This window comes from Archocentrus centrarchus, chromosome 5 (assembly GCF_007364275.1).
Source record: "Archocentrus centrarchus isolate MPI-CPG fArcCen1 chromosome 5, fArcCen1, whole genome shotgun sequence".
Taxonomy (NCBI): Eukaryota; Metazoa; Chordata; class Actinopteri; order Cichliformes; family Cichlidae; genus Archocentrus; species Archocentrus centrarchus.
The window spans coordinates 28215678-28459470 of NC_044350.1; the positions used below are offsets into that span (position 1 = coordinate 28215678).

Consider the following 243793-nt stretch of genomic DNA (forward strand, 5'->3'; position numbering starts at 1 on the left):
CACACGTAAAGACAAGAACCCTTACAGACCCCGATTCATTTATGGTTCTACTTAAGGTCTCCGCTTTCTACTAGTCTGAAATGTTGTTGAACTTCTATGTCATATGTTTGTGGACTGTTTTACTTTTTTTTTTTTTATCAACACTGTAAATTTAAGTATAAATGCCACATCAGACATGTCGGCAGTAACCTGAACAATACATGCAGTAAATTAGTGGTCATAAATCAGGTGATTATTGTACTGTTTTACAGCTGATAAATATCTACATTTTTCCTCAGGCCCTTCGTATGACTCAGTGTTTGAAGAAACTCAGAAATCACCGCAGAGCACCTCAAATGGAATCGTCTTCTTTAAGAAGAGCTTCTCTAGAAGTGTAAGACTATAAATTTCACTATTTCTGTAAACATACAATTTGTGGCAAGAGTGAGCTTTGGTTGTATTTTCATCACCATAATTTAGCTGGATTTATGGATCCTTCCTGACATTTGAGGAAAAAAAAGAACAAAGAAACAAACTAGGGAGGATTTTATGTACCAAGCTGTGTACAAAATATTAATGATATTAGATCATCCTTATGTTAGTCTTTGTATTACAATTTTAAAAAAATACATTATGGCCTCTTCTCCTTGTATTATAGTTACTATTGTTGTTGTTGTTGTTTAGTGACACTATTTTTCAAAGCGACAAAGATTATGAAAAGCTGTTGCCTTCAGATTGCTTATTTTGTCCACTTTGGCCATCTAAATCTGTATTTATATACATTTTGATCAGCTAATTTGCTAATCAAGTTGTACCTCATTCACTGCAATTCAAAAAGTAATATATATAGTATTATGGTGAAATATATGTTTAATATATACTGTTAAAAAGAAAAAGTTAAGGGAACTCTTAAATCAACTATCTTGATGTATGAAATGCTCAAATTGAAAATCTTTGTCTGTATGTATGTTTTTATTTTTACCGTTACACACTCTCAAGACACAAAATTGTTTTCTAGATCCTTCCAGAGTTTTTCTATTTCTTCACACAAAAATCTGTGTAGCAGCCTCTCTCATAGAAGCTGCCAGGCAGCATTGCACCACAGGGTTGCAAATCAAAATGATCTTTCACAGTTTGATTTGCTCCATGTGAATCGCCATGTTGGTAAAATAAGTCTTCATGACACTGTATTTTATTATTATTTTTTTTGGCTCTGCAGCTCAGCCAAGAGAAAAACATTGCCCAGCAAAAAGTCAACATCTCAATGGGATCCAATGTGAACAGATACACAACATCTTCTCACTATAAGAGGTATTACGCCCCCGCTGGGCTTGTGGGAGTTGGTCGTGGCAACACCAGCCGCAGCGAGCCTGATCTGCTCTCGCACCAGCGCTCAGTGCCTCCACGTTCGGTCCCATCAAAGAGAATCCAAACCATGAAGGGCAGTGCCCACAGTTCACAAAAGGTCACCAACCAGTTTATAATAAATACCACAGCAGCGGCTCCACCTCCACCACTGAATGCTGCAAACGGTCAGATTAAATCAAGCAACCAGTTCATATGCAGTAGAATTGACACAGTTAAAGTCCCAAAGCCTGCTGTTACTGAGTCTACATCCAAAAGCAAAAAAGTAGATGCTGGGTGAGAGTTTATCATTTCCTTAATTTCACATATAAATGTCATGTTTTATATTATAATCTGCAATTATACTTGCAGATTATTTATAAAAACATCCAAACTGTTTTTTTATAGATCAAATGGAAACGCGAAAGTTGCTGATATCACTATGAAGGAAGCTGTGGACTATCTATCCAGTACCGAGGAGACATATCAGCACTGTGGAGCTTCCTACATCCAGCACAGCACTTTCATTGACAACAAAGCTAAAGAGGAGGTGGCTTACTTTGTTCTTATCATATCTTTTGTCTTATCTTATTGTGGTGTTGGGATGCTTCTAAGTGTGACCAGAATCACTGTGGCTTTTATGAGACTTGGCAAATGATAAAGGTGAAGGAAACACATTGAATCCACTCTTCTTATGCCATTTTGTAGCCTCAGGCTCCAAGGACTCAGCCTGAACCCCCACTCACTGGTACTCGCAGTTTACTTGATATTATACAAACTTGCAACTGACAAATGACCAAAACCAATTACAGTTACAACCCTTAAGATTTTAATCCTGATTTATTCAGTGACACTTGATTGTGGATTTGTCGTAGCAATGATTGCAGTTTAAAATTACAGCTAACGCTGAGTGGCTGCTAAGGTGCAGCATTTATAAACAAATCCAGTTTATGCTGTTTAATGACACAATCATTTAATATTAATCATGGGGATGAAAATATTTGCATCACCAGCAACTTTATAGGGCTCTGATATAGTTTGAGAAGAGTACGCATTAAACAGTTAGGCGGACATCAATGCACTTAAGTTGTCTTCTGTGGTCTTTCGGGCTGTTTGGTGTGGGTGAGCTGGCCAGTGCATTCCTTGTTTGAATGTACTAGATCGCTGATGAGGCCACTCCTAAAGTTTTTGCGATCTTTCTGATAGGATTATTTTGGATTTTCAGACTAATGATTGCCTCCACACTCAAAATGGGATCACTCAAGTTCATATGCATGTGAAGGCAGACAAGCGGATACTTTTGGCAATATAGTGTGTTTCAGACTGCGGCACTGTTTAATGCTGTCATGGACAAAAAAGCCTTTATATGGAACCAGGAGTTTTTAAATTAATGTTTAAAATTAAACCCTCTCATTCAACAAAAAAAAAAAAAAAATTGTGATCCCAAGCTGTGCTTATCCCAAAATCATCCTTTCCCACAGGTCTTAAAGCTCAATGGCATCCCCCTGCTGGTGAATCTGCTATGCAGCCCCAGTTTGCAAGTCAACTCTACGGCCTCGGCTGCTCTCCGTAACTTGTCCTTCAAAAGCGACAAAAACAAAGAGGAGATACAGCGCTGTGGTGGGATCACGCAAGCTGTCGCTCTGCTCCATAAAGCAGGTTCTTTAGAGCTACAGAAACAGCTGACGGGTACGTGTTAATGCACTGCCATATGCACCTCTATACAAAGCGACATACACCTAACCAAACAAGCAAGTCTGACAGAAAGCCACTCTTGTGTAGTATTACATAATACTGATTACATACCGGCTCGCTCATCAACATTATATAATGTAACTATTTTTCAGTGTAAACTGCCCCAAATGATTTAATGCTGTTAATGTGCAGAAGAAGGAACAGTTAACACCATGATTGCATCTGAATATCGCAAACTTGCTTGTGATTATAAAATAGTTGAGAAAACAGCCAAATATATATGTATTAAAAACCTAACCCGATAAAAATCACCATCAATTATTTTATATTTTTTACAACAGGCAGCGATTGAATATTTGATCGACGTGTTGATCTTACCGGTCATCTTTCCTTCTCTTTTCAGGTCTTCTGTGGAATCTATCGTCCGTAGATGATCTGAAGCCTGAGCTGTTAAAGAGTGCACTGCCTGTTTTAATGGAGCGTGTGATTCTCCCCTACACAACAGGTCCCAACCAGGAAACCAATAACAGCCAAAATCCTGAAATCTTTACTCACACCACAGGATGTCTTAGGTAATTAAAACATTTTCCACCTGAGCACCAGATATAAATTTATTGCCTTTGTTTTTAAGGTTTAGTGTCTCACTACTTTAGACCAAGCAGTGAATAAATATCAAACAACCAGTGACGTCTGCATTATGTAACAATCTTCGATACTTGTTTTCCTATATTACACATGGATTTTGTGGTGTGTGTTTGTTGTGATGATATGCGATAGAGAAGATTTGTGATGAGCAAAGTTCAGCATAAAAATCAGCTTCCCTCACATGTGAAAGGTCTGAATTAATCATTACAGCAGTGAGACCTGTAAAAGATTTATATTCACTCACCAGCCACTTTGATAGGTACACCTGTTCCACTGTTAATCAACACAAATCTCTTATCAGTCAGTGACATGGCAGCAACTCAGTGCATTCAGGCATTTGGATACGATCAAGACAACCTGCTGAAATTCAAACTGAGTATGGGGAGAAGGGGGAAGAAAGGTGACTTTGACTGTGGCGTGGTTGTTGGTGCCAGACAGACTGGTCTGAGTATTTTGGAAATGCTGAAATACTCAGACCAGACCATTTTCTTACATAACCATTTCTCGGATTTACAGAGAATGGTCTTAAAGAGCAAAAATATCCAGTGAGTGGCAGCTACGCAGAAGAGCATCTCTGAAAGCACAGCACGTTGAATGTTAAAGCACTTGGGCTACAGCAGCAGAAGACCACATTGAGTGCCATTCCTGTGAACAGGAAACTGAGAATACAATTTGCACATGCTCACCAAAATTGGAAAACTGGGAAAACTTTGCATAATCTGAGTTTTGATCTTTCCTGTGACACTCGGAGGGTAGTGTCAAAATTTGCCGTAAACAATATAAAAGCATGGATCCATCCTGTTTTGTAAGGCTCGGTGGCTCAGGCTGGTAGTGGTGTGATGATGTGGGGATATTTTCTTTGCACATTTTGGGCCCCTTAGTAGCGACTGAGCATCATTTATATGGCACAGCCTACCTGAGTATTGCCATCCCTTTATGAACACAGTGTACCTATATTGTGGCGGCTTCTTCCAGCAGGATAACATGCCATGTCGCAAAGCCCAAATGATCTCTTACGGGTTACTTGAACTTGTTAGCGTGTTCACTGCACCAGATCCAGCAGAGCACTTTTGGGATGTGGTGAAATGGGAAATTTGCATCATGGGTGTGCAGATGACAAATTTGCAGAAACTGTATGATGCTATCATGTCAGTATGGACCAAAATCTCTGAGGAATGTTTCCAGCACCTTGTTGAATCTATTCCAAGAGAGATTACGGCAGTTCTGAAAGGAAAAGAGGGACGCAGTCTAATAACAGTGCGATAAGTTATCTGCTCCATCACCAAATCTAAAACAACTGACTGACTTCCTGTATCGTTCTACGTTGCAGTTGTTTGACTACTATTTTATTAATGATTGTACAAGATTAATATTGTTTACTTTTAAAGTAAAGTTTGATTGTTCTTAGATGAGATTTAATTCTTGATTCCTTTGCTGCTAGGCCTTGTGTAACAGGTTCAGTCTGACAGGTAAACACAGCGCAGTATGTGCAGTGATTTATATACTGTGCTTATACTTCCATACTTTTAGCAATATTAGAAAGTAGATGAGTTTGCCAGCAATATGCCTCACACAGAGGTGCCTAATCAGCACATATCTTGTATTTTATTTTCAACAGAAACCTCAGCAGTTCAAAGCACATCTACAGACAGACGCTGAGAAAATGTCCAAGTTTGATTGACAGTTTGGTCAGATATATCCAAGGCTGTGTGGAAGCAGGAAAACCAGATGATGAGGTAAACAGGGTGAAAAGCCTTGCAGATTTAAGCATTGTGCATTCATTGTTAATGTTTATCTCTTTCTTTCTTTCTGCTCCTGTTTCTGTTTGTCTTTCTCCTTTTCATTATCACCACTTGTTTTATTTTTTTCTGTCTGATTGAATTAAATTCTCTGCAGTTATTCTCATTGACCCTACATTTCATGCCACACAGTTTTATATGTAGTCAAATGATTTTAAACTCAAAGGTCTATCTGTCCTTTTACATTAATTTTGCATATTAAGTCATGGCATAGTTATTATAATTAGAAAACGCTCACATGTGACTTTTGTGTTTTTTGTTTCCACCTGTTGAAACAGTCTGCAGAGAACTGTGTGTGCATCCTGCACAATCTGACATTCCAGCTGGAGGCCGAGGCTCCTGATCTTTTCAGCAGGATCAAAGCTTTGGGTAAAAATATGAACAGGAGCAACAACCACGACAACGCTAGCCCTGTTGGCTGCTTCAGCACTCAGAGCAAATCACTAGAACGTGAGGTGAGAGAGACAAATATACATACATCAGGTCCTAAAGACTATTGCAGGGACCACTTACCAGAAGTAGTTCAGACAGTAGCTACAAGTAACTATCTGTCTAGACAGAACCTGTTACCCCTGTCTTTCCCTCTGCTGGAAAGATGGATTATTACTTGGACAGACATAGAAGTCATTATGACATTCCAGCATTTCAAAGTCTTGCAATGACAGCATGAAACTGATCTGGCTCATAAAGGTCTGTGATAGTTATTGTGTTGTTCAGTAAATGAAACCCAGAGTTCTTAGACATGTACAGAAATGCAAACATATTACTACACTTCTGACATCACTTCATTGTCTCCCAGTCCAACAGAAAATGACCTTAAAAATAATATTCTAGAAATTTCTTAAAGGTTTGTCCTTTTAGTATAAATCTGACTTACTCCTTCACTACTGGCTTATAACCCAAACAGGCCTCTCAAATACTTACAAATATAAGTCTTTTAACAGTGAACAGAATTAGATCCAACTCTGCTAAGGGTGTTTTCATGTGCTGTGGTCCTGCTCACAAGATTGCATCCAAAAGCAAATGTAATGCGAGCCTTTTCTTTTCTCCCAGGCTCATGGTTAATTAGCCTTAATTGCTGTGTGTACTGTAACACCAGCTTTTGTAGAGTTTCTATGATTTTTTTTAGGGCTGTATTGTTGTGTGGTGTGCTTGACCCTATGATTTAATGAATTTCTTTCTGCATTTTTTTACTCGTGCTACTTTTTCTTTTATCTTAAAGCACTTTCAGATCATCTGTAATAAAGTATGCTGTATAAAAAAAATCCAAAAAGGCGCATCCATTAGTAAAAGAAAGCACGCTGAATGGGTTAAAATTTGTAGCACCGTTTTTCATTTAATACCATCACACAGTGTTTTATAAATTGCCCAAATTTATTTTCAATGACTGCAAAAATTGTTATGCAAAGTGTAAGCCTGCACTACTTAAAAGCAATCACCTACATTCAAAGATCAAAAAAATGCTCTTGCAACTCATTTATGGAGAACAATGTACTGGATGAGGCCGAGGACCCACAGTGGCCAGAGACAGATGAATGTTGTCTGTTCTCTTTCTTGTCCAGTCTCACTTTGACTTCCCAGTCATTGAAGATCCACAGCCTGTTGGGCCAGGCTGGCTGTTCCACTCCAAAACAATGGGGAATTACCTGTCTTTACTCAGTTCTAGCCAGCGAGAGGAAACACAGGAAGCCTGCTGCGGAGCACTGCAGAATCTCACCACACATGAAGGCATTGTAAGGAAAGATATGTTTAAAATAGCCATCTAACATCAGTAAAACGTTGAATTGTAGTTTAAATTTGGTTGCACACGTTCATAGACCTGTCATGTTGTTTGCCGAGTTTAGGGGCTGATCATGTTTCATGTATTCACAGGTCTCCACTATAATGGGTCAGACCATTGTGCAGAAACTGGGTGGGCTTCGGGTTATTGGTCCCCTCTTGAATTCAAAGAAAGTCAACTTGCAGAGGAACACGGTGGCTTTGCTCGGAAATTTGACAAAGAACCCAGTCCTGCACAGTGCGATCGGTAAGAAGCAGGTTCAACTCAAAATCTTAGTATTTGGCTTTATTGTGTCTTTGTTTTCATTTGAAAAATGTCATCTGTTTATCTTAAATATAAATGTAATTCAGTAAGTAAATATTATAAGATCAACAGTATTTATTAAAAATGCAAAGCATTTGACTTTTTATTTCACTAGACATAAAACAATAGCATGGTCTTTGCTGTGAAATCCATCCTCCAGAAAAATCATTTGCAGCCTGTGTTAAACAGTCAGTGCGTTTTGTTTGTCTTCTCATTAAAGGTCGTAAAGGCCTTCCAGAGCTGCTGGAGATCCTCAGCAATGGCACCACGGGAGCGAATGAGTCTGATGATATTCTTTCCATGGCCTGCCAGGCTTCCAGCTGCCTGCTTATGAAGAATCCCGAGATGAACAAGAACTTATTGAACAGCAAACTGATAAACTCATTGAATGATATCAGCAAAAACATGTAAGGTTCCTAGTTTAACTGCAAAGAACTGTTTGCGCATATGATGTGTAAAGATAAAGAGCCACGGGGAGCCATTGAAGTCATGGGGAACACCCATGACTTATTGGGGAATTTATATTTTTTGCACGCATGAATACAATTCATTTTCCATCTGGTCTTTAACACTTGTTTTCCCTCTTTCATAGATACTTCCCCAAATCCAGCAAAGCTGCAGCTGTGCTTCTTTGCAAACTCTGGTCAGACAAAGATTTACAAAGTTTCCTGAAAAAGGTGAGCTAAGGCTTAACCCGAGTGCCAAGATCTGTTTGGGTTTGGGTGTGTCCTCTGATTATCTTACCTTAGACTCAGAGTCCACACCTCTCTCAGGTATTTGTGAGAAACACATGGAGAAAGATTGAAGGATTAAGTAGTGTTCTCAAGAAATGCCCGCTTAAAAGCGAACGAGACACGTAAGTGATACAGCTGAGGAATCTCGTAGCTCAGGTTTGATAAATCACTTGCAGGACTTTGTTTGCACATGTTCCATGTCAAGGTAAATCATTTCTTACTTTTGCCATTAGCCAGCTGAAGTTAGTGTTTGAAATTTTAAATGTGCTGCTTACTGTGAGATGAGTGTACTGACTGATGCAGAACACTTATTTATGTTTATTTATCCTGCAGCAAGGGATGAGTAAGTCCTCATTTGTGAATGACATCACCATTGCTGCGCAGCGGTCGCTTCAAGATGCTGACGTAACAAGAACGGCTTGACAGACCCGTGAAAGTTGTTCACTGAAGTAACTCGCCTGCAAAGTCTCCGCACAACCACAGGACTTAAAATCACAGAATCGGACCTGCAGCCTTTCTCTTTTCATTCATAAATCATTACACGACCCTTTAAATGCTGTAAAGTTATTTTTCTTTGAGATGTACCAAATTAGCCAAAAAAAAAAGAAAAAAAAAGCAGTTTTGTATTTGATGCTGTCATGTCTTTAAATATAATATTTGGGTCCCAGCCTTCACTTTGGAACCACAAAGTTGCTTTAATAGACAATAACACAAGGGCCAGGCTTTTATCTTGCACTGAAATCTATGTTGTATCATGTAATGCATATGTAAACATTTTGCCAATGCATAGCACGACCAAATAAATTGATATTCTGTTGATATGGTTGCAGAAGTACTTTTGATGTGTGTCTCTCTTTTTTAAATACAACTTTTGTTGCTTGTGTATGCATCGATTTCATTTTGTATAATTGCCATCTTGACTTGTAATGAACACATTGCTGGTAATAAAACTGAAATAAATTAAATATTTTGGATGCAAAGGTGACGATCCATAAATTTCAAGTAATTACGAGCCATTTTCAGGGTCACTGGTTCAGCATAAAGAGGTTTCCAATCTCAGATCTTGTCACACCCCTGTAGACTTTGGCTGCAGAGTTTGAAATGCTTCAAGGCAGATTAGCAACTCATCTCTCATTCTGTTCACCCCACCCCTATGATTTATTTTATTAAACCAGGCACTGCAGCTGTTGTAGCAGTTATATAACTGTTGACCAGATTTGAACTTTGGTCCTCCACATTTCAAACCACATAATCCACTGAACAGCCATGAGGGAATTCTTGGTCTGTGGGTATTATTCAAATTCAGACTTCGGATACAGCTGATTTTTTTTTTTTTTTTTTTTTTTTTTTTACAATCACTTCATGTTACACTGATAGATTTGTGTCAGAATGTGGTCATTAATAGAAAGCTAGTATTACTGTGAGTATACAACCCTACATGGGCATCACATGTAAAAAGCCACAAATAAAACAGGACTGCAGCTAAAGTGAACTCACCCAAATCTGTCACATAAAACTATTAAGTCCAGTTTTGTCAAAAACCACAATATGGCCTTATTAAAGCAGGTGTGGCTTTTATAATTATCATAGACTTGGCATTCAGCTGTAAGTTCCCATGAGTGCAGGAGCCAAAGATACAAGCACCATGTCCATTTTGTTAAATACAAGCTTTTTTTTTTTTTTTTAATTCTTTGCAATCATGAATTCCTACACACAAAAATCAGTTCAGTTGCTGTGAGTTCTTACAGTCAGTTGGACAACAAAACGTCTGGTTTTAATTTTAAAAAATATCCTCCTTTCCTGAACACAAGTTAAATCACATCATCATCTGTCAGTAACTTAGCATGCACTTTACAGAGTGTATTATATTTTTCAGAGTTTTGTTCTTGCATTTTCAAGTATTAAGAAAATATTATTATGGAGTTTCTTATTCTCAGTTGTCCATGGATATGCGATGTTACTGGCTTTTCTCCAGCTGATGTCAGCTGTTACTTCCTCAGGCCACGCTTGCTCCTGCCTCCCTTTGAACTGAGAAGAAAATAAAAGTCAGCAGAGCATCATCATATCAACCAGCACACATATTTGGTGCTCACCTGTACTACTTGCTGAACCTTGTATTCAGTGCCTCTGGTACTATATCTGTTTGTAAAACCCTGTATGCACAGCTGAGTGGGAGCGGTCGCTGTTTGCTCTTCAGAAATGTAATTCATTCTACTGATGCAAATAAGTCACCCTTTAGCTGCATTTGAATTTTAAATTCTTTTAGGGAAATTTTTTTTGTCTTAGCAAGGAAAGGTTTGAATTTAACATCACTGACTTTTTTAAAGCAAGTTATTTTCTTTGTTTTCTAATCTTTACTATAGTTAGGCCAATAAATATTTGGACAGTTTAACATTTCATGCGGGGAATTTTGCCTCAGTGTAGCACCACAGCGGATTTTTAAATCAAACAATCAAATTGTGACTGACCTGCAGACATTTAGCTTTAATTCAAAGGAATTAACAAAAGTATTGCATTAACAGTTTAGGAATTTAACCCTCAGATACTGGAGCTACTAAAAGCTTTTCTTAGCTGTGGGATGAGGGACAAACCAATAACTGGCTGCTATCTTTATCTATTGTCGCTACACAGGCTCTTCTCCCTTGCACCTTGCAAATGAAGTTTTTATAAATTCAGTTTTTTTGTTTGTTTGTTTTGTTTTTGGTCAATTAATTTTCTAAAACTAAAACTTGTTTTTTTTTTTTTTTTAAGAAGCATTTGTTGTAGTTATTTGATGGATATAACTTGTTGGACCAGAACTGTTCCTGGTTTGCATATTCTGCATGAAAACCAATGTTAGAACTTGCCAGTTTTTGCTCAGTCCCTCACTATGTTGAGGTAAAGCCCACATGGGGTCAACAGGAAACATGTGCATGATTTGGATTGGTCCAATTTTTATTTTCTCATCTTTGGCAAGCAGCATGAACACAGATAGCAGTTGAGATGGTGAGACTTTGCAGCCCAGTCTGGGTGTGTATATGTTACTAAGAAATAAAACACCTCTCACCTGCTCACGTTTAATTTTTCCAGTCCTGTTTGACTGGATGTGCTCTGGGAAATTTAGCCCTGCTATCAGGGCTGCCAACACAAGCAGCTACTTCTAATAATATTTCAAGAGAATGGAGATCAGGATCAGTGAAGTTAGAAAGTAGAGAGAAAGTTCAAATGAGAGGAGGTGGATACATTTATTTGTAAGTATCACGATGACTTACTTTTCCTAGTTTACTGTGATTTTACGTTTCTACTACAGGAATCCGAGCCATAGGAATTTTTCATCCAAGAAAATGAGCCGGTTCCATGTGTAATGTGTTAGAAAGCACTAAATAAAATATAATATTTGTGCATAAACAGAAAACACAACAGAACAGACTTACATTTTCTGATGATCACTGACACGATTTCTCAGCACCGTGACCTGAGCAAAGATGAGTTTAGTGGTTATCTGGTATCTATGCTGTGAAAAATCAATGTGTTGACCTCTTCGGCATTTGTTTTATTATATAAAAAATAATTATGTCTCAATAAAAACTGTGCAGCTAGCAAAACTGCAAAGAAAATCAAACTACAGTAATATTTTTCAGAGTCGTTCACTACCCTAACATTTATGTCTTTGGACTGTGTGAGGAAGCTGGAGTACTCACAGAGAACCCACACAGGCACAAAGAAATTCCACACCCTTAGCATGTGATCAAAAAAATAATTTGATGATCTTACATGTTTGTGATTCAACTTAATATCACACACAGTGGCTGACCCTAATCATGTTGTATAGAAAATAAAGACTAGCACTATGCTGTATCTTAAAATTGTAGGTTTATTCATTGAATTTGGTGATTATTGTTATCAAACAGCAAAATTACACATTTCAGTTTAAACATGCTAACAAATAATTTGACTTGTTTAAAAGCCTCATTTGATGTTGAATAAGAGTATATTTTCAAATAAAAGTAGAAAAACTTGTACCGATAATTTGGCTTAAAACAAATCTCATTTTATATCTTTACCATCTTGCTTTGTGCTTACAGTAGGAGCAGTGTATCGCCTATGACCAGGCCTAGTTATCTATTTTTGATCTTTGGCTGAGTTCCACTGTAATTTATAAGAATCCAGTCATGACTCATTGTACGTGGTGTTCTCATAAGTCACTCTTTCATGTTTTCTTGGCTCATATCCTAGGATCTATCCATACAGAAGGTATGTTTCTCATGTATATGTGGTTGCAGTGACAAGAAGTATTTTACCTCGTACTTCTGCTTCGTGCATTTTTGCTGAAGTTCAAATTTATCTGCCTCTAGCTGGCGCAACCAGTCCCAGAGTTCCTTAGCCTTTTCTCTGGAGAGAAAATGTTATGGCAGTTTACTGTATAGTGATCAGATGGTGAACAGACTGCACTTTTATCTAAAATTGATTATGGAAGATATTTGGGATGAATCAAGAGAAAGTCGAGTCTTTTATTTATTTATTTATTTTTTTTTACCTGAGTTTGTCCTCTTTCAAATGATCAGTGTTTAACTCTTTGCGCCTCTCGTTCAGGATCTTTCTCTTCTTTTCTCGCTCCGTTGGTTTTTTTGTCCCATTCTGTGTTTGCTGGAGGGGACACGAGCACAAGTAGAAATGTGATATTATATTCACCATGGCCCCTTTAGATGCTTTAATGATAAACTAAATCATTACCCTGTATCCAGTGAAAGTCAGGTTGGACAGAATCATCTTCTTCCTTGCATCCTCATTTGCTTTCTTCTTGGCTTCTTCTTCTTCTTTCCTTGCTTTCTCTTCCTGATGAAAAGACACAGTTCCTTTGATTGCTCACACTATTCTGACTGCTGAACTTGCACAAATTGCGCTGAATACAGTTTGTAGGTAAAATTGTGGCTGAGTTTTCCTAGACAACTTGAACATCTAGAAAACATATCTGTCTTGCAGTTACAATCTGAAAATGTAATTTTAGAGTGACCACGCTTACCGCTAGTTTGTTCTGCCGTTCTCTTTCTCTCTCTGCTCTGATCTTCATCTGCTCTGCTCTCTCAGACCTGCGTTTCTCCTGGTGTAGAAAAGGAAATTAATTTTGACTTGAAGTGTCATGTATGTAAAACAGCTGTTAGAAATATGAGGAGAAAAACGTACAATACGCTGTGTGAGGCTAATAAGCTCTTCTTCCTCCTTCTTGCGCTTCTCAAAGTGAGCTTCAATCAGAGTCTGGAGTTCAGTCAGGTCTTTTTCCATCCGTTTCCTTTGAATGTCCTGAAAATATGGGAAAACATGAAGCTCATATATTATTTAAAGTCCAAAGAACTAAAGTTATTATTCTGCTACTTTAGCTGGTCTTGAGATCAACTCACGTCAAAGTCCACTTTTTCTCCATCTGGGATTTTGGGAGCTGCCAAGCCAGGAACAAAATTATGCCTGAGGAAGGTGAGAAAACTTTATTTAAGTATGTCTTTTATTGTGGATTATGATGCATTTGAATAAAGTATACAAATATTTTAAATCTCAGTTTTTACCTTTGTTTGGGCTTTGCATCATCTGTGTATCCACAAAAAAAAAAAAAAAAAAAAATCCAAGTGTTTAGTAAAAAACACTAATATTAAAAAATATTAAAAACAGAATTTTTTTCCTCTGACACACAGCAGTCTCTGTGTTTTGTTAATAACTCCTCCATACCTCCTTCATTTTCTTCTGCGGCATCTACTGAAAGATGAGATGCAACGTCAACATTGAGCAAAGAAAAGGAACAGAAAGCTCACAGTGACATGTTGAGAGTGACGACTCTTTCAAAGCTATGAAAGATGTTGTCTTAGCCAATGGCCTGGAACCTAGTAATGCCCCTCCATACTGGTCTATTTGTTTGGTTTGATGATATTAATATTATTTTTTTGTATCAACAGATAACCAGGCAGCTTTCTTTAAAAAAAACAAACAATCAAAAAAAACAAAGCACAACCAAACCATTAGTCACTGTTGGTTCACACAGAAATATCAGTATCATTAAAGGAAGAAATGGCTGTCAGTGATGATGGGGTTGGAATGACCCTAAGGGATGTAGACACTTAGAATCTGAGTAAGATAAGGTGAGCGTCTCCTGCTGAGATGACAAATCTGAAAAGCCATGCAGTCACGCATGCAGTTCTCGTCTGGAGTTTCAGATTGTCAAAGATAACTTCATGTCTCCACCGGAGTCTCTGTCCATTCATGCTTAAAATCTTTAATTCTACTTGCAAACAATTATCTACATAAATCTGGATTTATATTCATGTAGTAGTAAACTAAAATGTACCAAAAAAAAAATGCATTTTCTGCCTGATATATTTCAGATACATTGAGATTGCTTTTATGTTTTCAGTTTAGTGACAATTGTAAAATCTGCTTATGATGAACTGCATTTATTTTCTTTCAGCTCGACTTTTGAAGTTCCTTCATTTCCAGCATGAATGAAAAGTCTCTTATTTTGAACACATCTGAATAATCCCAAGCTACAAAAAAAAAAAAAATGACCCCATACAAACCAGTTTGCAGACTTCAGTCCATAAATGGGGCCCTTCTAGCTGTTACTAGGTAAAGGCCTATCTATCTAAAAACATTATTATTATTTTTATTATGCGTGTCACTTATATATGTGTAAACACAAAATTACTGTCATTAGACAGTTGCCAACTGTCATTTTTGTTGGAGTTGCCAACAATGTGGCTGGAGTAAGTTCATGTCTGTTGGAACAGTAATACCTTCCACGTTCTCCTCTACCTCTTCCACCTGTTCCTCCCCCTCCTCCTCCTCCTTCTGTGCAAACCAAGCACAGCAGTCAGTGTGGCAGTTGTGCACTGCGTGTAGCTCAGAAGTCTGCCATCTATGACAGCGCCTTCAAACTTCAGACAGTCTTTAAGACTTACAACATAAACATGAAAAAAAATTGAAAACAACAAAATTTGAATTTGCATTGCGCACTTTTGTTTTATTGTTGAGATGCTCTTATATTTTACCCTGTGCTGAGCAGAAGCAGCTATTTCATCATTCTAACTTTTTGGAAAGTGTTTCAGGCCATGTACTTCAGGGCAAGTGGCTGAACTCATGATGCACCTGTATTTTAAGATTCATTTTAAAACAAAGCTGCGCAGATAGAGACTTTTGAATTGAAATTAAAACTTGATACTTAACATAAAATAAAGTAGATATCACTGGAGTAGGGAAATTACTTTCACCATTTTGCCAGCAGCATCTCTGGAGTTACTTTAATCTTTTGTGTTATTTTCAAAGGAGTTTAAGTGCTGTTTTTTTTTTTTTTTATCCTCATTTTGGGGAGAAAAATCACAGCAAATCTTTATGGCCACAAATGGAAATTCAACCTCTTGAAAAGAAGGTAAATCAACCTGCACTCAGGAGGACCTCTAGCAGGAATAAAGCTGAAAGTGGGTATTGTGCTCCTGCTGCTACCTTCCCCAAGGGCCTCTACTGAGAACATAGGCTGACCTACATTGCTCACTAGCAGCTACTGTTATCTACATAGAGGGAGACAGGTGCTACTTGGTTTCAGCCAAGCTTGACATGAGCTCGGGTGGACAGTCCCACAAAGGAGACAGAAATAGAGGTATGATCCTTTGTCTCTGCGATGGTGACCCACTGCACCATTTGACTGGAAAGGACAGATCCACTGGGATGTTTATAAAAGGTGAACTATCTCAAGTCTCAGGCATAGAGGACTGACTCAGAGGACAAAGGTCAGTCTGGCAAAAAAGCTACAGGAAAGCAGCCATCTCTACAGTGGCAACAAGATGCCAAAAATACAGTGAGCTCTGCAGTGAAGCCAGCAGCTTAGCAGATGCAGTGTGTTAAGCAATGATGAATGTTTAAATGGAAGTGTGTAACGCAACAAAGTGGCAGAAAAAAAGAAATACAATTTTGCATTGTTATCATAGATATTGTTTATGCAAACTTACAAATAATATCTTCCTCTCCTTCACACCATAGAGAGAGGTAAAGAGCAGAGGTCAGCTAGAGCAATGCAAACTTTTACAATTACAGTAAATATGGGTGTGGCATTTCTACTGTAGCTGCATTCATGCACGGCATGCAGACATGCACCTGCATGAATGTGTAGCTTTTATACAAGTGTGCAAACAGAAACTGTCAAGACTTATCTAGCTCATGCATGGTTTCAGTGAATTGACAAACTGACTCACGTTGTCCTCTGAAAAAAAGAAAAAAAAATGGACCAAAAATATTTTGTATTGATTAATTCCATCTGTTCTGGCATCACTTTGTGAACTTCAGTGTTGTTTCTACAGAAATGAATCCAGTACTCACTCATATGTGGCATCCTCTGTGTCTGACATGTTCAGGATGCAACACCTGTACATGTAAGCGAAAATACAGAGAGGTTAATAATTCTGCATCTACAGACTGATAGGAACTCAAATATCTAAAAATTAATTAAAAAGTATGAAATATTTACAGATTTTCTTTGCTTAAAAAGACAGAAAAAGAGCATGCACACTTACTCAGATCGTGCAATGTGGCTAAATGGGGAATTGTATACTGTGTCCTTCTCTCTGGGCTATAAGCTTTTAAACCCAGCAGTGGATCACATGGCGGCAAGCTGCCCATGTCTGCAGTGGGTGGGCACATACCTGCAAACAGATGGCAGATAGCATCTACTAGAATGGGAAAACATGTATTCTCTGTGGACTTGCCTTCACTATTTTTACCCTTCAAAACCTCAGCCGAACTGCACAGGATCATCGTTCTCCAAAGATTTCAGCTTCTCATGAGTTAAACACGTATTCCTGTGTGCACACACATACAGGCATGGCTCAGGCCCTTCTGATATTTAATTTTATCTCATATACTTCCTAATATCACATTTCTAAAAGGTTTGCCTGCAGTTTTGTAATGCAGTAAACAAAGTGAGCATTTTTCCCACAGCAGAGTACCAAGGAAAATACTGACATAAAATCCACACCCTTTTTCCAGCTCTATCTTTTGCACCTTGTCTTTGATCATAATGTCTGCCCTCAGACCTCACATGCAATAACATGCAATAAATAACGCCATTTATGACCATGCCAAGTCTTTTGATACACCCGGTGTTTCCTGTAATGTAGCCGACCCCACAGTCAGGATCACAAATCCGGAGATGACTCTTGTGAGCTGAAAGCCAAAACTCTGTTCGCAGAGATGCTTGAATGAGAGTTCCCCCTCTGCCCCAACTGTTTAGAGGGTGATGCTGTTTTCTCACATGCCAGTCAGGTGTCTAGTGTCAAGTCTTGCCACAGTAAAGTCCACATACATTTTACGCAGTTGTTCTACTAATCTATATGCATCATGATATATTGTTAATTTTATTTCTTAATTTCATTTTATTATATTTAATACATTTTATTTATTTTTAATATTTCTTTGGCAAAACATGGTTGTTCTTGCTCACAATAAAAGACACTATAAACTCATGTAGGACTACTGGCATATTGCATGAGTTAACTTCTTGGATTTTTGGCATTTTAAAATAATTTGAATTTTCAGAAAAACATGAACTATTTAGAAAATAAAAAATGGTGACAAATCTTTAATAGAGTAGTTCAGATATTAATTATATTTACTTATTTTGTATTTATGTGTGTGCATACCTGTGTATTGTGTTTGTGTTACTTGGACTAGACCTTGTAGTCTACGCAATGTACAGATTGTTGGGTCAGTTTTTTGTCAATGTGCTTTCCTAAAAGGGTCAATGATGCACCCCTGTGTACCTGCAAGCTCTGCATGTTTTAGCTGTAGATGCTGTGTGTGTTAATAGGACCAGAATATATACAATAAAGTCTAACATTTTCAGTGCAATTTTGGATTGTACATTTTTCCCTTAAAACACATATTGTGTCAAATATGTATTTTCTGTGAATGCTTAGATCTATATTTTTGGATGAAATTGGACAATTAACTCTTAGTTTCATCATTCATTATGCTTGGAAAGCCTCTGTTCCTCTGGTTTCCATATATAACAAACGTGATGCAAACTAGAGGTTACAAAATTATGCAGACATGTTCTGTGGAGAGGTCTCTAACATTGATACAGTGTGTAAAACAGATGTTCATAAGTCTCGTTGATTTTTACTCATTTCATAAAATTAAACTATTCCTTTATTTTTCCTTTTTAAACTTCATGTTACTTTTTAACTACTTGTTGAGTGGAGCGCATCAAAAGCTGTCGAGTCAAACTTTCTTCTCACTGTATTGTTGAAAACGCCTCTTAAAAAAAACTTAACAAAACGTCAATAAGCCTTCAGGCGTAATTCCGACTAACTTCACTTTTAAAATTCCGTTTGATTCCATAACACAGTGACCCTCAGTTCCAACAAGTCATTTCTGCTTACTGCATTAGCAGTGTAACCTTTCACCTTTTCCATAAGTAGCTGCTCTATTTCATCTGAAAACAACCGTGCTGCCGTCATAAGCTGCCAGACAATCTTGTTGCTTGGAAAATTACTCTCATCGTCTCAGTAGAGTCACGAGGTAATACTGCCACCATGTGGTAAAAAGGAAATTTGCTCGAATGAATCAAGGCAACTGCCTGCACTCGGTGTTAAAACAAAACCAGACATGAAGCACTAGTGAATGGCAAATTCCGACATTCAAACTGCACCCTGTAGGACCCTACTACTGTTACCTCAAGGTTACAGCCATCAGTAACTTCTTCGTTTGAAAAAAGCCTTTTCTCTGCTTTTCATTTGGAAATCATTCCTTCTTTCCGCAGAACAGTTTACGGAGTGAAAGTGGAAGCAGACTGTATTTTTCTGAAGTGTGGGCATTTTTGTTAAGGATTACTGTTTGTGACTACTCAGAATTTTGCAATCCCGCGAAAAAAGTTATTTCACTTTCATTTCTATTTAATAATGACTCATTAAACATACATTTTCAGAAATGGGTGTGGTCTGAGATCTCACTGGCACACTATGGTGTCTAGTTTGCTGAATAAACTAACGGCGGTACAACATGACTTTTCTCGCCTACACAGGGCATGCGCAGTCTGCAGTCAAGCGGACTGTTTAAACTAATTCTCCCATGCAGTTTTCATCCGCAGGCGAGTTAGAACCGGAGTTTCCTGTCATGGAGTTTTATGGCAGACTGACCCTTCGCGCAGGATTTATTCCATGCTGGTTCACTTAACAAAGTTAAAGTAAGTGTGTGCGCTTTGTGTGCCACTTTGGCCTGCAGAATTCCGCTGGCTGTCCTGTTGATATGGACATTCACGTCCTGGTGCCGCATTTTGCTTCTCACTTGCAGCTGTACAGAATTTAATCTGTGTACTTTTGAAGTAAAGTTTAATTTCAGTTCTGTTGGATATGTTTCTGAATCTTCACACGTATGCAAAAAAAAAAAAAAAAAGAGGAGAAATCACTGCACATTTTTCTTCCAAACAAGATGACTCAGGGATGATGAGAATAGAGATGCGGTGTTTATTTCAGTGGTCAAACACAAGTAGAGTGGGAGGATACCGAGTATTTAAATAACTTGAATTTCTCCAATGCCAGAAGTCACCAAGCAGTCCTTATGCCTTGTGCACAAAACTCTTTGGTATGCAAGTGATGGTGTTTGGTAATGGATGAAAGCTGACTGTTTGTTCACCAGTTGCTGTTTACTGGTTTTGGCCTTTTGCTGCATCAAACATCTTCTTGCGGCCCTCCATGCCTGACATGGCCTCCACATTCTTCCTCCAGTCACTCATCTCCACTGTCTTCTCCTGCAATGTACACAGAATATATACATATATTAGAGATATGACTGATTTTTCCACTGTTTCTAGCTTACCTCAGGATATTTTGCACACTCGCAATCAATCATCCATCCATCCTTTTGCCTGTGGTGGGGTGGCTTGCTGGAGCCTATCCGAGCTATAATTGGGTGAGAAGCAGGATAACACCCCACGACTGGCTTGTGAGTAAGTCCCTCACATGCTTTACAAAGTTTATCTATACAAAAAGCCTCTCTATTAAAAGAAGCTGATTAATCTGTTTCACACTTTGTCAGTCACACTCAATGAGAACATCAGTTGAAGACCTAATGCACATATGGAATCATCTCTGCCACAGCTGCAGCTTTTGTACCATGGGAGTGAATGATTATCTGCATCAATTTATCTGTTGTTTTTTTCCTCAAAGCATCGCCTGTCAGTACCTTTTCTGTGTCCTCCTTTTTGACTGATTTTAGGTTAGCTCGCAGATCCAAAGAGACCTTGTGTTTAGAACCCAGTAGGGAGCGCAGGATGGCATCAGCAGAGACCCTCACCCTTCTCAGGTTAGGTCTCTTGAACTTTCCTCTCAAGTCCAATACCTTGATGTTCAGGTCTTTGATCTGCAGATAATAACTTGGCATAAACTCCTTGCCTTTTATCTAAAGCCAAACTATGATGTTATGCAGTAACATACAGACTTCATCGGGACTGTTGCAGCATTAAATTGATCTATTTTCTGTGGATACAGTAATATAGATTAAAAAAAAAAATCTTGCCACACTTATGTGTTTTTTTTACCTCTCTGGTGTTGTGCAAGACCTTGGCTTCAATATCATAACGCTCCTCGTCCACCACATCTATTCTGGCATGCATCTCTTCACATAATGTCTGCAAAGTTGAATAATTTCCTGAAGTAAATAACTGAGTTCTAGACAGTGTAATTTCAATAACTGTAGGCAGTTTTATTCTGTGTGTGGGAACAAAATGGTGGCAAATGTTAAACAGTACCCGCAGCTCTGCTAAAGACAGACCACTGGTCTGTATTGGAGGAGCCTTTTCCTCCACGTACTTTGCCTTCTGCTCCTCTTTTTCTACCATCTCCTGCTCCAGGTCCTCTTTGGCCTTGGCTACCATCAAGCTCTGAAACACAAGGCACAAAGTAAATTCAATAATTTGATCGATCCTTCTGAGTGAGATACTATTGTGCCAAACACTGCAGACAACTCACCTTCAGCATGAGCTTACGAGAAGCTGAGATTTTAGATTTTCTCTGCAGAAAGCACATTTTCTTTAATCACAATGTGACATTTTATTATTCTGCAGCTGATGGAAGTGTCTGTCTTTAAAGCATTGGGTTTGTAGTAAATGTAAAGATATTTAGTCAAATCTTACCTCGGGTCTGTTGGTTAAAAAGGACAAAAGAAACAGATGTCCAAAATTAATGTTTTATTATTCATAGCAGGACTGCTCTTATCATGCTAAATTTATGTTTTTACTAATCAAATTCTTTTTGCTGTATGAAACTGATCCTCTTATTTGGCAGTGAAGACAATAATAAAAACTCAACATGCTTACGCTTTCTCAGGCATCTTGGCTATTTAGTTCCCCCTGGAAGACAAAAATAAAACCTTTTGCTTCTGAAGTCCTTGACAGTCTGGACCACTTGGGTACCCGAAGGGTCTAAACTATGGTTTCCATTTTAACTCCAGTGTATACATTCATTCCACCACAGTCAACAGCATAGTGTTACAAAACTGGAAGTATATAAAATATTCTAAGGATTATTATCCCAGATTCTTTAGTATAAGTAATGTCAGTTATTCATGAAATTGGTAACAGATGACCGTTTACATTTTGTTCAGCAGTATTAGACATTGTTACTTAGTATTCATTGAGCCTTCTGGACAAAATCATGTCGTCAGCTCTCGGTGCTGATAGTGCGCTGAAAATGAAGTGATGGCAGACATGGAGAAACATGCGAGGCCCCCAACATGGCAGCCACTTCTGATAACATTTATTTCCCGCTTTCACCCTCACTTCTTAGCCAAGACACAAATATAGACAAGGTCTGTAACTGTTAGAACATTCCTGACTCGAACTTTGTGTTTAAGGAGGCCCAGTTTGAAAGAGGAGCAAGCAGAAAGATAGCATGCATGATTAATATACAGTAAGTCATGTGATATATGAACTTGATATTTTTTCTCAGTCATTCATCAAAGATGTCATGTTACTTCAGTGTTTTCTTTTGTAGCCCTACAGGTAATCAGATTATAGTCGCATTAAACAAATAAGCAGAAAATCTTCATAAGTTAGTCTTGGAGTAAGAATTTTGACCTTTATGCTTATGAGAATGAACTGAAATGCAGATGGCAAATTTCTGTTGACCTACTGAACAATGTTCGGTAGAGAGTTACAAATCAATAACCAGGACTGCTTTGTTGTAACACTTTAAAAATATACCATACATAACCTGCTGTCCAGCTTATTTATTGTATGGCATATTTGTGTTATTTTTTTATGTTACCTGAATAACAATTTAAGTTGTTGTGCAAAAAAAAAAATGAACCATTATGGTTGGGATTAGAATTGGTGCTTTTCTTCCTGTTGTTAAATTGACTGTCCTTGAACTTTTAGACTTTTTATCAGACAAAACAACCAATTTAAGGCATTGGGTCAGATAACCTGTGATGGAATTGGTTTGTTATTTGCAGACATATAGACCAAGTTATTATCTAGAATTAAAAAAAAAAAAAAAAGATATTTTCCTTAATTGCAATTGTTTCTTAAATGTATTGTCTTCTTATATTGATTATATCTAAGGTAAAAAACAAAAAGGACAGGAAAATGAATAGATAGCGTTAAGTGTAGCAGCAAGGCTATGCCCTTACCTTCCTTTGTAGATGCTGTGGATGCAGACAGACGCAGAGTGATGGAGCGAAGAACACACTGGAACATTTATCTCCAGCTCCCTTTTGGCCCTCCTCTCTATCATAAGAAGACTTAAATAGAAACACACACACACACACACACACACACACTACCATAAGAGGGGGTGGGCTCAGGATAACAGTGCTTATGTTGCTTGTGTTGTGTCTACAGATCACCGCTCTTCTGCTCTTCATAATAATGTGTGCCAAGGTAGCTTAAATGTCATCATTGTAATCTTTCACTTCAGCAGTTTAGAATAAAATTTTCATCTTTCGTCCCTTTTTTACAAAAGTAAATTATTTAACATTCTAGGCAGGATCCCCTCTCCTTTTTGTTCATGCTAACAGTCGGTCAGAGTTATGATTATGCCTCCTGTTCTCCTCAATTAAAGAAACCGTGAAGCGGCCAGCAGCCTGTCTTGTTAGTAGAATTGATTTTCTGAGATTTTTTTGTGGCTACTGAGAGTGATATTGGAGATTTGCCATGTCCCCTATGAGACTGAAGGGCCCCATTGGTCTGATTAGGATAATGGCTGCAGACAATGCTAAGCCCTTGGTTTTAAGACAGGAATGCAGTTTCCAGTGTTCATTTGGCTAAGGCCTCACAACTAAACATAGACAAATTGCAACGCCATGTGATGCTGCCACTCTTTGATACTGGGTCTCAGTCTGCATATGCGCGCATGCTTTGTATTTGGGGTTTGTGTGCTCAAAGCAAAATGAAAACACAGATGCGTCTGTCTGTGTGAACGTGTGTGTGTGTGTGTGTGTGCTCTTCACACTCATAAAGACAGTAAGTCCTTAAATTAATCCATGAAATCATTTGTGTCTGGGTTGTATTTGTGTTAGAGAGATATTCTCCAGTTTGTACAGCAGTGCAACAAACATGAAAGTCCAGTTTGAAAGTCAGTCATATACATAGTAGCTTAACAAGTCCTGAGTTAATAAAGCAGCTTTGATCTGGGGTTACACACAGACGTAGACGCAGACACAGTGAGGCATAACCATTCACAGAGCCTAAAACGTGATCTGCTGGACAGCAGGCACCACCTGTTGGTAATATGTGGCCACAAATGCTGCCAATACTCTAAATGATTAAATGCAAGCAGGAACTACAGCAGCCAGAGAGGATAGAGGGTGGTGGTCAGGAGTTTGCAGTCTTCTGCTGACAATCGACAAAGTTAGCAGCAGTCAGATAGCTAGCCAATGGGGCTCCTGAACTTCTGGACCACAAACCAGGTTATTTATTTAAGTTTTTTTTTTTTTTATTTAGAGAAATTTGAAACAGTCACTATGTTCCAGCAAATAAATATATGGATAAAATGTTGTATCTGTTATATCTGTAAGCAGTGTCCTGATTTTTTATTTATTTTTTCTTGTAAAATAGAGCATGCAGGAAGTTAGTTTTGCTCTCACTGATTCAGGACTGAATCTGATTTGAGCTGAGCACTTTGCTCATGGCAACTGATTATAATTCCACAGCATATTTGGTAGCAGGATTGCTGCTCTGTTTGCAGCACTGTCTCCAGGAAGCATACATATAGGTGAGGTGTTTTGCTGTAATTGTATTATTTAAGTCTAAAAAACTGAGGATGTTAAATGAATCATTCAGATTTAATATTGTGTATTTGGAAGATCAATCAATCAATCAATCAATCAGTCGATTTTATTAACTCTAAAACACATCTTTTCAGGGTATAAGAGTACAGTTAATATTTTTTTTTAATTTACCACTGCCAGATAAGCAACATTAACATAATAGCATGTGTACAAAAAAATAAGTAAAATAGAAGAAAAACATACATGTGAAAAACAAACAGAAAAAAAAAATGTATTACCCTGTAATGTCTGATATGCCATCGAACTGAGTGTTCAGTTAGCCTGTCAGGTTTTCCCTTCTTCACTGTAGATATGCAGTTTACATTGATAAGTAGCACATTTGATTTGAAACTTGAAATTTTGGAATCACTGTGTCCCTTGATTTAGACGGGTTAACCAAAGCAGACTCATTCAGTTCTGTATAATGATTCGCCACCTGTACCTGGTTATCCAGGCATTCTTACATTTGCAGCTTATAGGGCATGACAGCCTTTTTGCTTTAAAATTTTAAATTTTGAAATGGTAGTAGTGTATAATAGCTCTACAAGCATTACGAAGGATGGACAGAACAGGCCCGATCTGCAGCCGACACCGTAGAAAACCCTCAAATATCCCATGTTCATACCCTAATGGGGTACTCAATATTAGGCCTAATGTTGTGGTGATTAGTGTATATTTATTTAAGCATATCAACAAAGTAAAATCTTATTTTGCTCCACTTATTCATTAACACATGAAAGGGCTATAAAGGAGTTACAGTCTTGACTGTAGTTCTTTCATGTTTGCGTGACTTTCTGTTGTCGTCTTGCTTGATGTGACTCACACATATTATAGTCGGTGCCAAAATAAACAGCTCCTCTACAAACACCACCACCACAGCTGCATTGCTGTTTGGCCTGTGTGCCAACTCCTCGGCGCAGCCAGAGACGGGGCTGAACACTATGCCTCTGTTGTTCACAACAAGTGGCATGTTGCTAAGTTAGATGATTATTCAGAAAGAATCCCGAACACACCCAAGATCGCACAATCTCAAATCTGAACTTCAAAAAACAAGCAAAACAGAAACACAAAAACTTTGCATCAGGACTATAAGGGAATCTTTCACAGTTTGCTTTTATCATGGTGTTTATTTTGTGCTGGAACAAAAAGATGCATATCATAAGATAATATTTATAATATTTGGCTTCAGCTCAAATATAACCGAGGCAAACTGTTTCCTAACAGCTGTCAATCTTTAGGCACATTTCTTATTTTGTTCTTCCACGGACACCGATTGTTTTTAGTTGTTAATCAAACTCAATACTTGCCAAGCAAAGTTGATTCTGTGTATGCGTGTCCTAATACTGTTAAAGCCAACTTGTCAATTACTCAGTGGAAACACAAAATGTACACGTCCCAAAGTAGAATTAGATGTCGATATAGCAAATACAACCCTAAATCCCAAAAAGTTGGGCTGTTGTGTAAAATGTAAATAAAAAAAACAGAATGAAATGATTTTCAGATCTCATAAACCCATATTTTATTCACAGTAGAACACAAACTATATCAAATGTTTAAACTGTACCATTTAAAGGGGAAAAAATTATTTAAAAAAAAAAAGTCATTTTGAATTTGATGGCAGCAACACTTCAAAAAGTTGGGACAGGGTCATGTTTGCCACTGTGTAGCATCCCCTTTTAACAACAGTCCATAAACATCTGAGGAAACCAATTACTGGACTTTTGAGGGAGGAATGTTGTCCCATTCCTGTCTGATATAGGATTCTAGCTGCTGGGTCGTCTTTCTCACATGTTTTCAATTGGCATGAGGTCTGGACTGCTGGCAAGCCAGTTCTGTACCCAGACTCTTCTACTGTGAAGTCATGCTGTTGGAATAGATGCAATATGTGGTTTAGCATTGTTTTGCTGACACATGCAAGGCCTTCCCTGAAATGGACATCATAATGGAAGTATATGTTGCTATAAAGTCTATATATACACCTTTCAGCATCAATGTCGTCTTTCCAGATGCGCAAGCCGCTAATGCACCCCCATTCCATCAGAGATACAGACTTTTCAACTGAGCACTGATAACAAGTGGGATGGTCCCTCTCTTCTTTAGCCCGGAGGAGGCAGCGCCCATGTTTTCCAAAAAGAATTTTGTCAGACCACAGAACAGACTCAGTCCATTTTAAATGAGCTTTGAGAAGACAGCGGTGGTAGATTGTGTTCACATATGGCTTCTTTGCATGATAGACCTTTAACTTTCATCTGTGGATGGCACAGCAAACTGTGTTCACGTACAGTGATTTCTAGAATTGCTCCTGAGCCCATGCTGCGATTACAATGACAATCATGTCTGTTTTTAATGTAGGTCCCTGAAGATCACGGGCATCCAATACTGATTTTCAGCCTTGTCCCTTGTGCACAGAGATTTCTTCAGATTCTCAGAATTTTTGGGTGATATTATGTACCGTAGATGAGTCTTAATTTCACAATTTGTAGATTGAGTGTTTTCCAGATTGATGAACCTCTGCCCATCTTTACATCTGAGAAACTTTGCCTCTCTGAGATGCTTTTTTTTTTTTTTTAATATAACCAATCATGTCATGCTGCCAGTTAGCCTAATTAGTAAAATGTTCCTCCAGCTGGTTCTTTTTAGTGCCACTTGTTGCCATCTTTTGTTGTGCCATCCTAATTTTTTTTGAGACATGTTGCTGCCAGCTAAAAAGGCCACAATAGTAAAACGTCTCAGTTTAAACATTTTCTGTGTTCCACTGTGAATAAAATATAGATTTATAAGTTTTGCAAATCATTGCATTCTTTTTTTATTTACACTTTATCCCACATAGCATCCCAACTTTTGGGGAATTAGGGGTTGTACACTGGAGTTGAATGCAACATGAAATAAGGAGCACACTCTGCTTAGTGAACATGCTCAAAGATGTGTGCTTCTGTCATTTTTTTCATTGCCTGTAGCTAAAGTGAAAGGGCAGCGTAAAATAAGTTACATATTGACTGAAAGATCCCGGAAGCTGTGATATCAGAGCCTGCCAGATGTCAGTCCCAGGTGAGCTGAGGCTTCAGGCTTCACTGGGAATGAGCAAGAGCTCCTGCACCCTGACCGAAGCCAAAGCCCTTGGGACCAAAGTTCTTTGCGTAGCAACCTGTGAATGAAATTAAAATGAATGTGAAATCCTGTGCTTAATTTGCATATAGAATATAAACGCAGACTAATGTTGGAATTATGAGGCTGATAAGGATATCAACATTTTACTTTACACCAGAAAATATTATTTTATTGCTCTTTGTCAGGTCTGCTGTAATTGTATTAGCTTAGAACTGAGACTGAGATATGTACATAATGGGACATTCTACAATAGACAAACTTGTGTCAGTACTCTCTGATATGTTCCTGTGATAAACAAATATCACCCCAAATATTGGATAGGCCTCACTGATCATTAAATATTGGAATGGTGTCACTGTCATGAGGGCTGTCATCAGAATGGCTGTTATTTAAAACAAACAAAACATAAGTGAATGCATAAATATTGCTCAAATTTAAATGAAAACAATATACAAAAAATGTCAAGTAATTTGGGACAACAGCATTGGACATGTAGTTTAAACTCAATGTGATCTGAAATATATTTTATAGCCGATTAATCACCAAAGATACTGCAGTGTCTCTTGATGTTCAAGAGATGCAGAGTCACTCACTAGTGATGGGTGAGGGTTGATTAATATATTTATTATTTTGTCAGTTAACTGTCAATGAACTTCATTGTTTGATAAAGTAAATGTCTTGTTTTGAATAATTAACTATTGACTGTACTATTACACAAAGAAAAAAAAAAATTGGCTTATTCTCATGTTTAAGCAGGGTGAACCGGGGGATGGTGTGTGTATTTGAGGCACTATTTTAAAAGCAATTAGCCACTCAGTTCTTTCAGTTGTCACTGATGTACACAGACCTTTACAGTAGATCTCCCCGTCTCTATCAGCGAGGGTTGTGGACTCCAGACCTTTTCCACACTTGGCGCATCGAAAGCAGCTCTTGTGCCACGACTGAAGAGAGATAAAAGAATTTGTTCTAGACAAGAGTTGGGGAAAAACAACTGAAAACTGGCAAATCATCGCCTTTTATTTTTAAAATAGATTATATATGCAGTTTTGCTCTCACTTACATTGCCTCCCCCGATGACCTTCTCTGCTGCGTACACTGTCTTTCCACAGCGAGGACACATGTCTGAGCCTCCTGCTTTCTGGGCAAATTTGGAGGTGTTGGGGTTATTTGTAGGGTGATGAGCAGCTTGTCTGTCAAGAAGAGGGGGAAAAAAAAAAAAAAAGGCTTTTTCATATGGCACAAAGATAAAATTCACTGAGGGTGGTAGCAGAATGGGTTAAGGAAGAGTTCTTTGTTATATAGCTGAATGCTAGTTTCAACAGTTAAAAAGGAGGAAGTCATGTTTTACTCACACTTCAGGCTTGATTCCAAGACCCTCTCCTGTGTCCATACTCAGCGTGCCGGCTCCACCTCCGTAGCCATATCCTTTTGGCCCATATTTCTTGCCATAGCAGGACTTGCAGTAGATCTCGTCAACATGAACAGCCACAGTTGTGCTGTCCAAGTTTTTCTTACATACCACTTAAAACAGAGATAAAGGCAGAAAAACAAATCTACAATTAGGTCTCTTTTGTTAGTTCTCAAGCATCTACAGCATGGGTTTTTCATTCAGAAGCAGTCACCCACAGCAAGCCAACATTTTTTTAAAGCTGTAGCATAGGCAAACTGTGTGACAGAAGAAACTGTGTATACCACAGCGGCTGTCTCAGATAAATACTCCTCAGAGTTGGAGGGTGAGTGTGTGTACCTTCCTTCCCCATATAAGGAAAACCAACTATTTGTCACATGTTTCCAGTGGATCCAAATAAGGACTGAGATGTCTTAGTGAAAACCTGTGGATGCTCACTTTCCTCCACTGATGCCAAATACTCTGCATTCCTTCCCGGCACTTCTTATGATTTAAAGAAGTTGTTGAACAAATAAAGCGGATTACCCTAAATTTCAATACTTACTGCAGCGAAAACAGGATTTATGCCAGCTCTTCCCCTCGCACTGCACTTCCTCAGCGAAGTAGACGGTTTTCTGGCAGCAGCCACACTTATTTCCTCCCCCTAAAGGCATTCTGCAAATGCAGAGGAGAGCTGCTTGTGTACATTTCTCTTTCATTGTATACATAATGTTTAGATCATTCTTGGTCAGCCAACAGAAGCCTTCTGCAGCACTTGAGGCTAGATACAGCAATACCTATAAAAGGAGAAGCACCCGTTTTCTCTGATATATTGCTCTTTCTTCCCTCTTCCAGTTTTAGCCTGCTGGCTTGAGTGGATATCAGAAGGGCTGTTCAGACCTTATTGTAAAATGCAAAGTACCTGCTAGCATTATTCAGATAACACTGAACCAACTTACTCAGATAAAATGATGTCAGGCTCTATAGAAACACCACATCAATATCGGTTCTGGGTTTCAAAAATTCAAAGTAGTTGTTTGAGCACATCATGTGCTGTTTCAGATACATCAGGCTAGTGCTGTCATACACAGAGAAATGCATCGCTGTGGATAAACAGGAAATTCCTGTCAATTTGTTTTGTATTCACAACAACACTGTTAACAACCCTGACCTCAGGCAACCAAAGATTTTTTTTTTTTTGAATATACAGTTAATGATTTCTAATAATAAATAAAGCCGCCCCAAAATATGTCAGGACAATTTTTTTTTAAATCTGTGTGTTCATGTGGAAGTTTGCTTGAGGTATTTTTAGATATGGAATAGCAGTTATTTCCTATCAGATGCCATTCCTACTGATGCTCAGGAAGAGTCCTTCCCACAATCCCTTCCTATCTGTGAAAATAACAGGATATTTCTTTTACTTTAAAACTCGACCTCTTAACTGCGTGTAACCTGTATGTCCACAGTGCTGTTTTTACTTCATTGCATTTATTTCTCAATTTCACAAAAATAAGTTTCACAAAGTTCAAAAATTCACTGAGCATTTCCTGTGCAAACAAGGCAAAGACAAATTTTTGCTGCAGCATGAAATTGTATCATTAAGAGTTTGAGATACAGCGATTATTCAAATCAATCTTACCTGTAACAAAGTAAAACCTTGCTCCTCTCTGTGGGTGTTTGATGAAAATGTGAGACAGCTGAGCTGAGAACAGACACTTGTTAGCAGAGAAACAGAGGGAGGCCCAGGCCGAACTGAGGGAGGAGCCGGGAATCAGACACAGAGGGAGAGAGAAGCAGGGAGGAAGAGGAGGAGAAAGATAATGAGTAGTTAGTGAGGGATGAGAGGGTGGGAGACAGAAAGAAATGATTCACAGTCTGGATGTGTTTTATATTGTCTTGTTGAAGCAAATTACTAAACTGTCTGCAAGAGAGGACTCAGTATTAACAGCAACACAAAAGTTAAGCTTAAAACTGAAACCAGATCAGTTCATTAGACGGTTGATATTTAGCATGTATTTATTTATTTTTACACAATTTTTACACAATTCAGAAATGATGTACTCGCATAGTTTGTCCAGTAGAGCGGCTCCACCAAACTCCACTGTTACACTATCTGCAGCACATGTAGCAAAGTATAGACAATAACTGAGAAGATGATGGGGCTGAATAAAGCAGTGACTTCACCGTAAAAATGCTAAAAGTAAAATCTACATAATGATTTTCATTCACCCTAAAAATTCAGCATCAGTCTTAATGTGTTCCTGGCACAACAGCAAATCCAGAGTTGTTATTGCAGCTCTTTGTTCACTGAGGACATTTCTAATCATGTTTCAGAGTTTTAGATTTATCTCTGAAAGCTCACATTGTCACCTGCTGCTTTCATTTGATTTGATTTTAATCTGAAGGTCTCTGTATTAAAAATGCATGGAGGATTTATATAGTCTGGACATGTGCAGAGGAGGGATAGTGGATATACTGGGCAAAGGTTGTTGAGTATGAAGCTGCCAGGCATAAGAAAGGAGGAAAACCACAGAGAAGATTCCTGGATGTGGTGAAGGATGATGTTAGAGAGGGTTGATGTGACAGAAGAGGATGCTAAGGTTAGGAGAATGAGCAATCAAAAGAAGGGAAGGCAACAATAATGTATTTATTTCAAACACAAGTTAGTTCAAAGTACTTTACACAATCAAAGAAAAGCATTAAAACGTTGGAAAAACAAAAGAAATAAGAACCAGAATAAAGTTATGAGAAAACAATGCAAGAAAAAAAAAAGAGTGCGGTAGAGAAACCAATAATTAAATGGCACGGGAGCAAGAGTTTTTCGTTTCAGTGTGTAATTTGGGGCCCATTAGAGATATTCAGGAAGCAGGTTCTATCTGTATGCCATGTTGTAGCTGAAAGCAGCTAATGATGTTTTGGTTCTGACTGGAGTTAAGAGCCCCACTAATTTTTAATTCTTCATCGAGAAAGACATTATTATTATTGTTATTTGTGTAAATGGAAATATGAATGTCCTCATGAAACTACTCTGATTTTGTGTGGCAGTTGCACACATTCCCTCTCTCAGATAAATATGAATAAAGGATAAAATATGAGCAGCAGTGATATCAGAGGCTGCTTATAAATCTGTCCAATCAAAGAAGAAACAATGTGACTGTTTTCTTACAAGATGTTTTTATTGAAGGGATGAAATGTTCTTTTTTTTTTTTTTTTTTTTGCTCAGTACTTTCTCCAAAGACTTCCTTGGGTTTATAAGTGGGCCATACAACTTTGTGGGCAGTAGGTCAGATATTTCTCTTTAGTCACGCTACATGGACAAAAGTTCTGGGCTACTACGCATTACACCTACAGAAGCTCCTCAGCCACGGAGCTCTCAGAGGGCAGTTTTTGTGCTGATGCTAATGCCAGAGAAGGTTTGGAGCACTGCAGTTACTGAGTCAGCAGAGTGTTGGTGACTTTTTGCATTGTGTGCTTCAGCACTTGGCAACCCTGCTCTGTAACTTTGTGTGGTTCCTGTGATTTCTAAATACTTCCATTTTGCAATAATACTACTTACAATTGATCATGGAACATCTAGGAGGGAGGAAATTCCACAAGCTGACTTGTTGCAACAGTGTCATCCAATTACAATCCCATGCTTGAATTTGGTGAGCTCTTTAGGATTACCCACTCTTTCACAGATGGTTGTAAAGGGAGACTGCACGGCCTGAATTCACCTGAGGTTAAGAGGTGTGGTGTAATACCTTTGTCCATATAATGTATGTTTTGAGATGCAAGAGTTGTGAAAGTCTGGACCCATGCTGCAGTGTGTTTGTTTATTTTGTTTCTGTTAATCTTTTTTTTTTCATTTTGTGCCAAGAAACTGAAATAAATTGGGCTCGTAATTACACTATGTTTAAACATTTAGCTGGAAGAAAACTGATCTCATTTGCTGAATTATAAAAATAATTACAATATCAGACATTAGAGGAAGAATTCAAGCAAATCTAAACCATGTCTGTTACCATTTGAGCAGGCTACCAGCTTTGCATGTTGTGGCATGTACATTTACCTACTCCTGCTTTAAGAAGATTGCTGGCATTTTGCTGCTGATCTTGTGCACCGTGACATTCAACAATTGTGGACCAATCGTGAAAACACTGGACACATGACCTTTCAGATGTAAGCGATTGATGCATCGCATGATATAAAACCATCCCACTGTTCAGTAAATTAAAACACAGAGTCACAATCTCTTGTATTTTGGAATATTTCTTTCTTTTGCTTTGTCATTCAGCAAAAATGTTTGACATTAGGTTGAGATATCTCTCTACACAAGAGACAGATAAGGAAAAGTGGAGCTGATGGGGAGATTACAGTCGATGCAAGGGGGGGAAGTAAAAGCCAGCAGATAGTGATGCTGTGCCTTTCTCCCTCCCTCTAAGCCCTCCAGGCTCTTCACCATCATAGGAAGAGACAATGATGAACTGAAGAAGCCTATTTATAGCCTGCCATTGGCTAACACTAGCCCTCTGTTTCTGCTCTGTGGACATCCGCCTTGGCTAGTTGTAGAGTATGTGTACATGTGATTAGGCTCATGACAGAGAGGGAAACAAGAGGAAGAGAGGGGTGGAGTGACAGATACTCAGTGGATTAATCCAGAGGAAGCACACAGGCTGAGAGAGAAAGCGTGATAAGAGGCAGGGATGGGGCTGGGCTGTGGTCCATCCATCAGCATGCGGAGGAGTAGTGATTGCTGTTGAAGTCTCATGGAGGAATTTAGTCCTTTTTTTTATGACCTGACTTACATCCAGGAATCCTTTGCTAATGAGCTTGTGCTTGGTAGCATTTCTTACAGAAGCCTTGCCAAGTTAACAGGTGAGGAGAAAGAGGTGAGTTGACTTCACAGTGAGAATGTGTTTGTGTTGTGTTAGTGTATTTGGCTTGGTACACAGTGATGTTTAGTATTTAGCTGTCTGATATTCATAATTTGGTTATTTCTGCCAAAACAATCTCATGTAACCTAATTTTTGCAATTTTTTTGAAAAAAACTGGTTGTTTTTGTGTTTGTTTATTCTTCACTGCAGAATCAAACCGATTAGCTGATGAATCCTTAAAAGTAGCCTCCATCATTTTATAAGCAAGTTCAAGCTTCTTTAATGGAATATTTTATAGTTTTATGGGTCTTCTGTCACATTAAACAACATGTCTTGGCCAAAACAAATGCTTCAATATGTCATATTGGTCTTTTAGATATTATGATGGGCAGTTTTTACTTTTTGCTGACCTTTTCCAGATGATATGAATATTTCAAAAATAGAAATAATTAAAAAATGATAAAAAGTACTAAGATGTACTCTGCTGTTTGGCTTCCTTATAGTGCATTCCTTGATAAGACTGATGCAAAAGTCACTCATTACACTAGCTGCCCTGTTCTGCACTAATCAGCCTGAATCTAACTTTTTAGGAGGAAACCTCTTGTTCTCACTCCATTCCAAATCTGTTATTTTGAATGAGAAAACAAAAGCAAGCTTTTCAAACCCGTTTGTATGTAACACAATTTATTCAGCAAAAATATTGATGCAATTACAAATGAGATAATTGTGTTTAGAGGGATTTTGGCAGGATGTCAGCACCGAGCAAGCCTCTCGCTCTGAATCAGGGAGCAGCAGTTTGATGTTTCACCGAATTCACTGCTGAGTCCTGCTCTGCAGCACGCACTGTGGCTATAATGAGAGGCGAAAGGATGCAGTTACATAAATTAGTCAGCAGAGGTCACATGTGGGTGGAGATTATGTTTGAGACACACCCGATGCAAAAGGTGAGAAGGTTTATTATCTGAAGCAGAACATGCAAGCACCAGCGTGTGAAGTGCAGAGTTAATAAGCTGCAAGGGCATGTAAGAGGATGAAGGACTTTTCTATCAGTTCAGTTCACTTGAGATGTTTGTACCTGCTTGTGAATCTACTGATTCTTTATCTTGGCACCTTTAATTAAGCTGTGATTATATTCAGCCCTGTGTGAGGGGGATCTTATAATGTAGATAGCAGTTTGTATCTTTCAAGGTCACACAGCAAAAGTGTGCAGTGCAAGGATTAATTGTGGTTTTCTGAATATTTCTGTGTCTAGCCAGTGCGCATCTTCGACTGTAATCCTCACTTATCTCCTGTTTGACTCAACACAGAGGACATAGGGGTCTAATTTCCAAACTGCCACAGTCTATAATCTCCCCTCATGCACTTAAGTCATCCTGCAGAGCCATTTCACTTCAAAGGGAGGCAATTTGCTCAAATGTGTTAGAATTATAGCATACCCCACTATCAAACCACACATTGCATTCTGTCTTCACACCAGTGTGAAGTGTGTTGTTTCATTGCTTTCGGCACAAGTTAATTTTGGTCATGTTCCACGACATGTCCTTAGCCTGCACATATTCAACCTTGTAAGTTGATCATATGACTCATTTTCTAATGTTTGGTTATACCACACAGAGAGGGGTGTCTTAGTCACAGTCTGTAATCCCAGACTCAAAGATTATGAGGAAAAAAATCTGTGAAACCATGCTGTCACTATATCATCGCTCCTGCCATTCTTTTTTTCCTGAGCTGACACCTCTGAACCAGCTTCTTTTGGCCCGGATTCCCAGTAAGGGTCGTGCTAAGGGAGTCTGTGCCCTGTAGGCAGCCAACTACAAACATGCAGTGACAATTCAAATTAGTCCAGTTCACTAGCTCTGGCTGTGACTCAGGACATTGAGCGCCAGGCAGAAAAGATGCATACGCAACCCGCCAAAGCTATGCTGTGACAGAAAGTGCTAGAGATGAGTAAGTGCAGAGTATGAGGCAGTTTTATGAGCATTTCACCAGGTATATGACCCAGTTTAAGCTCAGCACTTTTGTTCAGGAAGATTCGGATTGGAACAATGCCAGGTCCATTTGCAAGTCAGAGACAGATCGCCTGGTAGCTAAGTAGTCTCATCCACAGGCACCAGCAGCAGCGAAGGATCTGTCTAGAGTATTGTTATGCAAGAAGGAAGAGAACAGTCCCACTTTGATCCAGGCATCGGACAGAGCCTGAGATGCTCCGGAGCTAGAAGCTGCTTCCTTGGTGTCCCATCTGGGTATTTGCATACTGGACAGGACACCTTCACAGGACTTTGAGCAGCTTCTCTGTACAGATGGGATGGACTGATGGACGACTGAAGATATTGCTCATCACTCAGCATCCACATGTTTCAAGCTTGTTAGCATCTCATTAAGTTTTGTCAGCCTCAACTGTAGGTAAGTTGGGTTTCTTAATGAATACATAGAGCAAATAATGTGTATTTAGTAATCTATTATAATAAAATAGGCTAGTAAGAGATATGCTATCTGCTAACTTATTTTTAATTAAAGTGGAGATTAAATCCTTTTCTTGATCTTACCTTTTCATTTCCTGTTGTGTTCAAACATCTCAGGTAAATGACTCTACCACCATAAGTGCATTGTACTGTAGTATTTGCTGAGCATGTGAGGACTTGGCAGTCCTTTAACAGCAGTGTCCTGTGGAGAGATTTCTGTCATGAGTATGACAAAAAAAGAAGGAGACTGAGGTGAATAGAACACAGTCAAGCTGCTGAACTAATTCCTGCAAAGATTTTATTGTCCCACGCTGGAGTTGTATTGTCCTGCCTGACATAGGGAGTCATATGCCCAGTAATCGTCTGGGATATACTGCTGACTCATAACTGTTTGTCCTGGAGGCTGCATCTGCGTCAGGCTCATACATATCACTGCTAATCTACTAAGTTTACACTGAGCTCCAGTAGACTGTGATTATTCATGTTTTTCTTTTTGATGTCCTCATCAAAGGCTGAATCAATATGAGCTCTTCTTTCAGTGCTGGAAGCCACGACTTCCTTTGAAATTTAAAGATCCTGTGATGGCAAAGTGTCAGTTTTAGGGAGGAAAACATATATAAATATAGCATTAAATATACATACATTAATGTATTTTGTGATTTTTTTTTTTAATGGCTGTTTTAATGCCAAGAGGCCTATCTCAGCTTCTGAACAACAAACTTCAAAAAATGTAAGCTGTAAAAGCTAACTGTACAAGGAACAGCAGATCGCTAATACAGTTGAACGGCTAAATTCAATGGAACATTCGCAGTCTAAGTTCAAGATATTTCCTTCAGAGGATGATATGGATTCAAATATTGGATTTGCTTTCATTGAGCTCCCAGAAGTTCAACTGAAATAAAATATCTTAATGACTGTTTACAGCTTCAGTTACAGCTTGAATGATAGATGTAAAAAAAAAAAAAAAAAAAGATGTTTAGAAGGTATACATCAGCATCTTGGTGTTGCTAACATGCTGGGAATAACATTAGTTTGACAGGAATATGGTCCTTAGTGCTAAATAAAAGGTTAGGTAAAATCACTGCCAATCAAACTGGAGTTTAATGGAGTTTAATGGTGAAACGGTGCCATCAATGTAACATCAAATTATGACAAGGCATGCACTTTTTTCATTTTGATACTTGGTAGTGCTTTGCCACACATTCTGGTCTGTACTATACAGCATTGACGTGCCGTGTTCAACTTAAGCATGCACTAAAGCATACAGTGCAAACCATAAAGTAATTCAATTCTACACCGGGAGTCTATACATGGCCCTGGGAATACCACTAATGGTGGGTGATGTCATTGCAAATAAAACAGATCCATCGTGTGTGCAACTTGAACTTAACTAATTTCAGTGTTGCTGGATTATCATATGACAACACAGAAATAGTGGTCTGTGGTGAGACATTTATTATGGTGATTACAAAAGTGCAGCTAAGGGCATATTTTTGTCTGTTCCCTGGCGTATGCATCATGCCCAAAACACTTTCAGACCTGCTGCATTTGCAGATGCTTTGCACTTTCTTTTTCATCATTCCGTCATACGAAGTAGCACTGTATGCACTGTGGTCACCGAGCTATTGAACAGTAACATACATCATTTTAAGCTGCAAATACCATCAATAACAATGATAATCATGATGTAACATCACATGCATGCGCAATGATGTTATGATGGGATGTTTTCAAATGCTGGAGACCATCATGATAAAAGGGTGAATTTTTTTTTTTCTCCTTGTAAATGCCACGTCTCAGAGCATCCAGGATCCAACTCTGTGTGTGTGTGTGTGTGTGTGTGTGTGTGTGTGTGTGTGTGTGTGTGTGTGTGTGTGTGTGTGTGTGTGTGTGTGTGTGTGTGTGTGTGTGTGTGTGTGGTTTGTCTGGTTTGGAAAATCTAGTCCACAGACACGCTCCGGTGGCAGACATGTTCCACCTTGGCTAACCGAAAATGACATGTGTGCCGGCTTCGGAAAACCTGATACATATTTTATACGTTCCATATAAAGCTCTTATATAATAATGGGTGTTCAGAATAAACCTTTGTCATTACTCAGCCATGACAGGAGGATTCCTCCGATTTTGTGCATCTTCTGGCTTTATGTTGTTTTGATGCATGGTTAGTGATGGCTGTGAGAGGAAGCATGACAAACATGGCAATCGTGGACTGATTCTAGGTGAAAATGTCAGAGGTGAACCATACACTCACATGTGATTTGTTTCCAGATCATTTTTATGTAAACCGGGTGGGGGGAAAGCTGTTGTCTTTAAAATAATAGAAATAATTTAATTGCATGTTATGGCTCATTCTAATTAATTTTTATTGAAGTCATGTAAAAAAACAGTTTTAAGTCTTCTGGGTAGAATTTATGTCGCTGTTGTCAGCTGTTGAGTGACATGTTACAGCCACAAGCCACAGTGACATTTCAGTGCAGTCGTGAACCGAAGCTGAGCTGAGCAGATACTGATGCACACTGTTAGTGAAAACATTATACATATTAACCAGGGGAGGCTCAAATTCTTGATTAAGAATTCACCAGATGCCACACTGCTGGATGTGTGAACTGTGTTGAACATCTGGCAGCTGTGGAGGTTTCTTGCTGGCAGGTATGTGGACGCAGTGGACTGTGTTTAACTTAAACATTTTGACCAGTTTCTAGGAAACGAGCACAAACTCTGAACCCCAGATGTGCAGTAGCACTGAGACAATCTATGAAGTGAGAACTGCACAACAATAGCACAACTGTTTCACTTTGTTGTGCTTCATGTGGAAACCTTAGCTGCTAGTGGAAAAGTTCAGTTTGCTGACTTAACATGCCTCAGCTAGGATTAGCATGTTAAGTCCTTCCTAGGGGTAAAACTCAGCCTTGTTTGAATCCGGACTGATAATACTGACGTTAAAGACTGAGCTCAGTAGCTCCAAACATACACAGTTTTCACTCCAATCTTGTAAGCTGTTGTCAGTTAATTCCTTTCTGGCTGAAGGTGTGTTGTAGTTGAATGAATGACAACTAGCTTACATGTATCATACTGCAGCACCTTTTTGTACAGTACAATTTTCCAGGTTTGTATCAGGAAAGACAAAAAACCCCTGACGTTACTGTCATCCGCCGCACTGCTGGCTATTGTGACAAGCTGATTGCAGTGACAGCTTTCAGGAATGACATGAGCAGATGCTCAGTCGGTCATATCAACTGTGACTTTGACTGTGGCAAGTGAAGGAAGGACTGCAGTAATTCTAAGTTTGACCACATAAAATGAATGTGAAGTACATGCTGTCATTGGCAGTAGGGTGTAGATAAAGAACAGAAAAATATAATAATATTATTGAAACAAGGAATTTTATTTTTTTTTGTCAGTTTAACATTTTTGTTACCACTACAGAGGACATAAAGTCTCAGGAGGATATATATATATATATATATATATATATATATATATATATATATATAATACCTCTGACAGTCTTTTCTTGTAAACCTAAGATGAAAGTAGCAAATCATGTTTTATTTCCTTATGCATGAACTGAATCACTCCTTCTATTTTTGGTGTTGGTGCAGTTTGGTTCATGATTAAAGTGTATTTCTGATCCACATTTCCCCTCCTACCTGTTCTAATAACCCAGTTCACAAGACTGTTGAACCATCCCAGACAACTACCCACACTTAGGCTCATCGCAGTGCTGCAGCATGCTGGGCTAATGCGTTATTTCTATATGAGCTTCAGTTCACCTCAAAGAACTGTGTCAGTTGCATAAGAGCTGCATAACTACAGTAGCAGGTTGTTTTAGTGTGCTTAAGGGATTTCACAGCTGAATATACTGCACTGCACATAATCCTTCAGGGCTGTGTATATATTTTTGTTGGCTATAATTCAATTAAATTAACTCATTTATGTCAACAGCAACATGATCTTGTTTAGCTATAAGCAGTGTTCGTTACTCAAAAAAAGAAAGTTATGTGTTGCATATTACTTGTTCCTTTTTTGAAAATAATGCAGTACGTTACTTAATTACAAACTGAAGATTGCTTTCATTGTACTCTGTAACATGAGCTGCATTTCCAGTTAACAATATAAACCTAAAGCTAAAGTCCCACACGCCAACACAAACCCCTGTCCTAACGAGGACACATATAAAAGCTTTCTTTTAGTGTTTACGTATGAACATAAAACTGACAGCAAAAAGCAAAATTGAAAAACCAGCTCAAAGTGATTTCAAAACTATTGTCACTGTGATTCTACAGCTGAAACATGTACATATAGTAGCTTTTTTTTTTTTTAACCCTGGCTGTAGTTTATTCAATGCACTTAATTTCATCTTTGGTGGTGAGGTCTAAAATGAATAGTGATCAAAATGCATGTTGGAATAAAACCAGCAGGGGTTCAAGGCCAGGGAACTGGAAACCGTTTTTACTGGGCAGTCTTTAGTGATTCAGACTCTTACATATGCTATCCAGTATCATTATTGCAGGATAAGACTAAGAATTGAAAGTCCTGTTTTGCTTTTTATCCGTTTAATGGAAGCAGAGGAATGATTTGTCATGTTTTTTGAAAACTGTACTCTTTCAGAGCAATATTGGACTGTTTTGTAGATAATTAAGTAAAAACTGTGTAAAACCTGACAATAAAACTACACTTTACTGATGGATGTTTATAAAATATTTTTTCCTTTAATTAGTTGCAGTAGAAAGTGACACAAATGAGTGCCCTATACTTTATATAGTATTTACAGGGTTTTTAAAAACTGCTGATGACATATGCCTCCAACAGAGAAATCTATGGATGTTCTTGCAATTGATCACTTTAATCTTTAGCTTCTTCTTTAGCACCAGAAAATTTGCTATAGACACTTTTAAACTCTAATATATTGTGAAATATCACAAGATTGACCTTATTCTGAAGTTTAGTAACCCTTGTGTTAGTTTATTTGGCAAGTTTAATGTGGTTGATGCTCATTTAGCGAAGTAATGCACTCCAACTTTACTCCATGGAGATCAGTTCATTTAACTTTTGATGAATTGCTTCCAGAGTTTTCAAACATGTATATAGCTGCCTAAGACTGAAGCATTATTTGGGATGTTGATGCTGTCATGGCATTACTGACCATAGTTAATCACATAAACTGACTTATAAGGATAAATCCCTGGATTAACTCACTCGCCTAAATGCCCCCTCTAATCTCAGTGGCACGAAAAGTACTGTACAGTGGGGTTTAATGAAAAAGACAATATGCCAGTAGTTAATAGATTTATGGTAATCTTTCACTAATTGGAGCTCAACAAATATCTAGAAGATAGGATGAAGTGTATGTGGGAGATGACAAAACAGGAAAACACACGTTACTTAACAATGTACATGCCTTTAGTAAGCAGGCACCCGCTGCAGACGAGTGCTGCTGCAGAGTGCTATAATTTTGTTAGGCAGTGTGATGGATCGAGGAGGGAGAGCTTGACTATTGTGTTGATGTTAGGAAGGCAATGTGACGTGCAATAATTTTATTCTGTGAACTCAAAATGCTTGAACAGTTACTGCACAAATTTTATCAACAGAGATGTTAACAAGAAATCACATTTTTCTTATATACACATACATACATGCATACATGCATACATGCATACGATGTGTTTAATAGAATGCTACAAATTCATAGAACCACAGCATCTGGAGCTGAAGAGCCCGATTGGCATTTGCCATAGAATGCCAGAATTGGAAGGTCCACCACTGGTGCCCTGTGCTTTTCAGAGGTCAGCAAAGCTGTCACTTTACTGGTCAGCCTATATTCCCACCTTCATCTATGGCCACAAGCAGTGGGTAGTGAATAAAAGAATAATCTCATATGATTGTCAAACTGGGATGAGACTACAGGGCAGACTGAGGACATACTGTAGAGATTATGTCTCTTGGCTGGCTTTGGAATGCTTTGGTGCTTCCCCCCACCCCCCGGAAAAAGGGCTGGAGGAGGTGGCTGGGTAAAGGGAGATCTGGGCATCTCTGCTCACACTGCTGCAACCCAGACATGGATAAGTGGTTGAAGATGGATGGGTGGATACATTTGTGCTCATAAAAGTTCACTCAGTTCACCCAGACGTGAAAGTGCAGGTTTAATGGCTGCCCATCCAGTAGACATCACAAGGATTTTACTGTGAACAAAAAATATTAAATATAAAAAGTCATAAATACTGTAAAGACAAAATATAATTATATCATTTACTTTTTGGATTTTCAACAATTTAAAAGTCCAGTTATCCAAAATAGCTGAAAAACAGTAGCATTAGAGGGAAAATGAAATCTAAACGTGCACATTTTAGCTGTCATAAACAAAAGCATCACAGGTCTAAAGTGGTGTCACCTAACAGTAACACTGTGGCATAAGCCTAATGCAGTTGTTCACAAGCTTCTTCCATCATGCCCCACCTTACTGGATGAAAAGCGATGTCCGTGGGGGGGCTTCCCCTTTGTGGCGAACATGGTGGAGACTTTCGCTAGTTACTACCTGCTAGCGTATGCTACCTGCTAGCATATGCTACCGTAATGTCCTTGTTTCACCCTGAGAATTAAGCCGATGTTCCAACATATGCTCTGCATGACTTTTCTCCCAGGTCATTTGCGCCCCACCTGTCACAACCCTGTGCCTCACTAGTGGGGCGCGCCCCACATTTTGAGAAACACTGGCCTAATGTAAGAAAAGCCATCCTTTACTTGCATATTTCCATTCTGCGTGTGTGTGTTTTGTGTGTTTGTATGTCTGCATTTGTGTGTGGCTGATCAGCCTGAGCTGATCTCAGTTCATGTTTCTCCCAATAGAGTTTCTCCTTGACAAGGCTAGGTCACAGGAAGAAACGCTGAAAATCAGGAATCTAGGCCTTGGTGCTATATATAAAAATTAGATCAGGCCTCTAGTAAAACTAGATAATATGACAGTCTTGAGAAAATTGAATTATGCAGATAGTGTAATGATGTACTCGTTCAACTCTTATCTATTGGTGCTGCACTACATGGAGAGAAACTTGAGCAGCAAAAAGATTGGGACTGTGTATCTCCAGAGCCAGAATTAGGACTTGCAAGAGAAGTAAGTTACCATTTTGCATAAGATGACACCTCATAAGGTGACATTTGGCTCAGACCAAAACAAGAATTACAAATGGCTTGATAAGCTTTTAAAATGTTGACTGAATGCTGATTATTTCCACATTTGTTCATCCATATTTCAGACATTTTCCAAATTGGGTTTATGGTAATCAATCAAATCTTATCCTCTGATGTGTTATGAGTGCATTATCAGCTCCTACATTATCAGCTGCAGAGGGTTTCTGAGTAGTGTGGAAACTTGAGGGCAGAGTAAAGTGATCCTGCGCAGACATGATGCTGGTCTGTAAAAGTATCTTTAGTCTGGCCCTCTTGCTTGATTATAGGTTTAGAGGACTTGGGCAGTTTTAGCTCTTCATAGTGTTGGCAAGATGCTTTGATGATGGCATGTTGAAAGACTGGCATGTAAAAAAAAAGAGAGAGATCTCTAAGTCACATTTGAACTGTGACACATGATGTCGCTGGCAAAAGACTCAAGTATGACTCACCGATGTCTGGTCATAATAGGTGAAGTAGGTGTATGTGTGTGTACGTGTGGCCTCTGGGCAGAAAAGAGAAACTGGAGACTGTGGAGCTGTAGGAGGCATGCAGTTTCCCTCTAGTTTTCTCACTGACTTCCTGTTGTGTAGCACTGATTTGCCACAGCTCTCTTTAAAGCAGCACGTGGGTCTAAATTGTGTTACTCTAGGCTGCATCTCCCTGATAAGCGTAGCTCATCACTGAAAGCAAGTTAGCCTGCACATCACACTGCTTATTGTCTCTGTGTGGAAGACTGACAGATGTTGGACTTTCATTTATTCAGGTAAGACGAAGAACTTATTTAGCTGTCAGTATAGATTTAAAACAAAAACAAAAAAGTTTTTTTTTTTTTTTATTTGAGATGAAAACGTAATCTGCAGAAATACACTGTCTTTGTCAACAAGGATCACACCCTGCTATTTATTTAGAAAATGATCAAAATCAAATTTAAATTACAGAAAAAAATAACAAACTGTAACTAATATAACTTACATTTAACATCATGATTTGGTCTATGTTTGTAATATTTACTAAAACTACTGCTGTACCAAAAGTCAGTAAGTCCAGGTGATTTGTTGAGCCTAAAATCACATTTCATCACTTTATAGACTAAATTCATGGACTGAGCATTTGGGAAGTGGTGTATGGTGTAACTCAGAAATACACAAATATAATAATTTTTTTAAATGTCAAAAAATACCTTTTTTTTGGAAAAAGAAAAACAGTTGTTAAGCAGCGGATAAGTCAAATGACATCAAACTTTGCACTAGAATGAATGACGTGTATATTAAAGGACAAACATGAAGTGTTTGGAAGATTTATTTTTTTGAATTGTATGGAATGTCAGTCAGAATAGCTGCTTATTGTAAACCATGCTGTTGTTTAGTTTGTTGTATTGTTTTTTTTTCTTTTCCTGTAGTTAGGCATTTTTACATAGGAAGTATCTATAAAAAATATATCGAGAGAACAACCATGAACCTTGACGTGGCCAAACTTCATTAAATTTTTAAATAAAATTTTAAACTGATGACTTCACACATAGTTTGTAGGGTCTACAGGTAAGGAAAGAAAATCTGAATCTGCAACTTCTACAACACAATCCAGGAAACTTGTCCTCGCGAAGGCCATTCAGGTGGTATTTATTGTTCAGGTTCATGCTCTATTGAAATTTCAGTTGTTGGGGACCTCTGTAAAGTTATCAAATTAGATGATGGGATGATGGGAAGTAGGGAATGCGGTTTTGGGACTGTTGAAGCCCCCACATTGTATTTTTATAGGAGAGGTGCTGTCTGCTGGCCATGATGGGGACAGACGGTGTTGGCATGGCCTGAAAGGAGCCATCCTCCAACTGCACGTGCCAAATGGTGTCAGTCTGCTACTGGCTTTCACAGCATGATTCACACTGGAGGTTGTGGGTAAAGGACCCAGAATACATTAGGCAAAGCTGTTGAAACATATGGCATATTTTTAAATGCACATGGTGCTTTGATTAATTTGAAATTAGGCTGTTTGATTTTTTTTTTGTCTTATTTTGAACACAATTTAATCTATTGTTTCTTAAAAAAAAAAAAAAAGCTGTTTTTGATGATTATTTAAGGTGGATTTTTTTTTTTCTTGCCAGAAATCAGCTGCTTCATTGCTTCATGTAGAGGCGCAATCAAACGGTACGCAAACATAATGAGACTTTTCTGATCGCAGTATTTCTCCCCAGTGAGGAATTTGAACTGGTGACTAGTCTGGTTTTTAGCCCTTCAAGCTACTTTGATGCTGTAATCGATACATAATGGTATAATGGTCCTTCCCCTCAAACCAGCTTCTCCTCTTTCTTCTTTCCCACTCGCTCATGCTTGTATTCACTCAGTAAGTCATGTGGTTAGAAACACTCTCTATCTGTGAAGCAGACGGCCTGGAATGTGCAGCTGTTTCACAGTATTTAGTAAGATATAAATCTCTAAAGAAAGCTTGTTATCTGTCGTGCACAGCAGAGGTAGATGTCTACACATACACATTTATGTATTTTAATTTACACATTAAGCTTTAAAATACTGTTGTTTTTGTTTTATTAATTAAAATTTTTATTTTATGTCACGAGCGTAAATTTGAGAGTTGACTGTAAAAAGGCCACTTAGATTTAGAGAATGCCAAACAAAGATGATACTTTTCCGTACACAGTTTTTCAGTATAGATGACAAGTCTAACACCGCTCTCATGTGATGGGACGGCTAGCAACTGATTTACTAATTTCTTGTGAAGTAGTGGTTTGAAAGAACTACATTTGTCGCATAATGCTGTGGCTGTTAAGTGCATATATATATCTGTCTGTCTGCATTTTAAGCAGTTGTCTGTGACACTGTTATTAATGCATTATTAGCAAAATTTTCTGTTCCAATTTTCTGTTTCTAATGCTTCTTCTCCTCAAAACCCTTATAGCAGCAAACCCAACTCTGTCACTGTACAGTACAATTATTAAACTCTGTAGAACATTTATCAAAAACTGGTTCAAAGTAGGTGACAAGGAGGGCAAGAGGTTTACTTAACTAAAAGATAATTTAAGATTTATTAAACATAAACTAACCAAGCCACAAACATTAAAGAGGGATGATGCTAGGTGGATTAGAAAAGAGAGACTGAACAGTTCATCTGAGCCATCTTTTTTAGCCTGGAATGCTCAGTTGAGCACATTAGCCGATGACCCTGCCATGTCAGTCAATTATCAGTAACAGCAGGCTAGTACTCCCCCCACCCCCCACCCACCCCACCTCCCACCTCTTAATACCAAGGTTAAACCTTGACACTGGACAGTTGAACTAACCTGAAATAAACCAAAATAATCCAAAATAAGAAAAGGCAATATTATCACATTTGAACAACTACAGTTACTAATCTTACTGCTGCTGTTGTGAAAATCTATTTTTATGTTGTACATGTTGTAACTGCTGCACCATTTTTATTTTTCCTGAATTTTTTTTTTTTCCCAGATCTCAGACCAGTAACTGTCAGCAACCATGAGCAGTGGAGTGAATATCAAAGTCATATCTCGGAGGCAGAGTGACGCAGGTGTCAACTCGAGTCTGCCTTCACCTCGAAGCATGATGCCTGTATCAAAGGCGGATCCCAAAGAGCAGTACAGTGGCCTCCCTAATCCCACAATTCAGTATCAGCACAGCGCCAAACGACGGCCTGCATATTCTTCACTGTCTGCTTCCTCAGGCCCTGCAGAGGTGCTGAGAGGTGCAGCTTTAAAGAACCACCTGCTGCAGCAAAAGACTAGCATGTATTCTCATAGAAGCCCGGCAGCTGCAGCACGAACTGATGGAACCTGCTCAGCACACAGCAGCCCTCAGATACCAAAGAGGGAAGTTCCACGCTCTAAAGACACATCAGACCTCCGCAGCAACACAATAACCCAGAAAGCTTTGAGAGACCTCCAGTTACGAAGAAACACTAACAAGAACTGGACCTTTGGAAAGTATCGTCAGAGGAGTCTGGACAATGCACAAGAGGGAGACACTTTGCGGCAGCTCCCACCTAATGCTCAGGCAGGCTACAGAAGAGGACGACTTCTTTATAGTAAAAATGCAAATGGGAATGAGATACCAGGGGTATCTTCAGCTGGAATGGAGAACTTCCAAAAAGAGGTGAGGAACATCTCCAACCAGGACCTGAGAGCTTCTGACAGGGAGGTGTTCAACAAATCATCAAGTCTTCAATCTTATATGTCTTCTTCATACAAGCCTTCCAGTCAGACACTGAACTTGCCACGCAGAGGGAGTGAGCCAGGACGGGTCAATATGGCTGCTGTTGCTCCCTTTAGGTTCAGGTGAGGGCAGTGTTTCACCTTTTAAGATGGAAAGATATGAAGTAGATTGCAGTTTATTTCTAGGACACCAAGGATATGATGCACCCTCGTTAATGTCGCATAGTCTTTTTTTTTTATTATTATTAAAGGACTCTAAAAAAATCTTTATTAATGCCTTGGTGTCAGTAAAAGCTGAGACCAGAGGAGTTATGACTTTGTGCTGTCTGTCGGTTGATGCACATCATCTCGCTTTCCTTTTTAATGCAGTTTTCAAAAAACATGCTAAAAAAAATGCTCTGTGATGGACTCATTTGAATTTGGTGGTAAAAGGTCACGGTCACTGTGACCTCACATAATACATTTTTGCCAAAACTCAATAATCCATTGTGGCAAAATTTCAGACAAACTAAACTAAAACAAATTTATCTTATTAAATGATGACATTTTATTTCTGAATGGTCAAATGTTAAATCTGGACAGACATAGATTTAAACTGCAATCAGTTTGTTCTTTATTCTGCAGGTTTCACGTTCATGAGGACGCAGATACCTTCCTGGATGATCTGAGTGACTGCTCCTCTGACTCCATGGAGGTCTGCTGTGATGATCTAGGTGAGTCTTTTGGAAACTCCACCCATTATTCTTTCCAATTGTGGAAAACTGGACACACCCGATGCTGTAAAGCAGTTGTTCCTAATGTCTCATTCATATAAGTTAATAAATATGAGGATCATAAATAACTCTTTGGTTGAAGTGGCATAGAATTTAAGATAAAGACCGTGAATATTGTGTTTGGTATCCCATTTCTTTATCATGGTTATGTTTATTATACACTTAGGGCAAACAAGTCTCCCCAACATACATGAATCAATCACATAAAGATCCCCAAAGAAGTTATTTAATTCTTTGAAAAACTAACTTCAGTTTAACTTCAGTTAAAACCAAAGAGGTCAGGCAGTTTATGAAAAAAAAAAAAGTTTTTCCATTTGTATTATATTGCATCCTGTAACACCCAAGCTTTTATAAGGGTGAGTGTTGACACTGGACTCTGTTCAGCGTGACAGTTGTTCTCACCAAATCTGCAGCCAACTCGCAACGAAATCTTTATACCGCTTGTACCACCTGTTATGTTCATCAGGATTTCCTGAAGCATTTCACTTCTTTCTCTGTGTTCATGTGGGAAAACTGATCCTTGGCAGAGAGAACGTTTCTCGAATCACACAGCACAGTTAATGCAGCGTTGTTTAGAAATGTTTTTGACATCTCTGATGTGCCCATTATAATCAGATTTCTATATTTTATGTCTGTGCTGTGTAAAACATTAAAAGTTGAATGTTTTGTTTACAACAGCCCCGTGCCTCACACATCCTGTTGCTTAGACACTGTAATACAGACATGACGTGTGTACATAAACAGGTCAATATTTCATTGTCTTAAGGAATTCACTTTTCCAAGTGAAGGCGATTCATTGTTAGAAGATACCAATGCGACGAGTCAGTTAAATTCAATTAGACAGAGACTATTTCATTAACGCTCTACTATAAGTAAGTGATATTAAAGAAAATGAACAGACACCACAGAACAGAATTATTACTTAAACATGTCTGTTGTGAAACTGGTATACAGAAGCCTTATTATTTTAGAATTTAATATTAAAACTTGCTTTTACCCATTGTTGAAAAATGAGAGGATTCTTTTCAGAAGTGTCACAACCAGTAACAGTAATGAACTGGTCAAACATCAAAAAACTGGTAATAATATATAAACTGCCACTATGGTGTCATCAGTGATGCCATCCATTGGGCCTGAAGTCTGGTTTTGAATCCTCAAGTGTGACATTGTGGTTTTTGTTATTTCTCTTTTTTTGTAGCATTTATGCATCTATAACATATAACACCTCATAAAAGCACCGTTTAACCTCTAATAACAAAATGATATTATGTTCTTATTTATATTAGATATTGTGATGCAATCACCCCCAGTGACCTTTGGGTAGTGACTGAAAAAATAAGATCACGAATACAAGTGGCAGAAATGAGCTTCCTCTGAAAGGTGGCTAGCCTCACGCTTAGAGATAGGGTGAGGAGTGCAGTATTTGGGAGGGGCTCAGAGCAGAGCCGCTGCTCCTCCACATTGAGAGGAGCCAGTTGAGGTGGCTCGGACATCTGACTAGGATGCCTCCTGGGCGCCTCTTGGGTGAGGTGTTCCGGGCATGTCCTACTGGGTGGAGGCCCCAGGGTAGACCCAGGACACACTGGAGAGATTTTATCTCTCGGCTGGCCTGGGAACGCCTTGGGGTCCCTCCAGATGAGCTGGTGGAGGTGGTTGGGGAGAGGGAAGCCTGGACTTCTCTGCTTAGGCTGCTGCCCCCGCGACCCAGCCGGGATAAATGGAAGAAAATGGATGGATGGATGGATAATGATGCAATCATATTACCTAGCAACCGCCTACCAATGGACTAAAATGACCTCTTTTTAGCATTAATGCACCTGTAACACCTTTATAAAAGCATCATATAATTTTCATTTCCCACGGTAATATATATATACATACACACACACACACACCTGGCAACCACCTAGTATTTAATAGCAGTTGAGGACATGGTGTGTATGAGTATAAATGGCATGAATGAAATACAGAAGTTCAGTGACCAAAACTGGACCACAGGTTTAGTCTTGGATGGGTAGTTGGTACATTCAGCCACACAGTAAGCCATATTGATTCAAATTAGCTGGGGTGATTAGCAGACAATGTTGCCCTATTAATGCTTTGGTGAAGTATTCGTCCCTGTAAAGTTCCTTTGAAGGGACAATCTAGTTATAGTGTTTAAAAAAAATATGTTCCAGTCTGTAAGCATGTTTAGAAGTTGGACATTTTAACATGGGACTTTGGGAGGGTCCCTTTTGGAGCCAGACTCAGATGGCCATTAGAGGAAATTAAGATTTTGGCAAGTTTTCAGGTTGCCACTTGATCTCTAGCTATACTAAGTCCTAAAAATGATAAGATTATTACAACATTTCAGGTGTTTTGTGAACATTTTTCACAAACATTTGCTTTCTGGGACTAAACGCAGTCGGGCAGAAGGAAGGAAAAACATCAAATCTCAAGTAGAGGGAAAAAAATATGCTGGATATCTATACTGATATGCACTGGGTAGTGAATTAGGAATGAAAGGATGCCACATTGTTTGATGGAAATGAAAACGACCAACCTGCTGAATTCAAGGACACCCTGAAAACCTGTGAAAAAACAAATGATGTGGCCCATTTTGTGGAAATTTCATTACAGCAACCCAACATGGTACTCTGGTATTCTACGGCAAATGTCATTCGGGCTTGACGGTTCTGGGCAGTGAGCACAGGACCCACTAGAACTCATGAGGTCTGTTTCTGATTGTTTGGTCAGAGACATTCACACCAGTGCCCTGCTGGAGGTCTGACAGTGTTCATCTTGTTCCTCCTTGCACAAAGGAGCAGATACCGGTCCTGCTGATGGACCTTCTACAGCCCTGTCCAGCTCTCCTAGAGTAACTGCCTGTCTCCTGAAATCTCCTCCATTCTTGAGACTGTGCTTGAAAACACAGCGAACCGTCTGACAATGGCACATATTGATGTGCCATCCTGGAGGAGTTGGACTACCTGTACAACCTCTGTAGGGTCCAGGTATCACCTCATACTACCAAAAGAGACACTGACCCTCGCCAAATGCAAAACTAGTGAAAAAACAGTCAGAAACGATGAGGAGGGAAAGATGTCAGTGGCCTCCACCTGTAAAACCTTTCCTGTTTATGGGGGTTGTCTCATTGTTGCGCCTCTAGTGCACCTGTTGTTTACTTCATTAACACCAAAGCAGATGAAACTGATTAACCACCCCCCTCTGCTACTTAACTGACCAGCTCAATATCCCAGATGTTTAACTGACTTGATGCTATACTCTGATAAGTGTTCCTTTAATTTTTTTTTTTGAGCAGTGTTTATCGAAAACAAACTGAAGTATGAAATTACTAGAAATATGCAACACATTTCCTTAAGTTTTACAATGGAGCTGTCATCAATACTAAAAGGATACCTGTTAGCAGTTACCCTTTGTGTGAAATATCAAATGACCTACTATATATTTTTATTAGTTTATTTATTTATCTTTTGCTTCTATTGCAACTACTAAAATAGCAGTAATGTCTAAATTAATATTGTGATTAAGGTCCAAATAACAAACCTGAGCTGTATGTTATTTTGAATTACATATGTGGCTTATTTATTGACCACCCGAATCACACAGACTTTGAAAATGACCTCATATAATTGCACTGGGATATTAGAAAACCCTTTAACTGACTTCTTAATTATCTTAATCACTTTGAGGGTTCAGAGCCTTCAGCCAGCCTCCTCGGGGAGAGCGCAGACCAGCAAGTGAGTGGTCCTCTGCTGAGATTGGACAGATGCAGGACTGAGAGACTGAGTGGTTTGATGGGAAGATCAGCTTTCACCTCCTGTCTGGGAGTTCCTCTCCTCCCCAGTGTAAAGACCTGGGGGACACTTCACTTCAGAGAGCTTGTGTCTTTGTAAGCTGTCATATGTCTTCAGCCACATGTTAGCTGGAAGATAAAATATGTTTGCAGCAATGACGGCTCCATTTAGCAGAAACAACTGCTCAGTCAGATCTCTGGTGAGAAATCTTAAAATGAGCAAAGTTTAAGGATGGGGAAACTCACAGCAAATTAATCATTCTGACAAATGTTTGAACTTTACAAGATCATTTTACTTTTGCTATTGTTTCTTTCAGTTTGAGCTCATTTTTTGTTTTGCCGATTTTCCTCAAATGATGGAAACAAAAAACATAACTAATCATCTCTCAGGCTCCTCACGTTCCAGCTAACACAATGATTCCATTACATTTGAATTTAGACACATTAGTTATCACATTAGTTACCACATGACTTCAACATACTCTTTTGATTCTCTGCTTCAACCTACAGCTCTCTGCAAAGATTTTTTTAGGTGCTAAATGTAAATACAGCACCCAGTCTGCTAGGTATACTTGCAAACATTTTGTCAAGCCACATGGAAGGTAGGTTGTTCCAATAATCTTGGACAGATGGTTTCTAATGGCTCTGGCTGTGCGGTTGTTGTTGCTGGATTGCTGCAGAATGAGTTTGGATCTGATTCTTGACAGTACTTTGTGATGAATAAGAATCTAAAGTGAAAAATTGAACTTTTAGACAAAATGTGACTGATACTGTGCTCGCCATTAGGGTCAATGCATTGTTTAGAGAGGTGCAGAGGACAGACTACTTTTCCTCTAAGATCTTGATACAAATGTAAACGTGTGTCATATTTCAGGGATATCATGCATACACAATATCAGCTTTTCTAAGAAGCGTGGTGCATATGTGCTTTTCTCAAAGCACTGACAAAATCATTGTGGTTTGGATTAGGCAGCGACCACTGCAGCCTGGATAATTGGGTCTGCCTCCTCGAAAATTTAATCAGTCTATAGCCTGTAAGGTGGATTTCAAAGCATGTGCTAATGGGAACTGGCAGTTGTGCTATATCATGTATGCTGTTTCACTGATTTCAATCTTTAATGTGTTAAAAATTAAAATCAGTGAAACAGCATAAAAATGAATATATCTTTTCTGGATGCCGAGATCGAAGGGGGCTGAGAAGTAGTAGTTGTAAAAAGTAGTGTTCGAGAACTAAACTAAGACTGCATGTGCAGCTATGTTTACTTAAACAGCATATGTTATCCCCACCTATTTGGGCACTGATGAGGCTGCAAGTGGGTTGTTGTTTGCCTGGCTGTTGGGTGTGATTAAAACCAAACATATCCCAAATCGGTGATGTATTCTTTTTAGGAACCCACATTCATTGGAAGTGGCAATGGCATGGGAAGTGGAGAGACTCCGACATCCAACATGAACTGAGTGGGAATATGTGGCAATCATATTCCCACTCAGTTCATGGAATGATGGTGGCTGAGAAAATTTCATTCTCCAGCCTCAGCGTGGCACAAACCATTATAACTAAACACTGGCAGAATGCAGTAGGTCTGTTTTCGCATTCTGTCTGAAAGCCCAGTACTGTACATGTGACTCTTGTGGTTTTCTCCTTCAATCACATGTGTTGTTCTGCCTGATGTTCCTTGGTGCATTGCATCATAGCAGCTGAGCACCCCAAAAACGATTACATGCGCTGAGAAAGGGAAATGTACCGCAGACAGCTGTGTAGCTGTCTTGCCATGGGTGCGTGCGCGCACACACACACACACACACACACACACACACACACACACACACACACACACACACACACACACACCTGCATTCACTCAGATGGCCAGCTGGAGGATGTGAATCAGACCCACATATGTAAGAAATCAAATTAAAAATTCAGCTCCACCCACCTCGCTCTTGAGAACTGGTGGCAACAAAGCTTTGATATTTAGTGGCCTGAACCCTACAAACAGAAAAACACTGTTCTGTGAGTAAAAGACGCAGTAATTCTGAAGGTGACAGTCACTGAAGTTTACATGATGTTGATGTGTACTGTCATCTTAGGTCAGCGTCAAAAATATATGGAATTACCTATAATGTGTTATATTCTTGTTTGTGTTGGTGCTGTTGATTGGCCCTTTATCTTATTCTACCTACACAAAGCTTTAGCACCATCAGGCTGCTGTTTGCTTTTTGGAAGATTGCACACAAATATGTCTTCATAGCATCTGTGCTGCTTGTATTCCCAAATTCCCTTCCTCTGCTTTGCAAAGCAAATAAATCTGCACTGTGCCATAAATGCTACGGGCGCACTGGTGTTCTGCATATAAATCCAGGCAAAACTTATCCCGATGTTTAGCATGTTCTCTATGTCAGTTTTCGCATGCTAACATAATTAGCCCTGGATAAAAATGAAATTGAAAATTACTTCTGAGGGAGATACCAATATCTGGACAAAATTTGTAATAGTTAAAGTTAATGGGATATATCCTTTATAAACTACACTTCTTTTTTTTTCTCAAAAGTAGATGTTGAAATATTTCAGTATGGACCAAATTAACCAATCAACTCACTAATGGACTTTCACCATCACTTGATAGAAGATATTCATTTTGCCAATGTCTGATGCAATCTTTATGTATAGGAGGCTTGTGGGAATTTGTGATCTTATGATTCATTATGAAATCCCCACTCCCCTAAACAAACCAGTTATTCATGCATCATGAGAGTGAGGTCACCGGCAGTGATCTAGAGTCAGGCAGGGAGGCTTGGAACTCGTGATGTGGAGGAACAAGAGTTGACATTGTTCCAGGAAGTAATTGCCAGATCAAACAGGGTTGCTAGTCCATGAGCCACCCCAGGTGCTCTGAAAGCCTAATAAAAAAGTCATTGGAGTGTGTTGCCAGCCTATTGTGTGAGTTAAAGTTGAACCCTCTGGACATTGTAGCAAGCAGGTCAAACATATCCGGTGGATTTGCATCATGTAGCGTGGTCTTTTTCGGTCATGCTGGTTACATTTATTGTGTACTTGAAAGGGCGTTTTAAATGTTTCTGTGGATTGAGATTACTTATTAACATGTTGGTGTTGCCACAGTTTGGTGTTTCTTTGGCAGCTGTGGTTGTGCAGGTCTGATGCAGATGACATGCAGGCAATGAGAGTGAGTAGTTTCCATGGAGCAGCCCTGCATGCGAGTGTTGCAGAGCCTCCCGAATCCTCTTCAGCGACGGCTGTGTCTAATGTTGAAAGATGATTATGCTCGTATGTCAGCAAATAAACCCTGCACGGAACGATGTGACTAGATTTGCAATTTAATGTGCATGTGTGTGTGTGTGTAAATGCATCTTTCAGTGACTTAAAGATATTTCCAAAGTGTGGTTTTGGGTGTGTTACTTGCTTACCCTGGCACATCTTGTTGCTCTCTCAGTCTGCAAAAGTGAAGTCACCCTTTTGGCAGATGCACGGTATTTTAAGTCATATTTCTTCCCCTTTTTTTTTTTCTATCCAATTACTTTTCCTTATTTCATCTGTTGATATGATGTACAATATCTTTCAAACTCATTGTTGATATAGTATGACTAGAGGTCCACTCAAGGCAGGACTATACACTGCTGTTTTCTTGGCATATCTGTAAATCCAGAATAGATATCTTAAATAAATGTGAATCTCATAGAGGATCAAGAGATGATGTGGTTCCTCCAGTTGTTGCATTGTGCGGGGTTGTGGCAGCTATACATATTCGTGTTGTAGGATATCATTACATATGTAAATGGATATCACTTCACACATTAATAACCCCTCCACTAGGACAATTCATGCATCACGTTAAGAGTATTGAACAGTGAGGTGGGAGGTGAAGAAGGGGGAGGGGAAGAACAAAGGAATCAGAGGAGATGGTGCGATAACATGGTGTGTTAGAGGAAAACTGTGCCTGGTTTTAAAAGAAATGCCACAGATGATCTTTTCTCCTCATTTGGCTGCATTTCACATATTCTGCTGAGATATAGCAAAGCATCTTTAAATGAAGGAAAAATGAAGGAAGAAGGAGGGAGGATGGGAGGGAAGGCGGAGGCGAGGGAGAGGCAGCAGAGAGCAGGGGGAGGAGGGTGCGCTGTTGCGTCTTCCGCCGCTGTCATTCTGCTGCTGCGTGGTTCAGCGGCAGAAGGGTGTGCTGAAGGGAGGACTGTGGAAAAAAGAGGAAAGGAGGACTGAAAGGAAGGAGAAAAAGGGAGCGCCTGGGCAGCACTGCAACAGCTGCAGCTGCAGCAGCCTGTCAGGAAGAAAGGGAGACAGAGGGAGACAGGGGAAGGAAAGAGACGGCTGCAGGATTGCTTTAAAGGGAGCATTTCTATGTATGATTGTTGCACAAGGAGAAGGAAGTGTAGAAGCCTGTGTTCTCCCTCCTGATGTTTTTTGATATGGTCTCATGCAGGAGGAATGCTTGGTAACAGTACAAAAGGCAGAGAAGGAGATTTGAAGATGGAAAGGACGGATAGTACAAAGGCATACGGCCAAGCAGATGGCAAAGGAGTTGGTATGGCAGCTAAGAGGGCCAAGCCTGGAGTGCCCCAGAGCACACAGAGAGGGGAACTAAAGGTCTACCGGGCAGGTAGTTCTGAGGGCAGGATACCAGTGCCCTCCAATCTCCGCAAGCAGAGGTCTATGACAAACCTGGCTGTGCTCACTGATGCTGAGAAGAAGTTACACCTTTATGAGCCAAAGTGGTGCGATGACATGGCCAAGCCCGGAGCAGGGCAGACCAAGACGGGCAAGCCAAAGACAGCAGGGGGTGGCAACAGTGCTGGAGGGGGTGCCCCCCTCTCTCGAAACCTATCCAAATCTGAGCACTCACTGTTCCAAGGTAAACCCAAGCCCTTCAGCCCTCTGGCTGCTCCCTCTGCCTTGAACAAGCAGAGCCGCATACCTCGTGGTCCTTATGCTGAGGTGAAGCCTTTGAGCAAAGCACTTGAGGATGGAAAATCAGATGATGAGATCCTCTCCAGCAAGGCAAAGGCCAATGCAAAGAAACCTGGAGCTGGAGCTGGAGGGGAATCCAGCACCAAGGGCCAAGGAGAGGAAGGGGCAGACAAACCTTTCCTGAAAGTGGACCCAGAGCTGGTGGTGACAGTGCTGGGTGACCTGGAGCAGCTGCTCTTCAGTCAGATGTTAGGTGAGTACAGCAGAGAAGTCTTAATGCCTCTTCCGCCCCTGGGCCTCTAAAATATACGGTGCTACAAACCAAGAGCCGTGCTTGTACAATTTTCAAATGAGCAACACGCCCCCTTTGAAACGGCCACCACACGGCACCTGCTCGCTGCTGTTGATCCACATTTCCCCCGAACAGATTTTACACAGCTCACCGACTGTGGGGGGAAAAAACACAAAGAGATCGACATGCTTGCAAAGCATGCTGCTCTTATTTTATTGAATACAGACCCAGTTTAGCATTTTCACACATGAAGCTCAACGGTTAGTTGATTCTCCATTATTCTTATTCCTCTAGCATGTTACTCAGGTCTCTTGGTGGGTTTGATTGTGTGAAATAGGTTCACTTGCTGTCAAAACATTGCCAGCTGATTGCATGAAACCCCAGGGGGGCTGTGGGGGCTCTGGATTATTACCAACAGGCTGATCTCCTTCCGAAGGACTCTCATTTGCGGCAACATGTGCAGATGCACTCGAGGATCCATCCGGTTCTCCACATATGCTTCCAAAAACCAGAAATGGGAATAACAGCATGCCATATTAAGTTCCTTTTAGGCACAGAGACACACATTTAGCCTCCCCCCAGCTTCATTCATCTGCAGAGCACTGACAGATGGTTTACACCCAGTGTACTACTACACTGCAAATGGCAAAGAAAATGGCTTTGTCTCTGGAGGTGGAGGTGTAGTTGTAGGTCAGGTTTAGCAATAGCAAGGCTTTAATGATTAATATGGGTCTTGATCATTAGATGGTGGTGATTATGACTGCAATGATTTGTTTTGATTTTTTTCTTTCTAAATAGATACCTTTTTGTATAATTGTAGGTGTGTTGTGTATCTAATTGTCATCTGTATTTTGGATGCACTTAACATAAAATCCAATCTACTGAAGTATATAAACATTTTTTTTCTTCTTCAATGTCATCATGTTTCCTGCTGTATCTTAATGAACAATTAATGAACATCTGTGACGATTTGATCTGTTATCCATGCTTCATTAGTGCATGGATATTTATCATTCATATTGGCTGCACTTACCACACAGACCAGTAGAAACTTTATACTGTGTTGGATATTATAGATGTCAGCATCTTACTCAAATCCCTTTTGTGCAATTAAGTGGAGCCACAACCAAAATTGCTGAGAGTTCTGTAGATTCTGCACCACACCCATGTCTGCTTCATTAGCCTACATTTGCAGCTTAATGTTTAGGGGTGATAAATCTGTATTCCTCTGCCTCAAATGAAAGTCATTATTTTTTTGAAAAAAGGGGTTCTATAATTTTAATGAACTATGAAAGGAAAAACAGCCTCCAAAGAGCAGGAAACATGGAAACGTGGAACAACGTCTAAGTTTTAATTACTGTAGCAATGATAAGCAAGAAATAAAGACAGATATGTTCATTTTAGTGTTTCATTTTAATGTTATTGTTTTGTGTGGAGGACAGTAATATCAGAGTATATTATAAAATAATTATTTTCTATGATTTTACAGTACCTTTACAGTGGACATGCCTATTACTGCAAAAGGATCTTTTTATTTATAGTCTGCAGTACATTCAAGGGCTAGTTAATGCTCAATGCTGTGCTCTGCTTCAGCAGCGTTTCTCATTATGAGCTCCTTGAAAGGATGCATTTATTTATAAGCATAGAGGGTCTTTTGTTTACCAATAGGAAAAGAATGGTCATCTTAGTTAATAAGGTAATGCATTAATTTAACCATTGTTTGTGCAGCAGATAACACAGGAGCATTACATACCACCACCACAACGTTTCATGCATGTGAATACATTAAAAAAAACAACTTTCTCTTAGGATCTAGAATAGCTTCACAGAGCAGCAGAGTTTGCTCGTTGTTTGATGTGGAATAAATGGAAAGTGAGTTGCATGAAATAATTTTCAAAATAAAGGACATGCTAATGCACTTTATTACAAAATAAACACCAAAACTACCAAAAAAAAAAAAAAGAAAGTGATTAGAGTAGTGCAGACAGAAATGCATCTGATAAACACCGTGTACTCTAGACAACATGGGGATGAACAAATCTCATTTTGTCATAATTGGGGTCTGTTATGCCAGATCTCCACAAGTAGCAGTGTCCTCCATCTATCACAGCGGAAAAGGTAGAGGCACACAAGCATCAGAGAAGTTAACTTTTACATGGGTTATGATAAGAATAACTTTTTAAACACAAAAATGTCATTCTCATGTTATTTCTCTGAAGGTAGTATTTCCAGTATCATGGTTGGAGACTCTTGTTATCTCAATCAGTAGTAGTTTTTTTTAGAATGAAAAAAAATGTAAAAAAAAAATCTATCAATATTTTAAAAAGGTGCACTGTAAACCTGGATAAGTTGAATCTACTTTAAAAAAAACCAAGGTAACTCGTTGCCTTAAATTTTTTAAGTAATGAAACAGTTTATTTAACTCAGCCTGTTGAGTAAGCACTACTCCATGTCCAATTGAACTAAATTGCATGTTCTAATTGACCAAACTTATCTTTTATAGTTCATGAAAAAATAAAATGTCTTTTGATCAATCAATTCCCCTATCCTTTTCATGGTTGTGTGGGCTGGAGCCTATCCCAGCTGACAAGGCAGTAAGATGCAGGGTACACCCCGTACAGGTCACCAGCCTGTTGCAGGGCTGACACAGACAACCATTCACACCTGTGGGCAATTTAGAGAGACCAATTAACCTAACCCCAGTAACTGCATGTCTTCAGATTGTGGGAGGAAACCCATACAGACACAGGGAGAACATACATGAGTCCACACAGCAAGAGTCTCAGGCTAAGGTAGAATTGAACCCAGACTAGTATAGCTCAGATAGCTATTCTAGCTGTGAGGGAGCAGTGCTAACCACCACGCCACCATGCTGCCCGTAACACAAATATTTTTTACAGTGTTGAACTGTGTCTGTTTAAATTTGGTAAATAAACAAACATGATAAAACTCAGCCCTGCTGAACACTGGTACATTAACATTTACAAATAACATTTGTCCATGGAACAATAAAAAACTATACGAGAGAGCGTTGTGAACAAAAACACCAAATGTCTTCTGTTCCAAACAGCGAGAGGCCTGGGCCAAGCTGGAATTGAACCCAGACCTTCTAAAAGCCATTCTACCTGTGAGGCAGCACTGCTAACCATCGTGCCACCATGCAGCTGCGTGTTAATCCAGTCTGTTAAAACTGGTATAAACTAGATTTTTAGCAGGTGCATAACTTGATGATATTAAGTTATTTGAACTCAAACACATGATTATAATAAGATATAATAAGACCATCAAAAAGTACAGTCTACTCAGCATTAACAAGTAATGTTCACATTCTAGGTAATTTTAAGTAATATGAACTCAATATTTTTAAGTGGAATCAAAATCTGGGTTTACAGTGTAGGAACTAGGGATGGGTTTATGTAGCTTTACCACTCTACAAATACAGACTTTTTGACAGTGATGGTAATAAGTGATGGTTTACCTCCCTTTTGCATCATTAGTCACAGTTGGCATTTTCTATATCTGCTTTGAAAAGACAAGCAGGAAAAACATATTCATTTTTGCCCTAAAGCAATCTTTTTTCTCTTTCTGTCAACTTTTCTTTTTTCCATGTGAAATTTATCCTAAAAACAGCCCTAAAAGTGAGATTGAAAAAAGCTGCAAGTCCATGCTGCTGAATTTCTCAGTGACTTGGTGCAACATGCAGGTTCTTTAATGTTGGTCTAGCAGTGTTTGTAGGGTTAATTACTGAGGGCCTGTAGGCTATTTTAGAACAAATTTTTCCAAGATTTTATCTTGTCCAGCATTGTGAGTATATGGAGCACTTCCTGAAGTGTTGCATCATTCATAGGACTTCCCCGGTTCTGATCTGCTTCAGTATTCTGTCCGAGTTTTCCTTCCTATCGTAGACATCACTGCAATGCAGGGTACCACAGCACCACTACACAAGAGCACAGAGCTTACTGCCTACATTATATATTCACAATAGATGTAATTCACATGTGTGCTTTGTCATTCCTGGTGAAGTATAGTTTATCCCAGGAATTAATGACAAAGTGAATTAGAAGACTGAATAGGAATGCAATATGACAAAAGATTTATTGCTCAGTGGACACATCTGTTGTTCTCATGAAACCTGTGTCTTTCCCAGTGTATGTAGTTTAGACACAGGCCTCTAGACTGCAAACAGATAAATAACTGAAGAACAGGATAGTGTATTTTACTGTGCAGCACACTAAAGTGACTATATACCATTTCTATTTAAAATTCATGTCACATCTCGTAGTAATCCCACAAGCAATATGTTACATTTTAAACATTCAAAGATTAACAACTGTGCAACGAGATCAGTACATCTGAAAGATAAAATGCAAAAATAATGATTAGTACATGTAAGTGTCCACATTTTTAATCTACTGGCAATAGCAAGAACTGCTGAGTGTCTTTAACATGGGGAACAATGGAGTAAACTCTTGGCTGAGTTTAGCTGTGGTTTGTACTGTAGCATTCCAGCTGCTCTGCAATCTTTACTCTAAAAAGCTACAGAGCCAGACAGTTTTCTGTCAGAATGACACTGAAGTTGAAATCAATATTTCATTCTGGTCTAGCTCTCACAGACTCATAAATTAGAGCTCGTCAATATTTTGCACATGAAATATACAGCTACTGCATATTACAGTACACTGAGGCACACACACTTTTGGAAGCTTAGTGTTTTTTTTGTTTTTTTTTCAGTGATGCTGGCTAGTTGTATTGGATGTTTTATAATAAACAAGACTTTAGTTCAACTTGTAACAAGCACATTAAATGCTTTTGAATCAGTGAACTGTATAAAATTGAAGCTTACAATTCACACACTCTATACACTGTTGATTTAGTTCAATATCTTCTTGTGAGAACAGCACATGATTGTGGTCCCCTGACATCCTCGCCTCTCCTTCAGCCTTTGCAGTTAATGCATTGAATATTAATTTCTTTCTGCCTGAGGGTTATTGCCTCAACACTGCTGGGGAAAATCCCAGCTTCCTGCATTTATGTGACAGGGGGCTTCTCTCATTTGTTACAGCAAACACAACAATGTTCCTAATTGTACTGTAATATTGATTTGACATGGTCACAACCCACTGACTCTATATTTTAGGCCGCATGGAGAATGGTCCAAATGAGCTGACCTTTAGTGAAGCTGTTCTGGCTGCAGCTCAGCTTATAGGGAGCTTTGTTACTTGAACTGAGTGACTCTGAGGTAATGCTCAGTAGATCAGAAAACCTCTAGAAAGAAAATGAAAGCAATCCTGGTGTGGTATGAATCCCCCTGGTGGCACGTCTAAGTCACAGGCAGCCTTCCGGTGTTTCATTTTTAGGATGTACCACATCAGTTCAGTGGGAGGGGTAGAGCAGGGGTTACCATGGTGAAACTGCCCATGGAGTAACATTTTGCAGCCTAATGATGTGAACATGCATGGGAGATGTTCTTACACAGAGGATGCAGGTCAAATTACTCCAAATATAAATAATAAAAGGGAGAACATGCATGTGGCGGTAATAAACAGATCGCTGCAACATTAAAACATTACACAGAACTCCACGTGTTTTATTTTGACCTTTTAAATGTTTTATAACCTTTGCTTCTGCATGACTGACCCACAGACCCCGAGTCCCAGAGGAAGCGGACTGTGCAGAATGTTCTTGACCTGCGCCAGAATTTAGAAGATACAATGTCAAGTCTGCGGGGCGCCCAGATGAGCCATAGGTAAGTAAAATAAATTCAATAAAGTCAGTTTGAAGTCTATACAAAACACAGTCATGTGTAAACAGTTGTGCTGGCTTCTATCCTACTTAGATGGTCCATCTTTGTTTCATTTTCATGAGTTGATGACAGGAGGTCCTCAATGTTAATTTGTTTCAGCACCCAAAATGCAACAAGATACAGAACAGGTCCTAATTTCATATTGGATAATAAGGTTTGAATGTGCAGTATTGTGCAACAGTGTTGAATAACTCCTCATTTCTTCATACTTTGCTTCCAAGGAGCCAAAGTTGCAATTTTTTTAAAGTGGTTTTGCGTAATCGTTCTCCAGGCCGAAGGTCTCATATGACTCATTTTCAGTCCACTCCTTGTACCTGACCAAAAAACCAATTTAAAATACTATCTTTAGGCACTTTGTTACTAGCAGCATGTCACAAAAACACATAATTTGTTCCTTTATTTGAATAAACAAAAAGAATGCCAAATATATCACAGAAAATGTTTGGGAATTTTTGCACCAACAAGGTGATTCCTAAAGAGCTATTAGTCAACAACTAGGCATACCTTGACTTGACACCAGACCTGAGATACATCTGGCCCTTGAGTTGATCAATGTACTGTTGAATGAAGCCTCATCAGAAGGCTCGTCAGTCTCAGAAGGTCTTATGGAGTGATGCGTTCAGATTTAAAATTTGTGGTTCAAATCCTCATCAATATGTACAGAGGAGGTCAGGAGAGAGGTACAACAATGAGTGTCTACAGCCATCTGCAAAACATGGTGGAGGCTTTGTCATGGTTTGGGGCTGCATTTCCACCAGTGGTGTCTTACAAGTAGCAATCTTGTTAAAACGATGGAATTGGAAAATCTGACAGAAAAGTACCATCAAATTTTGACCTACCATGCAGTACCATGTGTGAAGTGTCTGATTGCCAGTGACTTCATTTTTCAGCATGACAAGGATCCCAAACATGCTGCCAATGCAGTAAAAGCTTACCTGGATAGAAAAACACACAATGGAGCACTGCCAGTCATGGATTGGCCTCCCCAGAGCCCAGACATCAACATTTTTGAAGCATTGTGGGATCATCTTGACAGAGAGAAATAAAAGGCAGCCAACATCCAAAGAAGAGCTTTGAATGTCCTTCAGGAAGCCTGCAGAACTATTCCTGAGGACTAGTCCAAGCCCAAGAGAGTTCAGCTATGCTGAAGAATAAAGGTGGCTGCCCCCAATTTCCTACGTAACAAAGGGCTAAACATAGGAGCTATTTTTCTCTTTTTCTCTGATGAATGAGTATTTTTTTAACACCAAAGCCATTTTCCATACATTTTAAAATTCTCTTGGATTACTGGTATTATAGCCTATTTTATAACACTGTTTAGGTCACCCACCCACCCACGTAGGACATGTGCAACATGGCACTGAATACAATCCATTATAAGCTACCTGCCAAGAATGAAATAACTAACAGAGTTATGGACTGACAAATAAAAAAAATGTTTAGCGCTTCACTTCATTTTTCATCCATTTTCTTTTGCTTATCCAGTTCAGGTTCATGGGGCCTGTCCCAACAGTCACAGAGCGAGAGGCGGAGTACACACCGGACAGGTCGCCTGCATCTGTTGCAGGGCTAAATGTTTTGGTTTTCTACATTGAAAACTCAAATTAGAATATGTATTAATTTCCTAGTGGCCAGAAACATAAATTCAAGTAAATGATGATGATGCTCTGTCTTTTGGATGTGTAAAGAGGCTGTTTGGCATAATAACTTCACAAGTTTAAAAAGTCGTAGCTGTTTTTGTACCAGAAATTTAAGCATTTAGTTTTAATGTGATTTCTTTACACAACCCTCCTGCAACATGTTACTTCACAAAGAGTCATGATTATAGTTAATACCCATTTATTATCAAAAACTATGTTATCAAATGGCTGCTTGCAGTGACGTCTTGTAATTTTCATCATTATAGTATTTTAAACTCAGTGACACATGCAAAAATTCTCAGCCTTCAGGCTGATGAATTATCCATGAACAATGGATAAAAATACTTGCATGGTCGTGGGCACTGCAATATTTATTTGGGTGACTCGGTCCATCCAGTTATGCAATCGACAGACACAGTAGACGCTCCCAGCCATTTGGAGGACGTTTCTAACCCTGACCCATTTACAGCAGAGAAAAACCTTTTTTTTTTTTTCTTTTTTACACACACTCTACAAAATAACAACAAGAGACTTGTAAGAGCTTGTTTTCATTAATATTTTGGGTGTGGTCCTGGAAAGCAAAGTCCTGGCTGTCCTGGAATACTGTCTATTACACAAAGTAGAACACTGAAGAGGCAGAGAGAGAAATTCTATATACAATGCAACACAGAGATATCAGGCCATCCATCCTTTTTGGTTCTAAGCAGGATCATTTCTAGTTTTAGTCCCTGAAGATGATACGACACAACTGCTACATCTAGGTCGAGAGTGACTCAACGCCACTGTGGGTTTCTTTGAAGGATCTCTTACAGAGAAAGGAAAAAGTTTTCTGGGACAAGACTGTTAACCGATTGTTTTGAACATATTTGTACACCACCCTGACCCTCTTCCCGTGTGTCTTCCTAGCTGTATGGAAAGCAGTACTGTGGGTTATGACAGCGATGAAACCAACGCTCGCAGCATCTCCAGCCTATCCAACCGCTCATCACCTCTTTCCTGGCGCCACGGCCAGTCCAGCCCTCGTCTTCAAGCTGGCGAAGCTCCGTCCTCCACAGGTGGTGGATACCAGGGGAGTAAGAGTGGCTCCCAGTACACGGCGCACACGATGCCTGCTCGCTGCTCCAGTCGACTCAGCAGCACGTCTCGTATTGAGCTCATCGAAAGTCTTGATGTTGACGATCCTGATCTCAAGTCCGGTTACCTGAGTGACAGCGACCTTCTAGGAAAGAGCCTGCCAGATGATGATGACGACAACCTGGCTAATGGGTAAGAGTATTTATACCAGTTTTTGCTCAGTTAGGCGCTCAGCTGCTTTTTAATAAGCAAGTAGGCACCCGTCTTGAAATGCTGCACATTACTTCATGCTATCAATACTTAACTGTAAATAATCAAATGTGTGTACTTTACACTCAGCTGGGGAAAAAAAACTTTCATGAAGGAAACTTTTCATGCCGACATCATGGATTTGTGCTGGAGCCTGATGTTACTCGGCAGTCTTATCAAAGAGCTTTCATCAGCAATCTCTGCAGATGTGCTTCTGTTTTCTTGCTCTTTAAGGACTTCTCAAACTGCCCAAGACATTGTCTGAGCCTGTTTTTGCTGACAGGGTGGAAAACTTTTTCTCTGAGGAAAGAAGTTATCTGGGGCTTTCTCGGTTACACAGCAAACACTCCCTCATCTCTGACAGGTGTTAACAGTATTGGAATCTTGAAAAGACAGACGGTATATACACTTGTACTAAATAGTTTCAATGACATACATGGAAAGCTGCACCTGCACAATTTCACTTTGCTCGTCTTCTTTTCACTCTTTTCCTTCACCCGTGATTCCCTCATCTCACATTTTTTGTGTCTTTATCTAATTCCCTCTCACAACTTGACAGCTGACAGTGAGCATGACAGAGCGAGAGAGTCTGGGGAGGGGGGAATCCAGGACACTTCTCCAGTGTAGCAGCTTTATCACAGCTGCACATGCAGTGGGATTTAAGCTCTCTGGAGCACTCAGGAGGCCCTGCAAGTCCAGGTCACATTCTTACTATGTGCACTAAGGAGAAGGGAAAGGAGGTGAGGCGCATTTTAGATGTGCAGAAAGTGGAATGTAGAAGGAAAAAATAATGCAAACCAGAACAGAGCTGAATTAAGTGACATTAACATGGACAACCGGCTCCACAAGTAAAGATTTAGTTTATCTGGAAGGAGGGAGGTGAAAAAGATCAAAACAGCAGAAGGCTGATAAGGTCAGGATTAAACAGGGATTATGTCAAATGGGTCCATTCCTGACAGTCACATCCATGCACTGAAAATCTATTTAAATCTGCCCTGTATTTCTCCTTGTCTCTCACTGCAGTAGCACTGCTGGGGTGTTTCAAATTCATGAGAGAGGTGAGCACAGAGCCTCACCTCTGCTTTTTGACACCACAGGCAGCAAAGATGCAAATCATTTTTACATAACACTTGTTTTAGAATGCCTCATCATGCTCTTTGCATTAGGCCAGCAAAGTCAGCAGTCCCCAGACATGCGTTCAAGGTGACTGGAAGAACTCTTGATGAGAAAAACTGGCCCCTATAGAGCATTTATAACCAAAGCATGCTATGGCTATTTCTCCTGCTATGTGTTATAACAGGTTACTGTGTCCACCAAACATACCAAGGTATGGAAATATTGTGTTCTATTTTCTGTCTGACCTTGACTTGCTCCCCTGCTTATGCTGTAGTTGGAAGGTTGAAATCCCTCTAGTTTGTTGGCTTTGATATGACTCTCCTGCAGGAATAATAGGATGCTAGTGCTCTACATCAACAATGAATTGTGCCTCATAAACATACCAATACCCTTCAGTGTAGATAACAAGCTAATCCATTTTTTGAAGCAGGCGTAGCAGCACATGCTCTAATTTTTCTTACACTAGTCTCTGTGATGCATTTGCATTTACTCCACATCCCCTGTCACACACTTACAGTTCAGCTCATTGAGAAGCTACCAGCTCTTGAAAATAGATCAGGCTCCTCCTGTGTAACCATGGAAACCAGCTGAAAATTGACTGTAAGGAGGGGTGTGATTTCTGTTTCCTTTCAATAAGACCCCAGTTTTACATTTTCATACAACGTATTGGTCTGAAATGAGCCCACATATAATTAGCTAGATCTGAATGGCACATTTAGACTTGCAAGTCACTAATACAGTTTTTAGTGTGCAATATTTGGACTAACTAGTCTAATGGAAGTGCAACACATTACTTAAGGCAAAATTGATATTGATTCATCCACACCAGACAGCACTGCTTACACAAGGTGTCCAAAAAGACAATAATCACTGCTACAGTGTGTCTTCATCATCAATAATCTGATACTATATAAATCAGTTTCCGCATCAGCTCCAGTTTTCCTTCAGACAGGAGAAGCCTCTACTCACTTTGTTCCAATGAAATTGAAATAAAAAAGAATACAACCTTCCTAAAAAATGATACACAGGTGCTATTCTGCTGCTTCCATTTGCCGTCATTCAAATCTTATGCCACCGAACAATACAGCTACAGTTAATGGAATAATAATTATTTAATCCTTCATAATCAACGTTTGTCCACAGATGAACTCTAAAACAAAGAAATTAAATCTGGCAGATTTGATCTTGATCCTCCTGTGGTCTCTATTGCTAGTTTCATGTGTTGTTTAACACAACATGAGGTCATTCATGCTCAAAAACAACGATCAAGCGGGCCGAGCTTTATAGAGACCCTACCTTGTGATTGAGAACTTACTACCATATGGGCATGCAGAGTCCCTCTGTTTCTCAGCCAAATCCACTCTCATGCATCACATCTGGTTTCAAAACACTAAGACGGCAACAGTAAAAATGCTTAGATCTTGACTTCACAATGAGACCACTAAGCAGTGAAGTTTGCTATCCCACCTTACAATGTAATGCAGTCCACTCCAGTAGCAGAAAGCACTGCCTTATATATTGCTATATAATCATCACCTCTTGGACAACTGTACTGTGCTGTTATGCACGTTTTCTTCTTGACTGTTCTCTACTAAAAGGATGTGTTTACATTGAGTTACAACTGAGATCGCTATGATTACATACAGTGTAATAACAAAATTGTACATAATTTTCTGTTTTGCCCTCAGTAGACTCAGTGTCTGCTTGAAATGTTGGCCGGCAGTGAAGCTAGCAAGGGTTTTTGTTTTTCTCATTTCACTTGCACTGCTCAGGAAGCAAGCTGCTGTATTTTAGGTCACATTAGAGTGTTGAGGTGGCTTCTCATTTAGCCTTGACCACGTCAAGAATCATAAATGTTTCCTGTGGCTACGTTCTTCACACCATATTGCCAGTTTTTAACCATAACTCATATGATATCACCCCATTGTAAGCCATATTTTGAGAGGCTGGTTTATGAGTGGAGCAGCAATCACGTTAAATTGATGGTGGTTTTTCCATATCTGGCATTTACATTATCACTCCTGTTCAGCATTCAGTATGATCTTTAGCAGTGTCGAGTCAGTTATGGTTGATGTTTTACAGACATTAAGCCGTAGTGTGTGTGAGCATTCAGGTTCAAGTTAGCTTTTCATGCCTAATACAGATACTCACTGAGGAAATTACTTGTTTTTTCCATAATGTCATTTAGTTAATCAGATGAATAAAGCCTAATTTTTGTATTTTCTCCAAAGATTAACAGTTGAAAACCTTAAATTATAAGTAAAGAAAAGTAAGCATGTTTTCACCTTTGGACTGCCTTCAAATTTTTTTCCTGACTAAGGACAGTAGAGCAAAGGCCACTTAAATTCAATAATGAGCTGGTGATGACCACAAGAAGTTGAGGTCAGTGTTTTTTATTCCTTTCCTCACACTCGCTTAATCCACGAGACAGAAAATGTGAGGTACTTCGCCTTAATAGAACAAAACCATAAGCTTTTCAATAGATAGCAGGTTCGTTTGCCCAACATTATCTTTAAGATTAGTGCTTGCTTAAAAATGTTACTTTTGAAAAACTGGTTTGACTTTAGTCAAATCACGGTCTGTTGCCCTTATGCATACAGTCGCCCATATTAACTGTTTATTCAGGAACAAAGAAGGAGGCTGTAAACACAGTAATGTATAATCAATGCACTAAATACAATGCAGCAAATTCATCATCCAGCACACACACACACACACACACCACAACCACAGCCATCATACTTCAGTCTCCCAGGTGAATTTTAATCTGTCAGCTGTTTGATGCTGGGCATGTGCAGTTAGTCTATCAAAGCTTTTTCACTGGAGTCGGCTACTAAACCGAAGCAGTAAGCTCTTAAGTAGTCATACTTGAACCCATTAATACAAAAATGCTTTAAAGTTATCAGAGATGCAGGACAATATATATATTTTTTTGATTAATTTATTTTGCCTGCTTTGAGCCTTTGCTGATAATAGATCATGTGATTTTTAAAAATGTGTGTTTCTGTCACTCAGAAGAATTTACAGGAATGTTGCATCTGTTTGTGAATGTCTTGATATTATAATGTATAGAATGCATTTTTGTTAGCATATAATGTGCATTTATGATGTTATCATTTAAGATTGTGTTAAGGACTTTGGTGCGATATGTAGTAAAAATGTGTTTTTAGTGCAAATTTCACTTGGATAAATAGTACACACGAATGAAGTGGTTTTATTGGGAGAATTTATGGAATGTGTGATGGCACCACAGACAGTTTGTAGATTCACAAATAACACAGTCTCGTCATAGCTGGTTCGTAGAGGTGAAATGCTCTATAAGACAAGAGAAGCAAAATGCTTTATCCCTTTCCGTTGTCCTGTGATCGTGTCATTCTTTATCGCTGCTGGGGCAGAGCAGAGAAAGGAGGCTGGTTCAGCAGCATCACCCTTCTGATCATGCGGCAACATGGCTCGGGATGTGCTGCCATGGCAACCGTCTTCCACTGACCCAGTGATGAGCTGCCTTGTGTGTCAGTGTAATAGCTGCTGAACTGGTGTATGTGTGGAGGGTGTGTGTGTGTGCGTGCGTGCATTCACCGCTGGTTTGTTTGTTTGAGCTATAGAAAGAGTGAAAGAAGCATGCAAAGAGAAATTAGGAGAATGGCAGATGGACAAAGAGAAGCTGATGTAAAGACAGCACCATAACCACTTAGACTGTTTTATAACTGGAACTTTGGGGGTTAGATGCTTGCCTAAAAAGGTGTTATTTATATTTTTTATATTTCCATTTGTATTATGGAATAGCCATGATTTACTATAGCAGTAAGGGTGGGAAAAAATAATTTAAGCTTCTTTTTTCTGAATCTGTGCCTTTGGGTCTTTGGGTCCTATTAAGTGCTGAATACATGTCATTGCTATCTTTGCTTTACTACATATTGTGGGGTAAGACCTCGGCTTAGTTTGCTCCTCTGGCAATGTCATTTGTGTGGTTAAAGGCTTGGCATGTGTGAAAGTGAGTACAGTTTTCTAATTTTTTAAATATTTCACAGCTTCATGGAAACTGTGTCAACAAGGACATTCTCTAATGCACACAGAGTTTGCTGCAGTCCTCTGATCCTGGATAATTGCCCGTGCTAGTCTGCATTCAATTTCCTTTTCCTGACGGAGCTGGACCTTTTTTATCATCACCAAGTGCTTCCTTGACAGCTGAAGCCTAACACGTTTTCAAAACCCACTTAAACCCATTTGCTCCAAAGTTGGTCTTTGGCTTTTCTGTTCTGGTTCCCCCGCAGGCGCTGCTGAGATTACAGTTTAGTGAGGCCAGCACTCAGAGTTTGTCATTTATAGGCTATAGCTCAGTAAAAAGGGATTTGATTTTCTTGATTCTGATTACTGCATCCATTTATAAGCAAAGTTTATTTGTATTTGTTTTAAAATGGTTAACAGGGAAGTGATAATGGAAATAAGAAGAACCTCCTTTGTGATACTGTTGAGTTAGACAGATAAATGTTGCACACATTTTCCCACAGTCAGCAGCTCAAACGCATCTGGGGTCAATATGGAGCTCTCATTCCCCAACAAAGGTCAGTAACATACTGACTTGAAAAGGCTCCCCCAACACCAGTGTGCCTCCACCTTCGCCATCATCCTCAGCCATGTGAATAATGAACCATTACAGCAACACCCCAGGGAGGATGAATCATCCCTGTATCATGGCTGCGTGTGGTCGTCTGGGTGCACAGTTTGGATTCAAACAGTGTTTAAAACTCAGCCCCAAGTGGAAAATGTGATACATCTACTTTTTTTTGGTTATGTTTAAAAACGTGAATCATATGGTACTTGTTAATCCTTTATTCCCCACTATATGTTTGTTGGAGTGGGAGTTGTCAGATTATCTGTTTTGAGTATGGCTAATGAAGTCTGATTCATTCATTTTAGATTAAAATGTATTTGCTTCATGTTGGATTTGGTTCTGCTTCCACTCAGACGTTACAGACGTTGTGTTACTCAGGCAGCAAGCAGTTCAAGTTCAGAGTTAAGTGCCACATTAATCAGAACATGAAAACAGAGTGCGGGACAACACAATGAAACAGTGCAATGTCATAATACCAGAACAGCACAGATTTCCACACTATCAGCCTGTAAATGTGGCACTGCAGGAGACTGGATGCCTCAGGATGTGAAGTGTGGTGTCTGTATTGTTGGCTGTGTCTGTGAGGGGGGGATGTTTCTCATGAGGTAGATGGAGCCGGTACATTAATTTTCCAGTCCAAAAATCAGACGACGAGTCCATTTTCTGGGGATCTGAAGAGACAGTGCAGCTGCAATCTCCAAGTCAGTCACTGATGCATCTCAGAGCACATTTGCTTTGCTGATATGCTGCTGCTCTGTGGCGAAGGCTGCCCAGTCCTGTTTGCCTAGTTATGGTCAAGCTCAATACAGATCAAAATTAGGGACTGTGAAGATCAGAGATGTGTAGCTTTTTCATCTGTAGGCTCCCTGCATGAATAGTATTTAAGCAGACACAAATCACTGAACACAGTGCTGTCTTTCTAAAGCAATTTCCCACATTGTACTTCTGAGCTGAATGCACACAATAGAAGAATGTCGGCTCTTCCTTCCCATCAAAGGTCTCAAAATCAAAGTCCTGCTTTTTCTAAATGCCAAGTTGTGCCTCATTTTAAAACACAGCTGCAGAGCACGAACATGAAACTGCAGACATAGGAGGCACAGCTTGAAATCAGTGTGCCTCCTGCTGGAAATCAGATGTCATTGCACCACATTTCTACTCTTACCGTTTTCATTTCTTTCAGCCTCTTTCACCATAACGAAGTTTTACAACAGCAGTTTTAAAAACAGCACAATGGAATATCTATATATCCATCTAACACTGACTTCTGAATGGTTTGATGGCGAAAAATAAACAAACTTTAGCATCAGTAATGCTGTTTTGACTGAATGAGAGCAACCAGTTGAGAACTTTCCCAAAAGATTTAGAGATTAAAATCATTCAGGGACACGATGTTTTTTGTTGTCTCTCAGTGTGAAAATGCTTACATGAACAATTATTATTATGACAGCCACCCAATATTCAGTGATTATTTAATTTGTTACTAAATTTGTTGCCAGTGTGCGCTGATTAATTCAGACGGATGAAAAGAGGCCTTTGGAAAATCTGAGATTTCCGTCGCTGCCATGTATTCCCTCTAATATCCTTTTCATTTATTCAACAGTAGAGGTCCAATCCTGAAAATGCTTTTCTGCCTCAGTAAAAAAAACCAAAAAAAAAACAGGAAAAACAAAACAAGGTACTGTGTCTTCTCACAGATGGGTTTAATCTGTGCTTTATGAGTCCGTAAATACCACAAACCCAGTGGTGGCATAATTACTCAATAGCATTCCATGTAAGCAAATGTACAAATGTTTCTAACACATGCCATTTGGTTATCAGTGCTGGACAGCTGTTACTATACAGCACAAACATGACTTAAAGGCTTTTCGAATGTCATCGTGTTTATTACCACTGTGGCCTGGCTGAGATAAACAGGAGATGTGAGTAACACAGTCCTTTTTTTGCACGGTAAACAGTTTAGATCGTTTCACCATTCTAGGCAGCGAAATAATTATCCATGTTTAGCTATTAGAAAGTAAAGTTTTGAAGTAACCAACACGTCTTTTAAACAAAATGTTTCATGTTGCTTGTGAGCAAAATTCAAAGGACAGCAGGCTGAGAATGGTAGCCTCTTTTCAGAAGACGGAGGGGCAGGTATGAAGAGGAGACAGACAAAACAAGCTTTTATCAAGTTTGCATCTTCTGTTATAGATATTTTGAGGGGTGGCTGTATGTCTGGGAGTCACACTGGCAGCAGTATAGTTGTTTATTTTTAACTAAAAGTAAAACCACAGTCCTCCCAAATTCCATTTAAGCTGGCTCCAAACTATATGTTTTTTTCCCTACATCTTTGTTTTTCCATTTTTAATTTATAGGACCTTGCGAAATAAGAAATGACTCATGTCACTTTAAGTACATGGTGTCTCGTTACTGCGTTTTGAATGTAAATGATTTCTGTTAGGCACACACGGAACTGATTTTAACTGATGATGTGGACAAGGTGTTGAGCTTTCTTGGTCCATAGAGCTGTTACCTCCTGGAGAGGTTTACAGAGCTGTGATCTGGTGAGATCATCACCTCTGTCAATGAAAGGGGGAGGGAGGCCTTTCAAGGCTACCCATGCCTCAGTGGAGGTCCTTGTGTCATCTGTGGGCTTGTGGTTGCATTCGCAGTGATTCAAGCCTCACCTTGGAAAGAGTTTTTCCAGCTTGGCCTTAGAAGTTTATTTATGTTTAGGGAAATTAATTATGGTACTCTTCTCCTTAATGGAAAAAGGAAGTCCAAGTATAGAAATATCTGTTTACATGGTCTTTTTAAATTTTTTCCTTTTGTAAGTCTGTTTAAAAGATTTACTTCAGCTCTAAGATGGACTTTGTTTACACTGGAGTCTGTGGATATGAGTGATTCTGAAGTTCTGAACAATAAGCACAATTCAGCAATTGTTGGACACTGGGGGAAAGAGAGTCCAAAACAAATTTACACTAAGACACACTATATATACACGAATATCTGCCCTATTCTTATGGCTAAAGTGGGACATTTCCATTGGAATAGTGCCTTATAAATAAAACCATTTTGTAATTTGCAATAAATAAAAAAAATCATAAAAGGAGCTGGCACTGATTACTTACATAAAGTTTTGCCATATTTCATGTCATAAAATCACAGGATCCCATGCGGTTAACACCACCCTCACTCCAATCCCCCTACTTGTAGCAGGCCCAGTGGTATTATATCGATAGTATATAGCTAAGCTCATTAGATTTTATGCTAAACTATGCAATATATATGGTAAATACAATACATTAGCCTGCTGTATCATCTTAATCGTATATATTTAAACTGGAGGTCCATAAAGGGGAATTTACAGTAAAGTAGGAGAACAGGCAAAGATAAAATATATGAACAGTAGTTTAAATGCCGAAAAGATCAAGAATAGGTAAAGTCCATGATATCCATCATAGATGGATTTTAAAAAACTGAACACACTGTTCTCAGCCGTGATGCTAATTTAAGACAGTGGGTGTTCATTGTACTGCATTTGAATGAGGGCAAAAAAGCACAGTAACATGCAGAACAAGGTGAATCATTTATTCCTCTTTGCATTAATGATTCATGCATATTTTATTTTGGGGATTAAAAAAAAAGACTTTCGGCTTATGCAACCGACAAGAAATTTTATTGAGTCTGGAATTTAGTTCTTGTAGTTCAACCATTTATAGCACTTGTAAAGTTTTATAATGATAATAATAATTTTTTGGATGTTTATTTCTGAATCCACTGGCAGGACTCCAATGGGGACATAGGTCAGTGCAGCCTGTGGTGGTGGTTTCCCCATAAACTTGTAAAATCGGATTTTTTGCAACCAGAGGAGTCGCCCCCTGCTGGTCATTAAAGAATGCAGGTTCAAAGCACTATTTCCATCTTCTATAAACCCTCAAGGAGCCAGCCAATATCTCGTCATGCCACACATGCTTGGCTTTTAAGATGTTCTTCATTACTAGGCTAAGTGGGAAAACACAAATTCAGATTTTAGGGGGCGAAAAATGACAATGGTACTCAAACGTATTGATATCTTCCTTTTAAAAAAAATTGTAATTAGTGCTTCAGGTGAAGCTATCAAATATTCAGATTAAAGGGGGTGAAATAAGGGATTACACCCCAGGGAGTAATTGGGGTTGTCATGGTTACCACTGCTCGACGGCAATTGGCCGTCAGCTCACGGAGGAGTATCGGGGTCTCTCCGGTCTCCTCACTTTCCTTTTTTTTTTTTGTCTTTGTGGGAGGGGGTGTTGCCTGAATGCTGAGAGGCGCAATGCTTCTTTTCCTCTGGCTGAATGAGGGAGCAGGGGTCTTTGCTCGCGGAGGATATGAATCTGAAAGCTGCGCGGATAATTAAGTGACTTTGCGCTCACTCCAAACCTGTACAAGTCACAAATGAGCGGGCGTGTTTTGGTCGGTAAAGTTCCACCGCTGCAGCCGGCGACGGGAGCAAGGAGGACTTTCCTTTTAACGCCAAGGTAATTTATTAATAATATTTAATCACCGCAGGTACATTATCTATCCTTATTTGCCCCCCCCCCCCCAACCCTGATATTTTATGTTTGTCTGCGAAGAGATATGATTTCGTTTTTGAGCAGCAGTATAATAACATAACAGTATAATCAAATTGTTTATGAGTAAAATTCTGTGAATTGATTATTTTTCTTGACTTTTACCGTTCATTGTGAATTTTTGTGGCATGAAGCTTAATGCTGTCACGAGCACGCGCTTCATATGTTTAGGCTGATTTTGCAGTTGAAGTTGTGGAAAAAAAAACAACAAAAAAAAAAAACCTTTTCATTCTTGGAAGACATGGTGGGGCTGCTACCACAGCTATCTGTATAATGAAGGATGTCTTCACCACTCGTTCAGCTACAGTCATGCTCCCCCAGGAGCCACATCATTATTCTTTTCTTTCTTTTTTTTTAATGCAGAAACTTGCACACACATTGCCAGATTGACCTACACGATGCTTCCTTTTTCCTGTGTGCAATTTGATCTGATCTGATAGTTACACTGTTACCAAAGGACCTTGCCAAGAAACCTGGATATCTTTTTAACCCAGAAAAAAAAATGCGATGTATTTTTTTTTTTTCTTGTTCAGTCTATCCAGTCCACCAAAGGCTGCTAAATCCGCTCCCAGCTCCGGACAGTGACTGTAACGTCCCCGCCCTGCTCTGCCCCACCAACCGCCCTTCAATCTTATTAAAACAGAAGAAATATTCACACTATTGCAGCTCACAAATCACAAATGGACACAAATCAGACATGCCTTGGAGCTGTGCCACAGAAAACAAAATGTTAATTGCCACTCAATGTATGAAGTATGCACTATGTTGGTCTACTCCCACCCTCTCTGTCTGGATTTTACCTCTGAGAGCAGACAGCTTGGCTTGTAATATCAACAGCCCACAGGCCCTCCTGCCTCTTCCTAGGCTGACATCCCTGTGGGGTTATTCATGGCCCCTCTGTTGCCCCTGACAGAGGAGGCATTGTTCAAACATACCACAAACATCTGTGCTAAATGTAAATCATGAAACTTTTCTCACTGTTATTCTTACGGGTATGTTGGAACTTTTTCTCAGATCCAACATTTATTTTATGTTACACTCTAGTTGTCAAGAGGTCACATATATGTGGCCACAAATCACTTTGCTGAAACACTGCTTTTATAGATCAAAACTCCTTAAAACCAGCACGCAGTGTCGAGAAAAGCTTCTTCTCTGTTTTACAACCGTGACTATAACTCAGCTCAAGCCATGTGTTTAAATCCATTCTGAATGTGTGTATAAACCATTTTTGTCTCCCTGTATTTTCCTGTGCAATTCCATGTTCCATGCCTCTGCTAATTGCAGACTGCAGACCCACAAAGAGCATTTTGAGCTCAGTGGGGAAAACCAAAGAAAAGGAAAAGAACTGATTCAGCTCGAGCAGTTACTCCGCTTTTAAGAGTCATATTAATTTACCTTTTCCACTGTGCAACATTTCTGAGTGCCAACACAAATTTGATTACCACCTGTGGCTGCCAGTAGTAATGATGGGGAACGTAATTATACAAAATATGAGCTGGACTTGCATTCAGCTCTCTGGAGATACAGTTTTTAAGTTCAACAAGGCATCATTGCTCTTCTAAAGCACGTGAAATGGTTTACTCTTCCCACTGTGATTGAACTGTTTTATCCTCTCGTGATGTTTTGGTTGACTGAGAGGCTTCGTCTTGAACTGTGTTTTCAAATATGAGCGCCTCCAGAGATTTGATGTCCAGTGACCAGTTTCTCTGGGCCATGCTGGGACTGCCCTTCCCCTCTGGCCTCAGGAGAAGGGCCAATGTGGCAGCATCTGTTTCAAGGCGAGACAGGATTTCATTGAAGGCTGTTAGGAAGGGTCATGCAGGGTTTAGGAGCATGTCACTCTGATTTCTGTCATCCTGCTTCTTTAGAGCATAACAGACTGCTTTCTAAACACTGAACTGTCAGTCACCATACTTTTTATTTACCGTGATTCATCAGCATGTCTTGAAGCTGTGGTAAAGGAACTACAAAGAATGCTGTCCTAGCTTTGCTGTCATGACGATTTATTAAAATATGGTAAAGCCCCCATTTTTCTGACTTAAAATTTACTGCCCACACTGACCATTTTATTACGATTGCTAGACTGGAGTTTCCCCACCGGAGTTGTAGTGGTGTGTTTTAAAAGGGTTTAGTAGCCCCTGTGAATGGTGGGGTTTGTAGGTTGATGAAAGTTTCAAACAGGCATAAATTTTTTGAAGAAGTCAGAAAATGCAGGGAAGCATCTATTAATTGATGATGTCTCCTGTTATAATTTGGCACTTTATGGTGTTGTGATACACAGCTTTTTGATGCGTTTGAACTGTCAGATTCTGAATTAGTTGAAATGAATAAATTGCAATTTCTTGGACTATTATCAGAATATATGGGACTTACTAAGCAGGAGTGGGTTTAAATCTTATTTTTGAAGTTCCTAAAGGCAGAGTTATTTGATACATGTATACCAGAAATTAAGGAAAAATTTTGGACACACTCCTGAGGAGTTGTTCACCAGAGCCTTGAGCTCTGATATATTAGTTGAATCAAAGCAGAATAGCCAAGTTGGAATTACCTGCTTGTTTAAGCATGTGGCCACCTCCAGAGACAGCCTGCTGAAGCCAGATGGACATACTAACATTGCTGCAAGACTTCTCTTCTCTTTAAGCACGGAGTTCTGCACCTTTTCATACTTTACATTCACACATTCAGTGGCGCTCTTTTGCTAATTGGTCATTCTGTCTGTTTTTAGCTGGGATGAGAGCAGCTCCATCAGTAGTGGACTCAGCGACGGTGACGGCGATGGCTCGGAGAACCTCAGTTCAGAGGAGTTCAACGCCAGCTCATCTCTCAACTCCCTCCCAAACACACCCTTGGGATCAAGGCGCAACTCCTCTGTTATGGTTAGTGAAATACTTTACCAGTCTATAATACAGCATGTGGCATGTGTTCTTTCCCACAGCTTGTTTTGTTTGTAGCAAAGCATTGCAGCTTAGTTCTTTACTCAATTTCAAAAGCCACACCATGTGATTTAGTTTGTGTTGTGTTAAAGGCAATCCTTTGCTTTGGCAGAGGCCACAAAAGCCGCTACAGAGCTTACCGTGTCACGGTACACGCAGTTTTGGGGCTTCACTGTGCAGGGGGGGCTGTCGGGATACTGTTCCTTGACAAAGGGCAACCTGTGCTTGGTTCAGGACTACTTATTTTTTCTACATATGCAGCTAGCCCTCATATCTGAAGGCCTGGTAGATGGGACATGTCTCTCCACACTACACTATGCAAAATATGCATTTTTGATATTTGGGGGGGGGGGGGGTCGATTATAATGTTTTTAAAGATGAAACACATCAGGTACTATGTAAATCTTAAAATACTGCATTCCTAAAGGATTTCCTGTTCATTTTGGGGGAAAAAGTGCAATCATTTTTGATTTGGTTAAGTAGCTGCACTTTCTACCTTTTTTCATAGGTAAATGTTGTGCTTTTACTTTCTTACAAATTGCTCTCTTGGAAGAAATAAACAGTAGATTTACTCAATGAGCCATCTGCCGCTCTCTGTCAGAGTAATAGGGTGCCAAGAAACAGCATGCCCAATTTTGCCCTCTGTGCTACCTCCTCACTGCACCACATGATTGTTTTTTATTGTTGCATAGCAGTTTTTTTTTTGTCTACTGCATAGTCCTAAATTACAAAAATAAAGGCTCAACCTATCTTCTGCTATGACATTTTCTTTATTACTATTTAATATGTTGATCTAACTCTTAAAGTGTTAAATCCCTGAACATTTTTTCTTGTTCTCCTTTCTTTTGTCTCTGTGGTTTTCTTTAATCCTCTTGGGGCGTATCAGTTTATCGGTCCCTCCTTCCCACTGGAATGCAGCTCAGATGGGATAAAGATTACAGAGAACAGTCAGTTCCATAGATAACATAAACCATGGCTGATGGTTACCCACATTGTGTCCTTCCTGTCTCTCTGCAGCTCCGCACTGATGCAGAGAAGCGCTCCCTGGTAGAAAGTGGACTTTCGTGGTACAGCGAGGATGGCAAAGCCAGCCATAAGCTCGATAGCTCCAGCTTTGACTCAGGAAGTCTCAAAACAGAGGCACCAAGCAAGTGGAGAAAGAAGCCTCCAAGCCTTAGTGAAGATTTTGGGGGTAAAGGGGAGTTAAAGAAGCCTCAAAGTTTGGGTCAACCAGGAAGTTTCAAGAAGGGCAGAAATCCTCCTGTGGGTGTGACCTCCCCCATCACCCATACCTCCCAGAGTATGCTCAGAGTTGCAGGTGACATGTTATAGCATTTTTTTCAACTTTGCATTGACATGTAAATTTTTTTCTGCTGCTTATCTCGTGTAGTACTTTGGTGCATTGCTGGTGTTATTAAATGTTTTTAGCGTCAGCACTCATACAGTCAATGTGCAGTTCAGCAGTTTGTTCATAGAACAGCACAGTGTGTGCGTTTGGTGAATACAGAAGTTTGCACCTTAACATAAGTCAGGCTATGATTTATACATAAGTATAAATTCACATTGAAATTCATTTCACTTATAAAAAAAAGTATCTCAGTTTAATCCCAGACCTTCTATTACCTCAAAGCAAAGTGTGTTACTGTAGGCTGGAGGCACTGGAAGCACTGTCTTCCATCTGCAGCAGTTCATCTTTTTTTTAAATGTCCTTTAATCCCTAACAAAACAGGCCATGATTAAATAATAGCTTAGATTTGAGTTCCAGTAAGAACATTTGGTTGGCCTTTCATTTTAATTTCCTCAGCCTAATTTTAGCTTTTAAAATAGTAAGTCATTAAAATTATATCCAGTTGTGTGTAATTTGGCTGCAGTTTGAAGGGGGAAAAAGTTTCTCTTAGCTGGTGTTTTTTAAAGCTTATACTATATTTGACCATGACTCTATAAGTCAGCCGATTCGTATCTGCGTAATACTGTAACATTAACTTTACCTGCTTTAGGATTATTTCCAAGTAAAAAAAACAACAAAAAAAAAAACCTTGTGTTCACTCTTATCTTTTAATATATCCTCTGATTTAAATGATTAAATTAAATTTGATTTAGGTTTTGGTTGATTATGTTACTCGGATATGTCTTACAATATTAAAAAGTTTACTTTCAACCCTTTTAAATAAGAGCCCTTCGGTGAGTCACGCTAAACATCAAGAATGCATAAAGGTTCTTTTAGTGCAAACAGATGTGCTACTTTGATGTGGTTTACTAACCCATAAATGTATATTCACAAATAACCATCCATTTATTTTTGAATGCTTCCTTTTGACAGGGCATGATTATATTAAGAATAAGGTCATGGTCGTTGTGGCTAGAAGACAAATAGTGCAAATGATAGACCCAAAAATCCCCGCTGCTCTTATAAGTATTTATGTTATTTAAATTTTTAATGACTACATAACCTTTTTTTTCTCCTTTCTTCCTGCCTAACTAGCACCTAAAAGTGAGAAGCCACTGGACAAATCCAAGATTTCCATCAAAACTGCTGGCTTGCAGCGTTCTCGCTCAGATGCTGGCAGAGATCATCATGGAGAGCACCGCAAGCCCCCGTCAGGTTTAGTTAAACCCACTGCCGGAACCTCCTTTGGCTACAAGAAACCACCAACTGCAACTGGTACAGCAACCGTCATGACAGTAGGTGGTGCCACCATCTCTAGTGGCTCTGCTACTGTGGGAAAAACCCCCAAGTCATCTGGCATCCCTGTGAAGCCCGTGGGAGGAGGAATACCCTCGGGTAGAAAGAACAGTTTTGATGCCAGCAGTGAGCAGAGCTTCCTGGGGCCAAACGCCCGAAACAGCATTCAGTACCGCAGCCTGCCTCGACCGGCCAAATCAAGCACGCTCAGTGTGATTGGGCGCCCAGCTACTCGGCCTGTCAGCAGTACAATTGATTCTAGTCTGTTGACACTGAAACCTGTACCCATAGCCTCATCAGGACCAAGAGTTAAAGAACCTAGTAGCTCCAGCAGTAAGATGACTAACCGAACATGTACAGGCCCAGTGAACCAGACAGACAGAGAGAAGGAAAAGGAAAGAGCCAAAGCTAAGGCTGTGGGTGCAGACATCGACTGTGCTTCTCTGAAAGGAGACGACATGCCGTCCGAATCAGCAGGAGAGGCTTCTATGAAACTGCACAGCCTGAGACGAACTAGCAGCAGCAAATACCCTGAACTGTCATCACCCACCACACCAAGGTTCTCATTTTATTCGTGATTTAAGTTTTTTTTTCTTTTCCCCACACTAATCTCAAAAAAGCCATCTCTCTGGTAGCTAGAAATGTTAGTTATTTCTCTATATCAGCGTCACAACACAGGAGAATGAAACACAGATTCAGTTGTCCTTGTAATAAATTACAATACAGCAATGTCCCTTTACTCTAATAGTAACACAACATTTTTTGGTAGAAGTGCTTTGTTCCAGAGTAATAGGAACCTTGTTTGTTTGGATCTGTGGTGCAGATTTTTGAAGGTAGCAATCCTTGAAGCAGCTCCATCAAAAGCCTTTAAAATACATATGTAACAATCTCCTAGCATGTATAGTGCTTGAACTAAATAAACTGCGTTCACTACTTAGTTAGAATTTAACCAAATTTCCCTTGTTATCATCTTGTCTTTTATGCTTGAATCCTAGGATGCTGAACACTAAGTCTCTAGGCCGTCCCCCCAGCTTGGCTCACCTGGACAAGGTCAATTCAAACAGTCTTGACTCCTGTGTGACCATCCAGGACCTTCCACCCAAAGTGCCCCCATACTCCAAGCTCCAAGACCTGGCTAGTTCCCACACAGGTACCCGCCTCACCCCTAGCCCAGCGCCAGTCCTCCATATCGATTCTCCCGGCTCCTACACAAGCGAAAGCCTGACTGGATCACCGATACTCTACCCCAAACTGTCAGGCATGCATCGCAGCTTTGAGTCCCTTCCCCTCCAGATGAGCGTGCCCCCGAGTGCAAGGTTTGTCACCACAGACAAACGTGATAAGGAAGAGAGGGGTACAGGAACCTGGGGGGCCGGGAGTAGGACATCCCTCACTCTCTCAGATAGGCAAGTGTCAAAAATATCTAATGTGCACTGGGTCAAAATTTGTATGTTTGGAAAAAAAAAATGTGATTTCACCATTTCTTTGTCATCAGTATATGTTGTTAGAGAATTTTGGCTGAAGAATGGACAACTGTTTTTGTATCCAGAGCAGAGAAAAATGTAAAATATTTCTGCAAATATTTTAAAAAAAACATCAAAGGGAAAAAAAACTCAAAAATTTCATGTGATTTTTTTTTTCTCTCTACTGTGAAACCAAAACCTTAGACCACCAAACAATTTTATTTTTCTTGTTATCATTCCTAAATCAACCAAAGAAATGCTCATTGCCCAAGAATTCAGTTAAAAATGTCTTTTCATTTTAACCAACTGTTATAGAAGAACTTGCATTTATCCTGGCAGCAGTGAAACATAAAGCCCAGCTGAGATGCTGTTTCATTGTGAAGATTAGGCTATAAGTTTCTTGGCAGCTGACACAGCGTCCACTCATATTCTATGTGCCTTTTTCCGGGAAGTCATTTCGAAGATGAAGAGCTGGATCCATCACAAAATTTCTCTTTATCAAGATGGAGATGGTCCAGATAATTTCCTGCCAAAGGACTGTACAGTCAGGCCCAGGCCATGTTTTCTGAAAATTATGTTTTCATTCTTTTGTCTACAGCTTGCAAACAGACCGGAATACCCTGCCGAAGAAAGGCTTAGAGTACGTCAGAACACTTATTGTCAACGCATCTTTTTAATACCTTGCACTGTAACTGTAACTTCATTGTTAACGAGAAAAATAACCTCTCCTTTGCAGGTGCTATGGCTCAACCCTATCAGAGCATGAAGAAAGCAAACCAGGAAGGCGCCACTCCCACACCATACTCAGCATGACAGAGAGTGATAGCCCCCCTCAGTTGCCTTCTCCTACCCGCCCTCTCCACCCATCATCCAATAAGACTCCTCTCACCAATGTGGGTGAGTGAGTTTGTTCCATTTTGGCTGCCTAATGCTGTCACACTTGTCAAAGCCCTCACTGGTTGAGCTATGACAATAATGACACCTGGAATCTTTGATTAGCCATTCTTCTTTTTGTTGAGAAGAGGGAAATTGAGCTCTTACTGAGAGTAAAGCTTTTGCAGGTTTAAGCAGGCACAAGTTGTCAGTAATGCATTCTGTCATGTGAAATGAATTATCACATATGCACACCTTTTTAGACTTGAGTTTTTGAGTCTGAAATATGCTGGAGATGAATGCAACAGGGGGTCAAGTGACGCTATATATACTGCTGTTGTGTCAGTGTTGCCTTACACTTAGTCATCAGAGTGCTATACTGTACCAAGTTGTAGGACTGTTTTGTATGTGTATGTGTGTGGAGCACTGAGCCATACATTTTCTCTCTATTATGATAGTTGCCCCAATTTCCAGTGGCACCCCAAGGATATCACGGTCGAACAGCATAGGCCCCCCCAGTGATTCTGCCTGCGATATCTATGGATCCTCCCCTCTGGGCAGCAGCATGTCCCTGGCTGACCGTCCAAAAAGCATGATGCGGTCTGGGTCTTTCCGTGAACCGGGAGAGGATGGTGAGCCTGCTCAACTCACTTCGCTGCAGGGGAGCTTCCCAATATGACCTCAAATGAAACAAAGCTGTCTACTCATCCTGCACACAATCGGTCTATATGCAATCTAAGCAAAATGTCAGACGTGTTGTGTCATTAGTTATTTATTTGTAATTATGAACTATGATTATTCAGCATTTCTTAGTAACCTTGCAAATCAAAACTTCCTTCAGTGAAACTCAGTTTTGATATTAACCCCAGCTCTTTGTGTTTTCAGTGCATGGCTCGGTGCTGTCTTTGGCATCTAATGCTTCATCCAACTATTCCTCGGTGAGTAGTTAGTCATATTTTTTGTAGAATTAGAACTTTTTTTAGTGTTATTCTTGCTGCAGTGTAGTGCTTTGTATCTACAAATGAACCAAGACACCGTTGTCTTTAGAAAACATCTTAATGTGTAGAATATGAGATCAGAGTCCATAAGTATCAACTTGTTTGACATTAGAAAAATTATTTGATGCATTTCATAAAATCATCTTCCACCTAGTTGATTCCTAAACCTCTTCATGACCTGGTAGATGGGTAGTGATACCTATTTTGAGTTCTATTTACTTTGGATGAGTGCTTTTAATGACTGCCCCTAAAGTTAATCCTCTACGCTATCCCTCTTGCTTTCGCCATGCTTTCTTAAGAATGAGGAGAGGATACAAGGGGAGGTAAGGCAAACATGCCACAAGTCTTCATATCCCATTTTGCCTTTCTGCTCACCATCTGTCAGTCATTTCCTGATGAAATGGGTCTAGTCATCAGATGGTGTCATCAGTGCTTCAGAACATCTGAGATGATATCTCAGAGGCTCATAGCCCAGTTCATTTTGTTTTATCTTTAATATTTTGTGTTCTTTAACAACACCTTCTAACATTTCATAAAGATAGCCAGTTCTCATAAAATTCTCAGTGCAGAAATATGATGAAAAGGGACTTTCATCCCATTTCTGTTACTATGGAATATATATATATATATATATATATATATATATATATATATATATATATATATATATATATATATATATATATATATATATATATATATATATATATATATATATATATATGGGTTGTTCTGATTGCAGTGCTGGAGTATTAACCTTCATATCACATTATTTGCACATTCTTTTAGTTAACCTATGGATTTAACATGTTCCATTACTACATTATCATTATCAAATTTAAGTTAATATCTCCAACACCTCTGGATTTATGTCCAAGGTACTATACAGTACTGTGGCATGCTGTTCATGCTTGATTTGTCTGCAGCAAATCCGCAAGTTGAGACGAGAGCTGGAATCCTCCCAGGAAAAGGTTGCGAACTTGACCGTGCAGCTTTCTGCCAATGTACGTATGCGTAGCCCCCCCCCCCATGCTCCCCATGCACCCCTCCACCCTATTTTTGTCTCTTTTTTTTTCTAAGCTAATTTGATAATGACTTGGACAAATAACAGATATTCTCTCAAAGTACTCAACCACAAATGTAAATTCCACTTGTTTTAAGTCATTTAACTTTTGTCCTGCATCCAACTAAAAGCAGGTGTACCCGCACTACAGTTTTGTGAAGCTAATCTGCGACTGTGAATCTTTGCTAACCTAAGAAAATAAAAGACTACATTATCTAAATCTGATGTTGTTGTATAACTCTGGCTTCTACTCAAAGAACACCCTGGACTCAACTTTATTTAAGATTCACCACCCTAACAGCACTTGGGTCTTTAGCTATATTTCATCTTCTTTCTCTATAACAAATTTTTTTCCCTATTTGCTAAAATCTTTATCCTGTTGAAAAATCCATCTGACCCTACACCCCACTACTCGCTTGTAACTCTGTTTCTATCAACTTTCCCATCCCAGCTACTTTTAATTATCTTGCCACTTGTGATGCTTCAGTCTGCTGATCCAATAGACAGCTGTTATTCTTTTGCATATACACTACATTGCCAAAAGTATTTGCTCGTCTGCCTTCACCTGCAAATAAACTTGAGTGACATCCCATTCTTAATCCACAGGGTTTAATATGCTGTCGGCCCACCCTTTGCAGCTATAACAGCTTCAACTCTTCTGGGAAGCCTTTCTACAAGGTTTAGGAGTGTTTATGGGAATTTTTTTCCTTTAAAATGCACATTTGTGAGGTCGAACACTAATGTTAGACGAGAACGTCTGGCTCGCAGTCTGCTCTAATTCATCCCAAAGATGTTCTGTCAGGTTGAGGTCAGGACTCTGTGCAGGCCAGTCAAGTTCTTGTACAACAAACTGGCTCATCCATGTCTTTATGGACTTTGCTTTGTGCACTGGTGTGCAGTCATGTTGGAACAGGAAGTGGCCATCCTCAAACTGTTCCCACAAATTTGGGAGCATGAAATTGTCCAAATATCTTGGTATGCTGAAGCATTAAGAGTTCCTGTCACTGGAACTGAGGGGCCGAGCCCAACTTCTGAAAAACACCCCCACACCATAACCCCCCCCCTTCTATCAAACTTTACACTTGGCACAGTGCAGTCAGACAAGTACCGTTCTCCTGGCAACCACCAAACTTAGACTCATCTATCATATTGCCAGACAGAGAAGCGTGATTTGTCACTCCAGAGAACACGTCTCCACTGCTCTAGAGTCCAGTGGCAGTGTACTTTACACCACTGCATCCGATGCTTTACATTGTGCTTGGTGATGTAAGCCTTGGATGCAGCTGCTCAGCCATGGAAACCCATGCCATTAAGCTCTATATGCACTGTTCTTGAGCTAATCTGAAGGTGACATGGAGTTTGGAGGTCTGTAGCAACTGACTATTGAGAAAGTTGGTGACCTCTGCGCACTATGCGCCTCAGCATCCGCTGACCCCACTCTGTGATTTTATGTGGCCTACCACTTTGTGTCTGAGTTGCTACCACTAACAGTTGACTCGAGGAAATTTCACGGCAGGACTTGTTGCACAGGTGGCATCCTGTCACGGTACCATGCTGGAATTCAGTGAGCTCCTTAGAGCAACCCATTCTTTCACAAGTGTTTTAGAAGCAGTCTGCATACCTAGGTGCTTGGTTTTATGTACCTGTGGCCTGAAGTGATTGGAACACATTAATTCAGTGATTTGGACTGGTGACTGAATACTTTTGGCAATATAGTGTGTACATTAACTGGCTTTGCTGTTGACTAATCTGGATGGTTTGAACAAATTAAGTGAGTATATGTATTGGGAACCGTGTGTGTGTGTGTGTTGGTCTTTCTGTATGTTTTTATAAGAGGTTTTCTCACACCTAACACCACTATCCCTCTCTTTTACAACCTGGTCCGCATTGACTGCTGGACTCACTGCTGCCCCCTGCCTGCCTCCCACTGCCCTGTACCTCTGGATGCTGTGTGTAGCAGCTAGGCCAGGTTTGTTAGTTACTTTCAGAGCACCCTGTCTCACTCTCTTGTGACATCTTTGGTGGACTTGTGTTATGGCGTGATCTTTCCAATTTGAGTGTTCATCATCATGTTAAATAGAGCTACAGCTTTCATATATCTGTTAATCTTTTAACTATTCTTACAAGAAAGCAGTTGAGCTGAAAAATGTTGCAGCACAGTTACCTGGATGACTGAGGGCTTTCCTTCATTCAGACTTTGCTAAATTTGAGGGTTGTTTTGTTTTTTAGCTTTTATATATTTTTAGATTTGTAGTTTGACATGAGTTTCACAAAAAAGAGAAATACATTTCTACTTGAAAGTCTTTCGGTTAGTGTAATGTATTAGGGTTTGCTGCTCTTAGCCATATAGCTGACTATATGACTGCTCTTTCATTAAGTTGTTAGGATAGCTTTAAAAGGTTGTAAGGAGGTCAGCAACAAGATTAAATATAAATCAAGTAGTATCAGATAATGCATTTTATTTAATTTAGGTGTGACCTTGAATATATATCAGAGTAGTAACAAGTGGCATGAGATGGAAAATGGACTTTTTGATCTGCGTGATCTTATAAAACAACTAAGAAAAAAAGATGCACAAAGATGACTATAGAAAAAATTTATCTTAAAACAAAGAAAAACTGTCATATAGTTTCTGTTACGATTTCCTAACTAATCAAATATGATCCTGTCACCTGTGGCTTCTGGAAGAAATTTACATTTTTGTAAAAAAAAATATCCTTCACACTCTTCCATAGTGCCAACTAATCTATCATGAGGTTAAGGTTTGTCCCCCAGTGCTACATCCCCCTCACCCTCATCACCATTACCATAATGTCCCCTTTCATCTCTGACATCATCCACAGCCGCTGACTCTCCCATCCCTCCCATCCTCTCCCGGCAGATGGAGAAAACCATTTGTTTGACATGATGCGAGTGTGTGAGGCTGCAAATCGATTTGTTTCAGATGGTGACTCATACCTGTCTGCTGCCCCACCACCCTTCTCACACACACACACGCACACACACTCTCTCTTTGTGGCCTCTTACCTCTGTCTTTCTCTCACAGGCTAATCTGGTAGCAGCATTTGAACAGAGTCTGGCACTGATGACAGCACGCCTGCAGACACTGTCAGTCTCCTCAGATCAAAAGGTATCTCAGCGATATTACAATGATGATTGAATACTATACCACACCCAGTAGTGAAGTCTGTGACAGTCTCCGTTTATTTACATGAGGAGAAACGTGTGTAAAACTAGAAACATGCCATAAACAAGGTCTTACATGACAGCTGAAAGGCAAAGTAGAACAAAAATCACTAAATAATCAACAAATACATTCCAATGATGATGATCATAAACTATGAACTCTCCTCATTTTATTAGTTTTATGAGTGAAAAAGAGACCAAGTTACATACGTTGTCGTGAAAATGAGATGTGAGTCAGGATTGGATTTCGATGTTGTCACTCAACACAACCTGACATCCTGAAAGCTAAATGGCATTCCACATTCCTCAGTACAGAAAAATCTTGGCTCAGTTATCAACCCATCGGCTAACATGAACACATACTGATGTTTCCTTAAGGACTCCGAGCTTACTGAGTTGAAGGACACCATTGAGATTCTGAAGGCCAAAAACACCGAAGCCCAGGAAATCATTCAGGGGGCCCTCAGTAATCCGGACGTCACACCTAAAGGTACAGACTGTGCTGTGGATGTACAGTAGGATTAGGACTATCAATATATTTCTATCTCTATATTAAACTATTCTATTTCTTTTTGGGTATTCAGAGCTGCAGATCAACCGCCAGAACTCCTCAGAAAGCCTCTCCAGTCTTACCAGCACCACCAGCCACTCGAGTATGGGCAGTCTCAAGGAGCAAGAGGCCAAGAAGAAGAAGAAGAAGAGCTGGGTGAGGAAATGCTGGTCACTGACTGAATTAACGTGTGCACAAGGAATCAATCAGCAGTCCTAATGTACTCTCCTGTGTGGTGGTCATGCAGGACAGTATGCTAGGAAAAACAAAAAAATTCAGAATTTTCAGCAAATCGTCAGAGAACGAGGTGAAAGTTACAGTATTAGTTTGAATTTAACTTATTTAAATTTTCTTACATCAGTTTTTTCTTTTGTGCCACATACAACATCTGAAATGCATGGTGACGTTATAGAATTATAATTGCATATAATTATAACTCTAACAATTATAAGATGATTCAAGAGAGAGAAGGATGAACATGAATATGTCCCGCTTTTATCACTTCTTGTTATTTTGTGTGTTCAGTCTGAAAAAGTCAGTCAGTCGTCGTCCTACTTTATGCTCCTGCATGTGTGTGTGTGTGTGTGTGATTCGCCTCTTGTCCTGTTCCATATCTCTTATTAAATATGACTCTGGTCTCTCCCTCATGCTGCCCTGCTTTTTATTTTAGGTCTTCGAGGTGAGTGATGTTGCTACAATAAATAAAACTCAAACCCGTTCCACTCCAGCCTGCATGTTCTTTGAGTCATACTTCCTCAATGTTTGGAAAAGTTCTGTCAGCCCTGTTTTTTAAACCTCCCAAATCAATGTATGAGTTGATCACATTTTATTTTTAAATGGTAGAATAATGGTTATATCTACTGATGCAATAAGATAATCCACATTATTATTTTATTATTGTTTGTTTTTTTTTTTTCCCCAGGCCTGTTACTTATTGCATCTTGGTTACGTATGTGTTCTCCCAACAGTTACGCAGCTCATTCAACAAGGCTTTTAGTAAGAAGGGCTCCAAGCCAACTGGGCCATATGCTGATATTGAAGAGATTGCCACCCCAGAATCCTCAGCGCCTTCCTCCCCCAAAGTCCACCATGATGGAGATAACAATGCAGTGTCAATGAAATCCTCAGCCTCTGCATCATCATCCAGGTACCGTACAAGAATCTTTAACATTGTTCCTTTTATTTGCATATCAAATGACTGTTTGAATCATAATATAAATCAGATTTCATTGTCAGTTATAAATGCAGATGTGAAAGTAGATTGTTACAGAACTCTATAGCAGCTGTATATCTGTTCATTTGCTGTCATTCCTCTGACCCTTGCTATACTACTGTAATGGCATCTTACATAATTTTCCCATAATTCCACTGTCTCCAGACTGTCTGAAGGGAGTGAGGCAGGAGATGATAAGGTTGTAACAGAACTGCGTACAGAGCTGTGGGAGAAGGAGCGTAAACTGACAGACATCCGCCTGGAGGCTCTGAGCTCTGCCCATCATCTGGAGCAACTGCAGGAGGCCATGAACAACATGCAGGTATATGTGAGTTTTTTTTGTTTATTTTGGGGTTTAAGGTTAGTTTTCTGAAAAGGTTAGCCTTGTGGTGTATTTTATTCTCCAGCTAGATGTTTATTATATGAAGATTTTTGTCTAGACCAGTTGCTCTTGTATTTTTGTAAATTTGGAATTGGTGAACAATGTGGTGATTTGTAATTTTGTTTATAGCGGACAATAGAGAACCTGAAGGCTGAGAATGACCAGTTGAAGACAGGTACTCTGTCTCCCTGTCCATCTCCTGGACCCTCCAGCTCTGTCTCCCAGTCCTCAGGTCTCACTGCTTTGGGAAGCTCATCACCCCGGCAGTCAGTAGCCATGCACATGCCTAAAAGCTACAGCAGAGGGCTGAGTGAGGGGAGCAACTCAGGTACTGCTCAGTCACTGACATGTTTATAGGAGTCAGAAAGCAACAATGTGGCAAATAATTGGGTATAGCACTTAAATTACAAAAAATTCATAAACACAGGACAGTGAAAGTAATTATCTTTAAGCTTTAAATTATTTTTATTTAAAAAAAATGAAGCAAGGGAAACATGTTTATCTGAATGAGTCATAGCTTCTCAAACAAAAATATTTGAACAAAAATTCAATTTGATGTAATTCAGTATCACTGAAATCATTGGAGTCCTTTTCCAGAAGCACCATAATTGCCTAATGTTGTTATTGAGAATATGCATATGGAGTAATTTCTGATACATTGAAAATTTTAGTTAAGGCGTCAAAGCAATCATAATCCATTACTGGTCTGTTGTTCATTTAGTACATGGCAGCATGCCAGATCACATTCCTTCTTCTATATGACACTAAATTATTTTTAAAAAGCCACGCTTTTATTTTGACAGTCAGATACCTGTATAAAATCTGCACCTTAATGTACTGCTGTGGTATTTAAAAATGACCTAGGTAGCAATTCTGTTCAACAGAAAATATAAAAAAAAGCAAAATTAGCACTGCTTGTTTCAGCTTGTGTTGCAGATGCCTCATGAGCTTTCTTTTCTTTTTCTTTTTATGCGCTCTGTTTTATTTACTACTTATCAGAGATCCACGTTGCAGACTCTCTCAGCCTTTCCTCACAGAGAGATGACCATCGTGTGAGGGTGGTGGTTTGTGTAGCAGATCTACATGTCTTCAAAGAGGTATGTTTTGGTTGTTTTGCTTTTTCTAAACCTTTTTTTCCCTCTTAAATTGCCCGTGTCACCTGTTAATCACCTATTAACTTTGCTTTGTGTCAGCAGGAGGTTAAGCAGCAGGATTTCTTTGTCGGCACTGTCCGAGTGAATGGCAGGATGGACTGGGTCATGCTTGATTCAGCTGTCAGCCAAGCTTTTAAGGTGAGAACTTGGTTCAAGGCAACCTGCTAAAGAACTGAATGCAATTTGCATGACGCATGCTTACATTTATAATTCAGCGGCCACGTTAACTTTAGCATCAAGACTACATCTGCTGTTCAGACGTATAAAATAAGACACAGAAAACATAAATGCAGGTGCTTCTGAAAACAGAATATGGTGTTTGTAAGTTCATTTTCATTTCTGTAGATTTTTATATAGTCCATATTCATTACACAAAGTGAAATATTTAAAGCTTTTTTTGTTTTAATTTTGATAACTGTAGCTTAGAGCTCATGAAAATTAGAAATCCAGTGTTTAAAATTATTAGAATATTTCCTAAGATCAATCATGTCTGTTTTCTGTCCATTTCTACCTGATTTCTACTCGATTGGGGCTCCTTTGACAGGAATTACTGAATGAATCAGAATCAGAATCAGAATCAGAAGGTTTTTATTGCCATATGGGTGAACAGGTTCACAGCATTAGGAAATTGCTGCGGTACTTCGTGCTTACAGAAAAAAACAAATAAGTATAAAAAATGTGGTGTGGTGTGGAATGTGGTGTGGAATGGCAGCTATCAGCTTATGGCATTGCTGATGTATTATTGAAGACCAGGTTGCTTTGATAGCTGCCTTCAGCTTTTCGATTGGGTGTTTCTCATATTCCCCTTGACAATAGCTAGTAGATTCTCAGTGGGATTTAGGTCAGGCAAGTTGTCTAGCCATTAATAATATGGTCAGCAAACCATGTGGTTGTAGTTTTGGCACTGGGCAGGTGCTAAGTTGTGCTGGAAAGGAAATCTGCATCTTCATAATATCTGTTAACAGATGGAATCACGAAGTGCCCTAAAATCTCGTGGTGATGGCTGCATTCACTTCAGATTTGATCACAGTGGACCAACACACATGACTTGGCACCCCAAATTGTCACAGACTGTGGAAACTTCACCCTGGATTCTGTACCTCTCTGCTCTTCTGCCAAACTCTAGGAACTTGATTTCCAAATGAAATGCAAAATTTATTTTCATCTGAAAAGAGGATTTTGGTCCACTGAGAAACCTTTTCCTACCACACTTTTCCCTTATAGTCAACTTTCCATTAATGGGCGAGTGCTTCAATAGAGCACTCTGCAGACAGCCAATGACCTTCTGTAGCTTACCCTGCTTTTGGAGAAATTTGATGATTATAATCTGGACAACTGTCAAGTCAGTAGTCTCCTGCATGATTGTGAATGCATATGCTGAATCTCATCTGTATAGTGGTCATGGTAATAAAGCAAATGTGCTATGAGAAGGACACACAGTACCTCTGGAATTTTATCATTTTGTTTCGTGGTGTACGTATTTTTCTCCCTGTAATAAAAAAAAAAAAAAGAAACTTCTTTACTGAGTTATACTCAGTTCTACTTTTCTTTACTTTTAATTCCAGGTATATATAGCCAAGGTGGACCCCACCTCCAGTCTGGGCCTGTCAACAGACTCCATCTACAGTTACAGTATGGGCCACATTAGGAGAGTGCTGGGAGGAGAGGCTCCTGAGACACAACCCTCTCGCTGCATGTCACGAGGCCCCAGTGGAATCACAGTGGCACTGAAAGGTTAACACACAATGTATAACTTCTAAAGTTACATTAAATGTAAGATATGTGGGATTCACAGATTTTGAAGTAAAATCCTTCAGGTCAGTATTGAAATGTGAAGTTGAGTAATTTTTGATGTTAATGTAGCAAATTGGGAAAAATGTACTAATGTCAGGAAAAAGATTTAATCCTTAATACACTAAATGCTTAAATGCATATTTTCTTTTGCAACTTCCAAACAAAACAAAACAAAAAAAGATTTATTACATTCCAGACTTTCACAGAAAAGAGGATGCATTTTAATTCTCATGTTTTCCGTACATCTGTTCCATTCTCATGAAAGTGATATGTCTTAAAATCATCTTGATTTTTCTTTTTTCTTTTTCCAATTTGGTGCAAACATTCAGTTATATTTAAGGAAGAACTAATGAGAATTTGATGGTCAAAAGTAGCATTCGTTTTACCCCACAAAAACTATTTTTGGCCTTAATACATGAATTCATATGCAGTTCAAAAAATGTCAAATAGGATAAAAAGTGATTTTACATTCGTAGGACTTGTTGGCATATTTGGTTGTTGTGTTTTGTTTTGCTTTGTTTTTGTTTTTGTTTTTGTTTTGTTTTGTGTGGTTTTGTTTGAGTATCACATATGTGGAGACCATCAGTGATTCTAAAACAGAGCGGTGATCAGTGGAGGATTGTCATGGTTCAGGGTTGGTAGTTGACCCCTCTCCACCTTCGCATGCAGGAATGTGAGGAGCAAAGTGCTCAGAGAGCTGGGGAAGCAGTGGCAGCCCAGACAGGGCTCTGAGTAACATGATCTCAGGGCAGTCAGGCCCCGCTGGTTGAGCAGTGTCAGACACTTGGGCCCCATAGATGTTAAGGAAGATTGCACTTCTGCAGGATGGGGGTGCACAGACTTCCTACACGTGGTGCAAAGTTATTTTCAGAGTGAAATGCTTGAGCTCTATGTTGCTTATGAAGGCGAGGTAATATAAATCTGTTTTCACAACATCTGCTTACTGAAGCGTGTCCCGTTTGTAATGTGTATTCTTTCTGGGATAGATATTAACAGAATTCCAATCACGCACTTGAATATCAAGTATCAAACTGCACTTTATCACCAACTCTGATATGTACTATGTAATTAGCAGATAGTCATCAGCTGTATTGTTTATTACAGCAGTTCATCTTACAAGTAATTTTCTCTTCCCCCTCACTTTGCGCAGGTTTGAAGGAGAAGTGTGTGGACAGTCTGGTATTTGAAACTCTCATTCCCAAACCCATGATGCAACACTACATAAGTCTTCTACTCAAACATCGGCGCCTAATCTTGTCTGGGCCGAGTGGGACGGGGAAAACGTACCTCGCTTCCCGGCTGGCTGAGTACCTGGTGGACCGGAGTGCTCGAGAAGTCACAGGTGGCATTGTGGTCACTTTCAACATGCACCGCCAGTCATGCAAGGTACCAGAAACTGCTGAGTTTGTCCAGTCTGTCACAATCTAATTTTACCCTTATCTTTCTACTGTAATCTTGCTCTCTTTATTTGTAGGACCTGCAGCTTTATCTTTCTAATTTGGCCAATCAAATAGACCGGGAAAGCAGTGCAACGGAAATACCACTAGTGGTTATTCTGGATGATATTCATGATCCTGCTTCAATTAGTGAACTTGTGAATGGCGCTCTCACCTGCAAATATCACAAATGGTAAACTTCCCCTACTTACATGTGACTTACTGAAACATATTTATGTGAATGTGTAAGTCCAGAATGTGGCCTTAACTTTGTAATATTGTTTAGCCCTTACATTATTGGAACAAGCAATCAGCCAGTGAAGATGACAGCAAACCATGGCCTGCATCTCAGCTTCAGGTTGGTTATGAATAAAGGATTTGATTGGTGATATGTAACAGTATTTTGTTGAACCAATTAATACAGGTTGAACAATTTTCCATTCTTTGTATCAATAATGTCCCAATACTATAAGTAAGAGAACACTGATAGCTGTTCAAGAGTCACAAGACCAAATAAATATTACAAACTAACAAACTAGACAGTCTTGTGTTGTAATTTTTTTTTGCTAATTCTTTTCATTTTCTCAGGATGGTGACCTTCTCCAATAATGTGGAGCCAGCCAATGGCTTCCTTGTGCGATATTTGCACAGGAAGTTGATGGAATCTGAAGATGAGAGGAACTTGACCAATGAGGATCTAATCAGGGTGTTAGACTGGGTTCCCAAACTGTGGTATCACTTGCACACCTTCCTAGAGAAGCACAGTACATCAGACTTCCTCATAGGTATAAAGCACAGAGTATAACTTTAGGGCTGAAGCAACAATTTTATTTGCATGAATGATCTGATGTTTTATAGCACTCTTGTTTCTGCCGTTTCCTCTTTAGGCCCTTGCTTTTTCTTATCCTGTCCAGTCACAGTGGATGAGTTTCGATCATGGTTTATTGATCTTTGGAACCACTCTATTATACCATACTTGCAAGAAGGGGCAAAGGATGGCATCAAGGTGAGATCCTCCAGCCAAAACGACTCTGAAAAGTGTGCAGCTATATATATATATATATATATATATATATATATATATATATATATATATATATATATATATATATATATATATATATATATATGTACATACATACATACATACATACATACATACATACATACATACATACATAGGTGATGAAGTCCAAACACTATGTGGAGCACCTCTCGTCCTGCTAATAATTGTCAGCTGGGAAGTCAGTTACACTCGTGACAGGTTTCAGAGTAGAAGGCAGACTAGCATAAATCAATTGTTCTGCCTCGATTGCCATCACTTTTTCTGTTATTACATTTTCATCGTTATATATTTTTATTTTATAACCTTCCATGTTGTTGTTATGACTGTTGTTCTTTGCACAACGATGCAGCTAAAATTAATAGTGGTATTTTGACTGAAGTGCAAGTCAGCTTTTAAAGCGATCATTTTTTTAATTGGTGTTTACAGGACAGTCTTAACGAGGACAAAACCAAGTAATTCCTGTATCTACTGAAGATTAATTTGGGGTTTGATTATTCTCTGGAAACACCACTGGCTTTCCTGTGCTATAATTTTTTACATTGCTGCTATGTTGTGACTCCTCAGGTCCATGGCCAAAAGGCAGTATGGGAGGACCCAGTGGAGTGGGTGAGAGGCACCCTGCCTTGGCCATCTGCCCAGCAGGACCAGGCAAAGTTGTTCCACCTTCCTCCGCCCAGCATTGGCTCCAGCAGCCCCTGTCAGCCAAGCGAGGAGAGGCCTCACAAGGAGACTCCACCCAGCTCCATGGAAAATGATCCTCTGGTAACAGAAACTGCGTTCTGATACTTTCTATTATCTTTTGAACTGTCCTGAATATTGTAGAAGTTCTGATTTACCAAATCTTTCTTTTCTTTTCTAGATGGCAATGCTTTTGAAACTTCAAGAGGCTGCCAATTACATCGAATCCCCAGACAAAGAAGACCCTAGCCTGCCTAAACTTTGAATGCAAAGCTCACGCTTAACCCTTAAGCACTCCGGTATTTTAGTTTTTGCTCACTGTACTGATGCAGTGCACATTCAGGAACAAATGGACCCTCAGAAATGATTGTGGGGCTATTTAAAAACCATCATTCCTGCAGGAGAAAGTTGAAATTATGACCTGTTAATTCCAAATCATTTTAACCCATACAGTGTTTTCAAAAAACTGTTCACAAGTATTGAATGAAAAGCTATATTCTTTTACTTAACTATATATTTAACAATCACTTCACATAAATCAGATATCTTTACCATTTTGTTAGCCCTCAGTACTCTTAGATTGGTGCTAGTGGAGCATTATGAAGTCCATCATCTCAATACTTCAACTTCAGGGGATTTCTGCAACAAAACACATGTTCCACCCCGTTTTCTGCCCAAGGGCAACTTGGGATATGAAGTGCTTGTCAAATAGAGCTGTTCTCAATTAAAGGTGACTCATTTTGGAAAAGAGTATGACAGCATCACAGATGCCACTGTTTCTTGCAAAGTTCTTTGGTACATATCTACTGTATAAGTCTTTGAAGGCCAAATCCTATACATATGCAATCCTGAACTCTACAGCCCGAGCAGGTGAAACTTATATATGCCTTAAGAACAAAGACATCAACATCTCCTCAACTTAAGCAGAATATACTGGTGCTTTTATCAATATCATTCTAAGACAGTCAGTCGTTTCTTCAGCTCTCTATATTATGTATTTGAATTCATTGTGGTCATGTTTCAGAGCAAAAAAAGATTCTGAACTCTCTAAGATGAATTTTCAAAATATATTTTCACATCTTTATCATTTTCATGGTTTTTGACTTTAACTTGCTGTCATACTCTTTTGCATAAACAAAAACGTATTCATCAGTGATGTGAGTTCATCGCTTTGTCGCTGCACACACCACTTAATTTTGTTTTAGACGCTACTTAAGATGAAAAAAGTAGTGCTTTCCAATGTTGGCCATATGTATCAGGTATTTGGATGCTTACTACACAGGGATAATATAACTTAACATACAACCTCTGAAAACATAATGAGTAAATGCTATTTGAATCCAGTTCTCTAAAACATTTATGTAGGCAGAGGCACATCTATTTCAACTCTTTCCCCAGACATTCAGACTAGTTACTGTATATATTTTGTACATACAGTCAGGCTGCATTTCAGTTACTTTATCTACATTAGTTGGTGCACAGATCTAAAATACTGAACCAAATACTGTACTTTTAATAATGCATATTGACTGTCAAGTTAGGGTTTTAAGTTCAGCTATGAATGTATAGAAAACACTTACACAACAGCCGTGTAACAGTCATGTAGGAGGTGCTTTTAAAGGAAGCCTTATCAAAGTTCCACCACTAAACAGTTTTAACAACGGCTGATCAGGGTGGCTTTAGGGCTGCCTATTTCCATTTCATTTTTTTTATGCATTTCACAAACAAAATAAACACTTTCTCGCAATTCATGCTTAACATCCTCATTTAGGTACGGTACTCATTTAGTTAAAGTACTGGTGCTCTTTAAAAATGTTTTAGTGTTGGATTAAAAACTGCGTAGATGTTCTGGGTAGGTTAGCAAAGAGTTTTCTGTCATTTCTGTCAAACTCAAAAGAAATATGAAATAGATTTGGAAGAAAATTTGTGATATTTCATAGGAGATGTTATTGAAGACATTATATAGAGGCTGAAGTCATGTGAGATATTATAGGGTGCATACCCAAGTTGATGTTGTGCAGTATTCACATTTGAGAACATTTTGGGTATATGACACAGAATCAAGTAGTGCAGAGTCCTTATTCTACAGAGAGAGTAAAAATCAAAAGATTTAAAACACTTTATGAAGTACTTGGTGTAGATATGTGTAAAAAAAAAAAAAAAAGCTCTTATGAAGTAAATGACAGATAAAATATATGGTTGTGCAAAGTGGTGTTGAAGTAATTCATCTTCCCCAACTTTTCGGTGCTCACACTAAACTTCACACGAAGTAAAACTTGTAAATGAATGTTGAACCATTTTAATGACAGCTCGATGAGAAAGTTCCAAATTATGTCTGAGCTGCTTGTTGCTTATTTGCTTTATTGCACTGTTTGCATAAGGCTGGTTTCAAATATTCAAGCTCATCTGCAGCTCTTGTCACTTGCAAACTAAAAAAAGCTGAATGAAGAAAAGACATCAAAGAGCAGGAAAAAAAAAAAAAGATGTCAAATGTCCAGGGACTCTCACCCTGACATCACGCTGACTGATTACTGTAAATATTTCAGGTATCAGACTGTATTACCAGCCCCTCTCTGATCTGTTTTGCAGGTTAACTAAAGCCATCAACTCCAGCTTCTCATTCCATTCACTGGTTGTTGTGCCTGTTGCTCTGTGGTAGCTGTGATTTGTGTTTGCTTACTAGTGTATTGGGACTATGCAGCAACTTCTACTGGTGTTGGCAGTCAGCAAATGTATGAACTTCACAAGCAAACGGTGCATTTTCCTATGGTCTGTCTTTGAGTTCTTAACTTGGACCAAACTGCACCACAAGATAAAAGTGTCAGCTGGAGATACAGAGCCTTAAAGAGAGGAAGACTTGCTTGGTGATATATATTGAAGACAGGGTTCATAAATGTAGTTAAAGAAGTTCAGCTGATGCCGTTTGTCCTTATTAGTGGCAAGTGAAGTAACACAGCTGGACTTGTAAACGGTCAAATGACAATAAAAAACCCAAAAAAGAAGCTTAAAAATCAAATCATGAGGCTGAAATAGCAGTTAGTCTGTATTAAACCAGATAAAGAGATAAATGAACATCTTAGGCCAATACAGGTTGTTGAATAGTCATATTTTTTGCTAAGCTTATCGTGGACTAAGTTTTAAAAACATGTTACGCTGTATGCAGTGTCACTGATGTGCAAATGTCAAGGGTTTCTAAGTGTTGTAAATGCATGTAAACTTGCTGTGTGATGGAAAAATGTTAACATTAATGCATTGTTTAGGGAAATCATTGATCATAGATAATGTTTTCCTTTTTACTACTCAGATATTTGATATTTCTTTTTTTCCCCCCCCTTTTCTAAAGAATCCTTTGTAAAAGTTCATTTCTCTATTTTGTACAGAACATCATTGTAAAGACTGTAAATAGGTCAGCATTCTGGATGCGGCAACAATCACTGAGAAGGAAAAACAAAATCTGTGAGAGAAAGGTATATTTCTTCAGAGTTGGGTCCAATACATGGATAAGGCATGCTTCTGAAGGCTTCCATCCACTTATCACTGTTTGTTGGAATTAATAAAATACATGTTATATTTATTATGTTGCCTCTTGTGTGCCAATTGACATGACTGACCTGTTAATAGGAACTACATTAACCCTTAGTAAAAGGTTGTAATAAGTAATAGAGATTATATTAAATTCATAAAGAAAAGAAAATTAATTTGTGAAGCAGTGGATTATGTACGGTGTGTGTCAGTGAGTGGGACAAATGGACATGGTGGTCTGAGTCATACATGGTGTCAGTATCCATTACATGTAATACATAAGGGGGCGGCGTCTCAAACTACCGAGCCATATATAAGCCTGCCACCCCCGCAGAAATGATGGCATTGGATACAGTTCGAAGGACTTAAACGAGTTGGGAATTAGCTGCCATCTGCAACATGCCGTCCAAGCCTGCCCCAATCAAGAAGGCGGCTAAGAAAGAACCAGCCAAGAAAGCGGAGGCGACGGCTCCAGAGCCGGCTCCTGAACCCGTCCCGGAGCCCGCTCCCGCCGAGGCCCCCCCTGCGGAACCCGCCCCAGCTGAGGGAGAGGCCCCTGTTGCCGAGGGAGAGGCCCCGCCACCTGGTAATTACCCGTGCGCGTCAGCGTTTGAAACATTATTAAACGCCACCCGTGATTATATGTACGGTATACCTTTAATTATTTCTCTCGGTAGCTGGAAGTTTGAGAAGTTGGTAACCCTTTATTCAAAAGTTGGCAACTTTTTACGCACGTGCACTTGAGCGCGCCCGGTGTGATTGGTCTGTGGTTACTGATCGAAATGACAGAGACGACCACCTGCATCAGCTGCTTGCGTTTAACTTTATTATTTCTAAACCTTAAAGCAGGTCATATGGTGCCGTTCTGCAGAAACACAGTGATGCTAACATGTGACGTCCCCGTTAATATGCTCTTTCATGCATTCCCGTAGTGCAGATACAAGCGGATAAGCAGGTAATTCTAAAAAAAAAACAAAAACATTGCGTCAGGAAAACCTTTCACAGGTTTGCTGTGCTCACAGGACAGTGTGAAGTATGTTAACAGTGCGTGTTTATTGACTAAAATAAGATATATATAATTTACTGTATAACCTTGAAGACCATCTTGAGAAAAAACTCATTTCACCTTCTAACATAAACTCCGGCTGCTCCTGATAATTGTCTACTTTTTTCTCAGCCTCTGATGAAATGGCACGCAGATATCTTACTTTTTATGTGACTCGTTTAAACTTTTGTAGCATGTTAAAAGTACTATGTACTGTTTTGTACTTATATCATAAAAAGGAGCTGCCATTCCTGCTATAGAGGTATTGCCAGCTGCCTCCACTGAGGCGCCTGCTGATGGTAATTTAAAGGACTTGTCCAATATGAGAATTATTAAACGCAAAACATGCTTTGGCAAATCTAGCAACACTAACCGACTTCTTGATAAAACTTTCTACAGTGTTTAGTCTCAATAAATGCCCCATCTTCTTAAAGTATTAATTATTAATATATGGCACATAATAGCTGCTGTGAGTGCAGCAACAGAGGAGGCTGTGCCAACAACAGTCTCTAAAGCACCTTCTGGTGTTAAGCCAACCTACAAAAATAGAACATGTTTCCTGTGCACTCCTTGCTCTTCAATAACAGATGATTTTCTCATTTGAGACTAATTAGATGAAAATCTTCTATGGAATAGCATTGTTAATCCTTTGACTTCCCAGCAAAGGAGACAGAGAGCTGTGAGATGCATTACTGGATTATATTTGATGCTGTTGCTCCGCTCATTATAAGCTGCCAACATTAATGCAAATCCCTGTTTAACATCAGCTGAAGCTGCTGAGGCACCTGCACCAGAAGAGCCTAAACCACCCACGCCTCCACCACCCAAAGGTAACCTTTTCTTGAAAAAGAAAGACATATGAAACTTATTTCATCACATGCTTTTTTATTTTTATTATTATTATTACAATATTAAAATAGGAAACTGTATTCCCACATACTATAAGGTTGTCTTTGAGGTGGAATAATTGTATTTTTGTGTCATTTGCAGAACCCACAAGTGCTCCTGTGGATCTCTTTGTTGAGGATAAGAACGACACTTCAGTCACTATCATTTGGAGTCAACCAGAGAACATTGGGCCTACTGGTTTGGATGGGTACACCATTGAAGTCTGCAAGGATGGAAGTAAGTCCCACTCTACTTTAAACCACAGGCAGCATATACCAGCATGTCCATGGACAGGGTCAGATAGTGTTATTAATACACCATGGCAGAAATGTCAACTGACCGTTGAATTACTTTTTCAGCTGCAGATTTTAGGGTCTTACAGGAGAAACCATCCCTATTTGCACCATAGGTTTTAATATTTTTTTTTAAATATAGTCAGGAAATTGTTACATTTCTGTTTTAATGTGGATCAGCCACATCAGCAGCAGCTGTCCCTGAAGTGTCAGCCGCAGAGTTATATCATGAGCTACCTAACTTCTCCCTACAAGGAAAGAGGCATTTCAGGAGCTGCTGTGGTCTTGCTGGAGGTTCTGCATTTAGACTTACAGCACTAAGCTAATGTCAGTAGCAGTACAGTGCAGGCTTGTTTTAGCAGACTCCGTTACAGTTCTGCAGAACAAGTTGTGCTCACTGTCCTAATATATTTCTTAGTGTCTCATAATTTGTACAAATAAGATTTGTCCAAACTTACTCTCCCTACAGTTTGCATACTCAGCAGAGTTGATAAACAACAGCTGTGTAAAGTCTGCCTAACATTCATCATTGTGTGTAATTTTTCTCATCCAGCTGAGGACTGGAAAGCAGTCAACACAGAACTGCAGAAGTCCTCACGCTTTGTTATCAAGAACCAAACCACCGGTGACCGTCTGAAGATCCGCGTGGTGGCTGTGAACGAAGGCGGCCGCAGCCCCCCGGTCACCCTCCCTGAGCCTGTGCTGGTGAAGGAGGTTGCTGGTAAGATGTGTTTGCAAAGAGAGGAACATAGTGGTATTTCATTAGGGAACATTATATAACACTTATTATTGTGTATTTTCTGTCCAGGAAAATTCCCCAAAATGCCAAAAAATGTCAAATTATTGATCCCTGGGGATCAATAATTTGAACGAATGTAGTGGAGAATACATAACCTTAAAACAGCACTTGAATCTTCTATTACAAATGATAATAAACAAAAAGAAATACAATTTAAAATATTAAATATCACCCAGAAATTCAGGTACTCGGCGAGCTGAGGAATCATTGCACTATTGAATATATACAAGATAAAAGAAAGGGTACTAAATCCTGAATCAGTATTGTCATTGTACATGGTACACCAAAACTGTGTATTATTTAATATACTATTTGTATATTTAATACTAACAACTAGGTGTATTGAGACATGAATAATCAACCTTTTTAGGTTGTAAAAATCTTTAAGCCATTATTATATTAGCGGTGTTTAAGAAATCCACCAGAAAAGAGAAATAAAATGCAATATGAAGTTTCTACATCATACATATGAAATGAAACTTTCTCCCAGGAGCTAAATGATTCAATTAACCAATTTTGGAAAGTGTATTCAAATGAATATAGGATGTACCATCTGACACAGATAAATCCTAAATTTTAGAGAGCCACTCATCGTGGGAAAGAGGAGTCGTAAAGTGCAGGGATCAAACATAAGAAGCTCAGCAAAGTTTTCTTCTCAGCTGTCCATGTCCTGTTGGCGCATGCCTGCAGTGCTGCGTTTTAAAACTGTGGTCTTCTCTCTCGTTTCCACTTTGAGTTAATATCCCGATCTAGCTGGCAACAGTGTGATAATTACACACTTGATAAGTAGATGGTTTTACTGTTGCTGCACACCTTACGGTGTTAATCATAGAGAGTATGTATAACTGAGCTGAATTGCTATGAAATGATGATTGGACCCTGAGGGCTTTATAAGGAGGGGCCGCATGACTTTGGCTCCCTCACAAATCATCGTTATGTGTAATGGAGAGTCAGATAGGGAGGGAAGGCAACTTGATCCCAGCTGAACTGGCAGTCTTTCAGTAGTCACATTCACCATCATGCTCACCATAGCGGGTGGCCCACATATAGCATCACCTTATGAGTGGTTTCCTACAAAACTACCACAAAGCTTTAGAAAATAACTGGGATGTCCGTGCTATTAACACAGACTTTTCTGTGGAGAGTTTGGCATTGCTTTGTGATGCCTGCCAGGATTCATGCTGAGGGGAATGTCAGACTCCTTTCTGCAACATCGATGGTGTCAAGTGAGCTGACTGCAAGCATTTGGGGGAGGTGGAGGGGGAGAGCACAGTTGGGGCGGATGGTAAATTCCAGTGTGTCCTGACTCAGAGTAGAGAGGGGGCTGAGGGTGGCCTTCTAGCATCTCAGATGACACCTAAATCTCATGACACCTCTGGAGATTTGCTGTTTATCTAGAAACATGCCATGGACTTTACAGTGAGAATCTTCATTAGGGTTAATCCTCACTGTATTAAGTGATAAGATTCTTGACATGCCGTGTATATTTTCTAATACCTCAACTCACCCTCTTTTTATTTTATTTTTTTACAGTTCATAATTTACATCCCACATGATGTTCAGTAATCATTTGCTTTTAGGAGTGCCTGTATCCTGCTTATCTCATCTGCAATTTTAATGCATTCTGATGTGGAGGGGGGTAACCGAATCTCCAAATCATGCGTCATGAGAAGTGATATATTAACTACAGTATGCCTGCTTTTTTTAGAGACCCGACAAATGTTACTCTGCTGCACTCAGCAGGTGTTGCTTCTCTGCAAATCACTTTTGCAAACAAGCTACAGCAAGACTTCCAAGTGTTTGACCAGCTGAAACTTTTCTGTTTTTCATTTCTTTTTTGTTTACCAATTTTGAGCTTTCAGTTTTCCATGACTGCACCGAAGAGAGCACAAAGTAGGAAACAAACCAAATGTAGATGAATTTTTGTGGTATAAACAATTGAAGTTGTTTCAGGACAGCTTCCTGGTGCATTGATTTTTATTGCTTTTGACAGAAAAAACACAAATTTCTCTAATCTGCAAAAACAAAAACCCTTGAAAATGACTTCTCAATGTATTTTAATATAATATACACTTGCATGTGCATGCCATATTTATAAAGACACAGATATATATTTTTACATGCCTGTACACACAAATACTAACTATCTTGCTTATGTATTCTCCTTACTTGTTATGTACCGAATATATCCAATGACTGTATATAAAAGATAGAAAATGTTTTTGGTCTTGAATAGATTCATATATGTATATATATATATATATATATGATTAACAGTTCACAGCTGTATATCCCAGTAAACAAATAACAGCTTCATCAGTTGGACAAAGATGATCATAAATAAAATCCATACACCGTTTTCTTTCCTCGACAAAAGCAGCTGCACAGGTCAAAAATGGAACAGTTGGTAATCATCCAAATACCCTATACTCAACATAAACCCATAAACCACATAAACACAATAGCAAATACACTTCACAAATCACAGTTATTCACATACAGTCAACTATATAAACTGCTCAAGAATAAATATAAAAAAGAAAGACTTCCATCCCCATTCTTCTTTGATGGAACATATAAATCAAAAAGAAACTACAACATTACACTGCCACTGCATCATTTGGTTCCTTGGGTGACAATGTCTGTAACATAATTTTTCATTACAACATGATGTGGGCAGTACAGTGGTGTGGTGGTCAGAGCTGTTGCCACACAACAAGAAGGTCCCAGGTTTCAATCCAGCGGCTGGGGCCTTTCTGTGTGGAATTTGCATGTTCTCCCTGTGCCTGTGTGGGTTCTGTCTGGGTACTCTGGCTTCCTCCCAAAGCCCAAAGCATGCATGTTAGGTTAATTGGTGATTCTAAATTGGCCATAGTTGTGAATGTGAGCATGAATGGTTGTCTGTCTCTCCGCGTTAGCCCTGTGATAGATTGGCAGTCTGTCCAGGGTGTACCCTGCTTCTCACCCTGTGACAGCTGGGAAGGGCTCCAGTTCAACTCTGACGCTGAATTGGATAAGTGGAAAAAAATGAATGGATGGATAGACAATAAGATGTTAATCATGTAAATACTGGGCCCTATTTAGAGTAAAATAAATGATAAATCACGGTGCAATATAAGGAATTGCTACCTTGTGATTCATAAGTCACTATCCTATGACTGTGCCTTGTCCTTGGTTCTTTAGTACGAGCGAACCTTTGGTCATGATGTCTGGTTTCAAAACTTTAAAATGCTTAACTCTAAAGTTAGAAACCACAAACTAAGAGTGCTTATACCTATGTTCATCTTTCATGTCTTTAAAAGCAAAAAATGAAAGCTGTGAAGCACATAGTGATAAAGCTTATTTTTTACATCCCTCCATCCATCCATCCAACCAGCCATCCATCCATCCATCCATTTTCTTTCACTTATCCAGGGCTGGGTGACAGGGGCAGCAGCAGCCTAAGCAGAGAAACCCAGACCTCCAGCTCCCCAGCCACCTCCTCCAGCTTATCTGGGGGAACACCAAGGCATTCCCAGGCCAGCCGAGCGATATAATCTCTCTAGTGAGTCCTGGCTCTACCCCTGGGCCTCCTCCTGGTAGGACATGCCCAGAACGCCTCACCCAGGAGGTATCCTAGTCAGATACCCAAACCACCTCAACTGGCTCCTTTCAAAGTAGAGGAGTAGAGCCTGTATTCTGAGCCTGTCCTGGATGGCTGTGTTCTTCACCCTGTCTCTAAGGGAGAGGCCATCCACCCTTCGGAAGGAAGCTCATTTCCGCTGCTTGTATCCATGATCTCGTTCTTTCAGTCACTACGCAGAGCTCGCTTGCTACCAGTAAAATCCTATTCAGGCTGTTTATACAACACTTATTCACAGACTGGCTCTTTCACATACTGTTTGCAAGACATGTCTGTGCAGGATATAAATGTTACCCAAATATGCCGGCTACAATAACCAGTAATTATTTTTCTCATTGGTTTTCTCTCTAGATCGTCCAAAGGTCCGTCTGCCTCGTTTCCTCAGGCAGAGATACGTGGCTAACGTTGGAGACAAGATCAATCTGACCATCCCCTTCACAGTAAGTTTACAACATTTCTGTGTGTCACTCTGCATGGGTAATAAATAACACATTGCAATTTCCTGTCTGATTTCTTCTTACCTCAGGGCAAACCCAAACCTGTGGTCACCTGGACAAAGACTGGGCAGCCCCTTGACACAAAAAGAGTGAACATTCGCAGCACTGAAAGAGACAGCATCCTGTTCATCCGTACAGCCGAGAGAGAGGACTCTGGAGTGTATGAGATGTGTGTCAAGGTGGAGGGTTTTGAGGACAAGGCTCAAATTACCCTTCAAATTGTTGGTGAGCAAATTGTTGATACTGTGAGATGCCATTTAAAACTGTCCTATTTATACTCAAGCCACACCTGTTTGTTTGCAGAGCTGCCAGGGCCTCCTGCCAGTGTAAAGATTGTGGATACCTGGGGTTTTAATGTTGCTTTGGAGTGGACTACACCCAAAGACAATGGAAACACAGAGATCACAGGTTACACAGTGCAGAAGGCTGACAAAAAAACTGGAGTAAGTTCTCAGTACCAAAGGGTCACTAGTTGTCAGGTCATGATAAATAATGCATTGTGATGATTAATATTAGCATCCCACTGATAAATTACATACTGCATGACCTGAATCTGCAATACATCAGCCAATAATCCATCATGTCCTAACTGCGTGTGTGTGTGTGTGTGTGTGTGTGTGTGTGCATGTGTGTGTGTGTGTGTGTTTTTTTTTAAAGGACTGGTTCACTGTGTTGGAGCATTACCATAGACTGAATGCCACGGTCTCAGACCTCATCATGGGCAACACCTACAAGTTCAGAGTGTTTGCTGAAAACAAGTGTGGAATGAGTGAGAGCGCTGCTGTTACAAAAACCGAGGCCAAGATCTTGAAGACAGGTACATTTTCTTTAGAGAACAGGTGTTGAGGAAGATACCAGAAATGGTTTAATTTATTAATTTGGCTAAAGTGAATGGGAAATTAATGTGTCATGGATCCTACCTTAAATTTGAAATTTTATTTTTTGGGGTTGATTGTCATCTGCTAGTAGGCCTTTCCTCAGCTAAATAAATTTGAATAAGAGCATTGACAGTATTTTGGGAAAAGAAGATAGAGGTCCACTTCGACATATCACCTCTGTTAGGTGGTATGTAGGAAAGTCCAGGGGTGCCGTGCATGATTGAAAACTTACAACACCACATACTACAAACTTTTTATGTTTTTCTTCCATTCTTCAGGCATTGACTACAAGCCTCCTGAATATAAGGAGCACGACTTCACTGAAGCACCAAAATTCACCACAGCTCTGGCTGACCGGGCCACTACTATTGGCTACAGCACTAAGCTGCTCTGCTCCGTCAGAGGATCCCCAAAAGTATAGTAACAGCTCTTTTTACTTGCCCACCATGCTCTTGTTGGTCTCAGGACAGCAGTTACAGGCTTTTCATTTCAGTACATTTTCTGTGTTTTATGACTTTGATGGAGCAAACTGACGCACAATGTTTGCCATGCACTAATGCAAAACACATAAGGCATAGATAACCAGCTTAAGAGAGAAGATAAAAGCTGAAGATAAGTGCATGATATGTTCATCACTTTAGTTTATTGGCACATGTAAACACTAGACAAAAAAACTGGGGTTCACTATATATACTTCACCACTGTAATTGACATTTATTATTAGGTCCCTGTTACTACTGCCTGACTTTAACATAATAAAGAAGATGGAGAAATGCTTGCTTTGATAATCACTAGAATATGTAGAACCACTGGTGCAGTCCTAGTCTTTAAAATCTTTAAATATAAATGTGCGTGCAGAGATTAGATTTGATCACAACACCAGAGGTGCCAGCTGGCCAGACCTGCCCACAGACTACTTGTCAGTATAAACATCTTCCCTCCCTTGCATATAGATGTGTGTTGGCTTTGATCCAAAAATCTGGAAGCGCTTCCCCTGCCCCTGTTAGCTCACTGTCTTAGCCCCTTACCTCTTCTTTCATGTCTGTAATCCAATGGGTTACCAACAAGATAAATGATGGATAAATGGTGTTGATAAAAAAAAAAAGAGATAGCAATAGTTTCCTGCTTATTTAAGCACAGTATGAGGCAAAGAGGCCACCACACGTATATCATTACTTTAATGCTGCTGCCATTAAAACTCCCAAACAGGGTGTGCTGTGTGCCTGCTTCAATCACAAATCCACAAATATAGAAACAATACATGTACCTCTGCTCATTTCTTTGCAAGGTAATTTGTACTTTGCTTCAAATTATACAGTACAAATCTGTTTTTCTACAGCCCAAGATTGAATGGATGAAAAACCAGATGATTATCGGAGATGACCCCAAGTTCAGGCAGATCTGTGTCCAGGGTATCTGTTCCCTGGAGATCCGAAAGCCTAGCACCTTTGACGGAGGTGTGTACTCCTGCAGAGCCAAGAACAATTTTGGAGAGGCAACTGTCAGCTGCAAGTTGGAGGTCAAACGTAAGTCAGGATCTTAAAGCTGTATTAAAATCTTGAGTCTTTTTGATGTGTGTAAAAACCTATATTTCAGCTGTAGAACTTGCTTTGCCAGTACTTGAACTTCTAAAACTGTATCATATGGTTTTGTGTTATGCAGAGCCAGTGATTGCAGATGCAGACAAGAAATAAGCTGACATTCTCATGTGCACAGGTGAGGAATGTTTCTGAATTTCTTTGAATATGAGTATGTGATTTTAAGTCAAAACACTGTTAAATAAATTGTTAATATTTTGGAATTAGCTTTTATTGTAGTGTTGTTGTAGTTGAATATTTGTGACTGAGACAATTAAACAGAATCCAGAGGAGAGTTTGAGCTATGTGAGTTTTAAGGTGACACTAGCTTCCTAAATGACTTACTGTCCAAACCGGGCGATAACTATACTTGGAAAACGTGGCCTCTGCCACTGAAATGGTCAGTAGCACTCATAAATTAAAACTGTAATGACTCCCCACGGACTCAGTTTGGAGGCTTAATCACATTTCGTCAACTCAGCAGCAGTAGCGGCAGTAGCTTCCTTAAAGAGCATTTTATTTGTAGGTCACTCTCTTAACGCTAACAGTACAATACATAAAAATAAATAAATAAAATATTTATGTGTACTTCTGTTTTGAATTACTGCTGTCTCTGTCATTTAATTTATTTCTTCTTCTTAACATCTGTTGTTGCTATTTGTTCAACTGATCCAATCCTAAATCAGGTGCCTGACACAGTGTTTCTAAAATGGTTATCCACATTATGATATAAAAATACTTTTATAGTTTAATTATTTCTTTATTTCTCTGCAGGAGGGTGCTGGATTCTTGGAAGAACATGTATATATGGCTGGTAACCACACTACCAAAGAGTTGTAGAGTGCGATCTTTCACCAAGCACTAACAAATATCATGATGAATGATTGTTATCGTCACTTTATCCCTAAAACTGCATTTCAAGTCCATAATCCATGCCCACAATCAGCTTTTTTCCCAACAATACAGTCTATGGTAACTAAATTATTAATTCGTCAGACACTGAACTTCCCTACTTTATCATCTTGTCAGTGTAACACCAAGGATTTTCCAGCGTGACTCTACTGTTCCTAATAGAAGAACTATATGTAACATCAATGTGTTTATACAAATAAACAATTTAATTTCTGGTTTTATTTTTTCAATACATTGTTTTCTGTAAATTGTAATCACTGCCATGTAATGGCGAATATTGTGTACAGCAGTTTAAATAAAAACACAACATTGTTCTACAATAACCTGTGGAAAGCTCTACGGAGAAAAAAAAATAAAGCAGGGATCATACATGGAGTACACTTGTGTTTGGTTCATGTTGATAAAACATGTTAAAACAAGCTATGTTTGTTGAAGCTTTTAGAATATGGTTACACTTCATTTTATAGGCCTGTAGGTTATGATTTACTGTAGTTACTAGTAGTTTTTAACATTTTTTCTAAAAAAAAAAAAAGTGTAAAGTGTGGTACTCATTTGAGAAAAAAATCCATCCATCCATTTTCTTCTGCTTACCCAGGGCCTGGTCACCTGGGCAGCAGCCTAAACAGAGAAGCCCAGACCTCCCTCTCCCCAGCCACCACCTCCAGCTTATCTGGGGTAATACTGAGGCATTCCCAAGGCAGCCGAGAGATCTAATCTCTCCAGTGAGTCTTGGCTCTACCCAGGGCCTGGTCACCTGGGCAGCAGCCTAAACAGAGAAGCCCAGACCTCCCTCTCCCCAGCCACCACCTCCAGCTTATCTGGGGTAATACTGAGGCATTCCCAAGGCAGCCGAGAGATCTAATCTCTCCAGTGAGTCTCGGCTCTACCCCGGGGTCCCGTCCTGGTAGGACATGCCCAGAGCACCTCACCCAGTATGCGTCCAGGAAGCATCCTAGTCAGATGCCCGAATTACCTCAACTGGCTCCTTTCGATGTGGAGGAGTAACGGCTCTACTCTGTACCCCTCTCAACTGACTGCACTCTCTAAGGAAGAGGCCAGCCATTCTTTTGAGAGAGGTCATTTCTGCCACTTGTATCTGCAATCTTGTTCTTTCGGTCACTACCCAAATCTTGTGACCATGGGTGACGGTAGGGACACCTACCTAAATTGACAGCTTCACTTTTACGCTAAGCTCCCTCTTCACTACAACGAACCAGTACAGCGTCTGCATTACTGCTGATGCAGCCCCAGTTCGCCTGTCAATCTCCCTCTCCAGTGTTCCCTGACTCATAAACAAGACCCTGAGATACTGAAACTCCTCCACTCCTCCACTCCTCCGCTAATTCTCATACTTGCTGCTTCATACTTGGCTGCTAACTGCTCCAGTGCGGGCTGGAGGTCCCCACGTGATGAAACCAACCACATCATCTGCAAAAAAGCAGAGATGAGATTCTGAGACCACCAAGGCAGAAGCCTTCCGCCACTTGGCTATGCCTAGAAATTCTGTCCAAAAAAATTCTGAACAGAATCGATGACAAAGGGGAGCCCTAGTGGGTACAACACCCACCTGAAATCAGTCTGACTTATTGTCGGCAATGTGGACTAATCTCTCGCTGGAGTGACAGATGGACTGAATGGACCGTAACAATGGCCTAGACACCCCATACTCCTGCAGAACCCCTCACAGAATACCCCAAGGATGCTTTTGAATACCTTCTCCAAGTCCACAAAAAAACATGTAGACTGCATGAGCAAACTCCCACGCACACTCAAATATCCTTGAGAGGATAAAGAGCTGATCCAGTGTTCATGACCAGGAGGAAAACTGCATTGTTCTCATGAATCTGAATAACAGACAGACTCCTTTTCAGCACCCTGGCATTGACCTTCCCGGGAAAACTGAGGAGGAAACCACCACCCAGCTTTGCCAATCCAGAGGCAACGCCCCAGATCTCCACACAACATTGCAGAGGCGTATTAACCAAGACAGCCCTACATCATGCATAGCCTTCAGGAACTTAGGGCAAATCTTGCCAACCCCAGGGGCCCTGCCACCAAGGAATTGTTTAACTACCTTAGTGACCTTGCCCTCAGTGATGGGTGAGTCGCTCCCTTCATCCCCAGACTCTGCTTCCTCTACAGAAGACATGTCAGTGGGATTAATGAAGTCCAGTATTCCTTTCATCGCCTGACTACAGTACCAGTCAAAAGTTTGTGTGTCCAGACCTTTGACTGGTATTGTATATCTTCACTTGAAGTCGGTAGCTCCCCACCAGCACTATACACTGTATGAGTAGAACATTGCTTTCCCCTCCTGAATTGTCTGATGATTTGTAAGAATCACTTCGAGGCAGTGCAAAATTCTTTTTCCATGGTCTCACCAAACTCCTCCCACACCCAAGTTTTTACTTCTGGCAACTCGAGCCGCATTCCACTTGGCCTGCCGGTACCCGTCGGCTGCCCCTGAAATCCCACAGGCTATCCACACCCAATAGGACTCCTTCTTCAGCTTGATGACTCCCTTCACTTCCGATGTCCACCATCTGGTTGGGGGATTACCACTACAATAGGTACCAACCCCCTTGTAGCTGCAGCTCCATGCGGCTGACTCAACAATGGAGGTGTAGATAATAGTGTCCTCAGTCTCCCTCAGAATGCTATTGAAGTTCTGCCAGGCATTCCCAGAGCTGTCCAGCATCCTCCCCTGCCACCTGATTAAACTCACCACAGGTGGTGATCAGTTGACAGCTCAGCTCCTCTCTTCACCCGAGTGTCCAGAACATACGGTCGTAGATCTGATGATACGATTACAAAATCAATCATTTACCTGTGGCCTAGGGTGTCCTGGTGCTACGTGGACTTATGGACATCCTTATGTTCAAAATTGGTGTTTGTTATGGACAAACCATGATTTGCATAGACGTCCAATAACAAGGCGCCATTTGGGTTCAGATACAGCAGGTCGTTCCTCCCAAATCAAACCCCTGCAGGTCTTATTGTCATTGCCCATTAAAGTATCTCAGTTGTACAATTGAGTCACCGGATGGAGCACCTTTGAGTACCCTGCCCAGTGACTCCAAGAAGGCTGGGTACTCAAAACAGTTTTTTGGTGCATAAGCACAATCGACAATCTGGACCCGTGCCATGACTCAAAGGCACAGGGAAAAAAAAAAACCCTGTCATCCACATATGTACAAGCATCAAGCTGAAGGGGATACAATGATGTCCACCACAGACCACTGCCTCTCACTGAGGGCAACTCCAGACTGTAACAGAGTCCAGCCTCTCTCCAAGACACTGGTTCCAGAGCCCAAGCCATGTGTTGAGCTGAGCCTGACTATGTCTAGTCATTATCTTTCAGCCTCACACACTGTCTCAGGCTCCTTACCCACCAGAGAGGTAATGTTTCATGTCCCAATCACCAACCTTGATAGCCAGGGCCTCCTCCCTTGGCCGCTCCCAACAGACATGGTACCCGAACCCTACAGGAGGGCGGGCCCGTGTCTCCTCTTCGGGCTGCACCCGATCAGGTCCCATGGGCTAAGGCCCAGCCACCAGGTGCTCTCCCTCGAACACTCTCCCTAGGCCTGGCTCCAGGGTGTGGAGCCCCACCCCAAGGCAAAAGCCCCTGGACAACATGCCCCTAGGATCCATGGGAGACGCAAACCCCACCACTACAGTAAGGTGGTGATTTGTGTCCACACCACTCTCCCCTACACTTCCACTACTGCTCCTTATTGTATGAGGCTTTTGGAATCTGAGAATCTGGAGACAGCTGTGTTATTTGTGTGAGTCTTATAGACCCAAAAGCACCCCACAGCATGCCAGAACCTTCATAATTATAATACCATTCTATAATACTGAACTTGTAACTATTTGCTCTCAAAGTTGTTGGCATAGTGATACCAGGCAGAATGCCAGAGATATCCAGGTTACAGAGACGCATAGGTTCACACACAAGCTGACAAAATTAGCCCTGGTGCTCCATCTCACTTGGGTTATTTTAGGGATCAGTAGCTCAGCTGGCAAATTGTGCTCTTATGCCATGATAGGTAACTGAAAGAAAATGAAAAAAAAAGCAATTTTTAAAAAGATTCTGGTGACAAAGTAGCAACAAAGGGCCAAGTGTTCAAAACCTAGATCATAATGAGTGACCCAGCTCTGCTGAAAAAAGAAAGTCATATCCAGATTATTTGAGTGTGGCATCCTCTAGTGTTTCATTTAAGTAATGGCACATACAGGGACTAAAAATAAATAGAATAGAATGCCTTTATTGTCATTATACAGGATGTACAATGAGATTGGAGGGCCACTCCTGTTCAGTGCCATGTAACAGAAAATCAAACTCTCTAAAATAAAAATATTATGAAAATATTATAATCTAGTATGATCAATATAATCAAGAGATATACAGAAATAAACAATGTGTAAAATATACAAAAAATAGCATGTATAAAAATATATACATACATTGGTGCATCTGTACATTGTAAGAAAAGTAAATATGTGTATACATATAATAATGAAGATGATGAATATTGCACTTGGTGAATGAATATTGCACTAGTGAATGAATACTGGATATTACACAATATAGGAATGTCAGATATTGTTCAGTATGAATAATATAATATTGCACAGTTACAGTGGGTGAGTGTGTGAGTTCAGGGTGGTGATTGCTCTGGCAATCACCACCCTGGAAAGGATAGGATGTCACATTAAAACCCCCAAACATGACTTTCAGAGGTGAAGAAAGATCATCACAATCAAGTGTACTTTATATGCATTTAAATAGATATTAAATAATATATAATATTAAATAGATACTTCATTGTTTCTTGACATTTTGAGGTACTTGCATAATTTGCATAGAGCAGCTTTAACCTGTGGGCTATGAGCCAGAATGGGTCTCAAGCCTACTTCTAGCTGTTCCCTGGATGCTGACATGCTGCAATAGGGTCATGGAGCAAGAGACTTCCTGTCTAATTTAGATCCTGCACTGAAAAGGTTTCAAGCTCCCAATGAAGGGTATTAAATCACTGATGTATTGTTTAAAAACATGCATGAAATAATATACAGTCTCCATAAAAAATATATTAATAGTAAAGTGAAAGTGATGTTTTTTTCTACTTTGAGTTCAAAACATGACCAAAAAAACCCTGCAGATATCCAAAGTTTCACTGAACTGTTAATGTAGTTTTTGGATAAATCCCAGATAGCAGGAAGAAAGCCCTGGAATAACCGGGTCCAGGGAGGGTAGCCATCTGCCTCAAACTGTTAATGTGAGTTAGTGGAGAGAGCATTGAGAGCAACCACAAGAAAAGCACTGGGCAGGTTGGTGAGGCCAGCAACTGCAGACCAAAAATGTACAGCTGTGAAGCCATGGATACCTGCAGAAATGGAGAACAGGGAGACATGTGGTTTAAAGCACACCTGTTCAGTCTCACAGTGCTATTAACGTGACTGTGTTCTTTGTCTTGTTTCACTATTACATGTTCATTTTGTGCGTGAGGCTCATTAGACTCCCTGCTTCAGCTTTATGAAAGCCGATCTTCACAGCTACGTCAGGCACACATTCTGCCTCTAATCTCCATGTTGAATTACCTCTGTGCCTCCCTTTCATCTATTCCAATTTATTGCTATAAAGTTCAGCAGGAGGCAATCACCAAATATCTTCTGGCTGAATAATTGGATTCTATCAAAACTTTTCTCTCCACCATTCTCCCCTTCAAGCAAGAATCGGAGCAAATCAGCACAGCAGGATATAAAATTCATAAAGAAGTTGGATGCTTTAGTGATGCAGCATCTGTGACTCATCTGGCGGTGTTGCTCTAATTGTGGGTAATGCACTGAGCACTGCCCGGTCACTGCTACAGGATGTCAAGGGTAACGCCAAAGGCAATGAAATGGTGCGTCGCTCTTGAAGGGTAACCTGACTGCCATTTGCTGCAGAGTTTTGGCAGCAGTCCCAGAAGGTTTAATAAGCGTAATGGTGAAACTGGCCGTCACACCGGTGTCCTGTCGTTGATTTTCATTAACAAATGTTGCTCTGCTAAATCAGCTGGATAGACTTCCTGAGTGTACTTAACATTTGCCAAAGATTTAGACTGTTAAGGGGGAATGAGAAGTGGATACTGTTATGCACAAACAAACACATTCTTTCTCATTTCTCTTAAACATTTTTAAGTACTGTTTTGGGAAACTGGTGCCTCTGAAAAAGTGTATATATTTTATGCTTTGCACAGTAAGTCTCCCAGCCAGACACACATTACATGGATTTCTCTGGAGAAACCTTTAGTGGCGGGCTGTCCAGCTGCCATGTTTCAGTTTAAGATGGCAAAAAGGAGACTTCGTTTAGCCAGTTTAATTCATTTTAAAACCACGACACTAAATAGTTGAGTGAGAAGTATCAACAACAACAACAACAAAAGCATTTTTAAAGCTTCTGTTATGTCATTTAAAGGAATGACCATTTAATATGTAATATGGCAAGCTGTCATACTAAATATTTCATCTGCTGCCATCCTGCTGCATAAACACTCTACATATATCACCTTGACTCACTGACTTTTGCACTTTTTTTGTTGAATCAAATCTCTCCCTTGAGTGACACAGTGATGTGTGTCCCTCCAGGAGCTCATCCCACCTTCTACAGTATTTACCAGTTACATGTTAGATGCCTGTGTAGAAAGAAGAGATTACCTACTTGTCATTTCTGCTTCACATTAACGGCTGCTCACCCCCCCCCCACACCCCCCACACCCCCCACCCCCCCCAAAAAAAAAAAAACAACCAAAAAAACAACTTCCCATCTGTGTTCTGCTTGCCTCTACACTGCAGCAAAAACAGCCCAAGTAACTCCTCCTCATCCAGCCTCCACTCTCTGTTTCACCTCCTCCCCTCTCTTCCTCTATCCTTTCTGGTACTCACACCTCACTGCACTCAGATTCCGGCACAGTTCCTGCAGCAGGGAGGTACAGCACCTTAAGTCAAGCTCTGTTTTGAGAGCCACTGCAGACTGTTGGTTACCATGTTCACCCTTCTTTTTTATCACTCATCGATTCCCCTGCTTTTGCAACTCCCTCCCACTCCTCTTTTTGTCTCCCCTCCCTGCTTTTCCTCCTGCGTCTAATTCTCAAAGCTCAGCAGTCCCTGTCTGCTTGCACTGAGGGAAAAAGTGATAGAGTGAGGAAGAAAAGAGGAGGAGGAGCACAGCTGTTAGTGTGCCAAAGAAAATCTAGACCCCTCCCTGTCCAACTGATGACAAGCAGGGATTTTATTGAGTTGCTCCTTAGCCAATGAGCGTGCAGTGCCGGGAAATACAGCAGTGGACCTGCACCGGCTCCGATGCTTGTGCTGATTTCAGTGTGTTAGAACAATGTTAATGAGTGTATCCTCTCCTCTCCTCTCCTCCTGATCTGAGGACACATTAGCACCACACTGATTCTTTTTTTGTGTGTGTGTCTTCTAGGAACGAAACATCCCCAGGTGACACTGGGACCTGCCAATACTTTTTTTTTGCTATGTTTTTTTAAGGGTGGGATGAGTCAAAGGGCAGATTATTAAGAGTTCTCTCATCCTTTCAAGAGCACAGCTGACCCTGTTTTCTGCTTCCACTCCTTGTTTAGGAGGCAGCACATCTCTCTGCAAGGTAAGCTGCGTCTTTCCTCTCTATCTGTTACTGCTTCTTTTGCTGCGTGGCAAGTTGTCACAGAGGCACCTAGCCTCATTACACACATCCTGGATGAATGTAGAAAAAAAAGAAAAAGAGCCCTGCACAGAGAAAAAGAGAATAAATGGCTCAGGGGTAATTAGAGCAGACAGTGTTAGCACTTCTCCTTTTAATGCAGAGTCTCGTATTAGGAAATCTGCCATAGTGGAACTTTTAAAGCATGCCAGTAAGTCCCTTAATGACTAGTGCGTAGCGTCATGTAGCGCTGCAGTATAATGTTACATAATAAATAAAGAATGTATGAGTGAGTTAGAACTTGAGAACTTTCACTGTTAAACAAATATTGAATGACTTTTCACTGGCTGATTGTGAGAACGATGTTTATAAACTGATTAACAGTGAGCAATGATTGACTTTTAATGCACAAACATTAAATTAGCATATAACTGATTATCATTTGTTTCATTTTCTTACTGTCTTGTTTTATGTTGTTATTTTGGGGGTGGGGGTGGGGGGGGTGGGGGGTGGGGGTTGGTTTGTTTTAGCATGTAGATGCTTTATAGGTATGATGGGACAGCTTACTGTTATACAGTAAAACCACAGGGGGAGTGCATGTAAAGTAAAATTTGATGAGCCAGCAAGAGTGAAAGGCCCACATAGAGTCTGCAGAGCTCAGTGTTAAAATGAATCTGAGTCATCTTATTAGCTCTTAGATCAATGAATTTAAGCAGTTCACTGCAGCCCTTTCTTAAAAAAATAAATAAATAAATTTACTCAGCAAAAGGTGATTGAAGGTAAGGCTCTCCGCATTACAGCCTCTGATGGATACTGAGTTAGGAGGCACATTCTTCACGTTGACCCCATCTCTCATCTCTAATGTCTGTGTGTGTGTTTTTTGTTTTCTAATCAATTAAAACCAATTCAGTTACTGCGTCAGAAGAGGAAGAATCTCTCATTTTCATCATTTGTTCCTGGGTTGATTATGATGCAAAGTTGTGAACAGGTCAGGTGATGTAGTGGCCTCTTTAGTCCCCAGGGATATTATGAGTATATGACAGGAAGAGTCCTCAGTGTGTGTGTGTGTGTGTGTGCCAAATCAGGACTTTCTTTTTGCATTCGCAGAGATGAATCAGTGGGTGTGTAGCTGCAATATGTTAGCAGTTGCGTACATATGGTGCATTTTGTGCTGCAATAGATGTTCAGCAGATTCAGAGTAACATGTTGTTTTGTGGTTTGTTCAATATATTTTCAACATGCAAACAGTATACAGAAAGTCATTTAGGTCATTTAAAATCAAGCAAAAAAAAAAAAAAAACTATATGAAAATAAAGCAAAATACAATATCACTTAACATTTGCTGATTTAGGTTACATACCTGAAAGAGTGGGAAGAAGTGCACTCTTATTTCATTCCATCCCATCTCCAAAAGTCATCAATTATTATTTATCCAGCTTCCTTATTGATATAAACCTCAATAACAACAATAATCACACAGAATTTATACACTTTGTGAAATATAAAATATTATCATAAATAGTTTTCACAGCTCCATCATTTTACATCCACACATCAAAGACAAATGCCTCCAATTTTGGAATGTTGATTGGAAAATATGAACAAATATGGAAAACAACTAAATAAACAGAGAAGTTCAGTAAACTTCAAACATCTTCCTCTTCTTTATATCTCTTTTGCTTTATTACTGAACATTGCTGGGCATTTTTTGCTCTGACTAAAATAATTCTGTTTGGAATGTCATCAGATCTGCAAATTTCACTATTTCATGCTGTGAGAATAGTGAATTTGTATGATCCCCATAACCCACATTGTAAAAAGTGGATGTAATGTACTATATACATTCATATATACATATATGAATGTGATGTACTTTTGTAGTTACAGGCCTCTGCATAATGACTTAAATACGGTCAAACCAATGAACAATAAAGAATATGGAGTGATGCACCATCTAATACTAGCTTTGGTTTATTTAGTACTGCAATGCTTCTTGATACTTTAAAATCAATATATTTTATGTCTGCTTTCCAACTAAGCCTATCATCTATTATTACCCCAAGAAATGTGTTTTATTTAAATATATAGTTAATCTGCTATTAACATTATGTTAGTTTTATTCAAATTTAATGATAATTTGTTTTCATTAAGAAAAATCTTTAATTTTTTTCATTTCTGCAGTTATATCTTCAATAAATGCTGCAAATCATCACCAGAACAAATAATTTTAGTATCATCTGCAAACAGTATCAATTTTAAGACTTTTGATACCTACAGTATGTCACCCATGTATAAAATAAACAATTTAGGGCCCAACACTGACCCCTGGGGGATGCCACCAACAATGGCCATACATAAGGAGCATCAGTCATTCAGTCACTCAGCTTCACCAACTCCTCCCTGTTATTTAACTTTTTGCCATTTTTAAAATCCCTTCTATAACAGTCCAGTCTTTTTTTGTTGTTGTTGTTAATAAAATGATGATTTATTGTATCAAATGCCCTTTTAAAAAAATCTGGGCTTTTTTATGTTTGTGAGTTTATGACATATTCTGTTAATAATGCCTGCGATGTTGCTCTGCTCGATCTGAACTCATACTGAATGTTGGTGAGTAGTTTGTGCTTGTCTATAAATTGTGTATAAATTTTTCCAGTTTTTTTATTTTTTCAGCATTGAGGTATGAAAATAACAGATCTCAAGACTCAAGAAGACTTTATTTGTCATTATATGTAAACATATAATGAAATTTGTAGTCTGTGGTCTGTGGAGTAGTTTCTGCTGCCACATTTGTACAGAGGTTTAACGTTTGCTATTTTCAGTTTGTTTGGAAATATACTCATTTGAAATGATAAATTACAGCTGTACTGTGTGTAAAGGGTTTTAAAACACCCCGAATGACCTTTTCAGTCACTGTCACATCAGTGTGACTGATATTTATGATTCCTTAGTAATAATAACTTTTCAGAAGAGTGTCACATGAGCTTCAGGCTGGCCTCATCATCCAGCCAAGATTCACATTGTTCAAAATTTAGTTTGTGACCAAATACTAGAAAACTACCAAACATCACATCCTGCTGATATTTGGCTCAGCCTGTGTCTCACTGTTTAATGCTAATAGCAAATGACATGCTAACCAGTGTAACGGTGAGATGCAACATTTCTGAAAAAAAAATGTATTTGGAGATTGTTGACTTGGTGATTTCTAACAAATAAATGTATGATGGCTACAAGTAAGGCCTTAACTTTTTTTTTCATGTCAACACAATTTTAGCATTAAGCTCCCAGTTGCTAGCTGTTAACATGGCTGTAAGTTTATTGGCCCAATTCCAATCTGGCCCCTACCCGCCCTCCCTCCACCAAATTAAACACTTTTAAGACCAAATAGCCTCAAGTAGAAGTGGGATATGAAGCCCTCCAAGAGCAGGTCTACACCAGTGGAAACTTATTAACCAGACTGAGTGAAGGAGCAGCATTCAATTTTGCGCATAAGCATGAAACACTGCTCATTTACATCTACAAAATAAAATGTATTTTGTGGAAATTTTCTACATGTTTGTAAATGTTTTTGAAAATTGCTTCATATTTTATTCATTTTTAGTTTTTTTTATTATATATGTTAATAATCATAAAGAATAAGTAAGGAAAGAATCCTTTAAAAAAAAGTGTAAGCATTAAAAATATAAATGCCTGAATGTAACTGGAATGGAATAAACACATTTCACAGTAAGTGATGAACGTGGTCTTAACATTGCTGCATCTTTATTGGAAGTTTCCGCTCCATTAGAGAAAGGTGATGGCATCGCAAATCCAGCTTCTATATTTCTGCCTTATCTCTTATTTATGAGACCTTTCAGGAGGTGTGACTCCACATGGAGTTACATTCATACAGTGGGAGGTTGTAGGGGTCAGATTGGAATTAGGCTTTAGCCATGTTTCTTTTTTTTTTTAAATTCAAATGACCCTGCTGGTCTCCAAACATGCGAACAACTTAACAGTGAAATTGACTAAGTCAGAATAACACTAACGTTTTACTCTGAGACACTTGTTTGTACTCAGCTCCCATCACTCTGACTTTCCACATTACATTTCCTTAGGAGAGGTGAGCATGCCTGGAGCACTTCTGCTGCTTGATGGTTCATGAAATGAGAGGCTGTTCTGCAGCCTATAATCCTCTCCTCTGTCAACCTATATCCTCATTCACAGCCTGTCAGGTGCATCAGTGTACATGAAGCACGTTCAGAATGATGTTTTTCATTTACACACAGTGATGCATGTGTGTGTAGATTATGCATGAACTATTTATTAGTACTGTACGACGGGTATAAACAGTACCACGTCTTAGCATGGCATTTTATGTCCTTTTCATGTTGATAGGCTGCATTTTAACTGTATTTAAGTGAAGCGGATGTTTTTCAGATATTGATGGTTTCCATGTAAAAGCTGCTCAATCAGTGTCTTTGCTGGTGCTGCAGTGTGTTTCCAGTTGAAGTTCATCAGTACAGCAGGTCACTGTATGGCTAGTCTGTAAGGAAAATTGTACCAATAGCTCACGTACCTAATCTGGCTTCTTTTGCTTAAACTGCATTCAGTCATCAAATGTCGATGGACAATAAGCTTCTTGTGGTCAGTTAGGGGCTCAAAACAAGCTAAGTCAATAGAAGAAATACCCTTAGGAAAGATGTGGCAGGCCAGTACAGAGTGCAGTAACAGTGTAGGAAACTACAAGTGCTTCAGAGTCCTGCACAAACAGCTGAAAAGATCAGGTTTAACATCAATGCAGCAGTATTACTTTGGTTTATCTATTCATCGAGTGTAAATTGCAATGAATATCTGATCGCTTCAAAAAATGGAAAAAGAAAAATGATCCTCATGCCTTTTAACATATTGAGGCAGAGTACAGACCTGTTTGGGAGGATTTGCTGATGAAGAGCTTTTGTAATGATGCCACTTTATCTTATACTCTCTCAGCATCAAACCCTTGACAGATCTGGAAATTTGCTGGAGCAGAAAATGGAGGATGTTAAGATTGATATATGTGGCGCTTGAAAAATTTTCAGGTCTTTGAGACTTTAGTGGCCTAATATATGCTGAAAATGTCTTCCTGCAAAATGTAAGGTGTGTTATGTATGTTGTGATGAAGCACGGAAACTAGTAGGGAAATTTTTGCTCTTTGTTTAATTAGCAAGATTCTAAAATGAAATCTGATGTGAAATGGTTTTGAGGCTAGAGGAAATGTAGGATCAGATAATTAGCTACTTACTGAACTAGTGCCCCTCCTGGCTTCTCTTTACTCAGTACTTATTTGTCTTGTTGTCCCAGATCTATGCAGTTGGGCAACTCATCCTTCACTGGTGGGGTGGGGTGGTGTGTTCTCTCCGTCTTTTTTCTTCCCTCTCTGTCTCTAAATGTCGCTCCCCTCCTCCCATCTGCACACAACCTATATGCACTAAAGTACAATGCTAGTTGATGAGACTGTTCTCAACACATTGAGGAAAAGATTGTGTGTTTGTTACTTGGGAAGATGGTCTCGCTCCTCCCGATGTGTACATTTAATCTGTATGTTTTCGTGGTGTTTAAGCAATGAGAACTTACATGGACAGGACTTCCACCTGAAACACAGGAGTCCTGCCTACTATTAAATCACTGTTCATGTATCTGACTTAACATTCGCCTAAAGCAGACAAAGACAGATGAGTTGAAAAGAATGTAAACACAGGCCACAAGGTGTGCCAACCAAAGCTATAGATTATTGCTAGTTTGTCAATATTTGTATTATACGTGAGTAATACCAATTTTTGAGTGGCTAGGTTGAACTACCTAGTGAGTTGAAAAATGATCCTGAAGTGCATCAAACTGCATCACAGGTGCTTCCTTTTTTACCAAATTTTTTAAAGTGAGTAATATCCATTCTGTGTTTTCCATTGAGATTGTTGGTTTTTCACATTTTGGACGAGCTGCAAAATAGATACTGAATATTTTATTCAAATGGCTTAAACTTGCAAATGATTAAATTTCAGTACAACCAGAGCATTTACTGAAGTGTTCTGTAGCAACATTATCATTAGGCATTTATTGCCAAATTTGACTTTACTTTACTTTATTTTTTACTTTTTAACTGAAAACAGCTTCCTGTTGCAGCAGAAACAATGCTGTAAAAGTGGTGAAATGAGAGAGTAAAGTTGCAGGCCAAAAATCTTTTTAAAATAAGATGCTTAAATTTCCATAAATCCAGTGACCCCTTTTAAATTGTCACAGAGGTTTTTTTTTTCTTTTTCTTTTTGTTTGTTGTTTTGGTTTTGTTTGTTGTTAAATTAACAATTCATTATTGACAGCTTAACCATATCACTGTTGTTCTGTCAGAGTCAGAGTTCCAAGAGTTGTATAGCTCACTCACTGTGAACAACATCAAAACAAAACAATGGAAATCAAAAGCACTGCTATTTGAGGGTTTATTTTCCATGGATCATGATGAGGTTTTGCAGATCGCCTCCAACTTCTTTTTTTTTTTTTTTTGTATGTCAGTTTTTTCTATCCTCCATAACTTTCCATCACAAAGAAAATGTCTGTGGGTATGATAGTTGCAGTAGTTTGCCTGTAAGCTAATGTGCATGAATTGACACATGGGAAATTTAGTGGAAAAATGCTTTGCAGTTAATAACTTCTGTTAGTTTTACCTCTGCGATTAGAATTGTTTTCCACTTGAAAGTGGATGGTAATATGTTGTATTATAAAATCTGCTTACCATTTATTCCTGACAGCCATGCTTGAAAATGTTCTGTTCTGATAACATTAGTACTCATGGATAAAAGGTATAACTGCTCTAGAAATTGGGACAGTCTTTGTGTTGCTTTCAGTCATTCATTGCCACTAAATCCACAAGAAACTTTGAGATCTGCCTTTTTTGTGGCACATTGTCCCTTGTTCATGCTACCAGTAAACTCATAACTACCAACAAACACACTGCACAGAAGGTATTTTGATGTGCTAAACAGGTGAAACACAGATCCAATTAATGACATTTATGATGGGTGTTTTCCAGAAAATTTAGGTTTGGTTAAGGAAAAGTTTGTTTTTGGGGTATATTAGAAAGCATAAAATATTATGACTTGAACCATCAAGTCAAAAAGGGGGGGAAAAAATGCAGAGTCTGTCAAAGTCTGCAAAATTGGCAAAACTGTCTCAAGTAACTTCACTGGAGTGAAGGAATAAGATGTGTGGTGTGCCGTCTTGCTTGAGTATCGTGACCTCCTTTTTCCGTCAGTAAGACCCAAGAGTCCACCCTACAGGTATTTTCTCATACATTGCCGAATCTATTCTTAGTTCTGTCTTGGCATGGACAAACAGGGCTTAAGCTTTATCAATTTATAGTCAGGTTTGCCACACCTGTGTGTGTGTGTGTGTGTCAAATTAAACTGTTATCATTCTTGTTAAAACATGGCCTTATTTGGCCTCACACACCACACTTGCTGACCATTATGTGAAGAAGAGGACAAATCAGCTGGAATTAATCAAATGACCTTAAAATGTAAATGAGGTTTTGTTAGGCCTAATCTTGTTTTCATGCTACATGTCAAAGTCAAAATGTCTCTCGTGAACAGGGTCACGAGAGACAACTCAAATATGGTTGTAAAAGTTGTCCTGGCAGTCGAGATTTATGGTGCACACCTTAATAGCAATTCCTATTTCAAGTCCAGCTTCCGGCCTGGTTAATTTTTTTGGCTTTTAGACTTTGTTTTAGCCCAGCATCCCTTTGCTTTATTAATAAAGTGACTGTTTGTAACAAATCCATTAAATTGCCCCAGTTTTCAGTATTTATATGAATTCACTTGATCATGTTGACAGTGACGGAGCTGTCACAGCTCACCTGTCCTTCCCTTAGATGAGTGACATCGTGCCAGCAACTCAGTGTAAAATACACACACACACACACACGCGCACACACACACACACACACACACACACACACAAACATGCTCTGTCACCTTGTTGACCAACTGCTACTTCTGAGACACCTAAACACTGCAAGTGATGTACAGTGCCAACTACAAGCATATGGTCTTTTCCGTTTATTGTTGCCTACGCTGCAGTAATGACTGTCCAGAAGATGATGAGTGCTTAAGAGAGACAGAGAGAGACAGAGAGAGGAGTGTACAGTGTGTGCATGTATGGGTGGTACACAAAGACACATGGCTGGAGGGGAAAATGCTACAATGATAGACATAAAAAAAAGGAAAGAAATTTGGAAATAAGAGGTATAGCAGGAAGTGGAGGAAGAGTGTTGGTAGCTGACTGCTGGACAAACTGCCTTCTAGCTTTTAGTATTTCTCTGTTACACCCCTGCATTGCAGCACTCCCTGCAGGAGCTGGGAGAGGTGCAGTCCTTTCCACATCCTCTGTGCTGCCTCAGAGGAGATAAGTCATCTCAACAAAAATGTCCCAGCACAACTTGGCACAGGGAACATGTTGGCAGCAGCTGTCCTCTGCATATGTTTACTATGTGGTGCTTTGATAGTAGTTGTGTTGCTCTTATTGACCTCCTAATGTAGCATGGTGCTCAGGCCTGACTCATCCTTTGGAGAGTGAGGATGCATACTAGAGAGGGAGGGAAAAGCTTATTCATTCACAGATTCTTATGAAGGAGTGTAAGAACCAGGGAGAAGCTGAGTATCCCATAATATACTGGGAATTCCCGTGAACCATACTGTAACTGCACTGGTGTTATAAGCACTTGGACATCAAAGCTGCTGGGTAAAGGGCAGAATGCGGATTTTCAAATTTGGCAAAGATCTATTTACACTGGATGAAACATATCCTGTATAATTTTGTGAATGCTTTAACACTACTTTAACACATAACTAAAAAATTCAAACAATCTTGTGATCTGGGTGATTATTCTATTGATTGATGAAGGTATGTTTTCCTTTTTTTGCTGTTATCTTTTGATGACATCTTTGTTAATGTCTATGGGAGCTCAAGGCTGCTAATGTTAAAAATAAATGTTTTAATAAATTTAATAAGAATTTTACAGTTTACTCATGTTTTGTCTGGTTTTGTTAAATTGCACTGCTATGAGATGTCAGGGTCAGCATACTAGAAGTACTGTAAAAATCAGAAGAATAGTATCAGTTTAATTAAAGAGTCTGTCCCATACAATCTGGGTCAAAGCCAAAGAATGTCTTAAATAAGCAGCTACTGATAATATAATAACTTAAGATATATTTTTTTTATCACAAAGAAATTTTTTTGAATACATAACAGATAATTATTTGTCTTTTCATTGACTATGATCTCAGTTACAATGGTTTGCTTGGCTTAACAGTCAGTCTAGAAAAAAGGTGCAGTTACTTAAACAAAGCTTAACTCAACCTCTCAAGATCCTATATCTTAAAATATCTTGCATAAATCCTTGAATTAGCCACATAACCTACCTAACCTCACCCTAGCTGCTTATTTTCTTCAAAGCCATATCATTTTTGCTCCCATGGCATCGCCTCACAGCCATTTCACTGTACCAATTCATTAACTTCTAATTGAAAGCATTAAGCTTTTAAGGTGAATGCAGCATTTCTTAATTCAGTCCTAGAGTGAAAATGTTAAAATAGTCTTTTGAAGGATGAATCTTTTGATATAACAATAAAAAAGTACTGAGAAGCATAAGAAAACAAGCCCACTGAAGCATAATACAGTGGTGATTTTTGTACAGCTAAATATTTTATCTAAAAAGGGTACCCCGTGTCCCTTTTACCATAAATGCATTTAGCAGATGAAAACAGACCCAAGAAAGCATGGGACACAAATGTCTCTGGGTATAACTTTGTGCTAGCCAAACAGAAAAAAAGAAAAAAGGATGCTCTGTGATGCAGCAGTTTATATGAGATTCCTGCCCTCCTCTGGTAGAAGCTGCTAAGTGCACCACAACCTGACATAAGAGGAAACACCTCAAACCAGGCATCTGACAGATGACAGCTGAACTTGAGCACATAAAAAAGTTATTTCTCCAAGGAGAACATCAAAAGGAAAAAGGGTTTCAGGGGAAATCAAGAAAAAAATATGAAATCCCAGAACTGTAAAGAGCTCAAACATGTATAAAAGTAACAGCTTTGGGGATGTTGGACATTTGAAGCACATTTATCAAGCAAGGCTGAGCTACAGAGACCCAAAGTTTCATTTTTTTAGCCTCATATGTTTAGTTCTGCATCTGCATGGATATCTCGCTCACACATCACATTTCATTATGTAATAGTTTTAGCTCAACACTGGGATGCATTTTGTTTGTATTGTAATTGGAGACGATGCTTTTGTTACCTTCTCACTTCCAATCATCACTGACAAGTCTCCTGAGGGATCAGTGAAAGACAGACAAATTGGAATACTCACTCATGGTTTCAGTTGTTCACTCGAATGGTTTCTTTTCAGGGGTTAAATCATACATCTGAGATCAATTGTTAGCATCCAATTAATTGCATGAGCTTAGTGTAATAGCTGTGGAGCAGACCTGATAAAATCAGCGCAACCTTAAGAGTCTGTCAGATGTCCTAGTGCATACTTTTGCTTTTTAATCCATGCCTGACCTGTGCAGGCTGTGGCTCTTCTTTTTTTTTTAACATTAACCTCACCCCAGAGCTTGTGCGGATTGATCTTTTACAACTGCCCTCCAATACTTGACCAAAGAGTAGCATGCTGCAATCAGCTGTGTGAGCAGCATCACAAATGAGGCTGGGGCAATGAGAAAGATGGAGAGAAAGAGGTAAAGGGGTTGCGTACATGAGTACATTGAAGAGAGAAACAGAGAGGGTGTAGAGAGGTATGTGATGGGAGGGTGAAAAATTGGGGAGATGGTGTGCATTGGAAAGACAGGGGTGAGGGAGGGAGGAGGAGGAGGAGGAGGAGGAGGAGGAGAGGTGTAGTGCTGCAGTGGAGAGAAGTGAGAGGAGACTGCAGTCTCTGCTTATGGGAGAGATCAGACTATATTACCACAGCTCTGAGGAACTGTAACCCAAACACTTATTGATTGGATGGGCCACCCCACGAGGGGAATACCACATCTGACTGGTGAGTTTTGTCTTGAAGATCTTTGTAGATTGAAATACAGTTAAAATGCACAACTGGACCATAGCTATCTTAGAGGAATCTTCACTGCATTTCAAACTGGGTAAACCATATTAAACTGCTACGGTTGCACTGCATTCTCTGGACCTTAATCTGTTTGTTAATGATGATGTGTCAGAGCCTATTTTTTTGTGACTGAGTGATACTGACCAGTGGTGAGCTGCAGAAATCCAAGGGAGATAAGGACTGAGTGCTAATGGCACGGAGGTAAAAGGTAGGCTAAAACAAGAGGGGAGGGGATGGACATATTTTAGTGTATTCCCACTTTACTCATCACTGCTCATCTCAGTGCAAACAAAAATAATATTTTAAACTTATGGAAGTTCATGAATTAGAGAAAAACACATTTGCCTGAATTTTCAGATTTTTTCATCTTTTTTTTTTTTTTTCTTTTTTTTTGCATTATAACCACAGATGCTCTTTAAATCAGAAGTGAGGATGATTTCAGAGACAAATTAATGATACGGGCTATATGACTATAATGTTTTTTGGAAGAACCTGTGTTGTAGCAAAAACTTTATTGATAACCGTCATACATGTCAGCTCAGAGGAAGCAGTCGGCATTCATATCATGTCATGCCCTCCACCTGGTCAGTGACTTGACACTGGCCTTGAGCCAACTGGTTATTTGATTGGTTGGTCACTTCAGCTATAGACGTTATCAGGATTGCTTAGCAACAATGATGTGCTTGCCCACAGCACATAGGCCACCGCTGTATGTGAACAGTGTCCATTCTACCTTACAGCAATAGAGTCTAAAGTCTGTGCTTAAATACACATGTTGGAACGCAATACTTCGTGATCTGTGGCCTGTGAGTCAATGAAGATAAGATTACATCATCATTGTGTTTGGCATATGCTGGCAGTTCACTTTTAGTTTGTGGTACAGATACCTTCAGTTGCACTGCATACCACTTCCTTTAATAACAACACGTGACCTCACTGCAACAAATAACTGTATAACTAGAGAAATGTTTTGTACAGTAACACAATGTACATGCTGATGTCTCTGAAGAAAAAATATGAACAGCAAGCTACTGTGCATTTTTTTTTTAAAGTATTTTGTTAGTTTAGTTTTGTTAGTTTGTTATACAGTTTTTAGTGTTTGTGTAGCTGAGAACAGCTAGCAATGGGCCACGATAGCTAAAACTCCTGAAGCAATTAATCAGATTTTGACCAGAATCCATCTTTGAACAAGCATTTCTGTGGCCAGGGGTTGTACGGAATTGTGGCAAGCTACCTTACACTTAAAGAAAGACAATAAACTGTATTCAGATTATATGGAGGAGGACATGCAGGTGAATTTTACAGTATTAAACTGTTGATGATGAGTACAGTAGAAACACAGTAAAATAACAGTGCAATAGCAAGCTAACAGCTGATAGCATTGTACTTTAAAGCTTATATAACAGAGCACAATATCATGTTTCATTAATTTTTTACATTTTCTTTGGTAAGAAACTCACATAGATCTCAGAAGACCGACTGCAAATGTAATGCTAACAAACCTAGCTGCAAATACTTAACTCTAATATAACAATGTACTTTCTTATAATTCTTTGATTTGCATCAGTGGAAGCTTACATTCAGTGCTCACTGTAAGAGTGGATAGAAATAATCTTTAAACTGAGATGGAGCATTTCTCTTGCTGTGCTTTCAAAGAAAAATCCTCTGAATAGCTCTGACCATTTAAAATTTCTATTGATGCATAAAACCACATTTCCCTACCAGATACAATTTGTTTTGGATTCATAAATGCTTGGTTCATTTATTTAGCTTCTTTTTCATACTCATTATCTGTTTTTATTTTATTAGACTACTTCTCTTCAACATAGTACTTGTTTTACAGCCACAGCATTAACATTAAGCTCCATACCTAATGAATAAAAAGAACGAGTAAATCGTGTTACATTTTCCTTGCTTGCTTGAAAATATCTTAATTCCCTGACCTTTTCCCTCAAAACACTTTTCTTCTTTGAATTCTTCGCCCTGGAGCACAAAACAAATAAACATGGAAACATTAGTAGAACTGCAAAACAAATAAAGCGTTGTCAAGCTGTCGATTATTCTTAAGCACCATGTGGAGCTGGTGGGGATCATAAAGAACAAAGGGAGGATCCAAATCAAATTATTTAGTTCTGGAAAAAAAAAAAATTACCAGTCAGAGTGGCAGCTCCCATAAAAGTATCACACTGCGGTAAATAAGTCTTACTGTCATAATTTAAACCATTAAACTATGTTCATGGGATATGTGTAGTGATCAGTAAATGACTAAATGCAATAGGAAACAATCATGTCCCTGCACTATAACACACTCACTCAAATTCAATTAACACTAATCAGATGTTTTGAAATTCATCTAGATATCGGTAGCGTTCTGACAAAACAGCAAGCCTCAATTAGACCAAATCATTGACACCTTTGTGCTCAGCGGTAAATGTTAGTGTTGTTGCTGTCACTAGCAGCCATGCAAGGAGCAAACAGAATAAATAACATGATGCTCACAACATGGGGCTGAGAGCTAAATGGGAGTTGTCATCTGTCAAAAGAGGACCATTGTGGAAATACGCTCATTTTATTTGTCTTATGTTGAGTGGCGTGACTGATATAAATTATTTTGTTTTTTAGCATCACAGATCAGACCTCCAGCTACCTGTGACTAATTAAAAATATATAGATTCCTTGTTGGTAGAAAGGAATCTGTATTTTTTTTTTTTTTTACATCACATACTTGTGATGTTTAAATTATTAAATCCATGAAAATTATATTTTACATGCATTTGTTCATTTATCTTGATCTCATTTGTGAGGTGTCAGAGTAATTAGAGTAGTTACTCTCGGGAAACTTTTTTGCCAAGAGGTAGATCATGAGATGGATACAAGTCTTATCCCTGCACAGTAAAAAAAAAAAGTTTGGACATAGTTCTGTCACATGTAACAAGGTCCATTTCAAGCACCTCTAAGACTCACTCATTATATTCTTTAATTAATATAGAAGCATAAGTGTAAAAACAATAAGCAGCATTTTTATTAGCAGCTTACAAACTATAGCCAGCAGCTGTTGTCCTGTGTTCCAGTCTTTAAGCTAAGCTAAGCTAAGCTACGAATCTTTACCCTCTCTCTTTATATTTATCAGACAAAATGATACTTTTTAGGTGTGGCTGTTGCTTTTATGTACTATTATTTTTTGTGCTCATACAAATTGTATAATCTTTCACTGATAATGCCCGTAGTTGATTCTGCTTTTTTGTGAAAGATGATCTAGTACTTTAACACTCCCCATCAGTTGAGTGATCTTATTGCAGCTCTCAAGGTCATCAGCTCTCAAGCAAATAGGATATATCTGTTACTTATTTACTAAAAGGGCTACATGAAATTAAAATGATAATGGAAAGTTGAGGCAACTTGCCACAAGATCCATTTAGCAGGTTTTTTTTTTTTTTTTTTTTTTTTGAGCTTTAGATCATGTTAACTTATTGTCATCAATTAAAATTCTATTTTTCAAAGCACTTTATGGACCCAAGAGCAAAAGGTTTTTCTTGAGTTCTTAAACGGGATTTTCACCATAGTTTCTTCACAGCATGTTAAACTGTTCTTTAACTGTCAAAACATGCTTTTGTTGTCAGGTAGCCTTCCAACTGTTGCTGTTCATCTGCAATTTGATTTGCAACCCACCACCTCCACCCCAGCTTCTGTCATACTTGACTTAATCAGTAACGATCTGTTGATCTACTAATCTAGTTGGCACTTTACCATACTTGCAATGTTAAATTTTGCTATAATTTGTATACATTACTGTTTTTTTTCCCCACAGTCAGACAAAGATCAAAGGTACTGTCTAATATGCTCCAATATTATGTTAAAATATCAGCAAAAGAAAATGCATTTCAGCTAAAATAACCCTTGAGTGTTGTCAACATATGAAGTTACTTGCCATACATTGCTTTGAAGGTGATGGTTGGTTGTTAGTAGACATTTAAAGCTCAGGTTGTGCAGGTAACCTTCTAATGTATTTACCACTCCTTTATGGGTCAGTCAACTGTCAGTCAGTCACTTCATCGCTGCTAGCCTCTTCACTTAGGTTATTTTAACTTGTTGCATTTATCTACAGCATTACTTGATGATGGTCTCTGGAGCTTGAAAAAGGCGACTGGACTTCTTTTTGTTTCTTGAAGACATTTCACCTCTCATCCGAAAGGCTTCTTCAGTTCTCAACCAAATGGTGGAGAGACCCAGGTATTTAACCCCCTGTGGGCGTAGTCCCCTGGAGGTGGAACAACATTGTCATCCCATATGTGTCAGGCTTGTCAGAGAAACTCAGAAGAATTTTCTCCAAGCATGACATCTCAGTATACTTCAAACCAAGTCACACCCTAAGACAAAAACTGGAAACTGGTTCATCCCAAGGACAAACCCGCCAAACACAAGATCAGCGATGTAGTGTATGCTGTTCAGTGCAGTGAAGAGTGCTCGGACCTCTACATTGGTGAAACCAAACAGCCTCTTCACAAACGAATGGCACAACATAGAAGAGCCACCTCGACAGGACAAGATTCAGCAGTACATCTGCATCTGAAGGAAAAAGGGCACTCTTTTGAGGATGCCAATGTTCACATTTTGGACAGGGAAAACAGATGGTTTGAAAGAGGAGTGAAAGAAGCCATCTATGTCCACTGTGAACAACCATCATTGAACAGAGGAGGTGGATTACGTCACCAACTTTCCCCCGCTTACAGTGCTGTCCTGAGCTCCCTTCCCAGACGTCTCAACCCCCATTCACACCTTTGTTCCAGTGACCTCAATAGGCCACAGGAAACAATGGAGCGGAGTCCTAAATTGGTTTCAACTGAAACCACTGATTAAATATGACCCACGCCCCCTTCACACCTGGGCACATGTGTTCACGCACATGATCAATAGAGGGTCATAACCACCTCCAGGGGACTACGCCCACAGGGGGTTAAATACCTGGGTCTCTCCACCATTTGGTTGAGAACTGAAGAAGCCTTTCGGATGAGAGGTGAAACGTCTTCAAGAAACAAAAAGAAGTCCAGTCGCCTTTTTCAAGCTCCAGAGACTACTATGACCTGGATGACTGAGAATCTACACAGACATTATTTGATGATGCTACAATTGATTTTTGTTGCTTATCCTTTTTTTCATGTCTGATCTCTGTGTTTCAGGGACACTGTGCCTAGTCTTTGACAATGAAGTTCAACTTGTTCAGACGGCCACAGGCCATGACAGCTGCCGAGCCCACCAGTGCCCCCACCATGACCATGGCTCCCACCCCAGCTGCCATATCCACCTCAGCGCCAGAAACCTCTGGCTCCAACAATACAGAGATCAGCAAGAATGACATGTTTGAGGAGATCAAGAGCAAATTCTTGAATGAAATTGATAAAATCCCATGTATGTAATGCTGCAGAGCATCTTACATTCTTCTAAATATTGCAAAACATCAGCATTTTCTGTGGGAAACACCAGTTAGTTTCAAACTCAAATTTTCCTCCTTTGTTTTGAAACCAACAGTGCCTCCATGGGCTTTGATTGCCATTGCTGTGGTGGCTGCATTGCTCATCCTCACCTGCTGTTTCTGCATAATCAAAAAATGTTGCTGCAAGAAGAAGAAGAACAAGAAGGGAAAGAAGGGCAAGGATGGCTTCAACATGAAGAACATGCAGGGTGGCGAGGTATGATGCCTCGTGCTTCCTACATGCTGAAAAGTCAGGGTAACCGGCTGATTTTGGTGACATTTTACCTCTTCTGTTCAACAACAATTTATTATTCAAGTTATTATTATGATTTATGCCCAGATTTGATCAATGTTGCTAACTAAATCTGATCTTTTATCAGCAGCTCTTTTAGCCCAGGCTGTAGAGGACACAAGGAGAGCTCTCTTCCCCTCAATTTTTGTTGTTGTTGTTGTTGTTGTGGTTGTGTGATGTATTCCATTGTGGTCCATGGTGAAAAATGGCACACTTCATTTGCATGTTGCAAAGAACAATGAGCACCGTGATGTAGAGACTTTTTACATTTACATTTAAAGTACAGTACAGCAAAGTACAGTAAAATGGAGGATACATTTTTAATTCAAGGACTAAACAGCTCACATCACCATAGACTGCCCAGTGCTCCACTGACAGTTAATTAAAGCAATCAATTGCTTGTGTCCACAATGTGAAATAATTGCCCTGAGACTAAAACAAGCGTGTCATTTCTCATCATGATTGTGGTGGTGGTGGTGTTGATTGCCTCTCTTTTTGAAGTGTGTTTGGTGTCTTGTGAGTTGAATCTCTTCCTCTCTCTGCTCTCCTCCTTTTCCGCTTTGTGTCTGTCTTGTGTGTGCCTCGTGTTTCTTGACTGTGGTGGACTCCTGCTCTACGGTAGGTGGATAGCTCACGTTGATGCTCTCTGGCCCCCAGGGCGGAGGGGGGTTTCATGGAATGAAAGTTGTAGCTTCCTTTGCTATTTTTGTTTTTTTTTTTTTTATTTCCCCCCATTATTTTGTAATTTTTTGTTATGATAGCTTGAGAATGTAACAATGGAAAGCTATGATGTGCTCCATAAACCCCAGAGAGGAGAGTCTAACCATCTAAATACATTGTTCCTGGGACAATGTTACTCTAATTCACACCAATATGGAAAGTATTGGATTCAAATACGATATGCAAGACTGTTAACACTATTAATCTATGCATGTGATAAAGGGCATGGTTGGTTGTTTGGGAGACATGGAAATGGTGATGATAAAACTGCATGGTGAGCCAAATATTTGCAAATCTCTTCATTTTGATTGTAATACTCAAGGAGGAGGTACGATGTGGAGACACTGGATGACCCAAAGAAAAGATTTCAAAGTCAGGATCAGTAATTCAATAACAAAAATTGTCCTGAAGCAGTAAGACTCTAAAATATTCAAATAGCTGGCTGTGCCCTTTAATCCTGAACTATTTTTGTAATAATGGAGAGGCATTTCTTTGCCACATAAATTTAAAGAAATGCAGGTTAAAATGTTTAAAGTCTTAAATTTAAAAGTGTACAGCTTATTCTCCTGGTTAGTGTAGGGCTTACTAAAACCACAGACTCTATATGATACAGCCCTTTGCCCTGAATATTATGTCATTTTTTTTTTTTTTTTATCACTTATTATGCATTTGTTCTTGCTGTTTATGAGCTAGTTCCTTAGGGGTTTATCCAAACCTTTATCTCCTTGCTCATTTGTTACAATCTAAGGCCTTAAACAACAAGAAACTCTTATTTTTTATTTTGTTAGAGAGATATGGCATTTCCTACCCCTCTTAGTGGAACTAGCATGCAATGCCTCCACTGACTCTGGCTGTCACTGTACTGCTGAAGCATGTCGGGCTTAAGGACTTGCCCACTGATCCACAAACACCGAGACAATCATTTTTGGAGTTTTGTTTTAAAAAGTAGGGATACCTATTACCAGCAGATATTTCCTTGTAAATGATAAATTCATGGTTTTTATCATCAGGTGCTGTGCAGGTAAGCAGTAACCAAAACATGTATCTCCCACATAAAAACTCCTGGAGCTCCAGTGTCTGTGGCATGCTGGCTGTTATGGGGAGCCCTGTATCCTGATTCCCCACACTCTGACCTTTAACATAGTGTTTTGTTTTGTTACCTTTACACTGCAGAAACATCAGGATGATGATGATGATGAGGGAGAGACTGGACTGACAGAGGAAGAGAAAGAGGAAGAGGAGAAAGAACAGGAAAAACTGGGGAAGCTACAATACTCTATAGATTATGACTTTGAGAATACAAAGGTCTGTGGTTATCATTTCTATATACTCTATTGCAGCCATTCCCGAAGTTAAGAGTGCTGCGGCCCACTTAAAAAAACAGAAAATCTCAAGGGGCCCACCCAATCTTAAATCTTCACTCTAATCAAAATACAAGAGAAAGTGATGTATTTCCATGAAAATCTTATTCAAAAACATAAATAAAACAAGCTGTTGGCTATAAAGTGCTAATGCTACCCAATCATATGTAAACTGTTAAGGCCAATGTGTACGCACTAAATTTAGATCAGAGTAATGAGTATATCACAAACTAACTGCTTCCTGTTACAAGTTTTAATTTAATTTTTATGTAAATGAATGCTTTCATATAAATATGTAACGGTACATACTTGGGAGTAATTTCAATCTCAATTTATGTTATTACTGGTCCCAACTGCCCACCTGCAATACCTTTGCGGCCCCACACTTTGGGAATCACTGGTGTATTGTAAATTAAAATGAATATAATTTTATGAATACGAGGTACACGCATGTGTGAAAATTCTAAAAAGATTTAAGTATATTTTTGGGCAGTGTTTCATGTTTTCTGATATAAAAAATTTCTCATGTGCTTAAAAATTTTCAAATTGCCAAGCATTAGTGTTAGAAGACACAATGTCATCTTCATTAAGGAACTTGCTATTGTAGCTTGGTTCTGTGCAAAGGTAATAAAAATTGGGCTACCAGTGTTGGAAAAATCATCCATCCATCCATCCATCCATCCATCCATCGGGTCACGGGGGCAACAGCCTGAGCAGAGCTTGTCCAGGGGAACACCGATGTGCCCCAGGCCAGCTGAGAAATATAATCTCTCCAGTGTGTCCTGGCTACCCCCGTGGCCTCCTCCCAGTAGGACATGCCTGGAACACCTCACCCAGGAGATGCCCAGTAGGCTGTCTAGTCAGATACCCAAACCACCTTAACTGGCTCCTTTCAACGTAGAGGAGTGGCAGCTCTACTCTGAGCCCCTCTCAGGTGCACTCTTCACCCTATCTCTAAGGGAGAGGCTAGCCACCCTTCATATGAAACTCATTTTCTTTCGCTTATATCTGCAATCTTGTTTTTTCGGTCACTACCCAGAACTCGTTACCATCGGTGAGGGTATGGACCTAGATTGCCCAGTAAATCGACAGCTTCGCTTTTAGCGCAGCTCTCTCTTCACCACAGTGGACCGGTACAGCATCCGCATTACTGCAGCTGTGGCCCCAATCTGTCTGTCAATCTCCCACTCCTGTCTTCCCTCACTTGTGAACAAGACCCCGAGATACTTAAATTTCTCCACTTGGTGCAACAACTAGTCCCTGAGCTGGAGGGGGCACTCCACCCATTTCTGGCTGAGGACCATGACCTCAGACTTGGAGGTGCTAATTCTCATACCTGCTGCTTCACACTCAACTATGAACCACTCCAGTGCCAGCTGGAGGCCACCTGATGAAGCCAACAGGACCGCATCATCCACAAAAAGCAGAGATCAGATTCTGAGGCCACTAAGGCAGAAGCCTTCTGCCACTGGGCATTAAAATTAAGAATCTGTGACAAAAGGGCGGTCCTGGTGGAGTCCAACACCCACCAAAAATGAGTCCAACTTCTTGCCAGCAATGCGAACCAAGCCCTTGCTGCAGTCATAGAGGGACTGAAAACTGGATGGACAAACTCCCCCACATGCTCAAATATCCTTGAGAGGATAAAGAGCTGGTCCAGTGCTCTACAACCAGGACGTTCCTCCTGAATCTGAGGTTTGACTAACAGACAAACCCTCCTTTCCAGCATCCTGGCATAGACTTTCCTGGCGAGGCTGAGGAGTATGATCCCCCTATTGTTGGAGCATGCTGTCCGTTCCACCTTCTTGAAGATGTGAACCACCACCCCAGTCTGCCAATCCAGTGGCAATGCCCCAGATTGCCACATGACGTTGCAGAGGCGTATCAACCAAGACAGCCCAAGAATATCCAGAGCCTTCAGGAACTCGGGGCAAATCTCGTCCACCCCAGGGGCCCTGCCACCAAGGAGTTGTTTAACCACCTCAGTGACCTCGCCCCCAGTGATGGGTGAGTCATCTCCCTCATGCCCAGACTCTGCTTCTTCTATAGAAGTGGGATTAAAGATGCCCACCCCAGCCTGCCACCTCTCACTGAGGGCAACTCTAGAACAGAGACCAACCCCTCTCCAGGAGACTGGTTCCAGAACCCAGGCCATGCATTGATTGTTTTTGTATTATAGTATTCAGAAATTTTACATTTAAAAATGCAAATTAGGCATTCTCTGTCAGTTTGCACACTTTTCTGGAACAAATATTTGAATACTGGTGAGAGTGAGATCAGTGAGATTCAGAATTCTTGTTTTTGTCTCTTGACATATTAGAGTGAAAGGTTTTTACAAAGGGAATATGGGATAGCTGTTTTTATTGCTACATAAATCAGAAATTACTGTCAGCAGCCAGAAAAAAGCCCATTTCCACCATAGTTTGAGGAATAGATTGTTCCATAATTCAGGCTCGGAATGATATATGAACAAATGACATGTATGAACTTTACAATATTGATAGCAATACAGCTGGGGAGCTGGGTGGATATAAGTGCAGTTACTCAAGTGGGGGTTTCTGAGTCAAATAGAAAAAAGTATTTTGAGAAAATGACTTTTAAAGATATTTTTGTACAATTTCGTAAATTTTCAATTTCAAACTACTGTTTACTTGGAAAAAAAAGTAGCCAATATCATGAAAGATTGATGCTTAAATTCTCAAAATTGACCAGCACATGAAATGAAGCCTAGGCGTAAGTTCAGTAAGGCAGATCTGAAATCACTCATCCACATTCTTTCCAAAGTGTTTGGCCTCTTTTCTTTTGTCATCACCTCCACTTCCCCACTCTGACATACTGACCTCATCTCTACCAGTCCAATCATCTTTCTTCCCGCCTTCGTTGGGCCAATCAGCCTCCACTCAGCGTGATTTTCAGTTTCATTGCTCATCCTCCCTTCCAGATTCATTCATGCAACCCACCGCCTCCCCTTCACCACCCAAGAACACCTTCCAAGCCTTCATCTTAGTCTCCACCACCACCAGTGTGTAGACCCCGGGGAGTCCTGCTTAATTCCTATCTCTACGGAGATTCCCTCCAGCTTTGATAGGCCATTGGATTAAAATCGCCAAACAACTATTTGTATTATCAATAAATCTTGTTCAATTTCTCCTAATGATCTCTCATTATTGAAAAGAGATTGGACCTATCCCAAGCCAGTGTCATATGAGAAGGTGTCATAAGGCAAGAGCCACGGACCAGTGACTAGTCTGTCAAAAAGCTAATCCAGAGAGACAGACAACCAAAGCAATCTTCCAGCAAATAAGCATATTTCCCATATGCTGGACTACTGCTTCAAGGACTGACTGGAACATGTCTCAACAAATAAGTCTTAAATAACCTTCAAGTATTGAATTGAAATGCCAAGAATTCAGTAGATGTGAAACACAGCAGAGGCTGGCATTACTAATCAGTGGGATCTTCATTGGTTTTTGATTCACCAGTGTATCCAATACAAGATTCATTTTCAAAGCCCTCAAGGACTTGGCACCCCCATATCTTTCAGCCCTCCTTCATCCTTCCACCCCTTCCCAGCTGCTCTCCTGACTTCTCCTCCCTTCAGACTTAACACCATGGGTGCCAGAACATTTCGCTGTGCTGCACCTTTTCTTTGGAACTAGTAACCACTTCACCTTTGTCAGCTAGACTCTTTGACACAGTTCAAATCGCAGCTCAAAACCCATCTGTATTCATTAGTATCACAGCTCTAGCTATCTTTTTTGTATGTATTACAATCATAATATTCCTGGATTTTAAATCTCTTTTAATGTTGTTCTTTTTAATTTTGTCTTGTAAGGTGTCCTTGAGTGCTTTGAAAGGCAACAACAAATAAATGTATTTATTTTATATATTTTTATTACTGTACTTCAAATGTATCTGTAAAATATAAGCACCGCTGAAAGCTATATTTTCTAGCACACATTAATTTTTTTTTAGAAGTTACCACACTGTGACAATTGGGTGACATTGAAGAAAAGCTTTTGACATTCAGTTTGTCTCCAGTCAGCTGAGACGCTTGTGGTGATGGATTGCAAGGCTTATATAACCAGTCTGAGGCAGTGACCCTTATACAAAAGTTGTATTTTTGCCTGATAAAATTCTATTTTCACTGCTCCTGTTGCTTACGTCCACCCTAATCTTCTGCACACAGCTCACAGTTGGCATCCTCCAAGCTGCAGATCTCATGTCCATGGACTCAGGTGGAACCTCCGATCCTTACGTTAGAGTCCTGCTTTTACCTGACAAGAAGAAGAAGTTTGACACCAAAGTGCACAAAAAGACACTGAACCCTGTCTTCAATGAGACATTTGTTTTTAAGGTGAGTTTTGGACTTATATAAAAGCATGCAGCGCTTAAAAAAAAAAAAAGAATAAAAAAGAAAAAGCAACATAGATATTTTGGAAATCTATGTTTTTTTTTTGTTTGTTTGTTTTTTGATAGATTTTGGATGATACTGAGCAAGTTAGTGTTTTAAGATTATATAAAAAAAAATCATCCTAACCTCCTGGGTGTCTCACAGTGTGTAGGACTGACAGTGTACCCACTGGCCTGTGCAGCCTACATGCTGCTCTTTGCTGTCCTAGCTAATAAGGCCCACAGAGACTTTGCATGTATCTTTGGGTCAAGCTGCAAACGATACCAGTCTGCAAAACTGCAGCAGAAAAAAAGTCTTATTGTACAGAATAGCCTTTCCTGCTCTCTCCCAGATGCCTCCAGTGAGCTGCTCACTGTCAGATTTATTGTATTTCTGTCACAATTTATGAGATACTTCTTCCTTTTTCTTTATTTTTGTTACATAGATCTCTTTTAACATATTTCTCTTCATGGATAAATTTTGGATAATGTGTTTTTGATCAGGTACCCTATGAGGAGCTTGGTGGAAAGACCTTGGTGATGTCTGTTTATGACTATGACCGATTTTCGAAACATGATGTTATTGGAGAGGTTAAGCTGCCGATGAATACCATTGACCTCGGACGACCGATTGAGGAGTGGCGGGATCTGGAGAGTGCTGATCAAGAGGAGGTGCTTATTGAACTGACCATGTTTTTAATGAATAGGATATTGATATCCTATACTTTCTTGGTGTCATCAAACACTAAGAAAAAACCCCCAAAACCAATTATGAATTGATGCGACCATCAAGTATTGCCTGTCTAGACAGAGATCCATTATATCTTTTTCTTCTGAGCCACATTGCTCCACTGTTGACCAAAAATCAATTAAAAACACATTGAGCTGCACCGTTACACCAGCTTACATGTTCCTTCATTAGGATGAATGGATCCACTGTAGTTTGCTTCTGGTTAGTCTTACATACTGCTGTCATGAATACTTGTTTGAGCACTAACTGTGTATTAATTCAGGTTTAAATACAGTTAAAAGTATTTTATAAAAAAATTCAGTCTTTACTTTTATTTAAAAAAGCTACAAAACTTCAGTGTGCATTAGTCCTCAGTAGCTCAGAGCTATCATAAATCCACATGGAGATCTATTCCAAACAATGTCAATGTAATACAAAAAAAATGTATGAACCGTGATAAATAGCAGCAATGTTTTGTATTCACCCGTCACAGAAGAAGCAATTTGTGGATGTCTGATGAGCATGTGTGCTTGTCATTTCTGTCTCCTCTGTGCTTGCTGCTCAGCCTGAGAAACTTGGAGACATCTGCATCTCCCTTCGTTATGTCCCCACTGCTGGAAAACTCACTGTCTGCATCCTGGAGGCAAAGAATCTAAAGAAGATGGATGCCTGTGGATTATCTGGTAGGAAAAAAAAATCCATAATACTCACACATGAAAGTCAACAATTTAGAATACTAAAATGTTTTTTAAAAATCCCCAAAACAAAATAACAAACAGAAAAAACAAACAAACATGAGAATTCTTCAAATGCTTCACACTAAAGCCAAGATTTCAAGTGCTCAGCTTTATCCATTACATACTTTTTTTGACATAAGTAATCCTAGAATATATAAATACTTCAAATATAATATGCCTTTGCTTTGTCGTGCAATACCAAATGTGCAATACAGTATTAAATATATCACAGAAATCAGGAAATCAAAATAATGAAAACTCCAAATAATGCGAGGGAAATAAACACTGGGCAACTTTGTCTTCATAGTCTCTTTTGCTCATCATATTGATGCCTCTTCCAGATCCTTATGTAAAGATCCAGCTGCTGCAGGGCGGTAAGCGTCTGAAGAAAAAGAAGACTACAGTGAAGAAGAACACCCTAAACCCATATTATAATGAATCCTTCAGCTTTGAAATCCCCCTGGAACAGATGCAGGTAAAGTACAAGTCAAACCACACCTTTTGGCTTCGCTCATATGTTAGATTGTCTTGTTAACGAATCTCCAAGACAAGTTAAATGATGTAATACCCTGAAAACAGACAGCTGATTAAATTTTCTCTCACTCCCTTCTCAGAAAATATTGGTGGCAGTTACAGTGTTTGATTATGACAAGATTGGTAAGAATGATGCCATCGGAAAAATCTTCGTGGGCACCAAGGCTACTGGCTTAGGTCTGAAGCACTGGACTGACATGATGTCCAATCCACGCCGCCCCATTGCCCAGTGGCATCCATTGCAGCCAGAGGAGGAAATTGATGGTCAGCTGGCAGCGTTGGCTGCAAAGAAGTAACATGCTCCCCCAATCAGCTAATGCACTAACTCAGAAATCCAACCTCAACCCCTACTCTGCATGAATCTCATGACTTAACACATGACTATTTCGCATAAGTCCTGCTCCGCATAAAAGAAAGAAAAGAAGACATTTTAGAATATCAAAAACTCTTTTTAAGCATCACATTTCCCACATTAGTGAATACTGAGAAGAATGACTATCAGGTGACCAGTTAGTGAATGATCGACTTTTAGTCCTTCCTTCATTTAAAGAAACTGATTCTTAGGGTGCTGACACTGAATGAAAGTCTTGGTGAAGACAATGCTGGATATAAAAAAAGCTTTAGTTTAGTTTATAGAGCATGCTTTACTTACCTCCCCACCGCTCTGCGTGCACCACGCCCAGTATTGTATCTTGCTAATAAGTGTGCTTTAACTTGCAATAGAAAGTACTGTAATTTCGGGTTATTTCCTGCATTAAGTCTGTTCTAAGTCTATCAATGCAAAGAGATTAAACTGAGAATCAATCAGGCTGAGGTCACTGAATGCAACAATCACTTGTGGTATATATATATATATATATATATATATATATATATATATATATATATATATATATATATATATATATATATATATATATATATATATATATATAAAAACAGTGCAGCAGGACCGTATAGCCGGGGTGATGCCATTATCTGATTTGAGTTGCTTGTTTTGTGTTGCCATGAAGATCCATCTATGCATTTAGCTTCAACCCACGTTTCTGTGTCTTCAGACAGATGTAATGTAGGACAGGAATACAAGGGTGCCTTCCTGATATGACACTTTGAGAAGTAGTGCAGGCTTTATTTTTCATTTTCAAAGTGGTTGAATATTAATCAAAAGCTGTCAGGGACACTGTGAATGTGCCATTTGAAATCTGGCTTGAGCTGTGTTGACCACTTGGATGTAAGACCTTACTTATCCATTGTAAAAGTACACTAAAGAGGATTACCAATGATGCTGAAAACAATACTGACTATGCTTCTTCTTTGATTTCTGCTGTTTAGCAAAAAACATGCCATCCCAGTCTCTTTTTTTTTTTTTCTGGCATGCATTAAAGTAAGTGTATGTCTTTGGGCAACATAGTTCTACTGTAGCTCACTTCAGTGTGTCTGTAGTTTCTGCTGAAACAACATGTGGATTTCTGTCAAAGACAAAACGTTTTTATAGATAACTGAATTTGAAATGTAAGATGTAGCTTCACTTTTTAAAAGGAAGTCTATAATGCAGGTTTGTATAAGCTAAACATTGCAATTGCAGTATCAATCATATTATACAGTGCACACGTCCTGGATCATTTGCTTGAAACAAATAGAGCTGCAGAATCGAGCATGTATTGTGCCTCGCAGTATTTCGTCTTGTTTGAATCACGTAGTTGCGATACAAGCTTTTTGATCCTTGAGACAAAGTGCTGCAACATGGTGGTGTTACAACTTCATCGCAGACCTATTATGTTAGTGTAATGTGTAGAGGCTTGAAGACAAAAAAGGACACGAGGAAATTATTATATATTATTATTATAAGGGGCTGAAAATGGAACACTTATAATGTTGACATTTAAATTCTACAAAATTTACCAATGACCCAACGTCTGCTCCATAGCAATTCGTCTTAATTAAAGGTTCTTGTACTCTACAGGATGCTTCTGCTGTTGCTAGATGGCACATGGAATGTTTGGAGTCAAATGTAGGCACATGTAGGATTAAAACTAGAAGATAAAAGACCAGTTAGCATTAGAAAATGATTGACATTTTCTGTCACCACAAATGGTGGCAAGCTGAAACTTTTGCATAATGTACTGGAGAAATAAAATTAATCAGAATCACTTTATCATAATTTGAATCATTATAGTTTGAATCATCAATAATGACAACCAATTTTTGGTTTCAAACACACTAGCTGGAGACTCTCTGTTGTGGAGTCTCTCAGCTTACATAGATTATTTGGGATTCTGAAGAGGCCATGAGTTGTCCGGGGTTTTATCCCGCCTCGTGTGGGACGTCACCAGGGGATTGGCTTCAGCCCCCCCTGCAGCTGTGTCTGGATGGGTGGTTAAGAAGTTGGATGAATATGCTAGCATTATCAGTGAAAGCTAAGTGAGACAAAGATGTTTGGGAATCACTGTTCTGTTGATTACTTTATGTGTATCAAATAATCCAAGTAAGAGAAAGTCAGATGAGACCTTAGAAAGCCAAAACATTTACATTTTTTTTCTCATAATTTCTAAACTGAAAAAGTAACTCACAGAAATTTGTCTATACTTGTTTTTAAATGTCAACATAAATTTTTGAGTAGCGGTACTATTTTTTTATAAGGGGGCAGTTTGTTACAAAAATTGTTACACCTTTTTTTCGCATCGATGTCGCCAGCAGAAGTATCTAAAGGTGAGCAGCAGCACACTGACAGGTTCATCCACAGTATTTCTTTCTATTGTTAACATGTCGCATCCTGCAAAATTTGTTAATAGGCTACAGCATGTGTTTACAAGATGATGTAAATAGCAGCATGTTTTAAAGAGGAACCATAATTATATTGTGTATGTGTGTTTGTGTTCTGTGTCATTTTTGATAATAAAACAGAGTATATAAAAAAAAGGATGCACTGACTGCAAAGTGTATGTATTTTTGCTGAATGAGACTGAATGTATGTCTGAATAATCTATGTTAGGCTGACCAGACTCCATGAATGCCTCAGTCCAAAGCAGGGTTGCTTTATGTGTCACATGGAAATCCGCTTAGTTTCCATCATGCTGCATGATCGTCTGATTTTCCGTCATTGTCTGTATGCGTCTTCTGTGCGAGTTTTATATTTTTCCCAGGCTACAAGTCATGTAATAATTGTTCGTTTCTGATTGCACTTTTCTGTGTTAATAAGTAACAAGTTAACTGTATATATTTTAAAACAGGAGAACATTTGCTGGCTCCTTAATTTTTTATCTCAGTGTACCTTAAGTGTTTCCTTCATGTACTCCTGCCAGATGGGTGTCAAGTCTTAGTTTAGCAAATGTCAGTACAGTACATTACCTAACTGACTTGTAGCCCCTTTTCCTTCACACTTCATCAAATTGTACCTCCTCATCTTGCTGCTATTCAAACAAATGAGCTCTCCTTTAAATCGGCACATAAAATAAACCTAAGTCAGTTGTTAATTCATTATCCAGTAGTTTTTCTTTGCTTCATCAGTAATTTGAAGTATTATTGCAGCATACCACATTATTGATGCTGTCCTTTTAAGTAGCTCCAGTCTGATAACTAAGCAATCAATATTTTTTTTCATTACAAATATCACTTTATGAATTAATACACACTTTGACTAAAGGATTGCAATGAGATGAGCTGGTGTTGTGTCACTTGTGCATGCTCTGAGATACTGATGTTGTGTCTACCATGACATTTTACATACATTTTTCTGCTTTTTGAGTCATTATCATTTACTGTTCTATAAATCCTTATTTATAACATAGAGTGCATGAAGATGAACATGTCTAACCCTCTCTGCAGTCTGTCTTTTAGATTATAGCTATGTCTCTGTGTTCAAGAAGCTGAGTTGAAGACAGATAATTAATGTGCAATTTCAATATCTTTTTGTGGACAAGCACCTCATTACATCCTTTAGCACAATGTGCGTCAGCTCATCCTTTGCTGATTCAATATAGAGCTTACATGTGCTAGTTTGTGTGTTTGCAGTGGGAATGTAGAGCCACCATTCATTTACTGGTCTTCTGTTAATGAATTAGATCAGATTCTCTGCAATGCAGGCAACAAAATCTCTGTCTTCCTGGGTCTCGCAATCTGTCTTGAGCACAGAGCAGACCCAAACAGTGCAGATTCAACATTCGCAATGCAATACTGCCAACCTGCTGCTTCAATAATGGTTCCTCTACAGTCATGATCTTGTTACGTGAACATAGCCATATAACAGAACATCCAAAGACAGTCCAACTCGCTCATGTATTCACTTACCCAGCAATATACACAAGGGAAATGCTTGAATGTCTTTATTCACTCTTGTTCCGTCTTGTTGTAGAGGTGTGTCAATATTTGTGCCTTTTTGTGAACTGCATGATTTAATTCCATACAGAATCCATGTTTTTCAGCAGAAAAGCAAACAAAAGACCAAAAAAAAGTTGTACTCGTACACCACTATGTGTAGAACTGAAGTACTCAAGGGAACCAAAATATAAGGATGTGGTCAGGACATATCTCTGTGTTGTCCGTATGTAATCATAGGAAATAAAGGCATTTTAAGTAGCCTTGTCCTGTGTGGTGTGTAAATGTATGCAGAGGATGCTTTTCCACTTGTGGTCAGTGGGTGGCATTGTATGCACATAAATTCTTGTGACACATGTATAACAACCCAGCCTAAAAAAAATAATTAAATATATGTGCCTTGTGATTAACTACTGCACAGAAATAGGTAATATTTTTTAATATAAAAAATGCCCAAAGACACTGTTTTATGCCTCTTAATTAAGGATATCAGATTAACCATCTGACTGTTTGCTGATAAAATCCATGCAATATCATTAAATTTACCAGAAGTGCTACTTCATTGACCCTGATGTGACAAAATATTAAGAATATGAGACTGAACTGATATTTTACATGGAAACTGAATTGGTTTTGACTTTTATGAAAAAGAAAACATGCATCATTTTGTTCACTCTATCTTTTTTTTTTTTTCTACTTGAACTTGTAAGAGGCAGAGCACATTACTTGTAATATCATCAGTCAAGGTAAAGCTCTTAAATCACAGACGATGCTCCCGTGTTCCTGAAACAGGCTGCTCATTCATCACCCACTGTCCCTGATAGTTCAGTCGACTTTCATGATCTGCATATGGAATAGGCCAAATGTTGCAGTTTCCATGGCAATATCTCAGCGGAAATACTGACAATATTTTGTCCATTTACATGAAAGTATTTACTCGATAACAAAGTTTCATAAACTGTTTACATAAGGACAATTTCTTCATGTAAAGACAGCAAAGAGAGACACATAAGCTGGCATTTGCCTTTATTTAGAAATATTTAGTGATTTACATTATAAATTTTAACTTGATGTAATGTGCATTTACAGCTGGACAGATGTGCCTTCTTGTAACTGAACAGGGGATGGGAAATCAGAAAAAAGTTATATATATATATATATATATATATATATATATATATATATATATATATATATATATATATAATTTTTTTTTTCCCCAGAGGATGGACTTATGTGTTCAGAAGCACAAAGAACACAGATATAAGTATGACTTCTTGAAGCCTTCCTTCTTCTTCCCTTCCTTTTGCTTCCCTTCTCACTTGGAGAGTTTAGTGATGACACGGATTAAAGCCCCATTCTCATCCTTCAGTCTCTGGTTTTCTGTCTTAAGTTCTGCTTTAATCTGAGGACAAAGAAAGCACAAAACTTAAGGGTGGACAGAGTATCTAAAAAGCTCTAAGGCTCATTGTCCCAGGTAGAGCATTTCTGTACGCAATGGTTAGTATAAGGATTTACCAAAACCCTGTGCTTGTAGTTTAGAAGTTCATATTTTGGTAATGTTTTCACAGGCCACACACCAAGGCCTGGTTTTAATTTCTGGTCATGTCAGCAACCTTCTCAGCTTTGATCACATCAGATGGGTGGTAACAGATTCAGAGACCAAGAGACCACCCATGGAAAACATGCTAATCCACCTCTGAAAACAAAGGCATGGCTTTGCATGCTTGCAAAACCATAAGTAAGCATGTTTCTCCATAAACATTAAACATCATAGACTTTGATAACTAGATTTGATTGACAGCCAACATAACACTCTACAGCTGTCACAACATTTAAATACAGTGTTAATGAATACAATTAAATGCTGATCTGAGAAATTCACAAAATCACTAAAGATTGTGTATAACACAGAAAAGGGAAACAGAAATACAGTAATGTGTATTCTAAAAGAAAACACATTTTTTTCATGTTCACAAAAGTCTCTTTGGGAAATCCACAGCTACGAGGTCAGGCCCAAAGTGAACCTGAACACAAATACTCCAGCAAAACTTCCACAGTGTTCATAAATGATGGGCGTAGTTTGAAACCAATGCAAAAGGGCCTTAAACCTACATTCTTTCTAATAGCCAGCAGGGGGGGGTGACTCCCTACAAATCTGTCTGTATAGGAGTCTATGGGAAATTTGCCTGTTGGCTCCCTTGGTCTATGACCATAGTAAACACTTTCCTGATGAGCTTCTAGTCTCAATCGCTGCTTTTAAGGCTCACTGAAAGCAACATGATGTTAACTTTGTACATTATGGACCCCCATTCAAGCCACAAAGGATGGAAAAAACAAGGCATTTTGTAAAGAGGGCCTACCTTGTGTGCAATAGTTTGCTACTGTATACGTGTGAACTGTTTCTTGGTTTCTCAATCTGATCCACCCTTCTATGGGAATTAACTAACCAATAGCTGACACCACAGTGGCTACGTCCATCTTTTATATGCAGTCTGTAGACGTTTCTGGCTTCTACTCCCATCAGTGACTGGTACAGAAAACAAACTAAACTGATCTTTATTAAACAAATACAATAATGGGTTTATACACACCCATACACAGTTACTTTTAGACCAGTCTTGAATAAGTTCTCTCTTGTGAAGGTATATTTTTAGACCAGCATCTCATATTTGTTTAGGTCTCTCAGTCACAGACAACAAGAGGTTTGTGTTTGCATTTGCTTGGGCAGAACACAGCAGACATTTGTGGGCTTTACACTGCAGATGAATACTGATTGCTCACTCGCTGCAGTGCTCACACATTCCACAGCCAGCAGAGCATAATGGTGACAAATGATGTCCCCTAAAGCCACTGAAGACAAAACAGCTGAGACCACAGCACCAAGTTACAACCAAACACTTATATTCTTAAAAGAGACCAAATCTTAAAATTCAAATTTTTGGAATTTATATAACATTTACCTTCAACTGTTCTTCCATATCTGATATCCTCTTTTTAAGGCTCCAACTTTCCTATGAAACATAATTATAAAAGGTAAGATAAATGAAAATAATTAAAAATAAAAATACTTCTCCTCTTGACTCCATACCTTTTTTTCTGCTTCTAGTACGTTGGCACCACACTCATTCTGTCCCCCCTTCTGCAGCAATGACAGATTATTATGAGAAAATATTACAATTTATTGAAACAGCTTGATTCTGGATTGTGCATTATCATAAGAATGAGTCAATGTCTCATGTTTACCTACAGTACCTGTGCTCTCTCCAGCTGGTCTTGAATCATGGTGAGTTCCTGTTTACTCGTCTCCAATCGGGACTTGAGCCTTTGATTTGTTGCCAGTGCCTTTTCATACATCTACAAAATGCCCACATGTTAGCATTTCCACCAGCAAACACAGCCAACAGGACTCTTTTTTTTGTGGTTGTTTCATCGTTTGCCATCAGGGTCACATTTTTTTCTGAAAATATCTTGACAGGCATTGGATTGCCATTACATTTGGTATATGTAGTACTCAGATGATGACTCATAATGACTCTGCTGATTCCCTGACGTTATCTTCTCATGAGATTCACATTTGTGGCTGTGAGTGAAATGCTTCAACCAGTTTTGGATGACTCATTCATGTCACTCATGTTCATCAAGATAAACTGTGTTATTACTTTGTATGATCACTTAGCATCTTAGCATCTGTCCCTCTGAATGTTAGCATGCTAATATTAGCATTTATTTCAATTGCTTTGTCTTTTTTTTTTTTTTATGATTTTTGGGGGCTTTTTCACCTTTATCAGATAGCACAATGAAACAAGACAGGAAAGCAAAAAAGAGAGAGAGTGGGGGAAGAGACACAGCAAAGGGCCTCAGGTCTGATGACACCCACATGAGCACCTGTACTGCCAAATAGTAACAGCCCACAATATCTGCAAATTGCAAATCAATAACAGGCATGCATACAGGTGTTTAAGGTGCATCACATACTTTTTTATAGTCATTATTCGCTATCTCTTCTTCTGCCTTTTTCCTTGCAGACAACCTGTTCTCTCTTCTTAAAAAGTAGGACTCAGCGTGGTTTGTTGATGTATCATTGGAGACATCAGATGATCCAGATGAGCCTAATCTAAAGACATAAGAGATGTATTAACTATTAATTAAGATTTAGTACAGTCATTGTTCAATTTAATATCACTCAGTAATGGATAGATACATGATTTTTCTGTCAGCCTGGTAATAAGTGAATGCCTTTCCTATTGATGGTGTAAATCAAATTAGAGGTACCTTACCTAGATAGTCTCTCGTGCTGAAATGAGAAGAAATGTTTTAGAAATGGGTGCACTCTGACCAAAGTAAAAAATAAATAAATAAATAAAAATAAAAATACAACGTGAAATCCACTGTGAGCCCCTTTAAACATTCCTGATTATCTTAACCCCAACTTCAACCTTACGTTGCATAAGCAACCGTTTCAAGCCCATCTCAGCCCTGTGTTCCAGTAGATGCACAAAGGCACAAACATTTTCTTCTACATAACAATGTTAAAATCAAGGTCATTTGGACACAAAGCATATTTTATCACATGCACAATGTCAGCACATATATATTCACTATATTATCAATACTGTATGCATGCAATCAAAGCTCTGGGATTCTGGAAAATTACTTGTTCAATAATTCAGTTCAAAGGGGCTTTCAGAGGATAAAAAAGGTTTATGGCAGTCTGAAACTCTGAGCCAAGTTAAAGGGGGAGAGAGGAAATGAATTCCTAAATAAACTGACAAGCACAGATAGCTAAAACACATCCAAAAAAGGTAATAACTCTTGCACTGACCTTCACAATTTGTTCATTAGTGAAGCTAGAAATGTTATGTTGTTTATATGCTGGTATTTTAAAGTGGAAGACCAGATATTAATAACTGCTTACCAATAACTTACATTTCCTTGAGAGATGACAAAATATAGCATAATACAGCAGCTTACAGGGTTAGTACATGTAATATGGTACAAAGTACAAGTAGTAAATAAACTGCTACAAAGTCTTTGAGAGTCGTTCAGAGTTGACAGTCAGTGACTGGGAAGGCATATTTTCTTTTTCCTCTTCTGACTTACAATTTCATTTTAAAGTTGAGACCTCTAGCAACATTTTGAAACAAAGTGGATGTAAAATGTGCACTTGAGGACTGTAGCAACTGCAAAAGTCATTTAAATCCGCATTCTTTCATGGTTAGCAACTGATTGTAAATAGAAGTCAGATTGTATAAAAGACAAAGTGCTTGGAATGTATCCTCAGCTAGAGGCCTCACAGCAGGCCTTCACTAACAGGTGATATCACAGTGGCAATGCCCACCTTTATACCCTATCTGTGTAAGTCAGCACCACTGGAACACAGGAAAGCTTTTTATCATGTGTTTACCATTTTAAAAAGGTCTATTTAAACCCAGATTGGAGGGCTTTCTTTTTGGATACTTATTGTTGTTAAATCATCATAGAATTTCTCTTTTAATTTGTCTACCATAGTTGTAATCTGGCACGTTTTTTGTGGTGTTACCATTTGATTAGCAAACTTTATAGCACAAACACGCTAACCCTAGAGACTGAAAAAAAATAAACCCGACTTCAGTGGTGAGATTAGCATTTAACTGAAAGCACTACTGTGCCTAAATACAGCCTTGTAAAGTTGCTAGCATGGCAGCCCACTCTTGTGTTATGTGAGAGATTAAAAGGTATGAAAAGAAAATACAGCCTACAGCAGACAGAAATAGCTCTGCCACATGTCCTTTCTGAGCCCACCTCTCCATCCTTAAATGCTCTTTCTGTATATTCATCTAACAAGACTCTTAACTCTTTCAGTGCAGACAGTAAGTTTATAACAAGCTTGTAAAAGTGATTAGCTTGCCTGTTGCCGGTACTTCTAAATTTAGTCTATTAGACAATGCTAACCGAGAATTCACTTGCTGATGTAAGACAGTACACACAGTCACATTTTCCACCGCATCTTTATTCTTTCAGACAAGGACACCTTTACCAGAGACTGTAATATAAACCTAAGCATAAAAAAAAAAAAACAGATATGTGACCGGTGCCTGAGAGGTACATGTCAAGTAAAATTGATGGTAAGTGGAATTCTATAAAGGAGAGACAGGGCTTTAAGTTAAAAGCACATTGGGTAAACACAGTGATATGCCTCAGTTCTGACATTTACAGGATCTTTGAGGACATGACTGGATGTCATCTGGCTCTTTCTGGACATCCTGCTATGCTGGGTAAATGACAATGAATGATTTGAATGATGCATTCATATTGATATCATATGTATTCAGACCTGGAAAAGGCTCTGATTTATACTAAGCAACACTGCACATAAACAGATGCTGATGGAAAAGTAGGCTTTTGTCCCATTAAGGACTGACTCCATCTGAAATCTGTCCCCAAGCCTTTCCAGATCCTGTGAGGGACATTTTGTCTAATCACCAGCTATTCCCAAATGGAAAATATGAGCTTCCCGTAGGACTAGCAGAGGGATAAACATCCATAAATACTGGGTTCCCACAAGTCAGTTCTCTAAGCACTATGTCCCTCTTTCCTTCTGTTCATCTTCATCCTGCCTTTCACCCCCTCTGCTCTCTCTCTCTCTCTCTCTCACTCCTCCTCCTCCTCCTCCTCCACTCTTCCTGTTTCCCTCTCTCACACACACACACTGTTTTCTGCGTCACACCATCTATTTTTCCCAAGTGCTTCTTGGTTTGTATAAACAGATAAGACTAACTGCTTATTACAACATTTCCTTCAACTTTTCTCCCCCTTTGCTCATGAACATCAATGTGCAGTTTTATTTAACAGTTTGTGCATTACTATGACCTTCAGAACTATTGCTAGGTACTGAATAACTTAAGACTTCATACTATTCCCATGGTTTAAGACATGTACCTAATACTGTAATTGCAGTGCCCCTAGAATACAATCAGAAATAGTAATCCTAAAGGTAAACCATTTTAACGTGGCGGAAAATGCACAGGTTCTTTAGAATGGCACAGACAGCACATTATTTGATAAATTTACACTTTTAATTGAATACATTACCATCCAGTCATCTCTGCAATGGTTGACTGTCAAATTATGATAAAATTGTGTGATCATGTTACAGCAACACTTGAACACACATGAAATCCAGCATACTTTGAGAAATTCTATTTACTTATTTTCTCCTAATGATATACATTCTTTATAAAGCATATAAAATGATTAGCTAGTGCCACGCAATTTTGTCCAAAAAACAAAACAGAGCAAAGAAACACAACTGGACTGAAGGCAATAATGAATTACATGAGTCTTAACGCTCAGAAATACCTCTGAGGCTTGTTTTCCACACATTTCTTTGACAGTGACTGAGCCTCAAAGTTAATATTTTCCATTTATGGCATTTCCTGTCACTAAACAGACACTCAAAAGATGAAAGACAATCAGGCCTTACCCTCAGGCTCTTGGTGGTGGCAGTAGATGAAGCTGGACAAGAGTCAGAAAGTTGTTTTCTGATGCGTGACGGATCTTTGTTGTGAGAAGGTAGAGATGACATCGCTCCTGAGCAGCTGGAACCACTGCACGCAGCTGAACTGTCAGCAGAAGTACTTCCAAAGTTTAAAAAAATAAAAAATAAATAAAAACTCCTTCTTAAACACAAGAGAAGTAGCAAAAGTCTAGAAATAAATGTTTATTATCCAGTAAGATTGCATTCAGAGTTGTGTGTTTCTTTGGTTAAGGGACAATCCAAGCGTCTTCTTCATGTGATGGTGAGACATTGCATATCAGAGGAGAGTGAAACAATTGCACGAGTGTGAGATCTGTGGGGGGAAGTGGGGGGACAGGGGAGTAGGCGGGCTGCAGCATGTGTGTGCGCGTGTGTGTGCGTGTGTGTGTGTGTGTGTGTGTGTGGACAGACGGATTTGACAATAATGACTCTCGAGGGATTCAGAAACCTGAGCTGAAACCTGAGTAAATATGAAAAAAGTAAAACAAAAACATAATTTGTCACATTAATAGTGTTTTAGGGGGGTTAAAAATTAGATTTTCTTTTTTAAAGAAAAGTCTCTTCGATATGTTGTGATGTAAGCATGATTTGATGTAAATTCTGTAAATGTGATACTGTATGTTATGCAAAAGGAACTAACCTTATTTCAAGGCGAGTATGTATTCTCCCCCTGAGCATTAAAATATGATTGAGAATAGATCACATTCTTTAAGCACAAGAAGGTTGTTAAATTAAAAAAAAAAAAAAACTCCTCAAAATACCAAAGTAACAACAGACACATGTGAATGTAATAAAGAGGAAGAGTAAAATGAAAAATACATACAGTGCTTGGACATGGAGACATAGATATACTGTGTGTTCCAGTGAGATCAGTACAAGTAAAAAACATGTTGGTTAAGATCTGTGGTTAGAGTTTAATCATTTGACCAAGCTCCAAAGCTGCATGTGCTGGTGGTTACACTGAGCTTACATTGAGCATCTCTGTGAGTATGATACTATTGCATTCATTGTCTTACCTCAAGTCAGTTTGCCATTAATTCACCTGAAAAGGGTGAATATTATGTGTTTTATTCACAGATAAATACACTGCTGCAAGTGTGTGGGAGTGTCAAAGATAGCCTGTTAGGCAAATACCTCTGATTCTGAATAGTTAATAAGCAATCTGAAAGTTGGAAGCTTTAGGAAACTTTGGTGGTCATAGACAACGAGGGCTTCATTTTATGTCTTGTTTCAGCCTTGGTCAGTTTAAGCATCATCTGCATGTGTTCTAATCTATAAAAAAATAAATAAATAAACAAATGTCTTTTTTTTTAAAGGGATGCTAACAGGAGCATACTTGATGAGTAACTACAACACACAAGATTTCTGCCTTATTTATAATTTTGTATTTATTTATCTTATCGTTCATGCTGGATAACAGTGAAATAGTATAGTTTACATAAAATGCAACCTCCTGGGAATCCAAGAGTCAGCCACTTAAAAAAAAAAGTGTTTGCTGTTGCTTTTTGTTCAGTTTCAGTTCAACAGACACCACAGAAGGCTGATGTATAGGTATAATAACTATTACTGTAACTACAATAGCTTTTAGCAATCCTGCAACTGACAAATATAATGGAAAAAAAAAAAAGGTTTTGGTTTCTCCATATCCCATTTGTTGATTATGTTTCATCATATGTAGTAGTAACCAGGCACCACCTGCTGGCAGAGAACAGTACCTCTCACATAAGAGCTTCATGTGAGAGAAATGTGCAGTGGCAACACAAATAACAGTTGAGAGCTGCTACAGAGTACTTCAGCAAATCTGAACTGTTCATGCATCTTTGTGTACAGCTACTTTCAGTACTGCTGATATTTATTTAGACTCTCTCTTTGATTGATAGCTTACGTGTCTATTAGAGCCCACTCCTACAAAACTGCTCAAAGAAGTCCTTCCATGAATTAATGGTTTGAGCTTAAATATGATCAATCTATCTTTATTAATTGGTTACATGCCACAGGCTCTTAAGGTGGCAGTAATTAAACCATTACTTAAAAAGCCATCACTTGACCGAGCACTGTTAGCTAATTATAGGCCAATTTCCAACCTTCCTTTTATCTAAAAAAAATCTTGAAAGAGTAGTTGTAAAACAGCTAATCTGATCACCTGCAGAGGAACGGTTTATTTAAAGAGTTTCAACCAGGTTTCATCACAGTACAGAAACAGCATTAGTGAAGGTTACAAAAGATCTTCTCATGGCCTCTAACAGTGGACTCATCTCTGTGCTTGTCCTGTTAGATCTCAGTGCAGCATTAAATACTGTAGACCATAACATTTTATTACAGAGATTAGAGCATGTCATAGATATTAAAGGTACTGTGCTGCAGTGGTTTGAACCATATTTAAATCTATTAAATGAATCATATTTATCTAATAGACTCCAATTTGTTCATGTAAATGGGAGTCTTCTTCACACACTAAGGTTAATTGTGGAATTCCACAGGGTTCTGTGCTGGGACCAATTCTATTTACAGTATACATGCTTCCCTTAGGCAGTATTATTAGAAAGCATTGCATACATTTTCACTGTTATGCATACGGTACCCAGCTTAATCTATCCAAATGCCAGATGACACACATTAATTAGTTAAACTGCAGGAATGTCTTAAAGACCTGGATGACTTCCAATTTCCTGCTTCTAAATTCAGATCAAACTGATGCACTCAGCCTACAAACCTTAGAAACATGGTGTCTAACAGATAGTTACTCTGGATGGCATTACCCTGGCCAGTAACACTGAGGAATTTTGGAGTCATTGTTGTCCTTCAGTGCACATATTAAACAAATATGTAGGACTGTTTTTTTTTTTTTTTTTTTTTTTGTATTTGTGCAATATTTCTAAAATTAGAAACATCCTTTCTCAGAGTGATGCTGAAAAGCTAATTCATGCATGTATTACTTCTAGGCTGGACTATTGTAATTCATTATTATCAGGCTGTCCTAAAAGCTCCTGAAAAGCCTTCAGCTGATCCAAAGTGCTGCAGCAGAGTCCTGACAGGGACTAGAAAGAGAAAGCATATTTCTCCCATATTGGCTTCCCTTCATTGGCTCCCTTTTCCCTTGTGTTTTGTGTTCAGTTTTGCTTCCCTTGTGTTATTAGTCTTATTTGGTTCACCTATTCTTCCCTGCTGTCTCTACTTTTCCTAATTACCTTGTGTGTATTTAAACCCTCATGAGCTTCCTGAGCCCCCTCTGAGGCAATGATTCTTGCCTCTAGTGATGGTGAGATGAAGCTTCATGAAGCTTTCCATCGAATCAGCGAGCCCAAGGGTCAAAGCTTCATGGTGCTTCATTTGCTCTATTGCTCCATCAAGTGGACAATCAATGTAAAACAAGCAGGGTGATTATAGTCTCAAAGTGGCTTTGGTGCATGAAGCTTTGAGCAGAATAATGATTTTTGTGATGACAATAAATAAATCCTGAGCTAACTAATATGGTGTCTGTCTTTATGATACAATGTTGGGGTCAAGTGGGAAAGTGGAAATAAATTCGGGAGAGAGTTGTGATGTGATTGTGTTACTTGGTAAGTGTACCCACTAGGGACATTTTACTTACTCGTTTTTATTTAGAAATAACAGCTTTTCCACAGTGCTGAGCTTCAGGCCTTTTCTTTTGTTTGAAACGATTTCATATATGAAGCTTCATCTCACCGTCACTAATGCTTAGTGGGAAAAATAAAGTTGCTGAACTGGAAGTGGAGTCCTGGTTGCTTGAAAGGGCAACACAGATCTCAGAACACCTCAACTCAGCCCTCTGCAGGCTGTGAAAAAATGACTCACTAAGAATCACACAACTGAAGTTACCACAGCACTGACGCTGGCCCACACGAGTACGCAAGAAGCTCTTCATCAGCTTTTGTACTGTTGGGTGGCTAATTGCTGAGTGGAGCCAGCTGTGCGCGGACTCCTCAGGAGAAATGGCTCGGACCTGAAGTCAGGTGAGAAGGAAAGCGGGACACAAAAAAACATAGCAGGCTTGCTAAGGCTGTAACAGTTTTTATTTATGAAAACAAACTGCACCACTTACACTGTCGCATGTTTTGTTTTTGTTTTTTTTCAACTTGATGGATTTTTTCTTTAACCCTGGACGCATCATACAGTGCATAATAGCTTCTCTTCATGGTAAAATAGAACAAATTATGTTTAAAAATGCAACTTTCCAAAAGATAACACTAAAAGAAGTATGTAAACGTATAAGTACTTCAGATTAAGTCTTCAGTCCAGTTGAGGAGAGGGGATAAAGTTATCTGACTTCTCTGTGCCTCTGTAATCTCCATCACTTGCTGGAGGTCTTAGTGTTGTAAAAACAGTTTGTTGACACTGTGCTATAGTTGCACACAAATCCCACTTTTCAGAAACCTTGACTGTAAGAAACCCATGAGCATGCTGGTGTCTCCAGTGGGGTGGAAGCTTCTTCTTCTTGGAGTTTTACCTGAACATAGCAGCAGCAAGGGAGTGTACCACCAGCAAAGTGTGACTTCAGGTGTGCGTGTGTTAAGGTATCATATTATTCAACAATCTACACATTCACTGGACACTGCAGTCTATTATGTAAATGAAGTGGTGTAAGTTTTATGATCCACAATGTAGGGCTTTTTCATCATTAGTAACAAAAACGACAGAATTCATTCAGAATATTATTGAAAGGACAGTACATCAGTATTAGCAACAAAGTGTAGCTTGTTTGCTGTTCACAAATCAATTAGTCAAGTGATTAATAGATTCACTGTATTCACTCAGATGTCACACTGCACATTTAGTAATTTCCCTTTGGGATCAATAAAGTATTCTGACTGACTGACTGATTTACCTCAAGGGTGAGCTGTTTTATTATATTTCATACAAGTTGTAGTTAACCTGTACATTTCTTGGTTTTCCACAGCCACCAAAACAGTATTTAAAAAAAAAAAAAATTGTGTAACAGCTACCATTTAAAAGAAAATGGTCAAACTTTCCATTCTACGCAGCAGCATAATTTCTACATAAATTCTGTGTAATTGATTTTGAGACACATTTTTCTATTTGTTCAGCTTCTATCCAGCACCTGTGGCTCGTCTTCACTCTGCAAACAAAAGCAATATTGCGCTGATGTTATTTAAACTACGTACTGCAAGCTCAAATGTTACAACAGACAATCATTTTAGTGAGAACTGTGTGGTTTGTAAACGTTGTAAATACCTCTGACATTCAGTGTCATGGATGACTCTGCAGTCCCCAGTTTGTTCTCTATGATGACTTTGTATTCCCCGTTGTCCTTGGCTCCCACTCTCAATATAAGCAAGGAGCAGACTCCACATACATTTGTGATGTGGTAGTTGGTGTTTGTGTTGAGGCTCATATTGTTCCAGTACCACGTCACACGTGGAGCTGGATCACCCTTAACGGCACAACTCATGTAGCATTCGTAACCCTGTGGAGCTGTACGCCTCTTCAAGGGAACAATAAATGAGGGAGAGGATTCGAAGTTCAGGCGTTTTATCTCTGGCCTGTTTACTTTGAACTTTTCTGAAACAAAGAATTACAGAAAGTGGGTTTTTAGAAAAATATGATGATTAAGTAGGGGAGACAGGGACACCTGTGACAAGGGATGGTTCTCATTTCTACAATGAGAATTTGTTAATTAGTGAAGTTTTATTTGGGTTAACCTTGTTGCAACTGTCCCTGATCTGTTTTACAGCCATTCCCATGGTTGGAGTTTGATTCAACATCAGATTTCTTATATTAAAATAAAGATTGTGAATAACCAATGTATTTATCCTTAAGTAGCAGACATATGTAAGTTTCATAGATCATTTGGTCTAGTCTGTACAATCTCTGAGTAACTAAAAGAAATGTAAAAAATGTGTGCAATTATCTTCAAGGTCCCATACAAAGTTAATGTTAGCTGGATAAGACAGTTTTCTTTAGCTGAGCATTGAACTGATTAAACTTGAAGTGAAATTTAGAAGCCTGACATGACATTTTGGCTTTCCAACATTGGTCTGAATTGTATGGAAGCTTGTTTCCGTCACTGAAAAATTTTATTTATTTATTTTTTTTGTTGTTGCTATCTATAACTCGAAATTTCTAGTTATTTTCTTGAAATGTTGAGTTACTGTATCTATCTCAAAATTTCACACTAAGTCGAAATTTCGAGTTAGCTCTGCAAATCACGAAGCTCCATGAAAAAGGTAATTTACTTGTTACCCAGAAGCAGATAGCTAGCAGTGAACAAATTGTCATCGGGTTTTTGACCTTTGAATGCCTTCTAGTGAATGAGAGCTGAATAAAAGATTTGGAATCAGTGCTTTCATTGTTGGACAGCTGATGTGTTCAACCTGCTGCTTCTGGATAGCAAGGAAATCACGTACCTTCACAGTGCTTTCTGACTTGAAATTTCGAGTTCATAAGTGGAAATTTCGAACTCAAAATTTTGAGATACTTAAAATTTCAAGGTATGGATGGCAGTTTTTTTTTTTTTTAGTGGCGGAAACAAGCTTCCATAGACTTATCTTTCCACAGATGTTTAAGGTTTTGTACTTTAGGTAATCTCAGTGTTACTGGTCATTTTTTTTTCTCTTCTCCTAACATCTGATATCCTCCAAATATCTGGCTGTTCATAATTACATGTGCACGTTCAATGCTGTGAGATGCACAGCATATACTGCTAGTGCAGTATATTTGGAAATTTTCATCTGGCTCTTCCATACAAACTTTTATTCAACTAGTTGGTTAAATTTGGAGTCATCTGAAAATATCACACATTTCCAAGCTGCTATCTTTTTGTGCATGCTCCTTTGTGAATTTTAGTCTTGCTGGTCTATTCTTTGAGCCTATGAATAATTGCCACTGCTGTATATAGTTCTTTGCTTGTACTTGTTGAGTTTATTTTTAGACTTGTCATGTAGTTTCTTACTGTATTAAGTATAAGTGTATAAGCTTTGCTGTCATTTATTGGCTGCCTGTGCGCATTTTACTGTCCCTCACTCCCAGGTCTCTGTTTATTTATTTTGTTTATTTGTCATTTGGCTTATTAAGAAGTTCTTAATTGATAATCTGATTATTTATTTTGCGCTTTTATGGATCAAACCCCAGTTCTGCTGCCAATCAATGAACCTCGGGGAAGTTTAATAGTTTTACTGTCTAAATGCTTTTATACATTTGTAAGTAAAGTCATACTTCTCAGAAGTTGGCACTTTCTTGGGAACTTAGCTAAGGAACAATGATTTACTTTACTATTTTGTGAGAAGGTATTGTGGGTTTCTTGCTGTTTTTATGATTAAACCTGAAACAAACCTTTTTCCTTTTTGGTTCCAAACACAGGGGACTCAGCAGGTGGTGAAAGGCCCATGTCATTTTTAGCAAACACCCTGAAGTAATACTCCCGGCCAGGCAAAATGTTAACAACTGTAAACTTGTTGTTAAAGAGGTTGTCTGCTGCCGTTCTCCAAGTCCGTTTGAAGGAGTCCCTCTTTGACACCATGTAGTGCAACCTGTCATCCCTCTTCTCATCTGGAGAGGGAGTCCAGCGTAGTGTCACTGTTCCTGGGATGTTTTGTTCTAGCTCCACTGGACCTGGAGGTTTAGGATCATCTAGAGACACATTTAGAGACATAAAATTACAGTTTACTAGGCTAGGTTGCTGATTTTGAGTCTGAATTACATCTTTGCTGGTCTGGACAGAACATAAATGAGTTGGTTTGATACAGCTTCAGTTGGCATCTGTTAGGCTTTGAATTAAACTAATGAATTATTTTCATCGAAGTAAAAGTCATAAACCCCTCCACGAATTGCTACCTTACTATAATGAAGGGGTTTGTGTATCCCAGGGACCCTACGGGCTATGTTGTCCGGGGGCTTTTGCCCCGATACTCCTAAGGCAAATTGGAGTGATTCAGACAACCCTTATGAAAGCAAGGTCAAGGGAACAGTTTACCCTGCCCAGGATAGGGTTACTGGGGCCTCATCCTGGACCCAGGCCAGTGGAGGGTGTTCAAGGGAGAGAGCCTGGTGGCCGGGCATTAGCCTGGCCCACCACCTGAAAGAGGCACCATAGAGGTCAGGTGCAGTGTGTGTCAGGCAGCAGCCAATGTGCAGTCCCTGGCGGCCTGATCCCTGGCTATCGATGCTGGCAATTGGCACATGGCATGACTGAGCTAGTGTTTGAGGTTGAGAGATACTGGATATACATTGCCCTCCATAATGTTTGGGACAAAGACACAGTGCTTGTAGTTTTGCCTCTGTACACCACCACAGTGGATTTTACATCAATCAATATGTGATTGAACTGTAGACTTTCAGCTTTAATTTAAGGGCTTTTACAAAAAGTTTGCATGAACTATTTAAGAATTGCAGCCATTGTTATAGACAGTACCCCCTTTTTCAAAGGTTCAAAATTAATGGGACAAACTAACACAAGTTTAAATATTAAGACTGTTTTTAATACTTAGATAAAAAAACAACAACTTTGCACCCAATGTCTCCCATGGACATCAACAAATGTTTCCTCTTTTGATTTGCTTCGCTTTACTGCAGCTACCTTCAGTTGTTCCTTGTTTGCGGGCCTTTCTCCATTCAGTCTTGCATTTAATAAATGAAAAGCATACTCTGTTGGGTTAGGTTCACGTAACTGACTTGGCTATTGAAGAATATTCCATTTCTTTTGTTTGACAAACTCTTGGGTTGCTTTTGCAGTATGCTTTGGGCCATTATCTGTTTACATTGTGAAGTGATGTCCAATGAGTTTTGCAGCATTTCTCCAAATCTGAGCAGAGTGTACACGTCACAATTCACCCTGCTACTTCTATCAGCAGTCACATCATCAATAAACACTAGTGGCCTGTTCCACTGGCAGCCATGCATACCCACGCCACAACACTGCCTTCACCATGTTAGGCAGATAAGGTACGCTTTGGATCCTCAGTTGTTTCTCTCTTTCTCCATATTTTTTTCATCAGTCTGGTACAAGTTAATCTTGGTTTTATCTGTCCAGAGATCTTTTTTGCAGAACTGTGCAGGTTCTTTTTAGATGTTTTCTGGCAAAGTCTAATCTGACCTTCCTGGTCTTGACTATAATTAGTGGTTTCCACCATGTTGTAAACCTTCTGTATTTCAATGAAGGCATCTCTTGATTGTAGACATTAGCAATGATACATTTACCTCCTCAAGATTGTTCTTGACTTGGTTAGATTTTGTGAAGTTGTTTTTCCTAACCATGGAAATTATTTTGTCATCATGTAGGCCTTCTGGTGTTGCTGAGCTGGTCAGTGCATTCATTCTTTTTAACAATGTTGATTTGGCAACTTCTCAAGTTATTGGTGTTTCTCTGATTTTTCTCTGGTTTATTTGGCCTAATAAAGGCCTCCCTCACTTGCACTAACATTGCTTTGGGCCTCATATTTAAAATTAAATTAAAATTACAATGGAAAGCTATAAAATACAAATTCAACACTTTGAATCAACTTCATATATTATGTCTACTTCATTTGTCATGAAATAACAAGGGAGGAGACTTCACCTGGCAAACAAACTGCTTCTTAGTCAATTGAGAAAAGTCATTGAGTTGGAACCTCGTGCATAAAAATGGCTATCATTCTTTTATAGTTCATGCCATTTTTTGTAAAATCTCTTGGATTAAAGCTGAAGCCCTTGTGAGAGGCAGCAGTCTGGGGTGTGTATCCTTGTACTCGGCTTGCTGCCTGTACACTGGAGTTTTTCCTGGTGAACGAGAGGGTCGTTTCCCTGTGCCTTCAGGCCAGAGAATCGGCCATTGTTTGGGCTTATGTGCTAAACGGCAGTTCAGATTACCCAACTTTCATCTGGTGACTACTGGGAGACTTCACTCACATGGGCGACGACAGTGAGACCTGCAAGGGCGTGACTGATCTGAACCCAAGCGGTGTTCTGATTTTGGTCTTCTGTGCAAATGACAGTTTGTCATGTCTTTAAGTACATATGACACCAGGACACCCTAGGCTGCAGGTTGATGATTGCGATTCTAATTATATCATCAGACCTGCGGCCGTATGTTCTGGACACTCGGGTGAAGAGAGAAGCTGAGCTGTCAACTGATCACCACCTGGTGGGGAGTTGGATCAGGTGGCAGGGGATGATGCTGGACATATCTGGCACACCTAAACTTATAGTGCCGGTACACTGGGAATGCATGGCAGAGACTCCAGTCTGCACAATCTTCAACTCCCACCTCCGGCAGAACTTCGACAGGATTTTGAGAGAGGCTGAGGATATTGAGTCCAAATGGACTATGTTCAGCACCACCATTGTTGAGGCCACTGTACGAAGCTGTGGCTGCAAGGTGGTTGTGCCAGTCGATGTGGTAATCCTTGAACCAGATGGTGGACACCAGTGGTGCCATCAAGCTAAAGAAGGAGTACTGTTGGGCGTGGTCAGTCTGTGGGACTTTGGAGGCAGCTGACGGGTACTGGCAGGCCAAGCAGAATGCGACTCAAGCAGTGGCTGAAGCACAAACGTGGGTGTGGGAGTACTTTGGTCAGACCGTGGAAAATGATTTTTGGACTGCCTCAAAGCAATTCTGGCAAACCGTCAGGCGATTAAAGAGGGGAACAAGTTGAGGTGGTTCTGGCACCTGACTAGGATGCCTCCTAGGTGCAGTGTTCTGGGTATGTCCTACTGGGATGAGGGCCTGGGGTAGACCCAAGATTTTCTGGAAAGATTGAATCTCTTTGCTGGCCTGGGAATGCCTCTGTGTTCCCTGAATAAGATGGCCGAAGTGTCTGGGAAGAGGGAGGTCTGGGTTTCTCTTCTTAGGCAGCTGCCATCCATCCATCCATCCATTGGATGGATGGATGGATGGCTAAAACTCATAATATAAATACAATACAGTTAGCTGCACCAGTTATTGTAGCTTGGGAAAAAGGGGATTTCTTGAAGCAGGCAAAGTGAGAGGATGAGAGCAAATTGGACTGGAGTTCTGATTGTTTTCCAGCTTTCAAGAATATGCCTTTGGTTTGTGAAGTAGTAAAACAGATGCAATCATTAACCCAGTTACTGGTTACATCTGTTACCCAGCAGTGTCTTCATTTAAGCAAAATGTGTAGCAAAATATCAACTCATGGTCTACTTTTTTGCCTTTTCAATGGTTTCTACTAAATCTTATAGTCTTTGTTGAGTTTAAGATTATTTTGTCATCCAGTGACAGTATTATGCCTTTATGCTTTCCTTTATCTACAGTGTTTCATACCTTAAATGCCTCCTAGGTAGTACAAATTCTGTGATACATTGAGGTATAAATAGAATAATTCTCTAAAAATATACTTGTCATTTTTCCTACTTTGCATTGTATTTGCTGAAACATTTCTACAATACTATGAATAAAAATGGCATTCAAGTCATGAAATTAAGTCATAATTCTGTACTGCAATTGCCATGCAACTGTATCCAGCTGAGCTGCTCCTCATACAGTATAATATATGTATTTCACAGGTTTACTCTTAGAATTTACCTCTGATGTATATGGTCATAATTAACCTAACAATGATAAATCATTGTTATGCACTTGGGCAGTCACCTGTAACTCTGATTTCAACATTGAAGCTTTCCTGGCCAACTATGTTCTTGACAATAATGGTGTAGATGCCAGTGTCCGACCTCTCAGATGTTGGAATTAAGAGCTGAGATCCTTTATCAGAGTTGGTAATGGTTACATGCTTGGGCACTGGAATACCATCCTTTAACCAAGAAATTTCAGGCAAGGGGGATGCCTGTAGACAACAACAAAATAATAAAATTAATATGTTGATATATTAAATCTAACAGTATTGCTTAGATTCTCACACAGTAAACAAAGTAAAAACCTGTGGCATAGCACCTCAAAGCTGATGTTGAGACGAACAGTGTTTCCAGATTTCACCACCACAAAGGTCTTCATGTTGCGGTCTTTAAACTTTGGTTTTACTGTGAGGGATAGAATTAAAATAAAATTGTTAAATGTCTAATTTATGAAGCTGCTGGGGAAGTTCTGTATTTTTTTCCTGTAGATGTCCTTTTGATTCTTTACTCTCTGCTGTATTATGAGGAAATATTTGGTGTATAATTTATGCACAGAACGTAATTTGGCTTCCTTGTTTCCATTGTTAGAAACATTTCTTTTTCAGTCATGATCCACATACACAGACAACATATTTTAGTAATGAGAATGAAATTAATAAGTAATAAGATCTTTAAAGAGGCACTCATTGGTTTTCTTCAACTGTTGCTATTTGTAGATGTATATTGGAAGAAAAACTGTATGTTTTCTATGTCTTTGTGTGTGTAATGAATATGAAATATCCTGTTTATTCCTGCAGGAATAACTGATTTACACTTGTATTGATGCACTGTCAGACTTTAAAAACAAAATTTCTTACCAGGAGGAGGCATAGCAATGATGTAATTGTCAAAGCCCTGAGGTTCTCCATCACCTCCATAATTGGTGGCAATTACTCTCACCCAGTACGTGGCCATTGCCTTAAGGCCAAGCACAGTGTAGGATGTTAGAGTAATTGGGAGGGCATTACAGCGGGTCCATTCAAGGCACTCTGTTGGTCTGATCTCCACATAATATCCTTGGGCTTCATCCTCTACCTCTTGCACTTCCTTAGGTTTACTCCAGGCCAGTGAAAATGTAGTGTAATTGGAGGATGTTAATTTAAGGTCTGTGACTTTGCCTGGGGGTTCTGTAATTACAGTAATATGAGAGTGCAGGTTTTATATTACAAAAAGCAACAGAGAAAATTATGTTCACTTTAAAAAATGATTTGCATGAGTGGAAATAAACAGTATAACATAGGAAGTCTGTGTGATTAGCTTACTCATTGGATCTCTTGCAATAACTGTCTCACATGGAATACTGGGATCTCCAGCACCAGACAGATTGACAGCTGACACTCTAAATTCATATGCGGCTCCCTCAAAAACATCTTTAACTGCATACTTTGTATCTATAGAAAAAATGAGTAGTTATATCACTACAGCTCTGCACAGATACATATACAGATACATGCAGGTACATAAAAAGCATTTATTTTTGCTCTTTAGCTAACGAATAGCCCTGCAGCTCATCATTTAGGTTGTATACCTGTAACTGGCCCTTTTTGGTTTACAAGACTCCAGTAATTGGTGCCTTTCTTGTTCTTTTCCAAATTGTACCCTACTATTTTAGTTCCGCCAGTGTCACACGGAGGACCCCATGACAAATTGATGCAGTCTTTAGAGGTGCTGACAACTTTGGGTACTGCTGGTGGTCCAGGATAACCTGTGGGGGAAATGTGAAACAGAAAATTGAAAGTGAAACACAGTTAATGTTGCTCAACATCAGTTTTATTATATCCTAAATTAAAACATTCCTTAGTCACAAAGGAAACTAAAGAAAACAGAAAATGTGTGGGAAGACTATTGAATTGCATTGTAGCATTGAATTGCACACTGACCTCCACCTTGGTATATCTTAGAGCAAAGGCCTGCACGTGTAGTCTGATCCAACAGACGAGCTACTGTAGCTCAAATCGCCGAAAAAAGTTAATGCTGCTTCTGATAGGTGTCAGAATACACAGGGCATCACAGTTTGTTGCATATGGGACTACATAGCCACAGACCAGTCAGGGTTCCCATGCTGACTGCTGTCACCCACTGAAAGTGCTAGTCATGGGCACGTGAGCATCAGAACTGAACCATGGAGCAATGGAACAAGGTGGCCTGGTCTGATGAATCACATTTTTTTTTACATTGCGTGGATGGCCTGGATGCATACACATCACTTACCTGGATCAAGAATGCACAATGGGAAGAAGTCATGCTGGCAGAGGCAGTGTGATGCTTTGGCCAATGTTCTGCTGGGAAACCTTCGGTCCTGCCATCTATGTGGTTACTTTAACACATACCACCTACCTAAGTATTGCTGCAGAACATGTACACCCTTTCATGGAAACAATATTCCATGATGGCTGTGGCCTCTTTCAGCAGGATAATGCACCCTGCCACAAAGCAAAAATGTTTCAGGAATAGTTTGAGGAGCACAACAATGAGTTTGAGGTGTTGACTTGGCCTCCAAATTCCCCAGATCTCAATCCAGTCGAACAACTGTGGGATGTGCTGGACAAACAAGCCCGAGCAGTGAACCTTGCCTTGTAATCTGTGGTCCAAGCTGACTAGAAGAAAAGGAATAAAGATGTAGGCATTAACTAAAAACTTACGTAATACACCAGCTGGTATGTCCTCTGTCTGCAGGTAGTCACTGATGCCTTCTGCAGTCTTGGCTCTGATGCGGTAGCAGTATCTCCTTCCAGGGTCCACATCTGAATCTTTGTAGCTGGGGCTGTTCCCGGGGATCTCACCAAGATTTGACCACTTATTTCGCCCCACTTGTTGCCGTTCTATGATGTAATTTGTGATCGGGCATCCACCGCTATCTTTTGGCGGTTTCCATTTGAACTCAACAGATGTTACAGCACTTTCCATAATGTCCACAGGCCCTTGTGGGGGTGTTGGTTTGTCTGTTGACAAAATGAAAAGAAATCATAGTGTATTCACAGTATGAAGCATTTATACTTACACATTATATATTTTGATATACCATTTTTCTTCAAATAGCAACCAGGACATCTTTATTTATCTCAACTGCTGAGGGCAACATGCCACTATTTGTTGTTGTTTTACAGGCAGGGATTTATTTCTAAGTTTATCTGTTTTTTAGGAGAATAAATGGATAATTTTATGTTGAAAGCTTTGATCCAGTACACTTGTGTTTGCTCCCTTGGAATTCATGCATTATGCTAATTAGACTGTAGTGAGGTCAATCCACAGAGAGATGAGCAATAAAGCTCAGGTTTCTGTGTAGATACTTTCTGCTTTTACAGCAATATCTCTCTTCAAACATGCATGTGCTGTAAGATGGGGATGGGCCAAATCAGCTAGCCACTAAAATCTTCTCTAGTCTAACACAAAAGTAAAACACAACATAAGCAAACAAACTGTTAATATAATGAAGAACAAACTTAGAACAGGTCACTATATTACATAATACATAACATTTTAGGTAATGTCCCTAATTTGTGCTATTGCAAACTGGTGTTTTCCCAAACATGACCCACTAATTGCTGTATCCAGCTTTGGAAAATTAAAAGCATTTCATTGGAGATAAGAACCTTTTATTTATTTATAGGGCTGTGAAACCTTTGCAGGTATACCATATGCAATATCAACAAGAAAACCTTTTTTTTCTTGCTTTTTTTTTTTTTAACTAACCAGTGAATGAAAGCCAGGGTTTTTTTCTTCATGTCACCCATGTCATTATCACAAACTGCTTTTAGCTGACTGCCAGTTTTTATTTGAGGAAACAGGGTATAGTATCACACTGTCAACTCACCCAGTACAATAAGATTAGATATTGCCTCTGTTGTACCAAATTCATTTTTTATTTTGATTTTAACCTCTCCGCTGTCTTTCCTTTGACACTTAATAAGACGTAGTTGGCTCTCAGAATCTGATGTTTCGATCTTCACATTGAGTGCTGGCAACAGCTCGTCGTCATCCTTGTACCAGTGCATAGTCATTGGTGCACCCCCTGAGAATGGCAGCTTCCACTGAGCATTTTCACCTGCCTTTATAATGACTGGCTTTGTGAATTTTCCTAGAGCATCAGGGTCCATTTTTGGTGGATCTGTAGTGGAAGAGAGGGAAAAAAAGTGTTTTGTTCAAACGCACAAACCCCTTTTAAAATTATAAAATATATTATTTGATATGTTTTGCCACGTTACTCATTTTATTCTGACCTTGAATACTAAGTGTTGCTTCTGATTTACGTCCTTCAGCTTCAAAGCGGTACACGGCAGCATCATCTTTGTTACAGCAATCAATTATCAACCTGTGACAGGCTCCATCTTTGATAATTTTTACCCCATCCTGATTTGTTAGCTGGACAAATAAATCAAATAATTAAATATATGAAATATTAATTATTTGTAGAAAAAAGACCTAAATCTATAACTTGTACTTATACTGTTGTGGCAGTAATTTTTTACACTCCTATTCTTGTGGGATATTTAACTTACCAGCTTCCCATTTTTATACCAGTGACCCTCTGAGGACTCACTGCTTAGTTTGCAGGACAACTCCACCTGTTCTCCCATATTAGCATTCGTATCTGACAGCCCACAGACAAACTGAACACCTCGATCTGCATGTGAAAATGTAAAAAATAATCAGAATATTCAGCTATAATTTTTTTTTTTAGATTTAATATATCAGGAGCAAATCACAATCGACTGAAAGCACCTAAGCACGCACTTTTAAGAAAATCCTGCTTTCCGCTTTTGCTTTCTTGTTTAAACTATGCATTCACTTTGGTCAGCAAACAGCATTGGAAAATATGTATATTGTATCATTATCATTCACTAAATATTGAAGAACATTCACTTTTGCCCACTTTTCCCCTCGGAGTAGCAGTATTACTTGAGCTACTTCATATACTGTGTTTTATTGTAGCAAACCTTATTTCTAGTTGAACCTTCAGTGTAGTGGTAGTTATTCTGAAACACTGAATGAAAATGGGCTGATATTGTCTAGTATTTGCAGAAGCTCACTCTTGAGAGCAGCTGAGCTAAAGCTATGACATTATAATAATCTGTAATCAGAACATACATTATTCAGTCTTTGAATCTTGATGTAAGTAGTTTTACCTAAGACAGTGTCAGGAACCAAGGGGCCAGTTCGTGAGCGCTTCTTTTTATGCGTGTCATCTTTTGTATCTGTATCATCGCCTTTTCCAAAGTGGTTGTTATTCCTGTCATCGCCATCAGTTCCATCACCACTCCTACCACCAGAACCAGCCCCACTTCCATCCCCAGAACCATCATCACCCCTGCTACCAGAACCATCCTCAGTCCCACCACCAGTCCCGACACCAGAACCATCCCCATTCCCATCACCAAAACCATCCTTTTCTTCTCCCCCATCTTTCATATCTCCCAGTGTAGCTTTAGCTGCTGCATCTGCAGCTGTTTCTCCAGCATGTGCTTGGTTGACTGTCTCCAAGTCATCTTTCTCTTGTGGAACCTTTGCCTTGTCCAACCCTTGTTTAGACAGGTTATCATGATCACTGGTTTTGGTTCCCTTGCGACCTTTCCGACCATGTGGATCAGCTGAATTATAGCAGACACACAAAAGTAGAGAAAATAAATCAGTTACTTCAGTCAAAGCATTTTTTTTGAGAAATGTAACTATCAAACATTCAAGAGTGTTTATCTTGGTACCACACAATTTGAATTTGAATTTTTTATTGTACTGCCTGTGTGGATACAACAAAGGAAAAATGTCTCACCTTCCACCACAAGCGAGGCCCTGCTGGAAGCAATACCAGCAATGGCATAATATGCTCCCTTATCTGTGATTTCACAATCTTTTACTCTTAATGTGTGAGTTAGTTTGTCCTCTGAGACAGTGATTTCATATTTGTCCCCATGTTCAAGTGATGAGTCCTCTCTGGACCAAGTAATTCTGTTGAGGGGTGTTGACAAAACACACTGAAAGACAGCATCCTCACTTTCGACAGCCTTAACATCCTTGATCTTGTCTACAAACTCCACTGCAGGCACTAAGAGAGAACAAAAGGTGGATGTTTTAAACCAAAAATTAACTTCAAAAATGTAAATGTGCTTGATTTTTCTCATACGCTTCTCATATAATCATCCTGTTTTATTATAAGTGCAATAGCTTGGCTTACCTCGAAATTCAGTTGTAAGAACATTTGCCTCTTCAACATCGACCTGGTAAAATCCAGCATCTTCTGGCTGAGGGTCTTTGATACTGAAAGTGTAATTTGTCCCTGCTTTCTTAAGGCTGTGCTTTGAATTTTCATCATCACAATAAGGAACCATTACTCCATCCTTTTGAGACAGAAGTAGTCACATTAGTTTTTCTTTCTTTCTTTTTTTTTGACTATTTTAGAATTTATTTAAATTCACCTTGTATAAGTTAATCGCGCTATTGGGATCCCATAGCTGCATGTCAAAGCCAAATTCAGCTCTCCCATATGGTTTCACTTCAATTTGTTTCACATTGTCCAGCGTCTCTACAACCTACAAAGGAAAGAGAACAAGTTTTATGTACTGTATTTGTCTGCAGATTTTGCGTTTAACTTCATTGCCAAAGATCTGACATTTAAGTAGAGACCTCGAGTAGAGCTATCAGTGTCTACTTGTTAAAAAAATAGTATAGGTATAGTGTGTGTATATATATATATATATATATATATATATATATATATATATATATATATATATATATATATATATATATATATTAGTATAGTATAGAAGGAATAAATGAAAACAAACAAAATAACCAAGCAAACTTTACCTGAAACCATCAGGCTTTCAATCTAATCTTTAAAATGCTTTAAAGCACAACTCAAAATGCTAATCAGTCACCTTCTTACTTGTTTAAAACCTCAGTAACCTTTTGCAGGTTCACAATTGTTATAAACTTCCGACATTACCTTTGCCTGTTCATCCTCCCTTTCCTTCTTCATCTGGTTCAGTCTCTTCAACAGCCACCGAAAATCAGTAACCCCAAACTCCAAACAGATTTTTTCATAATCTTTCCTTGGTGCACATATAAGCAGTTCCCACAGTTTAGGATCTATTTCTCCTTCTTTCTTTGGTGGGAGTTGTTTTTTTCTGGTGACAACAACACTTAAAAAGGGGGAATCGGAGGTCATTACAGCACACAGTACACATTTTAAATAATTTGATGTTGACTTGAACTTACGTTTTTTTGAGCATTGATCTGAAATCCTCTGGTGCATGCTCAGTTGCTGAAAGAAATTTTGATTAAATGTTAAAATAAAACAAAAGGCTAAATCAATTTTATTTGTACTATTGTTTAAATCCTTGTTTCTTATTCTACAATAAACAACAAAACAAATATTGCTGCTGAAATAAAAATTCGCCAAATATGCAGAACGTTCATAATTCTGAAAAGAAAGAGGAAACCAACTTATTTTAAATTTATGTAGTAAACCTCTTACCTTTCTGGCTTTTCTTCTTAAAGCCAACTGGAAGAATACATGAAAACAACAGCAGAATGAGATGACATTAATGAATAGACATGCGGTATATTATAAAGAATAATTTTACTCCACTATTATTCAGTATTAATCTCACCTGCAATAACATTGAGAGTGGTGGTGCAGACAGCTTTTCCATACTCATTGGTGGCAAAGCACTTGTAGGTGTCTTTCTGGTCTGGTTTTACATCAATTATCTGACAAAAAATTATTCTCACATGAAATATATATCTATAGGGCACGGTATTAAAGTCTATCGCCCAAGAAAAACAAGCTTGCTAATGGAGTATTTAAGCATCATACTACCATAGGTTTACCTCAGCCTTTTAAAATAAATACACACTTGTACACTTAGACCTGTAACAATTTTTTAATCACTTAAAAAAAATTCTTGATTGTCTTGTTTCAGTGCAGATTAGCAGGTGGGATCAGAAGAGGGTGGGATATTCAGAGTAGGCTAATATCTAAATGTGATGTCTACAAGAAAAATAAACACTGCCCCCCCCCCCCCCCCCCCCCCCTCACCTCACCCCTGTTTTTTTCTTACCTCAAGAATGTGCTCTCGAGCTCTTTCATCATATCTAGTCTTGTACTTTTCTGGGTCATCTATTTCACCTTTATTACGCCCCCAAGTCACAGTTGGTGCTGGCTCTCCGCTAACCATAGCTTTGAAAAATGCTTTTTTACCTGAAATAATGAAATCAAATGACAGTGATGCAGGGGTTTATAATATTGCTGTGGCTGCTGCTGTCAGTTTCACTGCCTGTGCTTGTTTTTCTACCTTCTTGGACAGTCGCAGGCATTGGCTTGCGGGTAAAGTCAGGTGTTGATTTTCCTGGAGGCAGTTGCTCCACAGTTTGGGTGATCATAACCCCAGGAACCCTGGATCTTTTCTTGATGGCCACTGTCAAGGCAAGGAAAAATGTTTACCAGCATATCTATGTGAGGTTATGAATGTAAACATGAACAGAAAGCCCGCCAGAAACAGAGAAAATAAACAAATGTTCTAAATGCGTGTGCCAGCAGACTATATACATTATATACTATATACATTGTATTATTTAGAACAGTAAATCATTTTCAGCTTAAACCAAATGTATTTGAACAACCTGAACTGCAAGGGTATCTAAATTACTTACAGAGATAAAATATTTCAGGCAAAAAAGTACTTGACTGGACATGGTTAAAGTATTTAAGGTTGAGCTGCATAATTTGTCCTGTCACATACATAAGACAGTATTTCTTTTCCTTCCTTCTGTCAAAACAGCAATAGAGGCATCTTTACTGCTTTCCCCTGTAGTTTCACACTGGAATTTCACAAGAGGTCACTATTTCCTTTCTTTTGTCAACATTACAGCTACAGTAGGTCATGACAGGGTCTTCCTTAAACTGTATTGCTGAACTACAGTTTGGATAATTTCTAAATAGTTTTTGTGTTGGGCATTATTAATTTATTAATCTATTGTATTGTAATTTTTGGTTAAAGGCTATTTTTGAACATATTTTTGCAGTATTTAAAGTTAGGCAATCTTAACCTTTGCATTTGATCCTTAAAATGTTTTTTTTTTAAACAAAAAGTTACATAAGAAATGTGTGAAAAACACCACCACAAAATTATTATTGTAAGAATTCACAATGAAAGTTGTGCCCTGGAGACATTTGGTTAAATGAGACTATTGATGAAGTTGTTACAAAGTTGAGAAGTCAGACGATCAAAACTAACTCAGTGTTTAGCCCAGACAATGGAAGCAGTAGTCACTTACTGTATTGTTGGAGAGATCCAAAAAAAGAGGGCCAGCATATTTTTTCAGCCTTTTTTGCTCTCATCCTATATTTTAAATATAGGATGACATGATCTAAACCACTAAGCTTATCTAAGAAGTGTTGAACTCTGCTTTAAACACCCTGGGGCTTATACATCTAATACGAGTTTACTGTTGCTGTATATGGATATGTCAAACAAATGTCAAACTATAATCATTCAGTATACAGAATCAAAACAGTACTTTGGTTTTATGTTACTAAACCATGCCAGAGCTGGAGATACCAAACCATAAACCATTTGCAGATTCAGGCCATAGTAATCACACATTTTAGAAGCTGAAATATACTTCCTTGATACTTTTATTAGAGGTACAATCCAAGGCAATATCTTAGCCAAATATTCTACTTTTAAAGCTTTTAACATTTTTGTCAGAGAGATGTTGATTTAAATATTTATTTTATTTATTTCTCACCCCTCATCTAAGCACAGTGCAGCTCAGTTAAACACTGCCAACAAACCTCTGTTTTCAATACTTTACCTTTATCCCAGCAATATGAGCTGTGTGTATGTATGTGTGTATATGTTTATATTCATCATTTACATAACTTAAAACATTATCTTTATTTGCACAGACATACAGTTATTTGGTTATGCCTTCTGTGAGCCATTTAAATTGTCTACTCTGCATAATTTTTATTTTTTCCTGTGGCCTTACCACAGTTTGAGGGCATTTATTTAATATTCATCAAACTGTATGTGCAACTCTCAAGGGGTTGGTGTACACGCTTATATCATCTGGATGCAGGCAGGATTCTTGTGACCTTGGTCCTCAAGCACTGATTCACCCATAATCCAAGCCTGGTAGGACAGCAGTTTTTTTTTCTTTCTGCATGCTAATTGCTACTGGAACAACTGTTAGATTTTGGGGAGCAGAAACCTTGACAACACCTTCAATAAGAGCTTGTAGGCTGTAAAAAGCAGTTATCCCTGTTTATAAAGCCCTCTGAGCTACAGTATGCCATATGTCAGTAGAATGAGTTTCAACTTCTATAGATTTCTGTTTAATTTTGTTTTTCCTTTCACTTTCACAAGTATAATCAGAGTAAAAGCCATTTTATTCAACAAAAGTATTACAGATATGTCAGTTTATTTCAGTATCTGCAGATGATTGTAGACTCTACAGGTGCCCTTTCATTTGCAGACGAAAACTCAAATATCTCATTTACAAAATAATTCTGACCCTGTGCTTTGGCACTTTAAATAGTGATCAGATGCATCATTTTTGCTTTAATATTAAAGTGTGTTTAGAACTGGATGGGAGTTCAGCTGTGGTATAGATGGATTATGAAGCCGTGGGCCTCTGGGTACGAAAACCAGAGCCGTCCCCACCACAGTTAGTCACACCAATTTTTCAGTGCAAGAGTAACATACTGTATGGCTAGAGCAGTGCAGAAAAAAAAATTATTCCTAATTTCCTAAAAGTCAAATTATTGTTGCAATATTAAATATATTCTCGTGTCATAACCATAGGGAATTCTGCATTAAACTTTACTGAACACAAAAACATTCAGCTCACAGACACAGATGACACATAGGTGACACCATATTAAACATAAAAGTATATACATGAATTAAGCATAAAACACCCCATGAAAGACATTTTTTACTTTTTTGAATAAATGGATAGTTTTTATTTATTTATTTTTTAATTATTTACACTATCATTGGACTCTAGTTGTTTGGTGGCTTTGCTCACAAAGTGAGATAAAGCACCCTAAGACTTTTTTTTTGCAACATCTGTTTCCTCAGTTCATTTTTATCGACGCGAAAATGACCACTTTCTTTCACAATTACCCACAGGCAGAGTTGGCAACAACAGAACAACAGTAATATTTGAAAACATTTATTGTAGTCTGTAGCTCTGAATTATCTTGAGTAATCCAGCTGGGGTTTTATTGTCTCCAGGCTTGATGAATGATCTAAACTGAATTAGCTCATCACCCAAGGTGTGATGTAGGTCAGCTGGATGCCAGCAAAAGGATTAGGATAGTGTTCTAAGGATAGTGAGCTTGTCTGCTGTGAAACAAGTGAAATCTGCTGGCCATGTTAGACTACAAAGTTTGATCATTTATGATTTCAGTCCAGTCCCCCTATGGCTCTGTTTTAGTAGCCAATAGCTGGTCATGATTTGTATTTGTGTACTTCCCATGATAGATTTGCTAGCCTCTTCAGCAGCCGTTGCTGGTTTTATAAAACCTAGAAATATTCAGAACATGTTTTAAGATGTCTGATTTCACTGCTTTTTTTTTTTAATATTTTCCTTTTTGCTGCTTCACAAACTCCCTGCTGGCAGTCCATTTTTCATCATAGGTTACATTTGACATTTAATAAACTGCCAAATCCTGGTTTGGAAAGCCTGGAGAGACTGACGTCTCAGGCGCAAGACAAGTCAAAGCTTTGGCTGCCAGCAGGTCTTCTACAAAGGACTGAATTGAAAGTCAAGAAAAAAAATCTATTTTAGTTTCTGATTTTTTGTTTCTTAATTTGCAAATATGTTTTAATAAAGTTGTTGAGAAAAGACTGAACAGAAATGCCAGTTCTCTAAACAAATGTTTGCAAAAGTAGAGAGATTTGAATAACACCTAACTTTCCACATGCTGCTAGAATGCAAAATAATATTACAATTTCCAGACTTACCAAAGGCTTTTGGGTCCTGATTTGTTTTTGAACTCATGGCAACCTTTGATTGTTGATTATCAGCTCAGGAGTGTGATCCTTGTGCTGCTGAAGTACAAAGAAAGACTGTCACTGTTGTGTAGCTACCTATTTTTGCCTGAGCAATATAATCAGAGCTGATTTCATAAGTGTAAAATATCTAATCAGCTAATTACATGGCACCAACTCAATGCATTCAGGCACGTAGAAATGGTCAAGACAACCTGCTGAGATTCAAACCAACTATCAGAATGGAGAACAAAGGTGATTTAGCGACTTTGAACGTAGCATGAATGATGGTGCCAGATGTGCAGGTCTGAGCATTTCGGAAACTGCTGATGTACTGGGATCACTAGGGTTTACAGAGAATGGTCTAACAATAAATCAATAAAAAATCAGTGAGCTGCAGTTTTCTGGGTGAAAATGACTTTTAATGTCAGAGGTCAGAGGAGAATGACTAGAGTGTTTCCAACAACTGAGCATTGTTTAAAAACATCCCATCCCAGCTGAGTATTGTTGGCGAGCACGTCCATCCCTTTATGACCACTGTGTACCCATCTTTTGATAGCTGCTTCAAACAGGATGCCATGTCACAAAGCTCAGATCATCTCAAATGGGTTTCTTGAACATGACAATAAGTTCACTCAAATTGTATCCACAGTCACCAACCCTCAATCCAATAGAGCAGCTTTAGGATGTGGTGGATCAGGAGTTTTACATCACGGCTGTGCAGCCGACAAATCTGCAGCAACTGTGTGCTGGTAGCGTGTCCATATGGACCAAAATCTCTGATTCCACAGAGAATTAAGGCAGCTCTGAAACCCGGGCCTAGCAAGGTGAAACTAATGATTTGGCTGGTGAGTGTATATGATGTTTTATACATTTTATATAAGGTTGAGTTTTCAATAATAAAGTTGCTGCATGTTGTCATAACCATATATTTCTCCAAATACTCATAATGTGTATTCACTAATTTGTATTGAGTACTTATTCATATTGTCCTACATGACCAAATTCATTTTTTTAATGTATTTTATTATATTTCCCTACATATACATGTATTTCTACATAACCAGAAGTAAGAAGTAGTAGTAGTTTGGGTTCTTTTTTTTTTTAGCTAAGTGTTATTTATATTAATATTGAATACATTTCTTGAAGGAATTATCTAAAAGAGAAGCAAGATTTTTCTTTACTGCAGCAAAAATAATGGGCAGTCTTAATATTCAACAAGTCTTGTAGCAGAATAATTTTGTTGCTGCAACATTAAAGTCAATTTATCAGTAACAGAAAATTATAAAGGATTATAGTATAAGAAAATTCATATGAAAGTTTAAAAATTGGCACAATGTTAAATGTGCTTTTTTAAAAAACAATGATTTTCTTTCATTTATGTTTTAGTAATTAATTCACTTTATAGTTAATAAAATGCCCAAATATCCAAAAGTCATAAAATAGTGACAAATTATTTATTTATTTAAAAACTAGAATTGTTCATAAAAATACAGGGTAATTTAGATTTTTTAATTTAGATTTTCTTTTGCAATCACAAGTAAAGTCAGTCTCACTTAACCACTCTTTTCCAGTAGCTGCTGGTGTGGTGGGGAACGACACCTAGAAACCAGGAAAGTTTGAGAAATCCTGCCTTCAGGCTTTTGCTCATGGATCATTAAAGCGGGGATGCCTTGACTCCTGCGTGACTTATGCAGACAGTTGGGAGACATGCTGGGACACTGTAAAGAGGGAATGTGAAATCCCACCTAGTGACTCACTCCACCCAAGTGCCTGCGGGGTCAGGTGGCTGTGCCAACAATTTAACTACTCAGGATCCAAACATAGAAGAGAGCTGAATGTGTTTATATCAGAGTGTTAAGTTGATGAAGTAATCTGTAAATCTGTTTTTTATGCCATCAGTGCTTAAAACTACTCTATTGCTTCATAATACTCATCAGGGATCTAATTTATAAACGAAAGGTACAAAATAAACTTCAACTAATACACATTTTCTTAAGTAATAGTGGATCCTTAAACCACTTTGGTCTCCGCATGCACTTTTCTATAGTTATATGTTGTACTTTCTCCTACCTAAAAAGGTTGTGTTGGCAGAAGATGAATTTTTTTAATCGCTTTTCTTTTAATCAGGTATGATAAATTCTTTATCATACCTGAACGAGGTTAAATAACTGTGGATAGTAAAAAGAAAACCAAAAAAAGCTAGTATAGGTTATTTTTAATCTTTAAGTAAGTTGAATAATTATTTTAATGGTTGTAGAGCTGAAAGACTTTTAATTAGAACAAAATGGACCTTGTATCAAGATTATGGCCAAAAGGCTTTTCACAGTTTTTCATTTTTTAGAACCATAAGAGACACTGAAAAAATGTGACAAAGGATATCTGACCTTCATCTACACCCCCCCCCCCCCCCCCCCCCCAAAAAAAAAGAAAAAAAGAAAAAATGAAAATACATATAGGCTTTGATGTGTCAGTGTCGGCAGTTCAAACTAAGTTTATAAGCTCAGTCGTTTGTTAGTCATGGGAAGCCAATTGGGAAGGTCATATTCCTCAGTTAAATGTCATTCATTGTTGAGATATTAAATGTTAGTTAGGGACAATCTGAAAAGGTCAGTTAATGTTTTTCTTTTTTAAAATAGATATTCTTTTAGAAAGATATTTCTGTATTGTATTAAACCAATTGTTGTACAACAGCACAAAAATGTAAGGAAGACATCACTCCTATATAGCAATTAACGCTTTCTTTTCACCAATATATAAATGGTAATGTGTCAGCAAGTCAGCATTTTTCTTTTTCTTCTTTGTGTTTTTCTTGTCAGTGATAGTTGATTTCTGCAGCAGCTAAACATATCTTAAGGATTTTAAATTATTAAATTATGTATTGGGCATTATTATATTTTTAAATTTACCTTATCACCTTTACACTGTTTGTTAGAAAGTATACTAATAGCATATGTTAAGCATTTATAGAGCTGAATCAATTACTAGAACTAGCCTGCACTGTTACTCTCTCATCAAATAATACCTTACTGTTATTTTTATAATCCCTCAGTTTTCCTGACCTTTGCTGCTTGTCAGAAACACTCAACATACTCATTTCAGTCAAACCTCACATTTAAAATATTGTAGTTGTTTTTGGTAATTTAGTTAAAATTACTAACCCTGGAAATTTTTCAGTAAAATTTAAGTCGTACTTACTTTTGGTTCTTTGTCGTCTCTGATCAGTTCTCACTCTTCGCAGTCTTCTCACTATCCAATATTTCAAAGGTGACACCCCTTTTTGTTCGGTGATAAACAATTGGAGCACATAGAAACCCTTACATGGGTAGTTGGAAAAAACACGTATTACAGCATTGGTAAAGGGTGGGGGCTCCTCTTACACATCCCTATGAAAACGATCACTTTGCAGTTGTCACTGGAAATACATTATGACTGTTCATTCAATCTGGCATTGGACATATTGAGTCAACACTTTTCCACCATTACTGCTGAGAATATAAAAGTCCCATCAGCATTATATATTTATATCAACATTTAAATTATGTCCGATTTAAATAAAACTGTGATGGTCTCTAGCATATCTCTCATTAATGGCATTAGAGATGGCTATTACCATACTTCATGGTTCAAGGTTCAGACTTGTAATACACATGTAACAGAGTTTCCCTCATGTTGCAGGCAAACTAATTTAAAGCTTTTGACTGGCAGCTTCACAAGTTCTTTAGTAATATGATCACTGTACTGTGGACTTTATTGGTCAGTAAACATTAACATGAGACATTTTATGTGGTAAAATAATCTCTAACTGATATGAAGGGATTGACCATTCCAATTAACCTCTAAATGCATCAACGGAAATTCTCACAGCATGCCTTTGGTATTTGGGAGGTCACACTGGATCTGCTTTGGCATTATAAAAAGATGGTGGCTCATGCTGTTGGTGGCATGTTGAACTCAGTGTACCGAACAGGTTTTTTGGGTTAACATTGTCAGAGGTTAAACAAGCATGGCATATTGGCGCTGTTTGAATAGTTACTCTGAGCTTCTTAAAGTAACCGACTCAACTACAAGAAAAGCCTGGTGACATGAGTGGAGATAAACACGAATCTCACCTCTGACCTGACAAAGGAAATGCGGTAAGCACTTTTATATAATCCATTAGACGTGAAGCTGTGCTAATGCAAGAACATTGCTATATTATTTTACTCTCTTCACTAACTATATAGTGCTAGCTAAACAGGCTAGATCTAGTGCAGTAGCTATTCTGCTTGTTTATATTATATACATTGACTTCTTTCATATTAGCTTTACAACACAAGATATAAATCAAATATACTGTATGAATATATGTTTTTTTAGATCTACATGAACAAGCAGGTTAAGGTGTTCACTGAATTCTTCCCTTATTGGCTGACTGTGAATACTGAAAATAATCTTTTAAAGTTTGCAGCAAAAGATCTTCTTTTTCAAGTGATATATATGGCAATGAAAATGTGCACCTGGATCATAAGTGCTTGATGTAGTCCTGTGATATGCATGGTGTCACGGGCTCAGATGTGGGAGCCATGTGCTGCTTGAAACACATGCTAAAAAATGTATTGCTTTGTATCAGTGAAAAACAAAAAAAAGTTTTTTAATAAAACAGAAACAGTGATGAGACAGAACACTGGCTACACTTCAGTTTGTTGATTTATTGCAGTTGGAATTTGACAGATATTTTTTTACTAAAGATTGCCACTTCACTCATTTTTAATAGATATTATTACCAGTGACAGGGTAACAATTGTAAATATTGCACTTCAGAAACATCAGATGAGTTTGCACTTCTTTTACCCACACTGTGCTTTGAAAGTGTGTGGTTTCTATTATATAGGGAGCCAAAACATTTCATTCATTTAAATTCCTTATTTTCCACAGGAAGAGGAAAGGCTTCACAAATGCTTAGTGCCAATTAATCTGTAAAAGAATAAAACATTTTTAAAAAATCGTAAGAATAAACTCTTCATCACAAACCACACAAATTTTCTAACTCTTAAATAAAGCTTACCTCTGACAACAGTTTTAGCGGAACACTCTGCCTTGCCAAAAGAGTTAACTGCAACAACCTTATATTCACCGCTGTCCTTTGGTTGGACTCGGAGAATATGCAGGGAGCAGACACCAAACGAGTTGGTGATGTAGTAGTTACTGTCTGAGTTGATGCAGACATCATTTAGGTACCAGGATACAGTTGGGGTAGGGCATCCTCTAACAGCGCATGTCATGAAAAGTTGATAACCTTTAGGTGGTGTGTGGACTTTCAAAGGGACCGAGATGGATGGAGGCCTCTCAAAGGAGGCCTCTGCTGAAATAACTCCATTTGAAGTTACTGGAACTTAAAGAGAAGGAATGTTCAAAGTTAGCATTTAAGGTCAAATTATAATAATGGCAATAAAGATCCATTCCTTTGTACTAATCAGATTTCAAATAGCAGCATTATAACCGCTTTACACATCTAGTGCAACCCTGAACTTTTCTTGACTTACCCAGCAGAGCTCAGTGTGAGAATGTACATCCTGTCAGCTCCCTAGTGCAGTCTGGGTCTGTTTAAGTCTGTGTAATGTCTGAGTGAGTGCATGTAAGAATAAAGCAGGTAACTATCTGGAGAATTTCCAGTGACATTGAATAAGATCATGTGTGGTGTCACACACACGATGCAACTGCTTTGCCTAAATTAAACAAAGCACTTTCACCAGTCAGGATGAATCTCATTCAAAACCCTGTCCAGTCTGCCCGCTCGGTCCTCCTCCTTTCTGGCTTTGTGTTAGAGGCCGGCAGGGTATGAAAGGTGGTTCCTAAGAGGAAGCATGCCTGTTGGCTAATTGTTTAAAAAGGCATGTTAGCTAACATTCCCTCTTCTCCCCAGCAGGCAAACATGTGGATATGTGGTTGCTTAGATTTGGTTTGAATTAATGTTTTTTTTTATTTTAATTAAATTTTATTTCTTTTAAAGAACCAGGACTATACATTTCTCTTCAGGTTAATTAAATAAGTTAGATCTTAATACAGTGTATTTCACACTTTAGTGTTAATGACAGCTTGTAGTCCTTTGTGACAGTTGTACATGAGTACCTTTATTTTCTCAGATGGAGGAGTTGCCCATTCTTTGTGAGAAAAAGCCTCCAGGTCCTTTAAATTCTTGAATTGTCTTGCAAGAACTGCATTTTTGGGTTCTCCCCAAAGTGGCTCAGGGATATTGAGGTCAGGGCACCGTGATTGACACTAGGGTTATGACTATACTAGAATTTCAGACTGATACTGATACCTAGGAAAACGCTTGATACCATTTTCAATACCACAGGGGAAAAAGATGAGAAAAATACAGGTCTGTGCAAATATACTTAGCGACAGCCCTGTTTATTTCTGGCGACACTGTCCTTTCCTGATCAAATATTTGCTACCAGTTCTGTCTGGCTGCTGGTAGACTTTTCTCAACTTCAATCAGGAACTTTAAGAGAAATTATAAAATGTTTTAAGACACAAATAACTGTGTTACCCTGTTAAATTAACACTGTCTATTGATGTTATGGAAAGGCAGGACTCATAACATTTGCTGCTAAGCTCCAACAATGGCTAATGTGTCTTATTGCTAATGACGGCGAATGTTAACAAGTGCGCTGGCCTGGTTAACATTCATAAATGATGATACTTTATTGATCCCACAATGGGGAAATTTTTTTTTATAAAGATGGGAGTGTCAGTCTTTAACATGCTTCACCAAGTTTGTTGCACTACTGTTTGTATGTTTAGCTGTTAGTGAGGAGTGTGTGCCTGCCTGACTGCTGTGTGAAGCTGTGTGTCAGATGAAAGAGGCGAAAATGGAAATGTTTGTCTGACAGATTAGCTGTTATGGACATTGGAAAGTACCTGTATGATCAAACGAATGTGCTGTATACACTGTAGTTTGGTTCACTGTAATGGCATAATCAAAATAATTAACCCACCTCTATTGCTGTTGATGCCCCATGTAGGTGACTGGGATGGATCTGAGAGACCCATATCATTCTTGGCATATATTCGGAAATGGTACTCTGTCCCAGGAAGGATGTTGATGGCTGTGTATGTGGTAGTGAAGAGACGGTCTGCCACAGTCTTCCAGACTCTGGTGAGGGAGTCATGTTGAGAAACCATGTAGTACAGGCGGTCATCGAGCTCATGGTCTGGAGAGGGAGCCCATGATACCACCAGTTTTCCATGGACTGTTTGTTTTAGCTCCACGGGCCCTGGAGCCTTGGGTTCATCTAGCAACAAATATACACTTAAGTTACAGGAAGTAGGAAAATCTGTTGTTACCTTTGTTCTATTTTCTTTTTAAGGTTTATGTAATCCTACCGTACCTAGCATACAGCAGTATTTTATTTTATTTTTTGTAATACATGCATTTGCTGTGTTAAAATAATTCTTATTCTGTTTCATGCTGATGGATTTGACATTATTTTGCCAATATCCAGGTTCCCTGGCAGTGAATTAGTAAATTGAAATTAATCGTTCCCATCTAACACATTCCTCATTTCTAACACTGAAGTCTGTCAAATGTTTTCACAAAGTAATTGTCACCAGTAGTTTAGGACACAGCTACTAGCGACACAACTTGTTTTACACTAATCATAGTGTAATATCCATATCCTTACCTGTGACTCTAAGGTCAATGTCGAATGAAGCCTCACCCACAGAGTTTTTGGCTTTAATAGTGTAGATGGCTGAATCTGATCGCTTTGAATCGGGAATAACAAGCTGAGATGTTCCCTCTGTATTTATGATATTAATCCATGAGGATATCGGCTCATCATCTTTCAGCCAAGTGATCTGAGGTGGAGGTTCAGCCTGGAGATATCAATATCAGATACATTACCTTAAGTGTAAGGCAAACCCTCCCTTGTCATGCTGTGGTGAACTTATAACTCAAAAAAATATGACAAGGGATAGAAATGCAGAAAATATTGGCATGACAGATTTAAGATTTATACCAAGGATGAGAAACTGATTTTACGTTCGATCATACCTCAAAGCAAATTTTGACACGAGCAGAATTCCCAGCTCTGACAACAATGAAGTCCTCTGGGTCCTTAAAACAAGGTCTCACTGGATAGAGGACACATAGAACATTAAAATACATATGGGAACAATCACTGCTCTGGAAAACGAAGTTAATCATAATATTCACGATGAAGGATGTCAAGACTTACTGTTTGGATTCTTTGCACACGCCATTGCAGACGGAGGGCTTGGATCTCCAGATCCTGACTTATTGATTGCTGTAACCCTGAACTCATACTCTGCGCCCTCAGAGACTTCTTTGACTGCGTACTTTACGTCTGGAAAAAATATGATTAATGGCAAGGTAAAAGGGGAACATTCTGGAAAAAAAAGGGGCTAATTGTTCTTTAGGAGTAGGAATTCTTTTTGATTTAGCAAACCTTTAATAGGTTCATTAAGTGTGTTTAGGGCAATCCACTGATTTGTGTCCTTCTTTCGTTTTTCCACTTGGTACCCAATGATCGGCACTCCTCTGTCGTCCTCTGGAGGGGTCCAGGTCAAGGTGATACAGCTTTTTGAGGTGCTCACCACATTAGGAGCACCAGGTGGCCCAGCGAGTACTAAAAAAATAATAATAAGTCTAATTAAATAAATGAGCTCATCATTAATGTTTAACACATAATTAAATTAATTAGAGACATGCAGGACATTGCAAGCTATTTGTCTTAAACATAGAGTATCAATTCCATCTGTGATGAAACATGAGATTTCTATGGTAACTGAATAGTGCCTAGTGATAAAATATTTAAAGCAATCACAAGAGTTACGCAAAGGCATTTTCATTCCTGAAGGAGATAAAGTTGGGATTTGCTGAGGAACACTAAACAGTATTTGATTTTTCTACACTCACTCATTATGCCAGCCATTATGCTATCAGCTGTCTCCAGGGCATCACTCATGCCTTCAGGGTTTTCTGCATAGATGTGATACTTGTATTTCTTTCCATGAGTCACATTCCTGTCTCTGAAGGAGGTCTTGTCCCCTGAGACATCCCCGAGGTTTGTCCACAGACTCTGTCCTGTCTGCTGCCGTTCTATAATGTAGTTGGTTACAGCAGAGCCACCATCGTCTTTGGGAGGGTTCCATTTAATCTCAATTATTGAGGAGCTAGTTTCAACAGTCTTCACTGGACCCTCCGGTGGACCAGGTCGATCTATTAGTAAAACATCATGTTAAATTTTGAATGCAGTCATGTTTGGTAGGGCGAAAGTTATTGTTATGCTTATTTTGAAAATGGATATAAATATGAGAGTCAACCAATTCTAGAAATTTCATTGGTTTACACTTCAGCATGTCTCACTTTTCTCATTACATTTGTCTTTGTTTTCATACCAAGCACAATAAGCTCAGATGTGGCCTCTATGGCTCCAAATTGGTTTTTCAGCTGGATCTTTATTTCCCCTGTGTCTGTCCGCAGGCAGTCTCTGAATAACAGGCGGCTGTGATTGCGCTCCCTCACAATCTTAACTCCTCCTCCATCTTTGATTTCAGTACCATCCTTGAACCAGCTGACCCCCAAAGACTCCTGAGGAGGAAAGGGCATCTTGAAAGTAGCATTTTGGCCCACTCGTACTATAACAGGCTTGGAGAACTTGTGAAGGTCATCTGGATCAAATTCAGGTATATCTGTCAAGCATAAAGCAAAAGTCAGTTTTAAAGTTCTTTAATTTTTGTGCTGTTTAATACAAGTTCAGCAGTAAGGCAAAGTATAATTTACCTCCAACGGTGACCTTTCCTTGTGTGCTGTGTTCCCCTGATGCAAACTGATAAACTCCAGAGCTATCATCACTGCAGCTTTGAATTGTCAGCTTATGAGAATTTCCATCTTTGGTTATGGTGATTCCAGCACCGGAGTTTAACTAAAAAGGAAATTCAAAAAAATGAAAAGAAAAGTACCTGACCTGGCCTTTTTGTTGACACAACACTTTGTTGTATAAAATTAGTTTATGATATCGATGTAGGTAGTGTTATAAAGATTTTTCCCATGCTTGAGTTACTCCAAATGTGATCTCAAATTGTACAATGTAGATTTAATAATAATTATTCATCGGCTCGTACGTGCTTTCCATCTTTGAACCAGGTGCCATCACAGTCAATGTTCATCTTCACATGTAATTCAGCTGGCTTTCCTTGAAGAGCATAAATATCGGAAAGTCCAGAGGTAATGCCAGGCTCTAGGAAACATAAATGCAGTTAGACTCCACTTGGCGTACTGTGTGAAACAGCTTTCTCTTCAGAATTGCATGCATACTGAATAAAAATAGAAAACAATGCAGCATTTAAAAGTTTCAACTGTATTAATTCCAGTATGTGTTAAGCTGTGTTTAAATGAAGGAGAGGATTTATTTTATGGAATGCTTGAAAGTTCACTGCTGTGTAACAAGTAAGTTGCCACCTCTGGGGATTAAAAATTAAGTCAATGTGGAAGTGCCAAAAGCTGCATTTCCTTAAGCAGTTGGCTTCAAAAACAAATCAGTCTCTTGTTTAGGCCTCTGTAGGCGTGTTTGATGGAGGCCCACAGAGGCCTAACTTGGGACTGACTGGTCAGTGAACCCTGTTAACCACCAGTTGGAAAATGTGTATTGCCAGGTGAAATCAGTCATAAAATACACATATTGCAAACAATTCATCAATTAATTGAGTTAATGTGTTATTTTCAAAACTTGTGTTAAAGCTGTGTAAGCCACTATACAGTTATTTTATTAGTCTTTTAATATTGTTGTTACTATTCTGCTTTTTCAGCTTTAAATATCTGGCACATCATACAGTATATCTGCAAGAAGTTGGTTTTGCTTTTCATCACCACTGGCTTCCTCAGGTGAGCGGCCTGAGGCCAATAACAATAGTAAGTGATTTAAACTTGTTTGTATTTCTGCTTTCAATCTTTACTGTTTTTGTTTTACATCTTACCACTTTTGGAGTCTCTGGCAGCTTCATCAGAAGATGTTTCATCAGACAGACCTATGAGTGATCACAGACAGTATGAAAACATAGTTGTCTCTTTTTTTTTTTAAACAGTTTTATTAGTTTTGTGTTTTCACTAACAAAAAAAGAGAACATAGAATTGTACAACATACTGTTATGTCACATTACAGAGGTGAAGGGGGGAAAAAAACCCCAAAACAAACAAAAAAAAAGCTGCCACTGTACTTTCACACGATCGTGTCTTATCGTGTCTTCATTAGTTTTATGCCTTATCTGTTGTCATAGTAATCGCCAGGCATTTACATACACATTTAATGCCTATCAACAAGACAATCAGAGATTGCAGCTATGGTGTAGACAAAATCACTTTATTAGATTCTGTCCCCTCATCATGAGTTGAGTCAATACTTTAGGTAAATATCTGAGCACATGGGACCACATATCGGTGAAATATCTCTCATTGCCCCTAAGAACTGCCCTGATCCTTTCATGGAGGAGGACCCTAAATAGTTCTCTGTACCACTGTGTAACAGTCGGTGGTTTATCCTTAATCCAACTTATCAAAATGCATTTCCTGGCCAATAACAACAGTTTATCACAAAGTCTGAAGTGTGATTGTGTCAGAGTGACTGATTTTGACGGGAGGCCAAGGAGGAACAGTCCTGGGTCACACCTGATCTTGACTAGAAACACGCCACTCAGCTCCTTAGAAATTGCACCCCAAAATCTTTTGATAAGTTTGCATTGCCAAAAATAGTGGTAATAGGTTCCAACCTCTCTTCCACATTTATTGCATAGGGGGGAGTATAGTTGTCTCTTAATTAGTCTTAGTTTTATTTATTATTATTTGAATATGGATAAAATTAATGACTTGCAACTCCGTTTCAGTGATTTTTTTTTTTTATTGTAAGAATGCTGATTTTACTAAAAAAAAAAAAAAAAAAAAAAAAGTCAAGTCAGCAAAATCTGTCCTTGAAGAGGTAGGTAACCACTTAATGAGCTGAATATATTATGAAGCACAGCCAAAATATTACTGTGACCTTAGCAGCAGTTTAGTGGTTTATACTTACATTTTAGTACTGTATATAAATATTTAGATGCACAGGCTTTAATCAAAGTAAAAGTTATTCAGATAAGCCAAAAGTTTAAAAAAAAACCCCAAAAAACTAAATGATAACTTGTTAAAATAGAAAAGTTTTTGAAAAATGGTTGATAATGGTTGATAATAATGAAGGGCCTACCACATATTATACTCAGGCATCTTCTCTGTAACTCACAGATGAGCAACTGTTGTATTCACCTTTAACTGCATGCAGAGATTCTCAAAATAATAAGATCTCACCAGTGCTTATTGCCTCCTCACCCCGTGGATGCGGACCTGCCATTGCTGGTTCATTTACCACCCCTATCAACCATAAAAATGAATCAGAGGTTGTCATATTAACACATTATCATAACCAGTATAATATGCAAACAACATAAGTTGAATGACCACATAAACAAAGTAATATTCATATGAAGAGGTGCTGCACAGTTTGGAATATCACAACAAATCATAGACGTAGACAATCATTTAACTAATTGACATTTTGTCCTCTCTCTTTGTTAATTTAACACCACCTTTGGGCGTTCTTACTTTGTTTGGTAGCTGTAGATTCAGCCACAACTGGAGCATTATTGGGTGCAGCAGTTGGATGGGATTCAGGTGGCGGTGCAGCTGCTGCAGCCTCTTTAGCAGCTTTAATTTGTTCTTTCCTTTCCTCTTTTGCCTTTTCTAATTTTGCTTGTTGCTCTTTGGCAATTTTCTGTAAATCCATGCCAGATCCTCCTGCCCTTGTTGTTTTCCTTGCTGTCTTTTTACCTTTGTTTGCATCTTTATCAGCTGAATTGGGGAAAAAAAGAGGTTATTTTTACTGAGTATGCACTTTAAAAAAATGCTATTTTATGCCATGAGGTCAATGATAGATTAGATGAATCTAATCTTTCAAAAACATATTGTCAGTTAGTTATATCACATATTATTTAATAGTTGTTTGGATATAATGTCATACCTTCAATGACAAGCCAAGCACTGGAAGATTTTATCCCTGCACAGGCACAATAAATTCCTTTATCTGCAACCATGCAGTCTTTAACCACCAGCCTGTGAATGAGTTTGTCTTCTGAAACCTCAATGTCATATTTATCACCCTGTTCCAGTGGCATATTTCTGCCAAACCACAAAATCTTGGAAAACGGGTTTGACAAGACACATTCAAAAACGGCATCTTCTCTCTCTTTTGCTTTTACTTCCTGAATTTTCACCAAGAAATCCACCATGGGGACTGAAAAATAACAAGTAATTAGTTTATTTTACATAAATATTAATTAAAATTACTGTCTGTCTTTCAACAACCTTCATTTTGTTGTGTGTCATGTGCAGTTGTAAAAATACTTACTTTTGAAATCAGTGGAAAACATATTGACATCCTCAACATCCAGCTGATACAGTCCAGCATCATCTGGCACAAGGTCTCTCATACTGAAAATGTATTTTTTCCCAATTTGCTTAAGGCTGTGCTTCATCTTATCCCCCAACTCTTTTGTATAAGGAATCATTTCACCATCCTGTAGAGGAAATATAGTACAAAGACATGTACATTGTACAAACTGAGTACCTTAGCTGCAAATCTAATAGTTAAACATCAAAAAATATGAATCCAAACATGGTTGTCTGGTACAAGTAATCTATTTTGGTTAATCTTTGCAAGTGCCGGTCAGATTACAATTAAAATAGCTGTGGTATTTCTGGGGGGTCCTAGACGATGACTCCTTTCCTAAAGTGACTTGACCTGTTATGGTTTAGCAGAGTTAGGAGAGTTTTGTTCCATCAGCTACAGTACCTTGTAGAGGAATATAGAGCTGCTTGGGTCAATGAGGTCCATGTCAATCTCAAAGGATGCAGTACCATCTGCATTAACCTTAATAGGTTTCAGATTAGACAGGCTTCTGATGAACTGGGACAAAAACAGAAGAAGTCATAAGAAGAAAGCAAAAAGACATTTATTCTCTGCTTTTGCTTCAAGAGTAAACTTATATAATTCTAAGCATGTGTAGTCAAGATCAGACCTTATAAAAACTTATAATTATAATGCAAATCACAGACCTGTGCTTGTTCCTCCTCCCTTTCTTTCTTCATTTCATTCAGTTTCTTGAGCATCCAGCGAAAGTCAGTTACTCCAAACTCTGCACATATTCTCTCATAATCTTTCTTATCAGCACTAATTAAAAGCTCCCAAAATTTAGGATCTATCTCTCCCTCTTTTTTCTCCGGATGCTCAGATTTTGGACAAACTTTGCTGGAAATAAACATAGAGTACTTTCAGTTTAGCAGTTGTAAAACTGAATATGCCTTTTGATCAGTAGAACTACCTCAATCCCACCTTTTCCTTTTTAGAATAGTCTTAAAGCCCCCTTCCATTATTTCAGCTGCTTGTTGTTGGGCTTTTTTCTTTTTATAACCCACTGGAAAGTGGAAAAGATGATACATTATTAATAAAAGTATGAAATAAAAAGACATAAGGTAATGGAATGACAAAAATAGCCTTAAGTATATGAAGTGGCAAAGTGTCAAATTTGGATCCAAGTATGCTCAGTTGTGAGTAGGTTTGGCCGAATCTGCATGCAGACCCAATAACATGCAGATTTCATAACTTTGCGGTTACTTTCATATTGTCATATCTATACAAAGCAAACAGTCCTTACCTTCAATAACATTTAAAACAACTGTGACCATGGCTTGGCCGTATTCATTTGTGGCAAAGCATTTATAGGTATCTGCTTGATCTGGGGCAACATTTGGCATCTAGAAGGTGAAAGACATGCTGAGTATAATGGAGCTAGATACAGTAATTAACATCGGACTGTATGAAATTGAATTAAAACACAATTCATGGTGTGAAAGTGGATATTGTGGTTATCGTTGAGCTTTGTCTGACTGTACTTTTTGTAAGGATGGATGAATGGATGGATGACAACACTATATTGGTTGAGTGTACTCCTTTTAGGATATTTGGCTTTGATGCAATCAAATATCCTTATGTTAACATGTTGCTTTATAGTTTCATCGTATCACTTGCCTCAAATGTATGTTCGTTGGAACTGGGATCATATTTACTCTGATATCGTGAAGTATCAGACACATCTCCATTATTTCTGCTCCATGTTAGTGTTGGCTGTGGGTCTCCAGTGACAATAGCTTTAAAAAAAGCAAATTTGCCTGTTGAAAAGGGGGGAAAAAAGACAGATCACCCTCTGGAAACAGTGACAGGATCTAAAAATATTCTGCTACATTTCTTGTGAATATGGAAGTGAAATACTTGACCAGTACCTGCTAACACCTCCACATTGCAAATACCAAAAGATCATTTGTCTTATGCAGAATAGATTTGATAATATTAGCACTTCTGTTGATTTTCAGTCATTGTGTGTGTAATTCTATCTGACTGGTGTTGAAAGGCAAGGTCTTCTTTAACCTTTGGCAAAATGAATGGATCTAATCCATTTTTTTTCTGATATAAATGCTTAAAATTCATTTTTGCTATAAAACATACCCTCTTGGATGGTCAAAGCAATTGGCTTGCGGGTGAAGTCTGGATGGCTCTTTCCATCTGGCAGCGTCTCGATAAACTGTGTAATCATCACCCCAGGGACCTTAGATTTTTTCTTGATCCCCACTGTCGGCGTTGGAAAATGAAATGTCAGTGACAATACATTTGACACTTGGAGCGAGGAAAAAAAATGAAAAGCATAGTCATAATTGAATCCAGCTGTCAAAATCTGTTGTTGTTTTGAAATCAAGGCATCACCCCCACATGAGCCATGCTGTAAACACATTCTAATACTTGACATTTTAAAATGATAATGTTACTCAGTTTATCATCACTCTGGGTTATACACTATATGTAGGTGGCTATGGTGTAGGTAGGGCTTTTCTGTTTAAGTTGGATTTATCTCTTTTACCTTTTCTGTATGAATCCATGCCTAAAATTCAGCCTGAGAACAGATATGAAGTGACGCATCTACATATTCACACAAATTAGATTAGTGCTCATAAAGTATATTAACAATTCCATTGCATATCAGTTTTTCATGCCTTCATGTGCAGTAGGTAGAGACCAAGCTGACTCTGTTTTTTCTGTTGTCTCCTTTTCCTTCTTTACCCCTGCAGTTTTCTGCAGCAGCATCTGATAAGGCACATTTTAAAGAGCACATGCACCAGATATCAGCATGATAGTGGCACAGGACTGGACTTAGAAATTTAACTGAATGACAAAAACAAAAGAAAAAAGAAATAGACCTACAGCATGTGTGACAAATGGTTATGTTAAAAGCTAGTCAGGTAGTAGTAGCAACATACAATAAGATATGTGAATGTTCTGTCAAACAAGGCAGCATCTTAAGTTCACAAGTTTCCTTCATTAAATAAATAAATAAAAGCATTTTCAGGTAATTTCTAAAACAAAATCAATTTGAGACAGATTTCCTTAGTATTTAAGGGTTGATTTTTTTATTAAAGAACGTGTTAATTTTCTCTCCACGTTCATAGTACTGATTTAATTTGGTTACCACTTCTGTGTTGCAGATTGCTGTTGAATTTGAAATAATAAAAAAAATAATAATAAAACTTGTACAGATTTGTACAGACACAGTGGTAGTCGATATTCTTCTCCAGTGGATCTAATCTAGTGGAAAATCACTTAACATTAAGATGCTCACCTTGGCCAGTGGCTGTCCCATCTGTCACTTTTGATTTTCTGATCATCTCAGGCCCTTTGAATCTTGGATGGATTCAGCAAGAATGGGGGGAAAAAAAGATAATTAATTTAGGAAATATAAACACAATAACTTCAGTGTTGCTAATTTATTAAAATAGTACAATCATTTTTTTTTAGTTTCTTATTCTTTCAGTATTCAATCATTAATAATTACTTTTGGGTATTCTTTTGAGTGTCTGAAAAAAATTGTTTAAGGATTCAGTTCAGATTGTGAGCTTCAGGAAGTCTCAGAGCCTCAACTGGTGTTGAACGACTTAAGACTGGCTTTGAGAGGTGTGACCTACCTTTCATTAACCCTACAACACTAATGTGAAGTTTTGTAACACTGTCACTATCACATGGGTGAAAATCACCTCACATTAGTGTTCTAGGGTTTAATTATTATATGCAGGAAAGTGCAATGTTTGGCCATGTTTCCTTTAGTTTAACAACTACAAATTGGGCTATTGTTGGGTTTTACCCACATCTTGTTTCTCTAGGGGACTGATTAGTTGCAGGTAAATTAAAAAAGAAAGGAAGATTAAAAATGTAAAACCTGTTAAGATAGTTCTCACAGGAAATACTGTGACAGAAGACATTTTCATACTATTAATACACAGCAAAATGGACAGAATATGGCCATCTGTGTTCGCATGTCATGCAACTCTTGCTCTATGTTGAGTAATTACAGTAAATAAGAAAAACAACTTTGTGAGAGTAGCTGAGGAAATGCTGAGATGTCTTATTAACTGCATTGCATTTCTGTGTACACTGTCATTATTTTGGAGTTTTTTTTCTCGTCACTTTAAGCTGCAGCATGCTGACGTGGTGTATAAATGATTACATGCTTATCAAATTCACATTTTTGTGATCTGTCAGGTCCATTCGCAGCAAGGATCACTGCTAGTACATGGCTTTCATTACCCACATGATTGCTATTCTTAGAATGACAAATGTCACTTCACAAAAATAGACTGAACATTAATTTTAATTGATTCAGTGTTGCTGGGGCTTAAGGGGATTTGCAGAAGTGTTAATATTTTGTTAGAGCATTAATGCATAATTGCAGGAATTAGATATTTTTGTCAGTACCGATTTTAATAAAGATGATGCTGTATAAAATGATATGAAACTAACAAATTCTGTGAATAAATCTGCTTTTAATCATCAGTATGGCTGAAGCGATGATAAGGTGATGGCTTTTTACTTTTATGTGTTTGTCCTTGTTTTTTTTTCTATCTGTTAAGAAAAATCAGTTTGAAATATTTTATAATGAAGGGAACACATTCTGCAAAATTGTGACTTCAATGATGCACACATTTTGTGAGTAGCACTGAATGTAACTTAGAAAAATAACCACTATGCATGTTTAATTCAGATTTGATCTTTGCCTTTGTTGCTATGCGCTATCATAAACAAACAAACACAACAAATTTAAAAAACTGTCACTCTAGTGCAACATGCCTTCTAAAACTGGGATGGCATTATATAGTATTCAGTATGGTATGTTGAGATTGTCAGTGCTGTCATTCAAAACAATAAAGCCAAAGAGTAAAAAAACTAAACAAAAAAAAGAGCCAAAAACAAATTGTATATTATTTAAGCAGTAGTACATGGCCTAAAATGTGTTCTGTTTTAGTGCATACATCTTGCTAGTATTTCCAAACACTGACTATATTCCATCAGCAGTTCCATCATAACACCCACATGTACTAAACTTAGCACAAAAAGGAAGGAAATTTGTGTTTGTTTGATTTTTTGTTGTAACTATGCTTTTTGGCAGCAAATCATATAATGTTGGAAAACCAGTTTATTTCCCCTTAAATGGCACCATATTGGTAAGCAAAATTTGTGGGTTGAGCAGCAGAGTTGAGTATGTGGGTTATATAGTTTTTAGTTTGATTACAATGTAATTTTTAAAACATTGATGGGGATGGCATTCTTACAGAAATTGTAAGCCAGTCATTCCCATTGCCTTTCTCTTGAAGTGGGTTGCTTTGAGTAAATATGAGTCCCTACTTAAGAAAATTTGTTTCCCAAATCTAAATGTTTATAGAGCACCCTAGTGTGGCCCATTGCCTGTGTCACAGGACCAGTTAGGAGTGCAACTAACAGCTTTTTGACACTGTGGCCTGTGCTGAATTTGCCCAGCTGGAATAAACTGTTTGATGTGTCAGTGCACAATGCGGTACACAGTACAGAGCTAATGTTCCGAATCACTGATGTAATAGCAGGGAAGAATGAAAGACCTCTACAGCTGGTATAGCAAGCTCCAGTAACCTGTGTACAGCTCTTTTACATCGACGTGAAGAAGCAAAGAAACAGTTTCTGAACGTGTGAGTGACTTGACTAATCAGCACATTTTTCAGCCTGTATAGCTCTGTGCTGTTGGTGAAGAAGTAGACACATTGAATTTATATTTCAGATATATTTGACATCTTGAACACAAACCTGGCATATCCCGGTATAGACACATGATATTCTAGGGTTTCAACGCTTCATGGCTGTTGGAAGATGAGAAAACCGGACTGTCATATGATAGTCCGGCATTATGTGGCATGATAGGTCACATGCCACATAAAACTGTGAACATCCCATCTTGCACATCTTAATATGCTTGTAAATCACTGTTGACAGGATAATGTAAAACTGAGGTGAAACTTTCTCAGTATAGCAAATTTAATCACTGTAGATTACCAAATTTTGAGGTTCCTGGGCACATAAAAGATAAGTAATCAGTCTTTATTATTAACTCTTGATGTGTTTACTTGTGATTATAGCAACAAATTAATGATGAAGCTTTTAAATGTTTTAAAGCATGCAGTATATATAACAGAGATGGTTATTGCTAAACATGCTGTTGCTGTTTTCAGGGTAAATGTGATGAGAACTTGACAAATTTTTTGAGATTTAGTCACTAAGTTGAGCCCCCCTTTAAATATATATATTTGTCTAGAAATAATTCTCAAACTCCTAACCCAACAAGTTTAGGGCTCCTTGCTGTGAGAGTTGTTTTTAGGATTCATATGGCCTTGTATTGATGGTAATGGCACCAACTGCTTCTCTGACTGGCACTGAAATACAGTACAGGACAGTATACTCAAAGCCTGAGAGCATCATAAAAGTGATTAAAAGCAAGATACTGTGAAGGGCATGTTTAGAAAACATGTGGCTATGAGTGCAGTAGCTTAAAGTGCCAGGTTTGCTTAAATTGGGTTATTACAGAGTTACACTATGAGTTATATTGTATTCTCATTTATTTATTTAAATCTTTATGGGGACCCATAAATTAAAAAAAAAAAAAGGCTGATGGATGAAAAATGACTCCGGCAGATTCGAGTAAATAACAATTCATGAAGAAAGAATTAAAGCTAGGAGTTTTAAAAAAGTAATGATGCTCCCAAAGTGATGATTCTTGGTTTTAGGTGTAGCTGTGAAGATGTCAAAGTTGTCTCTATGTGACAGAATATATGTAAAATCATGTGTATTAAGGATATTTTGCCAACTTGAACTCTTGTAAGTAGTCACTACATTATTCTTGCATTTTCTAAATTTTAGGAAAACCTTTTTGAGTTCTATCTGCAAAAAATAAAAAAATAAAACAAATGCCTATTAAACACAGGAGCATAATAATTAGAAAACAGCTTCACTGTTTTTAAAATAATGTGAATGGTGGAAAACTAAACCATCCTTTTATTAAACAAGTCAGCTCAGTTATATTTAGACTATATTTATCACATTGACTTTGTGTTATCTTTAAAGGTGAATATGGCCTAGAATTGAGTGTTAAACACTACAACCATCTCTTAATACTTAACACCTTCATCTAAGACTGGTGCTGTATATAAGATGAATGGTGAACTCACCTCAGCACTCCTGTGATCCTGTTCAGTGCTGCTGCTTCCCAGGCTGATATTCGAGTGTTGCCTCCCTGGTCTACAAGCTATTAAATCCTTACAGGAATGCCAATGACTCTGCGACAAGCTCCCACGTTGTCAGACATGGTGCCTGCCAAGGAAGGGGATTGCTTTTTTTGTTTTTGGCATAAATCACAACCTCTAGAAAGGAAGAAGGAAAGCCAAGGCTGACTGCAAACCTTGTGCTGAGATGACCATAACTGTGGCTTCTTGTTGACAAATACATAAGCTTCCTCAGGAGATTTAATCTGAATGAGATCTCTGAAAAATGTATCTTGTTATGATCACTCATACCACTTCTATGAAATTTACTTTTTAAAATTCTCCCTTTCTAAATCATAATTCCCTTTCACATATTGTTTGTTGCAGATCATTTAGATATATTGAACTAATAATGTGTGTGGAGAATGTGTTTGGATATATATGTATTTATATATTGCTGTTAAAAAAAGTCTTGAGCCACCCCTCATTTTTTATACTTTTCTTTGAAAATGGTAAATAGATGCAGTGATTTATTGAAAGATGTACAAACCTACATGGATATCCGGTATAAAAGACAATAGAATGGAATTCTAAAAAGCTGAACAGTCAGTATTTGGTATGGCCACCTTTTATTTTTGAACACAGCCTGAACTCTCTTAGGCCAGCTTTCTTGTAATTTCTTCAAGGAATCTTCAGGAATAGTTCTCCAGGGTTCTTGAAGGACATTCTAAAGGTCTTCTTTGGATGTTGGCTACCTTTTTTTCCTCAGTAGAGATAATTCCAGACTGCGGGCTCTGGGAGGCCAGTCCATGCCTGATGGTTTTCCATCACTTGCTTTTCTATCTCAGTTTGCTTTCAATGCATTGTCAGTGTTTTTGGGGTCATTGTTGATACTGTTGCCAATCATACACTTTCTAGGTATTGAGTGATAGATCAAAATCTGACAGTACTTTTCTGCATTTGTGATTCCATCACATTTGACAAGATCCCCAAACTATCAGAGAGCCTCTACTGTGATTTACACACGGCTGTAGACAGTCATTGTTGTACCTTTCTCCTGACCTGCTCCATAGATTCATCTCTTCATAAGATCGGTTGCCACTAATTTCTAGTCCAGTTATACCTCAACCTTCTCTCTCTTTCTCTTTCTTAAGAATGGCTTCCATTGAGACCATTTCAGATCAGGTTTTGGTGAACAGAAGGTGGATCACCTGAAGGACCAGATACATCTCTCAGGTCCTGTGTGAGGTATTTGTTGGATTTTTTTCCTGTTTCTTAAGGACATGACTTTTGGATAGTTTTTATTTGCTGGGGATAGTTTTTTTTTTTTTGTTTGTTTTAGGTCTGCCACTTCTTTTGCCCTCCAGTTGTCCAATTCCCTCAAACACACTGGACACAATGCTGAAGACAAGGTTTCGGCTAATAGGTCTTTGGGAATCACCTTGCTTATGCAAAGATACTATTTTATGCCTGTCAAACTGTGTTATCCTTGTCATTTTTCATAGATTCAGCTAAATGATTCAAAGGTCAGTGTTCAGTTTAGCATACAAAAAAAAAAAAAAAAAAAAAAGCAAAAATAATATGGTCAGGCATAAGGACTAGACTGAAAATGAGTGAAAAAGCAGTGAATGTCTAAAGAAAAGCTTTGAAAGACCTTTAAAACCTGGAGAACTGTTGCTCAAGACAACTTTAAAAAATTACACAAAGTCTGGCTCATTAGATGTCTGCCACTGTGATGGTTACTGGATCCTGTTCAGGGAGGTTGTTGTGGTCTGCTCTTAGATCTGCTAGCCACTTTGCATTATGTTATGTGCTACATCCTTCTCCTCCTGTGCAGTTCATATTGCACCATCTCCAGCCTTTGTGTGTGTGTGTGTGTGTGTGTGGGGGGGGGGGGGGGGGGGCTGTCTTATATTGCTCCTGTGCCACAGAGAGTACACTGGATGGTTCAGTGTACAACATCTGGTTTATTCTCCTGGGTTCTAGCTCTCTGGGATACCTCTTCAAATATTATATCAGCCAAAGTTGAGTCTTTGCTTGGCAGTTTCTAAGGCCTCAGGTACTTCTTAGGCACCCCTTGCTTCATCACACACATCACACCTTTCTGCAGCTCTGATACTGATTTGACCTTATAGAACCATATTACCCCAACAGAGCACTTCACTCTCAGACTGCTGGCTCTCTTGTGGTTCCTAGGATAATTAAAATAAAATGGGAGGCAGCTTTCAGGCCCCTTTTCTGTGGAACCAGATCCCAGTTTGGATTCGAGAAACAGACAGCCTCTCTACTTTTAAGATTAGGCTTAAAACTTTGCCTTTTGATCAATCTTATAGTTAGGATCAGGTGACCCTGAAGCATCCTTTTGGTGTGCTGCAATATGCCTAGGCTGCTGAGGGGCTGGCATGTGTGAATTTTGCCAGTTAAACACAAGAGCCAAAAGAGTAGTCATACAGGATGCTAATGGACTAGTTGTACAATGTCTGAGAGCTAGCTACTGTATTTCTCTTTCTCTAAAACATGTTCTTTCAAAAATATATCTAATCTAGGTCTGTAGTTCTTAAATATATTATAACTTTTTCATCTGGTAAAGAAACCTGTTTTTAAAAACATTCTGTCGTGTTTATGTAAAGATGAGTCATCCCATACATGTGTCAAAATTCAGCATATTGTTCATATCACCCAGTATTCCGTGGTCCAAATTTGTCAAGGCTTGCATTAACAGAATTAAGTTGTAATTTATGTTACACAGCTGCAAGTAAGAGAAAATTTATAGGCACAGATTTGTTGATAGCCAATTATGCTTATGGTGATATACTTATGAAATAATGAGAACAACAATGCATCATATTGATGCATTAATAACTCCTTTTTATCCACAACAAAAACACACTCCATTAATTGGACATAAATAGCAACTATACAGACCACAGACCTGCAGTTGACAGGTTCACATCACGTATTCTCTAGTATTTATTCTCTAGTATTTGAATGGACTTACTGAAGCACATGGCTTGGTAGTCTAAATTTTTGTGGTGGTCTGACATGACTGTGTGAGCACAATGGCAAAGTTGTTTTATGAAATGGCAGATATAAATTGTGGGTGATGACAAATATGTATGGAATAGGATAATATGCACCAAACTCTATCTATCTGTCTGTCTGTCTCTATCTCTCTATCTCTCTCTACAAGGGCTGCTTTTCTTTTAATCTGCTTTCATTAAGGTATTTACTGCCCTGCCTTCACTGCCTCAGGCAAGCTTTACTTTAAATGTGCTTGAGCACAGGACAGCATGAATTCTGACTGTATTATATCTATTGTTTCTGTAGTCAGTCAGTAACAATGCAGTTCTACATAGCTGCTTTCAAGCTTATGTTGCTTTTTAAGAAGAAGAAGAAAGAAGAAGAAGAAACAGCCTTTATTGTCCCACAGAGGGGAAATTTGGGTGTAACAGCAGCCGCAGTTATTATAAATATAAATAAAAATATAATAATTCACACTATTAAGAAAAGAATATATATATATATATAAAATCAACAAACAAGATTAACCTTAATACTACTAATAATAACACTATATACAATGTACATGATGTGCCTGTTTACATCAGAAAGAATGTTGAATAGGGTATCATTGTAACAAGTACTTGACTAGTTACTGTACAATTTAAGCATCACAGAAAATGCATGTATTTTTTAACTAGTAGAAATGCTTTTTCTGTTGAACAAACTCATCGCCTTTAGGGTATTTACTTACTCGATGTTAGGAGTCATTCAGTCTTATCATGGAGTCAGGGTTGTTGGCACTTTGGCTGCCCACTTATTGTGGTACCATAATAACAGAGCTATGCTCAGTCTGAGCACGTGTGTTTGTGTGCTTCAAGCCGTTTAATAAAAGTGGATGTATGACACAGGAACTATGACTGATCTCAGCCACTGGAAGTTGATATGAGCAGCTTGATGGTCTTGAAGGCATTTATTGCAAAAGGTCACTAAAGTCAGAAGTGTGGAATGCTACCCTCCAAAGCAATGATGAAATAAGCTAAAATTGCACAGCAGTCTGAAAAAAGGTAGCCCCACCTGTGTGTTGGCAGCACTTTTTTTTTCACAAGGTTTTTCCTTCATTTTTATTTAAATTCATAATGCATCACCCTCCTTAGTTAGTATAATTGAACTACAGTGAAATGGCTTAAACTTTCTATCCAAAAGCATTTCACTATTTCTGTGTTTTCAGATGGGTGCTTATTTTAGGTTCTTAAATTAAAGGAAAGATTTTCTTTTTAGTGTATATTAAACTATAGCCAAAATGCATGTTTTGCATTTCAAAATCAGCCTTCACTTCGTGTAATCCTGAGGATGCAGGATTAACACTATTGTTGCTGAGCTCAGACTTCTTTCCCACTTTTCTGAATGTGGCCTTCCATATTTCATTCATCCTGCTCAGTCACAAGCAGCTATAAAAACTGTAACAGTATGAATTGTGAGTGAAAATGTGTGAGCACAATAAGACTTTGAGCACTCTTGTTTAATGTGTTCTAGATTTAAAAGTAAAAGTCATAAATCTCAAAAATGAAACATCAAACAAATAAAATGCTGGATGGATCCTGGAGTAAGTCTGAAACACTATCAGCTTTAAAAGGAAAAAAAAAAAAATTGTGTGCTTTTTCTCTCGCAGTCTATCCACCACCTTTTTTTTAGTTATAATCAGGAAAAAATGGCACTGTAGAAAGATTTTTTTTTTTCTTGTATTGCAACATTCTGTCATATTATTGACAATATAGGACTGTGGCTGCTTTGTATTTACATTTAGATGAACCTGAAATGTACCTTTTCTTGCTCATGTAGTTTCTTCAGCATCCAACAAAAATCAGTGGCTTCATACTGCAAACTTGTCACAGATTTCTGGCTATGTCTTTGTTTTCAGCATAAGCCACCAAAAAGAAAAAAAAAACCACAATAATCTCGGAAACCAAAATATAATTTTATCAAAAAACCGAATCATTTGAAACCAAAACAGAACAAAAAGTGACTCTTTTATTATTTGTAGATGCATTTTTGATATCTTCCTGTTTCACATGGGGGGGGGGGGGGGGGGGGGGGCAATAATACAAACAGGGCATGCTGTTGCAATTTTCATTTAATAACTAACTAACCATGACCATAATAAAGCAAATGGGCTTTGTACCTGCTGTTAATTGTTGCATGATTCTGTTTATACTTAAAATGTACTAAACTGGAGGGCATTAGAGTGAACTGAAACACATGTATTTTATCTTTAAAATTGTTTTTGATTTGTTGAATGAAGAGTGGGGAAAAAATAAAGCACTCACCTGTAAATGTTGCACTCCCCATTAAGTGCAGCATTTATAGTTGTTTCTCCATATTCATTTCTGGCAAAGCACTTTCCATGAAAATGTAATGGGATGTGATTTATTTCTTACTGTAGTGGTAAAAATTGGGCATATACACTCACTAGTCACTTTGTTAGGTGTACCTGTACCTGTTACGTATACCCCGTTAAATGTCTGATCAGTCAATCACATGGCAGCAACTCAATGCATTTAGGCATGGTCTGCACCAATCACTCAAATAACCACTCATTACAACCAAGGTATGCAGAAGAGCATCTGTGAATGTACAAAACATCAGACCTTGAAGCAGATGGGCTACAGCAGCACCACACCAGGTGCTGCAGGAAAAACAGGAAACTCTGGCTACAGTTTGCACAGGCTCACCAAAACTGGACAACAGAAGATTGGAAAAATGTCGCCTGGTCCAGTGAGTCTTGATTTCTGCTTTGACATTCAGATGGTGGGGTCAGAACATGAAAGCATGGATCCATTCTGCCTCGTATCAACAGTTCAGGCTGGTGCTGGGGGATATTTTCTGGCACACTTTGGCCCCTTGGTGCCAAATGAGCATCATTTAAATGTCATGCCTATCCCCTTATGAGCACAGTGTACACATCTTCTGATGGCTGCTTCTAGCAGAATAATGCTACAAAGTTCAAATAATCTCAAACTGGTTTCTTGAACATGACAATGAGTTCACTGTACTCACATGGCTCCCACAGTTTCCAGATCTCAATCCAATAGAGCACCTTTGGGATGTGATGGGACAGAACAGTCAGGTTTAGACAATAAACAGAGTAACTGCATAATGATCCGTATGTTTCAAAGTCTATTTGCAGTGTTAATAAATCAAAAAATGTTTCTCATTGTAGATTTCTGCATCTGTCCATTTATTCACCTGTTCACCTGTGCCCTGTGTTCCTCACCTGTTTCCTTTCTCCCTAATCACCTCCTGTGTGTATTTAAGCCTTCAGTTTTTTTGGCTGTTCCTTGTCATGTCCTCCCTCCTGGAAGTGTGGTTTTTGTTCCAGTTTTCCTGTTTCGACCAGTCAGTTACAGTAGCATTTGTCGATACATTCCTTGCCTCTGGATGTTTTTGGAGAATTTGCAATAAAGCTGTATTTTTCTTTTTTTTAACTTAAGTATTTCTTCAGAGTTCTGCATTTGGGTCCGCTGTCTTCCTCCCACGCTGCCCGTCATGACACATGCAGTGTCTATAGCATGCTGTATCGCAAATGCTCAAGTAAAAAACGTGGAAGCTTCTGTTCTCACCATACTTATGCCCAGAGTCTTCTTTCATTTATATGAGCTCATTAGTCCAGTGACACTATACTTGATAGCTACTTAAACTTTCTGTATTAAATTTAATTAAAATTAATCATCCTGTGGTCTGTCACTTGATGAAGGACCTGCATATTTAACAGTTCTGCATGCTTGGTGCGCTGTTGTGAAGCTATATTTATCAGACAGATGGCTTTTGAAGGGTGTTATGAGTAACTTGATTCTTGTGTAACATTAATTTTGTCTCTCAAAAAGGTGTAAACCTCAAAAGGAACAAGGTAAATATAAACACATAAATAAGTGTTCTTTGAATTTGTCCTGTTTACTTTCTCTTATTAATAGCAATGCATCTATTCAGTTTCTCACATTAATGACAGCATAAGTAACAATATCCTGTATCTCTTTAAAATGCCACTTGTATATTTGTATATTGCAAAGTTTTCACAATTATGCATTTCTAAAAACATGAATAGGACTAATTTGAACTGATATGTAAAGTAAATTAACAGCAACATACAAGGACAACATTTAATGAATTATCCAGTCTAATTGGATTTTGTCCTTGTATGTTCTTGGTCATTTTACTTACCTTATTTTCAACAAATTACTATTCTTGGCTGTCTGTTGTCAGCCAGGTTCAGGTGATTCTTGAGTGTGGGCTTTCTGTTTCGAGATGCAGTAAAGCCTTTACAAAACACTCAGAACAACCTTTTATCACTGCCTTTTTTTAAAAACATGGTTCTTGGCACTGGATTCTTATAAGTTCTCAAAAAACTTTAATTATAGGTATACATTTATGTTTTTGCTCAGAGTTTAACTGAGCCTCTAGTCTGTATTGACTCTAAACTTGGAATGATGGCTAACCCTCTCAAAATATGCTCAAAGAGGTAACACAAGAAAGACTGGACATAGATTATTTTTCATAAAGTTTCATGAACATCAGCAAGTGCCATGCTATGTCAAGGCTTAACCCAGGGCCACAATAGTCTATAGTCACAAATGTCTATCTGCAGAGATGTACAGTACATTTTTATTAATATTCTGTTATATGTCAGTCAGTGACTTGCAGGTTAGATTAAAAATTCATGTCACAATGCTGTTTGAAATATTTATTTACATCAAACCCACACATTTTCATATTGTCATTTTATGACAACAGTAACAGTATCATGTAAATATCTTGACAGCTCATATATTTTCTCATCTTAATTTCATTTGGGGGATTCAATTTATTATTGTCTACAAACAGCTGCAATACCAGTCAAATTGTCTTACATCTAAAAATCAATTAAGACAAAAGTATTTTTTTTATCAGCTTTAGACTAATAGCTTTAAATACTAACTTATTGCTATGCAGTTAAATACTGTATATAGTTTTATACAGTTCTATTTAAATCTGTTATTAATGCTACAGTGTTGAAATCAAAACAAACACAACATGCTGCTGATTTTTTTTACTTAAGCAATATTTGCAGGCCTAAGGCTTTGTTACTTTTAATGTTTTTGGAATTTGTGAATCAAATAAAGAAGGCATCACTAGCATAATTAAAAAAAAAAAAAAAGTATCATTCTACACATGCCAGGGCTCGCTTAACTCCAAACATGGCATGTCAGTTCCCAGCAGCTTGATTTACGCTGGCCTTTTAAAGGAATTCTTCCATCTTCGCTGTGTTCATTTATTCTGTAAAGAAAAATTAAAGCAGTTGTTAGTTTCAGACTTCAAAGATCAGCACTGTATACAGTATGTATATTCAAGAAAAACAGTTAAAAAAAAACAACATTTAAACTACATGTACAGTGCATTTTGCTGAAGAGGACCTATTTCCAGTTTCTAGCTCGGCTCTGCCACGAGAATAAGTTTGCATGAGTCACACTTCCAAAATTATCCTTTTTATTCTGTACTGGGCCTTTATACAAAGTGTTTGAACTCCTGTCCTTTTAAGGCCTCCCTTCCCAGGGTTCACAGTGGACTCATTCCCTTAGCAGTGTAAAGTTCTGACAACAAACTGGTAAGTGTGCCCAAACCTTTGACTGGTACTGTACATTATACTGATATACCTCATAATCATTATGGCAGAATATAAGGAAAAGCATAATACACCTCCAGTAAAGACTTACCTCTGACTGTGAGTTTAGTTGAAGACTCTGCCCGTCCCAAAGAGTTTTCTGCAACAACCTTATACTCTCCGGTGTCTTTAGATCCAACCCTCAATATGAGCAGAGAGCACACTCCACAGGTGTTGGAAATTAAGTAGTTAGTGTTTGTGTTCAGACTGACATTGTCGCGGAGCCATGTTACATGAGGTGTTGGATCCCCCTTTATAGCACAAGTCATATAGCATTCATACCCTTCGGGAGCTGTGTGCATTTTCAGTGAGACAATGAACTTGGGAGGACATTGGAGATTACAGGGCTTTGACTCTGGCATTCTCACAGTGAACTTTTCTGAAAGAAACCAAATATGCATTTCACTAATTAGAATTGCATTCGTCTAACATTAGAAAATGTTTTAACACTGACCTGATGATGGTGCTACAACAATATTATAAGAAATTGAAAGTATACATTAGTCCTATTTATATACTAGAGTTTGTCATAATCATACAACAAACATGGAAACAAAGTTCAAACTCTGGTTGATCTAATATCAATAGCTAAACCATAAAAACAAATACAGATGAACAGATACCTTACAGATAATGTATGCCAGTTGTGTACACTGTATGTATGGCTCCATGACATCAAACTAGCATATGTACTCTTAGACCTTGAAGCCATTAACCATGTACATACCTTTTTTGGCAGGAATCAGCCACTTAGGTGATTCAGAGGGTTTAGAAGAGCCCATATCGTTCTTGGCATAGACTCTGAACTGGTATTCTCGGCCTGGCATTATGTTACATGCTGTGAATCTATTGTTGAAGATTCGATCTCCAATAGTGTTCCATGTTCTTTTGCTTGAATCACGCTTGGTCACCATGTAATGCAGCCTGTCATCACGTTTCTCATCTGGAGATTGTGTCCATGAAATGGTCACTGTGCCAGTCACATTTTCATCCAACTCCACAGGACCTGGTGGCTTGGGCTCATCTAGAGTTAAAATGATTTTTTTTTTTTTTTATTTGTCTTTTGTCTACAGCATATGGAATGGAAGTTTCATAGTAAGTGCAAGATTATACCAAACACACCTGTTACTCTAATTTCAATGCTGAATGTTTCTTGGCCAACAACGTTCTTGACAATGATTGTATAGATTCCAGTATCTGAGCGCTCAGCAGAAGGAATGAGAAGCTGGGATGTACCCTCTGCATTGCTGATGGTCACTTTTTTAGACACTGGTACTCCATCTTTCAGCCAGATTACCTCTGGCCAAGGGGAAGCCTTCAAAGAATATGAAGATGGAATTTTATTAGTTTGCAAGAAGATAAAATGAGATTTCTATATATTTGTTGCCATTAACTATTACCTCAAAGTTAATGTTGAATCGTGCTGAATTTCCTGCTCTCACCACCATGAAACTCTTTATTTTGGCATCAGTAAATCGTGGCCTCACTAGACAAACAGCAGAATCAAATGTAGTCATTTATCATTTTTAAAAACTGAAATAAAAACACGAGGATCCAGCAAAACTACAAAAATATCTTTGGTGTATAGTACTATATATTTTACAGTGCAGAGATATTGATTGGGTGGTCCAATTAAAGTTACAAAAGTTAGGAAATAAAAGATTTGTTTATGGGTACACTCAAAATGTTCATAGATACATTTCACTGTGCATTGTACTGTGTATAACTGTGCATGTGACAAATAAACACTATCTTAATCTTAGATGGAAACATGTAAACAGCAAAAAACATACCTGATTTTTAAGTTAGTCTGCCTGTGCAACAATACATTGCTCCCAGCTGTACTGACAGAGTGCATTTGGACCACTGATCTGGTTCTGACCACATAATAGTGTGCATTTGCATTCTGAACCTCTTCCACTGTGTGATTCTTTTACTTGAATTTCATTTTGGGAAAAAGTTGCAGGGAGGCAAATCTAGCCAGTAGAGTTTGGCGGTGAATGATGAATACGTTAGTGAGGGTAGGATTTGCACTCTTTAGCCCATTACAGTAAAACTTGCTTTTGACAGTCCCTTCCTCAGGGATGAATTCATAGTGCACAACCCCAAAAATGTGGAAGAAAACTGCACGCATGCTCTTGGTCGCACTCCTGATTGATGTACCTTCTTCTGGCCTAAAAACTAGTGGCTTTTCCATGGAAGGCTGCTGTCTGGTGTTCTGTGTGTCTTAGCTGGAAACCTAGTACTTGTCACCAGTAATGAAACTCAAGTTAAAGGTAGGAATAGTGTGACAGAGAAGATGATGTCTACACTCTGAACATGATGAAACTGCAAATGCACACCTACAGCAGTCTGAAGGAAATGTTTGTGGAGCACTTAAAATGTAGTAGGAGCATTGGAAGCACTGGTTGCATTGATGCTCAAGGAAACTACCTTACCATAGGTAGCTGCAAAATTTTTACTTTGGTATCCCTTTTTTTTTTTTTTTTTTTTTAATACAGTTTTTTTCATGTGTGCAGTTGCCAAACATTTTGATTGCAACTTTTATGCTGGTTATTAGTTTTCTGGCTATGTATAATTCTGGTATTTACTAGTAACTGCAGCTAAATTCTTAACTTGAGTCATATGTTACTTAGTGGAAACAAAACAAACAATGAATGTTCTGTAATCACAAGATAAAATATGACATTTTTGCACAAATCATTTTAAAGATAATTTTCTCACCAGGAGGGGGCATAGAGATATGGTAGTTATCCAGTTCCTGTGGCTCTCCATTGCCTCCTTCATTGGTAGCGATAACTCTTACCCAGTACATAGCCATTGACTTCATGCCTTTCACTGTATAGGAATTCATGGTTATTGCGTTCAGATTACAGCGATCCCATTCTGTGTTTTCTGCAAGCCTGATCTCGACAAAATATCCCTTTGCTTCATCTGCAACCCCCTCAATGTCCTTGGGTTTTGTCCAAGACAAGGAGATGGTTGTGTAGGTGGAATCTGTCACTTTGAAGTCACTGACTTTACCAGGAGGCTCTGTAAAATATGATTCAGAGACGGTCATTATTTTGTACACAGTGCTAAATACAGTCTAAAAATGGCAGCAGTATCAGTATCCACCTACTTTTAGGGTCTCTGGCAAACACGAATTCTGAGGGTGAACTGAATTCACCGGCTCCAGAGTTATTGATTGCAGACACACGGAATTCATACTCCATGCCCTCAACCACGTCTTTCACAGCAAACTCTTTTGCTGTATAGAAAAAATTTGAATTGCAGCAGTAAATCATTAAGACATCACTGTTGTGCTGTCAAGCTATTATAACATAAACAAACAGAAACTCTGTGTGAGTAAGTAACCTCTGATCATCTCATGGGGTGGATTGACAGGGCCCCATAGGTTGCTGCCCTTCTTGCGTTTCTCAAGGTTGTATCCCAGAATACTGGTTCCTCCAGTGTCAGCAGGAGGAGCCCATGAGAGAGTGATACAGTCTTTGAAGGCACTGACAACCCTGGGTGCTGATGGAGGTCCAGGGTATGCTGTATACACAAAAGAATGAGATTTGTGCTTTTTTTTTTTATTATTTGTCTAAAAAGGTTTGTAAATAGGATTTTATTTGCTTTTGAGGAATTTACCTTGAGAATGATACAAAAGCTCAATTCAAATCACAACTTTGCTAAATTAGAAACATTAGTGGGCAGTTGAAATTAAAAGAAAATCCTGTATTCTCTTCAGTTATTGAGCCAGTTTAAATTAAAATTCTTATAATACTAGGAGGTACAGCAGCAAAATGTACCCAGTCATTCTCTAGAAATGTTGTTAATGACTTGTGCATGACTTTTTGTTCTCAGAGTTCTGTTTTTAATTCTACAAAGACTTATTGAATAGGGGAAAATGAAAAGCATTTGCTAGCTAGTAGCGAGGTCATTAGATTTATTGCCATAAAAATAAGTTTGCAAAGTTTATTTAAAAGAAGTATTTAATTATCTCGTTCCTATTTTTGTGGAGCTTGTCATACAATTAGAAGAGTCACTTATCTTAATGATGAACCACAGCTTAAAAAGAAATCAAGTACCCCATTTTTTTTCAATATTTTATTATTACCTTATTTTTCTGTAAGACTTAGCTTTTAATGTTGATGACCAGGACTTCAGTGACTACAGTGGTATTTTAACAAGACACCAGTTTAATAATTTTGATCTTAGTTCACCTTTTGTACCAGCTTGAATGTCTTCTGTTTCCATCAGCTCACTGATGCCCATTTCAGTCTCCACTCTGAGGCGATAGCAGTACCTTCTGCCATGGTCTACATCCGTGTCCCTGTATTTGGCCTCAGGTCCAATTGGCCCCACCTTCTTCCAGGTGTTACGGCCAATTTGTTGTCGTTCAAGGATATAGTTTAATATCTTGCAGCCACCACTATCTTTTGGGGGTCTCCACTTAATTTCAATTGCAGAGGCGGTGGCTTCAACAATCTCCAGAGGTCCCATTGGAGGAGTGGGTTTATCTATTTGAAAACAAAGTATCACACAGAATATTAAGTGCATTAAATGCCTAATTAACACATTTATTTCACATTTATTTATGCTAAAATTTGTTTGATATATATGAAATGTACATACCCAGTACAAGAAGCTGGCTTAAGGCCTCAACAGTGCCAAACTCATTTTTGAGTTTGATCTTGATTTCACCACTATCTTTGCGCTGCAGCTTCAATAGAAGCAGACGGCTAGACCCCTCTGAATGCTCTATCTTGATGTTGCCTTCCTCTGAAAGCTCTTCACCCTCACGGTACCACTGAATTTTAATAGGTTCCCGTCCAATGAAAGGCAAGTTGAATGTAGCTTTGTGTCCTTTTTTCACAGTGACAGGCGTTTTAAATGCTTCCAGTTCTTCAGCATTAAATCGTGGCGGATCTAGAATGAGTAATAAAAGACACAAACACACATTTCAAGCACTGCTATGCTTTCTAGTTATGTAGTACTAGTTATTGTGCACTATTCTTAAAAATTAATTTTCATCATGACCTGAAGGCACTCTTTAATGAATGATGCAAACCCTGTGAGCAAGGAAATGGTTATTGCAAGGCTGTTGTTTGTACCTTCAACAACAATGTCAGCTTCTGTCTTCCGCCCGTCTGCTTCAAATTTATATTTTCCTGCAAATTCCTCTGTGACTTTATGAATTTTCAGCCTGTGGAAAGTTCCATCCTTTGAAATAGTTATACCCTCAGATGATTTAATCTGGAATAAATTTTAAAAAAGCACATTACTGCAAAACAGCAAACACAAATAAAGTAACATCTGTAGCTAGAAATGTGATATATGTAATCTTTGAATGGACCACTCAAAGTTCTTTAGGCTACAAACCTACATCTGACCATACATTCATACGGTTCTTAATGCTATAATAATATCTCCCTCTAATCCATGGCCAATTTAGAATCACCAATTAACTTAACATGCATGTATTTGAACGGTGGGATGAAGCCAGAGTACCCAGAAGAAACCCATGCAGGCGTGGGGCTTTATTGCTGCACAAACATCTAAGCCTATGTGCAAAATATTGAACACATTTAAGACCACGGGCTTACCTCTTCTCCATCTTTGTACCATATTCCCACACAGTCTTCTCTGCTCACTTTACATTCCAGCTCTGCTGCTTCTCCAATAATGGCTTTGCAGTCAGAAAGCCCAGCATGAAAGTGAACTCCTGGGTCTGAAGATTTATCCAACATCAAGTTAGTAATTATAAATAACTCACAGCTTAACATCACTTTAACTGTAAATTTACAATTGTAGAGATTTGAAGATCTTCATCCATGTATACAAGAATGCATTTGTGCACATACTTACCTCACTTTTGAAAAATCAACAGTTTGCGTCTTGTTTCTAGAATATTGTTGGTAGGTATTTTATTTTTTACTCATAAAAAAATACCTTTTTTATGATGAAAAATGTCAGATTTGTAGAGACTGTTTAATCCAAGTTGGTAGGGGATGAAAGAAGAGTGCATTTTTTTATTTTACACTTCATGAAGATGTCTTTCTTCTTTAATGCGCAGCTTATATGGCATCAGTCTTCATCAGTTCACGCCAGATCTTGGCACAGGCTAAGAATGTTTTCACAGAGTCATTCATTTGCCTGTGTTCTCTTAATTAGTCTTGGAGAAAGAAAGATTTACTTTTAAGATATAGTATGTCCCACTTGGGATTGGCCTTGGCCTTCTTGGTCATTGAAAGAGTATATCATTTTGGCTGTCTGGTGTAAATTCAGTCTTAAGTGAAATGTGAAAATGACAGTCATCCTCCAAGGTCAGTCAAACGTATCGTCCGTCTTCCAGTTACGTAAGAGTGCAACTACACAAAGTATTTCAGTTATAGGTGAATGTGATCAGTTCTACAGTTGCTTATTGAAGTAATTATCTCCAAAGCACTGATTCATCCTGAATTAATATTTAAAGAGAAAAGCAAGAATGTTAACACAGATGCACACAGAGCACGGATGCATCAAAGCATCACACATGCGCGCACACACAAGCATAGCCTTTAAATACATAAAAGACACAGGTAGACATAAATAAACACGAAATTGTCTGCAGCTATTCAACCTGTAGGTCAAATAAATATATACAGTAAGCAGTGCTGTACTTTTAATCTAAAAAAAATATGACTATAGTATGTTCTTGTTAATTTCATTGTGCTGGGAACATAGGGAAAATTAAGAGTGCATCCTATACACAAAAACATGAGCACATCAGATTTGACTGACATTTCCTCAGTGCAAGCTCAAGGTTAAAGCCACTCTTGTTGATCTGTGATCATTCTAAGAGGTCATTTATCCAATTAGACATGATACGTCCTCCTCTTCTCAATGGTCACACACTTCTGTTAACCCCCAAGCCACTGGAAAAGTCATCAGCTCATCATATGACTTTCACTAAGAGTGCTTCCCATGCAGCAGTTAAAGCAATGCCTGTAATCTTACCACTAACTGTCTCCTCGAACAGTCAGCCTTGCTGTGCACAGCCTGAATGTTTGCCAGCCGCTGTTGGTTCCCACTGTGTGCGTGTGCACCCTCACCATTTTCAGGAGATTCATCACTGCTTGCTGATGATCCGGTGCCATTATCACCATTGGTGTCACTTGCGTCTGTTTTTTTGCTTTGCAGTTTTAAGGGATATCATCATAAATACCATCAATCCAATGTTTCACATTTGCTGTTGGATATGCCTTACAAATAACATTGATAATATTAGTAATAATAAAGAAATATTTGCATAGAGAATGAAAACAAACAGCAAGAACAGCATTAACAAACATGAACTTAAAAGCGTTACAACAGAATGGTGGAAAAGGTGATATCTAACATGGATCATGCAGGTATTACTTGGTATATGTGATAAATAAATAAATAATACAACCAGAGGCAATAATATAAAAGTAAATATAATTTTAAAGGTGCTGATCTGTTGGGGTTTTTTTTGTTTATTTGTTTTTTGTTTTTAATGTGTAAAAGCTTTTGGGATTTGTTTTGTAAAACTACCATAAAATATGTTAATCACATTTTCCATTTACCTTTTACATAGAAAACTTAAAATGATTCAAACACACTACAAACATGAAAGCACACATAGTACATATAAAACACAAATATAGACAAAAGAGAATGTAAAATGTAAAAAGACATACATGGTAGTTTCCAAGACAAGACAGGAAAACAAAGAAAAGCAACATTTCTGTTCTAATTTATTAACTATTCATTAGCAGGTAGCTAGCAAGTTAGTACAATCTTTTGAACCTGCATATAACCTAATGATGACTCTACTCTGTGTAATCAGTTTGATATGATATTGATAATATCCAAAGAAAATATACAAATGTTCAATTGCTATTAATATTTACAGTGTAAATTTAAAGAAACAAAAAAGCCAAGATTTCTCTATGAATGATTTGTATTGTACTATACAACCTAATAGGCTTAAAGGAAAATAAAAACCAAAGTTCAGAAGGTCTTTTTTCATTAAGTATTGCTACATGTAGTACAGCATTGATAGCTTACCTATTACTGTATCTGGAACAAGTGGACCAGCTCTCACACGCTTCCTGCGCTTCCCTCCTTTACCTCCTCCTTTTCCTCCTTCTCCTCCTTCTCCTTCTTCTCCTCCTTCTCCTCTTTCTCCCTCTCCTCCCTCTCCTTCATATCCTTCTCCCTCTCCCTCAAAGTCTTCATCAGAATATTCAGATGAATCATATTCATCTTCTTCCTCAAAATCTTCTCCTTCACTGCCACCGACTCCTGCTCCAGCTCCGCCTTTAGCTCCACCTTTCCTCATGGCTGCTTCCTGTCCGCCGGCACTGGCACCACCATCAACCGCAATGCCTGCACCCCCTGCACCTCCTACACCAGCAGCACCAATACCACTGGCACTACCAGCACCTCCAATCCCATCTGCAACTGCAGCAGCACCACCTGCACCGCCAGCGCCACTGACACCAATACCACCGGCGCCAGCAGCACCACCGGCGCCAGCAGCACCACCAGCACCGCTGGCACCAACAATACCAACAGCTCCGCCCGCACCATCGGCACCTCCAGCACCACTTGTCCCATCCGCAGCAGAAGCACCCTGTGCACCAGCACCTCCAATGCCGCCTTCAGCGGAGGCTGTCCCACTTGCTCCTTTTTTCTTACTTTTCCTCAGAGCTCCATCCTTGCCAGCTGCTGCCCTTTTTGCTCTTGCAGCAGCCTTAGCCTTAGCTCTGGCCTCAGCAGCGGCCTTTTTAGCTGCTTCTTCGTCCTTTTGGGTTGCTGCTCCAGCAGCCTCTTTCTCTGCTTGGGCTTTCTTGGCAAGTTCCAATTTTTCTTCTAATTCTTTCTGATATTTTTCTTGCTGTTCCTTAGCTATTCTCATCAGCTCTTCTTCGTTGCCACCTCCAGCCATGGTTGTTTTGCGACCTGCCTTCTTGCCCTTACTGGCCGGATCTTTGTCAGCTATGGAAGACATGTCAAGTGTATTTGTAATTTTCAGCTAATTTATAAAATTTTGGATTTAGCAGTTTTTAAATGTTAGGGTAGAATAATTGGAATTCTGTGTAATTAAAAAAATAAGGATTCAAAAAGAAATACAAAACATATACATATAATTTTCTCACCTTCAACTATAAGCCAGGCATTGCAAGATTTGATTCCTGCCACAGCAGCATAGATGCCGGCATCCAAAGGCATACAGTCTCGCACAATCAGTTTGTGGATAAGCTTATCTTCAGATACAATAATTTCATGTTTTTCACCATTTGACAACAGAGCGCTTTTGCCATACCACTTGATCTCAGTCATTGGTGCAGTTAGGACACATTGAAAGAGGGCATCCTCTCGTTCCTCTGCCTTGACCTCTTGTATTTTGACAGCAAAGTCAACTTGAGGAACTGAAAATTTTTTAAAAACACACAAATGAGTCAGAGACAAACTATTAAAATGCACTCAGTCCATTTTCTAAACTGCTTATGTTGCTCATGAACGATTAGAGCTGGCCATCTCAGTGACTGAATTGCATGATTAAATTTCAATCAAAAGTAGAAAAGACTTTTACAACTACATTGTTTAAGTAAACATAAAAGAAGCTGAAATTTCTTAAACCTTATCTCATCTTAATACTTGATTAAACACAGACCTTTAAAATCAGTGGAGAATACGTTGACACCCTCAACATCCACTGAATAGAGCCCGGCATCTTCTGTGCCTAGCCTTTTAATTGTGAATATGTATTTTTTGCCAACTTGTTTCAAACTGTGTTTCAGCTCTTCACCCTCTTCTTTGGAAAATGGAACCATGACACCATCCTGCAGAATTTAAAGACATGTTAATATTTTGATAATAGATTTAAAAAGAAGGAAGAAAACAGAGGGGTAAATGTAACAATTAATTTATTACCTTGTACAGGTAAATTTTGCTGCTAGGATCCTTGAGGTCCATATCCAACTCAATTGTTGCATAATCATCTTCTTTGACCTCAATAGGCTTTAAACTGCTGATTTGTGTGATAAACTATGACAAAGGTGAAGGTGAAAATAATGATCAGGTGACTGCATAAACCACAGCAAATATAAAGAAAACAAAACAGACCTGAGTGAATAAAAACAGTTTTCTTGGAGACACTTGTAAATAAATAAAACAAAGCCAGTTTGCTGTACCTCTGCAATCTCCTCTTCTCGTTCTTTTTTCATTTCATTAAGTTTCTTCAGCATGCCTCGGAAGTCTGTGATACCATATTCAGTACAGATCCGCTCATAGTCTTTCTTGTCTGCACTGAGAAGAATTTCCCAAACCTTCTCCTCTGGCTCCATTGGCTTTTCCTCACGTGTTCCATCCGGATTACTGTATTGACAGGCAGCATTAAGGTCCACACACCAGTATATTTTAGCTGAAACAGTGCACTCATGTTGTCAGAGATTCGCTGTAGGATTCATAGCCATAAAGAATACAAAAAGTAAGAATTCAATAAAAGTTCAAAATCTACAAAATAACTCACCGTTTTTTTAGTTGTTTTCTGAAGTCTACTGTTTCTGGGGAGCCATAAAGAAAACCACTCAAAACACAGTTCTGTCATTGAATATATAAAAAACATATAATAGGGGGAAAACAAAAACAATATAATGTCTTTGTAAGTTGCTGAACTCTCAATTAGTGTATTCATTATTGTGGTGCATATTGCCGCTGTGCAACATGAACAACAATCCCAGAATCCTTCAGGGTTCAGGATGTTCCCTTAATTTCTCACTCATCTCTGTCAGTTTTGTCTTTGACAGTAGGATCGAATTAACTGTACCCCTTTTAACTTTGATAGAAAGTTCATTGATTAAAGTGTAAGGTGTGTTTATGGGTAATTGAGGAGAGTGTCCAGTTGTATTTGATTGCCTATTTGATCCCTTTTACCAAAGGAAGCTGTAGTAACTAACTCACAACATAGCCTTGTAACAGCAGGTTTCTGGTGCCTGAGGTTAATATTTTTCAATTACTTTAAAATAAGAGCCACTGATGTGTTAAGTGTCAGTGCACAGTGACCCTGTGCTGATGTGACCGATGCACCATGACAGGCAGATTTTTTCCAAATAATTACAATCATTGAATAAAATGTCAGCTTGCAATAAAAATATATTGGCAAGTGTTGTAGTAAATATGGGTAGATTTGAAGAAAACCCATCAGCCTCCATTTATTTCATCTTAGAGCTGGTTGCCCAGTTCCCCAAATGTCTTATAAAAATCTAGAGATGTAGTTTTAATTGCATTTCATTTAATTACATTCCTTGTTTGCTTGTCATGCTTATGGACTCTTACCTTCTCCTTGTGCCTTTTGGAGTTCCTTGGTTTTAGAAAATCCAACTGCGAATAATCAAACAAAATTATTTATTCATTAAGTTTTGCTTAATTCATCATAAACATACCAATCCCTCAGTGAGGATAATGCATCTGATAAAAAAAAGTATTTCAGAGAATATTAAGAATCCTACCTTCAATAACATTCAAAACAACAGTGCAAATAGCTCTTCCATATTCATTTGTTGCATAACACTTGTAGGTGTCAGCATCCTCTGGAGAGACTTTAGGAAACTAATGAAATGCAGATTTAATGGCATTTTTTATTATGTTTAAAAGCATATTAAGTTTTGTTACTTATCGCCATCATTTGGTGCTTGTAAGTGCTATTGTGAAGCTTACCTCAAGGGTGTGTTCTTCAGTTGCCTCATCATATTTTTGCATGCATACAGCAGGGTGAAAAAGTATTTCTCCGTTTGCTCTGCTCCATGTTACAGTAGGGGTTGGGGTTCCCACTACTTTGGCTTTAAAGAATGCAAATTTACCTATAATAGAACCAGTTGAGGATTACATTATTGACAACTCACTATGTTTTAATGACTGTAAATATTGCAGATATACAGGACATTTTCATTCATTAACTACATCAAGAAATTCTAGAATGATAAGAGGCCTGTCATAATTTGTAATTTCAGTTCATTTAAGCTGCAGCACTTTAACCCTTGGGCCACCATTACAAATACATAAGTTCCATTTGAGCACTGCCACCACATGACTATAATATTACATGACTGACTGTGATTGAGTGTTCTCCAATCTCATTGTACATCCTGTATATTGACAATAAAGGCATTCTATTCTATTCTATTCTGAGTTTACTGAAATGATAGGTTTGACACTAATTCTGCACTGCTGCAAACATGCAGAAACATTGTGTGAAAAACTAACTGCCTTTATTGCTTTCATAGAAAGTAGCAGCAAGTATAATATAGTATAGTATAATAGTATAGATTGTATAGTTAGTATAGTTTGTTAGTTTGTATTGTTAGTATTGTTTGTTTAATCTTTATTTAATTTTATTTAATTTTTATTTATTTATTTTACCTCCATTGTCTGGATTCTATTTATTATGCGTATTAAGCTGCTGGATGAACTAATTTCCTTCGGGATCAATAGAGTATCTATTTATCTCGCACACATTTTTTTAGGATTGTATTGTGTATTGTGAAGCCCTTGAGTACTTCGATTGAAGACATGAGACTTACCCTCTTGAATAGTCAGAGCAATGGGTTTACGGGTGAAATCTGGAGTTGTCATTCCCTCTGGAAGCTCCTCCATAAACTGTGTTATCATGACACCAGGCACCTTTGACTTCTTCTTGATACCTGATTAAATCAAGGCATATAAATAATTAAGTAAGCCTGATATTTCTAGGGGGACCAGGTAAATACAAATGCATGTGATGCAGAGTGAGGAGATGTTATGGCACCATCAGATACATTTAATTTTACAGTCATTTAAAATATATATATAAAAAATAATGTCAGATGTCTGCTAAAGCACCTCTATAAGTCTATAAACATCATCACATTTTAATGGGAAAAAAATGCATGTTTAAAGAACGGTTAAGATTATATTCAGATACAAATTTAAAAACCCAGACAACCAGGAAACAGGTCAGTGTCAATTTCAAACACAGTCACATTCAAACATATGAGTCAAGTGTATCCGACAAAAGTGCGTATTCTGATGTGAAAATGCCACATTACATGATCAAATTTTAACCACTGCATGAAAATAGTTTCCTAAAGCAAATGAATAATACTCTTCCATGTAGTTCAGTTGGAAATTAAATATTACTCTGTCAGCTGGGATCATTTGATTTTGCCGAAGGTTTGTTGAACTTGCTCTCACAGTTTGTCGAATTCCCATTGCTTTTTAAGTAGGTTAAAGACCCTTTGCAACATAACTAGCATAGAGAATAACAGGTGGGTGAACAGTCATAAACTTTAACTTACAATGACTGTGTAATTGATGTATCCAATTGGGTGTTTTAAGTAACTTTCTAAAAGAAGAGAGAATTTCCTGAAGTAAGTTAATTGAACCAGCCTATGGGCTTGTGAAATTGTTCTAGTGAGTGCTTAATCATGATATTAGCATGTGCTATAGGTAACTATATTTGTGTGAATTAAAAGCCCAGTAAGGTCATAGACAGAGCTATTATAATAATAAATTATATATAATAATTAAAGTATTTTTGATATAAACATCAGTGCTTACGTCTTGGATAATGTGAGTGGAATCTCTGAGTTAATTAGAATATGGGTCAAGTGATACTTATGGTTAAAAGTTGTTTCTTTTCAATCTAGCTAGAAATGTATTGTGTCATAGTTTTACTTAAAAAAACACACACGCACACACACTTTTGTAATTCACTAAAATATAAATTGCAGCAAATTTGGAAGATTCTAGTTTTATTATACTATGCACAGTTCAGTCAAAATTTGTGGGTACCAAAACAGGTAAAACCGGACACAAAGGTCCAGTTCAGCTCATGTGTTTTGGTTTTTAAAATGTGTGTCAACAAAATCAGACAGTGATGTACATCTTAGTTAGTACTGCTCAAGTATTGATATGAACTGACCCTGAGCAATGTCGAAGAGTTCATCACTGAATGCTGATCACAAGGATAAAGCTGACCCAGGGATCCCTGGTCTTTAATTATTTTCACCTTGCATGAAAGACCTGTAACAGGCAGAATATTAGCTACAGAATATTTATAAAAAAATATATGAGAGCAGAGTGCCCCAGCATTTTGCAGTCTGAAGCAGGAGGTAAATTGCTTGTGGTGCGAGTTACTGAGCAGTATGTATGTATGGTTTGCGTGCTGCACAGCGGTGATAACATTACACTGGTTTTGTTGCTGTTAACAAGCTGAATGTTGAAACGGTGGAATTTTGAGAATGATGCTGATAATTAAAAGAACATGCACATGGAAATATGGATCAGCCTTTAAAAATAAGTGATTAGAATGGCGTGTAAGCAAGGCATCAATGTCATAGGTCAGTTTGCAGAAAATATTGGAAATTTGAGATAATAAACTATAATCTAATTATATAATAAAATATAATTAGTATAAATTTGGTGTAAATTTATTCATAAGGCTCATTCTGTCATTCTGAAGCAGGTTTAACAAGACTTATGTGCTTGATTAAACAGTGTTAAATATGTATTTTATATCTGAGTTACCTTAGATCTGCATTTCCCATCTCTACATCCCCAATGTCTTACTTTTCAGGCTTACATGGCTGTCATCACTGAAAAGTTGAAAAGACTGCGCCTGCCTTATGTATAATATAGTTGCACTGGAAGTATCCCTTTTGTTCTTTAAGCTGTCTGCCAAACACAATTACTACAGAAGATTTCTTTTACTTTTCTTTGTTTTTGCATGTGAATCACTTTTAACAAACCCCTCTATGAAATTAATTAGTTACTCATATTTAGTGGCCAACTGCACCATCTGCATTTAGTATCTTTGTCACTTAGTGTTGGCTAAAAAGCTGCAAAACAAAGTCAGAAATTATATTCCACTAACTTTTTTTTTTTTTTATAAAAACCATCTCTAAAACCTATTGAGTAGTTATACCCTGCACGCTTCCACCCTGCAGTTTAATGTGGTGTTTATCTTCTTGTTTATGCCTTTCTCCTTTTACCTTGTTTCATTTTTCTAGGTTTTTAAATTAATATTTTCCCCTTTTTTGTGTCTTTGTGTCCCATTGAGCTCTTATTGTATGAATGATGCTGAGGCAAGCCAAGTGCACTTGGCTTGCCTCAGCAAATAAATAAATGAACAAAAGGATGAATGATATGAATGAAGAGTCCATTCAGGTAGCCTTTCAAAACCTGCTTACTCTCCAGTATGTTCTTCCTATTTCTGGGAGATGATTTTATTCTTGACAGTGCAGTTTCAGCCTTTTGCACGGTTAGACTGGCAGGACTCAATAATATCGGTCCTGTTCCATTTGTAGATAAGAAACTAATGCTGGACTCTTTTTGTTTGGTACTGTCTCGCTGTAGTTAGAGCACATTTTACAAAGTAAGATCACTATTATTAACCCTAACTAATAATTTTTTTTTTTTTTAAACTGGAAACACTAACTCTAACCTCAGAAATAATACTGGTTCATACTAAGATTTCTGGCATACTAAAAGATTTCATGTACTTTTTTACTGTTCTAAATACTGTTAGAATTTAATTTTGGTTCTGATTAGCTGTTCTGTTACCAAAAACTGAGTGTCTTAGGATTCAGGGTTAGACGTGAGGTCTGTAACAGGCCAGTAAACTACAGTACAGTAGTCACAGTGTATAACTTTGTGTATAATTTGCAGCAAAAATCTGTTTGTTTTTTTTTTTTCTTTCCCCACTTTAGCTATGTGGTTGCTATCTCAGACTGTGTGCTGAATAAGTACACTATATGCACAAAAGTCCTGGGCCACCTACGCATTACACCTACTGGAGCTGTTCGGCCATTGGAACCCATGCCATGAAGCTCCTGGTGCACAGTTTTTGTGCTGATGCTAACACCAGAGGAAGTCTGTAACTCTGCAGTTACTGAGTCAGTGTAGCGTTGGCGACTTTTATGCACTATGCACCTCAGCGCTCGGCTCTCCCACTCTGTAGCTTTTCATGGTCTGCCCTACATAGCTGAGTTGAAGAAATTACATGAATTTGTGTGTGTAGTACCACACACAAATTCAGGGAGCCCTTTGTAAAGGTGGACTGCATGGTTAGGTGCTCAATTTTATACACCTGTGGGATTGAAAACATTGAAATTCAAAGATGGATTAAAAGATGTGGCCCAATACTATTGTCCATAGGGAATAGGATATCAAAAGTATTGATAGTAGTCATTCCGGTTGACAATTCAAATTTTTTTTTGACAGCAAATGGTTGCATTTGAGCAGGAATACAAAACTCAAACTATTCAAGGGAATAAGAAAAATACTCAGATATAATTTACTGGTATTTATACCAAATGCGCCCTGATTTACAAGTCAGTTATGTTTAAGCTTGCTGGTTTCTGCATTTTTTAAGGGGGCACTAGGGTGGAAGATTAAGATCAAGTCACGTAAGAGTAAATTCACTTATTTAGACTGAACTGTGCCAGCACTACTCTCTGCTACTCTTCTGCATTTGAATATATGTTTAAAAGTGGCATTTTTCATTAAATTGCAATCAACCGCAGTGCCCTCTAGCAACCGCCTGCAGGTAGTATTCACATGGAGAGGTTTGAAAATGTCACAATATAATGCAGCTGTTGTGACACTGAAAGTCATATCATCCATTCTGGATGACACCTTTCAATGAGTGATGATCATATCATACATGCAACTCACCCATTATGAAATCATGCACTTAGAAAGGTGAATTGTTCAGGTGATATGATTTTCTTTTTTTTTCTCTTTTTGTTTTGCTCGCATACCTTTGTCGTCTGGGTGAACTCCCTCAGAACCGCCGACTTAACACGCAATGTGACAATGGGAGAGGGAATAGGACAGGTAAATATTAATCCTGACAAAAGCACCATGGTGGTTTGGAACTTCGACAGGATTATTGACACATAATAAACATAAAACACCACAATATACAGTATATACCCAGGAATGGGAAGCACAAACACACACAGACTTGAGCAGACCAGAATATTCAGACAAATAGCAAATCACAGATTATTAGTCACAGACAAAAAAAAATAATACAGTGTTAGCAATGTGTCGTTACAGCAAGCATGTAAATGCTGTGCTGTACGACTGCTCATTAGACATAGCTTCACACGCATTTGCTCATGGTAGACATCTCAGGATGATTCCTGTGCAGTGCTTGAGAGAAATTATGTACAAATAGAAAAGCAATTTGTAGAAAAATCATTTCAAATAACCCTTCATTTTATCTTCTATGAAACAGAGACACAATTTCATTTTCAGTTTTTATCTTCATTTGTGGCAGCTTCAAGTGTGTGGGGAATTACTCTTCTATGATCTTCTTTTGATCATCCTTGTTGCCATCAGCTGCATGCCAATATTGCATTTCCTGATGAATCTTGAGTCGTATTGTTTGTCTTTGGTCATGAAGAGATCTTTTTTAAACATATTTTTGTTCTGTGATAAGAGCTTGTTTGCATCTTCTCTTGTGACAACAGTGATGCCTCTGATCATTTCTTTGATCGACTTCTTCATTCCAATACAGAAGCTAGCAATTGAAAAACTCATTGCAGATTCTCTTCTTAGACAGAGGAAAAAAAAACATTGAATAAAGCATGTGTTTTCTTGTTGGCAGACAAAACATGCCTTCACTGGCAAGGTTTTTGACAAAAGTCAGAGTTCTAGCCAGAAAAAAAATCACAGGCTGGCGTGATCGTACAATGGGGCGGCAAACGTACCAGTGCTAATGGCCGCTTGGCTAGCTAACTGTTGCAATAACTGCTGAGATCCTCAGCCTGGCGTGACGGCACCTCAGCAAGGCGCAGCACCAGGCGATCAACCGCTGGCTTGAACCCTGGTAGTGCAGGGATCTTATATTGACTTCTTCCACTTAAGAATCTTTTTGTTTAAGTTCCACATGGTTTCAAAATAGACTTTTATATTTAGACAAGACTACTGTTTCACGTGGCAGCTCTGTTTGTTACTTTGTTGCTTTCTTGTCTCGAGGGTTGGTGTTACTTGAATGCAATGTCACACGACTCTTTTGTTTGTGTAAAGTTTTGTTGTATATTGTAGGTAAAATGGATCCAGTTTTTCTGTGTTACTGCAATAAGAGAAACTATGGGGGAAGGGGGGGGGGGGGGGGGGGGGGCAAAGCTGCAATACCAACCTTTGACTGCCTTCTGTACTTACCCGCCTGCCCAGTGGCAGTTTGATCGGTCACCTTTGACTTCTTCCACATCTTGGTTTGTTCTTGAGCTCTGCTGATTCAGAAGGCTCTGCAGCAAAAGAAAGAATATGAAATCTTTAACACATATATGTGGGACTCAAATTGAAGTCCTTACTTTATGCCTCAGAGTTTGAGTTTGTTGGTCTTTTAACTCTGGGATTATTACCTCTGCCATGTAGGTTATGTTTTTGTAGCATTAGTGTGCATGTGTGCGTGCACCATTCTGTCTGTAAATATGATAGCTCGAAAAGTTTTGAATGAACTCTGATAAAACTTTGTAGGGGTGTAGAGTGGGGTCATGCTAACAATCCATTAAAATTTGGCTTGCATCCACCGAGGTCTTCAAGGTCAACTTAATGATTTATTGGTAAAAAATGAACAAAAAACCTCGTAATATAGGAACTATGATGCGTATTATCAACATATAGAAAGTACCCTATAAAGATATAAAATATCATGTCATATTAAACCTCTGACTTCTCCATCAAGGTCAGTAGGTTGATCTAAAGGTCAAAGTGATAAAACTGATATATGGAGCTATTTAAAATTTACTGACATTGTTTGTATTGACAGCATACATGCAAAGGGACTGATATATGGGGATTCTAAATATCACATTACGTTAGACCTCTGACCTCCTCTTCAAGGTCAAATGAGGTCAAATTTTCATAAAATGTATTTTATTACTGCCTTTGTTTGTAATTGGAACATTTAGAAAATGATACTGCTATATGGGGATTCTGAATATCACATTATAGTTTGCATCCAAATATCCTGTCACAGACCTTTATCTATTACCCACTCCTACATGTTTGTATAATCAAAGTAAAAATCTGTAATGCTACCCTCGCTACAAACTTCTTAAAGTACTTTAAGAAAGAACAAAGAAGACAAAATGAATATATAAAAAAATACTTCTATTCCCTTAAAAGTAAATACTGCCCAGAAAGTGAGCTGCCTTGGTGGAGGTTTGCACTCTTTGAATGCTTCTTGTTTTTGCTGTTCTGTTTTTGAAACTATAAGCAGATGCCATTTAAAGGTTTTCATAGAGTAATGTAATGCTTTTGAAGGAAATTCAGCAGATACTGGCACAGTGCACTTACTCGAACCAGTGCAGTATGAGGCAGCAGCCAGTGTCATTTACAGTGAACATCAGATTTAACATGGGATTATTCTGTGTATCAGGATTCCTTTGCAGACATGTTAATTATGCAAGGAGTTTAAGCCTCATATAAACATGGTAAAAATTTAGACTTAGATTGAAAATACTGCACACTGCATTCAGCAACAATTCTGTGGCCTCCCAGTTAATGACCATAATTTACAGGTCAGTTTGAAATTTATAAATGACTACAAACATTTTCAAAATGTTTTAATGTAATTTATTGAATGGTTGGTTGATTGATTGATAGATAATGAATTCTTCCTGGTTTTCTGTTCTTTGTGCTATTCCGGACTAAGTCAGTAAGAGGATTAATTCTTTGTGGAGGCTGTGTCACCTATTGCAGGAACTCTTGTTGTCTTATTGCTGAAAATATGTATTTATGACTATGTCATGCTGCAAAATGAATTGAGGACTCTATCTGTGTGTGTGTGTGTGTCTGTCTAAATATACGACGAGCTGTTTCATAGAACTATATTTAGTAAGATTTCTTGAGCAGCAAGGGTTTTACTGGTTCAGAAATAAACCACAGTTGGTGGTACAACCCCATTTAAAAAAAACACAAAAAAACCCCCACAAAAAACAAGTTGTGTGTCGTTGTGTCGAGAGAGAGAGAGTTTGGATGTCAGATATACAGTATACACAATTTGGATGTCAGATAATCTCCACATGAACATCTCCACAAATAAGTGTTTTATTTTTAGTGCTCTAGCACATGCTCTAGCATATGTTTTAAAAGGTTCTGGGCTCCAGCAGTGATCTTGGCACTTGGTCCGTCCTCAGAATTCATATGCACAACACACATGGTAAAGCCAAAACAGCATGCAAAAGGAGACGTCTTGGCAGAAGGTTCTTTTAATTAAAAGGCAATGCTCTCGTCTTCTCTTCCACTGAATAGCTGTCGCTGTCTTAGCTCTTATCATTTACTGTTCGGCTGTGGCTTGCATCTGTTTTATGAATTTTGACTTGTGGGGGAGGGGATATTCTAGACATTTTTTGTTGTTGTTGTTGTCAATACATCCAGAATAAATCTGTCTTAGTCACTGTCCCTGACATTCACAGATTTGTGCTGCAGGCTGCATTTCAATAAATGCTCTTGCTTAAAAAATAAATAAAAAAAATAAACAAACAAAAAAAACACGCTTCATAAAATCATTACATATAACCAGTATGTAGGCAGGTTGGCTGTCACTGCAGGCAAGATAAGTCACCAAGACTGAAATTAGAGATGGGTTATCTGAAGTGCTGGACCGCTGCTGCAGAAATGTACTGGTTGTTGCTGTCCCATGTTTTCCCTGTACACGTCACTGTTATTCATATATATTTTATTATTATGTTCTTCAATTTAATTAAAAGGGAGAAATAGCACTGATATAAATATGATGAATGATTTTTTTCTTATGTATAAAGTCTGTTTATTTCTTTTCTTTGCAATACTGAAACCTTTAATTACATGACCTGTTCCTATGGTAACAACATGAAATGCAGTATTAAAACCTATAGAAACTTATAGAGAACATGCTTGAGAAACAGCAGACAACTAGATTACACCTAATACGTGGTACATGTGACACCTACTGCAGATGACTGCACCGCTGACTACATATTCTGGAAATGGCATCTGGTAGCTTCTCAAATGTCCCTCACTGCATTTGTCTACATGCCGCTGATTACAGCTGAGCGCACAAGATGCACAGCTGAAGTCACTTTCTAACACAAAACTGGGCCTGATGACAATGTCTTTTAGTGTCAAATGAGTGTTAATGGTGCTATTGGAGCTTCCCAGTGGGTTTGTTTACACGTCCAGTTGATAAATGTGCCATTCAAAACATGAAATAAATACTTAGCCTATATGTAATGTGTATGTTGTGATCAGTCTGTTATTATTTTCCTCTGGGCTTTCTGTTAGAACTGCTAACTGCACTGAATACAGCAGCTTTTCACTCTTTGAACACAAGAGAGATGTACTGTATCTGGAGGAAGATTGGTACATTATGAACTACAGCCCTGTGAATTCATTTAATGTAAAAAGAAAACCTGTTCTCTGCCAAAATACAACCCACTCCCTCCATGCAGCTTCTTGAATCTCAGGTCACATATTGATTTGATACCTTCTTCTAAAGTTAGTTATCTCCCCACAACCTCGCAGCTCTGACCATACTGCTATGATCCAGCTTCCCAGATTTAAAGCTGTGAAATTTAAACTGAGAAGCCTGCATGTCCTGCTGAAATGATTTCATGCAGCAACACCAAATCTGTGTCCTCTGTGTAATTAAATCCTGTACAATGTTTAATGTATAAATAAATCATTAATATTTTAACAAACCCTGCATGTACTGTAATTTTAGCAACTGAAATAGATAGCACATAAGTAACATTAGTGTACTTTTAGATTTCAAGCTCAGTCTTTGGATAGGGAGATAGGGACATCTCTTCATGCTACATGCATTCATAGTTTAGCTTTTGTATTGCAACTTTATGCACCTGTTCACAAAGTACTGACATGTTTCTGATACAAACAGCAATGGCAGACTTTGCATTTATGCAGATTGTGCTCCCAGCTGCAGACTTACAAAAAATTTTGGCTTATATAATCCATTTCTCCATTTTCTTATCCAGCCTTCATTTTTAAGGGCCACCTACCTGCTCTCAGTCCTCTGTGCTCTCAGCTCTCTTCCCTTTCAGACAGCAGTCTGGTCACACTCTGCCTTCTCCTAATTTTTTCAGTGTAATAGATCCTTCCAGCAGTGTGCAAGTCTGTGCTCAATGCTCCACTACTGCCCAGACCCAGTGACTGCCAAAAGCTGTTTAGGCTTTTTTTTTGTATTTATGGTGACCCCAAAGACATCGGAGGTTGAGTGGGTGGTGAAGTGGGTGTGGGGGTGAACAGGCTAAATTCCTATTAAAGAAAGATTTGTTGTCAAAATCCAGATGTTTCTTTGTTTAGAAGCCTAACAAAAAAATGGTTCAGGGCTACATCAGTGTTTCCAGCCTGGGTGCTATGCAGTAAACACTGATGTAATATAATAATATCAAAACTGGACATTTTCAGTGCAGATAATGTCTTGCGGTGTAGTGCATTTATAACTTCCATCCATCTTTCCATCCCTCCATTCTCTTCCGCTTATCCTTTTCAGGGTCGCAGGGGGGCTGGAGCCTATCCCAGCTGTCATAGGGCGAGAGGCAGGGTACGACTTCATAACCTAATTTTGACATTCATCAGAAGCAATCCATTTTTGACACTGACATTTTTGTCCATTTGGGACATAGTAATTATCATCTTGCCAGCTTTACTTAACAAAATAGGAAATATCTAAATGGCCAATATTGATGTGACAACTGAAGTAGAAATATATATTGATGATGATGTTAAATGGATGAAGTCTGATATCCAGAGAGTTCTTTTTCAAAATATTCATAGCAGATTGGCATATTAGAGTTGGAAAACACCATCATGTAATATTTTATGTAATCTTAAATGGCACCTACTGAAGGAAAGTGCTACATCTAAGCTGCAGCTATAAATACTTTTGTGCTGTGTCTTTTAATACACACTATGATATTGCAGATGCATGACATGTTTAGAGCTGTGGTAGTATTTTAAAACGTGCTTTTGAAGTTACAATACACTGTCTACAGAGGATTAAATAAAGATATGACATGTACTGTAGGTGTGCCATATTGTCCACTCCCATTGGTTGTCCTGCCAAACACCAGGCAGCTGTTGGGAGTCTTTCTTCCTGAGCATCTGAAACCTGACCGTGGGCGTTTACGAGATAGTAACCCCAACAAAAACATCCTTACCAGAAATACGAATGCATGACCGTCTTCCTGCTTTTCTAAAACTTTCCTGCCTTCACTGTAAACTTTGTCTTCAGATATAAATAACTAAAAATGTCCAGGCATAATTTTTCAATGCATGGTTATATGCTTACCACTATTTAACTTGCATAGTATGTTTAAGTAAATGTATAGTTCATTCCAAACATTTGTGAACACTTTAAGATATTGGTGTTGGTTACTTAAGAAAAAAAGTATTTAGTTTCTCATACAGTGAAGCAGCAGTACCTTACCTGCTTCAAAAGCTCTTGTGTAAACATACATACATTTTTATCAGATATTTAGCAGATTTATTGGCTCATTTACATGGAAAAATGACACCACCAGCAATGATTTATTGGCTGAGGTCAGGTCAGGTCGAGGTCTTTGAAGGTCTAGAGCAAAGCATGAAAGGTGCCTTGTGCCATTTTTGGATGGTGATTTTATACTGTAGCAACCAGCAAACAATACACAGTTGTTGAAATCACTTAATTTATTTATAAAGTATAGCAAGCATACTTGGTAACATTGGTAGTAGCATTGTGATTGTGTGTATGCGCATGTGTGTGTCTATGTATAGTTTGGACACACTGGTACTATATATATGTAGCCAGGTGAAATTGGAAGCGATTAAATAGAGGGTTAAACAGCCCCACCTGGTGGAGCATTGTTGTCATTCTCACTGAAGCTGGTTAGTCTCGCGAGAATGCGGAAATCCCGCGAGATTTCAGATCGAGGCTAGAGGCCAGACTAATGTCCCGTACGCCATCAGATCGCCGCAAAGCTGCTTGAGAAACCGATTGTTTGCCGCATGGTGTGGAAAAGCCAGAGCAGTGGAGCAGCGTAAGTGACTAAAGGCACAACATATACGTGTGATCCAGCGTGCATGGTGTGTGTGCTATTTTCAGAGACTGAGCTTATGTTTGCTCTTGCTGGTTTCAGAGGGGAGAAATCCAGTGATAGGCTGAGGTGGTGTGTTATAGCACAGGCTGACCACTGGAGTCAGAGTAAGTCACCGACTATTCCCTGGTGTTATGATGTGAAGTGTTATGTACTGTTTTGCTGTAAAACACTGTTTAGATTAACTTTATTGAGGGTATAGAGTTTAGTCGTGTTGTAATATTGTGAATGTGTTTGATTGTTTTATTCCTTTTCTTCTTGTCTTTGTTTTCTTTATCAGAAAAGTGAGGCCACTGCTGTTGTCTGTATAGGGAATCTGATTTGTACACAGTAGGAAAGCTTAGGCCTCCATTTTGTTTTCAATCTACAGCCGTTGATCAGTTCTGTGTCCATGAGCGGTGTTGAGACTGGAGGAGGCAGGGGCACAGTGTATTGTTAAAGTTGAGACATTTGTTAATTAACCTCAAAACAAAGAATTAACGCTGTTCTTATTCTTTATTATGAGTTCAGTCGGGGAATAAAGACCCATTTTAAATTTTATTTGGTGTCAGTCCTGTCCTTTGCTGACCGGGCCACACTAATTTTGGTGTCAGAAGTGGGATTCCTCTTTAAGTTTTGAGGTCATTGTACTGAGAGTGAGCACGAACATATTGTACAGAGACAACAGTAGTGGCCAGAGGAGGTCCAGCTCCAGAGAGCCAGAGAGGGTGACGGCTGTGGCGCGGTGTCTTGGAGGCAACTGTGCGTGTTGCTGGTGTTCTGGAGGAGAGCCGACTTCGTCATCAGAGGCTGCTGGAGAGGACTAATTTCGACTGGTTTGGGACTGTTCGGTGGAGATACATAACGGCTAGAACTGTGATAATTGACTTCACTAAGGACATAGAAACAGAGACTCCTGAGAATGTCCGAAGAGGAAGTGGGGGCAGCTGCTCCCACGGCAGGAACCAGCCATGGAGATGATGCAGGTTTTCTGTTCAGTGATGGAGGTAACCCAGTTGCACAGCTACAGTCACAGGTCCTAGAGCTGGGCAGGAAGCATGATGAGATAATGTCAAGTATTGCTAATCTAGGTAATGTTCAAACACGGTCTGTTGTTTACATCCCAAGAGAAAAACATGTTGTACCTTTCTGTGGTGAGGTTGGAAAAGATGTGTACACTGTAGATGAGTTCATAGAAGAAATGCAGCGAATAATGAGGGTGAGGGGCCTACAGAGAGAGGAACAGGTAGACTTTATCTTGTCACATCTAAAGGGTCCAGCACTAGAGGAGGTCAAATTACGGATGGGAGGGCAGCCTAAGCATCCTAGTGACCTATTTTCATATTTGACTGAAGCCTTCAGAGAGAAGCGCACCACACCACAGCTATTACATGCTTTCTATTCTCGCAGACAAGTGGATGGGGAAGACTTTCGTGAGTATTCACATGCCCTCTCTCAGCTGCTAAATCTAGCTCTCCAACAATCCCCTAATGCTGTAGCTGACGCACAACTGGCTTTGAGAGACCAGTTCATTGAGGGGGTTCGGGACTCAGCCCTGAGACGCGGATTGCGTAAACTAGTTAGAGAGAAACCCGACTCTAACCTATTTGATGTCAGAGATGAAGCAATAATGTGGTCACTTGAAGACAGGCCCCGTAACATTAATGTAGCACGAAACCGAAACTTGGTAGGAGACAGCAGAGATGAGACTTTAGAGAAACCAGACTCAACCAGTAAAATACAAGCTGATCTGGCCATAACTCTGCAGGAAGTTGTTAAAATGATTGCACAGCAGGGTAGGGCGATCACTGAGCTAACTGATGCAGTTCGGGGGCTCACTGAGCAGAATATCAGCTCAGGGAGTGTTAATCAGGGAGGTAGGCCTAAGGTCCAGCCCAAGTACACAAGTGATGGTCAGCCTATATGTCTGCGTTGTGAGAGTGTGGGACACATGGCCAGGCAGTGTACTGCCCCGCGGAAGACAGAAAGTCAGTCACCTGCTGCACCTAGCTCCACGGTGCCGGGAAACAGGAACCCTCCATTGCTGTGAGCCGAGCAATGCGAGGAAGGTCAGAAGGCTCAGAGAGCATTTTAACCAAAGAACGTTTTCTGGAAAAGGCTGTTGGCAAGTGTCCTGAATTAGATGTTCAGATAGGGGGTGTCCCCCTTAGGTGTATACTGGACACAGGAAGTAACGTAAGCACTTTGACTGAGGGTTTCTTCAGAAACCACCTCCATGGAGGAGACGAGGACATGCACTGTACTGCTAAATGGCTCAAACTGACTGCAGCCAATAAACTGCCGCTCCCCTACTTGGGCTATGTCGAGCTAGACATACAAGTTCTTGGGGTAGCTCTCCCTGAGTGTGGTTTCTTGATAATCAAAGATGGGGACAATGAGGAGCCAGACCCTTCGGTACCTGGCATAATTGGAATGAACATTGCTAAGAGATGCCGGCAGCTGATACACACAGAGTTTGATGTAGCTCTGGATGGGAAGTTGGATCCCATCTGGAGGGAAGCTTGCCGTAGGGTACAAGAGGCGGAGCTAGTTGGAAAGACATCCATGGCCCGGCTTGCTAGTAAGCACAGGGTGCGTGTACCTGCCATGTCTGTTGCCACACTCCGTGCAAGGGGGCGCAAGGGACAGTCCAGCGGCAACTCCACTATGCTGCTCGAGCAAGGAGACTCACCACTGCCTTGTGGGTTGATGGTTGTTCCAACTGCCGTCTCATCCAACAGATCTGTGTTTCCGGTTCAGGTTATTAACCTCTCACAGGAGGATATCTGGTTGTCCCCAAAAACCAGGCTAGGCATTCTCAGCCAGTGCCATCATGTGGAAGATGACCCCTATGAGGTTAAGTTTCAGCGGATTTCTGCTGACCTGGAGGAAGTTAGCATTAGTCCGAGGGACAGTCAAAAATCAGCCAGTGACATACAGAGCTTTCTAGATCGGCTGCACTGTGGCGGCAGCCCAGAGCAGAAAGTAGAGCTTGAGTCGCTCTTGAAGAGATATGCAGATGTGTTTGCTGTGCATGATGAGGACCTGGGGTTCACTGATCGAGTGAAACATGAGATCCCGGTGGTTGAGGAGACGCCTGTCTCCCAGCCCTACCGCCGTATACCACCCAACCAGTACCAGGAAGTTAGGGAGCATATTTCAGAGCTACTTAGGAAAGGGGTAATCCAGGAGAGTTCAAGCTCCTATGCTTCACCTGTTGTTCTGGTACGCAAGTCGGATGGTAGTCTAAGACTTTGCGTAGACTACAGGAGGCTAAACGCGAAGACCAGGCGGGATGCGTTTCCGCTCCCACGCATCGACGAAAGTCTGGATGCACTCTGTGGCGCCAGATTCTTTTCAACGATTGACCTGGCTAGCGGATATCACCAAGTTGCAGTACATGAGAAAGATAGGCACAAAACTGCATTTACCACACCCTTTGGCCTGTATGAATATAAGAGAATGCCCTTTGGATTATGCAATGCGCCTGCCACATTTCAGAGGCTCATGCAGGCAACAATGAGTGACTTGGTGTTTCAGACTGTACTGATTTACCTGGATGACTTGCTGGTGTTCTCATCAACATTCCAGGACCACCTGGTGAGGTTAGAGAGGGTCCTGAAAAGGTTGAGGGAGACAGGGTTGAAGGTCAAAATGGTGAAGTGTCACTTCCTTCAACCTGAGGTCAGGTTCCTTGGTCACTCAGTCTCAGCCCAAGGCATAGGCCCGGACCCTGACAAGATAAGTGTTGTAAAACGGTGGCCCATCCCCAGTACTGTAGGGGAGCTCCGTGCCTTCCTAGGCCTTTGCAGTTACTACAGGAGGTTTATTGAAGGTTTCTCCAAGATCGCAGGGCCCCTTCATGATGCTGTGAATGCATGCATCAGGGAGACTAGCCAGATGAGGGCTAACAAGATGTTCAGGTCAGTCTGGACACAAATGTGTCAAGAAGCTTTCGAGCTGCTGAGGGACAGACTAACCAGTGCTCCCACACTAGGCTATGCAGACTTCACCTTACCTTTTATCCTTGAGACAGATGCAAGCAGCCTAGGATTAGGTGCTGTTCTGTACCAGGAACAGGCAGGTGGGAAGAAGGTGATAGCCTATGCGAGCCGGAGGCTCAGAGGGGCTGAGAAGAATGATCGAAATTACAGCAGCATGAAACTCGAGCTGCTAGCACTCAAGTGGGCAGTTACGGAGAAGTTCAGGAGCTACCTGTTGGGGTCCAAATTTACTGTCATCACAGACAACAACCCCCTGTGTCATCTCTCCACTGCCAATTTGGGGGCTATCCAGCAGCGATGGGTCGCTCAGCTAGCTGTGTTTGACTTTGATGTGAAATACCGGCCTGGACGGTGCAATACAGCAGCTGATGCCCTCTCCCGGCATCCGCCAGCTGATGAGCCCGAGCCAGATAGTGAAGATGCAGAATTTGATCACTGTGTAGCCATATGCAGCTCACTCAAGACAGGGACATCTTTGGATATGAGTTTGGTAGCAGCAGGGATTGAACAGGGTAACATCAGGCAGTTGCAGGCATCTGAAGTAATTCCAGATAACATACCTGTGTTGCCTGGGTACTCTAAAGCAGAACTACAGTGTTTTCAAACATCTGACCCAGTGTTGGGGGTGCTGAGAAAGGTCTGGGGCCGCCAAAGAAAACCTACTTACCACGAGAGAGCAGGCTTATCCAAACCAGTACGCTCCTTGTTGAAACAGTGGTCCCGACTGAGAGAAAGAGATGGGCTTTTGTACAGAGTGATTGAGGATACTCACCTTGGAGAATGCTATCAGCTGTTGCTACCTGCATGCCTCAAAGAGCAAGTCCTCAAGAGTGTGCATGACCAGATGGGACATCAGGGCATTGAACGAACTTTAGGACTGTTGAGACAGAGGTGTTTCTGGAGTGGTATGCATGAGGATGTTGAACAGTGGGTTAAAGAGTGCCAGAGATGTGTCCTAACAAAGATGCCGCACCCAAGAATCCAGGCTCCATATACCCCTTTTTTAGCTACTCGACCACTTGAAGTGGTGGCTGTGGACTACACAGTGCTGGAGCGAGCCACAGATGGTCGTGAGAATGTGCTGGTGATCACAGACGTGTTCACAAAGTTCAGTCAGGCCATTGCCACAAGAGATCAGAAGGCAGATACGACAGCAAAGGCCCTTCTCAGGGAATGGTTTTTGAAGTATGGAGTGCCCGAGCGCCTGCACTCTGATCAGGGCAGAAATTTCGAAAGTGCTGTGGTTGCAGAGCTATGCAAGTTGTATGGAGTAAAGAAAACCAGGACCACACCCCACCATCCACAGGGTAACCCCCAGTGTGAGAGGTTCAACAGAACTTTACATGACCTCCTGCGCACGCTTCCCCCTGAAAAGAAGCGGCGTTGGCCTGAGCATCTGTCAGAACTTGTGTACGCTTACAATGTCACACCACATTCAACCACAGGGTATTCACCTTACTACCTGCTGTTCGGGGTCCATCCACACCTCCCGGTTGATGCCCTGTTGGGCCAAGAGCAAATGAGGGATGATCAGCCTGACTGGTTAATTACCCACCAAGAGAGGCTGCGGGATGCGCACGCACGAGCAAGAGAGTGCGCCGAGAGAAAGGCTGCTGGAAGAGTGGTGCAGCAACAGGAGAAAGTGTACTGCCCACCTGTTGGGGTGGGGCAGGAGGTGTACCTCCGACATAGGCCTCCTGGGAGGAATAAGATCCAGGATGCATGGGCAATTCCAGTGTACAAGGTTGTCGAGGTCCATGGGACTACCTATACCGTGGAACCTTTGGAGGGAGGCCCGAAGAAGAGGGTCCATAGGTCCAACCTTCGGCCATGTGTGGGGCCCGTACCAGTGCAAACCAAGCGTCACTGTTTGGCTGCCCCCACTGTTGAAGGGATGTTAGTTTCGGAGTCGGAGTCGGAGTCTGACATGGAGCCAGACTTTGTGTTGATGGAGGAAGTCAGGTGTTCTCAAGCTGGGCAAGAGGCCATCGTGGGGCCTGACAACTTGAACCTGCTGGCAGACAGAGCAGGAGGCCATCAAGTAATAGAGTGTGAGGATGTGCCTGAGCAAAGGAGGAGCGAGACACCTAATAGTGATGTGGGGGCCAACTCCATGGACCATGCCCCACCATCAGGGCGTTTCAGCTGCCCTGAGGAGAAAGGGGGACCGCAGCCTGTACCCGCTCCGAGAGGAAGGAAGGAGAGGAAGGCCCAGGTGGAGCCACCCGTTCCCCCTCCACGTCGAAGTGAGAGAGAGACTGCAGGGAGACATAGAAATATGTTTCACCTACCCAGATCAGCATGTAATTCTGTGTCCTTTAGCCCAGATGTGTTCTCTCAGATACTAGCAGGGGTGGCCCTTTATACATCCAACCTTAGAGAAGGGATGGGGGAGTAGGAAGTCACCGAGGACGTTGACTTTTAGCAGGGGAGAATGTAGCCAGGTGAAATTGGAAGCGATTAAATAGAGGGTTAAACAGCCCCACCTGGTGGAGCATTGTTGTCATTCTCACTGAAGCTGGTTAGTCTCGCGAGAATGCGGAAATCCCGCGAGATTTCAGATCGAGGCTAGAGGCCAGACTAATGTCCCGTACGCCATCAGATCGCCGCAAAGCTGCTTGAGAAACCGATTGTTTGCCGCATGGTGTGGAAAAGCCAGAGCAGTGGAGCAGCGTAAGTGACTAAAGGCACAACATATACGTGTGATCCAGCGTGCATGGTGTGTGTGCTATTTTCAGAGACTGAGCTTATGTTTGCTCTTGCTGGTTTCAGAGGGGAGAAATCCAGTGATAGGCTGAGGTGGTGTGTTATAGCACAGGCTGACCACTGGAGTCAGAGTAAGTCACCGACTATTCCCTGGTGTTATGATGTGAAGTGTTATGTACTGTTTTGCTGTAAAACACTGTTTAGATTAACTTTATTGAGGGTATAGAGTTTAGTCGTGTTGTAATATTGTGAATGTGTTTGATTGTTTTATTCCTTTTCTTCTTGTCTTTGTTTTCTTTATCAGAAAAGTGAGGCCACTGCTGTTGTCTGTATAGGGAATCTGATTTGTACACAGTAGGAAAGCTTAGGCCTCCATTTTGTTTTCAATCTACAGCCGTTGATCAGTTCTGTGTCCATGAGCGGTGTTGAGACTGGAGGAGGCAGGGGCACAGTGTATTGTTAAAGTTGAGACATTTGTTAATTAACCTCAAAACAAAGAATTAACGCTGTTCTTATTCTTTATTATGAGTTCAGTCGGGGAATAAAGACCCATTTTAAATTTTATTTGGTGTCAGTCCTGTCCTTTGCTGACCGGGCCACATATATATTAAAAAAATGCTTTTTCAAGGTACATCAGTGTCAGATCACACCACTGTCACTGTTTGAGAGCCAAACTTAATGGAAGATGACCAAAACTAGAGCTCTTTGGCAAATCAAATCAGCTCTTTGTTCACAGATGCAAAAATGAAGCATACAAAAAAAAAAAAGAAACACTGTACCTACTGTGAAACATGGAGGAGGCTCAGTTATGTTCTGGAGTTGTTTTGCTGCATCGGGCACAGGGTGTCTTTAAATCTGTGCAGGTACAATGAAATCTGAAGACTATCAAGGCATTCTGGAGTGAAATGTGCTTCCCAGTGCCAGAAAGATACGTCTCAGTTGCGGGTCGTGGGTCCTCCAATGGGATAATGACCCAAAACACACAGCTAAAAACAACCAGGAATGGCTAAGAACAAGACATTGGACTGTTCTGAAGTTGCCTTATATGAGACTGATCTACATCCTGTTGAACACAGTGCTAGCTTTTTGACACTGGGAGACTTTAAGAGATCTTTTGGAGTTCATGCCTCGATGGTTAAGAGCTGTTTTGTCAGCACAAAGAGGATCTGTACAGTATGAGGCAGCTGGTTTTAATGTTGTGGCTGGTTGTTGTAGAAATAAAACATACTGAATTTGTTTAAGGTAATTCAATTTGATTTTTTTCTTCTTTTTAACTTGGAGTAGTTAACGGCACCATACCAGATTTATAGACTGAATCCATCTTGAGTGAAAGCATGGCCGTAAGTCCTATGTTAGATTTTAATTATTCTAGAAGATAGCAGCAGTATATAAAGACTTCAGTGGCTTTTAAAAATATTTAGGAGAATGTGTGATTATATAAAAATGTGTTTACAATGTATGTCAAAAGTGTGTAGAAGAAGGGGAGGTGGTAATTTGATTTCTCAAGTGTTATGCAGGCCATACTTTGTTAGTGACTTATGAATTTTATTGCAGGCATAACATAATAGTAGAAACCTATTCATTCATTCAAGTCAACTCATATGTGAATAATGTCTGTATTATCTATATTTTATAAATGCATCAACAACATCATAATGTTTCTGTGTTAAAGGATATGTTTATATTTTCCCATTAAAGCTCGTCTTTAAACAATCAGCGTCAATAAGTAGCTTGAAGCAGCTCCTTTTCTTGTGAACATTCCTCCTCTTTACACTGGAAAATGAAGGAATTATGTGTCCAGTCAAAGAGATGAGTCAGCACAGTGGATTTCCTTCTTCATGTGCCAAAAAACATTGTTCAAATCTATCAGAAGCCATTTTGATGCAGCAGTGTGATTTAGACAACTGAAGTGGTTTCTGTGCTAAACTGCAATACATGGACAGTACTACAAAAGGGGATTTTGCATTATAAAGACTGCAGCAAAAACCTAGTGCTGCAGAATATTTATGTGCAGTTTAGAAAGATATTTTTCCAGTAGTCATATATAGACTTAAAGGTAAAAATACAGGCTCCGAGGTTAAAAATGAGAACAGTGTTGAAAGCACTAACAAAGTGGATAAGTGATCGCAACTAAGTACACATTTTAATTCTACCACAAATTTTCTTTAAAGATGTACTCAAACTTTCCCTTACCATGTAAATTCATAGTTGTCCTCTTTTTGTCAGCAAAGCTTGTGCCAGAGTACCCCATGATGCTTAACGTCTTCACACTGGGGCTGCAGAGTCATTACTGTACATTGCATAAAAATGCATACAATTGAATAATAAGAATAATATTTTTTTCCAAGCGCAGCTTTCAGGTATTGGTGAAGACTCAGTATTCTCTAAATTCCATGACCTACATGCCAACTGGCGCTTTACAGCTGTGTGCATCTGTTTCTAATGGTCCGTCTCATAATTCACACTCCACCACTTTGCCTCCTTTCCACTCCATTTACCATCCATATCTACCTATTCGTTGGTATTCCTGTCCTTCTTTTGAGTCTGTTCCCTCAAGCAACCTTTTATCTCACTCTTTCATTTTGAGGCACCTATTTGTCTATGAAGCATTCATTGGTTTGTTAGTTTGCATGTTTTTGTGAATTGCAGTAGCTGTGTTTTTTGAAAACTGAATAAAAATAAATAATTTTTATCAAAACCAGACACACTTCAAAGATTTTTCCCTATAGGCAGTGCAGATCACCAACTATCCTCCATGTGTTTATGGCTGCACTGCTTTTATTATATGTGGATAATTTTAATAGTGTCAGGAATGTTTTGGAGTTGCAGGAAAAGGTTTGATCAGGAAAGGTGATGCTCCTAATCCTTGAAAGAGGTGAGTGGCTGATGAGGTCTCTACCTGTGTCAGACTTAATGCCCTGCCAGCTTTGCTATGCAGATACACCCTGCTCAGGACTCACAGCAGCATGTAATGTATGAATCAGAAAACATTATTAATATGTTTCATTGTGAGAGCACTTGC

The 243793-nt window shown here is 39.0% G+C and overlaps 12 protein-coding genes across 16 annotated transcripts in view; 5 read left to right on the top strand and 7 right to left on the bottom strand.

Moving 5' to 3' along the window:
• Nucleotides 1-8884, top strand: part of pkp1b (plakophilin 1b) — an 11063-nt gene extending 2179 nt beyond the window's left edge. The window contains exons 2-13 of the mRNA XM_030729865.1: nucleotides 279-373; nucleotides 1199-1620; nucleotides 1732-1873; nucleotides 2805-3012; nucleotides 3422-3590; nucleotides 5282-5399; nucleotides 5741-5917; nucleotides 7025-7195; nucleotides 7335-7488; nucleotides 7766-7952; nucleotides 8138-8222; nucleotides 8613-8884. Coding sequence (XP_030585725.1) covers nucleotides 279-373; nucleotides 1199-1620; nucleotides 1732-1873; nucleotides 2805-3012; nucleotides 3422-3590; nucleotides 5282-5399; nucleotides 5741-5917; nucleotides 7025-7195; nucleotides 7335-7488; nucleotides 7766-7952; nucleotides 8138-8222; nucleotides 8613-8702 — 2018 coding nt within the window. The 3' untranslated portion in view covers nucleotides 8703-8884. The remainder of the gene's footprint in view (nucleotides 1-278; nucleotides 374-1198; nucleotides 1621-1731; nucleotides 1874-2804; nucleotides 3013-3421; nucleotides 3591-5281; nucleotides 5400-5740; nucleotides 5918-7024; nucleotides 7196-7334; nucleotides 7489-7765; nucleotides 7953-8137; nucleotides 8223-8612) is intronic.
• Nucleotides 8885-10039: 1155 nt separating this feature from the next.
• LOC115780297 (troponin T, cardiac muscle isoforms-like) lies at nucleotides 10040-16902 on the bottom strand. 2 transcript variants are annotated; one of them, XM_030729416.1, is made up of 14 exons: nucleotides 16808-16902; nucleotides 16614-16658; nucleotides 16490-16497; nucleotides 16247-16264; nucleotides 13980-14006; nucleotides 13820-13841; nucleotides 13658-13721; nucleotides 13443-13559; nucleotides 13282-13359; nucleotides 12993-13094; nucleotides 12796-12905; nucleotides 12560-12650; nucleotides 11693-11733; nucleotides 10040-10307 (listed from the first exon to the last, which is right to left on the bottom strand). In XM_030729416.1, exons 2-14 carry the CDS (start codon nucleotides 16640-16642, stop codon nucleotides 10268-10270), a joined length of 747 nt encoding a protein of 248 aa, XP_030585276.1. In that variant the 5' UTR covers nucleotides 16643-16658; nucleotides 16808-16902; the 3' UTR covers nucleotides 10040-10267. The 2 variants fall into 2 exon arrangements, with proteins under 2 accessions (XP_030585276.1, XP_030585277.1); XM_030729417.1 differs by lacking the exon at nucleotides 16247-16264.
• Nucleotides 16903-19719: 2817 nt separating this feature from the next.
• On the bottom strand, nucleotides 19720-23001 carry LOC115780298 (troponin I, slow skeletal muscle-like). The gene is made up of 8 exons (XM_030729419.1): nucleotides 22920-23001; nucleotides 21607-21639; nucleotides 21424-21430; nucleotides 21260-21301; nucleotides 21040-21171; nucleotides 20830-20919; nucleotides 20475-20651; nucleotides 19720-20040 (listed from the first exon to the last, which is right to left on the bottom strand). Exons 2-8 carry the CDS (start codon nucleotides 21618-21620, stop codon nucleotides 19936-19938), a joined length of 567 nt encoding a protein of 188 aa, XP_030585279.1. The 5' UTR covers nucleotides 21621-21639; nucleotides 22920-23001; the 3' UTR covers nucleotides 19720-19935.
• Nucleotides 23002-26129: 3128 nt separating this feature from the next.
• Nucleotides 26130-30822, bottom strand: csrp1b (cysteine and glycine-rich protein 1b). Its single transcript, XM_030730416.1, has 6 exons — nucleotides 30692-30822; nucleotides 29618-29727; nucleotides 29018-29186; nucleotides 28726-28855; nucleotides 28513-28606; nucleotides 26130-27702 (listed from the first exon to the last, which is right to left on the bottom strand). Exons 2-6 carry the CDS (start codon nucleotides 29724-29726, stop codon nucleotides 27626-27628), a joined length of 579 nt encoding a protein of 192 aa, XP_030586276.1. The 5' UTR covers nucleotide 29727; nucleotides 30692-30822; the 3' UTR covers nucleotides 26130-27625.
• Nucleotides 30823-33904: 3082 nt separating this feature from the next.
• Nucleotides 33905-101652, top strand: nav1b (neuron navigator 1b). Its single transcript, XM_030729134.1, has 34 exons — nucleotides 33905-33923; nucleotides 46996-47655; nucleotides 47752-47837; nucleotides 48339-48427; nucleotides 63161-63263; nucleotides 65867-66226; nucleotides 79332-79482; nucleotides 80557-80857; nucleotides 82022-82781; nucleotides 83218-83628; nucleotides 84284-84325; nucleotides 84422-84582; nucleotides 85017-85190; nucleotides 85444-85496; nucleotides 85856-85879; nucleotides 86483-86560; nucleotides 88580-88588; nucleotides 89666-89749; nucleotides 90184-90295; nucleotides 90390-90511; nucleotides 91026-91034; nucleotides 91324-91502; nucleotides 91734-91896; nucleotides 92080-92278; nucleotides 92950-93047; nucleotides 93147-93242; nucleotides 94670-94838; nucleotides 96049-96284; nucleotides 96373-96527; nucleotides 96621-96692; nucleotides 96923-97119; nucleotides 97222-97340; nucleotides 97965-98162; nucleotides 98260-101652. Exons 2-34 carry the CDS (start codon nucleotides 47023-47025, stop codon nucleotides 98341-98343), a joined length of 5727 nt encoding a protein of 1908 aa, XP_030584994.1. The 5' UTR covers nucleotides 33905-33923; nucleotides 46996-47022; the 3' UTR covers nucleotides 98344-101652.
• Nucleotides 101653-101947: 295 nt separating this feature from the next.
• mybphb (myosin binding protein Hb) lies at nucleotides 101948-112352 on the top strand. The gene is made up of 12 exons (XM_030729511.1): nucleotides 101948-102186; nucleotides 103413-103475; nucleotides 103636-103770; nucleotides 104380-104547; nucleotides 108599-108687; nucleotides 108774-108969; nucleotides 109048-109187; nucleotides 109402-109561; nucleotides 109901-110037; nucleotides 110962-111148; nucleotides 111285-111338; nucleotides 111974-112352. Exons 1-11 carry the CDS (start codon nucleotides 102000-102002, stop codon nucleotides 111314-111316), a joined length of 1494 nt encoding a protein of 497 aa, XP_030585371.1. The 5' UTR covers nucleotides 101948-101999; the 3' UTR covers nucleotides 111317-111338; nucleotides 111974-112352.
• Nucleotides 112353-130726: 18374 nt separating this feature from the next.
• Nucleotides 130727-145984, top strand: syt2b (synaptotagmin IIb). The gene is made up of 9 exons (XM_030729620.1): nucleotides 130727-130850; nucleotides 136091-136319; nucleotides 136440-136600; nucleotides 138578-138700; nucleotides 142946-143113; nucleotides 143653-143820; nucleotides 144444-144561; nucleotides 144957-145090; nucleotides 145230-145984. The coding sequence occupies exons 2-9, from the start codon at nucleotides 136115-136117 to the stop codon at nucleotides 145443-145445; spliced, it is 1293 nt and encodes a 430-aa protein (XP_030585480.1). The 5' UTR covers nucleotides 130727-130850; nucleotides 136091-136114; the 3' UTR covers nucleotides 145446-145984.
• Nucleotides 145985-150677: 4693 nt separating this feature from the next.
• ppp1r12b (protein phosphatase 1, regulatory subunit 12B) lies at nucleotides 150678-157289 on the bottom strand. Of its 4 annotated transcripts, none has more exons than XM_030729919.1 (7): nucleotides 156929-157287; nucleotides 153744-153760; nucleotides 153442-153580; nucleotides 152719-152820; nucleotides 152555-152602; nucleotides 152427-152477; nucleotides 150678-150868 (listed from the first exon to the last, which is right to left on the bottom strand). In XM_030729919.1, the coding sequence occupies exons 1-7, from the start codon at nucleotides 157028-157030 to the stop codon at nucleotides 150782-150784; spliced, it is 546 nt and encodes a 181-aa protein (XP_030585779.1). In that variant the 5' UTR covers nucleotides 157031-157287; the 3' UTR covers nucleotides 150678-150781. The 4 variants fall into 4 exon arrangements, with proteins under 4 accessions (XP_030585779.1, XP_030585778.1, XP_030585781.1 ...); XM_030729918.1 differs by having other exon boundaries at nucleotides 152555-152605; nucleotides 156929-157285; XM_030729921.1 differs by lacking the exon at nucleotides 152427-152477 and having other exon boundaries at nucleotides 156929-157289.
• A 4869-nt stretch (nucleotides 157290-162158) lies between these two features.
• Nucleotides 162159-180577, bottom strand: LOC115779982 (immunoglobulin-like and fibronectin type III domain-containing protein 1). Its single transcript, XM_030728892.1, has 22 exons — nucleotides 180541-180577; nucleotides 176860-176982; nucleotides 176626-176765; nucleotides 176176-176275; nucleotides 176040-176066; nucleotides 175781-175826; nucleotides 175509-175704; nucleotides 174976-175089; nucleotides 174735-174897; nucleotides 174333-174605; nucleotides 173692-174153; nucleotides 173065-173189; nucleotides 172786-172927; nucleotides 172380-172673; nucleotides 171208-171507; nucleotides 170094-170270; nucleotides 169828-169956; nucleotides 169384-169692; nucleotides 168846-168931; nucleotides 168546-168738; nucleotides 164294-164590; nucleotides 162159-162523 (listed from the first exon to the last, which is right to left on the bottom strand). Exons 1-22 carry the CDS (start codon nucleotides 180575-180577, stop codon nucleotides 162159-162161), a joined length of 4098 nt encoding a protein of 1365 aa, XP_030584752.1.
• Nucleotides 180578-185368: 4791 nt separating this feature from the next.
• LOC115780454 (immunoglobulin-like and fibronectin type III domain-containing protein 1) lies at nucleotides 185369-201269 on the bottom strand. Its single transcript, XM_030729651.1, has 23 exons — nucleotides 201230-201269; nucleotides 197326-197387; nucleotides 196161-196283; nucleotides 195687-195826; nucleotides 195313-195412; nucleotides 194991-195072; nucleotides 194714-194906; nucleotides 194451-194564; nucleotides 194007-194175; nucleotides 193620-193892; nucleotides 193205-193450; nucleotides 192911-192973; nucleotides 190702-190772; nucleotides 190361-190502; nucleotides 189976-190269; nucleotides 189494-189796; nucleotides 189024-189203; nucleotides 188793-188921; nucleotides 188609-188688; nucleotides 188238-188430; nucleotides 187551-187847; nucleotides 185615-185941; nucleotides 185369-185523 (listed from the first exon to the last, which is right to left on the bottom strand). Exons 2-23 carry the CDS (start codon nucleotides 197369-197371, stop codon nucleotides 185519-185521), a joined length of 3570 nt encoding a protein of 1189 aa, XP_030585511.1. The 5' UTR covers nucleotides 197372-197387; nucleotides 201230-201269; the 3' UTR covers nucleotides 185369-185518.
• Nucleotides 201270-209028: 7759 nt separating this feature from the next.
• LOC115780399 (immunoglobulin-like and fibronectin type III domain-containing protein 1) lies at nucleotides 209029-232145 on the bottom strand. The gene is made up of 23 exons (XM_030729567.1): nucleotides 232007-232145; nucleotides 228165-228250; nucleotides 222536-222655; nucleotides 221673-221815; nucleotides 221465-221564; nucleotides 221292-221336; nucleotides 220486-220519; nucleotides 220148-220331; nucleotides 219888-220001; nucleotides 219628-219796; nucleotides 219110-219382; nucleotides 215549-215673; nucleotides 215057-215198; nucleotides 214578-214871; nucleotides 214166-214462; nucleotides 213315-213494; nucleotides 213079-213207; nucleotides 212682-212990; nucleotides 211358-211443; nucleotides 211080-211272; nucleotides 210685-210981; nucleotides 210010-210336; nucleotides 209029-209572 (listed from the first exon to the last, which is right to left on the bottom strand). Exons 2-23 carry the CDS (start codon nucleotides 228211-228213, stop codon nucleotides 209568-209570), a joined length of 3615 nt encoding a protein of 1204 aa, XP_030585427.1. The 5' UTR covers nucleotides 228214-228250; nucleotides 232007-232145; the 3' UTR covers nucleotides 209029-209567.
• A 2838-nt stretch (nucleotides 232146-234983) lies between these two features.
• On the top strand, nucleotides 234984-241139 carry LOC115779983 (uncharacterized). The gene is made up of 3 exons (XM_030728894.1): nucleotides 234984-236003; nucleotides 236093-240738; nucleotides 240838-241139. Exons 1-2 carry the CDS (start codon nucleotides 234984-234986, stop codon nucleotides 240461-240463), a joined length of 5391 nt encoding a protein of 1796 aa, XP_030584754.1. The 3' UTR covers nucleotides 240464-240738; nucleotides 240838-241139.
• Nucleotides 241140-243793: the final 2654 nt, after the last annotated feature.

Excerpts from the sequence above, each read along its gene's own strand:
- csrp1b (XM_030730416.1), bottom strand. The coding sequence starts at position 29,726 with ATGCCTTTAGGGGGAGGAAATAAGTGTGGCTGCTGCCAGAAAACCGTC. Across the intron at positions 28,856-29,017 it reads CTTGGAATCAAGCCTGAAGT|ACAAGCTGCTCATCACCCTA; the intron begins GTGAGTAAAACA and ends TCTTCTTGACAG. Across the intron at positions 28,607-28,725 it reads AGGTCATCGGGGGAGGCAAT|TCGTGGCACAAGAGCTGCTT; the intron begins GTAAGTGAGAGC and ends ATCTCTCTTCAG.
- ppp1r12b (XM_030729918.1), bottom strand. The coding sequence starts at position 157,030 with ATGTCATCTCTACCTTCTCACAACAAAGATCCGTCACGCATCAGAAAA. Across the intron at positions 152,821-153,441 it reads CGAATAATGACTATAAAAAA|ATGTATGAAAAGGCACTGGC; the intron begins GTATGTGATGCA and ends GGCATTTTGTAG. Across the intron at positions 150,869-152,426 it reads ATATGGAAGAACAGTTGAAG|ATTAAAGCAGAACTTAAGAC; the intron begins GTAAATGTTATA and ends CTTTGTCCTCAG.
- LOC115780298 (XM_030729419.1), bottom strand. Across the intron at positions 20,920-21,039 it reads TGTCTTTAGCAGAGCTGCGG|ACATTATGTGAAGAGATGCA; the intron begins GTACTGTTTAAC and ends TCAACTTTGCAG. Across the intron at positions 20,041-20,474 it reads AAAAGGAGGACACAGAAAAG|GAGAAGACAGTGGAGATGAG; the intron begins GTACTGACAGGC and ends TGTACATTGCAG.
- syt2b (XM_030729620.1), top strand. The coding sequence starts at position 136,115 with ATGAAGTTCAACTTGTTCAGACGGCCACAGGCCATGACAGCTGCCGAG. Across the intron at positions 136,320-136,439 it reads TGAAATTGATAAAATCCCAT|TGCCTCCATGGGCTTTGATT; the intron begins GTATGTAATGCT and ends TGAAACCAACAG. Across the intron at positions 143,821-144,443 it reads AGAGTGCTGATCAAGAGGAG|CCTGAGAAACTTGGAGACAT; the intron begins GTGCTTATTGAA and ends CTTGCTGCTCAG.
- LOC115780454 (XM_030729651.1), bottom strand. The coding sequence starts at position 197,371 with ATGATCAGAAAATCAAAAGTGACAGATGGGACAGCCACTGGCCAAG. Across the intron at positions 189,204-189,493 it reads CATAATGGCTGGCATAATGA|TACTCGCTGGGCCACCTGGT; the intron begins GTGAGTGTAGAA and ends TTATTTTTTTAG. Across the intron at positions 188,689-188,792 it reads GTGTGCAAAGAATCCAAACA|TGAGACCTTGTTTTAAGGAC; the intron begins GTAAGTCTTGAC and ends TCCTCTATCCAG.
- nav1b (XM_030729134.1), top strand. The coding sequence starts at position 47,023 with ATGAGCAGTGGAGTGAATATCAAAGTCATATCTCGGAGGCAGAGTGAC. Across the intron at positions 82,782-83,217 it reads TCATCACCCACCACACCAAG|GATGCTGAACACTAAGTCTC; the intron begins GTTCTCATTTTA and ends CTTGAATCCTAG. Across the intron at positions 85,880-86,482 it reads AGGAGAGGATACAAGGGGAG|CAAATCCGCAAGTTGAGACG; the intron begins GTAAGGCAAACA and ends ATTTGTCTGCAG.
- LOC115779983 (XM_030728894.1), top strand. The coding sequence starts at position 234,984 with ATGTCCGAAGAGGAAGTGGGGGCAGCTGCTCCCACGGCAGGAACCAGC. Across the intron at positions 236,004-236,092 it reads TATGTCTGCGTTGTGAGAGT|GAACCCTCCATTGCTGTGAG; the intron begins GTGGGACACATG and ends GCCGGGAAACAG.
- mybphb (XM_030729511.1), top strand. The coding sequence starts at position 102,000 with ATGCCGTCCAAGCCTGCCCCAATCAAGAAGGCGGCTAAGAAAGAACCA. Across the intron at positions 108,688-108,773 it reads ATCTGACCATCCCCTTCACA|GGCAAACCCAAACCTGTGGT; the intron begins GTAAGTTTACAA and ends TTCTTACCTCAG. Across the intron at positions 109,562-109,900 it reads GGCCAAGATCTTGAAGACAG|GCATTGACTACAAGCCTCCT; the intron begins GTACATTTTCTT and ends TCCATTCTTCAG.
- LOC115780297 (XM_030729416.1), bottom strand. The coding sequence starts at position 16,642 with ATGTCAGACACAGAGGATGCCACATATGA. Across the intron at positions 13,722-13,819 it reads GATGCAAAGCCCAAACAAAG|GCATAATTTTGTTCCTGGCT; the intron begins GTAAAAACTGAG and ends CACCTTCCTCAG. Across the intron at positions 10,308-11,692 it reads GTCAGTGATCATCAGAAAAT|TTCAAAGGGAGGCAGGAGCA; the intron begins GTAAGTCTGTTC and ends TTTTCTTCTCAG.
- LOC115780399 (XM_030729567.1), bottom strand. The coding sequence starts at position 228,213 with ATGTGGAAGAAGTCAAAGGTGACCGATCAAACTGCCACTGGGCAGGCG. Across the intron at positions 213,495-214,165 it reads CATTCAAGCTGGTACAAAAG|CATACCCTGGACCTCCATCA; the intron begins GTGAACTAAGAT and ends TTGTGTATACAG. Across the intron at positions 210,337-210,684 it reads GCTGATTCCTGCCAAAAAAG|AAAAGTTCACTGTGAGAATG; the intron begins GTATGTACATGG and ends GGTTTCTTTCAG.
- LOC115779982 (XM_030728892.1), bottom strand. The coding sequence starts at position 180,577 with ATGAGTTCAAAAACAAATCAGGACCCAAAAGCCTTTG. Across the intron at positions 175,090-175,508 it reads GGGAGGATGAACAGGCAAAG|GTTGTAGAGACGCTGGACAA; the intron begins GTAATGTCGGAA and ends TTTCCTTTGTAG. Across the intron at positions 168,739-168,845 it reads GTCTCAACATCAGCTTTGAG|GCATCCCCCTTGCCTGAAAT; the intron begins GTGCTATGCCAC and ends TGTTGTCTACAG.